Source organism: Somniosus microcephalus, chromosome 31 (genome assembly GCF_052327205.1).
Source record: "Somniosus microcephalus isolate GS21.2 chromosome 31, FLI_Smic_1.0, whole genome shotgun sequence".
In the NCBI taxonomy this organism is placed as follows: domain Eukaryota; kingdom Metazoa; phylum Chordata; class Chondrichthyes; order Squaliformes; family Somniosidae; genus Somniosus; species Somniosus microcephalus.
Window position 1 is genome coordinate 32,658,262 of NC_141017.1, and position 261,698 is coordinate 32,919,959.

General features: G+C 49.1%; 2 protein-coding genes and 1 non-coding gene across 5 annotated transcripts; 1 reads left to right on the forward strand and 2 right to left on the reverse strand.

Moving 5' to 3' along the window:
- Positions 1-5,100: 5,100 nt before the first annotated feature.
- trnar-ucu (transfer RNA arginine (anticodon UCU)) lies at positions 5,101-5,185 on the reverse strand. The gene is given in 2 exon segments: positions 5,101-5,136; positions 5,149-5,185. It is a non-coding gene; the product is annotated as a tRNA-Arg (tRNA).
- Positions 5,186-24,816: 19,631 nt separating this feature from the next.
- On the forward strand, positions 24,817-54,990 carry sh2d3a (SH2 domain containing 3A). Of its 2 annotated transcripts, none has more exons than XM_085971745.1 (10): positions 24,817-24,923; positions 26,620-26,748; positions 29,549-29,994; positions 33,070-33,167; positions 37,158-37,792; positions 39,902-40,017; positions 43,264-43,435; positions 47,516-47,627; positions 49,292-49,495; positions 53,467-54,990. In XM_085971745.1, exons 2-10 carry the CDS (start codon positions 26,641-26,643, stop codon positions 53,637-53,639), a joined length of 2,064 nt encoding a protein of 687 aa, XP_085827871.1. In that variant the 5' UTR covers positions 24,817-24,923; positions 26,620-26,640; the 3' UTR covers positions 53,640-54,990. The 2 variants fall into 2 exon arrangements, with proteins under 2 accessions (XP_085827871.1, XP_085827872.1); XM_085971746.1 differs by lacking the exon at positions 24,817-24,923 and adding an exon at positions 25,415-25,663.
- Positions 54,991-70,935: 15,945 nt separating this feature from the next.
- Positions 70,936-239,645, reverse strand: trip10b (thyroid hormone receptor interactor 10b). 2 transcript variants are annotated; one of them, XM_085971747.1, is made up of 14 exons: positions 239,407-239,645; positions 126,276-126,391; positions 122,575-122,631; positions 117,403-117,550; positions 116,313-116,375; positions 114,503-114,607; positions 113,268-113,396; positions 111,924-112,070; positions 110,770-110,967; positions 81,986-82,095; positions 76,652-76,784; positions 75,253-75,371; positions 74,530-74,666; positions 70,936-72,496 (listed from the first exon to the last, which is right to left on the reverse strand). In XM_085971747.1, the coding sequence occupies exons 1-14, from the start codon at positions 239,428-239,430 to the stop codon at positions 72,342-72,344; spliced, it is 1,641 nt and encodes a 546-aa protein (XP_085827873.1). In that variant the 5' UTR covers positions 239,431-239,645; the 3' UTR covers positions 70,936-72,341. The 2 variants fall into 2 exon arrangements, with proteins under 2 accessions (XP_085827873.1, XP_085827874.1); XM_085971748.1 differs by lacking the exon at positions 239,407-239,645 and adding an exon at positions 239,246-239,307.
- Positions 239,646-261,698: the final 22,053 nt, after the last annotated feature.

The following is a 261,698-nucleotide window of genomic DNA, read 5'->3' on the forward strand; positions in this document are numbered from 1 at the left end:
GACCCCCGAATTTGGGATTTTTGCCCCCTGCCCGCCTAAAATCCCGCCTCACGGCACACTGAAAATCTAGGCCAGTGTCTCTGTGTCTACCCAATGAAATCTTTTAATCATCTTAAACACCTCGATCAGATCACCCATCAGTCTTCTAGACTCAAGGGAATACAAGCCAAGTTTATGCAACCTGTCCTCATAATTTAACCCTTTTAGCCCCAGTATCATTCTGGTGAATCTGCGCTGCTCCCCCTACGAGGCCAATATAGCCTCCCTGAGGTGAGGTGCCCAGAACTGATCGCAGCGCTCCAGATGGGGTCTAACCAGAGCTCTACACAACGGAAGCACAACTTCCTGCCCTTTGTATCCCAGCCCCTTTGAGACAATAGCCAACCTTCCATTAGCCTCTTTGAAAGCTCCTTGTACCTGTGCATCAGCTTTAAATGATTTGTGTTCTTGGGACGCCCAAATCTCTCTGCTCCTCTACAGTTCCTAGTTTCTCACCATTTGGCGAATACTCCGGCGTATCTTTCTTCGGTGCAAAGTGGGCGACCTCACCCTTGCCCATATTAACCTCCACCTGACGTCGTTTTTCCCACGCTGTCTATGTCCCTTTGCAACTTTCTGCTCCCATCTGCACTACTTACTGCCCCTCCTGGTTTAATGTCATCTGCAAACTTGGATAGACAACTCTATCCCTTCATCATGAATAAATATGGTGAAACGTTGAGGACCTAGAACAGATTCCTGGGGAACTCTACTTGTCACGTCCTGCCAACCTGAGTAAATACCAATTATCCCCACTCTCTGGGCTGGATTTTGCTGGCGCTCAGAGGGCGGGTTTGGAGGCGGGTTCGCTGTCAAAATAGCAAAGATTGACAGCGGGTAGGAAACCCGCCTTCACGCGAGTCTCATAGGTGTCGGGTCTGTCTGCGCAAAACTGACCCGACACCAAGCGGTGGGGGCTACAATTTAGATCATTAAATGGCTTGTTAACAGCCAATTTAATGCTATTTTGAGCCGACCTTGTAATTTTACGTGCTCCCCCACGGGTTACCCGCTGCTCGGGGAACAGGCCAGCTCACCCTGTCATGAGTTGAGTCTGCTTTGATGTATCTGATAACCTGACAGCTGCAGAAGTGGTATAAAGGATGCCATGTTGCAGCTGTTCGGTTTCAGGGTTCAGAAACTGTTGGTTACTGCATGTGTAAGACATATAGAGATTTCTTTAGCTTGCAAGTGTTTCGAGCCAACTGTATGTCCAGTGGCACCTCATTGGAAGAACCTCTCTCACCATTGACAGATCGCTTCTGTCATCTCGCCTGCAGCTGCCATCTATTCCAGCAACATCGGTGCCCTTGAAAAAATCTCACCTTAGTCCTCTGAATCCTCCCACGATCAGCCCCAACACCAACATCACCAGGCACACCAGCATCACTAACAACATCACCAACCTTCTCCGCCATCACCTGATGCTGCACAGGACCCCTGACAACATTGCTGCACGGGAGGCCAGCGATGGCATCACCATGGCCAGAGTTACTTCACTTGCCGCTGTAAACCCACATGATGCGCCAGGTTGACACCATCTCACACCAGCACCGTAAAGCATCCCTTTAATGTCCAAGCCATTCCTTTCACACTCATCATTATAGCGGGGGGAGAGGGGGTGTGAAGCTATGTCTCAACATTCACTAGAACTCAGTAAGACATTTCTTAAGGTGCGCACAGAGCTGTCCAATAAGGTGAAGTGTTGAAAATATAGATTTCACTGTATGACAACACATTACCAGAAACTTCACATGGACATTGGCTAAACCTCTCAAGTGCCTACCCTTGTGTGTTGTTAGTTGGTATGCTTGCAGTAGGATGAGGGTGAGTGTGAGGGGTGGCTAGTGAGATGGGGAAGTTCAGCGCCATTCACAACTCCTCAGATAATAAAGCAGTCCATGCCCGCATGCAACAAGACCTGGACGATGTTCAGGCTTGGGCTGATAAGTGGCAGGTAACATTCACGCCACAGAAGTGCCAGGCAATGACTATCTCCAACAAGCGAGAGTCTAACCACCTCCCTTTGACATTCAATGACATTACCATCGCCGAATCCCCCACCATCAACATCCTGGGGTTCACCATTGACCAGAAACTTAACTGGACCAGCCACATAAATACTGTGGCAACAAGAGCAAGTCAGAGGCTAGGTATTCTGCGGCGAGTGTCTCACCTCCTGACTCCCCAAAGCCTTTCCACCATCTACAAGGCTCAAGTCAGGAGTGTGATGGAATACTCTCCACTTGCCTGGATGAATGCAGCTCCAACAACACTCAAGAAGCTCGACACCATCCAGGATAAAGCAGCCCGCTTGATCGGCACCCCATCCACCACCTTAAACCTTCACTCCCTCCACCACCGGCGCACCGTGGCTGCAGTGTGTGCCATCTACAAGATGCACTGTAGCAACTCGCCAAGGCTTCTTTGGCAGCACCTCCCAAACCCGCAACCTCTTCCACCTAGAAGGACAAGGGCAGAAGACGCATGGGAACACCACCACTTCCAAGTTCCCCTCCAAGTCACACAAGTATATCGCTGATCCTTCACCGTCGCTGGGTCAAAATCCTGGAACTCCCTACCGAACAGCACTGTGGGAGTACCTTCACCACACGGACTGCAGCGGTTCAAGAAGGCAGTGCACCACCACCTTCTCAAGGGCAATTAGGGATGGGCAATAAATGCTAGCCTTGCCAGCGACACCCAGATCCCATAAGCGAATAAAAGAAAATGTATATAGAGAGGGATGGGTGGAGGTGCAAGGTAAGTTGGTGTGAGTAAGGATGTGCAGGAGTAGGGTAGGGAAGGCAGAGTGATGGGGATGTGATGAGTGGCACAGCAGGGTGAGTGTGAGTGTGGCTTTGCAGTAATGTTTTGTTATCTACTGAGATCATTGAAAGGTTGGCGCCACCGCAGCCAGGCACTCCTGACGACATCCCTGCTCGTGTCCTCCTGAGTAATGTGCAACCAGACTGCGTTGATCTCCTGGGGAGGTCTCTTCCACCCATGGGAATGGAAGAGAATCTCCCTGCATGCTGTGACTCCCCCCATAAGCATATGGAGGGAGTCATGCGTGAGCCTGGGTGCAGACGTGCACCTTTGTGCCGTGCTTGTCAGTGTTTGCAGCACCTCAATGCTGCAGAACACTGACAGCAGAACTGTCAAAATCAATGTGGCCGTGGTCCCTTTAAGGAAACCGGCTGATGACATGTCATCAAATGACGTCACTAGACCCGCTTCCTGTTAATTGGCCGGGAACTCTGCAGGGCGGGGCTTAACAAGGCCAATCTATGGAAAATCTTTTTCAGAGAGCAGCTGCAGACAGGAGCGGGACCGGAAACCACCGACCAGCTCTCCCGCCGCCATCCCGCCTCCGCAGGGAAAATCCAGCCCTCCGTCTCCTACCACCCAACCAATTTCCAACCCAAGTCAAAAGGCTACCTCTAATTCCGTGCACTCTAAATTTTGCCAATCATCTTTTGTGTGGAAGAACATAAGAAATAGAAGCAGGAGTCGGCCATTGGGCCCTTCGAGCCTGCTCCGCCATTCAGCAAGATGGCTGATCTTCTACCTCAACTCCACCTTCCCGCACTATCCCCCTATCCCTTGATTCCCCTAGAGTCCAAAAATCTATCGATCTCTGTCTTGAACTGATGTGCCAAATAACTGCCTGAATCCATGAGGTTAAAGCTTAAAACTAAAGGCTTTTATTAAGTAAGAACATGGCATCAAGTTAACACAGGGCAACCATTATTCATCACCGACCCAGCCCTTGGTAGAACATTCCAGAAGAGGGGCGGGGCTAGGGAGGAGCATTAGTGGTTACACCAGTAGAACATTCCAGACATTAACAAGTACAACAACAACAACAATACAAATGCCAGAACACAGAGTTATTTCATCACATGAACATACTCAATGACTGAGCCTCCACAGCCCTCTGGGGTAGAGAATTCCAAAGATTCACCACCCTCTGAGTGAAGAAACTTCTCCTCATCTCAGTCCTAAATGGCCGACCCCTTATTCTGAGACTGTGACCCCCCCGCTAGATCTAGACATCCCCAGCCAGGGGAAACAACCTCTCAGCATCTACCCTGTCAAGCCCCTTAAGAATTTTACAGGTTTCAATGCGATCACCTTATGGAATACCTTCTGCAATGGCCCGGCAGCATCAGTAGGAGTATTTCTGTGATGATCCAACAGCACCGCAGAGCTCAGAGATAAAGTTATTTTCACCAATAAATTCAAAAAATAATCATGATGTCTGTTTTGAAGAAAGAGCAATATTATTCGCCATTTATTCTTTACAACAAGGTGCGCAGATTGACAGCGATTGCCTGCAGTGACTTCAAACCTTACGAATACAAACATGAATTTTTTTTATTAATCGGGACTAGCCAAAGTGTTCTTGCAGAGAGCCGGCACGGGCTCGACAGGCCAAATGGCCTCCTTCTGTGCTGTAACTGTTCTACAATTAGTTTATTCTTTTTCTCATTATTTTTTTGTTGGTAGGGTGGTGGAGGAGGAATTTTTTTGTTATTTAAAATAAGCTTTTTATTTCAAATAAAATTAAGAATTTTTTAAAGATTTGTTATTTGCCTCCAGAACCAGGGGTCACAGTCTAAAGATAAGGGGTAAGCCATTTAGGACAGAAATTAGGAGGAATTTCTTCACCCAGAGAGTGGTGAACCTGTGGAATTCTCCACCACACAAGGCAGTTGAGGCCAATTCATTAAATATATTCAAGACGGAGTTAGATATATTTCTTAAGGCTAAAGGGATCCAGGGATATGGGGAGAAAGCAGGGACAGGGTACTGAATTTGGATGATCAGCCATGATCTCATTGAATGGCGGAACAGGCTCGAGGGGCCGAATGGCCTACTCCTGCTCCTATCTTCTATGTTTCTATCCAAAAATAAGAGAGCGGATTAACCAGTATTAGATTTGAATAACTTTTTCTCCTTTTTTTTTCAAATGTTGCAGTGAGTTCTGATCAATTTTTAAAAATGTAAATTTATAAATATTTTTTGGTTAATTTTTTTGCCAAAAACGAAAAGTACCGACTCCGCCGGGACTCGAACCCGGAACCTTTGAATCGCTTCAGCCGCTAGAAGTCCAATGCGCTATCCATTGCGCCACGGAGCCACCTGTTGGAGCCAAGCTGGAAATAGCCTATTTATCCTCGCGTCGACTGTCACCACTGACTTTCGCTTTTACTTTTGCTGACATTCCACATTTTGCCAGCGCCTCTAGCTTTTCATTTAAATGGATCGCGCTTCTCGTCCACCTCATTTTATTTTTTTGTCTCTCTCTCTCTCTCTAACGCTCGATATTTTTTGTGCTGAGGCGAGGTGAAGTGTTTTAGGGTGGAAGCCGGCGCCGTTACTGGCTGCGGCCGCTAGGAGATGTCGACAAGCCGACCGGCTTTCGTGGAGGAGGAGGGAAGATGAGCGCATGCGCCAGGCCGTTGCCGTTGCCGGCGACAGCCCGTTGCCCTGGGCAACGCGGCCCGCCTTCCGCCTTCAAAACGGCGCCGCGCGCCGCGGATCGTTGGTGCGCGTGCACCGGGGGGATCCAAAATGGTGGCGTCCAAATGGAACAGCTCCCTGTTATCCCAGTACTGGTGCCAGTGCCCCACAAATCCAAACCCATTTCTCCCACACCAGTCTTTGAGCCACTCCCTTTTGCCTGGCACCATCATCCCTGATCACTTCTGTGGCACCATCATCCCTGATCGCTTCTGTCCTCCACCCTATCATAGACTTTGTTCTTTCCTCCCCCTTTTCCCCTGGCTCTGTGCTTGCTTAAAAATTGAATTCTCTAACTTCTTCCAGTTGTTTTTTTTATACATTCATGGGATGTGGGCATCGCTGGCAAGGCCGGCATTTATTGCCCATCCCCCTAATTGTCCCTTGAGAAGGTGGTGGTGAGCAGCCTTCTTGAACCGCTGTAGTCCGTGTGGTGAAGGTGCTCCCACAGTGCTGTTAGGGAGGGAGTTCTCGATTTTGACCCAGCCACGATGAAGGAACGGCCAATATATTTCCAAGTCAGGCTGGTGTGTGACTTGGAGGGGAACTTGGAGGTGGTGGTGTTCCCATGCGCCTGCTGCCCTTGTCCTTCTAGGTGGTAGAGGTCGCGGGTTTGGGAGGTGCTGCCGAAGAAGCCTTGGCGAGTTGCTGCAGTGCATCTTGTAGATGGTACACACTGCAGCCACGGTGCGTCGGTGGTGGAGGGAGTGAATGTTTATGGTGGTGGATGGGGTGCCAATCAAACGGGCTGCTTTGTCCTGTCGAGCTTCTTGAGTGTTGTTGGAGCTGCACTCATCCAGGCAATTGGAGAGTGTTCCATCACACTCCTGACTTGTGCCTTGTAGATGGTGGAAAGGCTTTGGGGAGTCAGGAGGTGAGGCACTCGCCGCAGAATACCCAGCCTCTGACCTGCTCTTGTTGCCACAGTATTTATGTGATTGGACCAGTTAAGTTTCTGGTTAATGGTGACCCCCAGCATATTGAGGATGGGGGATTAGGCGATGATAGAGACCTCAGCTACCTCAATCAAATTCTCCACAATTTCCTCCCTAAACCCCTTCATCTTTCTACTTATCACTCCACCTCTAAAAACCTTCTCAAAACCCAACTTTCTGACTAAGCTTTAAGTTACCTGTTCTTTCCTGTGTTTCCATGTCTAGACATCAACTAAAATAATCCAAATTGTTCAAGGTTTCACCCCAGGTTCCGCAGACTGTCTCCCTGTGGACCCTCAGTGACCAGGGTTTGCAGGACCTTCCAATTATCATTCTCTGGACCTCCATTTTTGGAAGGATGTAAATCACAGCATTTTGACATTTCAGTATTGCCATCTCTGCAAAAGTGACTTCCCCTAGCATCCCTTCCCCTTTATATCTCATTCATTTGGTACAAAAATATAACCAGCATCCACTTGGAAAAATAATCAGAGTAACCTGTCTCGTTTTTATCTTAACTCCCACTAAATCCTAACATTTCCCTAAATTTGACAACTCCAAAACCACCAGTTTAAATACCTGAATATTTTAGAGCTGTCAAGTTTAGGGAAGTATTAGGACGCAGTGAGAGGGGAGATTCTCACAGAATCCTCAATAATCCCAGTTTATACAAATCCCTGAATTGTGCACTTTTTTTCTTTGACAGTTCTGTATTATAGTTTTTTTAGCTATATTTTTAAAAGCTGATTAAAATCTGACAACGCATTGTCGAAATCACCAGAAAACCATTATTTCACCAACTAATATATGGAACCTGGTAAATCCCTTTGAAGGGCCAAGAACAGAAAGTAAGAAAGAGAGCTATACTAAAAAAAAAGGGGTATAGACATTGAGATAAGATGTTAGGGGGAGTCATACTTGGCGAGGGCCATCAAGCCTATGAACGAGAGCCTATGAACTCTTTGCCCGAGGATGCCCATCTCATGTCTATGTAGAGCTTTTATATTCCCATAGCTTAGCACAGCACAGAAAAATGACCTTTGTTGCATGCTCTGCATTGTGGGAAAACTGTGTTTTGAGTATGCAGATGGGATCCTTCCAGCAGGGGGTGCACCTGACCAAAAGAACTACAGCAGCCGCTCAGTGGAAGCCAGTGCTTAGTGTGGTGTTAACCCCTCTGCAAAGGGGGCAGAGGACCCCCAGGGGAGGAAGGAAATGGATTTGAAGCTTTCATTTGGTATAGCGACAATCACATGACCTTATTTATCGTGGTCATAAATCGGTGACCTCACACGCCACAACACTGCGCAGAATCATAGAATGATACAGCACCGAAGGAGGCCATTCGGCCCACCGTGCCTGTGCCGGCTCTTTGGTAGAGCTATCCAATTAGCCCCACTCCCTCCTGCTCTTTCCCCAGAGCCGTGCAAATTTTTCCCCTCCAAGAATGAAAACTGTGGGGCCACCTGAAGGATCCTGCAGGGTGACGTGAGTGTTGTCAACGAGGCCCTGGATTTGGAGGAAGCTTGCTATCTGCACGAACCCCAGAGCCCAAACCTTTTTCCGGCTGTCCATGGGGAACGTGATGAAAGTATTAGCAAACACAGCATCAGTCGCCTGATGAATGCAAACATGAAATGCAGCCCGAATGATGATCCCCTGTTGCAGCCTGGAATTTGCCAGAGGCAAAGAAGTTCAGGGCAATTGACTACTTGAAGGGGAAAAATTTGCAGGGCTCTGGGGAATGAGCAGGGGGAGTGGGACTAATTGGAGAGCTCTTTCAAAGAGCCGGCACAGGCACGATGGGCCAAATGTCCTCCTTCTGTGCTGTATCATTCTATGATTCACTACAAGCACTTTAGAATCAATTAATTTGCAAAAAATAAACTACCAACAAAATGTCTTCCAAACCATTGCAGTGTTTAAACAAGAGCAGATGAGGATCCCTTTGAGTAGCGCTGGAAATGACCACCCCCCGACCTGTACCGCCCATTTTTAGCGGGCAAGTTGAGGAAATAGCACATTGACTTGCAAATCATGTTGGGGACTGAACTACATCAACTGACCCCTATTTCAGTATTTTAATGAGGTCCCTGCCTGTTTCTGGCAGGAATGCTGGTCGTCTGAACCACTCGATAAACAGCGATCTAGACAAGGGAACTAGAGGTAATATCTCCAAATTTGCAGACGACACAAAGCTGGGTGGGCGTGTGTGCTGTGAGGAGGACGCCGAGAAACTCCAGGATGATTTGGACAGGTTGGGTGATTGGGCAGATGCATGGCAGATGCAATATAACATGGATAAATGTGAGGTTATCCACTTTGGTGGCAAAAACAGGAAGGCAGATTATTATCTGAACGGCAATAGATTGGGAGAAGGGGAAGTGCAACGAGACCTGGGTGTCCTTGTGCACCAGTCGCTGAAGGTAAGCATGCAGGTGCAGCAGGCGGTTAAGAAGGCAAATGGCATGTTGGCCTTTGTAGCGAGAGGGTTTGAGTACAGGAACAAGGATGTCTTGCTGCAGTTATACAGGGCCTTGGTGAGACCACATCTTGAGTATTGTGTGCAGTTTTGGTCGCCTTATCTGAGGAAGGATGTTCTTGCCATGGAAGGAGTTCAGCGAAGATTCACCAGGCTGATACCTGGGATGGCAGGAATGATGTATGAGGAGAGATTGGGTCAATTGGGCTTGTACTTGCTGGAGTTTAGAAGAATGAGAGGGGATCTCATTGAAACTTTAAAAATTCTGACAGGACTGGACAGACTAGATGCAGGAAGGATGTTCCCGATGGTCGGGGAGTCCAGAGCCAGGGGTCACAGTCTAAGGATAAGGGGTAGGCCATTTAGGACAGAAATTAGGAGGAATTTCTTCACCCAGAGAGTGGTGAACCTGTGGAATTCTCTACCACAGAAGGCAGTAGAGGCCAATACATTAAATATATTCAAGAAGGAGTTGGATATATTTCTTAAGGTTAAAGGGATCAAGGGGTATGGGGAGAAAGCAAGGACCGGGTACTGAATTTGGATGATCAGCCATGATCGCATTGAATGGCGGAACAGGCTCGAGGGGCCGAATGGCCGACTCCTGCTCCTATCTTCTATGTTTCTATGTTTCTATGAGTGATCACCTCTGGTCTACCGGATGGGTGACGCTACCACAAGGGCTTCGTTACGGTAAAGGGTTGTAATACAGAAAGCAGTACAGAAAATCAGTTCCTGCATTTTGGGGTTCAGAAGACAGGTCTGGCAAAGGTCTCCCCAGACAGGATGAAGAGGCAAATTATTTGTTTGGGGAGAGGGAAGGCAAGCACAATCTAAAATATATATTTTCTGAAGAAAAAGAAGAGCTACTTTCACAGCAATCAGTGTGAGTATGTCCCAATGACATAAAATAGCTGACACAGGAATGTCATCCATTCTTAAGCATTCTTACACTATTATCATCTACAGTTATTTTAAGCCTTTAAGGGCACAAGGCTAAATACTTAAGTCTGGACCCCGGGCTCACTAATATTTTTGGTAAGTGGACCTGCGGTCAGACTAATTCAGTACCCTGGCTTACCCGTGCTCAGGTTCCACCTTGCACTTGGAACCGACAAGTTTCTGACTACATTGCCACCTACTGAGCCCACGTGGCTTATTAGAATAGAATTGTGTGAGTCACATTATCTGCCAACTTTCCACTGATGATGTTGTTGGTTCTATTATAAGTACACTGGGAATTGTAGTCTTACTCAGGATCAGTAAACAGTGGATTTGTATTTCATTAATGGCATATAAGGCTAATTATAATTCTTCTTCTTCTTAGGCAGTCCCTCGGATCCGAGGATGACTTGCTTCCACATTAAAAATGAGTTTGCAGGTGACTGATTAGTCCAATGCGGGACCTACAGTCTCTGTCACAGGTGACCATCTTCAAGAAAGGTGACAAGTCTGATTGCGGTAATTACAGAGGAGTTTCCCTGCTATCTGCCACAGGAAAGTCATCGCAAGAATCCTCCTCAATCGCCTTTTCCCAGTGGCCGAAGAGCTCCTCCCAGAGTCGCAATGCGGATTCCGCCCACTAAGGGGCACAATGGACATGATCTTCACCGCACGTCAATTACAAGAGAAATGCAGGGAACAGCACCAACCACTGTACATGGCCTTCTTTGATCTCACAAAGGCCTTCGACACTGTCAACCGTGAGGGATTATGGAGTGTCCTCCTCAAATTCGGCTGCCCTCAAAAGTTTGTCACTATCCTCCGCCTGCTTCATGACAACATGCAAGCCGTGATCCGGACCAACGGTTCCACCACAGACCCAATTCACGTACGAACCAGGGTCAAGCAAGGCTGTGTCATCGCACCAACGCTCTTCTCAATCTTCCTTGCTGCAATGCTCCATCTCACCCTCAGTAAGCTCCCCACTGGAGTGGAGCTAATTTCCAGAACAAACGGGAAACTGTTCAACCTCCGTCACCCTCCAGTCCCGATCCAAGGTCGTCCCATCCTCTGTCATCGAATTACAGTATGCAGACGATGCTTGCGTCTGCGCTCACTCGGAGGTCGAACTCCAAACCATTGTAAGCACCTTCACCGAAGCATACGAGAGCATGGGCCTTACACTAAACATCCGTAAGACAAAGGTCCTCTACCAACCTGCCCCCGCCACATGGTGCTGCCCCCCGATTATCAAAATCCACGACAAGGCTTTGGACAACGTGGACCACTTTCCATACCTCGGGAGCCTACTGTCAACAAGGGCAGACGTCGACGACGAAGTCCAACACCGCCTTCAGTGTGCCAGTGCAGTCTTCGGTCGCCTGAGGAAGAGAGTGTTTGAAGACCAGGACCTCAAACCCAGCACTAAGCTCATGGTCTACAGGGCAGCAGTGATAGCCGCCCTGCTGTATGCCTCAGAGACATGGACCATGTACAGCAGGCACCTCAAAGCACTGGAGAGGTACCACCAACGCTGCCTCCGCAAGATCCTGCAAATCCATTGGCAGGATAGGCGCACCAACGTTAGTGTTCTCGCTCAGGCCAACATCCCCAGCATCGAAGCTCTGACCACGCTCAATCAGCTCCGATGGACGGGTCACATTGTCCGCATGCCCGATACGAGACTCCCAAAACAAGCGCTCTACTCGGAGCTCCGGCACGGCAAGAGAGCCCCAGGTGAGCAGAGGAAACGCTTCAAGGACAGCCTCAAAGCCTCCTTGAAAAAGTGCAACATCCCCATCGACACCTGGGAATCCCTGGCCCAAGACCGCACAAAGTGGAGGAGAAGCATCCGGGAAGGCGCCGAACACCTCGAGTCTCTTCGCCGGGAGCAAGCGGAAGCCAAGCGCAGGCAGCGCAAGGAGCGCACGTCAACCCAAGCACCCCACCCACCCGCCCCTTCAACAACCGTCTGCCCCACCTGTGACAGAGACTGTAGGTCCCGCATTGGACTCATCAGTCACCTGAGAACTCATTTTTAATGTGGAAGCAAGTCATCCTCGGTTCCGAGGGACTGCCTAAGAAGAAGAGAAGAAGGATTAGTCCAATGCGGGACCTACAGTCTCTGTCACAGGTGGGGCAGACGGTGGTTGAAGGGGCAGGTGGGTGGGGTGCTTGGGTTGACGTGCGCTCCTTGCGCTGCCTGCGCTTGGCTTCCGCTTGCTCCCGGCGAAGAGACTCGAGGTGTTTGGCACCTTCCCGGATGCTTCTCCTCCACTTTGTGCGGTCTTGGGCCAGGGATTCCCAGGTGTCGGTGGGGGTTTTACACTTTTTCAAGGAGGCTTTGAGGGTGTCCTTGAAGCGTTTCCTCTGCCCACCTGGGGCTCTCTTGCCATGTCGGAGCTCTGAGTAGAGCGCTTGTTTTGGAAGTCCCGTATCGGGCATGTGGACAATGTGACCCGTCCATCGGAGCTGATACTTATAATACTTAAATGCAAATCAACTTTCTGGAACTGATTTCATTGAAAGCATTTTCTTAGCTTGTCACTCTTTTCCCTCCCTTCCCTTCCTCTGAAGCCTTTGACTCCTGGATGGGGTATTGAGAGCTACACATCCTCCTATGTCTCGCCCGAGCGGCCATTCTTCATGTGATATTGAGTGTGGGCAAACTATTCAGCTGCGGGTGGCATTACTGGTGACCCTAATTCTGTTAACGCCCCACATCTATGGACGCATAATTCCAACAGGAGACACCAGATAGATACGGGGCTCAGTCTCGCCTCTGAGTCAGAAGGTTGCGGGTTCAAGCCCCACTCCAGAGATTTGAGCACATAATCCAGACTGACACTCCAGTGCAGTACTGAGGGAGCGCTGCATTGTCGGAGGTGCTGTCTTTTGGATGAGACCTTAAACCGGGGCCCCGTCTGCCCTCTCAGGTGGACGTAAAAGATCCCATGGCGCTATTTCGAAGAAGGGCAGGGGAGTTCTCCCCGGTGTCCTGGGCAATATTTATCTTTCAACCAATATCACTAAAACAGATTATCTGGTCATTTATTTCATTGCTGTTTGTGGGAGCTTGCTGTGCGCAAATTGTCTGCCGCATGTCTTACATTACAACAGTGACTACACTCCAAAAAGTACTTCATTGGCTGTAAAGCGCTTTGGGACGTCCCGAGGTTGTGAAAGGCGCTATATAAATACAAGTCAGTCTTTCTTTCAAGTGTTTCTACCTGACTGGCAGAAACTGGACAGGTAGGCAGTTAATATCGCTCAGGTTTGTTATCTGCCATGGAGCTGCCGGTTGCTGAATTTAATCGAGTCTACATGAGCAGGCAGTAAGGACACCCGCTCAAAGCGGGCGTGGTCCTTTTTTTTTACATATGTACGTCGGGTCCTGATGCAAATCGTAAGTCAGCAGCCAGAGGGGGAAAGCATCAGTGGCTTTTCCACCAGGTGAAGACGGCGGGGAAAAGGCCCAAATACAGGAAACTTTTTTTTATCCGGCACCGACCGGACCAACGTGGTGCCGGTTCATCAAAAATTCCAGATAACCGAAAGCTATAGTAAAAGATACGGAGAGCCAAGAGCTCCGTATAAAGCAACAAACCCTGTTGCTTAGCAACAGGTTCAGAACAATGGCCACAAGTCCAAAGCGTCTCTGTAGCTTAGCAACAGCTGCAGCCACGCCCTTGCACAGCAACAGATCGAGGAAGGCAAATACAATATGAAGTAAAACTTACCTGAACCTACTCCTGAATTTTGCCGGTTAACCGAGATTTCCGGTTATTTAGGTGCCGGTAAATCGAAAGTTTCCTGTAGGCCCATTTTTTCTTACATTCCTTGTGGGCTCAGGAGTGCCCCTCCAGGCTCCACAAGGAAAGTTTAGACCTCTGTGAGTGACTCACCCACCCTTCCCAGTCGCACGTGCCCCACCCCACGGGATGGGATTGCCCGGCGACCTGCAGTTGGCGGGCAGCCTCTGGGCCGCGCAATTTGTCTCCACGTCCCGTCGACTTCCCACCTGGAATGGGTGGGAAGTTGGTCAAAAGAATATAAAGACCCTGGAGAAAGTGCAAAAAAGATTTACTAGGATGATACCAGAACTGAGAGGTGATACCTATCGGGAAAGATTGAACAGGCTGGGGCTCTTTTCTCTAGAAAGGAGAAGACTGAGGGGTGGCCTGATAGAGGTCTTTAAGATTATGAAAGGGTTCGATAGGGTAGACGTAGAGAAGATGTTTCCACTTGCTGGTGAGACCAGAACTAGGGGCCATAAATATAAGATAGTCACTAATCAATCCAATAGGGAATTCAAGAGAAACTTCTTTACCCAGAGAGTGGGTAGAATGTGGAACTCACTACCACAGGGAGTGGTTGAGGTGAATTGCGTAGATGCATTTAAGACAAAGAAAAGAAAGACTTGCATTTATATAGCGCCTTTCACAACCACCGGACATCCCAAAGCGCTTTACAGCCAATGAAATACTTTTGAAGTGCAGTCACCGTTGTAATGTAGGAAACGTGGCAAAAAAATTGCGCACAGCAAGCTCCCACAAACAGCAATGTGATAATGACCAGATCATCTGTTTTTTAGTGGTTGCTTGAGGGATAAATATTGCCCAGGACATTGGGGATTACTCCCCTGCTCTTCTTCGAAATAGTGGCACGGGAACTTTTACGTCCACCTTGAGATAGCAGACGGGGCCTCGGTTTAATGTCTCACCCCAAAGACGGCACCTCTGACAGTGCAGCGCTCCCTCAGAACAGCCCCTCCAACAGTGCAGCACTGCCCCTCCGACAGTGCAGCGCTCCCTCAGTACTACCCCTCCGACAGTGCAGCACTCCCTCAGTACTGCCCCTCTGACAGTGCAGCGCTCCCTCAGTACTGCCCCCCGACATTGCGGTGCTCCCTCAGTACTGCCCCTCCAACAGTGCAGCGCTCCCTCAGTACTGCCCATCCGACAGTGCGGCACTCCCTCAGTACTGCCCCTCCGACAGTGCGGCGCTCCCTCAGTACTGCCCCTCCGACGTGCAGCGCTCCCTCAGTACTGCCCCTCCGACGTGCAGCGCTCCCTCAGAACTGCCTCTCCAACAGTGCAGCACTCCCTCAGTACTGCCCCTCCGACAGTGCAGCGCTCCCTCAGTACTGCCCCTCCGACAGTGCAGCACTCCCTCAGTACTGCCCCTCCAACAGTGCAGCACTCCCTCAGTACTGCCCCTCCGACAGTGCAGCGCTGCCTCAGTACTGACCCTCCCTCAGTGCAGCACTCCCTCAATACTGCCCCTCCGACAGTGCGGCGCTCCCTCAGTACTGCCCCTCTGACAGTGCCGCACTCCCTCAGCACTGCACTGGGAGTGTCAGCCTGGATTTTTGTGCTCAAGTCTCTGGAGTGGGACTTGAACCCACAACCTTCTAACTTAGTAGAGGAAGCTGGATAAGCACATGAGGGAGAAAGGAATAGAAGGATATGTTGATGGGGTTAGACAAAGAAGGATGGAGGAGGCTCGTGTGGAACAGAAATACCGGCTTGGGCCTGCTGGGCCGAATGGTCTGTTTCTGTGCTCAGGTGTGGGAAACTGAGCAGTTTTCCATTCTCTATCACAGGGAGTGCTGATACTATTGTAGCACCCCCTACTGCTGCTCGAGCTTAAATCAGCGCAGAGATTGTACCTGGGATCTTTCTGGTAGAGTTTTAAACTGTTTTTTATTTCTTGAGTCACTATCTGATGGAGCAACAAGATTTGAAAAGGCTACTTTTTTTTTTACATATAGACTTTTAAACACGACAGTTGACATTTTTTTCGAAGCAAACCGTGGATAAATAATGGAATGTGATTGTCGCTATGCCAACAGAAACATTCAGATCCTATTCCTTCCTATCCTGCGGTCCTCTGCCCCCCTCGGATTATTCAATACCTTAGGGTGAAGAAATTGCACCTTTGATAACACTGTAATTCGTGGCTTGCTTATTTTATACTCACAGCTACTGGCTTGTGGCTCCCAATTCTGTCCAAATAACTTTCCAGAATCCATGCTGGCACCTTTCCCTCAGTAACTGGTGAACAAGTGAAAAAGTTAAGAGGTCACTAATCAGCTCTGAGTCCAGAATACGTCCAGAAGGTCCTGCCAGCTACAATCAAAACCCTTTAACTAAAGCCAGGCGCCTTTTAACTAAGGCTGGCTCATTCTTGCCTAGTTTAGACTTGCAGGTAGCTCAGCTTTGATCATTTGGCTGTTTATATGGAATTGCTGTGAGCCAACTATGAATGGTATGTGGGGTAATGTATTAACACGTCGCCTCCGAACTGATGCTTAAAACTAACTCGGTTGTGTTTCTGGACAACAAAGCAACCAAGTCCATCCGTCTTTCAGATGAGACCTTAATCCGAGGCCCCGGCTGCTCTCTCGGGTGGACATAAAAAGATCCCGTGATGCTATTTCGAAGAAGAGCAGGAGGAGTTCTCCCTGGTGTCCTGGGGCCAATATTTATCCCTCAACCAACATCACTAAAAAAGATTATCGGGTCATTATCAAATTGCTGTTTGTGGGAGCTTGCTGTGCGCAAATTGGCTGCCGCGTTTCCTACATTACAACAGTGACTCCACTTCAATAAGTATTTAATTGGCTGTAAAACACTTTGGGGCATCCTGAGGTCGTGAAAGACGCGATGTAAATGCAAGCCTTTCTTTTTCTTTTTCAAACTATCATTAAAGTATTTCACAAAGAAATATTATTTGTTTATTAAAGCAAGATGCAATCTTACCAAAATTGCAACACTTGCGTACAACAAAGTAAAGATGACGCATGAGTCGTTTCGCTAAATGAGAAAAGTGTCTGCAAACACTCTTCTGCAAAACTAGAGTCCTTTAACAAACTCAGTAAATGTCAGAAATAACAGAAAATGCTGGAAAAACTCAGCAGGCCAGGCAACATCCGTGGAGAGAGAAATAGAGTCAACGTTTCGGGTCGAAACCCTTCGTCAGTAAATGTCAGCACTATTTTAATATGATAATCAATTTGCCAAAAAAACATTTCCTTTGCCAAATAGTTTTTGTCCTACTGGATTTTCTGAAAAGTAGAAGCCATGTAAATTGTACACTGATTTTTCAGAACGCCTAGATTATTTACTGTATATAACTGTTGCATTTCCAAAGCCAAAATAAAGTTGCTCAGACATCACGACGAGCATCAGTGTTCCAACCAGCAGGGGGTGAAGGGGATGAGGGATACACTGACACATACTCTACAGAGACTTCCACGGTGCGGACTTTCCCACACTCCCGGCTAGCTGGGAGGTGCATGCTTGGCTTTGCTTCAAACAATTGTCTACAAAAACAAAAAGAGTGAAATGGGTAACAACAAAAAAAAATAGCAATCCCATCGTGTTCTATTAATAGTGGTGGTGGATGGCCCGTGGAACTGGTCCTGGTCAGTTGGACAAATGTAAGAAGTCACACAACACCAGGTTATAGTCCAACAGCTTTATTTGAAATCACAAGCTTTCGGAGCGCTGCTCCTTTGTCAGGTGAAGTGAAGAGAAGCATATAGGCACAGCATATATAGTCAGAGAATAATCATCTGGCAGTATTCTCTGACTATATATGCTGTGCCTATATGCTTCTCTTCACTTCACCTGACGAAGGAGCAGCGCTCCGAAAGCTTGTGATTTCAAATAAAGCTGTTGGACTATAACCTGGTGTTGTGTGACTTCTTACATTTGTCCACCCCAGTCCAACGCCGGCATCTCCACATCATGGTCAGTTGGAGGATAAGCTCGTCTTGTAAGGACAGGTGCGTTATACCATCCGGTGGAGAGCGTATCATCCTGCTGCCACGTTAGACCTGCGCAGAGCTGGCCAGTCCCATTGTGGCCGCAATGTCTGCAAACAGTCACATCTTGAGATCATCCTGGGTGGACGTGAAGAGCTAGAGGGAAAAGATCTAGAGGGGAGATGAGGAGAATTTTTTTCACTCAGAGATTTGTTGGGATGTGGAACGCTCGACCTGAAAAGCTGGTGGATGCTGATTCCATCAATAATTTTAAAAGGGTGATGGACAGGTACTTGAGGATGAGGAACCCACAGGGTTACGGACAAAAAGCGGGGGGGCGGGGGGGGACTAAGCACGACTGCTCTTTCAAAGAGCCGGCACAGGCACGACGGGCCGAATGGCCTCCTTCTGTGCTGTGAGCTTCTATGATTCTATCCCACGGTATTGTTTCAAAGAAGAGCTGTTTATGATAGGTGTTATTGAATGGTAGGACCCTAGGAAGGACAGAGGATCAGAGGGACCTTGGTGTGCATGTACATAGATCCCTGAAGGCAGCAGGACAGGTAGATAAGGTGGTTAAAAAGGTATATGGGATACTTGCCTTTATTAAGAACATAAGAAATAGGAGCAGGAGTAGGCCAATCGGCCCCTCGAGCCTGCTCCGCCATTCAATAAGATCATGGCTGATCTGATCCTAACCTCAAATCTACTTCCACTCTCCATCCCACCCGAACCCATGTGATCTCCCGGGAGAGGCGAAAAACCAGATAAAAAACCCAATGGCCAATTTGGGAGAAAAAATCTGGGAAATTCCTCTCCGACCCATCTAGGCGATCGAAACTCGTCCAGAAGATCACTCTGTCCCTGTATTTCCTGCAGTACTTACCTTCTGTAAGAGGTGATCTCCACCCCAGCCAGGAACAGGCCCAATTTACTCTTGAAGGACTCCTAGCTGGCAGCCTGTTCCCGAGGTCTCCACTAATCCCTGTGAATAGAACCATCTCCTGAAATCTAACACAGAATTAGAACACAAGAAGTAGGAGCAGGACCAGGCTACATGGCCCCTGGGCCTGCTCCGCCACCCACAGGGCCATGACCGATCCGAACCTAGACTCATGTCCGATTTCCTGCCCGCTCCCTGTAACCCCTAATTCCCTTAGCCGAGGCATAGACTATAAGGGCAGGGAGGTTATGATGGAGCTGTACAAAATGCTAGTTAGGCCACAGCTGGAATACTGTGTGCAGTTCTGGTCGCCACACTATAGGAGGGATGTGATTGCATTGGAGAGGGTGCAGAGGAGATTCACCAGGATGTTACCTGGGCTGGAGCACTTCAGCTATGAAGAGAGACTGGACAGGCTGGGGTTGTTTTCCTTAGAGCAGAGAAGGCTGAGGGGGGACCTGATTGAGGTGTACACAATTATGAGGGGCACAGATAGGGTAGATAGAAAGGAACTTTACCCCTTAGTATAGGGGTCAATAACCAGGGGGCATAGTTTCAAGGTAAAGGGCAGGAGGTTTAGAGGGGATTTGAGGAAAAACTTTTTCACCCAGAGGGTGGTTGGAATCTGGAACTCACTGCCTGAAAGAGTGGTAGAGGCAGGAACCCTCACAACATTCAAGAAGCATTTCGATGAGCACTTGAAAGGCCATAGCATACAAGGCTACGGACCAAGTGCTGGAAAATGGGATTAGAATAGACAGGGCTTGATGGCCAGTGCAGACACGATGGGCCGAAGGGCCTCTTTCTGTGCTGTATAACTCTATGACTCTATTAGTGTGGATCTGCTGTAGCAACCTTCTCAGCGTCAATGGTGTCAGTCACTTCTGTAAGCAGTCTCAGCCATCCACCACCTTACTGGTTCCACAGATTACTAAAATGTAGTAGTACAATAAAAGTACAATAAATAATAATAAAGGCTAATGGAGTGTTAGCCATTATAACTATAGGGCTAGACTATAAAGGGGAGGAAGTTTTGCTGCAGTTATGTAAAGCCCTGTTTAGACCACATCTGGAGTACTGTGATAGTTCTGGGCACCACACCTTTGACAGGATCTATTGGCCTTGGAAGGAGTGCAGTGCAGATTCACCAGAATGTTACCAAGGCTCCAAGGGTGAGATTATGAGGAGAGATTACATAAACTAGCCTTGTATTCCCTGGAAGGTTAAGGGGTGATTTGATTCAGGTTTTTAGGATTTTGAAAGGAATTGATAGGGTAGAGAAAAACTTTTTCTGCTGGTGGGGGGGTCTAGGACAAGGGGACATGACCTTAAGATCAGAGCCAGGCCGTTCAGGAGAGAAATTAGGAAACCCTTCTTCATGCAAAAGGATGGTAGAAGTGTGGAACTCTCTCCCACAACTGCAGTAGATGCTAGCTCAATTAATAATTTTAAATCCGAGATTGATAGATTTTTGGGTATAAAAGGATATGGAGCCAAGGCAGGTCGGGGATACAGATCAGCCATGATCTCATTGAATGGCGGAACAGGCTCGAGGGGCTGAATGGCCTCCTCCTGTTGCTAGGTTGTGAATGATTGCATTGACATCTTGGCTTTGACTGAAACTTGGCTCGTGGCTGGTGACACCTTGACCCTTAATGGAGCCTCCCCGCCTGGCTATACTTGCCACCACCTGGCCCATCCAAACTACCATGGTAGCCTTTACAATTCAATTCAATTCAATTTTATTTGTCATATATGCAGCAGACATGTGTACTGCACAATGAAATGTTGATTTTTACGAGTCCTCCCAACATTGGAATAAATATGGCATAACAATGATAAAATACTAATAGAAATACAGTAATAATAAATTAAACAACAGTAATAAATAATAATAAATTATTCGTTCATGAGTCTTATGGCCTGGGGGTAGAAGCTGTTTCGAAACCTGCTGGTACGAGACCGTATGCTTCGGTATCTCTTACCGGACAGGAGCAGGGCGAAGAGGTTGTGGCTGGGGTGGCTCGCGTCTTTGATGATTCTCAGGGCCTTCCCCCGGCACCTCTCGGGGTAGATATCCTGCACAGCAGGTAGTTTAATTCCTATAGTATGTTGTGCAGCTTTCACCACCATCTGTAGAGCCTTGCGGTCTGTGGCGGTGCAGTTGCCATACCAGGTAGTGATGCAGCCGGACAGGATACTCTCGATGGTGCACTGGTAGAAGTTGGTGAGAATCTGGGGGGCCATTCCAAATTTCTTCAGTCTCCTGAGGAAGAACAGGCGTTGGCATGCCTTCTTGGTTACGACGTCGATGTGATGGGACCACGTTAAGTCCTCCATAATGAATACACCCAGGAATTTGAAGCTGCTGACCCTCTCCACCTCAGCCCCTTCGATGTAGATTGGGGTGTGTCCCTCCCCCTGCCACTTCCTGTAGTCCACGATCATCTCCTTTGTTTTGCTGATGTTGAGGGAGAGGTTGTTGTACTTGCACCATTCTACATTCAGGCAGACAAGCAGATGGGTACATGCATATATACACACGCAGATCATCCTGTTACGTAACCCTGTTAGCCTCATGGTGTTTGGACCAAGGTCTGGAAACTCTTAGACATCAGATTTCACAAATCCTGCAAAACATGCTATGCAATTTCACTTGTGGCTTTCATAGTATATTTCAAAATCATCTATGTCTTACTAAGATGTCCTGCACTTTATAAAGTATTTCCAGTCTCGTTATAATGCAGTCTCCTTCTAGAATACTTCTATTGAAAAGGAAACAATAACTTGAGTGCCTTTAGCTGTCTTTTTTTTCTCCTCTAGATTGTTTCCCATTACCCACCACCCGTAGAGGGCTATGATTACCACTGGCGCCCATGGCCTTCGTTATCGGGACAGGCTAGAGGGGCTGAAGGGCCTACTCTTGGCCTATCTTCCTGTGTGCCCATCACAGAGAAGCTCCTGTTCTCCGTTTGTGAATTTGGACAGCGAATTTTGACAGGCTATTCGACTATTGTGTGCATCACCACAATCCGCTTTCACCCAGCATATTTACACTTCCCAGCGAGATGGTAATCAGAAACAGGAACTTTCCCTAATTGTACTTCCTCCCTAGCCCGGGGACGCTGGGTTGAATTGTACGCACCGTCACCACTGCTCCAACTCAGGTCAGCTAAGTCAGAACAGGGGTGTCAAACCCGTGACGTTCCCGGTCTGTGTGGCTCAGAAAAAGTACTTCCCTACTTAATCAGCGGGGGAAGCACTGCTGTGTTATATTTAAACCTGGCTGAGTGACTGCGAGGGAAAATCGACGACAACATGAAAGGGTGACACTTGGATGAACTTCAGCCATTTTTTCCTGTTCTCATCTGAGCTGCACAACTCTTCTCTGCTGGTGCTGCCATCGTTAATGGCTGCCGTCCCTACGAGTCATCTGCTAGATGTTAATCTGAGTGGCGCGTTGGAAGGTGAGGCACAGTAAATCTTTGTCAGATGCATCAATATAATTAGCCAACATATGCTGTCATATCCTGACACATTTCCAGGGTTTCCAGGAAAGGGTGGGCCCAGTGATTTTTGATGTGGCATCACCACGTTCTTCCCCGAGCGACACAGTCCCAAGTGTGCTGCAGTGTAAAGGACTTTTCAAGCTCGCTGCGAGAACAAAATCCACTTTGAGGGACACAGCACTAAAGCAACCTCCTGCTGCCGATCTCCGCTGTTTGATTTCCTGTTTGGGAATATGGAAATGCATGTTCTGCCTATTGTTCTACTTTGAGATGGCGTTACAGGTCTTATTCTGCAGCTACTGATATCTGACTATCTGTGTGGAACTAGTGGACCTGATGGATAAGACCAACAAAAAGGGTATCTCCACTGCTACCTGAACAATCAAGGTTGGGGCCTCTATATTTCCAAGTGTAGTAATTGGCAGGTAGAACCAGCCAATTGTTGTTGGCTGAAATAACAACAGAAAATGCTGGAAAAACTCAGCAGGCCCGGCAACATCCGTGGAGAGAGAAACAGAGTTAATGTTTCAGGTCGAAATCCTTCGTCAGAACTGAAAAAACACAGGAAATGAAACAGATTAAAAGGCCAGTTTGGGGGCTGGGAAATGGGGATGAAACAACAAAAGAGAAGTGAAGAGTCATTAAGAGGTATTCAAAACCAGACGAGATGGTGATAGGACTAGTGGAGACAAAAGACGGCTCTAGATTAGGTGTGAAATGTGCTGGCAGAATGGGAGACAGCTGCCACGTGGGAGAGAGAAAAAGGGGGAAGGGCACAAAACAAAGGTGTGGATAAAAAATATAAGTAAAAATGAAATGGGGGCCGAGGTTATGATCTGAAATTGTTGAACTCGATATTGAGTCCGGAAGGCTGAAAAGTGCCTAATCGAAAGATGTGGTGCTGTTCCTCGAGCTTATGCTGAGCTTCTGTGGAACAATGCAAGAGCCCGAGTACGGTGAGGTCCGAGTGGGAATGGAGCGGTGAATTAAAATGACAGGCGACCGGAAGCTCGGGGTCACCCTTACGGACTGAATGGAGGTGTTCCGCAAAGCGGTCACCCAATCTGCGTTTGGTCTCCCCAATGTTGTTGGCTGCATGAGTACTGCAGCGATAGTGGTTCTGTTACTGGACTAATAATCCAGGTGATGCAAGTTCAAATCCCACCATGGCATTTTGGAAATAAAAAGCTGGTAAAAGTGACCGTGAAGCTGTCGGATTGTCATACAAAACTCAGTTGGTTCACTCGTGTCCTTTAGGGGAGGGAAATTTGTCGTCCTTACCCGGCCTGAGCCTACATGTGACTCCAGTCCCACACCAACGTGGCTGACTCTAGGGTAGCCTAGCGAGCCACTCACTCATTGATGTGCCTCAATAATTCCGAGACTCGATGTTAGCGAAACAAAACAAGGCTTTTATTAACTTAGAAGGTAACACGTAGTGGAGAGAGGTATCTTCCATCCGGAGGGCTGCAGTACTGGATATGAGGCCAGACTGAGCTTGCTTACATAGGGGCCAGGTATGGGCGGAGCCCTACACACAACACATTCCAATATACAATACAATGGTGAGGAAACGGAACTGGGGGAAGGGAAATGAAACTGAAACCGACCACAGTCACAGGCAGTGATGAATGGAATATTTCATCACACTCATATCAAGCAGAAGGCGGCCCGCCACCACCTTCTCAAGGGCAACTAGGGATGGGCAATAAATGCCAGCTTTGCCAGCGATGCCCACATCCCAAGAATGAATAACAAAAAAGAATTCTAGCAATGCAGGGCTTCAAGCTGAGGCGATGCACCCACATGAATGTAATAGAGCCTGTTGTCAAGCAGGTGTTCCCAGGTCCAGACTTGCCTCTTTTTTAGCAGGCTGATCCAACACACTGAATTCTTACACCGCTAGCAATTTAATCTTAGTACCTGTTACAACCACACATCACATCATCAGATGGACAAAATTGTACACAACGGGGCTGGAATCTACGGCAAACTTTCATAGAATCACGCAGAAGAGAAGGAGGCCATTCGGCTCATTGTGTCTGTGCTCTCCAATTTGAAAGAGCTCTCCAATTAGACCCACTCCCACTGCTCTTTCCCCATAGCCCTGCAACTCTTTTCCCCTTCAAGTATTTATCCAGTGCAATTATTGAATCTGCTTGAAAGTTATTATTGAATCTGCTTCAGACAGTGCATTTCTGATCATAAAAACTCGCTGGTAAAACAATTTCTCCTCATCTCCACCGCCACCCAGTTCTTTTGCCAATTATCTTAAATCTGTGTCCTCTGGCTAACGACCCTCCTGCCAGATTGCACGGGCCGCAAGAGGGAAAAGTACAGTTCCCCTGTCTCACCAGTTGCAGGCCTGAATGATCAGCAATAAAGTTGCACAGGTTTGCTGTCAAGTGTGCAATAAAGGGTGGAGTACAGCACTGGAATACTCCACATGCTGAGAGGGGACTCTGTCTGCGTCTGCTCATCGTCTCAGTAGCTCAGCGAAGCAGCAACACACGACATGACCAAACTTGTCATTTTGTTTGGCGCGCGACAGTGTCAGAAAGTGACTGGAGTTGCTGTGCCATTGAGGTAGTGCCCCATCACCTGTAGGAGTTTACCTCGCAGTACTCTGCATACCCCCTTGTACCTTTCCAGCTAATAGTTTCACCTGGAGGTGCAGCTCCCCTGGGGCTAAATTGAGGTGTTCTTCCAACTGTGAACCAAATGGTTGTCTCTCATGGTTAGCGGGTCAAAAGAGGAGCAATGAGCTTAAAAGGTAGGCTAATCATATTCAAAGGGACTAAATGATAGTTCTTAGTGCCACAGAAGAGGCTCCTCCTTTAACTTTTAGTGAAAAATGTGTGGAATGCGGTTGACGAAGTTACTGTGAGGTTTTATTCTGTTACAGTGAGGAGAGGTTGTGGCAAACTTGTACAAACCAGTAACAACGTGTTCAGGCCCTTGTGCAGACGCATGGGAAGTGTAATTTTTTTCTTTAGCACAGAGGAAATTTTGTGCGAAGGCGTATTAACTTTTAAACATCCTTCTTTATCAGTTTCTTTTACAGTCAGTCGAGCTTGGATCAGCCAATGTGTTTTATAATTTCTTACGAATGAATTGTTACAGGGCACTTGTTTATCCACTCTCCATTTGCGCCCTGTCTTCTTAAAGGGGCTGTGTTGTCATTTTCGGGGTTGGGTGGAGGGAGGGAAGGGGGGAAGTTTTGAGCTCAGGTGGCAGTCTGAGATCAGCCACGGAAAGTGGCTCCATGCACTGAGAGCAAAGTGGTGCAATGCACTCCCCTGTGTTACCATTCTGTCGGCCGCACCGACAGGCATCATCAGGTGGGGTTGCTGACGGGGTGGGGGAAGTATTTTTCATTCCGTGAGAGAGGCTGAACTCGGTTGAGAAAGCGACAAAGTCACAAATGAGTCATGCAGTTAAAACAAACACTGAATAAACACGCCCTCTGTCAAGTGTTCTGTTTGTACTGGAACTGCGCTGTGTCCTGTGAAGGTACGTTTGTCTGTCCCACTCTGGGACTATCTTTTGTCTTCCTTCATTAATTTTAACAAAAAATGTAGGCATGAGTATAAACGAGGGAAGCTAGTTTCCCCCTACTTCCGAGCTCCTAGTAAGAAGGGCTGCACAATATTGCATGGGGTGGACTTTTTCCGAGGAGTCACTGAGTCTCCATTAAGCTGTTGAGACCCAACGTTTTTCACTGGGGTCTTCTGTAGAGGTTGTGAAATATATATCAGCTCCCTATCACTTTGCAGGCATGATGCAGAACAAATACTCTGTAAATCGTGTAGCCTGATTAGAAAAGAAAAAAAGAAAGACTTGCATTTCTATAGCGCCTTTCACAACCCCGGGATGTCCCAAAGTGTTTTACAGCCAATGAAGTACTTTTTGAAATGTAGTCACTGTTGTAATGTAGGAAACGCGGCAGCCAGTTTGCGCTCAACAAGCTCCCACAAACAGCGATATGATAATGACCAGATGATCTGTTTCAGTGATGTTGATTGAGGGATAAATATTGGCCCCAGGACACCGGGGAGAACTCCCCCTGCTCTTCTTCGAAATAGTGGCCGTGGGGTCTTTTACGTCCACCTGGGAGAGCAGACGGGGCCCTCGGTTGAATGTCTCATTGGAAAGACGGCACCTCCGACAGTGCAGCGCTCCCTCAGCACTGCACTGGAAGGAGAAGAAGAAGGACTTGCATTTATATAGCGCCTTTCACGATCGCCGGATGTCCCAAAGTGCTTTACAGCCAATGGAGTACACTGGAGTGTAGGCCTAGATTTTTGTGCTCAAGTCTCTGGGGTGCTCAGCCTTCTGATTCGGAGGCGAGAGAGTGCGAGCACAAAAACTGCTTATAACCCAACACAAATCAGTGTGGAGAGTCTGATTCGGGCAGCCGGACTGTATTGGTGCTAGAAATATTGACCTCATGAATCTGTTCTTTGCAGCTTGCTACTGACCAACTCATAATGGCCTCTGTGAAAGATCCATTGACCAAGGAGCTGGAGGAGGAACTAAAACTGAGCACCGATGATCTTCGAAGCCACGCCTGGTTCCACGGCCCTATCCCACGGCAGGTTGGGCAGCTCTGGCCATTTCATTGTGTACCTGTGAGCCGTGAGGTTAAAGCTGAAGTGGTTAATTATTGGCCCACCTGAAAACCACTAGAAAAACGTAACTCGTCCGGTGGGGGAGGGTCAGTTTTGTTTTCGGAGTGACTGCTGCCAACAACCGGAAGCATGGGCCCAGAAATTCGGGTCCCCACGGGTGAGTACGCGCTGGGTACTCACCCGTAGGCCCAACGAAAGTGCCGGTTTCGTGCATGCACTGCGCATGCACGGGAAACCGGAACTTTCGTTCCCTTAAAGGAAGGGGTTCACAGGTCGAATGCGTGCGCCGGAGAGGCAGCGCGTGCACCTGGAACTTTTGTTTTTTTTGCAGCTTTCTCCGGGAGGGTAAGTCTCCAGCAGCTACGCTTTCAAAAAGCAGGTGCAAGGCCTGCTTTTAACAAGGTAAGTGGTGAATTAAGCAAAATTAAAACATTTTTTCCACAAGTTTATTATTTTTAAATACTTTAAAGAAAGGTAAGTTTATTTTTAGCCCCGTTAAAAACTGTAATTAATTTTTTCAAAAATTTAAATTATTGTTTAAAATAGTTATTTTATGTAATTTATAGTTATTTTAAAAATGTGATTTAAAAAAAAAATTATTTGAAGTTTTAGTTATGTTTTGGGGCTGATTTGTATTTATAGTTTTGACAGCTCTTCCTGTCAAACTTATGAATGAAGCATTCCCTGCTACCATTGGCTATCCATGGCCCACGTGATCCCAGGGGATGCTTCGAACTAACTGCGCCCCTGGGATACGCAAGCACTGCGCGCCAGCAGTTGGAGGAGGCCCAGGATCGGAATCCCATGGCGGCCCACAGCTCAACGGCCGGCGCGCTAGGTAAGTGCAGGTCGGAGGCTTGCACCCACAGGAAGCCTCCGACCCGAATTTCTGGGCCATGATGTTTCTGCTTTTTTTTCTAACGAGCCCGCTCCCTTCCTGGCTTTAAAAAAAAAATTTAACGAGCTGGAAGCGTGCCTGCACAGAGCACTTCTACTCAGCTTTCCAGTTCGTTGGCGGCAGTCACGTCCATTTTTTCTTTGCTCATTTGCTCCCGAGAAAGGAACATCTGTCCACTCGTCACACCCAATGTCATGATCCTCCCGTCTCGGGTACAGCATAGGTTAGATGTAGAGCCACTCCTGCAGGGAGGATGTTTCCCCTGGCTGGGGTGTCTAGAACGAGGGGTCACAGTCTCAGGATACAGGGTAGGACATTTAGAACTGAGATGAGGAGAAATTTCTTCACTCAGAGGGTGGTGAACCTGTGGAATTCTCTACCACAAAAGGCTGTAGAGGCTCAGTCACTGAACACTGAATATATTTTAAGAAGGAGATAGATAAATTTCTAGACACAAAAGGCATCAAGGGGTATGGGGGGAGAGCAGGATTATGGTATTGAGATAGAGGATCAGCCATGATCATATTGAATGGCGGAGCAGGCTCGAAGGGCCGAATGGCCGACTCCTGCTCCTATTTTTCTATGTTTCTATGTTTCAACAGCCTCAACCCCAAACCCCAAAGGAGGACCCCTTACTGCACAGGTGCGACATTTCTATCTCCCACACTGACTAACCTGGCATTCTCTCAGAGAATGTCCATTTAGTGTTACATTATGGACAGCGTTGTGTTGTTGACCTCAATCTACTAAAGCAACAGCTTATATTTATATAGCACTCCTCTAACGCAAGAGAAGATGCCTCCGAGCCATAACACAGTGGAAGATTCACACAAAGGAGGAAAATTTAGCGGAGAGAGATTGAAGGCATAGAAGGCTTTTAAATACAGCGAGGGGGAGCTGTCAAAGCAATATTTTAGAAGGGAATTCCTGAGGGGACTAATTGAGTTTGAGTAGATTGGGCCGATACTCTCTGAAGTTTAGAAGAATGAGATGTGATCTCATTGAAATATATAAGATTCTGAGGGGGATTGACAGGGTAGATGCTGAGGGGTTGTCTCCCCTGGCTGGAGAGTCTAGAACTAGGGGGCACAGTCTCAGGATAAGTGGTCGGCCATTTAGGACCGAGATGATGAAACATTTTTTTACTCCGAGGGTTGTGATTCTTTGGAATTCTCTACCCCAGAGAGCTGTGGATGCCGAGTCATTGAGCATATTCAAGGCTGAGATCGACAGATGAAGGGGTACGGAAATCGGGCGGGAAAGTGGAGTTGAGGTTGAAGATCAGCCATGATGTTATTGAATGGCGGAGCAGGCTCGAGGGGCCGTATGGCCGACTCCTGCTCCTATTTCATATTATTATTATTATTATGATGGGCTTCAGGTGGTGGAGTAGACGTCCATGGCCTACCTGGGAATTGTGCTCTTGGAGTTGCCAGGAGATTGATCAGGGACCATCCTGTGGTCAAAGTCTGGAGATCAGAGTAGGGGCCTGCTTGGAGATCCAGTAACCACCTGGGAATCGCGGTCCCGGGTCTGATTGGTGGCTGGTGATCCAGTGCCAACCTTTCACATATTTTTACCCTGGCAATGCCTCTCAGGAGTGCTGCAAAGAATGTATTTCTCTGGCCTCTGTGGGACTGTTTCAGGACAAGTAACGCATCCATTCCACTCACAGCCACAAGTAGCTACAGGGTTGAGGATTGAACTGGGACCACTTGAAGTTGACAATGGGGAAAGCACGTCAATCCCGAGCCAAAAACCTCTCGACTCAAAAGATTTTTAAAAATCCGAAAGGGGCAAGAAATTATTTCGCACTGGCTGGTGAGTACCAGGTGGACGCTGATTCTCTCCTTTTTTTAATGAATTTAGGAGGCAGAGGCACTAATAGAGAGAGATGGAGATTTCCTGATTCGAGAGTCTCGCTCCAGCCCAGGAGACTACGTGCTGAGCTGCACCTGGAAACACGAGCCTCTCCATTTCAAGATCATCCGCGTGGTCCTCCGGCCCAAGGAGTCCTACACCCGAGTGCTGTACCAGTTTGAACAGGAGAGCTTCGATAACCTCCCAGCGCTGGTGCGATTCTACGTAGGAAACCGCAGGGCAATTTCGGAGAACAGCGGAGCGATAATCTTTCATCCGATAAACCGCACTGTCCCCTTGAGGTGTATTGAGGAGAAATACAGCAGGGCATCTGGTCAAAGACCACACGACAGACAACTGGCAGCCAGAAGCTCTGATCAGAATAAGAGATTCAGCTTAAATCTGTCCGAAGGAGTATCTTTAGATCAGCTTGCAGCAGACGGCAATCTTTTAAGGTAATTAATTAATGTCCTACCAACAAATTTTGGTCGCCTTATCTGAGGAAGGGTGTTCTTGCCATGGAAGGAGTTCAGCGAAGATTCACCAGGCTGATACCTGGGATGGCAGGAATGACGTATGAGGAGAGATTGGGACGATTGGGCTTGTACTCGCTGGAGTTTAGAAGAATGAGAGGGGATCTTATTGAAACTTACAACATTCTGACAGGACTGGACAGACTAGATGCAGGAAGGGTATTCCCGATGGCCGGGGAGTCCAGAACCAGGGGTCACAGTCTAAGGATAAGGGGTAAGCCATTTAGGACAGAGATGAGGAGGAATTTCTTCACCCAGAGAGTGGTGAACCTGTGGAATTCTCTACCACAGAAGGCAGTAGAGGCCAATTCATTAAATATATTCAAGAAGGAGTTGGATATATTTCTTATGGCTAAAGGGATCAAAGGATATGGGGAGAAAGCAGGGACAGGGTACTGAATTTGGATGATCAGCCATGATCGCATTGAATGGCGGAGCAGGCTCGAGGGGCCGAATGGCCTACTCCTGCTCCTATCTTCTATGTTTCTATGTAACCAGCTAATGTACGTGTTCTTAGCTCCCTGATGGCCTAATGCCAGGCTTAGTAGAAGTCAGATTCAATTCCTGGTTTGCACCTTTGTTATGTCTAGACTCGACTATTCCAACGCTTTCCTCGCCAGCCACCTCTCTTCCACCGCCCATAAACATGAGCTCATCCAAAACTCTATTGCCTGTATCCTAATTCGCACCAAGTCCCGTCCATCCATCACCCCTGTGCTCGCTGACCTACACAGGCTCCTGGTCCGGCTATACCTAAATTTTAAAATTCTCATCCTTATTTTCAAATCCCTCCATGGCCTCACCCCTCCCTACCTCTGTAACCTCCTCCAGCCCGACAACCCTCCGAGATCTCTGCGCTCCTCCAATTCTGGCCTCTTGCGTATCCCCGATTTCAATCACTCCACCATTGGTGGCCGCGCCTTCAGCTGTCCAGGCCCGAAGCTCTGGAATTCCCTCCCTAAACCTCTCCGCCTCTCTCTCCTCCTTTAAGACGCTCCTTAAAACGCCTCTTTGACCAGCCTGTCCTAATATCTCTTTATGTGGCTCAGTGTCAAATTTTGTCTGATTAATGCTCTTGTGAAGCACCTTGAGACATTTTTCTACGTTAAAGGTGCTATATAAATGCAAGTTCTTGTTGTTCCCAGCTGATTCCCAGCAGGGGCCGGGGCAGCCCTCGGCATTCCTGGATTAGGAAAGGAATAAAACAAATCAGCCTGCGATTCCGCTCCCAGGCCAGTGAGCCCTGCTGGAATGTTGGACGTTAGGTGAGGTCAGCGTTAGGTTTGGATGTGATCCGCACCATAGTTCTCCGAGCCTAAGTCGCAACCTGGCATATCCAGATCACGGCTTATTTCCATGTCGATCTACTAGACTCCCACCAGCGTTACAGCAGGAGTTTGCTGGAATGGAGATGTAAATTTAGCCCTTGAGAATCCACTCCAAACTCTACACAATTAATGTTTTCGACATTACAACAGCGACTACGCTTAAAAAAAAAAAGTACATAATTGGCTGTAAAGTGCTCCGGGACATCCTGAGGTTGCGAAAGGTGCTATAGTTGCGAGTCAGTTGGTAGCCTCTGAGTCAGAAGGTTGTGGGTTCAAGTCCCACTCCAGAGACTTGAGCACAAAAATCTAGGCTGACACTCCCAATGCAGTGCTGAGGGAGCACTACGCTGTCGGAGAGGCAGTACTGGGGGAGCGCCGCATTGTCGGAGGGGCAGTACTGAGGGAGTGCTGCACTGTCGGAGGGGCAGTACTGAGGGAGCGCTGCACTGTCGAGGGGCAGTACTGAGGGAGCGCCGCACTGTCGGAGGGGCAGTACTGAGGGAGCGCCGCACTGTCAAGGGGCAGTACTGAGGGAGCACGCACTGCCGGAGGGGCAGTACTGAGGGAGCACTGCACTGTCGGAGGGGCAGTACTGAGGGAGCATGCACTGTCGGAGGGGCAGTACTAAGGGAGCACCGCACTGTCGGAGGGGCAGTACTGAGGGAGCGCCGCACTGTCGGAGGGGCAGTACTGAGGGAGCACGCACTGTCAGAGGGGCAGTACTAAGGGAGCACCGCACTGTTGGAGGGGCAGTACTGAGAGAGCGCCGCACTGTTGGAGAGGCAGTACTGGGGGAGCGCCGCATTGTTGGAGGGGCAGTACTGAGGGAGCGCCGCACTGTCGGAGGGGCAGTACTGAGGGAGCATGCACTATCGGAGGGGCAGTACTGAGGGAGCGCCGCACTGTCGGAGGGGCAGTACCGAGGGAGCGCTGCACTGTCGGAGGGGCAGCACTGAGGGAGTGCTGCACTGTCGGAGGGGCAGTACTAAGGGAGCACCGCACTGTTGGAGGGGCAGTAATGAGGGAGCGCCGCACTGTTGGAGAGGCAGTACTGAGGGAGCGCCGCATTGTTGGAGGGGCAGTACTGAGGGAGCGCCGTACTGTCGGAGGGGCAGTACCGAGGGAGCGCTGCACTGTCGGAGGGGCAGCACTGAGGGAGTGCTGCACTGTCGGAGGTGCTGTCTTTCGGATGAGACGTTAAACCGAGGCCCCGTCTGCTCTCTCACGTGGACATAAAAGATCCCGTGGCACTATTTCAAAGAAGAGCAGGGGAGTTATCCCCGGTGTCCTGTCCAATATTTATCCCTCAATCAACATCACTAAAAAATGGATTCTCTGGTCATTATCACATTGCTATTTTTGGGACCTTGCTGTGCGCAAATTGGCTGCCGCGTTTCCTACATTACAACAGTGACTACACTTCAAAAGTACTTCATTGGCTGTAAAGTGCTTTGGGACATCCAGTGGTCATGAAAGGCGCTATATAAATGCAAATATTTTCTTTATATAAATGGAAGTTTGTTCTTTCTTTTGCAATAGCAGTTGGCATTCTACCTGGTGGATTGGCTGCTAGTGCAGCATTTTCAGGAAGATGACAGCAGCACATGGGGTGGGGAGTGGGTGAAGGTTTAACTAACTGCTGTGTTTGCTGATAATGTGTTTACTGTAGGAATAAGGACAAAAGTGGCAGTCACCCAAATATTCTGGACTACAGAAACGACAAAAAGCCATTGCAGTCTGCTCAGTCTGACAGCTACCTTTCTGCAGGTGAGGCCATTTTAAATCTGAACTCCTGCGTATCTTGCAGATTGTCATTCTGGCTGAGAATTCTCCGTATCGCACCTCGTGATTCCACCGTTTCTAGACTGTCATACCTTCCATGGCTGTAGCCCATCCTCTTTGACCCGGGAACAGAATGATACCAGGGCTACAAGGGTTAAATTATGAAGACAGGCTGCATAGATGAGGCTTCTTCTCCTTTGAGTATAGAAGGTTAAGGGGTGATCTAATTGAGATGTTTAAGATGATCAAAGGAGTTGATAGGGTAGAGAGGGAGAGAAACTATTTTCCCTGGTGGGGGGAGTCCAAAACAAGGGGGCAGAACCTTAAAATTAGAGCCAGGCCGTTCAGGGATGATGTCAGGAAGCACTTCTTCACACAAAGGGTGGTGGAAATCTGGAACTCTCTCCCCCAAAAAGCTGTTGAGGTTGGAGGCCAATTGAAAATTTCAAAACTGAGATGGATGGATTTCTGTTAGGCAAGGGTGTTAACGTTTACGGAACCAAGGAGAGTTGATGGAGTTAAAATCAGATTAGCCATGCTCTAATTGAATGGTGGAACAGGCTCAAGGGGCTGAATGGCCTCCTCCTGTTCCTTTGTTCCTAACAGGTTTCACAAGTTTGGATGGAGAAGTTTCTTAGGCCCATTTTGATTTCATCCATTCAGAATACCAAACCTGTTATCTTCCCGTTATGGTTTATATCTTCGACCTGTACAGCCTGATAGGACATAACGACAGAAAATGCTGGAAAAAACTCAGCAGGCCAGGCAACATCCGTCAAGACAAAGGGTTTCGACCTGAAACGTTGACTCTATTTCTCTCTCCACGGATGTTGCCCTGGCCTGCTGAGATTTTCCAGCATTTTCTGTTGTTATTTTGGATTTCCAGCATCTGCAGTATTTTGCTATCAGCCTGATAGGACCTCTGCTTAACATCTCAACAAGGGGTGACACCTCTGACAATGCAGCACTCCCTCAGTGCTGCACGGGAGTGTAGAAACATAGAAGATAGGAGCAGGAGTAGGCCATTCGGCCCCTCGAGCCTGCTCCGCCATTCAATGCAATCATGGCTGATCATCCAAATTCAGTACCCGGTCCCTGCTGTAGGAGGCCATTCACCCCTTCGAGCCTATCCCACTAATCCATGCTGACTATCCTTGATTAATCCGTGTCTTTCTAAATGAAGATTTATCCTGTCCTTTGGAATTCTTTCCAATAATTTTCCCGCCACTGACTGGCCTGTAATTAAATTACTCGGTCTATCCTTTTCTCCCTCTTTAAACGAGGGGTACCACATAGGCAGTCCTCTGGCACCACGCCTGAAGCCAGAGAGGATTGGAAAATGATGGTCAGGGCCTCTGCTATTTCCTCTTTTGCTTCGCTTAACAGACATAAAGTATTCATTAAGAACCCTACCGACATCTCCCGCCTCCACTCACACATTACCCTCATGATCTCTAATAGGCCCTACCCTTTCTTTAGTTATCCTCTTACTCTTAATATATTTATAAAACATCTTTGGGTTTTCCTTGATTTTACTTGCCAAGAATTTTTCATGCTCTCTTTGCTTTCCTAATATCCTTTTTAATTGCACCCCTGCACTTTCCGTACTCCTCTAAAGATTCTGGAGTATTTAGCCCTCGGTATCTGTCATACGCCTCCCTTTTTTTTCCTTTATCATACCCTGTATGTCCCCTAGACATCCAGGGGGCTCTAGATTGGTTAGTCCCACCTTTTTTCTTTAAGGGCACACATTTGGTCTCCACCCTTCAGATCTTCTCCTTGAATGCCTCCCACTGCTCTGACACTGATTTACCTTCAAGTAGCTGTTTCCAGTCCACTATGGCTAAATCCCCTCTGAGCTTAGCAAAATTTGCTTTTCCCCAATTTAGAAGTTTTATTCCTGGTCTGTCATTATCCTTTTCCATAACTACCTTAAATCTAACTGAATTATGGTCACTAACACCAAAATGCTCCCCCACTGACACACCTTCTACCTGCCCAGCTTCATTCCCTGAAACTAAGTCCAAAACCGCCCCCTCCCTTCTTGGGCTTGCTATGTACTGGCTAAAAAAGTTCTCCTGGATGCATTTTAGGAATTCCACACCCTCTATACCCTTCATACTAATTTTATCCCAGTTAATATTGGGGGAGTTAAAATCCCCTACTATTTCCGGCCCATTGTTTCCGTGCTGTAAATAATCTCTGTACCCTCTCTAGAGCAATCGCACCTTTCCTGTAATGTGACCACAACTGTACACAGTACTCGAGCTGCGGCCTAATTAGGGTTTGATGCAGTTTCTAGCACAACCTTGCTCTTGTATTCCATATTCCTCGGCTAATAAAGGAAAGTATCTAGTATGCCATCTTAAGCGCCATTTTCTACAGAGAGAGCGTGGTGCAGAAAGATGTACAAGTTACATTGGGCGATTGGGGGGGAGCAAGCGATGGAGTTAAACAGACGCATTGGGGGCAGGCAGCCTGTGCTGAGGGGCCTCAGTCACTCCCCTCTGAAGGAAGCTCTACTCCAAGGATTCCACCTCCCAAAACACACTCTCTCTGCATCGTCACACTGCAGCTTGTGGGCCCATTGAGTGTCGGCCAACTTTGTGTGGTGACGTCCTGTGCGGCTCCAACCCAAAACTTTCTGACTAGGAAGGAGCATTGCTACTATCTGAAGTAAGCAGACAGTGTGAGGAGATACCACAAGAGCAAGGGGAGAAAATAATAACGACCTTACTCCGTGCTGTTCATACAGAACCTCTTCCCAGACAAGAAGAGATTTGATGGAGGTGTTCAAAATCATGAAGGGTTTTGATAGAGTAAATAAGGAGAAACTGTTTCCACTGGCAGGAGGGTCGGTAACCAGAGGACACAGATTGAAGGTGATTGACAAGAGGCAAGATGAGGAAACATTTTGACGTAAGAAAACTACTAGGCACTTGGTCTAAGCATTAAACAAAGCTTTAATCAACTGTTTTACAACATGGAGGTCTAGTTGTGTCCTTCAGTAGTTCCTGTTAAGAATGTCCTGCGCAAGCTGGGCCCGTGCCTGAGTATTTATACTCTCCCTGGACAGCGCCACCCGCAGGCTGCTCAGTATTATTTCATAAGTCTTTCTTTCATGAATGACTGGTTCATGTCACTTTTTTTATGCAGTGAGTTGTTGTGATCTGGAATGCACCGCCTAAAAAGGTGGTGGAAAATTCAGTTGTAACTTTCACAAGGGAATTGGATAAATACTTGAAGGGCAAAAATGTGCAGGGCTATGGGGGAAGAGCGGGAGAGTGGGATGAGTTGGAGAGCTCTTTCAAAGACCTGGCACAGGCACAATGGGCAGAATGGCCTCTGACATGAATCAGTCATTTATGAAAGAAAGACATGAAATAATACTGAGTGGCCTGCGAGTGGCGCTGTCCAGGGAGAGTATAAATACTCGGGCACGGGCCCAGCTTGCGCAGGACATTCTTAACAGGAACTAGTGAAGGACACAACTAGACCTCCATGTTGTAAAACAGTTGATTAAAGCTTTGTTTAACGCTTAGACCAAGTGCCTAGTAGTTTTCTTACATAGGTCTCCTTCTGTGCTGTGTGATTCTATGATAAGCCTGCGGCCTGCTCTCTCGGTCAGGGTAAGACATGTGTGGGCATAACTAGGTGAAGAAGGGGCAAAGTAAAGACTGTGACGGCACCTGATGTGGGGTTTGCATCCACTGTTTCACATGCTGCTGAGTTGCTGATCTCACTCTTGTTGCTGTGGGGAATTGTCGAGTGGGGGATTTTGGAATGAGGGTAAGTTGGGTCCGAGGCAGTCTGGTGTATCTCCTAATGGCCGGCTTACAGCAGCATAAGAGGTCTGGGATCTGCCGCCTGACAGGGGGGACCACAGCAACGGGGAAGACGGAGCAAATAACAGCAGAGATGGACAACTCGCCTATTATATTAACAGTTATATTTTTGTGTTTTTGTGTGCAACAGGATCCAGGGACGTTATTCAAGCAAATGGAACATACAAATCAATTCGTCCTTCGACCCTAATGTATAGAACGGGGAGTGACCCACTAATCAACCCCAAAGTGCTCCCAAAACGCATTGGCTCTCAGTCTAGTATGGTGTTGAGAGGCTCCGATGGACAGTTGCACTCCAAGGCGCCTCCGAAGCCGCTCAGAATTCCATCCATCATGATTCCGGACACTCCGCTGGATCCAGCCTTGGACGGAAGTGTCTACTGCGAGCTAGTGCCGCACACTGCGCAGACCACCCAGACACCCTCGTCCGCAACGACTCACGTGGAGAGGTTACGAGCTGCGGAACGAATGAAGAGCCGAACCCGTATGATGGACACTAACTTTTTCTGCCTCTTGGATTTAGACGCCTACCCGGCTTCCATGAAGACCTGCCAGGAAGAAGCTAATGAGGATGAGGAGGAATGGTCATTCGTCAGGCCCAGTTTGGAGACCACAAGCTCGTTTAAACTCGACACCTTTGCTTCCATCTTGCTTCCTTCTGACAACAAACCTCTCGATCCGTCTGTGCTTAAGCGTCTCAAAGAAATATTTGCTGAAAATGATGCAAAGACTACAGCACAGCATATTTTGAAAGTGGACTGTCAGGTACCTAAGCAATAATTAGCGAGTAACCTGATTACCTACATAAATCGTTCACTACCATGACCCAATTAGTCAGGGCCTTTAGATACATTGCTGCCTCGTCCTATCAGTCAGTTATTTGAGTAGGAGGTTGACATAGTAAACATATTGAGAAATTCGGGTCGAAGGTGCAAGCCCCCGACCTGCACTTACCTAGCGCGCCGGCCGTTGAGCTGTGGGCCCGCATGGGATTCCGATCCTGGGCCTGCTCCAACTGCCGGCGCGCAGTGCTTGCATATCCCAGGGGCGCAGTTAGTTCGAAGCGTCCCCTGGGATCACGTGGGCCATGGAGAGCCAATGGTAGCAGGGAAATGCCCATTCATAAAATTGACAGGAAGAGCTGTCAAAACCATAAATACTATAAGCCCCAAAACATCACTAAAACTTCAAATACATTTTTTTTTAAATCACATTTTTTAAATAACTATAAATTATGTAAAATAACTATTAAATTTTTGAAAAAATTAATTACATTTTCTAACGGGGCTAAAAATAAACTTACCTTTCTTTAATGTATTTAAAAATAATAAACCTATGGAAAAAATGTTTTCATTTTAATTAATTCACCACTTACCTTTTTAAAAGCATTGCGCCTGCTTTTTATATGTGTAACTTCTGGAGACTTACCCACCCGGAAAAACCTGCAAAAAAAACCGTAAGTTCGATGTGCACGCGCTGCCTCTCCGGCGCACGCATTCCACCTCTGAACCCTGATGTGCCTCAATAAATCCGAGACTCAGTGTTAGCGGAACAAAACAAGGCTTTTATTAACTTAGAAAGTAACACACAGTGGAGAGGTGTCTCCCATCCAGAAGTCTGCTGTACTGGATGTGAGACACGCTGGGCCTGCTTACATAGGGGCCAGGTATGGGCGGAGCCCTACACACAATACAATACAGGTGAGGAAACGGAACTGAGGTAAGGGAAATGAAACTGAAACTAAACCACAGTCACAGGCACAATCACACACAGAGAATACAGATGAGTGATGAATGGCATATTTCATCACAAACCCCTTCTTTCAAGGGAACGGAAGTTCCGGTTTCCCGCACATGCACGAAACCGGCACTTCCCTTGGGCCTATGGGTGAGTACCCCATGTGTACTCGCACGTTGGGTCCCGAATTTCTGGGCCAATGTTTCTCTAGAAAAAATTATGAAGGTGATTGATAAGGAAGACGCAGTGAAGATGTTTCCACTTGTGGGGGAGGCCAGAATTCGGGGCCATAAATATAAGATAGTCACTAATAAATCCAATAGTGAATTCAGGAGAAACTTCAGAAGAGTGGTGAGAATGTGGTACGTGCTACCACAGGGAGTGGTCGAGGCGAATAGCATAGATACATTTAAGGAGAAGTTGGATAAGCACATGAGGCACAAAGCAATAGAAGGGTATGCTGATGGGATGAGATGAAGAGGGGTGGGAGGAGGCTTGTGTGAAGCCGAATGGCCTGTTGGGACGAATGGCCTGTTTCTGTGCTGTAGACGCTGCGTAATTCTGTGTAATATTTTATTATCAGTAATTAATTTGCTTACAGGAACAAAATTAAGGCTCCAGTCAGGGTGGTACAGTTGGTCTCAGCTTCCTTGGATTAGGCCAGGGAAAGAAATCAACTATCTATTTGCTTGCCAACAACCCTGGTCTGAAATTGTGCTTGTGTGGACAGGGGTTGAGGATAGAATTGGGCTCCAATGTGATGCTCCTCTCCCATCACTCCCACAGTTGAACTGCCTGACCATACTCTCTGCTGAGAATCATGCATGAATAATGAAGGCTTGTGCGAGAAAAGTGCGTCCCGCAAAATCCATGGCGGTTTGCCCACGTAGGCTTGCTGTCAGTGAGGAATTTGTCTTCAGAGGGCCCCATGGACTCTGTGAGGAAGACCTCCGTGTCTACAAACTAGCACCACTGGAAGCTGCACCTCAATATAAGTGCAGCCTCTGTTTGTAAGGTTGCTAATAGGATAGGCAGATCTTACCACCAGAATCGTATGGCCCCATTAAAAACACAGTGAACTACATGGGCAGGATTGTTTTAATCTGTGGAAAAGATCAATGTGCTTTGGTCTTGTAGGTTGCTCGGATCATCAACGTGTCCCTGGAACAGAAGAAGATGATGGGAGTGAGCTCAGGGCTGGATCTGATCACGTTGCCCCACGGGCACCAGCTGAGAATGGACCTCCTGGACAGGTAATGACGTAAGAAAACTACGAGGCACTCGGTCTGAGTATTAAACAAGGCTTTAATCAACTGTTTTCCAACATGGAGATCTAGTTGTGTCCTTCACTAGTTCCTGTTAAAGAATGTCCTGAGCAAGCTGGGCCCATGCCCGAGTATTTATACTCTCCCTGGACAGCGCCACCAGCAGGCCGCCCAGTATTATTTCATAAGTCATTTCCACATGAATGACAAGATTCGTGTCAGGTAACACCCGGCAACACCAACATATGGGCGATGTGTCTTTGGCACTGAGACACCAAAACATCTCAGTCGGTGATCCATTTAGAACACCCCCATCCCCTGTTTGATGTTTTGGGAATTTCATTTATTTTGCGGGTCGGTGGGGGGGAGGGGGGGTGCGGGTAGGTGGAGTGCAGAAAAATAAAGATGCGGATGACGTTATCGGAAGTGGCGTCAACTGCAACGACGAACGCGCGTGACGTCGCGAGATGCATTGGCACGTGCGTAGGCGGATGATGTTGTCGGACCGCCCAGCAACCGGAAACGCAACAACAAGGCGCTTCACAGGAGCGATTATCAAACAAAAATTTGACACCGAGCCACATAAGGAGATATTAGGACAGGGACCAGAACGCGCTGCGGGCAACCTTCCCCTATTTGGATAACGTCACCATCTGCGGCCACGACCAGCAGGACCACGACGTTAATCTAGCAAATTTCCTCCGTACGGCCCAACGGCTGAACCTAACGTACAATAAGGAAAAATGTATGTTTCACACCAAGCGCCTGGCCATCCTCGGCTGCGTGGTGGAGAACGGAGTCATCGGGCCCGACCCCGACAGAATGCGCCCCCTAATGGAGCTACCCCTTCCCCACTGCCAAAAAGCACTGAAGAGATGCCTGGGGTTTTTCTCCTACTACGCCCAGTGGGTGCCCCTCTATGCAGACAAAGCCAGGCCCCTCATCAAAGCCACCTCCTTCCCCCTGACACCAGAGGCGTGTGCAGCCTTCACTCTTATCAAGAACGATATCGCGAAGGCCGCAATGCACGCGGTGGATGAGTCCATCCCCTTCCAAGTGGAGAGCGATGCCTCCGACTTCGCCCTAGCCGCGACCCTTAACCAGGCGGGCAGACCCGTGGCCTTTTTCTCAAGGACCCTCCAGGGCCCCGAGACGAGACACTCCTCCGTCGAAAAGGAGGCCCAGGCTATTGTAGAAGCGGTGCGTCACTGGAGGCATTACCTGGCCGGGAAACGATTTACCCTGCTCACTGACCAGCGTTCAGTAGCTTTTATGTTTAATAATAAGCAGAGGGGTAAAATCAAGAACGACAAGATCTTGAGGTGGAGAATCGAACTCTCCACCTACAATTATGATATCTTGTATCGGCCAGGGAAACTCAATGAGCCCCCAGATGCCCTATCACGTGGTACATGCGCCAACGCGCAGAGTGATAGGCTGCAGTCCCTCCACAATGACCTCTGCCACCCGGGGGTCACCAGGTTTTTCCATTTTATCAAATCCCGTAACCTGCCCTACTCCATCGAGGAGGTCAGGACCATGACCAAGAGCTGCCAAATCTGCGCCGAGTGCAAACCGCACTTCTATAGGCCGGACAGAGCAAGCCTGATCAAGGCCACCCGCCCCTTCGAACGCCTGAGCGTCGATTTTAAAGGGCCCCTCCCCTCCGCTGACCGCAATGTGTACTTCCTCAACATAGTTGATGAGTACTCCCGTTTCCCCTTTGCCATCCCTTGCCCAGACATGACCAGTACCACGGTCATCAAGTGTCTGAATGACATCTTCGCTCTGTTCGGGTTCCCCAGCTATATACATAGCGACAGGGGCTCATCGTTCATGAGCGACGAACTTCGGCAGTACCTGCTAACAAGAGGTATCGCCACGAGCAGGACCACCAGTTACAACCCCCGGGGGAACGGCCAGGTGGAAAGGGAGAACGCGACGGTTTGGAAGGCAGTCCTCTTAGCACTAAAATCTAAGGGCCTTCCGACCTCCCGCTGGCAGGAGGTCCTCCCTGCAGCGCTTCACTCCATTCGGTCACTGCTTTGTACTGCCACTAATGCGACCCCTCATGAGAAAATGTTCGTTTTCCCCCGGAAGTCTACATCGGGAACCTCGCTACCGGCATGGTTGACTTCTCCTGGGCCCGTCCTACTGCGGAGGCACGTGAGGACGCATAAAACGGACCCCCTGGTCGAGCGGGTGCACCTCCTACACGCCAACCCCCAGTATGCCTGGGTGACATACCCAGACGGGCGGGAGGGCACGGTCTCCATACGAGATCTCGCACCCTCGGGTACCCCTGAATTACCACCGTTATCCCCCTTACCACCGTTATCCCCCTTACCACTGTTATCCCCCACCACCCCTCCCAACCCAACCCCTGCAGACGGCATGCCAAAGCCCCAGGAATCTTCGCCAACCACCCAGACACCAGACCCGACGTCGGATGCTGCAACACCACCGCCGCCACCACGACGATCAGGACGTCAGACAAGGCCTCCTGATAGACTTAACTTGTAGTACCCTTCACCCCGCCGGACTTCACATTAAACAAGGGGTGAATGTGGTAAACCACTGTATTGTATATTGCCACCTCTGGGTGGCGCTGTGTATGGAGGCATGCCTCAGCTGACTCCACCCACCACTGTGTGGGTTTCGTTCAGACTTGTTCAGTCACTCACGAAGAAGCATGGTCTCTTCTTAGCTAATAAAAGCCTTATTCATCTCTTCTTTCGACTCATCATCTCTTCTTCGACTCATCACCTTTTATGAAGTAATTGATAAGCGTATCAGACAGGTGACCAAAAGCTTGGTCAAAGAGGTAAGGAGGTCAAGGGAAGAGGTGCGATGCACTGAAACTACAAGAAGACAAAAAAACAACATCTATTCATCAAAATAATTATGATGAATCTACAATAGTCTCAATGATCATTGGCCAATGGATATTCTCAATTTATCTTGTAGATACTTCCATATAAACAACAGAGCTGCTTTAGCAACCAGTGTCATTAGAGGGAGGTGCCTATTGTCCTATGTGTCTGCTGTGGATTCCAACCCAGCTGGAGAAGCAACTGAGACCGTATTTTAACAGAAATAAAAACAGAAAATGCAGAATCTGTGGAGAGAGAAACAGAGTTAGCGTTTCAGGTCCATCACCTTTCGTCAGAACACACCTTGCCACCAAGTAACTTAAAACTTTTTTTGTTGTCTCTCCCGGTTTCTTTCTTTTAGACATCACTTAATAGCCCTGGGCGTTGCTGTGGACATCTTGGGCTGCACAGGGAGTGTTGGACAAAGGTCCGCGGTACTTCATAAAATTGTCCAACTGGCAGTGGAGCTGAAAGACTCCTTGGGGGATCTCTTCGGACTTTCAGCGGTGATGAAAGCATTGGAGCTGCCTCAGGTATTTGGACGGGTTGTCGTGTCTTCCCTCTTCTTCCTCCTCCCACTTTCCTGGTTTTTTTTTTGTTAGTTGCGATTCTTTTAGATCTTTAGATCTCCCAAGGCTCCATCTCGTTCCTCAACACGGAGAGCCACAGCTCGGCCTCGGCCGGTACCTTTCTTGAGCCGAGCGTTGAGGTAAAAATGAATAATCATACAATCGCAACGAAGGAAGCCATTCGGCCCATCGCGCAGGTGCCGACTCTCTAAAAGAGCTCTCCAATTAGTCTCACTCCCCCTGCTCTTTCCCCAGAGCCCTGCACATTTATCCTTTTCAAGTATTTATCCAATTCCCTTTTGAAAGTTACTATTGAATCTGCTTCCACCGCCCTTTCAGGCAGCGCGTTCCAGATCACAACTCGCTACGTTAAAAAAAAAAAATTCTCCCCCGCTCTGGTGTTTTTGCCAATTATTTTAAATTTGTGTCCTCTGGTTATCGATCCACCTGCCAGTTTTGATTATTTTAAATTATTATTAAGTTGAGCAGATTTGATTATTGGGATACCACAAAGATGGTATTCAGTCTGGTAGAAAGCCCTCTACAGTGCGGGAGTTTTAATTTAATTTAAGGTAATTGGCAAGGGGAGATGAGGTTACTGTTTTTACACAGCGAGTTGTTGTGATCTGGAACGCGCTGCCTGAAAGGGCGGTGGAAGCAGATTCAATAGTAACTTTCAAAAGGAAATCGGATAAATACTTGAAGGGGAGAAATTTGCAGAGCAATGGGGAAAGAGCGGGCGGGTGAGTGGGACTAATTGGGACAGCTCTTTCAAAGAGCCGGCACAGGCACGATGGGCCGAATGGCCTCCTCCTGTGCGGTAAGCTTCTATATGATGCTGTAAGTCGGGTATACTCCTGGTGGCCTTTACCTCCTGCTCTCTTATGTAGTTCAGAAGAATGAGAGGCGATCTTATCGAAACATATAAGATTGTGAGGGGGCTTGATCGGGTGGATGCGGGGAGGATGTTTCCACTGAGGGGTGAGACTAGAACTAGGGGGCATAATCTTAGAATAAGGGGCTGCGCTTTCAAAACTGAGATGAGGAGAAACTTCTTCACTCAGAGGGTAGTAAATCTATGGAATTTGCTACCTCAGAGAGCTGTGGAAGCTGCAACATTAAATAAATTTAAAATGGAGATAGACATTTTCCTAGCAGATAAGGGAATTAGGGGTTACGGGGAGAGGGCAGGGAAGTGGACGTGAGTCTAGATTCAGATCAGCCATGATCCTATTGAATGGCGGAGCAGGCCCGAGGGGCCGTATGGCCTACTCCTGCTCCTACTTCTTATGTTCTTAAGGCTGTGCAGGAGTCACAGGAACAAGCCTGTGGCCTGTCATAGTAGGATTGTTGCTAATGCCCTGCACTGTCACAGCATCAATTGAAGGGTCTCTGTCATTTTACAGGTAACTATTTATTTATCTATCTTGAGATGATTTTTAAATATATTTTTCAGCACACAAATTTTCTTGACATGACTTTTATTTGGGTTAGGATTTTTGATGCATGCTTTCTTCCTATTACTCCTGAAAGCACTTACTCGTGATTGGGTACAATTTCACACCCTATGGTGTGAGCCTGGCAGGTGTCTGGTGGCTATTTGACTGTGGAGGGCACCACACCTCTACACATCTGATAGCCACACACACACACTTTCTATACAGAAACACCAGATAGCGATTGGCAGCAGGGGACCTGCCTGATTTTTCCCGTCCCGACCCCAGGGATGCTAAGGTCAATTGGAGGTCCCTATTGCTTCATTGGCTGAGGTCGGTTATCTCATCACAGACCAGACATTGGAACCATCCTGGTAACTTAGTGTCAGACCATAGGAGTATTCAGAACAGGAGGAGGCCATTCAGCCCCTCGAGACTGCTCCGCCATTCAATTAGATCATGGCTGATCTGTACCTCAACTTCATTTTCTAGCTTTAGCTCCATATCCCTCGATACCCTTACCTAACAAAAATCTATCGATCTCTGTCTTGAAAGCTCCAATTGGCTCCCAGCATCCATAGCCTTTTTGGGGGAGAGAGTTCCAGATGTCCACTCCTGATCTGAATGGCCTGGCTTTAATTTTAAGATTACTGTACGTCAATTCTTCTTGATTCCCTCTCCAGAGGAAATAGTTTCTCCGTATAAGAACATAAGAAATAGGAGCAGGAGTCGGCCATTTGGCCCTTCAAGCCTGCTCCGCCATTCAATAAGATCATGGCTGATCTTCTATCTCAACTCCACTTTCCTGCACTATCCCCATATCCCTTGATTCCCTTAATATTCCAAAATCTATCGCTCTCTGTCTTGAATACACTCAATGACTGAGCCTCCACAGCCCTCTGGGGCGGATAATTCCAAAGATTCACCACCCTCTGAGTGAAGAAATTTCTCCTCATCTTAGTCCTAAATGGCCGACCCCTTATTCTGAGACTGTGACCCCTGGTTCTTGACTCCCCAGCCAGGGGAAACATCCTCCCTGCATCTACCCAGTGAAGTCCTGTAGGAATTGTGTATGTTTCAATGAGATCACCTCTCATTCTTCTAAACTCTAGAGAATATAGGCCTAGCCTACTCAATCTCTCCTCATAGGACAATCCCCCCATCCCAGGAACCAGTCTGGTGAACCTTCATTGCACTCCCTCTATGGTAAGGAGACCAAAACTGTATCTATCCTATAAATCCTTTAAACACTTCAATCAGGTCACCCCTTAGTCTTCTAAACTCAAGGGAGTACAAGCCAGGTTTATGCAACCTGTCCTCACAATTTAACTCTCTAAGCCCCGATAACATTCTGGTGAATCTGCGCTGCACCCCCCCTCCAAGGCCAATATATCGTTCCTGAGGTGCGGCACCCAAAACTGAGCGCAGTGAGATGGGGTCTGACAAGGCTCTGTACAACGAACGGCTAACTTCCTCCCTTTGCATTCCAGCACCCCCACCCCCAGAGCATGTACTTATTCACTAAGCCATTGGGGGAGCTGTGATCCTGTCCCATTTGCACTCTCATAACCTTACCATAGCTAACTCTCCTGAAAAAAGCCAAAAAATAAGAAGCACCAAAACATCAAAGTAGTTGTGTCTATTGACACCACTGTGCCAGCCAATTGAGGTTGGGAGGGAGGGCAGGACTGACGGCCGGACTCGCAGCAAACAGTCTATCTTACAGCAAACAAAGTCTATTTACAGAGTCTACTTAAAAAAAGAATCTCTACAAACTACAGCAAACAGAACTCAGCAGCTTCTCCTGATGAAAGCAGGGCGCTTTCTCCAGCAAAATACAGTGAGTTAAGGATAGTTATACAATACAAATGATGTGCGTAAAATCAGTCCCAGTTACTTACAGCAGTGGGGTCTCCAGGCGTGATTGACGGGGGAATTACCCAATCATCTCCATTCTGGCTCGGACTTGCGTTGTCACTCTACGCAGCCCTCTCTGACATCCCTCCCAACCACAAATAAACTTCCGCACTGTTAGTCTGACACCATCCAACCCTGTGGCCAGGCAAGGGCTCTGACGGGGAGCTCGCAAAATCCCACCGTTGATGCACCTTCTTCCCTTAGAGTGTCAGCTGTGGCTCAGTGGGTAGCCCACTCGCCTCTGAGTCAGAAGGTTGTGGGTTCAAGTCCCACTCCATGGGACTTGAGCACATAAAGGTAGGCTGACATTCCCAGTGCGGTACTGAGGGTGTGTTGCCCTGTCAGAGGTGCCGTCTTTCAGATGAGATGTTAAACCGAGGCCCCGTCTGCTCTCTCGGTTGGACGTAAAAGATCCCATGGCATTATTTTGAAGAGGAGCAGGGGAGTTATCCCCAGTGTCCTGGGGCCAATATTTATCCCTCAACCAACATAAAAAAAAACAGATTATCTGGTCATTATCACATTGCTGTTTGTGGGAGCTTGCTGTGTGTAAATTGGCTGCCGCGTTTCCCACATTACAACAGTGACTCCACTTTAAAAAAAAAGCACTTCATTGGCTGTAAAGCGCTTTGAGACGTCCGGTGGTCGTGAAAGGCGTTATAGAAATGCAAGTCTTTCTTTGCCTTTCCAGATCGTGCGCCTAGAACACACGTGGAGGACTCTGCGGCGGAATCACACGGACAGCGCCATCAGGTTCGAGAAGGAGCTCAAACCATTCGCCAAATCCTTGAACGAGGGAACAGGCAGGTATTCCGTGTCCAGGGAGAGTCGGTCGGGTGATGCGGAGCTCTGACTAGACGAGGGCAGAAACAAACACGTTGGCATTTCAGAGCCGGAAATCCACCCATAAAGTAACAAGATCAGGGCTTCTTTTTGGAAACTAACTTCAAAAAGCACCACATGTCCTTGGTATCTGCGCATTTCTGTAATTAAACAGATCTGCAGAGACTCCTAATCATGTCTGCAGACGAAAGGACTGGGATGTGCCTTTGGAAAGCTGAAAATAGTTAACCGGGCCTCGTGATCAACTGGTTGAAACCTATCAGTTGGGATAATTGGTGTAAATTAGAAGTGATCACGTCCATTTGCCTACAGCAAAGCCATCACTTGATGATTTAAATACTTTCAGGGTCTGCTGATGGACTTACATAGAATTACAGGAAACTTTGTGCTATCCGGCACCGACGGGACCGAGCTGCTGCCGTTCCCTCAAAACTGCCGTACACTCCAGAGTTAATGTTGAAACATACGGAAATTTTCATCTCCGTATGAATCAACAAACCCTGTTGCTTAGCAACAGCCTCTAAACAGTCGGCAAGTGTCTCTGTAGCGTCTCTAGCTGAAGCTGTTGCTTAGCTACAGACGTTGCAGAGCTTGACTGTTCAAAAAAAGAAAAGAAAAGAAACGAAAAGAATAAAAAACAGCTCCTGATTTTTGCCGGTGGCTCGAGCTTGCCGGACGGTTCGCCTCCGGATAACTCAAAGTTTCCTGTACGTAGAATTTACAGCACAGAAACAGGCCATTCGGCCCAACTGGTGTTTATGTTCCACACAAGTTGTTGATAATTTGGTCAAGTTGGAAAGTGGAGTCTTTACTTCAGGAGTGGGTCCGTACCCTCTGGTGTTTCCATGTCCCTCAGTATTCTTTCCTTCCCACCTACTCTCCACCTCACATCTTCTTTTCATTGTGCCACCAGAACTCTGACTTCTCGGTGGCCACAACTACAGGTGCGGGACGAGACGTGTCTGAGTCAGGGAAAGGTTGATCGTGGCAGAGCTTCGTACCCCCTGGGTTGAATTTGGAAAAGTTTCAATCCCAACTCAAAGAGGTGGATTCCAGTGACTGGCGGCCTGAAGAAGATCAAATAAGCTTTCGGTCTAGCTTCAGGTTGCCCATTTCCCACACGACTCCCTAATTAAAAGAAAGGGCAAGCAGATCTCTGCCAACGCAGCTCCTGGGCCACCTAGCCAAGAGTGAGGTGGAGTCACTGTCTGCTCTTCCATCCCTGGCACCCTGGAGATAGTCCATTGAACCACCAACTGAAATTGGAGGCTCACAGAATAAGGAATCACAGCGATAAATCATATCCTCCTGCATCAAGGACCAATACTTACTTCTTGGCAAATACCTTATTCCTCAACCAACATCACTAATAAACATTATCTGGGTCATTATCACATTGCTGTTTGTGGGAGCTTGCTGTGCGCAAATTGGCTGCCGCGTTTCCCACATTACAACAGCGACTACACTTCAAAAGTACTTCATCGGCTGTGAAGCGCTTTGGGACGTCTGGTGGTCGTGAAAGACGCTCTAGAAATGCACGTTTTTTCTCTCGATGCATTGTATGTATATGAATTGCCATCTACCACCTCTTCTCTCAAAGTCTTTCTTTTCTTTCCCAATACAGTTGAGCTTCCTCTAAAAAATACCACCGTTCCACACATTTTGCCCATCATCACACTAATGGAGCGCCAATCGGTGTCTGATGTTACGGAAACATGGGACAACGTAGATCAGGGCTGCACAATGCTGCTGAAGACGCTGGAGGCAGCTCGCATGGTGACATTTCATGCTGCAACGTACAGAGCCAACGCTGAGGCCAAACTGAAAGGTAGGCTTCTCACAACGCAGCACCTCGCCCAACAATTGGCAAATCCAACGTTTCCTGTTGGTCACCGGGTTGATCCCTGGTTTGTGCTGATTTAGGTGTCAGCCGTGGCTCAGTGGGTAGCACGTCCTGCCTCTGAGTCAGAATAGGTGTGGGTTCAAGTCCCACTCCAGAGATTTGAACACAAAATCTAAGCTGACACACCCAGTGCAGTACTGAGGGAGTGCTGCACTGTCGGAGGGGCAGTACTGAGGGAGTGCCGCACTGTCGGAGGGGCAGTACTGAGGGAGTGCTGCACTGTCGGAGGGGCAGTACTGAGGGAGTGCCGCACTGTCGGAGGGGCAGTACTGAGGGAGCGCTGCACTGTCGGAGGGGCAGTACTGAGGGAGTGCCGCACTGTCGGAGGGGAGGGGCAGTACTGAGGGAGCGTTGCACTGTCGGAGGGGCAGTACTGAGGGAGCGCTGCACTGTCGGAGGGGCAGTACTGAGGGAGCGCTGCACTGTCGGAGGGGCAGTATTGAGGGAGCACTGCACTGTCAGAGGGGCAGTACTGAGGGAGCGCTGCACTGTCGGAGGGGCAGTACTGAGGGAGCGCCGCACCGTCGGAGGGGCAGTACTGAGGGAGTGCTGCACTGTCGGAGGGGCAGTACTGAGGGAGCGCCGCACCGTCGGCGGGACGGTACTGAGGGAGCGCTGCACTGTCGGAGGGGCTGTACTGAGGGAGCGCCGCACTGTCGGAGGGGCAGTACTGAGGGAGCGCCGCACCGTCGGAGGGGCAGTACTGAGGGAGTGCTGCACTGTCGGAGGGGCAGTACTGAGGGAGCGCTGCACCGTCGGAGGGGCAGTACTGAGGGAGTGCTGCACTGTCGGAGGGGCAGTACTGAGGGAGCGCCGCACCGTCGGAGGGGCAGTACTGAGGGAGCGCCGCACCGTCGGAGGGGCAGTACTGAGGGAGTGCTGCACTGTCGGAGGGGCAGTACTGAGGGAGTGCTGCACTGTCGGAGGGGCAGTACTGAGGGAGTGCTGCACCGTCGGAGGGGCAGTACTGAGGGAGTGCCGCACTGTCGGAGGGGCAGTACTGAGGGAGTGCTGCACTGTCGGAGGGGCAGTGCTGAGGGAGCGCTGCACTGTCGGAGGGGCAGTACTGAGGGAGTGCTGCACTGTCGGAGGGGCAGTGCTGAGGAAGCGCTGCACTGTCAGAGGGGCAGTACTGAGGGAGCGCTGCACTGTTGGAGGGGCAGTACTGAGGGAGCACTGCACTGTCGGAGGTGCCGTCTTTCATTAAACCAAGGCCCCCGTCTGCCCCCTCAGGTGGATGCAAGAGATCCCACGGCACTATTTTGTAAAAGAGCCAATTATCCCTCAAACAAATCATTAAAATAGATTGTCTGGCCATTATCACTTTGTTGTTTGTGGGATCTTACAGAATATTTGAACTCCAATACAAAACTTGAACAGGAAAACTCACTGACTCAAAAAATCTTGCATATATTATTTTTAAAAAATAGGATATTAATTTGTGTGCAAATTGTCTGCTGTGTGTCCTACATTACAACAGTAACTACACTTTAACATTACTTGATTGGCTGTAAAGCACTTTGGGACATCCTGAGGTAGTGAAAGGCGCTATAGAAATGCAAGTCTTTTTATAAGCTTGATGGTGGAGACAAGGTCGGAATTGGGAGACTGACCCCGGGCTCCTGCTTCTAATTACTAGTGATGGGCCCTGCTGGGAGGTGCTCGTGATGCAGGCTCAGGCCGTGATGCCTCTACACTGACATCCTGTTACAAGCAGTGGCGCAATGTTCCTCCAGTGTAGAGCCAGCAGATCTGCCACGATGACCCATCTGGCTTTAGATGATCTAGAAAATGGCCAAGTTGGGGAACACTTCATATTACAGGCAAAATGTATGTTTGCAGATTTGACACCCTCTCCTGACTTGTTGCCAGCATCGTGCTAGTTTAAATTCTATGAGCTGGGCAAAGACTGCTGGTTAGATGTCAGTGGGTTATGTGGAATATAGATCCGGTGATACTTCATTCGAGGGATGGACAGCCTTGAGAACTGTTTTATAACAACACCAATAACTTGCATTTATATAGCGCCTTTAACGTAGTAAAACGTCCCAAGGCACTTCACGGGAGCGATCGTCAAACAAAATTTGACACCGAGCCACATAAGGAGACATTAGGACTGGTGACCAAAAGCTTGGTCAAAGAGGTAAGTTTTAAGGCGCGTCTTAAAGGAGGAATGAGGCGGAGAAGTTTAGGGAGGGAATTCCAGAGTTTAGGGCCTCGGCAGCTGAAGGCACGGCCGCCAATGGTGGAGCGATGAAAATCGGGGATGCACAAGAGGCCAGAATTGGAGGAGCGCAGAGATCTCGGAGGTTTGTGGGGCTGGAGGAGGTTACAGAGATTAAAGTTTCTTTGATATAGATTTCACATTATTGAGAAAATATTTTAAAGTAAAAAGAACTGCTTGTCTGACATGTTCATTGTAACACTAACCACTTTGACACATCCTCCCATATAATAAGGGCTGTGTATGCTCATTGGGAGCCAGACATTACAATGCATCCTCTGTCTATCACATCCTGCAACTCCCTTCAGTCTGCCTGTCAAGCCCATCTCCCATAATCATTCAAAGCCATAAGGATACAGTAGAGGAAGTGGAAGTGTCACACTGGGTCAGTAGGTTGCATTCCTGTGAGGCTGGGATTGTTTGGGTTCTGTAGGAGGAGCTGCAACTACATTCCAGCTCTTTAGGCCTCCCTTCCACAGATCGCGAATGCTCGCTCTGCTTACAGCCCGCCGAGATCTCTGCGCTCCTCCAATTCCGGCCCCTTGCGCATCCCCGATTTTATTCGCTCCATAGCTGCAAAATGAAGTAACAAAAACAAATCATCTGTTTCCTAACACACAGACACAGACCCTTGATGATTACACACTGCTTGGGTTTGAAACCCAGAAATGTCCAAAGAAAAATAATCCAGTCGTAAATAGCTTTGTACCCAACCAGGTTCATCTGTACTCCATTTAAAAAAACATTGTTGCTAATGTTCTCACCTGTGTCCCCTCTCTTAAAGGTGTTGACTAATGGCTGAGGTACGATTCCATGAGTGGGGGTCGGCCTCCATCACCTCAGCCATTATTCACACCAGAGCCTCGACAATGAGTGCCTGTCGGCCATTCGACTACAGTCGGCATCACACTTAAATACAAAACCTGCCTTTGCATGGTGTGCACACACATGCACTTCCCGTGGAAGCCACCAGGTGGTGAATAAGAGTGGGGAATGTTAGCTCCTTCCCCTCTCTCCTCTCCCTGCATTGCCTTCACCTGCCTTTGGGACCTACTTTCTGGGACTCTCCTCCTAAACCCCGTCACCTTGTCACCTCTCCCCTTCCCCTCGCCCATCCCCACACCCTCAAAACCTCCCACATTGACTGTACCATTGGCCAAGTCCACTGACTCCTCTGTGAGGTCTATATCATTACCACAAAGGTGTTATATAAACAACAACCACTTGCATTTATATAGCGCCTTTAATGTAGTAAACTGTCCCAAAGCGCTTCACAGGAGCATCATCCAACAAAATTTGACGCTGAGCCACATGAGATATTAGGACAGGTGACCAAAAGCTTGGTCAAAGAGGTAGGTTTTAAGGAGCGTCTTAAAGGAGGACAGAGAGGTAGAGAGGTGGAGAGGTTTAAGGAGGTAATTCCAGAGCTTAGGGCCCAGGCAGCTGAAGGCACGGCCACCAATGGTGGAGCGATGAAAATCGAGGATGCGCAAGAGGTCAGAATTGGAGGAGCGCAGAGGGTTATAGGGCTGGAGGAGGTTACAGAGAAGTGATTTAGTCCATTGGAATTCAATGACTGGATTGAGTGTGCATTTTTCTGTTGTTTCCCCTGGTAGCAATAACATTTCAGTTAACATAGGTGAAGGGGTTAATGTTAATCTTTCTCTTCCAGATTTTCAAGCTAGTGAAGAGTTGTTAGAGGCCTTCAAGACCGAATTTGCTTTGAGATTGTTCTGGGGTGCCAACGCAACTGAACTTAATCAGAATGAGAGATACGAGAAATTTGATAAAATCCTGAGCGCCTTATCACGGAAACTGGAGCCCCTGGGTCCATCGGAGCTATAGATCAACATGGTGGACACTCAAAGAGGCTTGGGCCCAGGAGAAAAGACTAAAGCAAGTGATGAACTAACTGTTAATAGTCCTCATCATGCAAAAACAAAAATACAAATAGTGAGTGTGTGCTCAGCCTCGCTGGTGCCATGTAGGAGATGTTCCAGTCTTCAGTGCATTCATCTCCTTCTTCTTCAATGTGCAAAAAAGTGACTTTGTGACCATGAAAACCTTGCTTCTTCGGCAGCACCTCCCAAACCCGTGACCTCCACGACCTAGAAGGACAAAGGGCAGCAGGCGCATGGGACCACCACCACCTCCAAGTTCCCCTCCAGGTCGCACACCATCCCGACCTGGACATATATCGGCCGATCCTTCATCGTCGCTGGGTCAAAATCCTGGAACTCCCTCCCTAACAGCACTGTGGGAGCACCTTCACCACACGGGACTGCAGCGGTTCAAGAAGGTGGCTCACCACCACCTTCTCAAGGGCAACTAGGGACGGGCAATAAATGCTGGCCTTGCCAGCGACGCCCACATCCCAGGAATTATTTTTTTTAGAGTTCGCTCAGTATCCCGTGCCCAGTGTTCCCTGGGGAGAGATAGTTGGGGCTATAATGATGTTCTGTCCCTAGGGGGGGAAAAAATTCCTCATAATAATTTTACCAAAAAGTTTAGTACAAAACTGAAAATCTAGTTTTGTAATCATAGGCGTCCCAGCAGAGAAGGAGGTCATATGTACCTGGGTGTAGCTATTTTGAACAACAAACCATCCTAGATTGGAATAAAACGAATGGGACTCTATGGTCCCCCCAGTGATAGCGAACATTTCCCCCCACAGGGTGAATATGAACCGTGGCACTCCAGGTTCATCGGGTCACGTAGAAGGCGATGAAGCCAAGTTCCCCCTCCCTCCTTCCCACCATCTTGTTGGGTGTTCTGCTTTACTTTCTGCCTTCCATGTTCTATTGACGCCTCGCTGCAAAGATTGCCTCTATTCTCCCCACTCATCGACTCTTCCCCCCAAAGGTTATCTACAGGGGGAACGTCGCCCACTGGAGTCCTTCGGCAGGCTTTCTTTGTAAATACCGTGACAGTGACTAAATATGCTGGATAGGACGTCACTTATTACATTGAGAGGCTGCCTTGGGAGCCGGTGGGAAGGCCAACAGCCCAGTGGACAATTGGGCTTTGCCTTAATCTGACATCGGCCTCTCATTAAATACATTTACAGTTTCAGTGTGCGTTAAATCGGCTTTAGTTGTTGTAACATAAAATAATTCTTGTAAATCAAGACTGGTGCCAGTCCGGTGGCATTATCAGCTGGCATGAACTTTAGAATTAAACTATACGAGCTTTTGGATCACCGGCCAAATTTGGTTTCTGCCATTTTCAGACTGCTTCTCACGGGAATTGTCACTCCCCGAGCCCGTAACACAATTCTACAGCAGGACGGGATGTTTTGTTTTATAGACTTATTCGTTGTCTTAAAATCTCATGGTCAAAGTTCTCAATAAGACCAAAATAGGCGTTAAAGAACTTAATTCATAAAAAGAAATCACAGATAAAAGGGAAGCAGCTGATGTGTTGGAAACCTTTCCTGCCTTTCCACAGCTGGATCTGCTTAACCAGCATTTGTATCGGGACCTATTAAAGAAACTATTGTCCTCACATGGATTCTGGGAACATGAACAAAATACACACACAGGCTCCAGCTTACCAAGGGGGGTTTTACGAACATACAAAAATGACAGGAAAGGAAAAGACCAGCTGGTCCATCAAGCCTGTCCCACACTCATGATGGACGGAGTGTCACGACTAGACACTTCCTCCCTTCCCACCCTCCGCGCCCCTCCAGCCGTGTTACCTGGGGAGTCGATGGCAAAGAGCCCAGGTTAGATCCTAGGTCTATGCTGAGTTAACTGATGCGGCAGTAAGGGGTCCTTACAGTGGGTAGTCTGGGCTACTCCGTGATTCCTGCTCTTGGCCTGATTCGGCAAAAAGATGAACCAATTGTACAGAATATAAGACTGAATCCACAGTAAGCACACGGTATTAACGTTTCAACTATTCATTATTGTGACTGACATTACTCAGAATCTGATCTTCCTCCCCGGTTGTGAGAGGCTGTTCGATCATGGGAGTCATCACAGATGTGGCATGTCCTGTCCTCACCCAGCACATGTCGCTGCCATCATTGCACTGTCCTCTCGCTTAGTGACCAGGCAAGAATGAGAGGCTTTACCAACAGAATAAAGACATTAATTGGAAATTTCTGTTCAGTATAGCATGAATCAAACAATGTCATGGTGTCTCAAAGGACACTCACACCAGACCATTACCGGCCATTGGCTGCATCACATTTCACTCGCCCACTTTACATTATCATCAGGACAGCTGTTCTTCTTCCTATCCACCTGAACCCTTAGATAGGCAGAGAGGGCCTGGGTTTAACATGTCACCTGAGGGGGGCAGCCCCTCCAACTCCCCCAGCAATGCGCTGGCGCCAAAAGATAAAGAAACGGACAAGAGTTATTATTTTAAGGATATCAGGAAACAAAAAGGCCTGTGACTCATAGAGAATTCATGGAATCATAGAAACTCACAGCACAGGAGGAGGCCATTCGGCCCGTCGTGCCTGTGCCGGCTCTTTGAAAGAGCGGTTGTGCTCAGTCCCACGCCCCCGCTTTTTGTCCATAACCCTGTCAGTTCCTCATCCTGTCCAACTCCCTTTTAAAGTTATTGATGGAATCAGCTTCCGCCACCTTTTCAGGTCGAGCGTTCCAGATCCCGACAACTCTCCGAGTGAAAAAGATTCTCCCCATCTCCCCTCGAGATCTTCTGCCGATGATTTTAAGTGAATTCAGTCGCAAATAATTATAAATAATGAGGTTCAGTTGGGTATAAAAGGGGCCAGAGGAAGGTGGAGCAATGCAACAAGATCACAAGAAGAAGAATCAGCGATGGACGATGCAGATGGAGCAAAGACTGGGTCAGTCCTTTGAGGGATAAGTTGTTTTGAAATATTTACAGAGGTTCAGGAAATGTCAGGTGTGTTAAATTAATTCCAAATTTCAAATCCAGTTAAATCGCCTTGGGAATCTTTAACATATGTGGACAAGAATAAAGCATGTGTTACGAGAAAACTCAAAGAATTCAGTTCTGCAAAGCGCCAGATGGAAAGCATGTTAGAACAGTGAGGGAAGCGAGCAAGGAAATAGTTAAAGTGTCAGTTTATAGTTAAGGGACTTCACAAACACAGGAGCTGCACCTGTAGACTGGAGGATTTTCTATATGTCTGCATTTACCTCTCATATTCCTTTTAAATCAGGACAGTGTAGGAACGGAGGTTCCTATCTGAATAAAGGTATTCGACTCGATGAATCAAATCAACAGGTTTTAATGAACAACGAAGTTAACAGGGAAACTATAGGAGAAACGGTACACAGGTCTACTCAGCTTGCTGGGCACTCGACGACTACTGGAAGATTCTGGAAGCTGACGTCATGACGTCATCGCGTTCTTCGCGCCACTGGCGGTCACGTGATCAGCGTCATGACGTCATCACGTGGAGTGCAGGAAAACACAATACAGTACAGTTAACAGGCAGTTTAAAGGTGCAGTCCGCGGCTGCACTACACTGTAGTTAAAGGGATTATTACTAATTGTTCTGAGACCCTTGGTGGCTCCGCCACAACAGCACAGTATTAAGTATTTATACCTTCTTAAAAATAGAGCCATTTCTACAGCGCCTTTCACGACCTCAGGACGTCCCAAAACGCTTTACAGCCACTGAAGTATTTTTGAAGTGTAGTCACTGTCGTAATGTGGGAAACGCGGCAGCCAATTTGCGCACAGCAAGCTCCCACAAACAGCAATGTGATAATGAGCGGGTAATCTGTTTTTTAGTGATGTTGATTGAGGGATAAATATTGGCCAGCACACCAGGGATAACTCCCCCTGCTCTTCTTCGAAATGTAGGAAATGCGGAGTTGAAACGTGAACACAGGAATTATACACCAGTTAAGCTAACACCGGCTGTGGGGAAAATGGTCAAGAGCAGATTAACGGATGCGCCTGATGATCATCTGAAGAGCACAGACACCATAAAAATAGTCAGCACGGTTTCAGAAATGATATGATAGCAAAATACTGCGGATGCTGGAAATCCGAAATAACAACAGAAAACGCTGGAAAAACTCAACAGGCCAGGCAACATCCGTGGAGAGAGAAACAGAGTTAATGTTTCAGGTCAAGTTCTGAAGAAGGGTTTCGACCTGAAACGTTAACTCTGTTTCTCTCTCCACGGATGTTGCCTGGGCTGCTGAGTTTTTCCAGCGTTTTCTGTTGTTATTTCAGAAATGATATGTTGTCTCTTAAAAAAAAACCTGAGGTTTATTTGAGGAGGTCGACTGCGGCACAGCGGGTAGCACTCTCGTTCCTCCCGAGTCAGGAAGGTTGTGGGTTCAAGTCCCATGCTCAGAGACTTGAGCACACAATATATGCTGACACTCCCAGTGCAGTGCTGAGGGAGTGCAGCACTGTCAGAGGTGCCGTCTTTCGGCTGAGACGTTAAACCGAGGCCCCCGCCTGCTCTCTCAGGTGGACGTAAAAATTCCCATGGCACTATTTCAAAGGAGAGCTGGGGAGTTATCCCCGGTGTCCTGGCCAATATTTATCCCTCAGTCAACATCACTTAAAAGCAGAAATAACAACAGAAAATGCTGGAAAAACTCAGCAGGCCAGGCAACATCCGTGGACAGAAATTAAAAGTCGACGTTTCGGGTCGAAGACCCTTTTTCAAAACTGGAAAGGAAATAAAATAGATCGAAGGCAGGGCTGCGATAGAACAAAAGAGAAGTAAAGAGACATTAAGAGGTATTCAAAACCAGATGAGATGGTAATAGGACAGAGGAGACAAAAGACGGCTGAGATTAGGTGTGAAGTGTACTGGTAGGATGAGAGACAGCTGCCATGTGGGAGAGAGAAAAAAAAGGAAAGGGGGGGCGGGCGAAGGGAAGACCCAAAACAAAGGGGTGGGGATAAAAAATATATAAGTGAAAATGTAATAGGGGCCGAGGTTATGATCTGAAATTGTTGAACTCGATATTGAGTCCGGAAGGCTGCAAAGTGCCTAATCGGAAGATGAGGTGCTGTTCCTCGAGTTTACGTTGAGCTTCCGTGGAACAATGCAAGAGGCCGCGGACGGTGAGGTCCGAGTGGGAATGGAGCAGTGAATTGGAATGACAGGCGACCGGAAGCTCGGGGTCACCCTTACGGACTGAACGGAGGTGTTCCGCAAAGCGGTCACCCAATCTGCGTTTGGGCTCCCCAATGTAACTAAAAAGCAGATTGCCTGCTCATCATCACATTGCTGTTTGTGGGAGCTTGCTGTGCGCACATTGGCTGCCGCGTTTCCTACATTACAACAGTGACTCCACTTCAAAAAGTACTTCATTGGCTGTAAAGTGCTTTGGGACGTTCTGAGGTTGTGAAAGCCACAATATAAATGCAAGTCTGTCTTTTTCTTTCAATAAGAATATTTGCAAACTAATATACATCCGTGACATAGAACATGGACTAATTGAAACATTGGCTGTCCATCAGCAATGTTTAACCTGCACAACAGGCAATCTGTGCCTGGCACTTTCTTGTTCTCTTCATCTCCCGAAGGAGTGGAGGAATAACTGGGATAACATTCCATGGATGGCGGCAGCTCACCTAGGGGCGATTTGTCCTGTGCATAGCCAGACAATCCAGGCGGATTCCCCGCTCAGGCCCGAGTTAAAATTAGTCGGGTCTCTATGATGTCATGCATACGTAAAGAAGGACCCTGTTGCCTCCGGGCGCGCGTCCTTGCTGCCTGCTCAGGAGAGCAGGTTCAAATTGGTATGTTGGCCTTCATAGCGAGAGGGTTTGAGTACAGGAACAAGGATGTCTTGCTGCAGTTGTACAGGGCCTTGGTGAGACCACATCTTGGGTATTGTGTGCAGTTTTGGTCACCTTATCTGAGGAAGGATGTTCTTGCCATGGAAGGAGTGCAGTGAAGATTCACCAGGCTGATACCTGGGGTGGCAGGAATGACGTACGAGGAGAGATTGGGTCGATTAAGCTTGTACTCGCTGGAGTTTAGAAGAATGAGAGGGGATCTCATCGAAACTTATAAAATTCTAACAGGACTGGACAGGCTAGATGCTGGAAGGATGTTCCCGATGGTCGGGGAGTCCAGAACCAGGGGTCACAGTCTAAGGATAAAGGGTAAGCCATTTAGGACAGAGATGAGGAGGAATTTCTTCATCCAGAGAGTGGTGAACCTGTGGAATTCTCTACCACAGAAGGCAGTAGAGGCCAATTCATTAAATATATTCAAGAAGGCGTTGGATATATTCCTTAAGGCTAAAGGGATCAAGGGATATGGGGAGAAAGCAGGGACAGGGTACTGAATTTGGATGATCAGCCATGATCTCATTGAATGGCGGAGCAGGCTCGAGGGGCCGAATGGCCTACTCCTGCTCCTATCTTCTATGTTTCTATGTTAGATCATGATTGCAATCATGGCGGCTTTCGGACAGGTAAGAGCCAGAGCGATTTTAACTGCCTGCCCGCCAGGTTTCTGCTGGGCGAGTAGGGTTAAAATCGCCCCGTCGGAAGGTTATATTGCCCTGGGATGACACCCCAATCACTGGGCCATTCCGCATCCTCCTGGTCGACATTGAACTTATTGTCCAGAATCACATTTCAGGAATGGCCACGGGAGCTCGATACCTGGTGGGCCATCACTCCTCGTGGAACTGTCCCTCACAATCAATCAGTGCCTTCATGAGGAGGGTAAGGAGGAAAGTCTGTAAGAACATTTCTAGGTTCACATATTCCTGGAATCAAGCAATGAATTGTAAATGGGTTTCTGTTTTTGTTTTGGAACAGGATTTCTATCATTTCTCCAAGGAGCTTCCCATAGTAGAGCAGGGCCAGGGTATTAGATAAGGACGCACATTGTTCCCACCAAGAATGGCCCCAGGTGGGTTCAGTAATTCCAAGCACAAGGTTACAGGCAACTACTTCCAGTAACACGTCCTCACCAGGGAGCACTTGTACTGGGAACCATTCCACAATGAAGTCAGCAGGAAAACAGACCGGGAACACATCACTGCCCCCATGGGGAACAGATATGATGGCACACACTGACTCTCTCAGCTTTTAAACAAAATCAGGGTTCCTCTTTCCACTTTTAATAAACAGCAATGGCTGGGGTTTCATACCAGGAACCTTCACTTACTCACTGGCTGCACTCAGTGACCCAGTGTATGGTTAACATGCACCACAGATAGATTGCAACCTATCAGGAAAGATTGAACAGGCTAGGGCTGTCCTCTCTAGAAAAGAGAAGGCTGACCTAATAGAGGTTGTTAAAATTATGGAAGGGTTTGATAGGATAGACATAGAGAAGATGTTTCCACTTGTGGGGGAGACCAGAACTAGGGGCCATCATTATAAGATAGTCACTGATAAATCCAACAGGGAATTCAGGAGAAACTTCTTCGCCCAGAGAGTGGTGAGAATGTGGAACTCGCTACCACAGGGAGTGGTTGAGGCGAACAGCACAGATGCATTTAAGGGGAGGCTCGATAAACACACAAGGGAGAAAGGAATAGAACATTATGTTGATAGGGTGAGATGAAGAGGGGCGGGAGGAGGCTCGTGTGGAGCATAAACACCGGCACGGACCAGTTGGACCGAATGGCCTGTTTCTGTGCTGTACATTCTATGCAATAGTGTTAAAATAATTTAATGCCTCTACCATCTCTTTTAGCTTAATGTTATTTATTGCGATCTTCTGTCCTTACCGCGTCACTCACCCCGGCCTATGGTTCTGCAGGCTTCGCCCAGACTGCTGCACAAGCTGACCTCAGCCAGCCTCATGGTTCAGGAATTAAACTCGGGGCCTGGCTTTAGTGTCACAACCAACGGGGCACCGAACCACTGAGCCACGAAATTCCCAATTCCCTAAAACTTACCAGCTTAAGATTTAAATTTTCCCAAGATCCGCCCATTGCTAACTAGTAGACACTGACTCATTCTGGACCATGGCTCCATGAGATCTCACTTACCTACGGTAGCACGCCAGAGCACCCACATGGGAGCTGAGCCAGAGAATATCAGCAGGCACGACCTACTATAGACCGAGCGAGCCTGACCCGACTCTCACCTGAGATCCACTTTCAACAAAGGTCACTGGATGGCGATCAGGAGTAGGAACTTTGTCTGATCACCTTCCCCTCTGTAGCCATGGATACCGAGAGGAGTTCAGGTACATGCCCCTCACCCCATCTAAGCCTGAGACCTGTTAAATCAGTACAGGCTCCAGGGACAATCTTAGAGTCATAGAGTTATACAGCACAGAAAGAGACCCTTCGGCCCATCGTGTCCGCGCCGGCCATCAAGCCCTGTCTATTCTAATCCCATTTTCCAGCACTTGGTCCGTAGCCTTGTATGCTATGGCCTTTCAAGTGCTCATCTAAATGCTTCTTGAATGTTGTGAGGGTTCCTGCCTCTACCATCCTTTCAGGCAGTGAGTTCCAGATTCCAACCACCCTCTGGGTGAAAAAGTTCCTCCTCAAATCCCCTCTAAACCTCCTGCCCCTTACCTTGAAACTGTGCCCCCTGGTTATTGACCCCTCTACTAAGGGGAAATGCTCCTTTCTATCCACCCTATCTATGCCCCTCATCATTTTGTACACCTCAATCAGGCCCCCCCTCAGCCTTCTCTGCTCTAAGGAAAACAACCCCAGCCTGTCCAGTCTCTCTTCATAGCTGAAACACTCCAGCCCAGGTAACATCCTGGTGAATCTCCTCTGCACCCTCTCCAATGCAATCACATCCTTCCTATAGTGTGGTGACCAGAACTGCACACAGTATTCCAGCTGTGGCCTAACCAGCGTTTTGTACAGCTCCATCATAACCTCCCTGCTCTTATATTCTATGCCTCGGCTAATGAAGGCAAGTATCCCATATACCTTTTTAACCACCTTATCTCCCTGTCCTGCTGCCTTCAGGGATCTATGTACAGGCACACCAAGGTCCCTCTGATCCTCTGTCCTTCCTAGGGTCCTACCATTCATTGCGTATTCCCTTGCCTTGTTTGTACTCCCAAAATGCATCACCCCTAAACACTGTCTTCTTCTGGCTTCTAATTCAAAACAATGAAAAAAGTTAATTTCAGATTCCTCCAATGGCCCAAGTTTAGCAACTCAGTAGCTGAGCCATAGAAAGGTCCCAGGACTGACTCCGGATGTTAGATGACGTTTACCCAGAGAAGGCATTGGATTGCTACGATTGGTCTCTGTGCTCTGATTTGGGCAAGAGTTAGGAAAAATCAACCAGGGTCACTACACTTGACTGCCTACCAGAAGAGTCTGCGCGTCGGGCAAGGGCAGGCTCGAGCTGAGCTGTGAAGCCACCACAGTTGAATATCTCATCAAACCCTCATCATTAGCTTTCAAACATCAACAGTGGCCCCTTGGGTGAGGTACCGGAGGGTTACTAAGCGCCTGTGGAACCAAACCCCGACAAAGGGTCATTGCCTTCGAGAAACATAGAAGATAGGAGCAGAAGTAGGCCATTCGGCCCCTTGAGCCTGCTCCGCCATTTAATGAGATCACGGCTGATCATCTAAATTCAGTACCCTGTCCCTGCTTTCTCCCCATATCCCTTGATCCCTTTAGCTTTAAGAAATATATCTAACTCCTTCTTGAATATATTTAATGAATTGGCCTCCACTGCCTTCTGTGGTAGAGAATTCCACAGGTTCACCACTCTCTGGGTGAAGAAATTCCTCCGCATCTCTGTCCTAAATGGCTTACCCCTTATCCTTAGACTGTGACCCCTGGTTCTGGACTCCCCGACCATCGGGAACATCCTTCCTGCATCTAGTCTGTCTAGTCCTGTTAGAATTTTATAAGTTTCATTCTTCTAAACTCCAGCGAATATAAGCCCAATTGACCCAATCTCTCCTCATACGTCATTCCTGCCATCCCAGGTATCAGTCTGGTGAATCTTCGCTGCACTCCCTCCATGGCAAGAACATCCTTCCTCAGCTAAGGCAACCAAAACTGCACACAATACTCAAGGTGTGGTCTCACCAAGGCCCTGTACAACTGCAGCAAGACATCCTTGCTCCTGTACTCGAATCCTCTCGCTATGAAGGCCAACATACCATTTGCCTTCTTAACCGCCTGCTGCACCTGCATGCTTACCTTCAGCGACTGGTGCACAAGGACACCCAGGTCTCGTTGCACTTCCTCTTCTCCCAATCTATTGCCGTTCAGATAATAATCTGCCTTCCTGTTTTTGCCACCAAAGTGGATAACCTCGCATTTATCCACATTGTACTGCATCTGCCAAATCACCCAACCTGTCCAAATCATAAAGAGAAATGTGCGAGAACAAATGTTGAAAAACGTGTTTGATTGCCCAGAAAAATCAATGGACCACTCATTGAACAAGTGACCAAGATATTTTATGTCTGGCAAAATCAAACCATTCCATAAACGTAATTTAGATATATAAATCCTAGGGCCAGCACAGCAGTGACGAACACTAGTGCACCGATCATCGGTGCCAGATAGTGTCCAGGATCCCTACACAGCGACTTCCGATCACAGCCATACCACATGGAGAAATGCACCATCTAATGTGGGGCCAGCCAGTCACACTCACCATTCCTTCTAGCAACCACTCATAGAGCAACATTAGCAGAGGTCTGGCCAGTCGAACAGGAGGAACAGAAACGGTTAGAAAAAACCCCCCCACAAAAACGAGATAGTCACGGTAAATACCTGGAGTTTCGGGTTTTATTTTATTTTTTTGCAAAATGGTTATATATTAAAAGTAGGCAACATTACACATCAGACTGAAACAGCGTCCAACCCCTCACCCTGGCGAGCAGTGAGAGAATATTTTGAACTTTAATCTCCACACGTACATTGCACTGTGCACAGTACAGACTGAAAGCATCAACTCGGTTTCAGATTGTGAAATGAACTATCCTGCTGGATCACAGGGGGTAGTAATCCTGCTGGGAGGCAACATCGCCATTCACATTCTGTGACCAATAACGCTGCAAATTTCTTTGGTGCCAAATATTGGATTGGCACTTGTGTTTTAGAAATGAATTAGGCTCAAAACTTCAAACATACCTCTCTCCTGGCTAATCTTGAGCTTTGTGCTGTGGCCTGGACCAATTGCCCAATTTCTGGCTCACGGTGCCCAGTATTATTTTATTTTAATTCGGTCCTGGGATCTGGGCGTCGCTGGCAAAGCCAGCATTTATTGCCCATCCCTAGTTGCCCTCGAGAAGGTGGTGGTGAGCCGCCTTCTTGAACCGCTGCAGTCCGTGTTGTGAAGGTACTCCCACAGTGCTGTTAGGGAGGGAGTTCCAGGATTTTGACCCAGCGACGACGAAGGATTGGCCGATATACTTCCAAGTCAGGATTGTGTGTGACTTGGAGGGGAACTTGGAGGTGGTGGTGTTCCCGTGCGCCTGCTACCCTTGTCCTACTAAGTGGAAGAGGTCGCGGGTTTGGGAGGTGCTGCCGAAGAAGCCTTGGCGAGTTGCTGCAGTGCATCTTGTAGATGGTACACACTGCAGCCACGGTGCGCTGGTGGTGGAGGGAATGAATGTTTAAGGTGGTGGATAGGGAGCTGCCTGCAGTGTAGAGGTGCCGTTACACTGCCACTTGTTTAGCTTGAGAGTCCAGGGGACCAGCTCCCCTGTGCTTGCCACTCATCCATCCTGACACTCGAGATGTGGACACAGGTTTTTGCTCTGTGGCAGAATGCCGATTGGTGCAAAGTGGAGCTGTATTGGGACAGCCCCACAGCCGTTAGTCTCGAGCTGGATCTGAACCCAGGGCCCAGAGGAGAATGGTCAGTGCGCTAAGCTACTGCACCACCCCGTCTGAAGCCAGAACAAAAGCAGGAAAGGGCGGTCCGAGATTAAAATTAAAAGTAAACCTTTAAAATTAGAGCCAGGCCGCTCAGGGGTGGTGTCAGGAAGCACTTCTTCACACAAAGGGCGGTGGAAATCTGGAACTCTCTCCCCCAAAAAGCTGATGAGGCTGAGGGTCAATTGAAAATTTCAAAACTGAGATTGATAAGATTTTTGTTAGGCAAGGGTGTTAAGGATCGTGGAACCAAGGCGAATAAATGGATTTAAAGTACAGATCAGCCATGATCTCATTGAATGGCGGAGCATGCTCGAGGGGCTGAATGGCTTCCTCCTGTTCCTATGTTGCTAGATTCTACGGTAGGTTTATGGCCATGGGCTTCACTTTTCTCAGAACGAAAGTCTCTAATTTATGCAGCGATTTATCATGCCTCCCTGAAGCATCTCAAAACGTTCAAGTCTCAAATACTAAGAGCTACAGTGACTGCTGCTGTTCGGGCAAATACCGAGCCATCTTGTAAGCAGCAAGATCCCACAAACGGCATTCGGCCGAATCTATTCCCGTGACGTACAAGACATTGCGACGCCCCCCCCCCCGCCAGATCTTCAGAGAAAATGTACCCTTTATGCTGGTCTCACAGGAAGGCGTTCCGGTGAGTTAGCAAAGTAAATGGATCGGGTAGTACATTTCGAGAAATAGCACTCATCAAAACCCCAGCTGCGGGCTTTTTTTTTGTCGGAGAAAATGACCACGTTACATCAACTGCAAGCCAAGATGTTGGCGTGTCCGGGATCAGTTGTGGTCGAACTCCCAGGAAGCAAAAAAAGACTGAATATGGGGCGTGGTTAGCCAAAACAGTCCTTAAAATTTACCATCAGATAAAATGTTATAAATGGAAGAGTAGCAGCTTGTGGTTGGAACACTAATTAAATATTAAAAATTAATTTGCAAACTTAAAGTTAAATATAAATAGGATAGTGACTCATTAACCCTGCTGCACACGAGCTACTTTTTAACGATAGCTCTCTCTCTCGCCCCTCCCTTTTTCAATGAGTCAAACAAGAGGGTTAGTAATGGGACTAAAACTGAAATCTTCAACCTTTTCAGAATCACTGGCCACTGAAGGTCATGAAGCAAAATCAATTCAGCCTTTCATGACTGAAAAAAAAGCACTGTGATAAACTAAGCTCTTTAGTTAAACAGGAATGACTCGCAGACTATAAAGCCCTTTACAATCCTATGCATATATTTGGTACAGTGAGCGGTCTACCAGTCATTTCACTCAGCTTTTCCAAGTTAGAGCAATATTAAACGTTTGTGGGTGTGATGAAGCGAGGTGTTCTACCAGCGAGAGAAAGTGGCTGCCATTTACGGAAATGTTAAAACAGCCAATAGGTTACCAATAAAAGCAACACCTCCATTCAGTCCGTAAGGGTGACCCCGAGCTTCCGGTCGCCTGTCATTTTAATTCACCGCCCCATTCCCACTCAGACCTCACTGTACTCGGGCTCTTGCATTGTTCCACGGAAGCTCAGCGTAAGCTCAAGGAACAGCACCTCATCTTCCGATTAGGCACTTTACAGCCTTCCGGACTCAAAATCGAGTTCAACAATTTCAGATCATAACTTCGGCCCCTATTATATTTTTATATATTTTTTATCCACACCTTTGGTTTGTGCCTTTTCTCATTTTTCTCTCTCCCACATGGCAGCTGTCTCTCACTCTGCCAGCGCATTTCACACTTCATCTAGAGCCATCTTTTGTCTCTTAATCTGTCCTATTACCATCTCGTCTCGCCTTGAGTATCTCTTAATGTCTCTTCACCTCCCAGACTTTCCCTTTTGTTCTTTCATCCCCTCCCCCATTTCCCAGCCCCCAAACTGGCCTTTTAATCCGTTTCATTTCCTGCTTTTTTCTCAGTTCTGACGAAGGGTTTCGACCTGAAACGTTGACTGTGTTTCTCTCTCCACGGATGTTGCCCTGGCCTGCTGAGTTTTTCCAGCTTTTTCTGTTGTTATTTCAGATTTCCAGCATCCGCAGTATTTTGCTATCGCACCAATAAAAGAAATGCTGGCTTCTTTGGGCATGTACCGGAGGGGCACAGGACACGTGTGTTAATGCAGCACCAGACAACGGGGTGAAAATCACAACCGCAGAAGGACCTGGTTTTAAGGGGAGGTTTTTTCCCCCCCTCAGCTACCTTACCCAAAGCTGTCATTGCCCATGCATGATTCTGAAGAGTGAGCACTTGGAAACTATCTGACTGGAGGACATCCCAGCTGAGCCCTCACCTGATGCGTACGCTGACTCACTTTCCAAGATATTGAAGAGGAACTCATCGGGAGAAACTATTTCCGCTGGTTGGGGAGTCTAGGACCAGGGGGCATAGCCTAGAAATTCGAGCCAGACCTTTCAGGAGTGAAATTAGGAAACACTTCTACACACAAAGGGTGGTGGAAATTTGGAACTCTCTTCCGCAAATGGCAATTGATGCTAGATCAATTGTTAATTTTTCATCTGAGATTGATAGATTTTTCTTAACCAGTGACATTAAGGGATATGGGGCAAAGGCGGTTATATGGAGTTGGTCACAGATCAGCCATGATCTCACTGAATGGCGGAACAGACTCGAGGGGCTGAATGGCCACCTCCTGTTCCCGCAGGGTCATCCAACAGCGGCCCAGGAGGAGGAGGACCCAGTTGATTATTCCTCCACTTGGCCTGGGGACGCAAAGCCGGCCCCAGCTCCCCGACCATCACCCTCGCTGAGATCAGTTGACTGAGCAAAGACCAAGGATGCAAACCGAGACCCCCCCTCCCTCCATCTGTATACATACCAGATCGTGGCCAGGGGAGGGAAGAGTGAGAGAAGGAATTGCTCTGTTTAGCCACACTAAGTGGCTTGAAAAAAGGCGGCACTCACGCTGTCACTACACACAGTGACCAGGACAATTCATCTCTTCCAGGTGCTGAGCTGGCCCACTGGGAAAGCCTGAACATTATAAATGACAGATGTGGATGCGTGAATTATACCAGGAGGACAATAGTCCAATTGACTGAAGGATGAGATCGCACCCCACCCACTGCGACCTCAATACCCACCGGAGTGCATGTAAACAATGCTGCAAGAAACGGTGTAATTTTTTCTCTTTAATTACAGTTCTTCACGGTTTATTTATCCCCCTTTTCCTTTGGATGCCCTTATGCCAACCAGTCAAGAGAGCAGGTGAGCTACCTAACTCGAGTTTTGTCTTCTGTCGGTGCGGTGCTGAAACCAGCACCCAAGCGATGGCTAGCTTCCGACTCCGCGGGGAAGAGCCTGGGCCTTGTTCGGGGCTTCATCCAAGGGTCAGAGCCGCAGTGAGTCGAGGAGGACGAGCACAGTCCCACCCACGACTGCTCCGCGACCCAGTGCACCAATAGCGCTCCGCCTGCTGCCTCATTGTGCCTCCATTTTGCAGTTCGTGTTAAAAATCAGCAGCAGCAGCACAGATTATCACCAGTGCTTTGTAATGCTGCAGCTGGGCTCAGGAGAGTTTCTCAGACCCTACACTCTGGAACACCCTTCCCACATCCTCCTCTCTCCTTTAAAACCCTCAAAACTCGCCTTTCCACTACACGTTCTAGTTATGTCTCGTAATTTCCCTCTCAAAGACTGAGTGCCTGTTGCTGCTGCCCCTGTTTTTCTTCTGCATTAAAGACACCACATAAATGCACGTAGTAGTTAATCTCCATAGAACGTGGGAGGCTCGTTAGAACCAGATTACCGAACGGCTCACAAGTATGTCAGCCGTGGCTCAGTGGGCAGCACCCTCGCCTCTGAGTCAGAAGGTTGTGGGTTCAAGTCAAACAAAAGACTAGAGCTCATAATCCAAGCTGCCACTCCCAGTGCAGTACCGAGGAAGCGCCGCACTGTCGGAGAAGCAGTAGTGAGGGAGCGCCGCACTGTCAGAGTGGCAGTACTGAGGGAGCGCCGCACTGTCGGAGGAGCAGTACTAAGGGAGCGCCGCACTGTCAGAGTGGCAGTACTGAGGGAGCGCCGCAGTGTCGGAGGGGCAGTACTGAGGGAGTGCTGCACTGTTGGAGGTGCAGTACTGAGGGAGCGCTGCACTGTCGGAGGGACAGTACTGAGGGAGTGCTGCACTGTTGGAGGTGCTGTCTTTCGGATGAGACGTTAAACCGAGGCCCCGTCTACTCAGGTGGATGTAAAAGATCCCATGGCCACTATTTCGAAGAAGAGCAGGGGTGTTCTCGCCGGTGTCCTGGGCCAATATTTATCCCACAATCAACATCACTAACAGCTGATCTGGTCATTATCACATTGCTGTTTGTGGGAGCTTGCTGTGCGCAAATTGCCTGCCGTGTTTCCTACATTACAACAGTGACTCCACTTCAAAAAGTACTTCATTGGCTGTAAAGGGCTTTGGGATGTCCGGTGGTTGTTAAAGGCGCTGTAGAAATGCAAGTCTTTGTTTATTAAATAGTCTTAACAGTTCACTAAAATGAGACCCCAATACGTTGGCTTGGAATGATCCTTCCTCTCACTGGGGCATGACGAACAGAAACGCTCCATTAAAAAATCGGACTGCTGCAGCACTGATCTCAGCTGGGGTGCTTGGAGTTGGCCTCAGGACCGCTGCTCCCGACTGCCATCCACTGGTGTGTGCAGATGGAGTGAGGACAGGATTGGGCTGGGCTGTGGTGTCTTGTAATCCAACAGCCTAATCACAACTCGCAGGTGAATACTGGCGACCTGGGCTGGGGGGGGGGGCGCGGGTTGGAGAGTGCCCAGCGCCTCTGGGACTGTACCCAGGTGAGAGTAAGTCAGTGCCCTCTGGAGGAGGGAGAAGAATTTTAAAAGTTTGGAAATTCCAAAAACAGATTATTGAAAGGCGGCGTGTAAAGTTCAGTAACAGGAACGTGGAGCGCGCCAGAGAGAGGGAACAAAGAGGTTTGTAACTCCCTGCGGCACTCATCATACCCCAGGCAAGAATCTGGGCACGTGGCCTATTCCTCGGCCTCTCACGCTGGTCATGATCACATTGCTGTCAGTGGGAGCTTGCTGTGTGCAAAATGGCTGCCGCGTTTCCCACATTACAACAGCGACTCCACTTCAAAAAGTACTTCATTGGCTGTGAAACACTTTGAGACGTCCGGTGGTCGTGAAAGGCGCTATAGAAATGCAAGTCTTTCTTTCTTTCACACATTCCAGAATGCGTCTCTCTCTCTCCAATCTTCTGCTCTGTGCCCGCTTGCTAAATGATAAGACGAGATTAGGGACTCAGCCTGTGGGGAATCACGGCGTCTGGGTCATTTCTACAAAAGCTCTTGTGTGTTTACAAGGAAGTGGTGACAGACAGCCCTTGGTTGGAATAGTATTTTATTACAGGATTAAAAACCGTGTGGGGGAAAACAACCATGTTACTGTCCTATTGTAATGTGAAGTGCATTATAGGTCTACGACATCACAAATGCGCCACTACCATATAGTCGTCCACCATGATTCGACAAGTGGGCTACATTCTGGACAACTCACCAACTAGCACAAAAGAACCGACATGATTGTCCGAGTTAGGACTTCTCAGATTAGCATCAGGACTGGAAGAGCCGGGGGGGGGGGGGGGGGGGCAACGCTGAACTCACATCCGACTGCTGCCAGGCCCCATGAATGAGTTAAAAAATAATTTACACTTAAAAACACCCAATGAATTTGGCAAAGATTCAATTTTAGTCACGTTTGACGCCGTGTGATTGAAGCGTGAACCCGTCTAAACTTTCTGCAGGCCGCCCAAGATTTACTTTCCCATCTCCCCCCCCACTCCGCCCAACCCCCCCACAAAAAAATCCCACAAGGCTGAAGGGGCTGCGCGTGCTGATGAACGACGCCAACTGGAGAGAGTCGCAGAGCCGTGGAGGGACCTTTGCTTCCCCAGCACCGAGCCATTTTAAGAACCCCTTTTCAGCTATTACCTAAACTCAAGGGCACACATCATCTTGGTGTTGAATTCCAGCAGTCCATTCACTCTGCGGGGTGGGGATGGGGGTGGGGGGGGGGTCACAGCCAGTTCCACGGCGAGGCTGGGGTGGGGGTGAGTTTTTTTTTGTGTGTGTGTGACTCTTAACGCCCGCTTCGCTTTCGAAACAGGCGGTCCGATCCTCGCGGGCTTCGCACACGCTTCAATCCACGCCACGCCGGCCAATGTAAAGCGAGGAGATGCTTCGGAAACCCAGTTTTCTTGTCCTGCGGGTAATATCGTCTGGATGGTGCCACGCCCTTTAAAATCAGACTCCAGGGCGTGTTGTGTGTGTCGTCCGCTTCCCTGCCCAAATGATTCCACAGTTGTGCATAAAAGAAAATGTATATTCTATGTAAAATATCTATATAAAAAGAATGGCATCAGTGATCAGCAATTAAAAGTTGGGAGCTCACCCCTAAATACAATTATTACTACACAATATGTACATTAGAGCAGGATTTACTGTACCAGCGTGAACGGCAACTGGGCATAGAGTCTTCCTACTGTGAACTGAAAGATCATAGATGCTGTCCTAATTATGTGCCGAAGGTATTACAAATGCAGCTAAGTGACTCTCAGGTTTTTTTTCCAATGTGAACACCAGTAAAGGTTGGTTAACCCTCGTCCCCGCTCCCACTTTTCCGTGGAGCGATCCGTCCCGTAGAATGCTCCCTCCGCTCCGTACTGGTTCGAAGAAGGAAAAACAAGACACCCTGAACCAGAGGGTAAATGTCCCGTGGCCGCTGCCCGGCTCACTTCCGGCCCAGGGCGATCTTCACGTAGGACGTGGGAACGTAGCCTTCCTCGCCGTCGCTCCGCCTGACCCGGGTCCACCCATCGCCCTTGTCCTCCTCAATCAGGTGCAGCATCTCTCCTTCCGCCATCGCGATGGTGCCTTCACTGTTGCCTGCGAGGAACAAACCGTTAGCAGACTGTTAACTCATTGCTTTGCCAGCCCGCTCTTTCAATATGGCGGTCACTGACCTCGACAGTGTTCAAGAGCCCGAGCTGTTAAGGACAAGTCCTCGTCTTGCCCCTCCCAGTTCAACCATTATTGAAACGTAAATGAGATGGGGAGGTGGGGGAGAAAGCCGTGGCTCAGTGGGCAGCACTCGCGCCTGAATCAGAAGGTTGTGCGTTCAAGTCCCACTCCAGAGACTTGAGCACAAAAATCCAGGCTGACACTCCAGTGCAGTACTGAGGGAGTGCTGCACTGTGGGAGATGCCATCTTTCAGATGTACGTTAAACCGAGGCCCCGTCTGCTCTCTCGGGTGGATGTAAAAGATCCCACGGCCAATATTTCGAAGAAGAGCAGGGGGAGTTCTCCCTGGTGTCTTGGGCCAATATTTATCCCTCAATCAACATCACTAAAAACAGATTATCTGGTCATTATCACATTGCTGTTTGTGGGAGCTTGCTGTGCGCAAATTGGCTGCCGCGTCTCCCACATTACAAAAGTGACTACACTTCAAAAAAAAAAGTGCTTCATTGGCTGTAAAGCGCTTTGGATCATCCAAAGGTCATGAAAGGCGCTATATAAATGTAAGTCTTTCTTTTTTGTAAAATAAAATTGAGCGCGGGCTCCCCCGATAGCTCAAATGGTGAAGGGCACCGTATGGTGTGGTACTGAGCCACAGGAGGAAGGTTCCAAATTCAACCCCAGACCTGAGCCAAGTTAGCAAATCTCAATCAGATAGTGCTACTCAGCAGGCCAGGCAGCATCCGTGGAGAGAGAAACAGTCAACGTTTCAGGTCATAGAGTTATACAGCACAGAAAGAGGCCCTTCGGCCCATCGTGTCCGCACTGGCCATCAAGCCCTGTCTATTCTAATCCCATTTTCCAGCACTTGGTCCGTAGCCTTGTATGCTGTGGCGTTTCAAGTGCTCATCTAAATGCTTCTTGAATGTTGTGAGGGTTCCTGCCTCTACCACCCTTTCAGGCAGTGAGTTCCAGATTCCAACCACCCTCTGGGTGAAAAAGTTTTTCCTCAAATCCCCTCTAAACCTCCTGCCCCTTACCTTGAAACTATAACCCCCTGGTAATTGACCCCTCTACTAAGGGGAAAAGTTCCTTTCTATCTACCCTATCTATGCCCCTCATAATTTTGTACACCTCAATCAGGTCCCCCCTCAGCCTTCTCTGCTCTAAGGAAAACAACCCCAGCCTATCCAGTCTCTCTTCATAGCTGAAGCGCTCCAGCCCAGGTAACATCCTGGTGAATCTCCTCTGCACCCTCTCCAATGCAATCACATCCTTCCTATAGTGTGGCGACCAGAACTGCACACAGTATTCCAGCTGGGACCCTTCATCAGAACTGGAAAAAGTTAGAGATGTAACAGGTTTTAAGCAGGTGCAGAGGCAGGGAGACGGGGGGGGGGGGGTGGGTGGAGGGGAGGGAGGGACTGAAGGAACAGTCTGTGCTAGGGGAGGAGGCAGGAGGGATTAAATGTTGCAAATGGGGATGGCAGAATCATCAACAGCCACCTGAAAAATGGGGGCAGGGGTTATAGTCTGAAATTGTTGAACTCGATGTTGAGTCCGGAAGGCTGTAAAGTGCCTCATCGGAAGATGAGGTGCTGTTCCTCAAGCTTACGTTGAGCTTCATTGGAACAATGCAAGAGGCTGAGGACAGAGAGATCAGAGTGGGAGTGAAGCGGAGAATTAAAGTGACAGGCGACCGGAAGCTCGGGGTCACCATTACGGACTGAACGGAGGTCTCTTCCAACAACTGATTTTCTTGCAACTTATTCGGTTTTTGTGTGTGCAAGGATCAGATTTGAAATCTTCAAGCATTAGTCACTTGTGATAGAGCTCCTGTTTAATAGAAGGGCTAACATGCAGATGTTTTGCACTGTGGTCTAGGACGAGTGTCTGTTTTCCCAGCATCATCACTTTCTAAAACTTGTCTCGGTTCGCACAGCGAGGTCGCTGTTCTTACCGTCAAACGGATACAGAGCAGTCGAGCTTCCTATTGGATGAACGAGGTCGTCCGATTCAAAGTCGTCAAATTCCGAGAGGGCAGGAGGCTGTGGCAATGGCTCCTGGCCACTATCATCAGAATAAGTTGTGTCTGGGCTGGATTAAGAAGAAAAAAATAAATAATTTCACAAATACGCAATCTTTAAAACCAATTCTGAATTGAATTTAGATTCTTAGGTTTCAGCCACGGCTCAGTGGGCAGCGCTCTCGCCTCCTGAGTCAGAAGGTTGTGGGTTCAAGTCCCCACTCCAGAGACTTGAGCACACAAATCTAGGCTGAGACTCCCACAGCAGTACTGAGGGAGCGCCGCACTGTCGGAGGGGCAGTACTGAGGGAGCGCCGCACTGTCGGAGGGGCAGTACTGAGGGAGCGCCGCACTGTCGGAGGGGCAGTACTGAGGGAGCGCCGCACTGTCGGAGGGGCAGTACTGAGGGAGCGCCGCACTGTCGGAGGGGCAGTACTGAGGGAGCGCCGCACTGTCGGAGGGGCAGTACTGAGGGAGCGCCGCACTGTCGGAGGGGCAGTACTGAGGGAGCGCCACACTGTCGGAGGGGCAGTACTGAGGGAGCGCCGCACTGTCGGAGGTGCCATCTTTCGGATGAGACGCTAAACCGAGGCCCCGTCTGCCCCTCTCAGGTGGACGTAAAGGATTCTGGAGAAGTGATGTGAGGATTTCACTTGCCTTTCCTTGTCATGCGACCCATTGTTGTTGAAGGAGGGGGAGCGATCACAGTGGGGAACGTATTGCACACAACTGTCACTTCGCGAAACCACTTTCCCTTCTGCGTCAGTCAGCCAGCACTTGGGGGGGAAAAAAAACCAAAAGATTCATGGTCGATAGAATTGATTTTTCCTCGTATCCTTCGCGGCTTTCCCTCCCTCCCCATTTCCCAACGGAGGGGTTGAGTAAAGCATGTGGCTCCAGGGCTTCTGCCAATCCCGCTCTGGGTTGTCCTCCTCATGAGGAGGCGTCTCTTCCTCACCGTCTAACTGAGATAGGAACCCCCCCACCCAAGATTGGTCAGAAAGCTCTATTTTTGCCCCACATGGTGAACAATAGAGCAATTTTCACAGGGCCACTGTCCTATTTTGAGGGTTAGTTTCGTGCCCTTTCTCTAAGAAAGTACAACCAGCTTATTGACTTATCCGTCAATCCCTCTGCATCCCAGCCAACCAAGTCTTACAAAGCTCCCGTAGGGCCTACTCCTGTTGATGTTTCATCACTGCTGGTCCAAGCTTATAACTTTCTCCCGTGCTCCCCCACCCCTCACAGTAAGTTACATCACCACTCCAGAAACGAAGCACAAAAATCTAGGCCGACACTCCCAGTGCAGTGCTGAGGGAGTGCCGCACTGTCGGAGGTGCCGTCTTTCGGATGAGACGTTAAGCACGAGGCCCCCGTCTGCTCTCTCAGGTGGAGGTAAAAGATCCCGCGGCACTATTTCGAAGAGAAGCAGGGGGGGGGTCTCCCCGGTGTCCTGGGCCAATATTTAGCCCCCACTCAAACATCACTAAAAAACAGATGATCTGGTCTTTATCACATTGCTGATTGGGAGAGCTTGCTGTGCGCAAGTTGGCTGCCGCGTTTCCTTCATTACAACAACGGCTACACTTCAAGAATGTATTTGGCTGTAAAGCGCTTTAGGATGTTGTGGTAAACCACTGTTTGTATTCCTGTTTGTCCTGTTTGTATTCCACTGTGTACATGCCTGGACATGCCTCGGCTGACTCCTCCCACAGGTCCTAGTATAAAGGTGACTGCTCCCCAGCCCTTAGTATCATGGACCGGTCGACCACGCGAGGCAGACCTCCATTCTGTTGTTAATAAAAGCCTTTAGTTACTCTTCTAACTCTCAGTCTTTTATGAGTAATTGATAGCGCATCAGATGTCCTGAGCAATGTTTCCTTTAATTTTTTGTGTGTCGCGGTCCCTTTAAGGCCCGAGCGCGGTTTTTCCCATTTAAAAGCCAGTGAGCCGGCTGCACGGGAGCACCAGAGCGCTGCCACGCAGCTTAAAGGGACCAATGGTCCCGAGGTTGCGGAAAGCGTTATATAAATTGAAGCCTTTTCTTTCCTCTTACCTCGTACTTCTGAACCTCTTGACGCAGTCTGTCCATCTGCTGATTGGTCTCCGTTATTCTGGGCTCAAGGCTGTTTGGATCGCCCATCTGTGGGTTTCGTTGATAAACATCTTTCATTTTATCTAAAGCTTCCCTGCAAGAGCGAGACAAGGCTGAAGATTAACTCTTCATTTCCAGATTTTTTAAAATATATAATTATAAACCGATTCTATCCACTTTTCCTCCCGATGGTGCTGACTCGAGCTGGGGTTCAGTCCCACGGGTGCCACCCGCCCTCTAGTACCTCACCCAAAATGCCAGTCTTCATACCCGTGCCCAAACTGCGAACATTGGGCAGCCTTATTGAGCGTGGCGGGCGTCGATGCCAAGCCCGATCCTGTCCTTGCCTGGTGTCCACAGGTGCAGGGCTACCAAGGAGGGGGGAAAAGCCTGGCTGATTTTCATCATCTTCCCTGAATCAAGGCACCAAGACCCAATGTCGTGCCCCCACCACCGCCATCCCAACCGTGGCCAGTTAACGGAGTAACCGAGACTGGGGCAAATGGTATGCTGGCCTTCATAGCGAGAGGATTCGAGTACAGGAGCAAGGATGTCTTGCTGCAGTTGTACAGGGCCTTGGTGAGATCACACCTTGAGTAGTGTGTGCAGTTTTGGTCGCCTTATCTGAGGAAGGATGTTCTTGCCATGGAGGGAGTGCAGCGAAGATTCACCAGACTGATACCTGGGATGGCAGGAATGACGTATGAGGAGAGATTGGGTTGATTGGGCTTATAGTCGCTAGAGTTTAGAAGAATGAGAGGGGATCTCATTGAAACTTATAAAATTCTAACAGGACTAGACAGACTAGATGCAGGAAGGATGTTCCCGATGGCGGGGGAGTCCAGAACCAGGGGTCACAGTCTAAGGATAAGGGGTAAGCCATTTAGGACAGAGATGAGGAGGAATTTCTTCACCCAGAGAGTGGTGAACCTGTGGAATTCTCTACCACAGAAGGCAGTGGAGGCCAATTCATTAAATATATTCAAGAAGGAGTTAGATATAGTTCTTAAGGCTAAAGGGATCAAGGGATATGGGGAGAAAGCAGGGACAGGGTACTGAATTTGGATGATCAGCCATGATCGCATTGAATGGCGGAGCAGGCTCGAGGGGCCGAATGGCCTACTCCTGCTCCTATCTTCTATGTTTCAGTCTGCCTGTATCAATAATGGAGACAGGGGGCCAGTCTGCCTGGATCAATAATGGAGACAGGGGGCTAGTCTGCCTGGATCAATAATGGAGACAGGGGGTCAGTCTGCCTGTACCTGTACTGGAAGTAGGGGTCAGGTCAATATCTCCTCTTTAGGTGAAAGCATAAAAAGGAAAAGAGTGAGAAAGAAATAAAGGGAGAGAGAGAGAAGGTGCAAGGCACCTTATGTGGCCGATACCATTGCTTGGTAACTCATCATTAACTTAGGAACAAGCAGCGGCCTACAACAGGAGTATCCAAACGCTTTATCTCTGGGGGTCAAGTAGGTTCACATCGTGGAAGCTTAGGGGCCACGTAGAAAAGGTTAATTCCATGTCCCCATTGACACTCATGTACCTCAAGTGGCTGACACGAACAGATCTTATTGTTCGGATTTAACCTTTATCCACTAGTGAGTTATGAGTGCGAGGAACAGTCCGTTCCAAATCTCCAGATCCACAAAATGCAAAGGGGTCAAACCAACAAATAAGCCCGAAAGGGACAGAGTTGCCCAGGTGTTGTGGGTCAGATTGCCAGGGCTTGTGACCCGTAAGTCTCAGATGTGCCACTGGCCTATACCATCACCATAAAAACAATCTTGTGGTTTTTTTTTTATTCGTTCATGGAATGTGGGCGTCGCTGGCAAGGCCAGCATTTATTGCCCATCCCTAGTTGCTCGAGAAGGTGGTGGTGAGCCGCCTTCTTGAACCACTGCAGTCCGTGTGGTGAAGGTGCTCCCACAGTGCTGTTAGGGAGGGAGTTCCAGGATTTTGACCCAGCGACGATGAAGGAATGGCGATATACTTCCAAGTCAGGATGGTGTGCGACTTGGAGGGGAACTTGCATGTGGTGGTGTTCCCATGTGCCTGCTGCCCTTGTCCTTCTAGGTGGAAGAGGTCGCGGGTTTGGGAGGTGCTGCCAAAGAAGCCTTGGCGAGTTGCTGCAGTGCATCTTGTAGATGGTCCACACTGCAGCCACGGTACGCCGGTGGTGGAGGGAGTGAATGTTTAAGGTGGTGGATGGGGTGCCAATCAAGTGAGCTGCTTTGTCCTGGAGGGTGTCGAGCTTCTTGAGTGTTGTTGGAGCTGCACTCATCCAGGCAAGTGGAGAATATTCCAGCACACTCCTGACTTGTGCCTAATAGATGGTGGAAAGGCTTTGGGGAGTCAGGAGGTGAGACACTCACCCCAGAACACCCAGCCTCTGACCTGCTCTGGTTGTCACATTATTCATGTGGCTGGTCCAGTTAAGTTTCTGGTCAATGGTGACCCCCAGGATGTTGATGGTGGGGGATTCGGCGATGGTAATGCCGTTGAAAGTCAAGGGGCGATGGTTAGACTCTCGCTTGTTGGAGACAGTCACTGCCTGGCACTTGTGTGGCGCGAATGTTACCTGCCACTTATCAGCCCAAGCAATGTCGTCCAGGTCTTGCAGCATGCGGGCATGGACTGCTTCATTATCTGAGGAGTTGCGAATGGCGCTGAACACTGTGCAGTCATCAGCGAACATCCCCATTTCTGACCTTATGTTGGAGGGAAGGTCATTGATGAAGCAGCTGAAGATGGTTGGGACTAGGACACTGCCCTGAGGAACTCCTGCAGCGATGTCCTGGGGCTGTGATGATTGACCTCCAACCACCACAACCATCTTCCTTTGTGCTAGGTATGACTCCAACCAGTGGAGCGTTTTCCCCGATTCCCATTGACTTCAGTTTTACTAGGGCTCCTTGATGGGGTTAGTCCAGTAGATACTCCATCATAAAATACAAAGACCCATTGAACTCAGTTAATTTACTGCATGAATCAATAAAATGAGGTACACGTTTGCCACTGGCAAAAAGTCTAACTATAGCCGTAATAAACGCCTTATTTTATGGACATAATTTACTGGGTTGGGCAACGGAGATACTCAGCTTGTTTTTTCTCGAAATACAAGGAACACAGAATCACTGCCGTACGTGACTGGCCAGAGTTTGGTTTTATTTCCTCTCTTTTTAAAAAAAAAGTCACAACAATAACATAAACCAGTTATTCACATACACTCCGCGCCCTTCATTCACCCATCGCCCACCTCAATTGGAGGCAGCCCAAAAGCAGCTGGAACCAGTCAGCAATCATTGTTTAAGTGCTTATTTACAATGAGCTGGAGATAAGGGAATAACACACCTCACAGCTGTGGTGTTATCATTTACCATCCCAACACCGCTTCCTTATAAGGCCAAGAGCTGAATTTGCCCATGGGTCTCCTGACGGTTCAGCGAGTATATATACACCCCCTGCAACATGGACCTGAAGCAAACAAGACTAAGAAAGTAAAGGGTCTATAAGGGTGACCCCGAGCTTCCGGTCGCCTGTCACTTTAATTCTCCGCTCCACTCCCACCTCACCGCCCTCGACCTCTTCCAATGAAGCTCAACGTAAGCTCGAGGAACAGCACCTCATCTTTCGATTAGGCACTTTACAGCCTTCTGGACGCAACATCGAGTTCAACAATTTCAGACCAGAACCTCGGCCCCCATCTTTTTCTCTCTCTCACGTGGCAGCTGTCGATCATTCTGCCAATGCCATTTACACTTCATCTAGAGCCATCTTTTGTTTCTTAACTTGTCCCATTACCATCTCCTTTTACCTCGCACCATCATCCCTTTTGTCTTTTAATCTCTCCTGCCCTCCACCCTATCACAGACCTTCCCTTTTGTTCTTTCCTCCCCTCCCCCCTCTCCCTGCCCCTACACTTGCTTAAAAACCTGTTCCATCTCCAACTTTTTCCAGTTCCGACGAAGGGCCATCGACCTGACACGTTAACTCGGTTTCTCTCTCCACGGATGCTGCCCTGACCCGCTGAGTATTTCCAGCATTTCCTGTTTTTATTTCAGATTTCTGCAGTATTTTGCTTTTGTAAGACTAAGAAAGTTCCAGATTCAATGGCTAACCTGTGCTGATTTCAGCCAGGGCAGTAGTAGAGGGAATTCCTAATTGGTCGCCAGATCCCTGGGTTATTTATCAGGGAATAAGACACGTATAGATACAGCGGGATAATCGCCATCAAGACAAAAGGTCGAACAAGCAAGCATGAAACACCTGGTTATTTGGTCTGCAAGGGAGAGGGGGGCAGGACAGACCAGACAGCACGTAAATCCAACGCGGTCACAACCCTCGTCTGGGATTGGGGGGGGGGGGCCGCAGGTCATTATGTACAGCACAGACTCGATGGGCCGAACGGCCTCCTTCTGTGATTTGATTGCAGAGCAGTACAAGAATCGCAACTGAAGAAAAGAGAGAGTTAACAGGTGTCTGAAGTCCACACGAACCAAACCAAACTTGGCGCGGTTTCCTCCCCCCGCAGAACGGGCCAGAAATTCGGGTCCCCATGGGTGAGTACGCGTAGGCCCAACGAAAGTGCCGGTTCCGTGCATGCACTGCCAGAAACCGGAACTTCGGTTCCCTTAAAGGAAGGGGTTCACAGGTCGAACGCGTGCGCCGGAGAGGCAGCGCGTACGCCTGGAACTTCCGTTTTTTCCCCCAGGTTTCCCCGGGAGGGTAAGTCTCCAGGAGCTACGCTTGTAAAAAGCAGTCGCAAGGCCTGCTTTTAACAAGGTAAGTGGTGAATTAATTAATATTAAAACATTTTTCCCGCAGGTTTATTATTTTTAAATACTTTAAAGAAAGATAAGTTTATTTTTAGCTCCGTTAGAAAATGTAATAAATTTTTTCAAAAATTTAAATTATTGTTTAAAAGTTATTTTATGTAATTTATAGTTATTTTAAAAATGTGATTTAAAAAAAAAATTATTTGAAGTTTTAGTGATGTTTTGGGGCTTATAGTATTTATAGGTTTGACAGCTCTTCCTGTCAAACTTATGAATGAAGCATTCCCTGCTACCATTGGCTCTCCATGGCCCACGTGATCCCAGGGGACGGGTCGAACTAACTGCGCCCCTGGGATACACGAGCACTGCGCGCCGGCAGTTGGAGCAGGCCCAGGATCGGAATCCCACGCGGGCCCCACAGCTCAACGGCCGGCGCGCAAGGTAAGTGCAGGTCGGGGGCTAGCACTCGTGGGAAGCCTCCGACCCGAATTTCTGGGCACAATAAGTTTGCCGAATTTACCTCTGGTCGACTTCCTTCTGCAGCTCCTTGTTCAGATCTTCGATTTTCTGCTGAAGCTTCTTTCGACGCTGCTCCGGCGGCAGGTGACTGAAGTCCTCGGACACGGCGAGCTGCAAGGAACGAACCTGGTTAGTGAGAGTCGAGGCCGTACAGACGAGCAAAGACGACGCCAACAAAAAAACAGGAGCGCCCCCCCCCCACCCACCCAGCCACCCCTGAAGGGAAACATGATGTGGGGACGGGGAGGGGCAAATCCTAACCCATCTCTCCAATCGAACACGGTCTTCTCTGCTCAGGTTAACGCTGGTCAGAACAAACTAACTTCATTATTTAAGCCTCTTAGATACCATGGGTATCTGTTCCTCAAACAATCACGGGTAAGTGATGCTGCATGAATGGGTTATTTTTTGGTTTCCAAAGTTACGATGCTGTCCTCAGCGCACTGATGAATTTGTGCCACCCACACCCACTCCCCTACGTCAGGTTCTGGGAACAGTCCCCACTTCAGGAGGTTTCATTAATCTTTGCCTCACAGGTTTCTTACACTGGGTACGACGGACAATGAGCCATCATTAACTCTGCCAACCGCCACAATGCGTGCGATCATAGAAACATAGAAGATAGGAGCAGGAGTAGGCCATTCGGCCCCTCGAGCCTGCTCCGCCATTCAATGCGATCATGGCCAATCATCCAAACTCAGTACCCTGTCCCTGCTTTCTCCCCATATCCCTTGATCCATTTAGCCTTAAGAAATATATCTAACTCCTTCTTGAATATATTTCATGAATTGGCCTCAACTGCCTTCTGTGGCAGAGAATTCCACAGGTTCACCACTCTCTGGGTGAAGAAATTCCTCCTCATCTCAGTCTTAAATGGCTTACCCCTTATCCTTAGACTGTGACCCCTGGTTCTGGACTCCCCCGCCATCGGGATCAGGGTCTGCTGACTTGCAAATACTTCAACCAAGACTGCCCACTTAATTTTGCCATGGATTAAAGTCCAACATAAAAGATAGATATTTTTATAGACCCCTTTATTGGCTCCATTATCGGCGAGAGGGCAATAAAGAAAGACTTGCATTTCTATAGCGCCTTTCACGGCCACCGGACGTCCCAAAGCGCTTCACAGCCAATGAAGTAATTTTTGAAGTGTGGTCACTGTTGTTATGTGGGAAACGCAGCAGCCAATTTGCACACAGCAAGCTCCCACAAACAGCAATGTGATAATGACCCAGATAATCTATTTTAGTGATGTTGGTTGAGGGATAACTATTGGCCCAGAACATCGGCAATAACTCCCCCCTGTTCTTCTTCGAAATAGTGGCCATGGGATCTTTTACGTCCACCTGAGAGAGCAGGCGGGGCCTCGGTTTAATGTCTCATCCAAAAGACGGCACCTCCGACAGTGCAGCACTCCCTCAGCACTGCACTAGAATGTCAGCCTAGACTTGTGTTCAAGTCTCTGGAGTGGGACTTGAACCCACAACCTTCTGACTCAGAGGCGAGAGTGCTGCCCACGGAGCCACAATATCACCCCAATGCCCTTCTCATTGCAGCCACAAAGAGAAGTTGCTCCCATCTTTCCTCTCTTACTGTGCAAAGTTGCCCAGCCTCATCTCAGCATTCCCCCCCCCCCACACACACACAGCAGTGCGGCTAGGATTTAAAAAAAACACAGCACGCATCCCAGCTATCTGCTTCACAGCAGATCCGAGCTGCACCATTGGAATAACCAGCACCTTCAATGCTGACAAATGCACTGGTCCCAACTGACCCCACATTTGCACAACATAAAGGGTCACCAAGGAATCCAAACACACACAAGTGAAGCTCATCTAAGAACTGATTTCACCACATTGCCTCCACACCTCACGTCCATATTAATGGCCAGTTTCTAGATCCAGCCCAATGTTGGAATTGATGAGTCCCATCAAAACTGGCTTAGTGGCAGAAGGCAGAGGGTGATGGTCGAAGGTTGTTTTTGTGACTGGAAGCCTGTGTCCAGTGGGGTACCGCAGGGATCGGTGCTGGGTCCCTTGCGGTTTGTGGTCTACATTAATGATTTGGATGTGAATGTAAAAGGTATGATCAGTAAGTTCGCAGATGACACGAAAATTGGTGGGGTGGTAAATAGCGAGGAGGGTAGCCTCAGTCTGCAGGACGATATAGATGGGTTGGTCAGATGGGCGGAACAGTGGCAAATGGAATTTAACCCTGAAAAGTGTGAGGTGATGCATTTTGGAGGGACTAACAAGGCAAGGGAATACACAATGAATGGTAAGACCCTAGGAAAGACAGAGGATCAGAGGGACCTTGGTGTGCATGTACATAGATCCCTGAAGGCAGCAGAACAGGTGGATAAGGTGGTTAAAAAGGCATATGGGATACTTGCCTTCATTAGCTGAGGCATAGAATATAAGAGCAGGGAGGTTATGATGGAGCTGTACAAAACGCTGGTTAGGCCACAGCTGGAATACTGTGTGCAGTTCTGGTCGCCACACTATAGAAAGGATGTGATTGCTTTGGAAAGGGTGCAGAGGAGATTCACCAGGATGTTACCTGGGCTGGAGCGCTTCAGCTATGAAGAAAGACTGGACAGGCTGGGGTTGTTTTCCTTGGAGCAGAGAAGGCTGAGGGGGGACCTGATTGAGGTGTACAAAATTATGAGGGGCACAGATAGGGTAGATTGAAAGGAACTTTTCCCCTTAGTAGAGGAGTCAATAACCAGGGGGCATAGATTCAAGGTAAGGGGCAGGAGGTTTAGAGGGGATTTGAGGAAGAACTTTTTCACCCAGAGGGTGGTTGGAATCTGGAACTCACTGCCTGAAAGGGTGGTAGAGGCAGGAACCCTCACAACATTCAAGAAGCATTTGGATGAGCACTTGAAACGCCATAGCATACAAGGCTACGGACCAAGTGCTGGAAAATGGGATTAGATTAGACAGGGCTTGATGCCAGCGTGGACGCGATGGGCCTCTTTCTGTGCTGTATAACTCTATGACTCTAAGTATCAAAATCAAATTCCATTATTGTGTCCTGAGGACTGAAAACCTAATGGGTTCTTTTGGGAAATAAATTAATCGCAAAGATAGAGATAGGTCACCATCACTTATGGACCCACTGTTCAGATCCAAGCCTCTCCTCTAGGATGCCTTAAAATCCCAGAGTCAGATGTGTTTGGCCAAGATAAATCCCAATAAACATGCAAGACCAGTCCAAAACTATCCTTAAACAAGTTACATTTATATAGCACCTTTAATGTACCAAAAAACTTCAAGGCGTTTCATCGGAAATGGTAACTGCGCCAAGAAAGGAGAGATCTGGACGGGTGACCTCAAAGAGCTCGGTCAAAGAGATTGGTTTTGAGGAGATTTTTTTTAAAAGGAAAGAGAGGTAGAAGGGTTTGGGGAGGGAATTGGAGAGAGCAAGACCCAGTCAGCTGAAGGCTAAGCCATCAATGGTGGGGCGAGGGAAAGGGAGGGGGGGGGGGGGGTGCGTGGGAGATGCCCGGGGCTTGAATTAGAGGAACAAAGAGCTTTTTGGGGGGGGGGGGGGGGGGGGTGGGGGAGAGATACAAGGCTGGGGGAAGGTTCAGAGATAGGGTGAGGCAAAGCCATAGAGGGATTCAGAGATGAGGACAAGAATTTTAACAGAATGTTGAGGGATGGGGAACCAAAGTAAGCTAGCGAGGAGTGGGGGGGGGGGGGGGGGGGAATAGGTGATCAGTATAAGGGCAGCAGTTTTGGACAAGGTGGAGTCTATGGAGGGTGGAGGATGGGAATCCAGCAATGATAGCACTGGACTAAGGGTTTCCCGACGAAGGGTTTCGACCTGAAACGTTGACTCTATTTCTCTCTCCACGGATGTTGCCTGGCCTGCTGAGTTTTTCCAGCATTTTGGACTGGTTGAGCCTGGAGTTGACACAAAGACATCTTTGAAGGTTGTAGCGACAGAGGGGCTGAGGTAGGGGCAGAGGCGGGCAACTCTGCAGAAGTGGCAGTAAGTAGTCCTCGCGATGGAGTAAACATGGGGTCTGAAGCTCAGGTAAACGCTACATTGGTGTCGATTAAGCAGTCTTGTTCCTTGGGTTTTCGTGAAAGGGAAATCTCACATTTGTGCAGCAGGGGGTGCCATTTTAAGCTTGGTGTTCAGGGCAGACCAGAAAGCATAATCGAGTAATAAAGCCTTGCATTGCATGCGGCAACCGTCATTCCCAGCCTGGGCGTGTTAGGCAGATAAATACCTTGAACAAGGTCAAGATAAGAAACTAGAATAAAATGATCCAGACAATAGGAACAAGTTTGTGCTTCTGATTGGATTTCAGCAGTGACGTAATGTGTCCATTTACAAGCCTCGCAATCAGACAATAGGCCCATACACAAAATCAAAGAATGGATATTCTGAGGGAAAACAATAGCTTTTTTTTTTACATCGGATATACGGCACAGAAACAGGCCATTCGACCCAACCAGTCCATGCCGCCGTTTATGCTCCACTCGAGCCTCCTCCCGTCTTTCCTCATCTAACTCTATCAGCATAATCCTCTATTCCCTTCTCCCTCATACGCTTGTCCAGCCTCCCCTTAAATGCATCTATACTATTCGCCTCAACCACTCCCTGTGGTAGCGAGTTCCACATTCTCACCACTCTCTGGGTAAAGAAGTTTCTCCTGAATTCCCTATTGGATTTCTTGGTGACTATCTTATATTGATGGCCTCTAGTTATGCTCTTCCCCACAAGTGGAAACATTCTCTCTGTATCCACTCTATCAAAACCTTTCATAATTTTAAAGACCTCTATTAGGTCACCCCCTCAACCTTCTTTTTCCAAGAGAAAAGAGACCCAGCCCTGTTCCTGGGACTAGGGACAGGGTCACTGGCAAGGCTTGGAAGCTAAGCAGAGCCAGGCCTGGTTAGTACCTGGAGGGGTGACCATCAGGGAAGACCAGATGCAGAAGGTCACAGAAGGAGCCCCGAGGAGGGGCAGTTGGTGAGAAGGTCACAGAAGGAGCCCCGGGAGGGGTGGCTGGTGAGCAGGCCCGGGCGTTGGGCTGAAGATTGTCGGACAGGAGGAATGGTAGAAATGGAATGGCGGCGCGCACAGACGCAGCGGCTTTGCTTCTCCCAGGACGGTGCTATTTACGTTTAATGTTAATGTTATTTGTACTGGACTCATGGGAGCTTGCAAGATCACATTTCGTTGTTCATGTACTTGTGCAATGACAATAAAGTTGAATTATTATTATTATTCATCTTATCCCGATATGTATACCCTCGCATTTCTGGTATCATCCTTGTAAATCTTCTCTGCACCCTCTCCAGTGCCTCTAGATCCTTTTTATAATATGATGCCCAGAACTGTACTCAGTGCTCCAAGTGTGGTCTAACAAGGTTCAATATAGGTTTAGCATAACCAAATCAAATCAACTTTTATTGTCATTGTTAGTGCACAAGTGCAGTACAATGAAATGTAGGCTTGTGGCTCCCGAGAGTGTACAATTTGGATTAGGACACTTAAACATTTCAACATACATTTGTACATATATATTAGCATAAATATGACCATAATAAAGTGCATCGGCAGATGTGCAGGCTTTAGTGTTTATTTGTGGAGTTCAGTAGGATGACAGCCCTGGGAAAGAAGCTGTTCCTAAATCTGGTCGTACGGGTGCGAATGCATCTGTAGCGTCTTCCAGATGGTAGGAGGGCGAACAGACTGTGGCTGGGGTGGGTAGGGTCTTTGATGATGGACCGTGCCCTCCGTAGGCAGCGTTTCTGATATATATGTTCTATGGTCGGTAGCCGGGTGCCGGTAATGCGTTGGGCAGTTTTGACTACCCGCTGCAGGGCTTTCCGGTCATGGGAGCTACAGCTGCCGTACCATACCGTGATACAGTTTGTCAGGATGCTCTCTATAGTGCAGCGGTAGAAGTTAGAGAGGATCAGGGGTGACAGATTACATCCCTTCAGCCTCCTCAAGAAATATAGGCGCTGCTGGGCCTTCTTCACCAGAGAGGAGGTGTTGAGGGACCAGGAAAGGTCTTCCGTGATGTGGACTCCGAGGAACTTAAAGCTGGCCACCCTTTCCACCTCCACCCCATTGATGTGGATGGGGGGTGTGACTTCCGCCTTTGGACTTCCTGAAGTCCACGATTATTTCCTTTGTTTTCTTGGTGTTAAGGGCCAGGTTGTTGTCGGCGCACCACTTCACGAGATGCTGGACCTCCTCCCTGTAGGCTGACTCATCGTTGTTGGTGATCTGGCCTACTACCGTGGTGTCATCTGCAAACTTGATGATGGTGTTGGAACCATTAACAGCCACACAGTCGTGGGTGAAGAGGGAGTAGAGGAGGGGGCTCAGCACACATCCTTGTGGGGCCCCCGTGTTCAGGGTCGGGGGGGGGGAAAAAGAGGTGTGGTTACCTAATTTGACAGACTGGGGTCTGTTTGTTAGGAAGTCCAGGGTCCAGTTGCAGAGGGAACTGTTCAGGCCAAGAGTTTGGAGTTTGGTGGCCAGCTTGTTGGGGACGATAGTGTTGAATGCTGAGCTGTAGTCTATAAACAACATTCTGATGTAGGTCTCCTTACCATCTAGGTGATTCAGTGCCGAGTGTAGAGCAGTTGTGATTGCATCCTCCGTTGATCTGTTTGCCCGATAGGCAAACTGGTGTTGGTCAAGGGAGGCAGGAACACTGGCTTTGATGTGGGCTAAGACCAGTCTCTCGAAACACTTCATTATGATGGGTGTGAGTGCGACAGGTCGATAGTCGTTCAGACACGTCACAGCCGCTTGTTTAGGCACAGGAATGATGGTGGCGGTCTTGAAGCATGTAGGGACTACTGCCTGGGCCAATGACAGGTTGAAGATGGCGGTGAAGACATCAGCCAGCTGATCAGCACATTCCTTGAGTACCCGTCCAGGGATGCTATCCGGTCCAGTAGCCTTTCGTGTGTTCACTCTGCGTAGAGCGCCCCTTACATCGGAGGTCGACAGAGTGAGCACCTGGTCTTCCGGGGGTGGCAAGGCTTTGGTAGCCGGCTCCTTGTTGTCCCTGTCGAAGCGAGCGTAGAAGTTGTTAAGCTCCTCCGGAAGGGAGGCGTCGCTGACTGGGGGACTGGTGTTTTTGCCCTTGTAGTCAGTGATGGACTGGATGCCTTGCCACATGCGCCGGGGGTCTGAGTTGTTGCGGAAGTGATCCTCTATCCGCAGTGTCGGTTTCCATTTGGCAGTCCTGATACCCTTTTTTAGGTTGGTCCTAGCTGCTCTGTAAGCCGCCGCGTCGCCAGATTTAAATGCTGCGTCGCGTGCTTTCAACAGTGAGCGGACCTCTCCGTTCATCCAGGGTTTCTGGTTGGGGTATGACCTGATATTTTTGTGGGTCGTGACGACCTCGACGCAGCTGTTGATGTAGAATAGCACGGTGGATGCGTATTCCTCGATGTCATTGTGGGCAAACATGCCCCAATCAGTGCGTTCGAAGCAATCCTGAAGCTCCGATACTGCCCCCTCTGGCCAGTAGGAAAAGGTTAAGGGGAGATTTGATCGAGGTGTTCAAAACTTCCCTACTTTTCAATTCTATACCTCTAGAAATAAACCCAAGTCCTTGGTTTGTTTTCTATGCCCTTGCTAACCTGCGTCGCAATTTCAGTGATTTGTGTATTTGTACTCCGAGATCCCTTTGTTCCTCACCCCACCTAGACTCGCACCTTCCAAGTGATAAGTGACCTCCCTATTCTTCCTACCAAGATGAACTTCATTTGCCAATTATATGCCCATTCTGCAAATTTATTAATGTCCTCTGTAATTTGTTGCAGTCCTCCTCAGTATTGACTATCCCCCCCCCCAATTTGGTGTCATCTGCAAATTTAGAAATTGTGTTTTTGATTCCAAAGTCTAAATCGTTAATTTAAATTGTGAACAACAGTGGTCCCAGCACTGATCCTTGTGGAACGCCACTACCCACCTTCTGCCACTCTGAATAGATACCCTTTACCCCTACTCTCTCTTTTCTGTCTTGAAGCCAGCTAGCTATCCATTCTGCTACTTATCCCGACTTCGCATTCTTTGACCTTGTTCATCAGTCTATTATGGGATACCTTATCGAAGGCCTTTTGAGAATCTAGATAAATCACATCTACTGCATTACCATTGTCTACTCTCTCTGTTACCTCTTCAAAACATTCAACGAGGTTGGCCAAGCAAGACTTTCCCTTTTAAAATCCATGCTGACTATTCATTACTATGTTTTTGGTTTCGAGATGTTCTTCTATTTTCACCTTTAGTAGGGATTCCATTATTTTTCCTACCACCGGTGTTAAGCTGACGGATCTATAATTCCCTGGACATGTTCTATCCCCCTTCTTGAATACAGGTATTACGTTAGCTATCCGCCAGTCTTCTGGCACTACACCTTTTTCTTAAATTTGTGTAATAATGCCTCTGCTATCTCTTCCCTAGATTCTTTTCAAATCCTCTGGTTACCGACCCTCCTGCCACCGGAAACAGTTTCTCCTTATTTACTCTATCAAAACTCTTAACGATTTTGAACACCTCGATCAAATCTCCCCTTAACCTTCTCTGCTCTAAAGGAGAACAATCCCAGCTTCTCCAGTCGCTCCACATGACTGAAGTCCCTCATCCCTGGTACCATTCTGGTCAATCTCCTCTGCACCCTCTCCAAGGACTTGACATCCTTCCTAAAGTGTGGTGCCCAGAATTGAACACAATACTCCAGCTGGTGCCGAACCAGTGTTTTATAAAGGTTTAGCATAACTTCCTTGCTTCTCAGCTGCCCGTGCCCTAACTTGCACCAAGTCCCGTTCGCCCATCACCCTTGTGCTCGCTGACCTACATTGGCTCCCGGTTAAGCAACGCCTCGATTTCAAAATTCTCATCCTTGTTTTCAAATCCCACCGTGGCCTCGCCCTCTCCCTATCTCTGTAATCTCCTCCAGCCCCACAACACCCCCGAGATATCTGCGCTCCTCTAATTCTGCCCTCTTGACCATCCCTGATTATAATCGCTCAACCATTGGCGGCTGTGCCTTCTGTTGCCGAGGCCCTAAGCTCTGGAATTCCCTCCCTAAACCTCTCCGCCTCGCTACCTCTCTTTCCTCCTTTAAGAGGCTCCTTAAAACCGACCTCTTTGACCAAGCTTTTGGTCACCTGCCCTAATTTATCCTTATGTGGCTCGGTGTCAATTTTTTTTGTCTTAAAATACTCCTGTGCAGCATTTTACTACATTAAAGGTGCTATATAAATACAAGTAGTTGTTGTTGTTTTGAACTCTCTGCCTGTTTATAAAGCCAAGCTTCTTGGCGCTTCAACTCACGGGGCAATTTGAAACCGCCAATCAACTGCAGTCTTGCAAGCCCCTCCCTCATTATATCACTGCTAACTTGTTTTGCTTCATAGTTGGACAGTAACGTTATCTAACCTTATTTTTTTTTTTCTCTTGGATTGTAATCCAATCATTTGGAACCCCAGATATACCATCTGGCAGGAAACTGGCGGAAAAACTAGAATAGAATCAATGTCTTCCTCATGGTCCTAGTGCCTGCCACATTGTATGACTCAGCTCACTAACTATAGACATGTTCGCAGTTTCCAAACCCCCCCCCAACTCTTTGACTTGAAATTGCTTTAAAAAAAAAGCCATCCAACAATCACTTGAATGGTCACCACACTCCAAGAACAACTCTGAGCATACACGGAATTCCAATGTACCAAATCACTTCCTATTCACTATTCTATGAAATTCCCTCTTGACCCAATCAGAACACAAAGGGATACTCCAGGACATGGCTCTGGAAGGCTTTTATTATTAATTTTTTTAAAAAGTGTATAGAATTAAGACTTGAGAAGGAATTTCTTTTCCTCGCAGAGTCACCATGGAAACATTGGGGGGACACGCCCAAAAAACAAAGAGTTAATTCAAAGAAAGAAGACCTGCATCTATATAGCGCCTTTCACGACCTCGGGACGTCCCAAAGCGCTTTACAGCCAATTCACTTCTAAAGTGCAGTCACTATTGCGTGTCAATGGAATTTTTAAACATGTTGGCTGGTTGGTTGAAGTGGGACAGGATTGATACAGACCGAGTACGATAGCAAAATACCGCGGATGCTGGAAATCCGAAATAACAACACAAAAATGCTGGAAAAACTCAGCAGGCCAGGGCAACATCCGTGGAGAGAAAATAGAGTCAACGTTTCGGGTCAAAACCCTTTGTCAAGACTGGAAAGGCACAGGAAATGAACTAGATTGAGAGGCCAGGCTGGGAGAGAACAAAAGAGAAGTGAAGAGACATGAAGAGGTATTCAAAACGAGACGAGATGGTGATAGGACTAGTGGAGACAAAAGACGGCTCTAGATTAGGTGTGAAATGCGCTGGCAGAATGGGAGACAGCTGCCATGTGGGAGAGAGAGGAAAAAAGGGGGGGGGGGCCAAAACAAAGGTGTGGATAAAAAAATAAGTAAAAATGTAATGGCGGCCGAGGTTATGATCTGAAATTGTTGAACTCGATATTGAGTCCGGAAGGCTGTAAAGTGCCTAATCGGAAGATGAGGTGCTGTTCCTCGAGCTTACGCTGAGCTTCCGTGGAACAATGCAAGAGCCCGAGTACAGTGAGGTCTGAGTGGGAATGGGGCGGAGAATTAAAATGACAGGCGACCGGAAGCTCGGGGTCATCCTTACGGACTGAACGGAGGTGTTCCGCAAAGCGGTCGCCCAATTTGCGTTTGGTCTCCCCAATGTAGAGGAGATCACATTGTGAGCAGCGAATACAGTAATACTAGATTGCAAGAAGTACAAGACCGAGATGGTCGATGCAACGTGAAACATAGCCCGATCTGCTGCGACCACGTAATGTCCCGTCAAGGAAGGGTAGCCAAACGTGTGTAGCGCGCGCTTATGGATGACACCGAAGTGGGTGCAGTGGTCAATGACATTAACCAATTTGTTATAGTCCAAAGGGACACGGACAGGCTCGGTCAACGAGCAGCGAGGTGGCAGAAGGAACGCAGCAGTGTAAAGCCACGAGAGTCAGTGGAAACGGCGAGAAGGTGGAGCGGGGGAATAAATATGCTAGAGGCTACAAGGCCGATTCTTGAACTTGATGGCTGCATTACAAGGAAAAAATTGTCTACTCTGGGACATCACTCTCTCCAGAAGAGGAGAATGGAGGGGGAGTGGGATCAGATAAAGCCACAGATATATAGCATTTGAATCCAGCAAAGTACTTGTGTGTGGTGTAGGATTGGAGGACACGGTTTAAAGTTAAGGGTGTCAAAAGAAAATAAGGATATTTAGGCAACAGGATGATCGGATTGAGAAACTGAAAGCCATGGGAGGATTCTTAAAAAAAAAACAAAAGGACTGGACGAACTCCTGTGGGTAAACCCAAGACAGGGCTAGGGGTTCTTTGGTAAAATAAACTAGCTCAATATCATCATTCAACCAGTTAGTGCAACTATGGCCATTCAAATGTATTCCTGGTGTTACAGACTCCCCAGTGACAAATATTGACGCAAGAAAACTACTGGGCACTTGGTCTAAGCGTGAAACAAAGCTTTAATCAACTGTTTTACAACATAGAGGTCTAGTTGTGTCCTTCACTAGTTCCTGTTAAGAATGTCCTGCGCAAGCTGGGCCCGTGCCCGAGTATTTATACTCTCCCTGGACAGCGCCACCCGTAGGCTGCTCAGTGTTATTTCATAAGTCTTTCTTTCATGAATGACTGATTCATGTCAAATATGATTGGGGATTTTAACACAAGCACATTTGGCCTACTAAGGTGTAATCAGTAAGACCAGTCCATTAGTTTGCGTTGTCTCTCCGAGGTGGAAAGCCTGTGAGGTAACTCTTTGTTGAATCCCAACAGCCTCTCTGTTGACACAACATATTGAAACTCAACTGCCTTTGCAAATTACTTTGGAATACATTCAACCAGTTAGACTTGGCCGTTTTAAGTGTTTTCAAATCTATTCCCCGGCTTGGGAGTGACTTCGAGTCACCATAAACTGTGAGGGCAAAGCACAACTAGTTTACTGCAGTCATCGACAAGAGGGTCAGGTTACAACCAGTCCCATGCAACGGTCATTCCTCTTCCCACATTCCCCCCCCCCTTCTCCAGCGCGTACTCCGATACATGCTGGGGTAGGGTTCCACTCCAGAACCACTCTTCATACAGGGGCCTTGGCTGTTCGTGCTCTCTCCTTTGCCCAGGGGCGCTGAAGCTAGTAGCCGGGTCACTGCTGCTGTCTCAGCCTAGATCAGAGTTCCCATGAAAAGACCACCGATCAAACCACAAGACCTTCTTGGTCAATATGGCTTGGTGCTAGACTGGGCCATCAAGGAACCACCACCATTATTCACAATAAAACTAAGTCCACGGAACAGCTTTATTTTCACTGATCATCCTTTCTGATGGGCAGCATGGTGGCATAGTGGTTAGCACTGTTGCCTCACAGCGCCAGGGACCCGGGTTCGAATCCGGCCTCGGGTGACTGTCTGTGTGGAGTTTGCACATTCTCCCCGTGTTTGCGTGGGTTTCCTCCGGGTGCTCCGGTTTCCTCCCACAGTCCAAAGATGTGCGGGTTAGGATGATTGGCTATGATAAATTGACCCTTAGCGTTAGGGGAATTAAATACGTGGGGTTACGGGGATAGGGTGGGATATGTGTTGGTGTAGGGGTTACGGGGATCGGGTGGGATATGTGTCAGTGCAGGCTCGATGGGCCGAAATGGCCTCTATCTGCACTGTGGGGATTCTAAAAAAAAAAAAAAAAATCATGTATCCTGCGAGTTTATCACTTCATCATCCGACAAAAATAACAGCATTTGTTTGGACCCTGTGTGCATTATACTAGTTTAAAGATCTAGGCCTAGAAATTCGGTGGAGCCCCAAATGGGGCGCCAAGCTCGCCTGGGCGCCGGAATTACCACTGCGAACGGAGCAGTTGCGCCCGCCGGAAATTCAGTTGGAGTGCCCCAAGAGGGACGCGGGGCGCTGCTCGAGGCTCCCCGCGTCCCTCTTGGGGCGCTGAAGCTGAATATCGCAGCGCAACTTGGCACTGCGGTACTGCAGGCCCTCCTCCCCTTCTTAAAGGGGAGGGGGGCCTGCACCAGCGCGATGACCGATCGCGAGTGCTGGCAAAAGAGCCCGGCACCTCTCCTCGGTGGGACACAGCCGGCACTGCCCGGGGGGGGGGGGGGGGGGAAGAAAATCAGGAGGCCGGGGATGGAGGTGCTGGCAGGCAGCCACTGAAAAAATGGCTGCCCCGCACCTCCACCTTAAATTTGCGCCACTACCGCCACAGGTAGGCCCCGTGAACCGGGCGCGATTTGCGATCGGCGTTAGAGGCGGGCGCGACCAAATATCGTGATCGGGGCGCTGCGCATACCGATGACGTCATCGGTGGTGGCGCAGCGCAACAGGCTAACGCCGCCATTAGCGCCCCGCTAAATATCGCGGGAGGCACGGGCAGTGGCGCTAAAGCCACTGAGTGCCCTCTTTAGGCGCTAACTGGTGGCGCAGCCCACCGAATTTCTAGGCCCTAATTTCCTTCCCTAAAAATGGAGATTAGTGAACCAGTTGGGCTTTAACAACAGTCCGACAGTTTTTTACTCCACGGTGGGATTTGAACCAGTGGGTTGCTCGTCTGGTGCCTTAAGCAATCGGCACGGTCATCTTCTCCCCTGGAATAATGGACCAAAAGAGTTTCATTTAAATTCCTTTACCCCCCCCACCCCGGCCAATCCTTCAGCTCGAAGGAAGAATGTTCTAGATTCTGAGCCTTTCTGTGCCGATTAATGCAACTACACGGCCAGTTGAAGGCAACTGTGCTGTTCCAATCTGACAGCATTCCAATCCTTTCCTGGCTTCTCCCTTCACTCTTCGGTGTTTCCCCTCGCAACCTAGAAGTGCTGGCCAATCTGTCGTGCTTGGGAGTGTGACAATCTACCTCGCAGTTTCCTTCTGAGCTCCTTCCCCTCACCAAAATAAAAGAATTTAGAAGAACATAATTGACGATGTATTTTTCTTGGAAAGAAAGTCAGAGGTGTCCCTCAAAGAGTTAATGCAGTTATTACCCCCAAGGAAGTCAGCATTAAGAGTCGAGCCAAGTGCTCAGCTTCCCAAACAAGTGCGTCACACCTTCAGTATGTGAGTATTAGCAAGGAAACCAACTTACCCCCCTCCGCAAGCTCCGGAAGGAAGGGATCCTGGGTTTCACTGTCTTTATCTCGTTCAGACAGTAAGACAGGGGATCCCTGGTGAACTTGGGGCACGGGTGCCCATTAGCGACAGGTGAGGGGTAAGAGTTCAGAGGTGAGAAGGGAGGGGGTGGAAGCTGTTAATGGAAAGGAAAGAAATCAACTCTCACGGTAAAGATAAAAAAAGAGGGAAGAAAGAAAGGGAGAACTACCAGCAATATCTAACGCAGCCCTTGAAAAGTCTTTCAGCCACTTAATCACGAGTCAAAAGTGGGAGCAAGTTCTCCCTGCACGGCCATTCCCTTCAACTGGGCCTCTCCATACATCCTCCTTTGGCTAGGCTCCACGTTTGTGGATGCAAGCGCAGTTCCTGTGAGGTGAGCTTTCTCTCCCATGACCACCACCCCCTCCACTCCAAGGAGAGACATCAAAGTTACCACAAACTACACAGCTTTAGCAAGCTGCGTCACTCAATATGGGTGCTTCAATGGCGGAGTCACTGGATTGCCACCCCAAAGGCTCGGAGCTTGGGCAATCGATGTGGCAACTCTTTCCGAGGCTCCACTCGCCAGCTGTCAGCCAAGCCACTAACCGGGGGCGGTAGGTTCACCAGATAAGGGGTTTAGCAAGAAGAATGGGCAAGATCGTTCCAATCTGGCGAGAGGGTGGTGGCGGTTCTAGAGGCAACGGCACTCAAGATCATCCCTCCCTCCCGGTGAAGGCTAGGTTGGTGAGGAACCCATCGGTTAGGAGGTGCTCAGCCAACAGTGCGTGTGGCAAGACTCGGTGGTGGCGGGGACAGCCAGCTTGGTGTTTCATTGCAGAGGAGACAGGAAGGTCCCACTTGGCAGCGTACTGATGCAGGAAGGATGTTCCCGATGGCGGGGGAGTCCAGAACCAGGGGTCACAGTCTAAGGATAAGGGGTAAGCCATTTAGGACTGAGATGAGGAGGAATTTCTTCACCCAGAGAGTGGTGAACCTGTGGAATTCTCTACCACAGAAGGCCGTAAAGGCCAATTCATTAAATATATTCAAGAAGGAGTTAGATATATTTCTTAAGGCTAAAGGGATCAAGGGATATGGAGAGAAAGCAGGGACAGGGTACTGAATTTGGATGATCAGCCATGATCTCATTGAATGGCGGAGCAGGCTCGAGGGGCCGAATGGCCAACTCCTGCTCCTATCTCCTATGTTTCTATGTAAGTCTGGCTGGTCAACCATGGCTTTTTGCATGTGCCGTGCAATTATTACCCGTCTCAGGTTCAACATCACCTTTCCTTCAGAGCGTCAGTACTTTAAAGCAGGGTGTGTGACTGATGGAGCTAACTGGATAAACCCGTCCTGCCTGTGATGTAATACAACACAGGAACGTTCTCTGAATAGGTGGAAGCAACTCGCACTTTGATCACCAGTGTTGTAGTGAGCAGTACACAGGATCTGTGCGGTATGTCATGTGTCCCCCGGGAATATATCCCCTTTTTATTTTTCATCCAGTTTTCTCTCTTTTCCCCCCCCTTTGGTGTTGCTGGAGTTGGGACAGCTTCTAAAGCCTCATCCAAGTGATCGTTCGCCACATGAGCATCGAGATATGCAGGTTGTGACGGGCTATTAAACCATAATGGCCATCACGGGTGAGTATAAGCCTGTTCTCCTCCAACACCCACCCACAGGCACTTTCCAGCAAAGCTCACTCGACAACTGGTAGGAGCGGGGGAACACCAGCTGATTTTCCTTTGCTAGCCTACAGCGATACTGAAAACCATTGTATTCTCCCACCACACCACGCCCCGCCCGGCTCAATTCAGCACAGCCCAGGAACAGGGGGTGGCGCGTGCAGTTTACACATTGAAAACCCAACCCAAGAGACCAATTTTTCCTTCAGCCAAGAAAAAAATATCTGGAGTATCCCCTTCCTCACTTTCCTCTCCATTTCACTATCGTCCCCAACAAGCTGGCCACCAAACTCCAAACTCTTGGCCTGAACACTTCCCTCTGCAACTGGACCCTGGACTTCCTAACAAACAGACCCCAGTCTGTCAAATTAGGCAACCACACCTCCCCCCCCCCCCCCAACCCTGAACATGGGGGCCCCACAAGGATGTGTGCTGAGCCCCCTCCTCTACTCCCTCTTCACCCACGACTGTGTGGCTGTTAATGGTTCCAACACCATCATCAAGTTTGCAGATGACACCACAGTAGTAGGCCAGATCACCAACAATGAGTCAGCCTACAGGGAGGAGGTCCAGCATCTCGTGAAGTGGTGCGCCGACAACAACCTGGCCCTTAACACCAAGAAAACAAAGGAAATAATCGTGGACTTCAGGAAGTCCAAAGGCGGAAGTCACACCCCCATCCACATCAATGGGGCGGAGGTGGAAAGGGTGGCCAGCTTTAAGTTCCTCGGAGTCCACATCACGGAAGACCTCTCCTGGTCCCTCAACACCTCCTCTCTGGTGAAGAAGGCCCAGCAGCGCCTATATTTCTTGAGGAGGCTGAAGGGATGTAATCTGTCACCCCCGATCCTCTCTAACTTCTACCGCTGCACTATAGAGAGCATCCTGACAAACTGTATCACGGTATGGTACGGCGGCTGTAGCTCCCATGACCGGAAAGCCCTGCAGCGGGTAGTCAAAACTGCCCAACGCATTACCGGCACCCGACCATAGAACATATATACCAGAAACGCTGCCTACGGAGGGCACGGACCATCATCAAAGACCCTACCCACCCCAGCCTGTTCGCCCTCCTACCATCTGGAAGACGCTACAGATGCATTCGCACCCGTACGACCAGATTTAGGAACAGCTTCTTTCCCAGGGCTGTCATCCTACTGAACTCCACAAATAAACACTAAAGCCTGCACATCTGCCGATGCACTTTATTATGGTCATATTTATGCTAATATATATGTACAAATGTATGTTGAAATGTTTAAGTGTCCTAATCCAAATTGTACACTCTCGGGAGCCGCAAGCCTACATTTCGTTGTACTGCACTTGTGCACTAACAATGACAATAAAAGTTGATTTGATTTGATTTGATCGATTTTGATTTGATTTGATGTCACTTTAACCGAGACAGTCACAGGCTGGCCGCTGTTCAAGGGCTCCACGGGGGATCTCACAGTGGCAAATCAACAATGTCATGCGTAAACAAAATGCAAGAGTTAAACGCGGCAAAAGTGAGGATTAAGCGGCGGGGGGGGGAAATCTGTCAGACCAAACTCATTCATATCTCCCATCCTTTCTAATAATTACAAGCTGTCATTTACGTCGCATTCCCAAGTGCTGGGGGGTCCACGGATCAATGGGTATAGGACCGGCCGGACTGTAGCAGCATTGAGTCACTTGTTAAAGGGGCTGAGTCACCAGGAATCGCCAGATACAAAGGGCAGTCGATTCAGGATTAAAACTGAAGTTGGGGAAATCGTAAAGAGAATTTTACATTTATATATAATACCGGTGCTTTGGGCAGCTTTAAAGGCGTAAAGCTGTTCCGACAAAACCGCTAAGCGTAGTTAGTGAGGGGGGAAAAAACCCGGCAATGGACTGTTGCAGGAATGTAAAGATTTTTGCAGTGACATCTGCCCTGGTACAGCCCTCCAGTACCATACTCTGGTGTGCTCAGATAAGCCGGGATCTAATTAAATGGCGGAACAGGCTCGAGGGGCCGAATGGCCTACTCCTGTTACTATAAAATTCTGACAGGACTGGACAGACTAGATGCAGGAAGGATGTTCCCGATGGTCGGGGAGTCCAGAACCAGTGGTCACAGTCTAAGGATAAGGGGTGAGCCATTTAGGACTGAGATGAGGAGGAATTTCTTCACCCAGAGAGTGGTGAACCTGTGGAATTCTCTACCACAGAAGGCAGTTGAGGCCAATTCATTAAATATATTCAAGAAGGAGTTGGATATATTTCTTAAGGCTAAAGGGATTAAGGGATATGGGGAGAAGGCAGGGACAGGGTACTGAATTTGGATGATCAGCCATGATCTCATTAAATGGCGGAGCAGGCTCGAGGGGCCGAATGGCCTACTCCTGCTCCTATGGCCATTCTTCATGGCAATCCCAGGGTATTGGGTTTCGGTGGGGTATTTGGACCAGGCAATGATTCTCGCAGCCTTCTCCCAGGCCTCTGCTGCTCATGTCCTGAGCGTGAGGAGTTGCCAGAGTCGATGACTTCCTCCACCTCCTTCCCCCCCGCCCGCCCCCCCACCTGAGATCAGGTGTTCACTGTGTAGGAAACATGGACGTTACCCCTCCCACTCTCACCAATCTGTGACGCATCACATTACCAAGGCACCCATGTATGCCCGTTCATGGGGGTTAAACCCAGTTGTAGTGCTGCCCAATTCCCTCCTGCCCACCCCGACTAGAAAAAGGGCTCAAGGAGCAGGATGTGAAATTATTAATGAAGTTGGTCGTGGCTTTTAAATGAAAAGATGAAGATAAGGAAGCATTTCACAGGCCACGAGTCTGTGCTGCAGCCTAGCGTAAAGGGCTGAGTCAAGTCAAATATAATGAAGGGTGCAACAATTACAGGAAGCACTGAGCAGTCACAGATTTTTTCATCGTTCTGATATCTAGAAAAACATTTTCCTCTCCCCCGCCACCCCTACAAACAAAATGCAGAGCTAATTTCCTGCCCAATTTCCTCCCCCTCCTCTCACTGATGTTGATTCACGCAGGGTCCCAGCTCGATCAGTCAGGACAGGTGTCTGGTACCCTGCCCCTGGTGGCTCATTCCCTATTGTGAGCCTGAGGCAATGGGAGTCACCGGGCTATGTCCAACCCTGTCCCCTGTTGGATGAACACACAGGCACATCTTCCTAAAAGGAGCCACCGGTTAGGAACTGGGAGCAAGAATTCGGATGGTTCCCCCCGCCCCGTCTCGGGCAAGGGAACCAAAAAGAGTGACAACATCCAGAGATGAGGGACTTGCGTTATGAGGAGAGGTTGGAAAAGTTCGGACTGTTCTCCTTGGAACAGAGAAGGTTCAGAGGTGACCTAATAGAGGTGTTCAAGATGATGAGAGGTTTCAATAGAGTAGAGAGAAAAACTATTCCCTCTGGTGAGGGGGTCAATAACCAGGGGTCATAGATTCAAATTCACTAGAGGGGGTGCTGAGGAGAAATGTTTTCACTCAGAGTGTTGTCGGGATCGGGAACGCTCGACCTGAAAAGCTGGCGGAAGCTGATTCCGTAAATAATTGTAAAATGGAGATGGACGGGTACTTGAGGATGAGGAACTGACAGGGTTACGGACAAAAAGCGGTCGTGTGAGACCGAGTATGTCCTGCTCTTACAAAGAGCCAGCACAGGCACGATGGGCCGAATGGCCTCCTTCTGTGCTGGAAGTTTCGATGATCCAAACCGTTGCCCTAACCGAGATCAGCACAAACCATGGATCGGACACGGGACATTTTCACCTGCATTTACCCTTCCGTCAAGGACAGCGCAATTTTAGCTGTTTAATAGTCGATAACCCAATTAAAAGGGTTAGAGGAGCAGGAGTAGGCCATTCGGCCCCTCGAGCCTGCTCCGCCATTCAATGCGATCATGGCTGATCATCCAAATTCAGTACCCTGTCCCTGCCTTCTCCCCATATCCCTTGATCCCTTTAGCCTTAAGAAATATATCTAACTCCTTCTTGAATATATTTAATGAACTGGCCTCCACAGCCTTCTACTTGTGTCTGGTGCCCTGCCATTTCATTTTTGGATGCCGGGCCACAGCTTCTGCTGCCTTGTTTTGGGCTCAGGTTCCTGTCATGAATAAACATATTTAATGAACTGTGGCAGAGAATTCCACAGGTTCACCACTCTCTGGGTGAAGAAATTCCTCCTCATTTCAGTCCTAAATGGCCTACCCCTTATCCTTAGACTATGACCCCTGGTTCTGGACTCCCCGGTCATCATAAACATCCTTCCTGCATCTAGTCTGTCCAGGCCTGACAGAATTTTATAAGTTTCGATGAGATCCCCTCTCAATCTTCTAAACTCCAGTGAGTATAAGCCCAATCGACACAATCTCTCCTCATACGTCATTCCTGCCATCCCAGGTATCAGCCTGGTGAATCTTCGCTGCACTCCTTCCACGGCAAGAACATCCTTCCTCAGGTAAGGCGACCAAAACTGCACACAATACTCAAGGTGTGGTCTCACCAAGGCCCTGTACAACTGCAGCAAGACATCCTTGTTCCTGTACTCGAACCCTCTCGCTACGAAGGCCAACATACCATTTGCCTTCTTAACCGCCTGCTGCACCTGCATGCTTACCTTCAGCGACTGGTGCACAAGGACACCCAGGTCTCGTTGCACTTCCCCTTCTCCCAATCTATTGCCATTCATGATCGAAGATAGATGAATGTCACTAACTGTTTCCTGGCAAATTACTTATTACAAGAGCGGGTTTATTCATGACAGGAACCTGAGCCCAAAACAAGGCAGCAGAAGCTGTGGCCCGGCATCCAAAAATGAAATGGCAGGGCACCAGACACAAGTAGAAGGCTGGGCGGTGAAACCCAATCTCGTGCCGCATTCGGAGCTGCCCTCGGGATCAACGGTGCCGGTCACGGATGGGTCCTTGGGGTGGTGGAAGGGGGCCGGTGGGGAACAGAAGGGGCTTCTAGCTTGCAGGCCTCAACTGCACCTCCTAGTCGGTGGAAAGACCACCATCAACTCATCCACACACTCCCACTTGTTGTTGTGGCTGCAGAGGAGCCATGCAAACTGGGAGAGAGAGAAATATTACAAATATTGTACTGCGTGTTTTATAAAAAAAGTGTAAATTGAAGGGTGTAAAGCACCAATTGGTGTTGAAGATTGGGGCAGTTGGCACTGCCCATGGCCACCATGAATGTTGGTTATACACAGCGAAGCAATTTGTTTTGGTCCTTTAACATAGAAGATAGGAGCAGGAGTAGGCCATTCGGCCCCTCGAGCCTACTCCGCCATTCAATGAGATCATGGCTGATCATCTAAATTCAGTACCCTGTCCCTGCTTTCTCCCCATACCCCTTGATCCCTTTAGCCTTAAGAAATATATCTAACTCTTTTTTGAATATATTTAATGAACTGGCCTCCACCGCCCTCTGTGGCAGAGAATTCCACAGGTTCATCACTCTCTGGGTGAAGAAATTCCTCCTCATTTCAGTCCTAAATGGCTTACCCCTTATCCTTAGACTATGACCCCTGGTTCTGGACTCCCCGGCCATCATAAACATCCTTCCTGCATCTAGTCTGTCCAGGCCTGTTAGAATTTTATAGGTTTCGATGAGATCCCCTCTCATTCTTCTAAACTCCAGTGAGTATAAGCCCAATCGACACAATCTCTCCTCATACGTCATTCCTGCCACCCCAGGTATCAGCCTGGTGAATCTTCGCTGCACTCCTTCCACGGCAAGAACGTCCTTCCTCAGATAAGGCGACCAAAACTGCACACAATACTCAAGGTGCGGTCTCACCAAGGCCCTGTACAACTACAGCAAGACATCCTTGTTCCTGTACTCGAATCCTCTCACTGCGAAGGCCAACATGCCATTTGCCTTCTTAACCACCTGCTGCACCTGCATGCTTACCTTCAGCGACTGGTGCACAAGGACACCCAGGTCTCGTTGCACTTCCCCTTCTCCCAATCTCCAGTTTCTTGCTGAGATACGATTCCAGGGGCACCATCAGCCAACTGGTACCTTGCCCAAGTGCCCATCCTTCATTACGTGAGCTTGGACGGCGAGTGTCCACCGGCTATTCAACTCTGGATAGCAATGAGGACATAGGAACAGGAGGAGGCCATTTAGCCCCTCGAGTCTGTTCCGCCATTCCATGAGCTCATGGCTAATCTGTGAACGAACTCCATATACCCGCCTTTACCCCATATCCCTGAATACCTTTGGTTAACAGAAATCTATCAATCTCAGATTTAAAATTAACAATTGATCCAGCATCAACTGCCATTTGCGGAAGAGAGTTCCAAACTTCGACCACCCTTTGTGTGTAGAAGTGTTTCCTAATTTCACTCCTGAAAGGTCTGGCTCTAATTTTTAGACTCTGCCCCCTAGCCCTAGACTCCCCAACCAGCGGAAATAGTTTCTCTCTATCTACCCTATCAGTTCCCCTTAATATCTTGAAAACTTCCATCAAATCACCCCTCAACCTTCTGAACTCCAGGGAATACAACCCCAGTTTGTGTAATCTCTCCTTGTAATTTAACCCTTGGGGTCCAAGTATCATTCTGGTAAATCTGCGCTGCAAGCCCGCCAAGGCCAATATATCCTTCCTAAGGACCAGGAGCTCAGGTGGATCAATTCCACTCCTTAGTTTGGTGGGAGAGAGTATGGAGGCCAATTCATAGCTCCTTCACAGCCGAGATCAGCCAACCGAGTATGGAGTAGGGATCAAGACAGCGACACTTTCTCACCTTTTTAAAAAGCTCAACAGCGCACCAACATTGAACGGCCGTCTCTGAACTCATTCTACCTCTGATCCTTGTCAGCTGTCGGAGGAATACAAGCGCGAGGCCTTTATTCCATTGGACTGGACTGGATTGTATTGCCCTCCGAGGTTGATGGGACAGCCCATCCCAACCCCACCACCAAACACTTCCCACACCTTTACAACCGATTTGAGGACGGCACTAATCGTTGCACCCTTCGTATTAGAAGCGTCTGCGTTCAAAAAGGCATTTCATGCGTTCCTACACGTTCACAGTCGAGTCACATGCGAGCGTTCATTCGCGCCCGGTACATTAAAGCCTGTTAGACTGCATGCGCGTCATGCGCCCGGTGCCTCGGTGCCAGCGTGGCGGTCACCGCACAAGGTTTTTGTATTGGTTGTGGGTGGGTGGTGAAAAAAAGATAAAAAGATTATTTGACATCGAGATCCAGAACCTACTGCAAGAAAAACATTTAACAAGTTATTGCAGGAATAAGGTCACATCACAAAAATAGGAATGACTGAGAACTCCCAATGGGGGGGAAAAAAAAATGTTTTTATTCGTTCCTGGGATGTGGGCATCGGTGGCAAGCCCAGCATTTATTGCCCATCCCTAGTTGCCCTCGAGAAGGTGGTGGTGAGCCGCCTTCTTGAACTGCTGCAGTCCGTGTGGTGAAGATGCTCCCACAGTGCTGTTAGGGAGGGAGTTCCAGGATTTTGACCCAGCGACGATGAAGGAACGGCCAATATATTTCCAAGTCAGGGTGGTGTGTGACTTGGAGGGGAACTTGGAGGTGGTGGTGTTCCCAGGCGCCTGCAGCCCTTGTCGAAATATCCCAAGACAAAAGAGAGAAAAGAAAGACTCGCATTTACATAGCACCTTTCACAACCTCAAAGGATGTCCCAAAGGTTGAGTGGGCTGATCTCAGGTCAAGGCAGCGAGGGAGGCGCAATGGTTATTGGCACCTCTAGGCTAGGGAAGGAGGGGGAAGCAGGGAGGTGGGTGGGGAAATGAGCCAGGCTTTCCACTCCTGAGCATGTGGACATGGGGCAAGGACAGGATCAAGCTCGGCCGTGGTGGTCTCCAAAGTCATATGCCTGGCGAAAACTCAGCTGCCGAGACTGTCGGACGAGAAGTGACCACTTGGACAAGGTTCGGGAAAGCTCTTGGCTCCCTGGACATGGCAGCGCGCCGCCACCCCGGCACGAGTCATTTACGTTAGAAGAATTGAAGGACTGGATGAAGGAGAACACAAGGCTATCCATCCCTCAGCTCCTCTGACAGCCAATTATAAACATGGAAGATAGGAGCAGGAGTAGGCCATTCGGCCCCTCGAGCCTGCTCCGCCATTTAATGAGATCATGGCTGATCATCCAAATTCAGTACCCTGTCCCTGCCTTCTCCCCATATCCCTTGATCCCTTTAGCCTTAAGAAATATATCCAACTCCTTCTTGAATATATTTAATGAATTGGCCTCAACTGCCTTCTGTGGTAGAGAATTCCACAGGTTCACCGCTCTCTGGGTGAAGAAATTCCTCCTCATCTCGGTCCTAAATGGCTTACCCCTTATCCTTAGACTGTGACCCCTGGTTCTGGACTCCCCGACCATCGGGAACATCCTTCCTGCATCTAGTCTGTCTAGTCCTGTTAGAATTTTATAAGTTTCAATGAGATCCCCTCTCATTCTTCTAAACTCCAGCGAGTATAAGCCTAATCGACCCAATCTCTCCTCATATGTCATTCCTGCCATCCCAGGTATCAGTCTGGTGAATCTTCGCTGCACTCCCTCCATGGCAAGAACATCCTTCCTCAGATTAGGAATTTTAGTGGCAGCAGGGCTCCAGTCTGCCCTTTCAGTCAAGCTCGACTATGCAGGGTGACTTCTGAGAGCAAGTGGAGGAAAAAATACCTCACTAATAATAGCTACATGACGACATTCAGAGGTGCTTGAGCGTTGGATGCTTGCAGCTAACTTCCTCCCTCAACAACTGCGAGCCTAGCAGAGGAAGTGTCTCTGCACAGAAGGTAACGCCAACCACTGCAGCCGAGCCATCCTCCTGAACAGGGGCGGACACGGTGCTCGGGTACAGCCTCACAGGCTTGCGCAGCTCTCCAGAGCCTGATCCAAATGGCCGATCCTCACCAGTCTGCCTAGCGTCGGTAGGGTACTGGACCGCAGAGGGTGCAGGAGTGGGCATCACGGTCCTGTCTCATCCTGGCCGAGCGGGCACACAGAGTGCTCTGGGCCCAGGCTTTTGGTCATCGGTCCCAGTATCTCATGTAGCTCGGTGTCAAATTTTGTCCTGTGAAGCGCCTTGGGACGTTTTACTACGTTATAGGCGCTATATAAATGCAAGTAGCTGTTGTTGAGTCACCGGGTACCACGTCAAGAGAGGAGCAGCAACCGCGGGCATTTTTTTTTTACCCCTCCATAGGTCGGAGACGCGGAGGCTAGTCACAGTAGCTCGTCACCGTTCCGGCTGAGACTGGCTAACTTGGCATAGAGCGTGGAACAAACTCGGGATGTTCCTGGTCCACGTGACTCAGCACTGCGCCCGGCAGTGTATCAATCCACCGGGTCATCAGAAAGGCCCACTATGGGAGCACATTCACCACACGGACTGCAGCAGTTCAAGGCGGCAGCCCTCCCCAACACCACCACCTGAAGGGAAGACGAGGGATGGGCAATAAATGCTGGCCTTGCCAGCGACGCCCATATCCCGAGAATGAACATATAAAAAATTAAGGCTTGTGACTGGATTCAGAACATAGGAACCCTGTCTGACTCTACACGTTCTCTTCAGCTGCCTTCACACTGGTGCTAATTTAAAAGACTTGCATTTCTATAGCGCCTTTCACGACCACCGGACGTCCCAAAGCGCTTTACAGCCAATGAAGTACTTTTTTTTGAAGTGTGGTCACTGTTGTAATGTAGGAAACACAGCAGCCAATTTGTGCACAGCAAGCTCCCACAAACAGCAATGTGACAATGACCTGTTTTAGTGATGTTGATTGAGGGACAAATATTGGCCCAGGTCACCGGGGAGAACTCCCCTTGCTCTTCTTAGAAATAGTGGCCATGGGATCTTATACGTCCACCCGAGAGAGCAGACGGGGCCTCTGTTTAACGTCGCACCAGAAAGACGGCACCTCTGACAGTGCAGCACTCCCTCAGAACCCACAGCTTTCTGACTCAGAGGGGCTGTGCGCTAGCAACCTGGGCAGGGCCGACACCGTTGAGTCAGCTCCCAGTACTCGCACTACTAAATCCAGCATCCAGAACAGCCTTAAACCAGCCAGTTATACCAACTTTTCTGCCTTTGCCAGTTCTGACGCCAGTCAGCTTAATACTTCCATCCTTTTTTTTTAAATATTCATTCATGGGATGTGGGCGTCGCTGGTAACGCCAGCATTTACGACCCATCCCTATTTGCCTTTAGAGTCAGAGTTATACAGCACAGACAGAGAGGCCCTTCAGCCCATCGTGTCCGCGCCGGCCATCAAGCCCTGTCTATTCTAATCCCATTTTCCAGCACGGTCCGTAGCCTTGTATGCTATGGCCTTTCAAGTGCTCATCTAAATGCTTGAATGTTGCGAGGGTTCCTGCCTCTACCACCCTTTCAGGCAGTGAGTTCCAGATTCCAACCACCCGCTGGGTGAAAAAGTTTTTCCTCAAATCCCCTCTAAACCTCCTGCCCCCTCGAGAAGGTGGTGGTGAGCCGCCTTCTTGAACCGCTGCAGTCCGTGTGGTGAAGGTGCTCCCACAGTGCTGTTAGGGAGGGAGTTCCAGGATTTTGACCCAGCGACGATGAAGCAAAAATGGCACCATACTGCGGGAGGGGCGGAGTGCACAGTTGCAGTCTCCTCAGCATCTCCCACAGGGTCAACGAATGGTTAACGGCGCAGCTCCCCCGAGAGAGCAGTGAGTAAATGCTACTAAACCGCACAGTCAGGAAAGGTCCGAGGTTGATTTGCGGACTGTGATGAATTAACTGATCACAGCTGGCAATGATAAGGCCAGAACAATTGGCTTCAGTAAAACCATGGACTGAAGGAGGAGGGAGTGAAGAGAAAAGGAAAATCAGCCAAGGTTCTGGTATCTATTCAGAAACTCCTCCTGGGAAATTCAAGTGCAGGGAGGCAAAGAAAATAGCATCAGGTTCGACATTGTTGCCCCCAACAGCCCAACACTCACTATCTAAATAACAAAAGAAGGAACATGAATTTCTGCAGCTCCTTTCACCAACTCAGGACATCCAAAGTACTTTACAGTCAATGAAGTACTTTGGAAGTGTAGTCACTGTTGTAATGTAGGAAACGCGGCAGCCAAATTGCGCACAGCCTGCTCCGCCATTTAATGAGATCATGGCTGATCATCCAAATTCAGTACCCTGTCCCTGCTTTCTCCCCATATCCCTTGATCCCTTTAGCCTTAAGAAATATATCCAACTCCTTCTTGAATATATTTAATGAATTGGCCTCAACTGCCTTCTGTGGTAGAGAATTCCACAGGTTCACCACTCTCTGGGTGAAGCGTATTTCCCTCCGGGCCTTTAGAGTCTTAATCCAATGTCTGGCGGTTATGAGTCTTCAGCACCGTAAGTTTTCCTTAATTTATCATTGAATTAACAGTCTGATTCAGAGTGGACACAAAGGCTGTTTTGGGAAATGCTGCACTGGGTCAGACGAAGGCACGTTGGTGGGGTAACATAGTGAAAACATTACTCTGTACCTAACCTCTCTGAACTGGGGAGTGCTTGAACTAACACGAGACATAGAAACATAGAAGATAGGAGCAGGAGTCGGCCATTCGGCCCCTCGAGCCTGCTCCGCCATTCAATGAGATCATGGTTGATCATCCAAACTCAGTACCCTGTCCCTGCCTTCTCCCCATATCCCTTGATCCCTTTAGCCTTAAGAAATATATCTAACTCCTTCTTGAATATATTTAATGAATTGGCCTCAACTGCCTTCTGTGGTAGAGAATTCCACAGGTTCACCACTCTCTGGGTGAAGAAATTCCTCCTCATCTCTGTCCTAAATGGCCTACCCCTTATCCTTTAATGACCAGATCATCTGTTTCAGTGATGTTGATTGAGAGATAAACAACAACAACAACTTGTATATATATAGCGCCTTTAACTTCGTAAAACGTTCCCAAAGCTCTGCACAGGAGTATTTTAAGACAAAAAAAATGACACCGATCCACATAAGGCTAAATTAGGTCAGGTGACCAAAAGCTTGGTCAAAGTGATAGGTTTTAAGGAGCATCTTAAAGGAGGAAAGAGAGGTAGCGAGGCGGAGAGGTTTAGGGAGGAAATTCCAGAGCTTAGGCAACAGAAGGCACGGCCACCAATGGTGGAGCGATTATAATCAGGGATGCTCAAGAGGGCAGAATTAGAGGAGCGCAGATAGCTCGGTTGGGGTGGGGGCGGGGGATATAATAAATATTGACCAGGACACCAGGGAGAACTCCCCTGCTCTTCTTCAAAATAGCGCCATGGGATCTTTGAAGTCCATCTGGTAGGGCAGACGGGGCCTCGGTTTAATGTCTCATTTGAGAGACAGCACCGCCGACAGTCCAGCCCCCCCCTCAGCACTGCGCAGAGAGTGTCAGCCTGGATAGATTATGGGTTAAAGTCTCTGAAGTGGAATGTGTTAAAGTCTCTGAACCGGAATGTGTTAAACTCTCTGAACCCACAACCTTTTGACTCAGGTGAGGGGTCACGGAGCCACTGCCTTGGGTTCAGACATTGGGCAAGGCACCAGAGGGCAGCTTCTGCACACAGATCTGTATCCCAGTATGAGTCAGCACCTGGTGGGGAGAGTGGGGGAGGAGTTGGGGGAAAGAGATAAGTTGTATAAAAAAAATAAAGGAGCAAAAAATACCAACACTAGATGTAAGGACAAGGAAATCACAATGAAGAGCAGGTTCGTATCAGGTCAGAGAAAACACCCAAGAACTATCATAGAATAGAAAGTTAACATCAATAAAAGATAAAATCCAGCTGTCGGATGTGAGGTGGAACCAATAAAATCATAAATCAATGCCTGATGTTAGAATTCTGTTAGTAAGCACTCGAGCACATCTGAGTCATCGGTCAGCCTAGTTTGAGCTGCATGTCTCGTGTCCGTACCTTGTTCTTCTTGCCGAACGGCCATCGCTTGGTCTTGCTTTTGCCGATGGTCCTCTGCTCGATCTTCGACTCCGATTTAAGAGAGCCAATGCTATTTTCCGATGAAGTCCGATTAATCATCTGGCTGTAGTCTTCAAATTCTAACTCCCCCGGTCTCTCAAATCCTGACTTGTAGGCTTCAATCAGTACTTGAGAATCCTGATATTAAAAAAACAAAGAGAAAAGCGCGGCGAAGACTTAACAGGTTTGTTTTTAAAACAACAGATGCTCCACAGTTGCAACAACAATATTAAAAAGACTGTGGCCTCTGACATAATAAAACTCACTACGCACTTGGTTTGAGTATAAAGCAAGGCTTTAATCAACTTGTTTCAGAACATGGAGGTCTAGTTGTACTTCACTAGTTCCTTGTCTTACAAAATGTCCCTGACAAGCTGGGGCCCACGCCTGAGTATTTATACTCCTTGGACGGCGCCACCAGCTGGCCGTCCAGCATTATTTCACGAGTAGTTTCTTGATGAATGATGAGATTTATAACAGCCTCTACATCTTGAACAAAGGTGGACAACTGCTCTGGGGCTTCATGCTGCAAACAGTCCATGGAGGGAGAGTGCGGATTAACTCGAATTGCTCACAGCTTTGAGAACCAAGTGAAGTATCCCCAGTTCTGGAGCAACCAGTGCATATCGCAGCACGGGATTGTTTTTCTAACAAAGAAAGTCTTGCAGTTCTCCAGCGCCTTTCACGGCCTCAGGACGTGCCAAGGCGCTTTACAGCCAATGAAGTACTTTTTGAAGTGTTGTCACTGTCAGAAACACAGCAGCCAATTTGCGCACAGCACGATCCCACAAACAGCAACGTGACAATGACCCAGATAATCTGTTTCAGTGATGTTGGTTGAGGGATGAATATTGGCCCCAGGACAACTCCCCCCTGCTGATAGTGCAGACGGGGACTCGGTTTAACGTCTCATCTGAAAGACGCTTGATCAGTCATGCAAAGGGAGCGTCAGCCTAGATTTAGTGGTCAAGTCTCTAGAGTGGGACTTGAACCCACGGCCCTCTGACTCAGAGGCGAGAGTGCCACCCACTGAGCCACGGCTGACCCAGGACCACGGGTCAAAAACAGTACCAATGATCAGAAGTTCTACGTACACCATTTTCGTTAACGGACTCTGCGGCCTTAGTCATCCCATCCAGACACTTCCCAATGATGGGCATGACCTGCCGGTCCGTGTCCGCAAACAACTTGTACGCCTCGCACAGCTTCCGTGTCCGCCTTTCGTCCATCTCCTGGAGTTTCTGCAGAAACAAGAGAAGGCACGTGGTTGGTAAAGGAGAGGGCCCCCCGAGGAAGCTCGGCATTTCTCTGGCAGGCCTACAGCTTGAAAGTTTCACAAACAAACCCAAAAGCGAGATCCAATCCCAGCCAGGCTATGCTGGAACCTTAAAGAAACAACAAAGCAAGAACTTGGGACACTTGGTCGGGTTACCAAACCTCCAGGATTGGCCCGGAGTCTCCAGGAATTGAAGGTTAATCTCTAGAACATCGCTACGAGAAATTCGGTTGCTTTGCGCAAACCACCCAGTGCCCGGGCGTGATGCCGCTAACGCCTCCTGCGAAATTCATCGGGAGGCTAGCGGCGGTGGTAGCGCCCTGTGGTGCTGCGCCTCCGGCGATGACGTCATCGCCGTGCGCAGCGTCCCGGCTGCAAACTTGGCTCGCACCCCCTGACCTATCGTCGGACGGTATGTCCGATGGGGTCAGGGTGTCGGGTTTGCGGGCGGGGTGGCGCAAATTAAAGGGCAGGTGCCACGCGGCCATTTTTTTGGGGGGGGGGGGGGGCTTGCCTGCCAGCACCTGCCCCCTCTGGCCTCCTCCCGCGATCGGCTCCTCCAGAGTGCGGGCTCTTTTGCTGGCACCCCGCTCCTCGGTGGTCCAGCAGGGCCCCGATGCACCCCGCCCCGTTAATCAGGGGAAGGAAGCCTGTAATACCACGGCGCTACCTTGCCAACGCGCGTGGCGCTGTTGCACATAGCACGGGAATATTCAATGGGAGCGCCCCAAGAGCGAGGGGGAGCGCTTCCAGTAGCAGCCCGACTCCTGCTTGGGGCGCTACCATTGAATTTCGGGCACGGGGGGGGGGGGGGCACTAACTTTTTGGGGGCGCTAAAAGCAGTGAAGTTATTGCCCCAAAGGTGGCGTGAGCCAATTTTTCCCCCTCGAAATCTAGTCTGGTCTTGTGATCAGCTGCTGACAAATACAAGAGTCAAAGATATTTGGCTCATTCCTGCGACACCCTAAATCTCACACCGCGGCAGCCAGCTCTCTTTTGAATGTCCCCAATGTTTCTGCCCACACCGTCTGCCCAGATTATTCCAAACCCCTCACTCAGCTTCTTCCGAATGTCTTGTTCAAATTTAATTGATCACTAAATTTATGCCCCCCCCACCACCTGAGGTCCTACTCTGCAAAGTCCCAATTCCTTAAAAACTTACGTTGAAAACATGAGGCATTTCTGTAAAGTAGAACTGATTCTGGTCCCGGTTGTATTTCTGGAGCTGGGAGGCGTATTCATTTTTGCTTTCTTCCACCATGTGATTCCGCAGATTTGCCTGTTGTTTCGCCTGAGGGGGAAATCAGGAAACATCATTTATACGTCGGCCGTGAAGGACTCGTCGCGTCACTCCCTCCGAGTTCACAGTCGGAAGCAGCGTTTGACTGCATATCCCTGGTCAATAGCAGTCTAGGCATCTCTCCTTCACTACTGAATCCAGGAGCAATATAGCTGCACAGCCGAGTAACTCAAAACAAATATGACATGCACGCATCAAAAAATTGGGTTTGTTTTTGTGTTCGTCAAGTAACTTTTGGAACACTTGTCCACTTTGGGTGTCCACTTTTGGTCGCCTTATCTGAGGAAGGATGTTCTTGCCATGGAGGGAGTGCAGCGAAGATTCACCAGACTGATACCTGGGATGGCAGGAATGACGTATGAGGAGAGATTGGGTCGATTGGGCTTATACTCGCTGGAGTTTAGAAGAATGAGAGGGGATCTCATTGAAACTTATAAAATTCTAACAGGACTGGACAGACTAGATGCAGGAAGGATGTTCCCGATGGCAGGGGAGTCCAGAACCAGGGGGTCACAGTCTAAGGATAAGGGGTAAGCCATTTAGGACAGAGATGAGGAGGAATTTCTTCACCCAGAGAGTGGTGAACCTGTGGAATCTCTACCACAGAAGGCAGTAGAGGCCAATTCATTAAATATATTCAAGAAGGAGTTGGATATATTTCTTAAGGCTAAAGGGATCAAGGGATATGGGGAGAAGGCAGGGACAGGGTACTGAATTTGGATGATCAACCATGATCTCATTGAATGGCGGAGCAGGCTCAAGGGGCCGAATGGCCTACTCCGGCTCCTATCTTCTATGTTTCTATGTCTCGTGTTAGTTCAAGCACTCCCCAGTTCAGAGAGGTTAGGTACAGAGTAATGTTTTCACTATGTTACCCCACCAATGTGCCTTCGTCTGACCCAGTGCAGCATTTCCCAAAACAGCCTTTGTGTCCACTCTGAATCAGACTGTTAATTCAATGATAAATTAAGGAAAACTTACGGTGCTGAAGACTCATAACCGCCAGACATTGGATTAAGACTCTAAAGGCCCGGAGGGAAATACGCTTGGGAGGGATTTGGCTGGATCGGTGCGGCTGGATTTAAATCTAGGCCTACCTTTTCCACGTCAGCCTTGGTTGTGTTGATGTCGTTGTCGACCTTCTCTGCATTCTGCAACGCTTTCTCTGCCTCCTTGCAGTCTCGCTCGAACCTCCTCTTAGCCTGAGGGAGAAGGAACATCAGATTTACACCAAGAGCCATCTTTTGTTTCTTAACTTGTCCCATTACCATCTCCTTTCGCCTCGCACCATTATCCCTTTTTTCTCTCAATCTCTCCTGCCTTCCACCCTATCACAGACCTTTTTTTTCCCGCCCCTCCCCCCTCCCCTTGCTTAAAAACCTGTTCCTTCTCCAACTTTTTCCAATTCGGACGAAGGGTCACCGACCTGAAACGTTAACTCTGTTTCTCTCTCCGCAGATGCTGCTTGACCGGCTGAATATTTCCAGCATTTCCTGTTTTTATTTCAGATTTCCAGCATCCGCAGTATTTTGGTTTTGTATCAGATTTACACTGATTGCAATTGCAGTTGGCTGGTTCAGAAGGCCCTGATGTCTTGGTCGGTAAACCCAGTGCCCGACGGAGCCAAACAGATCAGAAAATCCCAGGTGGAATTCCTACTCTGTGTTGAGCTACCCAATCCTCAGCCAGAGCAGCATTTGGAGCGCTGCAGTTAACCTCAGTACCCCTGGTCTGGGGAAGGGTGGGGAATGGGGAAAATCACCCAGAGTTCTTGCTCCTGACTGCGAGCCAGTGATCTCCGCCGGCATGAGGATGTTGAGCAAGGACAGCAGAAGGTTTGCCTGTGCGATCCTCCCACAGCCAAAGAGCTTGCCGACACTCACCAGCTGCGCACAGATGAAGAATGGCCACTTAAGTTGAGAGAGTGGAAGGAGCCCAGCACCCATGGAACCATACCCTGGCATAAGTCAGGAGAAAAAGAGGTAGAAGGGAAAAGGCACGAGAAAAGCCGCAGTCCTTCATGCTCTGTAAAGCTCATTTCAAGTGCCCACTCCAAAGACTTGAGCACAAAATCCAGGCTGACACTCCCAGTGCTGAGGGAGTGCTGCACTGTCGGTGGTGCCGTCTTTCAGAGGAGACCTTAAACCGAGGCCCCGTCTGCCCCCTCAGGTGGACGTAAAAGATTCCCACGGCCACTATTGCGAAGAGGAGCAGGGGGGAGTTCTCCCCGGTGTCCTGGGGCCAATATTTATCCCTCAATCAACATCACAAAAACAGATGATCTAGTCATTATCACATTGCTGTTTGTGGGAAACATAGAAGATAGGAACAGGAGTAGGCCATTCGGCCCCTCGAGCCTGCTCCGCCATTTAATGAGATCATGGCTGATCATCCAAATTCAGTACCCTGTCCCTGCTTTCTCCCCATATCCCTTGATCCCTTTAGCCTTAAGAAATATATCTAACTCCTTCTTGAATATATTTAATGAATTGGCCTCCACTGCCTTCTGTGGTAGAGAATTCCACAGGAGCTTGTTGTGCACAAATTGGCTGCTGCGTTTCCTACTATACAACAGTGACTACACTCCAAAAGTACTGCATTGGCTCTAAAGGGCTTTGGGACGTCCTGAGGTCGTGAAAGGCGCTGTAAAAATGCAAGTCTTTCTTTTTTTTTTCCTCTTTCTGCCCATTTCTAGCCTGAACTGTGCACTTGCCAACGGAGTTATCAGGGAGCTGGAGTAGGTGGCGTGTAACTTTAGTATTTCTTGGTCATTAGTGAAAGAATACGAAAGACTTGCATTTGTTGGCGAGGCACGCACTGAGAATAGTCGGCATTAATGGCAAGCAAATATACCCTGAAGGCTAAAGGAAATAAGTTGTTTTATTACAGTGAATACAATAAACTTACATTATCCAGCTGTTTAAAACTAACTTCTAGGTTCTGTTGGGCTTTTCTTCCTTCTAGAAGATGCTGAAACAGAAAGGGCCCCATTAGCATAAAGACATTGCCAGGAAGTAATCACCAACGCCACCGAGAAAGCAGCGGACACGGTCTAAACTGTCCTTTATGCAAGGGTAATAATAGAAAGGCCGAGGCCAAGCTAGCGAGGCCCACACATTTAATGAAGGCATAGAGACATAGAAGATAGGAGCAGGAGTAGGCCATTCGGCCCCTCGAGCCCGCTCCGCCATTCAATGAGATCATGGCTGATCATCCAAACTCAGTACGCTGTCCCTGCTTTCTCCCCATATCCCTTGATCCCTTTAGCCTCAAGAAATATATCCAGCTCCTTCTTGAATATATTTAATGAATTGGCCTCAACTGCCCTGTGTGGCAGAGAATTCCACAGGTTCACCACTCTCTGGGTGAAGAAATTCCTCCTCATCTCAGTCCTAAATGGCTTACCCCTTATCCTTAGACTGTGACCCCTGGTTCTGGACTCCTCCGCCATCGGTAACATCCTTCCTGCATCTAGTCTGTCCAGTCCTGTTAGAATTTTAAAAGTTTCAATGAGATCCCCTCTCATTCTTCTAAACTCTAGCGAATATAAGCCTAATCGACCCAATCTCTCTTCATACGTCGTTCCTGCCATCCCAAGTATCAGTCTGGTGAATCTTCGCTGCACTCCCTCCATGGCAAGAACATCCTTCCTCAGATAAGGCGACCAAAACTGCACACAATACTCAAGGTGTGGTCTCACCAAGGCCCTGTACAACTGCAGCAAGACATCCTTGCTCCTGTACTCGAATCCTCTCACTATGAAGGCCAACATACTGACATACAGTGTGCGATGTTAGCATTCATTTAATAAACCATTCAATCACAAAGCTACAGTCTCCATGGGCGCTCCTGACTCACGGTGGGGCTCTGGATAAGACACAGGAGCAGATGCTTGCTGGAAATCGGGAGCAGATGGATTGGACACGTTGTTGGGGGGGGGGGGGGTGGCGGGGATGGGGAGTAAAGAATGGATGAACAGAGTAACATTGCGTCCTACCGTCTTGCGTTCCTGCTTATTGTCGTGCAAGTATTTCAGCAATTCGGCAAAGATTTGCTGCATCAAATTCTCTGCTATAACTTCCCGCTGCCCGGCGTAATCATTCATCTCGTTGAGAATGTTGATGAAGGTCTGATACTGGGAGAATCTGCGAGAAAGAAACAGATTTTAAAGCAAAGGGACATCGGACAAACTGAGCGTGGGGGGGCGGGGGGGAAAGTAAAGATCGATAATTAAGTCAAATTTGATTTTAAAATGTTCTCCTCATTTCCCGCAGAGCAGGTCATTGCATGGGTACATAGAAACATAGAAAATAGGAGGAGTAGGCCATTCAGCCCCTCAAGCCAGTTCCGCCATTTAATGAGATCATGGCTGATCATCTAAATTCAGTACCCTGTCCCTGCTTTCTCCCCATACCCCTTGATCCCTTTAGCCTTAAGAAATATATCCAACTCCTTCTTGAATATATTTAATGAATTGGCCTCCACTGCCTTCTGTGGTAGAGAATTCCACAGGTTCACCACTCTCTGGGTGAAGAAATTCCTCCTCATTTCTGTCCTAAATGGCTTACCCCTTATCCTTAGACTGTGACCCCTGGTTCTGGACTCCGCGACCATCGGGAACATCCTTCCTGCATCTAGTCTGTCTAGTCCTGTTAGAATTTTATAAGTTTCAATGAGATCCCCTCTCATTCTTCTAAACTCTACATCCCAAGGGCCTCAGCGGCTCTCCGATACCTCACTCCAGTGGGTACACGTGACGTGGCCACAGAGGCAGCACAACCGGCTCTCACGCAACGTCCGCCCCACTTTTGACAGGAAGGCGCAGGGAGCAATCCGGAATAGAACCCTCTTGGCAGATTTCCCCCTTTCCCTAGAGCAGGGGGGCACCGCAACCAATCCTGGTGCCCCCTTCCCCCCCAATGCCCACACAGACCAGGAACCGAACGCAGGGTCTTTCTCCAGTCGTTGCCTTTTACTCACTCGTTATTGGGGGGGGGGTGGGACTTGGCAGCTATTCTCTGAGGTACTGCAGTATAAGATGTCAATTTGAGGCTTGTCCGTGCGGTGTTGATGAACTACAAAGCCTCCTGTACATCATCCAAGCCCAGTACTACACACAGGATGTTCCCGATGGCAGGGGAGTCCAGAACCAGGGGTCACAGTCTAAGGATAAGGGGTAAGCCATTTAGGACAGAGATGAGGAGGAATTTCTTCACCCAGAGAGTGGTGAACCTGTGGAATTCTCTACCACAGAAGGCAGTGGAGGCCAATTCATTAAATATATTCAAGAAGGAGTTAGATATATTTCTTAAGGCTAAAGGGATCAAGGGATATGGGGAGAAAGCAGGGACAGGGTACTGAATTTGGATGATCAGCCATGATCTCACTAAATGGTGGAGCAGGCTCGAGGGGCCGAATGGCCTACTCCTGCTCCTATCTTCTATGTTTCTATAAAGATTCCCACCGTCAGTCCCTCCTCTCACTGATCTCTCAGTCAGAACCACGGCGCAGTGAGGAAGTGCTCCCCCTGGGAAAGGGGAGAGGAGAGGTGAAAGGTCCATCAAAGGTCCTCTCCAATGCACCTTCTCGGGCCTGGTTCTAAGTGGCAGAGGTTTCGGAGCAGGTAATTCGCCCGTCGCTTCAGATGCACGTGTTCTAGGGAAGAGCGGATAACTCGGAACAACAGAGGCGTCACAAACCAACTGAGGCACCAACCGCACGACAGCCACCATATTGGCTCCACCTCGAAATGACAACAAAGTCATCTCCAGTATCACAGCTGAAGTGGTTGAGCAGCACAATTGGCCTCCCTTGGGTAAGAAAAGGCGAAAACAGTCAGCCAGCACGCCACCACCCCACCCCCTTCGACTGATCACCGTCCAATTAAAAAAAAAAGTGGGTTATTTGTTGGCGTTGGTCAGGAGGGGACTGGCTTGGCTGTGGTGCCTGATTGGAGAGTTCCTGGCTCTTGAGAAACACACCAGAGCAAGGGTCACCAATTCAAGGGGGTGGGAGAATCAGAAGACTTGGAAAACAAAATCCACCTAATCATAGCCTACGGATATAGCTGGGGAGGGGGGCACAAGGGGCGGGCACTAATTTTCCTCAGTACTTCATGGGTTAAGACTGCTGTTCACCAGATTCTCGCTGCCTGCCCACATCTTGTCTCTCGTAAAAAAACTCGAGGGAAGACAAAGCAGCTATTTGTTGATCCCCTCTCCAGAGAACAGACAGCTCATTGACAACTGACCAGTGAGAAGTGAATAGAGTTTATTCTGATCTCTGGTAGAGATCACATGCTTTGAGAGCTAGGTGGCAAAACACAACTACATTATCTTGGCGTGAATAGAAGATCTGGCCCCCGTCCCAGAAATGACGTCACTGAGCTTTTGTAGTCACCCGGCACTTCCTGAAGGGCTGGTTATTGGTACATGAGCAACCCCATCATCTCAACCGTGTACACACGCACGCACCCACACACAGTATGTATACTCACACACGCGCGCACGCAATGTATACTCACACACACACAGTATGTATACTCACACACGCACACAGTATGTATACTCTCACACGCACCCACACACAGTATGTATACTCTCACACACACAGTATGTATACTCTCACACACACACAGTATGTATACTCTCACACACACAGTATGTATACTCACACACACTCACACACACAGTATGTATACTCTCACACACAGTATGTATACGCTCACACACAGTATGTATACTCTCACACACAGTATGTATACTCTCACACACACAGTATGTATACTCACACACACACAGTATGTATACTCACACACACCCACGCACAGTACGTATACTCTCACACGCGCACACACACAGTATGTATACTCTCACACACATACAGTATACTCACACACACAGTATGTATACTCACACACACGCGCACACACACGGTATGTATACTCTCACACACACACACAGTATGCATACTCACACACACACACAGTATGCATACGCGCACACACAGTATGCATACGCGCACACACAGTATGCATACGCGCACACACAGTATGCATACGCGCACGTGCACACACACACAGTATGCATACTCACACGTGCACACACACACAGTATGTAGACACACACAGTATGTATACACACACACGCGCACACACACACTGTATGTATATACAGGTAGACTACCCTTTATCCGGACTTCCGAAAACCGAAACCCTCTAAAAACCGAAGGTTTTTTCGTTCAGCGTAAGTCGTGCGTACGAACGAAAAAACCTTCGGTTTTTAGAGGGTTCCAGTTTTGGAAGTTCGGATAAAGGGTAAGTCGTGCGCACGACCCCCCCGCCGGCCCCGACAACCGCCGACCCCCCCGCGGACCCCGCCGGCCCCGACAACCGGCGACCCCCCCGCGGACCCCGCCAACTGCCGACCTCGCCGGCCCCGACAACCGCCGACCCCCCCCCCGCGGACCCCGCCGGCCCCGACAACCGCCGACCCCCCCCGCGGACCCCGCTGGCCCCGACAACCGCCCCCACCCCCCCCCGCGTACCCCGCCGGCCCCGACCCCCGCCGACCCCGACTGACTTACGCTGAGCGTCAGCGTAAGTCGTGCGCACGACCCCCCCGCGGACCCCCACCGACCCCCCCCCCCCCGCGGACCCCCGCCGACCCACCTTCCGAAATCTGAAATTCTCCTTTATCCGAAACTCGGCTGGTCCCGAGGTTTTCGGATAAAGGATAGTCTACCTGTACACACAGTATGCATACACACACACACAGTGTACACGCACACACAGTATGTATATACACACACAGTACACGCACACAGTATGTATACTCTCACACGCACACACGGGAAAAGCAGATCTCCTCTCTCGACCTGCCTCTGCTGCTCTTAAGCCAGTCAGTTAAGAGGCCTACACTAACAACCCAGGCTGAATGGCCCTCTGATTTTCCCTTCTGTCTGGAGCAGGAGTGGTGGAGCGTGGGGTGAAACAGGAGAAAAATCAAGCACCCGTCCCCACATGACGGCGGGTCAGATCAGGAATACACGGTGGGAATGCTAGAGCCCCAAAAAGCCCACTCCTGTGGGATGTCGCCCGCATGACCATGCAACCCCACCTCAAAGAATCTGAATCACTCCAGTTTCCCCTTTCAGCTCTTCCCAGACTCCATGGGCATGATTTTCATTGGGCCGTGGAGGCGGGATTGGAGGCGTGTGGGGGTTTAAATCCCGAAATCGGGGGTCCCGCCCCCATCCCGCCCCCAACCCACCTCCATGCCAGTTTCAAAGGAGGCGGGTACCCGCCCCGCACTGGGAGCCGCCTCCCCGAGGCGGGAAGGGATTAGTGCCAATTAACTGCCTGTTAACAGGCAGTTTTTAGCCTAATCTCTATTTTTATTGTTGAAGTGTGGGATTCCCGATGGCTCCAAACCACGCCAAGTTAGCGAGGCGGACCGTCGGGCTTGGAAGGTTTGAGATGTTCAGGTGAGTGATGGGTGCATGAGTGTGTTTGGTGTGTGTATAAAGTGTTTAAAGAAGTTTTGCTTACCTTTACAGACTTCCTTCCTTCAGGTCTCGGGAGTCCCTCATCTCACCGGCACAGAAAGCAGAATGGCCACGATCTGTCAAAAGTTGCAGCATTCAGCCTTCTGTTCTGGGGAGATCTCTAAATCAGCCTGAGAGGAAGGAATTAACTTGGAGTACAGATTGTCAGTGTTTGACAGCTTCAAAGAGCTGTCAAACACTGATATTTCATCTGTCAAAAGCTTTTGACAGATGAAATATCAATCTGTGACATCACCTGTTGCCGGGTGGCCCTTAATTGGCCTGCCGAGCGGACTCAACAAGGTCAATCAGGGGAAAATCGAGTGGTTGGCCACAACTCGATGGAGACGGGACTACAACCCCAAAAGTTGTAGTCCCGCCTCCTACCCAACTCCTCAATCAAAATCCAGCCCAACATCTCCTCCAGTCAAGAAGCCCGATTCAAATTTGCCCCTGGGGTCTGCCAGTGCGATAAGGCACAGCTCGTCAATAGCCTGCGGAAGAGGGGAGGACGGTGAGGCATCAAAACAGGCCCCACTTCCAGATGTCACCACTTGGCCGGCCAATATACCCAAACAGTGTGACCGTACAGATACGCTCATTTCACCAGTTGACAGCAGCTTACTTCAATTCCTGGTCTTCTTTAGAGACTCGCTTGGGACTGTACTTCTTCACCAAAGTCCTGAGGAAAGAAAGCAAAATTACCACCTGCAGCAAAACACTCTCCTCACCATTGGCCCATGAAGAATATAGAAACCGGAGGAGGCCAATCATCGAGCCTGTTCCGCCATTCAATGAGATCATGGCTGATCTGTGACCCAACTCCACATATCGACCTTTGCCCCAGAACACTTAATACCTTTGGTTAGCAGAAATCTATCAATTTCAGATTTAAAATTAACAATTGACCCAGTGTCAGCCACCCTTTGTGTGTAGAAGTGTTTCCTAATTTCACTCCTGAAAGGTCTGGCTCTGATTTTTAGACTCTGCCCCCTAGTCCTAGACTCCCCAACCAGCGGAAATAGTTTCTCTCCATCTACCCTATCAGTTCCCCTTAATATCTTGAAAAATTTGATCAAATCACCCTTTAATCTTCTAAATTCCAGGGAATGCAAGCCTAGTTTATGTAATCTCTGCTCGTAATTTAACCCTTGGAGTCCAGGTAGCATTATAATAAACCTACGCTGCACTCCCTCCAAGGCCACTACATTCTTCCTAAGGTGTGGGGCCCAGAACTGCTCACAGTGCTCCAGCTGTGATCTAACCAGGGCTTTGTATAGCTGCAGCATAACTTCTACCCCCTTGTATACGAATCCTCGAGATACAAAGGCCAGCATCCCATTGGCCTTTTAAATTATTTTTTGTACCTGTTCATGTCATTTTAATGATGGAGGACCATGGACTCGGATTCTGCTCATCATTTAAATGGCCTATTTGGGGGATGGTGAGGGAAGGAGGAGGGGGGGGAAGATAGGGAGGGAAGGAGGAGGGGGGGGAGACAGGGAGGGAAGGAGGAGGGGGGGGAGATAGGGAGGGAAGGAGGAGGGGGGGGAGATAGGGAGGGAAGGAGGAGGGGGGGGAGATAGGGAGGGAAGGAGGAGGGGGGGAGATAGGGAGGGAAGGAGGAGGGGGGGAGATAGGGAGGGAAGGAGGAGGGGGGGAGATAGGGAGGGAAGGAGGAGGGGGGAGATAGGGAGGGAAGGAGGAGGGGGGAGATAGGGAGGGAAGGAGGAGGGGGGAGATAGGGAGGGAAGGAGGAGGTAAACCCCCAATTTAGGATCTAGTTGACTTTCAATCAGAAACATTTGGCATCCACAGAAAGAGCACATGCTATTAAAACGGTCCCGTGTACCAGGAACCAGTTGAAGACGAGAACGTCTCCGAAGGTTCCCATCACGTGTCTCATCACAGAGCAGTAGGACAAGGAGCTGCCAATCTCCAACATGGAGGGTTCGTGCTCTCAGCCAAGCAGTCAGCAAAATACAGGGCGCCTACCCAATAACAGGGAAAATATGGACTCCACGCGCAACCTCTCCAGTGCAGCACAGGCCCAGGCTTAGGCCCACACAGCAGGCCTCATACCCGTCCCTAGTCAGAGAATGCGATTTGGTGTTTGTGAAGCCCAACAGTCTAAACAATTTAAATCTCAATCTCTTAGAGCCCCCATGCTCTACTGATGCTCCAGTTTGAGATGACATCATAGGGGGGCCTTCCCCTCCTTGGAATCGAGGCGTCTTGCTTCTTAGTTTCCACAATTTAAAGAGGTCCATCCGTGCCTAGCCCATCAATCCTGAAAACCAGAGTGGTAATTCCACCCTTTCCCCTCTCCTCCCAAAGACAGTAGGGTGCCACATCAGCCTCTTGCTTACCTTGCAAAGAAACCCTACAATGGCTTTCTTTTAAATTCAAAAATGATTGCCCCAATGTTCTCTCTTTCTCACCCCCACCCCCTGCCCCCCCAACAGTGTTGACTCCAGGAGCTGTAAGCCCCTCCTGTACCTCGGCCAAGTGGCTATTTTTCCATTTGTGAGCTGAGACAGTAAATGTTGACAGGATATTCAACTGTGGAAACCATCCCAGGTGAGCCTGATGTGGACCCACTGTTTCCTCTCCCCACCCCCCCCCCCGCCCACTCCCAAGGCCCACAAGTGCAACTGAGGTCACTGGAGAGTGACCAGGAGCAGGAATAATTCCCGACTTTCCCTTCCCCCGGGGGTGCTGAGGACAACTCCTCCCCCACCCACACCCTGTGCCCAGCACAGAATGGAATCCAACCTGGGCTTTCCCAGCTCTGTGCCACACTGGTCATTGCATCTACCCACTGACCCAGGACAGGAGCTCGTTCCGGCTTCTGAAGTAGAAAGCATGGAATCCTTTAGTTTAGACTAGGGAGTATTGACTCTTCCCAACTGCTGAATTCAGGAAAGGAATGTAAAATTAGGCATCTTACCGGGATGGGTGTGTGTATGGGAGAGAACATTAGGAGGGGAGAGCAAGAGCATGTACGAACGAGAGAGAACGTGCGAGCGAAAGAGAGAACGTGCGAGCGAGAGAGAGAGAGAGAGAACATGCGAGCGAGAGAGAGAGAGAACATGCGAGCGAGAGAGAGAACGTGCGAGCGAAAGAGAGAACGTGCGAGCGAGAGAGAGAACGTGCGAGCGAGAGAGAGAACGTGCGAGCGAGAGAGAGAGAGAGAACATGCGAGCAAGAGAGAGAGAGAACGTGCGAGCGAGAGAGAGAGAGAACATGCGAGCGAGAGAGAGAGAGAGAACGTGCGAGCGAATGAGAGAGAGCACAAGAGAAAGAGAGCCGGAGTGCTTGAGCGAGAGAGCGTGCGGTTCCTCCTTTCATCTCCTCAATGTATATAAAATCTAACATAAAATATATAATCCAAGGCCTGTAATTAGTGCTTGTTTATCATCTTGGTTTAGGCAAACCTGCAGGCCCACAGTACACACAGGCCTCGCTCGCTCTCTAAGCTGGAGCAATGAGGCCTGTCTGGGACGACGGAAGTTTGATAAATGCGGTGAGTTTTCCTCCTTCCTCAAACGTTTTCTATCAACACAGTCCTTTTTTCTTTTCGCTGCGTAAGACATTTTAAAGGGAACTGTACCCCACATGGTGAAATGAGTTCCTTCATGGTCAGCTCAGTTCTCTCTGTATCTGAAGGATACGGTGTGGAGTTTTTCTATTTAGGGCAAGGACTATTCTGCAGCCCATTCCCGCTCTGTGAAGCGTTAGCTTCAGTCACACGAATGACCCATCCCTCCTCCTCCTCCTCACCCTGCCTGTTGGCCCCAACCACCCCAGTATTTCCTCGTTCCTTGAAACGCTCCCGATCAAGATTTCATTCATTGCCCCCTCTTCCCCGCACGCCACTTCATTCTACCAGTGGACTCATTATTCCTGCCACACCTCGCCCACCGTGCGGCCTAAAACGAGGGCCCGAGTCGGGTTTCCACCCCTCCAGGAATGCCCTGGCGTCTCCAGGAATTAAAGATTAATCTCCGGGACACTGCGGCGAGCAACACCCGGGAGAAAAATCATCGGGGCCTTTAAAAAAGTGTTTTTCTTTTTAAATTTCTTTGCTGATCAGTTATAATATTGAAGGCGGGGATAAAAGCCTGTGTGTGACAGAGTCGAGAATCAACCAATTGGGTAACGAGGGGAGAGGTGTTGGGTGACCAATGGCGGGAGGGGTGGGGGGGGTCAGAGGCGGGAGGCCAGGAGGAGAATCCTCCAGGAATACGTCCAGAGTTGGCAACCCTAGGCCCGAAGCCTGCGCCTGACCGGACTGCAAGTGCCAACAGTCGAACTCCGCCTTACCTCAGCTGCTTGGCGTAAGTCTGTTCTATTTCAGTGCGGTCCTTCACAAACTTCACGTACTTCTCCACCAGGTCAATCCCCCACTGGGTCTGCCGTTCTATGATGTCATATTGGTCCTAGAGGGAGGAAGAAAAGCAGGTGGTCAGACGAAATTGGGGCAGAGAAGTGGAAAATATATCGGTAAATGCATAGAGCTGTCCTTATATTCCTGCACGTGGAAAGTCATCACTCTTGGGCCATATGAGAGACGAGGTAGAGCGAATGATTGAATTGATTAGACACATACATCCGACGACAGATTAACCCAAAACTTCCTCCCTCTCCATTTCTGGGTCTTGCATGAGGAGAGGATTAGGCTGGATTGGGACGTCCTCCATAGGTGATCAGGCTACTGTCTTGATAGCAAAATACTGCAGATGTTGGAAATCCGAAATAACAACAGAAAATGCTGGAAAAACTCAGCAAGTCAGGCAACATCCGTGGAGAGAAATTTGAGTTGACGTACCCGAAACGTCAACTCAAATTTCTCTCCACGGATGTTGCCTGACTTGCTGAGTTTTTCCAGCATTTTCTGTTGTTATTTCAGGCTACTGTCTTGTTTTGCACACTTTGTACAAAAATAATAAATTGCAGGACAACGGAGTATTACAATTTAAACTCTTTTAATGAAGCATCAGGTCTGTAAGCTTTCTCAATCAATACAGCACCGTGTGGACAAGATGGAGTCAGGACCCTGGGTCCTCCAAAACAATAGCAGTCCTTACAGATGCCTGCAGGCCAATGACAACTCAGCATGTGATCACGTGAATATAATAGGTATTCCTTACAGATGCCTGCGGGCCAATGACAATTCAACATGCAAATGTTACAGCTACTAGCACACTCTGTCAGGGCTCACTTGGGTTTGATAACTGAGTCACACAACAGATCTCCAACAGGAGACAGTGCCCTCGGGAGGGGTGGGGGGATAAGAGAGAAAATAGGGGAGGGCAATCTTGGAGAGTATAAAGAAAAATAAATAACTCCCATTTCTTTAGCGCTTTTCACGACCTCAGGGCGGCCCAAAGCGCTTTACAGCCAATGAAGTACTTTTGACGTGTAGTCACTGTTGTAATGTAGGAAACGCAGCAGCCAGTTTGCGCACAGCAAGCTCCCACAATCAGCAATGTGTTGATGACCAGATAGCGATGTTGGTTGAGGGATTGGCCCCAGGACACCGCGGGGAGAACTGTCCCTGCTCTTCTTCCAAATATTGCAATGGGATCTTTTACATCCACCCGAGAGAGCAGACGGGGCCTCAGTTTAATGTCTCATCTGAAAGACGGCACCTCCGACAGTGCAGCACTCCCTCAGCACTGCACTGGGAGCATCAGCCTAGATTTTCTCAGGTCTCTGGAGTGGGACTTGAACCCACAACCTTCTGACGCAGAGTGCTAACACTGAGCCACGGCAGACACCTCTTCGACAGACATGGACTTTTTATCGAGAGCGCTAAGATTCGGGGTTTGAGTGGAGAACACTCCCAAAAATTTAAGTGCTCACCTTCCTCAACCAGCACTTTCAAAACATCAAACTAACGAAAGGGGCAATTCAGAGACAGCGGGGGAGAAATTCGGTGGAGCCGCAAACGGGGCGCCAAGCTCGCCGGAATTACCGCTGCGATCGGAGCAGTTGCGACCGCCAGAAATTCAGCTTGACCGCCCCAAGAGGGACACAGAGCAAGGCTCGAGGCGCTCCACGTCCCTCTTAGGGCGCTGAAAATATCGCAGCGCAACGTGCCGCAGCGCCACACGCTGCGGTACTGCAGGCCTTCCTCCCATTCTTAAGAGGGAGGGGCCTGCACTAACGCGATCGGAGATCGCGAGTGCCGGCAAAAGAGCCCGGCACCAAGAAGTGCCGGGCTCTCGGAAAACAGCCGGCACTGCCGCGGGGGGCGATCAGGAGGCCAGGGACGGAGGTGCTGGCAGGCGACCGCCGAAAAAAACGGCCGCCCCGCACCTCCACCTTAATTTGTGCCACAGGTAGGCCCCGTGAACCGGGCGCGATTTGCAAACGGCGCTACAGAGGCGGGCGCTACCGAATATCGACGACGTCATCGGTGGCGGCGCAGCGCTGCAGGCTAACGCCGCCATTAGCGCCTCAGCTAAATATCGCGGGAGGCGCGGCCAGTGGCGCTAAAGCCACCGAGTGCCCTCTTTCGGCGCTAACTGGTGGCGCAGCCCACCAAATTTCTAGGCCAGTGACCGTTGGCACATACCCATCTCCTTTTATCACATGCATGACAATTAAATAGAATAAACTCCAGTTTTAAATGTACAGTCTCTTACTAATCACGTAAGAAGCCTTCGGGTTAAAGTACAGTCTTGTGGTTGCTTCACAACCATTATATATATATTGCAACCGGCATTCGGTATTCTGTATCATGGCTTTGAGCCGTGACGTAACAAAATCATTTGAATTACAAAGATCGGAATAATCGCCCGCTGAGAATGCTGGGACAAGGACAGATTGGTTGTCCTATGGCCAAGTGAATAAACTTGCCCCAAACACCAGATCAGGTTTCCTTTATTTCTGGAGCGAGGTGGGGGGTGCAGGAGGTTAACAGCCTCTGCAGGCGAGCGGGGCTCGTGAGGAAGCTGTTCTGCTGTCCGTCTCGGTGTCAGGAGTGCGGGAGGTCAGGATGTGCCGCTGTCGTCCTGTTCTGCTCCAGGCTAAGCAGAACTCGGAGCGTGACAGGAATACACATTCCGACACAAAACACCCCCACCCCCGGCCCCCCACACCCATCTTGCTTCAGACTGCAGAGTCTCTTTCACCTTGTGAAACTTTACGATGCATTAACGTATTACTAATCCAAAAAAGGAAGTTTGTTGCTGTCTGAAATAAATTATTTTTTCTTTGTGCCTGTGTTGACGTCATGTGTGTGTGTGTTTTGGAGGGGCGGGCGGGGAGAGGAGAGGGGGAAGTGAGTTAACATTATCCAGTCAGTCTCCAGAGGATGCCATTATACAACAATTGCATTTATAAAGAACCTTTAAATAGTAAAGTCAACTTCACAGGAGCGTTATCTAACAAAAATTAACACTGAGCCAAAGAGATATTAGGACAGTTAACGAAAACCTTGGTCAAAGAGGTAGGTTTTAAGGAGTGTCTTAAAGGAGGAGAGAGAGAGAGGCGGAGGTGGAGAAGTTTAAGAAGGGAATTCCAGCGCTTGGGGCCTAGATGGCTGAAGATGACAAAATCTATAAAAGTCAGAAGGCTACAGTTCATGCACTTCAACCTAAACAGGAAGATGGATAATAAATTATCCACATAGCAGGAGGAACTCCGCCGATAGGATCGTCAGAAGCCTGCCTCGGGAAGGCTGCTGTAGCTGGCTTTCCCTAGTTTCAGCTGGGTATTTCCCACATTGCGGCAGTGAGACTAGACGCTGGGCAGAAGCGTGCTCCCACTTTCGATCTTCAAAGATTCTGAATAGACTCTTCAAAGGATTCCCAAGATTTGGGACACTATCCTGTTGATTTTGGAACCAGTTTAAAGAATGCAAATCTAACACATTATATGAATGATCTCCCAAATATCATTTTGCTTCTGTATGAGACGGAAACTAGCAAGCAAATTTAATTACTAGTTTTATAGTTTGCTTTCTGCGAGGACAGGTGTGCAATAGCAGGCAAACTGTGTGACTTCAGAATCAAGGTACAGGAAACTTTGGTTTATCCGGAGGTTAACTGTCCGGAATGCTCGATCCACCGGCAAAAATCAGGAGCGGTTTCGTTAGGTTTTTTTTTCTTGTCGTTGCTTTTTTTTCCCCCCACCAGTCAGGCTCTGCAAGGTCTCGCTGAAGCTGTTGCTAAGCTATAGAGACGCTTGCAAGGTACAGCCGACTGTTTAGAAGCTGTTACAGGGTTTGTTGCCAGATACGGAGCTCAAGCTCCGTATGTTTCAACATTAGCGCTGGTTTGTCCGGCAGTTTTGATGGGACGGCAACAGCTCGGTCCCGTCGGTGCCGGATATCACAAAGTTTCCTGTAACTTAGCAAAAAGGTATTTGGTAATCTCGTGGCATACTCCTCCCCTACATGGCATCCAACTTTTGGATAAGAACGTAAGGATTAGGAGCAGGAATAGGCCATACAGCCCCTCGAGCCTGCTCTGCCATTCAATAAGATCATGGCTAATCTTCGACCTCATCTCCACTTTCCCGCCCGATCCCCATATCCCTTGATTCCCCTGGAGTCCAACAATCTATCGATCTCAGCCTTGAATATACGCAACGATTCAGCATCCACAGCCCTCTGGGGCAGAGAATTCCAAAGGCTCACAACCGCTAGAGTGAAGAAATCCCTCCTCATCTCGGTCCTAAATGGCCGACCCCTTATTCAGAGACCGTGACCCCGTGTTCTAGAATCCCTAGCCAGGGGGAAACAGCCTCGCAGCATCTACCCGGTCAAGCCCCTGAAAGAATTTTACACGTTTCAATGAGATCACCTCTCATTCTTCTAAACTCCAGGGAGTACAAGCCCAATCTACTCAATCTCTCATTAGGTCAGCCCTCTCATCCCAGGAATCAATCTAGCAGGATAATAAAAGGGGGCAAAGGTCTGTTTATGGAAGCATCATTATTGCTGTGCACGCCTACAGAGTGAAAATTCAGAAAAAGTCTGGAGTGTAACAGCTCACGTTTACATAGCATCTCATCACATCACTCAGAAACACCTCAAAGTACTACACGCACGATGAATTACTCTGATGAGCAATGACTGCTACATCGACAAAGGCCTTAAAAAAAAAAGCAAGCCTTACTTCAGGAAAGAAAATAGGATTTTTCTCTCCAGCCCTGTTATTGTTTTTAACTCATTTTTGGATCTGCTGAGTTTCATTTCTGCAATCGTTTATCAATGACGATTTAGAAATCGATAAACCATTGTAAGGAATAAAGCTCGGAGCAAAGTTCACCCTGCAGGCCAACCCCAACGCTGTGATCTCTGGCGGCTGCTGCTGCTCAACCAGCTAGGGCTTAATAACACCCGAGAGATACGGACATCATTTAAAATGTTTCAAGGACGTTTCTGTGCTGAGGTACACAAACCTTATTAGGAATCCCAAGAGCTGTTCTTCCTTCCCCTACCCATTTCCTTCCATCCTCCACTACGGCAAGCTATAGTTCCACGGGCACCAGCCACCGTCCATTGCCTCAACCAAACGGCATTCCTCGTGTGCATGTCTAGACAGGGAGTGGCCACGCTGTTACACCATGGAGGGAGTTACACTCAAGTTCACTCCAATCCTTCAACCCACTTGTGCACACATGTTCATTATCAGCAGAGGTTACATAGAAACATAGAAGGAGTAGGCCATTCGGCCCCTCGAGCCTGCTCCGCCATTCAATGAGATCATGGCTGATCATCCAAACTCAGTACCCTGTCCCTGCTTTCTCCCCATATCCCTTGATCCCTTTAGCCTTAAGAAATATATCTAACTCCTTCTTGAATATATTTAATGAATTGGCCTCCACTGCCTTCTGTGGTAGAGAATTCCACAGGTTCGCCACTCTCTGGGTGAAGAAATTCCTCTTCATCTCTGTCCTAAATGGCTGGCTTCTTATCCTTAGACTGTGACCCCTGGTTCTGGACTCCCCCGCCATCAGGAACATCCTTCCTGCATCTAGTCTGTCTAGTCCTGTTAGAATTTTATAAGTTTCAATGAGATCCCCTTTCATTCTTCTAAACTCCAGCGAGTCTAAGCCCAATTGACCCAATCTCTCCTCATACGTCATTCCTGCCATCCCAGGTATCAGCCTGGTGAATCTTCGCTGCACTCCCTCCATGGCAAGAACATCCTTCCTCAGATAAGGCGACCAAAACTGCACACAATACTCAAGATGTGGTCTCACCAAGGCCCTGTACAACTGCAGCAAGGCATCCTTGCTCCAGTACTCAAATCCTCTCGCTACAAAGGCCAACATACCATTTGCCTTCTTAATCGCCTGTTATCAGATAGTGATCAGGAGTTTGGACCCCGGCTGATTTTTTCCCACCCGTCTCCCCATGGAACGTAGCAACAGGAGTAGGTCACTCAATTAGATCGTGGCTGATCTGTACCTCAACTCCATTCACCCGCCTTGGCTCCATATCCCTCAATACCCATACCCAAACAAAAATCGATCGATCTCAGTTTCGAATTTTTTCAATTGACCCCCAGCCTCAACAGCTTTTTTGGGGGGGGTGGGGGGCGCGGGGGGAAAAAGAGTTCCAGATTTCCACTCCAGTTTGTGTGAAGAAGTGCTTGCTCATGCACAAGAGGTCAAGTGTCGTGCCCTAGCTGAGGTCAGCTAACTCTGCACCCAAGGTCATCCGGGCCTCTGGTGCTCGCTATATTCAGTCGGAGGGCAAGACTCCCCTCGATTTATCTAAAGCAGGCCACAAACCACTGCAGCCGAGAAAGTGGGTGAGAAATTTGTTGCCGGGCCTCGGCCCACACCATTCTGAACTGACCCCCTCGGGGGGGGGGGGCGACGGAGCCATGGAAATCCCTTCCAACTCGAGTTCCCTCCTTCCCCGTGGGAACCATCTGTCCTACGCTCTCCATAACATGAAGAGTAGGTGCAGGGCCAGGTCCCCCCACCCTACCCCGGTTCCCCGGCCCCCCCCCCCCCCGGCCCCGTCCCCCCCCTCTCCGGCACCTCGCGTTGATGCTCCGATGGATTCCACCACCTCAATCAGATGGTATCCTCGAAACCGAACCTACCACCATGGCACTCATTATACACAAGACTGAAATTTTGCCTTCGTTGCTCAAAGGGCAGGATTTGGACACGCTGCTCACGGGCTGGGACACAGATGCGGAATTCCCTGTTCATTTAAATAAAAAAGGCAAAACCTTTAACGAAATACAAAGTAGGCCGAGGGTTTTTCCTGAAAGCTTTTTGTTATTATTGTATATAAATTGAGAAAGGCTTATTTCGGCTGCTTCAACAAGCTGGCTTTGTTTATGCCTCAACCCGTAGCCCATGCCAATAAACCTTTGCAGCCAAATTAATCCATCTTGAATACACTCAAAATATTTGGCATCAGGCACAAAGACTGAGAGGGCAAGAGAGAGAGAGAGAGAGAGAGAGAGAGAGAGAGACAGGCATCCACAGCGAGCGAGAGACAGAGAGAGAGCGATAGAGACAGAGAGAGAGCGAGCGATAGAGAGAGAGAGAGAGCGAGAGAGAGAGAGAGAGCGATAGAGAGAGAGAGAACCCTGCGATATCAACGCATTCACTGTCAGGCAGCAATCCCCCCTCTCAGACCATAACCAAATAAATGTGTACCTTAAACTTTCTGCCCAAACTACAGACACAAAAAAGGAACACAGTAAGCTACATAAAATAAACCAGACATACAGATGGGCCCCAGACAGTGGAGATAAATTCATCACAGCACTAAATTCACCTGATCTCACAAGTAAAATTTCAAAATTTAAAGAAAATCTATATGAGATCACCAGAGATGGTGTAAACACGGCCATAGAGGATATAAATATGATCTTCCATGAGGCAGCTGTAAAAGCCGACCTCGTGAAACAGAAGAGGAAGCATCACAAAAGACAAAATAAAAATATGAAATGGTTTGACCACGAATGCAAAAATGCCAGAAAAGACCTGAGAAAAATATCAAACCAAAAGCATCGGCAACCAAACAACCCGGACCTACGTACTAGATACAACGAAACCCTCAAAAGATATAAACACACCATTAGGAACAAAACACAAAACTATACCCACAAAATACTCGAAGAAATTGAAAACTCCACCAATCCAAAACAATTCTGGGAAATGTGGAATAACCTGAGTACAACACAATTGCAAGCATTACCAATCCAAGATGGCGACATCTGGAGAACACATTTTGAAAACCTCGACAAAGACATCCCAAAAAACAAAACAAACACAAGTCAACATCAGGTCACAGAAAAACTCCACACATTAGAAGCAACAATTAAAGACAACCAAAACCCTCTAGACTCCCCAATCACACGGAAAGAACTGGCCACAAAAACAAAATCTCTCCACCTAAAGAAAGCCTGTGGCCCAGACAACATCAAAAATGAAATGCTAAAGTTCAGCAATATGGAGATGCAGGGTGCGATACTCAAACTATTCAACATCATATTACGCTCAGGCTGTTTTCCCGATATCTGGTGCCAAGGACTAATCTCCCCCATATATAAAAGTGGAAACAAATCAGACCCAAATAACTACCGCGGCATCTGTGTCAACAGTTGTCTAGGGAAGTTATTCTGCAGTATTCTAAATAGTAGATTACTTGATTTTCTTAACAAACATAATATCCTCAGAAAAAACCAAATAGGCTTTCTTCCAAAACACCGCACCGCCGACCATATCTATACCCTTCACACCCTCATTGAAAAACATAAACACCAAACAAAAAATGGGAAAATATTCGCCTGTTTCATCGACTTCAAGAAAGCCTTTGACTCTATATGGCACGAAGGGCTCTATTATAAACTTCTTCAGTGTGGAATAGGGGGCAAAGTCTATGACCTTATTAAATCAATGTATCTGAAAAACAAATGCGGGGTCAAAATTGGAGACAAACGCACCGATTTCTTCACCCAGAGAAGAGGCGTCCGGCAGGGCTGCAATTTGAGCCCGACCCTGTTCAACATATACATAAATGAATTAGCAGACATGCTGGAGCAAAGCGAGTCACCAGGTCTCCGTCTCCTGGATGGAGAAGTGAAGTCCCTGTTCTATGCGGACGACCTGGTTCTGCTGTCTCCCACAGAACAGGGATTACAGCAACAACTAGACCTACTCGACAAATACTGCCAAAATTGGGCTCTAACAGTAAATCTAAAGAAAACCAACATCATGATTTTTCAGAAAAGACCCAGATGTCAGGAAAACAAATACCAGTTTACCCTCAGTGATACCACTATAGGACACACTATGAGCTACACCTACCTTGGTCTAACTATTACAGCATCAGGGAGCTTCAGCATAGCAGTGAATGCACTAAAAGAAAAAGCCCGAAGAGCCCTATATGCAATAAAAAGAAAATTCTACAACATCCAAATCCCAATCAAAATCTGGCTCAAAATTTTTGACAGCATAATCCTGCCCATTGCACTGTACGGTAGTGAAGTATGGGGCCCGCTAAATCACCAAAGCTACACTAAATGGGAAAAACACACAATAGAAGCCCTACATGCAGAATTCTGCCGAAGCATCCTTCGCACCCAAAGGAAAACGCCAACAAATGCATGCAGAGCCGAACTAGGCAGATACCCACTGATAATAAACATCCAAAAACGAGCACTAAACTTCCTAAATCACCTCAAATCTAGCCCCCCAGACACCCTTCATTTCAAAGCCTTTCAGACCCAAGAGCTAAACCCAGAAAAGAGTCCCCTGAGTCAGCTGCTACTGAAATTAAGTACTCAGCCGGACCCTGACCAGCCCCAGACCAACACAGCCGTCCAAACACCAATCCGAGTGAACCAAATCATTAAAAAATGCAAAGAAACCTACCTGGAACATTGGAACAAAATAACCGAAAGCCAAAGCAGATTAGAATGTTACCGGGCCCTAAAAAGAGAATATAAACTGGCAGACTACCTCACGACCATCAGAGACACAAAACAGAGACAGACCCTCACCAGGTACAGACTAAGCGACCACCAACTGGAAATTGAAAAAGGCAGATACAAGAAATCCTGGCAGCCTAGAGAGAATAGAATATGCGATCAATGTCTGGCTGGCGAGGTTGAAACAGAAATGCATTTCCTCCTAAAATGCGAAAAATTCAACACATCAAGAAACATATTATTCAACAAGCTAAGCCAAACAACCCCAGATTTCAAGGAATTGGATGATCTGTCAAAATTGAGATTAGTCCTAGGAGAAGGAGACAGACCATACCTTGGGGCCAAATATGTAACAACATGTCACAACCTGAGGACTGTTTAAAAGTAAGACTGTTTAAAATTAATATTGAACGTACCAAATGAAGTAGAAAGACTGTTTAAAATTAATATTATTTAAAAGTAATATTGTATATACCCAACAAATGTCAAATCGATTGACACCTACAGAATGTTGGAAAACTGTACCTTTTTGCAATGTAAGCTTTGGCAATATGGTTCTCTGTAAACTTTCATGCCAATAAAGCATTTGAACTGAACTGAACTGAGAGCGAGCGATAGAGAGAGAGAGAGAGAGCGAGCGATAGAGAGAGAGAGCGATAGAGAGAGAGAAACGATAAACTACCCGAACCAAGAGCCTGTGAGAAAAAGAGAAAGATAAACCTTTAAGAGCAGCTATATCAAAGATGAACCCCTGAAAAACTCCCAATTTTGGACCTAAAAGTGGGCTAAGGTGGAACACGACACAAAAAAGAGAAAAAAAAAAAGTTATCTATCTGAGACAAAAAACAAACGACTACAATGAGCAGGGAAATGATATATCCTGAGCAATGCACAAAAAATAAAGCAAAGGAAAAATACAAGTACACAACACTAAAAAATAACCCAGAAATCCTCTACGTGGACTATACCACACACAAAGGGACTAAGCTGAAGAACAACCTCATATTCTACACCGAATACGTCACCTCCTGGAAGGAGATTTTACAAAAACACTACACATACGTCTCCAGTGAAGGTATTGGCAGTGGAGGCAGACTGAAAATATGTAAAGATGGAAACCTAGATAAAGATGACCCCCTGCTAACCATAAGCTACTACAACAAAAATAGAAAGATCATGATACAGGGGAATGTGGAAAATCTGGACACCTTCGAAAAGGAATTCCCCCAGTTGAAAACTAAGGCAGACACAAAGAGGACCAATGGACAGGAAGCAAAAGAGAGTCGAACAGAGGATGAGGAGAGCCAAGTGGAGGAAGAAGAAGAGAGACCAGCAGAGGAAAACACCTCCCTGTCCATCTCCACCCCCCCCACACCTCTCAACGAAAACAAAATGATGAAAGAGAATCTGGCCAAACTAGAACTTGATCTCAACGAATACAGAGAAACACTGGCCAAGAATTTGAAGGAGGAATTCAAACAGCTAAAAACGGAACACGAGTCCACCATCCACAAGCTGAGAAAGACCATAGAGGAGCAAAGAAATGAGATCAAAGAACTCCGTACTCAACTAAACAAAATGAAGGAGACCGTAGAAAGGCTCAGCAGGCAACACAAACCTCTTAAGGTCCAAAAACCTGAGGACACAAAAACAACACACACAAGGACACAGAACCCACCGGATGCCACCCCACACGAAGACACACCGAAAGCCACAAACCCCGCTCCAACCAGCCCTCAGTCGAGTCATGCCCAGACTACTGCTACCCAGTCCTCACACACAGGAACACAAAAACCGACAGATACCCCCCCAAACGAGGACACACCGAAAGCCCCAAACCCCGCTCCTGCCACACAACATATCCCAGAAACCCAGCCAACAACCAGCCACCAGGCGAGTCCTACCCAGACTACTGTTACCCAGTCTGAAAAACCAGCCCCTCAGGCGGTCCTGCTGACCGACTCCAACGGAAAGTTTCTGGACCCCCAGAGGCTGTTCCCAGACCATCAAGTCCTGAAAAAATGGTGCAGCAACACAGGCCAAGCAATGAAGATCCTGAACAAAGAATCCCTTGGAAGCCCCAAATGGATTGTGATCCACACAGGCACGAACGACCTACGCACCCTACAGGAAGGCACGGCTTGGGCGGTGAGCAGGATGGCAGAAAAGGCCAGCAGGGAATTCCCCGAGGCGCGGATCGTGATCTCCACACTACTGCCCAGAAAGGACACCCCAGCCTATATAATCCACAACACCAACAGGGAGATCGACACGAGATGTTCTGTCCTCCCCAACGTCTCCCTGGCCCATCATCCAAACATCAACACAAGGGACCTCTATGACGAAATACATCTACTCAAACAGCGGATGTGGGTCTTCGCAAGAAACCTCATAAACACTGCCAAAAGACGCAGCCCTCCCACCCCCCCTACCACTGGGAGCCCAAACAGGACCACCAATGTCCCCCACCCCCCTTTACAAAACCGACAACAGAACCGTGCTTTTATACCTGACCCAAGACCCCCCTCTAGACCACAGACTGTAGACCAAGAACTGAGAAAGATCATGACGATGCTGAACAGCCTGATAGAAAGCCGGAGAAATTATTAATATTGTTATCTATCATTATCATTATTGTTATCTTACCAGTATTATTACTATTATTAGATAGATATATGTGCATGCCTCATGAAATTTATACTAAATCATCACTTAGCATTATAGAAAATAGTGTTTCCACACTCATCCCACAAAATAGGTCCATTTTATTTCGTTTTATTGAACTATATAAATGCGTTCTTTCCACATAAGCTGCTGGAATATCCAGGGCCTCCGCTCCTCAACTTTTGGGATGAAGAGTACAGACCCTGAATTCCTAAAAGCTATAAAAGACATTGATATAATTGTTTTAACAGAAACATGGTGCCAAAAGGACATGCCGACCCACTGTCCTCCAATGTACCATGAAATCATTGTGCCCTCAGTAAAGAACACTAAAACACGCAAGGGCAGAACCTCCGGGGGAATATTGGTGTGGTATAAGGGAGAACTGGACAAACACATCTCACCGGTAAAACAGGGGAAATCACACGTATGGCTAAAACTAGATAAAAATATAGGAATAGCAAAAAAAGATGTTTACTTATGTGCGATCTACATACCTCCAATAGATTCGCCATATTTCGAAGAGGAGTTATTTGATACTCTCCACATGGAAATCAGCCATTTCCAGGCCCAAGGAAAGGTGATAATATGTGGGGACCTAAATGCAAGGACCGGTTGTGAACCTGACTTCATAGACCCACAGGGAAACAACCATGTGTTTGGCCAGACCCCTTTAGATGTCACACCAGCCATCGCAAATCGGAACAACCTTGATCGTGAAATAAATAAAAGCGGTAGGGAGGTAGTGCAACTCTGCCGAGCCTTAGGCCTGTACATAGTTAAAGGTAGGTTCAGAGGGGACTCCCTAGGGAGACTCACATACTCCTCAACTCTTGGGTCTAGTGTGGTGGACTATACAATCACTGACCTGGACCCCTGCGATATCAACGCATTCACTGTCAGGCAGCAATCCCCCCTCTCAGACCATAACCAAATAAATGTGTACCTTAAACTTTCTGCCCAAACTACAGACACAAAAAAGGAACACAGTAAGCTACATAAAATAAACCAGACATACAGATGGGCCCCAGACAGTGGAGATAAATTCATCACAGCACTAAATTCACCTGATCTCACAAGTAAAATTTCAAAATTTAAAGAAAATCTATATGAGATCACCAGAGATGGTGTAAACACGGCCATAGAGGATATAAACATGATCTTCCATGAGGCAGCTGTAAAAGCCGACCTCGTGAAACAGAAAAGGAAGCATCAAAAAAGACAAAATAAAAATATGAAATGGTTTGACCACGAATGCAAAAATGCCAGAAAAGACCTGAGAAAAATATCAAACCAAAAGCATCGGCAACCAAACAATCCGGACCTACGTACTAGATACAATGAAACCCTCAAAAGATATAAACACACCATTAGGAACAAAACACAAAACTATACCCACAAAATACTCGAAGAAATTGAAAACTCCACCAATCCAAAACAATTCTGGGAAATGTGGAATAACCTGAGTACAACACAATTGCAAGCATTACCAATCCAAGATGGCGACATCTGGAGAACACATTTTGAAAACCTCGACAAAGACATCCCAAAAAACAAAACAAACCCAAGTCAACATCAGGTCACAGAAAAACTCCACACATTAGAAGCAACAATTAAAGACAACCAAAACCCTCTAGACTCCCCAATCACATGGAAAGAACTGGCCACAAAAACAAAATCTCTCCACCTAAAGAAAGCCTGTGGCCCAGACAACATCAAAAATGAAATGCTAAAGTTCAGTAATATGGAGATGCAGGGTGCGATACTCAAACTATTCAACATCATATTACGCTCAGGCTGTTTTCCCGATATCTGGTGCCAAGGACTAATCTCCCCCATATATAAAAGTGGAAACAAATCAGACCCAAATAACTACCGCGGCATCTGTGTCAACAGTTGTCTAGGGAAGTTATTCTGCAGTATTCTAAATAGTAGATTACTTGATTTTCTTAACAAACATAATATCCTCAGAAAAAACCAAATAGGCTTTCTTCCAAAACACCGCACCGCCGACCATATCTATACCCTTCACACCCTCATCGAAAAACATAAACACCAAACAAAAAATGGGAAAATATTCGCCTGTTTCATCGACTTCAAGAAAGCCTTTGACTCTATATGGCACGAAGGGCTCTATTATAAACTTCTTCAGTGTGGAATAGGGGGCAAAGTCTATGACCTTATTAAATCAATGTATCTGAAAAACAAATGCGGGGTCAAAATTGGAGACAAACGCACCGATTTCTTCACCCAGAGAAGAGGCGTCCGGCAGGGCTGCAATTTGAGCCCGACCCTGTTCAACATATACATAAATGAATTAGCAGACATGCTGGAGCAAAGCGAGTCACCAGGTCTCCGTCTCCTAGATGGAGAAGTGAAGTCCCTGTTCTATGCGGACGACCTGGTTCTGCTGTCTCCCACAGAACAGGGATTACAGCAACAACTAGACCTACTCGACAAATACTGCCAAAATTGGGCTCTAACAGTAAATCTAAAGAAAACCAACATCATGATTTTTCAGAAAAGACCCAGATGTCAGGAAAACAAATACCAGTTTACCCTCAGTGATACCACTATAGGACACACTATGAGCTACACCTACCTTGGTCTAACTATTACAGCATCAGGGAGCTTCAGCATAGCAGTGAATGCACTAAAAGAAAAAGCCCGAAGAGCCCTATATGCAATAAAAAGAAAATTCTACAACATCCAAATCCCAATCAAAATCTGGCTCAAAATTTTTGACAGCATAATCCTGCCCATTGCACTGTACGGTAGTGAAGTATGGGGCCCGCTAAATCACCAAAGCTACACTAAATGGGAAAAACACACAATAGAAGCCCTACATGCAGAATTCTGCCGAAGCATCCTTCGCACCCAAAGAAAAACGCCAACAAATGCATGCAGAGCCGAACTAGGCAGATACCCACTGATAATAAACATCCAAAAACGAGCACTAAACTTCCTAAATCACCTCAAATCTAGCTCCCCAGACACCCTTCATTTCAAAGCCTTTCAGACCCAAGAGCTAAACCCAGAAAAGAGTCCCCTGAGTCAGCTGCTACTGAAACTAAGTACTCAGCCGGACCCTGACCAGCCCCAGACCAACACAGCCGTCCAAACACCAATCCGAGTGAACCAAATCATTAAAAAATGCAAAGAAACCTACCTGGAACATTGGAACAAAATAACCGAAAGCCAAAGCAGATTAGAATGTTACCGGGCCCTAAAAAGAGAATATAAACTGGCAGACTACCTCACGACCATCAGAGACACAAAACAGAGACAGACCCTCACCAGGTACAGACTAAGCGACCACCAACTGGAAATTGAAAAAGGCAGATACAAGAAATCCTGGCAGCCTAGAGAGAATAGAATATGCGATCAATGTCTGGCTGGCGAGGTTGAAACAGAAATGCATTTCCTCCTAAAATGCGAAAAATTCAACACATCAAGAAACATATTATTCAACAAGCTAAGCCAAACAACCCCAGATTTCAAGGAATTGGATGATCTGTCAAAATTGAGATTAGTCCTAGGAGAAGGAGACAGACCATACCTTGGGGCCAAATATGTAACAACATGTCACAACCTGAGGACTGTTTAAAAGTAAGACTGTTTAAAATTAATATTGAACGTACCAAATGAAGTAGAAAGACTGTTTAAAATTAATATTGTTTAAAAGTAATATTGTATATACCCAACAAATGTCAAATCGATTGACACCTACAGAATGTTGGAAAACTGTACCTTTTTGCTATGTAAGCTTTGGCAATATGGTTCTCTGTAAACTTTCATGCCAATAAAGCATTTGAACTGAACTGAACTGAAAAACTGAGAGAGAGCGAGCGATAGAGAGAGAGAGAGAGAGCGCGAGCGAGAGAGAGAGAGCGCGCGATAGAGGGACGGAGAGCGCGCGATAGAGGGACGGAGAGAGAGCGATAGAGGGACGGAGAGAGAGCGATAGAGGGACGGAGAGAGAGCGATAGAGGGACGGAGAGAGAGCGATAGAGGGACGGAGAGAGAGCGATAGAGGGACGGAGAGAGAGCGATAGAGGGACGGAGAGAGCGATAGAGGGACGGAGAGAGCGATAGAGGGAGGGAGAGAGCGATAGAGGGAGGGAGAGCGATAGAGGGAGGGAGAGAGAGCGATAGAGGGAGGGAGAGAGAGCGATAGAGGGAGAGAGAGAGAGCGATAGAGGGAGAGAGAGAGAGCGATAGAGGGAGAGAGAGAGAGCGATAGAGGGAGAGAGAGAGAGCGATAGAGGGAGAGAGAGAGAGCGATAGAGGGAGAGAGAGAGAGCGATAGAGGGAGAGAGAGAGAGCGATAGAGGGAGAGAGATAGAGGGAGAGAGAGCGATAGAGGGAGAGAGAGAGAGAGAGCGATAGAGGGAGAGAGAGAGAGAGCGATAGGGGGGAGAGAGAGAGAGCGATAGAGGGAGAGAGAGAGAGCGATAGAGGGAGAGAGAGAGAGAGCGATAGAGGGAGAGAGAGAGAGAGCGATAGAGGGAGAGAGAGAGAGAGCGATAGAGGGAGAGAGAGAGAGAGCGATAGAGGGAGAGAGAGAGAGAGCGATAGAGGGAGAGAGAGAGAGAGCGATAGAGGGAGAGAGAGAGAGAGCGATAGAGGGAGAGAGAGAGAGCGATAGAGGGAGAGAGAGAGAGCGATAGAGGGAGAGAGAGAGAGAGAGCGATAGAGGGAGAGAGAGAGAGAGCGATAGAGGGAGAGAGAGAGAGCGATAGAGGGAGAGAGAGAGAGCGATAGAGGGAGAGAGAGAGAGCGATAGAGGGAGAGAGAGAGAGCGATAGAGGGAGAGAGAGAGAGCGATAGAGGGAGAGAGAGAGAGCGATAGAGGGAGAGAGAGAGAGAGCGATAGAGGGAGAGAGAGAGAGCGATAGAGGGAGAGAGAGAGAGAGCGATAGAGGGACGGAGAGAGAGCGATAGAGGGACGGAGAGAGCGATAGAGGGACGGAGAGAGCGATAGAGGGAGGGAGAGCGATAGAGGGAGGGAGAGAGAGCGATAGAGGGAGGGAGAGAGAGCGATAGAGGGAGAGAGCGAGAGCGATAGAGGGAGAGAGAGAGAGCGATAGAGGGAGAGAGAGAGAGCGATAGAGGGAGAGAGAGAGAGCGATAGAGGGAGAGAGAGAGAGCGATAGAGGGAGAGAGATAGAGGGAGAGAGAGAGCGATAGAGGGAGAGAGAGAGCGATAGAGGGAGAGCGAGAGAGAGCGATAGGGGGGGAGAGAGAGAGAGCGATAGAGGGAGAGAGAGAGAGCGATAGAGGGAGAGAGAGAGAGAGCGATAGAGGGAGAGAGAGAGAGAGCGATAGAGGGAGAGAGAGAGAGAGCGATAGAGGGAGAGAGAGAGAGAGCGATAGAGGGAGAGAGAGAGAGAGCGATAGAGGGAGAGAGAGAGAGAGAGCGATAGAGGGAGAGAGAGAGAGCGATAGAGGGAGAGAGAGAGAGCGATAGAGGGAGAGAGAGAGAGAGCGATAGAGGGAGAGAGAGAGAGAGCGATAGAGGGAGAGAGAGAGAGCGATAGAGGGAGAGAGAGAGAGCGATAGAGGGAGAGAGAGAGAGCGATAGAGGGAGAGAGAGAGAGCGATAGAGGGAGAGAGAGAGAGCGATAGAGGGAGAGAGAGAGAGCGATAGAGGGAGAGAGAGAGAGCGATAGAGGGAGGGGAGAGAGAGAGAGCGATAGAGGGAGAGAGAGAGAGAGCGATAGAGGGAGAGAGAGAGAGAGCGATAGAGGGAGAGAGAGAGAGAGCGATAGAGGGAGAGAGAGAGAGAGAGCGATAGAGGGAGAGAGAGAGAGAGAGCGATAGAGGGAGAGAGAGAGAGAGAGCGATAGAGGGAGAGAGAGAGAGAGAGCGATAGAGGGAGAGAGAGAGAGAGAGCGATAGAGGGAGAGAGAGAGAGAGAGCGATAGAGGGAGAGAGAGAGAGAGCGATAGAGGGAGAGAGAGAGAGAGCGATAGAGGGAGAGAGAGAGAGAGAGCGATAGAGGGAGAGAGAGAGAGAGAGCGATAGAGGGAGAGAGAGAGAGAGCGATAGAGAGAGAGCGATAGAGGGAGAGAGAGAGAGCGATAGAGGGAGAGAGAGAGAGCGATAGAGGGAGAGAGAGAGCGATAGAGGGAGAGAGAGAGAGCGATAGAGGGAGAGAGAGAGAGCGATAGAGGGAGAGAGAGAGAGAGCGATAGAGGGAGAGAGAGAGAGAGAGCGATAGAGGGAGAGAGAGAGAGAGAGCGATAGAGGGAGAGAGAGAGAGAGCGATAGAGAGAGAGCGATAGAGGGAGAGAGAGAGAGCGATAGAGGGAGAGAGAGAGAGCGATAGAGGGAGAGAGAGAGCGATAGAGGGAGAGAGAGAGAGCGATAGAGGGAGAGAGAGAGAGCGATAGAGGGAGAGAGAGAGAGCGATAGAGGGAGAGAGAGAGAGCGATAGAGGGAGAGAGAGAGCGCGATAGAGGGAGAGAGAGCGAGAGGGAGAGAGAGAGATAGAGGGAGAGAGAGAGAGCGATAGAGGGAGAGAGAGAGAGCGATAGAGGGAGAGAGAGAGAGAGAGCGATAGAGGGAGAGAGAGAGCGATAGAGGGACAGAGAGAGAGCGATAGAGAGACAGAGAGAGAGAGCGATAGAGAGAGAGAGAGAGCGATAGAGAGACAGAGAGAGAGCGATAGAGAGACAGAGAGACAGCGATAGAGACAGAGAGAGAGCGATAGAGACAGAGAGAGAGCGATAGAGAGACAGAGAGAGAGCGATAGAGAGACAGAGAGAGAGCGAGAGAGACAGAGAGAGAGCGATAGAGAGACAGAGAGAGAGCGAGAGACAGAGAGAGAGCGAGAGACAGAGAGAGAGCGAGAGACAGAGAGAGAGCGAGAGACAGAGAGAGAGCGAGAGACAGAGAGAGAGCGAGAGACAGAGAGACAGAGAGAGAGAGCGAGAGACAGAGAGAGAGAGCGCGAGAGACAGAGAGAGAGAGCGAGAGACAGAGAGAGCGAGAGACAGACAGACAGAGAGCGAGAGACAGACAGACAGAGAGCGAGAGACAGACAGACAGAGAGCGAGAGACAGACAGACAGAGAGAGACAGACAGAGAGCGAGAGACAGACAGAGAGCGAGAGACAGACAGAGAGCGAGAGACAGACAGAGAGCGAGAGACAGACAGAGAGCGAGAGACAGACAGAGAGCGAGAGACAGACAGAGAAATATAGAGCAAGAGAGGAGAGAAAATAAATTATACTGGCACAAAAGAGCCGCTGTTAGGCCCAGGCTTTTGAAACATTGCAGAGTCTTTCTTTGACCCTGTGCCTATCACAGAGCTGAACCGCAAAAAATGTGAGGAAGCAAAGAGCAATATTGTTGTGCGAGTGGTTCCCTGCCAATTCAATGTTCATTGCCACAAAGGCTTGTGGATAAGATACAATTATTTTGCAATGAAATCACTGTTATGAAATCCAAATTTATTTATTCAAGTGCTGTTGTGTTTTCAGGAACCATAATTGGCTTGACCTTTTATCCTCCAAACGTTATTAGTTGGCCGGGGAAAAGTTGCTGGTTGTCTTTCCGTGTGAGCAAATTTGGAGGCTGCTGATTTAAAGGGAGCGTTGTCCTCGCCAGTGGACCCGATTACCTGTACGATCTACAGGACACTCGCCAAGGTTTAGTACAACAGCACCTCCGTCTCCTGCGACCTCCACCGCCGGGAAGGACAAGAGCAGCAACTCAGCTGGGCAAAACAAAAATCAAACTGCGCCTGCTCGATTGCGAGAAGCACTGGTTTGTACAGGCAGGTCCGAACATTTGGCCAGACAAAGAAAGAAACACAACCGTCACCCGCCTCTCCAGAACTCCCCGTCGCCACAGGTAATTCACCATTGTTCCTGCTGCAGTCGCACTTGGAACATGGGCCGGTCATGAATTGTACGATAACGTGTAGTTCCGACCATGCAGCTCCATAGAGGCACTGTGGCACCTCGTCACACTGCCGGGGGGCGGCGGGCTGTAAGAGAGGGGCGGGGGAGCTAGAGAGTAAAGCCCGAGAGTCCAAAAAAGAGAGAGATTTCGACTTCGGGGGCGATCGGTCATCGTGCTGCTCCCCTGTCGAGAATTGAGGCGCCATTCGCACGCGTGCCTGCTTTATACAGCCAGAAGTCGGGTGCTTCGCCTGTCCTAAAACAGGTCACAGGTAGGAAGGTCAGAGACAACTGGTCAGAGAATACTGCGGCAACAAGAGCAGGTCAGAGGCTGGGTATTCTGTGGCGATTGTCTCACCTCCTGACTCCCCAAAGCCTTTCCACCATCTACAAGGCACAAGTCAGGAGTGTGATGGAATACTCTCCCCTTGCCTGGATGAGTGCAGCTCCAACAACACTCAAGAAGCTCGACACCATCCAAGACAAAGCAGCCCGCTTGATTGGCACCCCATCCACCACCTTAAACATTCACTCCCTCCACCACCGGCGCACCGTGGCTGCAGTGTGTACCATCTACAAGATGCACTGCAGCAACTCGCCAAGGCTTCTTCGGCATCACCTCCCAAACCCGCGACCTCTTCCACCTAGAAGGACAAGGGCAGCAGGCGCATGGGAACACCACCACCTCCAAGTTCCCCTCCAAGTCACACACCATCCTGACTTGGAAATATATCGGCCGTTCCTTCATCGTCGCTGGGTCAAAATCCTGGAACTCCCTCCCTAACAGCACTGTGGGAGCACCTTCACCACACGGACTGCAGCGGTTCAAGAAGGCGGCTCACCACCACCTTCTCAAGGGCAATTAGGGATGGGCAATAAATGCTGGGCCTCACTAGTGACGCCCACATCCCATTAACAAATGAAAAAAAAAACAACCACCCATTCAGGAACTGAAAGGAAAATGTTCTGTCTGAAAACACACACCAGTTTTAAGTCCTCCTCCTGCTCAACAAACTCAAGGAGTTAAAGCAGACGGCGCTCCGCAGTCCGACCCATTCAGTACAATGAAAGGTCCCACCACCTCCGCCCTTGCCTCACCCCACCTTATCCACACTCGGTTCCTCCAACGTCCCGGTTACCTTACTCCAGAAACTCCCAATTCATTCAAAACTCAGTTGCTTGTATCTTGTCCCATGTTGATATAGTTTCCATTGATCGACACTGAACCCGATCCCTCATTCTCTTCTTCCAATCCCTCCACTGCCTCGCTCCATCCTACTTTTCCTTACGTCCCCACCTGAATCCCTTTGTCCTCGGGCTCTGGTTTCTTTAATGCTACTCCCTTTGATTCCCCCGCCATGGTGGCAGTTTCTGCTGCTTTCCGGGACTCCCTTCCTAAACCCCTCTGCCTCTCTACACTTGTAAAAGAATTCGGAAAACCCAACAAAGTTTCAGTCATCCCCCCCACTGCACTCTTCTCCACCCGACTTTTTAAAAATTCATTCTTGGGTTGTGGGCGTCGCTGGCAAGGCCAGCATTTATTGCCCGTCCCTAATTGCCCTCGAGAAGGTGGTGGTGAGCCGCCTTCTTGAACCGCTGCAGTCCATGCGGTGACGGTGCTCCCACAGTGCTGTTAGGGAGGGAGTTCCAGGATTTCAACCCGGAAACGATGAAAGGAAAGCTGGCCTGTGTCCAAGTCAGGATGGTGTGGACTCAATATCAAGTTCAATAATTTCAGATCATAACCTCGGCCTCTTACTTTTTTCCTTTTAATTTTTTTCCACCCCTTTGTTTTGGGTCCTCCTTTCCCCCCGTCCCCCTCCTTTCCTCTCTCTCACCTGGCAGCTGTCCTTATCCTGCCAGTATACTTCACACCTAATCTCAGCTGCCTTTTGTCTCCACAGGCCCATTACCATCTCATCTGGCTTCTAATACCTTTCATTGTCTCCTCTTCTTCTTTTGTTCGATCGCAGCTTTGTCTTCGATCTTTTTTATTTTCTTTCCAATTTTGAAGAAGGGTTTCAACCCGAAACGTCAACTCAAATTTCTCTCCACGGATGTTGCCTGACCTGCTGAGTTTTTCCAGCATTCTCTGTTGTTATTTTGGTGTGCGACTTGGAGGGCAACCTGGAGGAGGTGGTGGTGTTCCCACGCGCCTGCTGCCCTTGTCCATCTAGCTGGTGTGGTGTGGTGGAGTGGAGGTTGCAGGTTGGGAAACTGTCAAAGGAGCCTTGGCGAGTTGCTGCAGAGCATCCTGTACACACACTGCAGCCTCGGTACGCTGGCGGTGGAGGGAGTGAATGTTTCGGCCCAGTGGCTGTTCCGTCTGCAAAGTACCTGGGACCAGTTTCCGACGTTAAAATAGGTGCTATATCAATTCAAGTTGTTGTTGGACAAAGTATGTAATTAGCACAACACACCCCCCTCAATTCAAGGGATGGGACGAGTTGGAAATGCCCTTGGATGCAGGGTTGACAGGGCCTTGACCTCATCCCATTTTAAACTCCAGCCTCAGCTATTATCAGCAGAGCAGAAGCGTACAACAGGTGTCCCTGATCTAATCTGACTGACCTTTGACTTGCGTATTTCCAGCTCGGAACTCTTTACCCGAATGTCCTTTTAGGGACTGAACATCTCACAGGTGAAAAGATATTCTCGACCAGTTGAGTATCCCATCAGTTGACAAGGTCTTGGAAACATTTTCCAGGAGGTTCTAAAATCCAGGGATACTCGGACTTCTCAATGAGAAAAGGGGAGAGATGGAAAGAGACTGGTAGACAAGGCACGAACAGTATCCAGGCATCGCTATAGCAGCTATCCCGGAACAAAGCAGGCCTCTGGCTGGGTGTTTTCCAAATGCATGCAGGGTTAGAGGGAGAACGAGAGATGAGGCAGTTCAGACAATTGTGGCGATGTCGACAAAGATAAACCCCAATCAAAGAGACTGTTCGGGAAGTCAGTTCGGGTACGGTAGCATAGCGGTTATGAGGTGCAGCAAGCCATTAGGAAGGCAAATGGTATGCTGGCCTTCATTACAAGAGGATTTGAGTACTGGAGTAAATACGTCTTATTCCAATTATATAGGGCCTTGGTGAGACCACACCTGGAGTACTGTGTACAATTTTGGTCTCCTTACCTAAGGAAGGATATACTTGCCATAGAGGGAGTGCAATGAAGATTCACGAGATTGATTCCTGGGATGGCGGGACTGTCGTATAAAAAGAGATTGAGTAAAGGCTAGGCCTGTATTCTCTTGAATTCAGAAGAATGAGAGGGGATCTCATTGAAGCATACAAAATTATTACAGGGCTTGATAGGATGGATGCTGGGAGAATGTTTCCCTTGGCTGGGGAGTCTAGAACCAGGGGCCACAGCCTCAGGATAAAGGGTAGGCCATTCAGGACTGAGATGAGAAGAAATTTCTTCACACAGAGGGTGGTGAATCTTTGGAATTCTCTACCCCAGAGGGCTGTGGAGGATCAGTCATTGGGTATGTTCAAAACAGAAGTCGATAGATTTCTGACTAGTAAGGGCATCAAGGGGTATGGCGATAGGGCCGGTGAATGGAGTTGAGGCAGAAGATCAGCCATGATCTCATTGAATGGCGGAGCAGGCTCGAAGGGCCGAATGGCCGACTCCTGCTCCTATTTCTTATGTTCTTATGTTATGTTACTGGACTAGTAACCCAGAGGCCTGGACGAATAATCTGGAGACGCGAGTTCAAATCCCACCACGGCGGGTTGTAAATTTGAATGCAGTTAAATTAAATAAATCTGGCCTAGCGAGCCACTGCAGAAAAGAAGTCACTTCCACGGACAATTAGGGACGAGCAATAAATGGCAGCAACGCCCGCATCCCGTGAATAAATACGAAAAAAAGTTTGTTACCCTTTGCGAGGAGAAGAACATGGGGCCTGGCTGGAGAACCCCCATGAACACGAGTCAACGGCCTGCCACTGAATCACCACCAGCACCAGGAGCGATTAGATTGTCGCACCGACTCATCCTGCCCGTCACGCCGTTTGAAGGAAAGCAAGCGCGACGTTACACCAAGACACATCAGTCAGGAATGGTGGAAGGTGTCGCTTTTCCAAGGGTCAAAGGGCACTCAACACAAACCCTTCTCAGTCAACCATCTGCTAAGACTAAAACCGCCACAGTAAACACAGGGGGATAATCCATGCCATCAAGAAAGAAAAGAAAGACTTGCATTTCTCTAGCGCCTTTCACGACCACCGGACGTCTCAAAGCACTCTACAACCAATGAAGTACTTTAAGTGTCGTCACTGTCATAATGTGGGAAACGCGGCAGCCAGTTTGCGCACAGCAAGCTCCCACAAACAGCAATGTGTTAATGACCAGATCATCTGTTTTTAGTGATGTTGATTGAGGGATAAATATTGGCCCCAGGACACCGGGGAGAACTCCCCCTGCTCCTCTTCGAAATAGTGCCATGGGATATTTTACGTCCACCTGAGAGAGCAGACGGGGCCTCGGTTTAATGTCTCATCCAAAAGACGGCACCTCCGACAGTGCGGCGCTCCCTCAGCACTGCACTGGGTGTGTCAGCCTGGATTTTTGTGTTCAAGTCCCTGGAGTGGGGACTTGAACCCACAACCTTCTGACTCGGAGGCGAGAGTGCTGCCCACTGAACCACGGCCGACACCGGGATTTCACCAAAGTGCAATCGTGGGTCTGCGAATTCTCACTCTAGCTCAACTTGAACAGCGACAAACACAAAGGACAAGTTCCAAACACGAGTTTGCATCCAGAAGCGTGCATGTTGAGCGGAGTAACCCCCGGGATGAGGTGGTTGAAGGCCAGACACTGAGGGAGGGAACAATTCAAGGGAATGGGTTCAGTCCAGCACACGAGCAGTGTATTGGCCTGAATACAACCTTTCTCCTACAGCAGGCCAATACCAGTAGAAACCCAACGGTGACAGGCTTGCATCACTGCCCCATCTATTAATGGCCCAGTCTACAGCCCACTTTAAAATGTGTGCAAGCACAAAACAGGGCGGACGTCCAGCGCAAGTCGACTGCTATATGATGAGTTTGAATTGCCCAGAACCATCCCAATCAATTGCATCCGACTCACAGCAAGCGAGGACACCGGAGAGAAAAAAAAAACACAACTGAACATGCCTATTCCCTGCAGTCAGGCTCGCAATTACTATAAAACTCTGAATTTCCCACCTTTAACGGGAATCCCATTCATTCGCATTACTGATTAACTCTGTGTCATATTCTCAGAGATGAAAGAAGCTCGTATTAGAGGCAGACAGAAGCCCATGATCAATCAGTAGGTGCCTGCCAAGCATTTACCAGCAGAGCGGGCGAGTTGCACCCTCTACAACACTCAACAACTTACATATAACGCCATTAGCACTGTAAAACATCCCAAGGCAGTTCACCCCGGAGCATTATCAAACAAGATTTGATACCAAAACCACAAAGATATGGGATCTGACGTAAGAAAACTACTAGGCACTTGGTCTAAGCGTTAAACAAAGCTTTAAATCAACTGTTTTACAACATGGAGATCTAGTTGCGTCCTTCACTAGTACCTGTTAAGAATGTCCTGCGCAAGCTGGGCCCGTGCCCGAGTATTTACACTCTCCCTGGACAGCGCCACCTGTAGGCCGCTCAGTATTATTTCATAAGTCTTTCTTTCATGAATGACTGATTCATGTCAGGATCCTTGCCTTTATTAATAGAGGCATATAGAGTACAAAAGCAAGGAAGTTATGCTAAAACTTTAATAAAACACTGGTTCGGCCCCAGCTGGAGTACTGTGTTCAATTCTGGGCACCACACTTTAGGAAGGATGTCAAGACCTTGGCGAGGGTGCAGAGGAGATTTACTGGAACGTTACAAGGGATGAGGGACTTCAGTTATGTGGAGAGACTGGAGAAGTTGGGCTGTTCTAGTTAGAGCAGAAAAGGTTGAGGAAATTTGATAGCAAAGAGCCGGCACAAACATAATGGGCTGAATGGCCTCCTTCTGTGCTGTATCATTCTATGATTCTATAAGGAGATATTAGGACAGGTGACCAAAAGCTTGATTAAAAAGAGGTAGGTTTTAAGGAGCGTCTTAAAAAGAAAAGAGAGAGGTGGAAAGGCAGTTAAATTTAGGGAGGGAATTCCGAAGCTTGGGGCCCAGGCAGAATGCACTCTCACCTCCGAGTCAGAAGGTTGTGGGTTCAAGTCCCACTCCAGAGGCTGGAGCACAAAAATCTAGGCTGACACTCCCAGTGCAGTGCCGAGGGAGCGCCGCACTGTCGGCGGCGCAGTACCGAGGGAGCGCCGCACTGTCGGCGGGGCAGTACCGAGGCAGCGCCGCACTGTCGGCGGGGCAGTACCGAGGGAGCGCCGCACTGTCGGCGGGGCAGTACCGAGGGAGCGCCGCGCTGTCGGCGGGGCAGTACCGAGGGAGCGCCGCGCTGTCGGAGGGGCAGTACCGAGGGAGCGCCGCGCTGTCGGAGGGGCAGTACCGAGGGAGCGCCGCGCTGTCGGAGGGGCAGTACCGAGGGAGCGCCGCACTGTCGGAGGGGCCGTCTTTCAGATGAGACGTTAAACAGAGACCTCGGCAGCCCTCTCAGGTGAACTTAAAATATCCCATGGCACTATTTCAAAGAAGAGCAGGGGAGTTCTCCCCGGTGTCCTGGGCCAATATTTATCCCTCAACCAACATCACTAAAACAGTGGTCATTATCACATTGCTGTTTGTGGGAGCTTGCTGTGTACAATTCACTGCCGTGTTTCCCCACATTACAACAGTGACTACACTTCAAAAAGTACTTCATTGGCTGTAAAGCGCTTTGGGACGTCCTGCGGTGGTGGAAGGCGCTATAGAAATGCAAGTCTTTCTTTTACCAGCTAACTATAATAAATACGGAAAATACATGTACATGGAGTGCGCCATTCTAACCACTGGACCACACTGAACATGTTCTACCCAACACGCAGCACTCTCCATCGAGGACTTTGCAATTTGAATTCATGCACACTGGCATTTTACCAACTTGACCAGAATAGTTGCTTCGATAGTTCAATGTAACACAGTGTGTGCGCAAGGTAGCTAGTTCGCGGTAAATGTTAAGTCACAACCAGATTGTCACTGAAGCCACAGGGGCAGGAAACACCAGCTGCTCCGTGCAAGGACCAGCCCAGGGCAGCGCTGGAGCTGATTAACGCAGGATGCACACGGACTCCCAACTGAATGAGCCTGCGATACAATAATCGGTCCCTGGGAGCGAGGAGAATGGGAAGTGCGTGGATTAGAGGAGGTTCCTCGCAGGAAGAGGGGGGGGGGGGGGGGGTGAAATGTCACAGCTACCGTCACGCCAGGTCGCTCTCTCACAATCTCCCAGCAGCTAATTACACAGCAAGCTGCAAGGGAGAGGGGCCCTCCTGGTGACATGTTCTCCTGTCGTGGAATGACCCACGGAGCCTTGAAAAAAAGGGTGATGGGCAACTGGGGGGGGGGGGGATGTAAAAATAAAATTTCACAGGCTATTTGACCAAGGAGTGCATCACGGCTAAGCCCTCAGTACACTTTCCCGCCGGAGCCACAGACTGCAATCAAGAGAAGGAGGCTCGGCTGGATTTTACCCCTGCTCCCATACCGAGGCCAATTCATTCACGCCCAGTGAATGGTCAGCATGGACCGGGCAAACAAACGTGGGAGCTTCCCGACTACAGTGGGCTCGGGTGTACTAGATGCAGGAAGGATGTTCCTGATGGCGGGGGAGCCCAGAACCAGGGGTCACAGTCTAAGGATAAGGGGTAAGACATTTAGGACCGAGATGAGGAGGAATTTCTTCACCCAGAGAGTGGTGAACCTGTGGAATTCTCTACCGCAGAAGGCAGTGGAGGCCAATTCATTAAATATATTCAAGAAGGAGTTAGATATATTTCTTAAGGCTAAAGGGATCAAGGGATATGGGGAGAAGGCAGGGACAGGGTACTGAATTTGGATGATCAGCCATGATCGCATTGAATGGCGGAGCAGGCTCGAGGGGCCGAATGGCCTACTCCTGCTCCTATCTCCTATGTTTCTATGTTTCTATGGTACCACAAGCGGGCAGTGCATTTACCCACCGAGTCGTCAGCGAGGCCCTTGACCAATGGTTGCCACAAGCGGCAAACGCGAGGCGAAACTACGAAGCAGCGAGAGAGAAAAAATCAGCGCCACCTTTTATCGACAGCGGGCAGCACCTCGTGCATCAACCACGCCGACAATTCCCGGGGCACAGCGACGGTGCCTTGGAGCTGCAGCCTAACACCAGACGGGTGATTCATCCTGGACACACACACACCAGACTCATTGCTAACCTCAGAGCTTCCAGAATCAGGGAGAGGCACAGAACTAGTCTCAACAACTCGGAGGGGCGCAGGTTTACACCTTTTCCCAGAACTCTTGGGACCTGGTTTGGCAGCAGTCTCCGTATCGTGGACCCAAGCACCCCCCCGCCACCCGACCCAGCTCACTCGTCATTGCAAACTTGCAGAACAACCTCCCACCCCCACCAACCCAATATAACCAAAAACAATAGAAATGACTGAATTTACAACTAACTGAGATACTACAGCTGTGTTGGGATCGACTGGGCGTGATGAGGAGACACGGGGGGTGGGGGGGGGCGCGACAGCGTAAGCCGTGGCTCAGCAGGTCGCACTCTCGCCTCGGAGTCAGAAGGGATTTTATCTCTGTTTATGGGATGTGGGCGTCACTGGCAAGGCCAGCATTTATTGCCCATCCCCAATTGCCCTCGAGAAGGTGGTGGTGAGCCGCCTTCTTGAACCACTGCAGTCCGTGTGGTGAAGGTGCTCCCACAGTGCTGTTAGGGAGGGAGTTCCAGGATTTTGATCCAGCAACGATGAAGGATCAGCCGATATATTTCCAAGTCAGGATGGTGTGTGACTTGGAAGTGAACTTGGAGGCGGTGGTGTCCCCATGCGCCTGCTGCCCTCGTCCTTCTAGGTGGTAGAGGTCGCGGGTTTGGGAGGTGCTGCCGAAGAAGCCTTGGCGAGTTGTTGCAGTGCATCTTGTAGATGGTACACACTGCAGCCACGGTACGCCGGTGGTGGAGGGAGTGAATGTTTAAGGTGGTGGATGGGGTGCCAGTCAAGTGGGCTGCTTTGTCCTGGATGGTGTCGAGCTTCTTGAGTGTTGTTGGAGCTGCACTCATCCAGGCAAGTGGAGAGTATTCCATCACACTCCGGACTTGTGGGTTCAAGTCCCACTCCAGAGATTGGAGCACACAAACCCAGGTTGACACTCCCAGTGCAGTGCTGAGGGAGCGCTGCACCGTCGGAGGTGCCGTCTTTCAGGTGGACGTAAAAGATCCCACGGCACTATTTTGAAAAGGAGCAGGGGGGAGTTTTCCCTGGTGTCCTGGGCCAATATTTATCCCTCAACCAAGATCACTAAAACAGATTATCTGGTCATTATCACATTGCTGGCTGTGAGATCTTGCTGTGCACAAACTGGCTGCCGCGTTTCCCACATTATAACAGTGACTGCACTTCAAAAAGTACTTCATTGGCTTTGGGATGTCTGGTGGTCGTGAAAGGCGCTATAGAAATGCAGGTCTTTCTTTCTTTAGTGGGGGGCCCCCCGAGGCACGGTGGGGGGAGAGGGTGGTCTTGGCTCCCGATCCCTACTCCATAAAATCAACCTGCGTTGCGCAGTATTGTTGGAAGCGCAAGATGGAATCTGAACGTTTTGCCCCTTCCTCACCCTCGCCAAAGAGCTGCTCTTGGCTGCCCCCGGCTGCCAGTTCCAGAAGGACACTGGTAGAGGCCAGAGAGCAAACACAGCGGGCGCAGGAAAGCGGTGGAGGAATGCGGGCCCATTGCTACATGGAGTATAGCTTACATGTGGGAAAGTGGAGTTGAGGTCGAAGATCAGCCATGATCTTATTTGAATGGTGGAGCAGGCTCGAGGGGCCGAATGGCTGACTCCTGCTCCTATTTCTAATGTTCCCTACTGAGGATTACTTGCGTCGCGAATCATGTTCTTCTCAGTTCCGCTCCAGTGAAGGCCCATTCTTCATTTCAGTTCAGGCTGATCTGTCCTCACACGCCCTGCACGTTCAGGAGGGGTTAATGGCCAGCGATCAGGGCTGGGAAGCTGTGGTGATCCTTTTCATCCTCACTTTTCCCCAGCCTGGAAGCACCAAGGGCCTAATTAGAGCTTCCTCGCCGCCGCCCTGATTGAAAGCCAACAGGCCCGGATTACAACCACAACATAAGAACATAAGAATTATTAGCAGGAGTCGGCCACACGCCCCCTCGAGCCTGCTCCGCCATTCAATAAGATCGTGGCTGATCATCGACCTCATCTCCACTTCCCTGCACTGTCCCCATATCCCTTGATTCCCCTAGAGTCCCAAAATCTATCGATCTCAGCCTTGAATACACTCAAAGACTCAGCATTCACAGCCCTCTGGGGTAGAGAATTTCAAAGATTCACAACCCTCTGAGTGAAGAAATTCCTCCTCCTCTCAGTCTTAAATGGCCGGCCCCTTATCCTAAGACTGTGCCCCCTAGTTCTAGACACACCAGCCAGGGGAAACAACCTCTCAGCATCTACCCTGTCAATCCCCTTCAGGATCTTGTATGTTTCAATGAGATCACCTCTCATTCTTCTAAACTCCAGAGAGTATAGGCCCATTCTACACAATCTCTCATCATAGGACATACTCTCATCCCAGGAATCAATCTAGTGAACCTTTGTTGCACTGCCTCCAAGGCAATGATATCCTTCCTCAGATAAGGTTGATTTTATGGAGTAGGGAATGGGAGCCATGCCCACCCTGTGCCTCGCGCCCCCCACTAAAGAAAGACTTGCATTTCTATAGCGCCTTTCACGACCACCAGACGTCCCAAAGCCAACCCACAGGGACGCTTCTTCCCACTTGTTTTGAAGGCACCGACTCCTTGTTGGGATACAGTTCCGTAGCCCGAACCCGAGGTACCTCCCACCCGTGGAGCCACTGTTCCCGCGTGAGCCTTGACCACGATGATCAGGCTACTGAACTGCAGAAGGGGGGGGGGGGGGGGGGATTCCAGCTGAGCTCAACCTTGACCTTGTCCTCAACCAAGGCCCACACATGACCACTTTGCAGCAAGATGATGCTGGGCGACAATAATGAGCGCTCGCTCTTCCTAAACCAGGGGGGGGGGAAAAAGGTCCAATTATAGACCCCGTACGACCATCCCTGGGAGAGACCACCAAACTCAACACAGACCAAGGATCAAACCTTGGTCTTCATTGTTCAGCTACTTACTCACTGGATGATATACGGAGCCTTAAAGCGTGCAGTTAATAAACACGGATATTTTCAAATGATATACAGGAGACTTTGGTTTATCCGGAGGTTGTATGTCCGGAAACCTCGATCTACCGGCAGAAATCGGGAGCCGTTTTGTTAGTTTTTTTTTCCTCTCGTGGCTTTTTTTTCCCCAACAGTCAGGCTCTGGAAAGTCTCTCTGAAGCTGCTGCTAAGCTACAGAGACGCTTCCAAGGTATGGGCCGACTGTTTGAAGCTGTTGCTAAGCAACAGTGTTTGTTGTCAGATACGGAGATGAAAACCTCCATATGCTTCAACATTAACGCTGGTATGTCCGGCACTTTGGATGGGACGGCAACAGCTCGGTCCCGTCGGTGCCGGATAGCACAAAGTTTCCTGTAATATGTGGCTCAGTGGATAAAGGCAAAATGAATGAATGAACGACGAACAATTGTGCATTTATATAGCACCTTTCACAACCTCAGGATGCCCAAAAGCGCTTCACGGCCAATGTCAGGAATCGCGGGAGCCAATCGGCGCACAGCAAGGTCCCACAAAAAGTAAAGATAAATGACTGAATAATCGGTTTTTAGTGATGTTGTTTGAGGGATAAATATTGGCCAGGGCGCCGGGGAGAACTCCTCTTCAATTAAAAAAATGTTTTACGTTTACCGGAGAGGGCAGACGAGGCCTCGATTATATGTCTCACCTCCGACAGTGTGGCGCTCCCTCAGCACCGCACCGAAAGCGTCAGCCTGGATTTTTTGCGCTCAAGTCTCTGGAGCGGGCACTCGAACCCACAATCTTCCGACCCAGAGGTGAGAGAGTGTCACCGAGCCACAGCCGACACGTAGTAGTATTTTTTTTTTCTTTCCCTTATTGGACAGCAAGAGAAGGAAGGAGGGAGGGAGAAACACTGAACGCCAGGCGGGTGTGGGTGTGGGTGGGGGGGGGGGGGGGGGGGGTGTGGGGGTGAGTGGTGAGTGGAGCCACCGGACACAAGTCTGCCCGAGCCCCAAAAGGGAAGAGGACCCACTCGCGGCTCCGGTCGGTGTCAGATCACGAGCTCCACCACCTTAACAATAGAGTGCAAGGATTTCTGGCTCATTGGGGGCAGGGAAAACATCAGCAAGCTTATTCTGTTATCAAATAGTGCAGGTTGGTGATCGAGTGGGACGTTTTACTCGGTTAAAGGCGCGATATAAAATGCAAATTGTTCTTCATATCCCATCGCCGTCATTTGTTTGCGACGTGTCAGTGTAAAAAAAATGATACCAGACGCTCTTTCTGGTTCCTTTCCTATCCAAGAATTAAGGTTTTCCACAATTCCACTCCACCCGTATCAAGACTGTCCCCCTTTCATCTTATATCTGTTAATCAGGTGGTCAAACCGAGTGTCCAACTTCAAGGAGCAAAAAGAAAGTTTTTGAAACTGGTTAAAATAAAATTCTTGTTTTAACCACGTGAGGCAATGATCTCATCAGGAGTCGATGGGTTGGAACGTTGCAGGGTCTGATGGAGCAGAGCGGACACCAGTGGAGATACAGTCATTAAACTGGCTCTGAAACCACCATGAGTCAAATGCTAGGCTGAGTAACTCCATTCCCTTCCTGTGCACCCATTCCCCCCCAACACCAGTTTCCTCAAGAATATCAAACACTTCTATTATAATCTAAACGTCTGATTAGATTGTCAGGAGAGCGCCGATGGAGAGACTCACCCACACCCCCACCCCCTCCACTCCCCTGTCATGTGGTCTAGTGGTTCCTCTCCACGACCTCACCCAAGTGGTCATTCTTCATACGTCAGCCCAGGTGGTGGGTATTGACCAGCTTTTTTTTGGACAAGGAGAGGCATCGCAGAGGAGCCCGGTTCTGCCCGACCTTCAAAAAGACGTACTTCCCAGCAGGGTCACTGGCTGATCTTTCTCCACCTCCTCCTCCAGTCCTGGGGCAGTGAGGGCGAGATCAGCGAAGCCCACAGAGCAGGGATCGAGCTGGTCGAGTTCTGCCTGGCTCAGTTACACAGAGCCTTTATCAAATAATAAAGGCTCATCAGGCTAGGGGTGGGAGCAGACCGCTTATCTAACACTCATGGGATTGTCCAATGGTGGGGAGTGGGCTGGGGGTGGGGGTGGGGGAGGAGAATGAGACAGAGGCAGGGTCTCACCTCTCAGATCACATCTTCCTTTTCGTGTATTTAGTGGCTCATGGGGCTTTTCTGGTCTCCAGGAATATGATGTTAAGCTTCCTGGGTTATTTCCTTTGGATTTCCCTCAATATTTTGTGGTGTTGATACACGAAACTTTACAGAAAAATCCCATCGATTGGAAACTCCCGACCTTCCCAGCGTCGTCAACATTTAATTAATTAAATTAAAAACATTCCTTTTCAGAAGATCCACATGGTGGGTAAACGCCCTGACTGACAATAGCATGGCGTCCGTGCACACTGGGAGGATCCTGGGTGCCATTGCTGGCCTATGCCGAGGTAGAAGGTAGCTGGGGGAAGGCGAGGAATGCTCCTTTGGCCTTGGTTTCCCTGCAATATTTAGGGAGGGAAAACATTAGCTAGAAGTCCTGCGCATGGTGCACACTATCAAATGGGAAAGTGCTTCCGTGTGGATGTTGAATGAGGACTGGATTGAGCTCAACTGTGATGCTACCAATGGTTGAATATGCTCCCAATAGTCTAGGTTCAGCCATCACCCCCTGTGCTCGCCAACCTACATTGGCTCCCGGTCCAGCAACACCTCGAATTTAAAATTCTCATCCTTGTGCTCACATCCCTCCCTTCCCCATCTCTGTGATCTCCTCAAACCTTACAAACCTCCGCGATCGCTGCGCTCCTCCAATTCTGGCCTCTTGCGCATCCCCGATTTCCTTCGCACCACCTTCAGCTGCCTGGGCCCCAAGCTCTGGAACTAGGGCTCCAATTCCCTAAACCTCTCCACCTCTCTCTCCTCCTTTAAGACGCTCCTTAAAACCTTACCGCTGACCAAGCTTTTGATCACCTGCCCTAATATCTTATGTGGCTCAGAGTCAAAGTTTGTCTGATAACGTTCCTGTGAAGCGCCTTGGGATGTTTTACGATAAAGGCGGTATATAAATGAAAATGTTTTTGTCGTTTACATGTGAATTGCCAGTTGGGTGAGTGAATGGAGGACAGCCATTGCTTGTGGGTCTAAACACCTTCAAAAGAGACGAGAAATTGGGGTAGGGAATGGAGAAAGGGAACATCCGACATGGGACAACTGCGCAGCACATTCTGCCCACCTCAACATCATTTACTCAGAACACACTGCAGAAAGGAGAAGTGGGGCGATCTCCCAGCGGTGAGGTGGTTTTGATACAGTAGATACAGAAAGAATGTTTCCACAAAAAAAAGGAGGGTGTATGATGCAGGTCAGGTGAATTCGTCAAGGGAGAACCAGACCAAATACAATAAGTTGAGAGGGGAAGTGAAGATGAAAACAAGATTGGCAAAGAGAGAATGAGAGTAGAATGGCGGTTAACATAAAAGGGAACCCAAAAATCAGTAAGCGGGTAGTAAGAGGCGGGGTGGGGCCTATTAGTGACAAAGAAGGTGTTATATGCTTAGAGGCGCAGGGCAAGGCTAGAATACTCAATGAGTACTGTGTACCTGTGTTTACTAAGGAGGTGGATGCTGACAAAATATCAGTAACAGTGGAAAAGGTAGAAGCAATGGAAGGGGTGAAAACTGATAGACAGGATGTACTAGAAAGGCTGGGTATGCACTAGAAAGGCTGGGTATGCTTAGAGTGGATAAGTCGCCTGATCCAGATGGCTTGCATCCCAGGTTGCTAAGGGAATTGGGGGAGGAGATAGCGGAACGGCTTGCCATAATTTTCCAATCTTCCCTAGATGCGAGGGAGGTGCCGGAGGATTGGAAAGTGGCAAATGTGACACCATTGTTCAAGAAAGGGTGTAAGGCCAATCCCAGTAACTACAGGCCGGTCAGTTTAACATCAGTGGTGGGTAAAGTTTTAGAAACAATAATCAAGGAAAAAATTAATGGGCACTTGGAGAGATTTAAGCTAATTGAGAGCCAACACGGATTTGTAAAAGACAGATCATGTTTGACTAATCTAATTGAATTTTTTGACGAAGTAACAGGGAGGATCGATGAAGGGAATGCAATGGATGTTGTTTACATGGATATTAGGAAGGCGTTTGACAAAGTACCACATAGAAGGCTGGTTAACAAAATTAAGGCTCATGGAATAGGTGGGTCAGTAGCAGCTTGGATGAGGAATTCGCTTAAGGACAGAAAACAGTGAGTTGTGGTAAATGGCTGTTTTTCAGACTGGAGGATGGTAGACAGTGGTGTTCCCCAAGGGTCAGTGCTGGGGCCACTGCTTTTTTTGATATGATCTGGATATTGGAATACAAAGTAGAATTTCTAAATTTGCCGATGACACCAAACTTGGGGGTGTGGCAAACAGTGAGGACGATACCAATCGACTGCAATAGGACATAGAAAGGCTAGCAGAATGGGCAGACAAAATTTAATACAGATAAGTGTGAGGTGATGCAATTTGGCAGAAGGAACGGAGAGGCAATATACACTTAATGGCACAGTTTTAAAGAGTGTGCAGGGACAGAGGGACCTGGGAATTAATGTGCATAGATCCCTGAAGGTGGCGGAACATATTAGATACATAGATACATAGAGATAGGAACAGGAGTAGGCCATTCGGCCCTTCGAGCCTGCTCCGCCATTCAATGAGATCATGGCTGATCTTCGTCTGAGATCATAGCTGATCTTACCAGTTCAGTACCCCGTCCCCGCCTTTTCTCCGTAACCCTTAATCCCCTTAGCCTTCAGAAATATATCCAATTCTCTCTTGAAAATATTTATTGAATTAGCCTTCACAGCCCTCTGTGGCAGGGAATTCCACAGGCTCACCACTCTTTGAGTGAAGAAATTCTTCCTCATCTCTGTTTTAAATGATTTGCCCGCTATTTTTAGACTGTGGCCCCTGGTTCTGTGCTCCCCGGCCATTGGAAACATTCTCTCTGAATTCAGCCTGTCCAGGCCTGCCATAATTTTATATGTTTCGATGAGATCCCCTCTCAATCTTCTAAACTCCAGTGAGTACAAGCCCAAACTATTTAATCTCTCTTCGTAGGTCATTCCCGCCATTCCAGGTATCAGCCTGGTGAATCGCCGTTGCACTCTTTCCATGGCAAGAACATCCTTCCGCAGATGGGGCGACCAAAACTGTACACAATACTCCAGATGCGGTCTCACCAGCACCTTGTACAGCTGTAGTAAGGTATCCCTATTCCTATACTCGAACCCCCTTGATATGAAGGCCAACATACCATTTGCCTTCTTAATCGCCTGTTGCACCTGCATGCTCTCCTTCAGTGACTGGTGCACAAGAACACCCAGGTCCCTCTGCACTTCCCCATCTCCCAATCTATTGCCATTTAGATAATAATCTACCCTCCTGTTTTTACCCCCAAAGTGGATAACCTCGCATTTATCCACATTATAGTGCATCTGCCACGTATCCGCCCATTCCCCCAACCTGTCCAAATCGCACTGTAGCCTCCTGACATCCTCATCAGAGCCCACCCCTCCTCCTAGTTTAGTGTCGTCAGCGAATTTGGAAATATTGCATCCAATTCCCTGATCCAGATCATTTATATATATTGTGAACAGCTGGGGTCCCAGGACAGATCCTTGCGGCACCCCGCTGGTCACTGCCTGCCACTCCGAAAACGAGCCGTTTATTCCAACTCTCGGTTTTCTATCTGCCAGCCAGTTCTCTATCCACGTTAATACTTTGCCCCCAATCCCATGAGCCTTAATTTTGCATGATAATCTTTTGTGTGGAACCTTATCGAAGGCTTTCTGGAAGTCAAGGTACACCACATCCACTGGCTCTCCCCCATCTATTCTACCAGTTACCTCCTCAAAAAATTCCAGCAGATTAGTCAAACACGATTTACCCTTTGTAAATCCATGTTGACTCTGTCCGATCCTTTCCCCATTTGTCAAGTGCTCCGCTATTTTATCCTTAATAATGGACTCTAGCATTTTGCCCACAACCGATGTAAGGCTTACTGGTCTATAATTCCCTGCTTTCTCTCTACCCCCCTTTTTAAATATTGGGGTAACATTAGCTACCCTCCAATCCACGGGTACTGTTCCCGAGTCAATGGAGTTCCGGAAGATGATCCTTAGAGCATCTGCTATCTCCAGGGCCACCTCCTTAAGTACCCTAGGATGTAGTTTATCAGGCCCCGGGGATTTGTCGGCCTTCAGTCCCCTCAACTTACCCAACACCATATCCCTAGAGATACTAATTTCTGTCAGCTCCTCCCTCTCATTAGTCCCTATGTTTGCCGATATTCCTGGGAGGTTATTTGTGTCCTCCTTTGTGAATACAGAACCAAAGTATGAGTTTAATTGGTCTGCCATTTCCTTATTCTCCATTATATATTCTCCCGAATCGGACTGCAAGGGACCGACTTGGGATTTTACCAGTCTTTTCCTCCTGATATACCGATAAAAGCTTTTGCAGTCTGTCTTTATGTTTGCTGCAAGTTTACTTTCGTATTCTATTTTCCCCTTCCTGATTAATCCCTTTGTCCTCTTTTGCTGTATCCTGTACTGCCCCCAATCTTCCGGTCTGCTGCTTTTTTTTGCCAGTTGATATGCCCTTTTTTTTGATTTTATGCTGTCCCTAATTTCCCTCGTTATCCACGGTTGAGCCACATATTGAGAGAGTGGTTAGCAAAGCATATGGTATCTTGGGCTTCATAAATAGAGGTATTGAGTACAAAAGTAGAGAAGTTATGCTGAACCTTTATAAAATGCTGGTTTGGCCACAACTGGAGTATTGCATCCAGTTCTGGTCACCACACTTTAGGAAAGATGTGAAGGCCCTTGAGAGGGTGCAGAGGAGATTTACCAGAATGGTTCCAGGGATGGGGGAATCTTCACTACAAGGACAGGTTGGAGAAGCTGGATTTGTTTTCATTAGAGCAAAGGAGGTTGAGGGGTGATTTGATAGAGGGGTACAAGATTATGACGGGTTTGGATAGATGAGACGGGGAAAGGCTGTTCCCACTAGTTGATGGTACAAGGACAAAAATTTAAGGTTTTGGGCAAGAGATACAGGGGGAAGTGAGGAAAAACTTTTTTACGCAGCGAGTGGTGAGGACCTGGAACTCGCTGCTGATGGAAGTGGTGGAAGCGGAGACACTCAGGCCTAGAAATTCAGTTGTTTGCGCCAGCCGCTAGCGCCTTAGGAGGAGGAGATGTGGGGCGCTAGGCGGCTGCGCGATCTGTGCCTCTCGCCAACTTCAGTTAAGATTTAGCGGCGGCGCCAAACATTTGCGCGCGCTCAGCTGCGCGCGCAGATCCTGACGTCATTTCATCGTGCAACGCCCTTTGTGCGCCCCAAACCGGAAATTCAGTGGCGCCGGCCTATTGCGCGCCTGGCGCCCCTAGCGACTGGTAGAGGGGAACGGTTCCCAGTCGCTGCGGGGCGCGCTAATTAAAGGGCACTCCTCCTGCAGTAGAAATGGCAGCCATTTTGCAACACTCCTTCTTTGTGAGAGCCGGATCTTTGCAGAGAGACAAAGGTAGAGAGCTTTCTGGTTTGGCTCAACACTCGCACAGGTACTTGTGGCTTCAGGCCACAGCTTTGCACTTGTCTTTAACTTCAGAGCCATAGCATTGATTGGAAACATATAATGGGGGCTGCAATGGGTGCAAACGTTGGCCTTCTCCATTGCATTCAAAGGGCTCAGAGACGCCGTGAGAGAGTGGCAGTCATGGCCAGACGGAGAAGGGGCAACAGGCGTCGGCTAAGGAGGCCTTATCCACCCAGGGTATACCGCCAGCAGTTCTCATATCTGAACATGTCTGACGAGCAGTGTGTTCGGAGGCTGCGATTCCGAAGGGCGGTGGTCACTGAGATCTGCCACCTGCTTCGCAGAGATCTGCAGCCACAGCTGAGGAGCAGGACGTCTCTGTCGGTGGCAGTGAAGGTGACGGTGTCTCTCAACTTCTATGCCACCGGCTCCTTCCAATCTGCTGCTGGGGACATTTCCAACATCTCCCAGTTTGCCGTACATTGCTGCATCCGCCAGGTGACCAATGCCCTTTTCAGAAGGAGACGTCAGTTCATCTCCTTCTCCATGGCCCTTGTCAAGCAGCAACAGCGTGCAATGGGCTTTGCAGCATTAGCGGGCTTCCCCATGGTGCAGGGCGCCATTGACTGCACGCATGTGGCTTTGCGGGCACCTCTAGAGCATGCCGAGGATTACCGCAACCGGAAGGGCTACCATTCGCTCAACGTGAAGTTGGTGTGTGACCACAGGCAGATCATCCTAGCTGTCAATGCCCGCTTTCCAGGCAGCAGCCACGATGCCTTCATCCTGCGCCAGACTTCTGTGGCAGACATGTTCCAGGCCCAGCGCCTTACCCATGAGGATGGCTTCTCGGGGACAAAGGCTACCCTTTGTGCACCTGGCTGATGACCCCGCTCCGTGCGCCCAGCACCCCTGCTGAAGAGGGATACAATGACAGCCATCAAGCAACCAGGAACCTCATTGAGCAAACAATCAGCGTCCTGAAGCAACGGTTCCGCTGTCTGGATCGTTACTCGCCTGAGCGAGTCTCCCATTTCGTGGTCGTGTGCTGCATGCTGCACAACCTGGCTATCCGCAGGACTCAGCCACTGCCACCAGACATTGGAGGACCACCAGAGGAGGAGGAGGAGGACCAGCACAGGAGGGAGGCAGAAAGTGCAAGGGCCGCCCGTCGGCGGCTTATTGAACGCCGGTTCTAGGCCCCCTCTCAGGGAATGGGCACAAGATGAATGTAGCCGCTCCACAAGCCCTCAGCCGAGCAGGGCAACCAGGACTTCCAAAAGAAAGCATGGACAGTGCGATTTAAGAACATTTATTACTTTGATACCTCTGTGCCCTTCCCACATAACAAACTAATGGAGAGAAGCCCCCCGCAAAAACACAAATCGAGCAGTCTCGGCCTTTCAAAAAACACAAATACACCCTCCCCCTTTAAGAGCTCACCGGCACCAGAGTGTCTGCCGTCAATCAGCAGCTCGCCGCATCTGCGCTGCGCCCGCCCTCGGGGGTTTCGCCCCGGGCCGCCGGCTTAGCGCCTAATGATAGTCGTGCATCGCCTGTTTTAGCGCAGCAGCAACCTCTTGGGGCGATGCCACTGAATATCGGCGAAGGTGGCGCGAAGTTGCGCCGGGCGCAAACTTTAGCGGCCGCCCGGCTGTAGCGCCCCAAACGTGGCTATACTGAATTTCTAGGCCTCAATGTTTTCAAGGGGAGACTGGATAGGCAATTGAGGGAAATAAACTTGCAGGGCTACGGGGATAGAGCGGGGGAATGGGACTGACTGGATTGATCTACAGAGAGCCGGCACCGACTCAATGGGCCGAATGGCCTCCTTCTGTGCCGTTATGACTCTATGACTTGTGGGGAAGAGCATAACTCGAGGCCATCAATATAAGGTAGTCACCAAGAAATCCAATCGGGAATTCAGAAGAAACTTCTTTACCCAGAGAGTGGTGAGAATGTGGAACTCGCTACCACAGGGAGTGGTTGAGGCGAATAATATAGATGGATTTAAGGGGAGGCTGGACACACATATGCGGGAGAAGGGAATAGAGGGTTATACTGATAGAGTTAGATGAGGAAAGACGGGAGGAGGCTCGAGTGGAGCATAAACGCCGGCATGGACTGGTTGGGCCGAATGGCCTGTTTCTGCGTCGTATATCCTGTGTAATATTTATTTTGCGTTTAAACGCTGGGATTTCTCCAGAATTGCTGTAGCATAATTGATTTGGATGTTTGAAGGTGTTTGATGAGCAAACAATTTAAATTCATTTGATTATTTAAATAAGCTACCGTTTCTTTATAATGCAAGCTACAAATATTTAACAACGACAACCAATTGTTTCTTTTTTAAAAAGTTAGTTCTTCCAGCAGTCGAAGAATAGAATTTCTGCCAAATCTGTTGTTTTAAGAGCCGGGCATGACTGAACATTCCTGCTCAATTAGAGGCCGAAGCTCGACGAGTTCCTGGCTCCTCGGCAGAACAAGGAAGTAGGACAAGCTCGACAGAATTGACGTTTTTCGGGAGCAGATGAAACTTGTAGGAAATGAAAAAAGAGAAAAAAAGAGAAAGGAGAGAGAGAGAGGAGAGAAAAAGAGAAAGAAAGAAAGAAAGAAAGGAGAGAGGAAGAAAGAGAAAGAAAGAAAAGAAAGAAAGCTTTGCTCCTGCAGCACAACCAAACGGCACTTCAAACCGCCCCAGAATACAGGGCCTGGCTCCAAACACAACATCGCCGCGGCAGCATCAGCATCGACCCAATTGGCTGCGGGGGGGGGGGGGGGGGGGGGGGGGAATGCATCCGAAACACTGGATAATGTTAACAGGAAATAGTTTGGAAAGTGGCATTAGTTTGCATGTTTAATCTGAAATGGCGCCAAAGTGTTTTCAACCTCAATGTGGCTTTAGTACTTAGGCAGTAGTGTATAAAAGGAAATCCGGCAAGGGGTCGGAGGTACACACAGAGCCTGGTCCGGGAAAGACCCAGCTCCTGGCTCCGGCCCAACAAGGCCTGCCAGTAAAGCATGCCCACTTTGAACTGTGAAAAGAGCCAGCAGTACAATTGCAGGCCTGTCCTTGCAATGCTGCCTTGGATCTGCAGGGAGTGAACCCAGAATAGTGCTGCGCTGGGGTGAGGGACTGGTGGTTACAGGTCTGTCGCTGGCGGTCACTATAGGGGGGAGGAGGGGAATAATCCGAGGTGACGAATTTCAGGGTATCACGCGCACACACAGTGCATTTAGCACCTTCAACATATTGGTTAAGGTGTGATTTTCTTCAGCAAGCACCACTCCGTTATATAAAATATTTATAGTGCCTTTCACGACCTCAGGATGTTCCAAAGCGCTTTACAGCCAATTAACTACTTTGTGAAGCGTAGTCACTGTTGTAATGCAGGAAACGCGGCAGCCAATTTGCGCACAGCAAGCTCCCACAAACAGCAATGTGATAATGACCAGATCATCTGTTTTTAGTGATGTTGATTGAGGGATAAATATAGGCCAGGACACCGGGGAGAACTCCCCCTGCTCTTCTTTGATATAGTGCCATGCGGTGTCTCTGTGGCCACTTTCTTCCTTCTCCCGCCTCAGAGCGATCCCACATCACTCCTGAGGAACACGTCGAGCCTCCTCGCTGCACACTTCCACTGAGGCTGGCTGCAATGGGAATGCGGATGAGGCTCAGAACGACACTGGGCCCAGGAACACGAGCAAACCAGGACCATCTCCAGAAATTCACGGAGAGTGGGGAGGGTCTATTAGGATTAGAAACCTTGGGAAAGAGGATTATAGGGGCACCATCGAGGCCCTCTTACGATGCAGCACAGTGTTAGAATTCACAGCACATAATGAAGAGTCTAATGATAGGGTCCTGGTTACTGGGCTCAAGAATTACTGGGACGTGTACCAGAGACTAGTTAAGACTTTTTTCAGCACCCTTCAGCTCGAATATAATTTGCGCCGTAACTTGCCGGAAGTGCGAGGGCAACAGGGCATTTGGGACCTCGGTGAACGACGGTCTGTCTCCTCAACGAATGAGATTTGGGATCGAGAAAGAAACAGAGGAACGACAGAGAAGGAAACGGGGTGAATTAGAGTCAAACCAGGTACAGAAAGCAAAATAGAGAGGGAAAGAAAGATTGGATTGAGAGAGAAAGAAAGAGGAAAAGAAAGAAAAAAACTTAAATTTTTTTTAATTCTCCAAGAATAATTCACTACCTGCAGGAATGAGATTCAACGGTTTAAATTGCTCCCTTCCTGGGCCGGAGGTTGAATGGCATTGCATCACGTCATTGAAAGAGTATTTACACTATTAATTATGAGCCCCAACTACCTGCGGCGACTTTAATTGGCAGCTAATGTGCAAATCCAGCAAGAGCATAAAAATAACAGGGGAAGCTAAGGGCGAGGTGCCGTGAGAGTGAGGCCAACGGTGAATCAACCAGCAGCTTCTGGAGATTTGCAACACACGGCGTATCGCTTCGTCCACTGAACTTGCCGGCCGATTAACAACAGCGCGAACTCGCCACTATTTTTCCCCCAGGAAGATTTGCCGTAATGCGCTGCCGCCAAGGCTTGAGAGAGGCTAACCGACGGCCTGTAAAAACGCAGAATGCTGAGCTCACACACACACACACACACACACACACACACACACAGTCGCAGTGACGTTCCCGAAACAAGAATTCAGCCCTCCCGGCCCCGAGTCGACCTTAAACTTCCCCAATCTTCAGACAAGCGTCTGCACACATTGTATTACGAAGGGAAACTGGCAACAGATAACTGCAAGAGGATATCAGATGACCGGCTGGGTTCCTGCACCGCAAGCCTCAGGCCAGCCATTCAACAGCGACTGAATCTGTGCAGCAGTTGCTATGCGACTGAGGGAGGGCCAAGACTAAGGGAGGGAGACAGGCAAAAGTTTAAAAAAAGTTCCCAAGTGTCAAGTTTTAAAAATTTAATTTCTAACCTTCCCCCTAAATTAACAATTTTACGTATTTCTTGGCCAAGTGGGAACAGGAGGAGGCCATTCAGCTCCTCGAGCCTGTTCAATGAGATCATGGCTGATCTGCGACCTAACTCCATCCACCCGCCTTTGGCCCCACATCCCTTAACACTTTTGGTTAACAAAAATCTATCAACATCAGATTTAAAATGAACAATTGATCGAGCATCAATTGCCATTTGCGGGGGAGAGTTCCAAACTTCTCCCACCCTTTGTGTGTAGAAGTGTTTCCTAATTTAACTCCTGAAAGGTCTGGCTCTAATTTTTAGACTCTGCCCCCCTAGTCCTAGACTCCCCAACCAGCAGAAATAGTTTCTCTCTGTCTACCCTATCAGTTCCCCTTAATATCTTGAAAACTTTGATTAGATCACCCCTTAACATTCTAAATTACAGGGAATACAACACTAGTCTGTGTAATCATTCCTCATAATTTAACCCTTGAAGTCCAGGTGTCATTCTGGTAAACCTACAGTGCACTCCCTCCAAGGCCAATATGTCCTTCCTAAGGTGTGGTGCCCAGAACTGCTCACAGTACAGGTAGACTATCCTTTATCCGAACTTCCGAAAACCTCTAAAAACCGAAAGTTTTTTCGTTCAGCGTAAGTTGTGCGCACGACATGACCAGAGTGGCGCACGACTTACGCCGAGCAGGGCAGAGGGTCACAGAGTTCCCTCCTGGGTAGGAGATTGCAGGCCAAGCCGGGCAGTGTGAAGGAGGTACCGGGAGAGTGAACCCAACAATACAGCGGCCCGTCCAATATTCTTTTCTGCCCCCCAACCCCCGCGCCACCCGACCCGACCCGCGGCCCGTCCGATATTCTTTCCCCCCCCCCCCCCCCCCAATCCGACCCCCGACCTGATTTGCGGGCCAGCTTAGTAGGAGTCAGCCGATATCCGGCTTTCCAGAGAAGCAGGAAGGGGAATGAGACACTGAACAGTCGCAAGAGGTAGCCTGAACTTCTAAAATTTATATTAAATACAAATTTCCCAGTCTTATAATAATACCTTCTGAAATCCGAAAAATTCCGAAAACCGAAACTCAGCTGGTCCCAAGGCTTTCGGATAAGGGATAGTGTACCTGTACTCCAGGCGTGGTCTAACCAGTGCTTTGTGTAGCTGCAGCATAACTTCTACCCCCTTGTATTCTAGATCACCAACAACAATGAGTCAGCCTACAGGGAGGAGGTCCAGCATCTCGTGAAGTGGTGCACCGATAACAACCTGGCCCTTAACATCAAGAAAACCAAAGAAATCATTGTGGACTTCAGGAAGTCTAAAGGCGGAAGTCACACCCCCATCCACATCAATGGGGCTGTGGTGGAAAGGGTGGACAGCTTTAAGTTCCTCGGAGTCCACATCACAGAAGACCTCTCCTGGTCCCTCAATACCTCCTCTCTGGTGAAGAAGGCCCAGCAGCGCCTATATTTCCTAAGGAGGCTGAAGGGATGTAACCTGTCACCCCTGATCCTCTCTAACTTTTACCGCTGCACAATAGAGAGCATCCTGACAAACTGTATCACAGTATGGTATGGCAGCTGTAGCTCCCATGACCAGAAAGCCCTGCAGCGGGTAGTCAAAAATGCCCAACGCATCACCGGCACCCGGCTACCGACCATAGAGCACATATACCAGAAACGCTGTTTACGGAGGTCACGGTCCATCATCAAAGACCCTACCCACCCCAGCCACAGTCTGTTCGCCCTCCTGCCATCTGGGAGACGCTACAGATGCATTCGCACCCGTACGACCAGATTTAGGAACAGCTTCTTTCCCAGGGCTGTCATCCTACTGAACTCCACAAATAAACTCTAAAGCCTGCACATCTGTCACTGCACTTTATTATGGTTATGTTTATGTTAATTTATTACAAGCCAAATGTATGTTGAATGTTTAAATGTCTTAATCTAAATGTACACTCTCGGGAGCCGCAAGCCTACATTTCGTTGTACTGCACTTGTGCACTAACAATGACAATAAAAGTTGATTTGATTTGATTTGATTTGATTTGATAGTCCTCTAGATATAAAGGCCAGCATTCCATTAGCCTTTTTGATTATTTTCTGTACCTGTGGATGACATTTCAATGATCGATGTACCCAGACCCCCAAGTCCCTTTGGACCTCCACTGGTTTTAGCTTTTCACCATTTAGAAAGTATCCTTTTTAGGTCCAAAGTGGATGACCTCACATTTGCCTACATTGAAAGCCAGTTGCCAGTTTGTAAATATATCTTTTTATTAAAGTCTAATTTTTAAAATGGATGAATATTGATTACTAATTGGTTCTGATCTGATTCTTCTTGCAGGTACGTTCCTGTTAAAAATGTTTTAAAAAAATCACTTAGAATTCAAACAGAGAACCAAAACATTTAAGCATTCCCACCCATCAGTACGTTTAAAAAAAAAATTCAGCGCGTAGCCGTTCGAATTTAACTTGGCCGCTGAGCGTCACCGAGACCGCCAATCCTCCCACTGCGCCTGGTGGAGAATGCTGCAGAGCCAGCAGTATAACTGAAGTCCACCGGCACCCTGAGCAGCCACCCATCTCGAACAGAGCCTGCAGTGCAACGGGAGTGTGTGCCAGGGCCCGACACAGCCTGCTGCCACCGCCCCCCCTCTTCACTTGTGGCCTTCTGCAGACTTGCTGCTCCAGTTCTAGCTATATAAAGAACGAACTTGCATCTACAGCGCCTTTCACAACCTCAGGACGTCCCAAAGCGCTTTTTACAGCCAATGAAGTACTTTTGAAGTGTAGTCACTGTTGTAATGTAGGAAACGCGGCAACCAATTTACGCACAGCAAGCTCCCACAAACAGCAATGTGATAACGACCAGATCATCTGTTTTAGTGATGTGGGTTGAGGGGATAAATATTGGCCAGGACACCGGGGAGAACTCTCCAGATCTCCTTCGAAATAGCGCAGAGAGAGATCTTTTACGTCCACCTGAGGGGACAGACGGAGGCCTCGGTTTGAGGTCTCAGCCGAAAGACGGCACCTCCGACAGTGCGGCGGTCCCTCAGCACTGCCCCTCCGACAGTGCGGCGCTCCCTCAGTACTGCCCCTCCGACAGTGCGGCGCTCCCTCAGTACTGCCCCTCCGACAGTGCGGCACTCCCTCAGTACTGCCCCTCCGACAGTGCAGCGCTCCCTCAGTACTGCCCCTCCCAACAGTGCAGCGCTCCCTCAGTACTGCCCCTCCCAACAGTGCAGCGCTCCCTCAGTACTGCACTAGGGAGTGTCAGCCTACATTTTTGTGCTCAATTCTCTGGAGTGGGACTTGAACCCGCGACCTTCTGACTCAGAAGTGAGTGTGCTGCCAACTGAGCCACGGCTGACACCCAACGGGCATACATGGCAGGAACCGGCTCACAGACTGACATTGAACTAAATGAAGCCAGGAGGTGAACTGCAGCTGGCAAGATGCCCTCGTTATATAACCAGCCATAGATCAGCATCAGCAGTGGGACCCAAGCAGGCCCCACTCAGCCTGAACCTGGAGCAGGTGCAGAAACAGGAAAAACAGGTCCTCCGGCACCCAATGACTCAGGTTAGCAGCTGCACTGTGGGCGATGGCTTCGGGATTTCTCAAAACCACTACAAAAAAAATGCAGAAATGCCAAGCCTGCACATAATGAAACAAAAACCCCTTCAACAAACAACCCCCTTCCCCCACAGGGAGAACAAGTATCGGCAGAGGAAGTACAGAGTCGAGGGAAAATATCGACGGGTGCTGGGAGACCCGCTGGAAAAAAAAACACAAACAGGCGACAGTTTTACATGGAGTATGCAGCACAGAAACAGGCCATTCGGCCCAACCAGTCCATGCTGGTGTTTATGCTCCACTCCAGCCTCCTTTTTGAAAAACAAAGTGACCATCGCCGAAATAGTTGAAGACTTTAACGGGGGTAACATTGGCCATTGTAGCCCCAATTCTCTGCCCCACACTCCCCAAGAGCTCATGGAATTACCCCTTCAATCTCTGCGCAGACACTTAAGCCAACAGGACCGCCGACTCTGGTTGGCTGCATTCCTAGAGTTTTCAAATCCCACGACGACATCTTAAAATTTATGCGGCACATTCAGCGCAGCAAAGCATCCCGAGGCCCTTAGCTGAACAAGAGCAAAGTCAATAAAAACACTGAGCCACAAGAGGAGGTATTAGGACATAGAAACATAGAAGATAGGAGCAGGAGTCGGCCATTCGGCCCCTCGAGCCTGATCCGCCGTTCAATGTGATCATGACTGATCATCCAAACTCAGTACCCTGTCCCTGCTTTCTCCCCATATCCCTTTAGCCTTAAGAAATATATCCAACTCCTTCTTGAATATATTTAATGAATTGGCCTCTTCTGCCTTCTGTGGTAGAGAATTCCACAGGTTCACCACTCTCTGGGTGAAGAAATTCCTCCTCATCTCTGTCCTAAATGGCTTACCCCTTATCCTTAGACTGTGACCCCTGGTTCTGGACTCCCACGCCATCGGGAACATCCTTCCTGCATCTAGTCTGTCTAGTCCTGTTAGAATTTTATAAGTTTCAACGAGATTCGCTCTCATTCTTCTAAACTCTGGCGAATATAAGCCCAATCGACAGGTGACCAAAAGCTTGGTTAAAGAGGTAGGTTTTAAGGAGCATCTTAAAAAGGAGAGAGAGAGAGAGAGAGAGAGAGGCGGAGAGGTAGAGGGGTTTAGGCAGGGAATTCCAGAGCTTGGGGCCCAGGCAGCTGAGGGCACGGCCTCCAACCGCTTCGCACAGTCAAACAGCATTATCTCCCCATCTTCAATTTTTTTTTTAAAAATTGCAAATGAAAGGGTTCAAAGAAAATAGAAAAACCCCTCTTTTGATACGCCCTTATGGTTTTTCGCCTATGTTGCTGGCAGCAGTGGTCAGGAGCTTTAATCTTTTATTCTTGGGGGACTCCAGGACAGTCCTGGAGGGTTGGCAGACCGAAGTCATGTGGCCCAGGAAAGTACCACCTTCCTTCCAATGCTTCCTGTGCTCTTTGACTCAACCCAACTTTCCTCATTTTACACCTCGTCTCCAAACCAGGGGTTGGGGGGGGGGGGGGGGGGGGGGGGGGAAGGGGAGTTTCTGAAACCAAGAATATCGGACATAGAAACACAAACAGGTTCCAAACAAACCAGGCTGGAAATCCCTGGGGTGTTTCCAGAACCTGGCCCGCAGAATTCTACACCGGTTTCGGGAGAGCTACTTGGCTACTGAGCCGCAAGTGTTCTTACTCACTGCACGGCATCTGGCCGCGTGCTCTACCATCTGTGTGTACAAGTCTGCTCGGACGCTGACCATTTTCATGCAGCTGCTCAGAGATGCGCAATTGATGGCTCTCGCTATCCCCTCCCGTCCTTCCCTTCCCGTCCCCCGAAAACAAGCGACTTCGGTTTGACGGCGTGCTGTCCCATGGACGGGAGGTTAAACTAAGGTCCCTTTCTGCTCGCTCCAGTGGGATGTTACGAGTTCCCAGGGCAATATTTGAAGAGCAGGAAGCTCTCCGGTGTCCTGGCCAACATTCCTCCCTCAGTATCAGCTGTGGCTCGGTGGGCAGTGCCCTCGCCTCAGAGTCAGAAGGTCGTGGGCTCATAGTCCCAGTCCAGAGACTTGAGCACATAAATCCAGGCCGACACTCCCAGTGCAGTACTGAGGGAGTGCCGCACTGTCGGAGGGGCAGTACTGAGGGAGTGCCGCACTGTCGGAGGGGCAGTACTGAGGGAGTGCCGCACTGTCGGAGGGGCAGTACTGAGGGAGTGCCGCACTGAGGGAGTGCCGCACTGTCGGAGGGGCAGTACTGAGGGAGTGCCGCACTGTCGGAGGGGCAGTACTGAGGGAGTGCCGCACTGTCGGAGGGGCAGTACTGAGGGAGTGCCGCACTGTCGGAGGGGCAGTACTGAGGGAGTGCCGCACTGTCGGAGGGGCAGTACTGAGGGAGTGCCGCACTGTCGGAGGGGCAGTACTGAGGGAGTGCTGCACTGTCGGAGGGGCAGTACTGAGGGAGTGCCGCACTGTCGGAGGGGCAGTACTGAGGGAGTGCCGCACTGTCGGAGGGGCAGTACTGAGGGAGCGCCGCACTGTCGGAGGGGCAGTACTGAGGGAGCGCCGCACTGTCGGAGGGGCAGTACTGAGGGAGCGCCGCACTGTCGGAGGGGCAGTACTGAGGGAGCGCCGCACTGTCGGAGGGGCAGTACTGAGAGAGCGCCGCACTGTCGGAGGGGCAGTACTGAGGGAGCGCCGCACTGTCGGAGGGGCAGTACTGAGGGAGCGCCGCACTGTCGGAGGGGCAGTACTGAGGGAGTGCTGCACTGTCGGAGGGGCAGTACTGAGGGAGTGCTGCACTGTCGGAGGGGCAGTACTGAGGGAGCGGCGCACTGTCGGAGGGGCAGTACTGAGGGAGCGGCGCACTGTCGGAGGGGCAGTACTGAGGGAGCGGCGCACTGTCGGAGGGGCAGTACTGAGGGAGCGCCGCACTGTCGGAGGGGCAGTACTGAGGGAGTGCTGCACTGTCGGAGGGGCAGTGCTGAGGGAGCACCGCACTGTCGGAGGGGCCGTCTTTCAGATGAGGCATTAAACCAAGGCCCTGTCTGCTCTTTCAGGTGGACGTAAATGATCCCACGGCCACTATTTCAAAGAAGAGTAGGTGAGTTCTCCCCGGTGTCCTGGCCAATATTTATCCCTCAATCAACATCACTAAAACAGATCATCACATTGCTGTTTGTGGGAGCTTGCTATGCACAAATTGGCTGCCGTGTTTCCCACATTACAACAGTGACTACACTTCAAATAGTACTTCATTGGCTGTAAAGTGCTTTGAGGCGTCCGGTGGTCGTGAAAGGCGCTGGAGAAATGAAAGTCTCTCTTTTTTTCAAACCAAACGCCACCTCGGTGCTGTTTGTAGTCTGAAACTAGCTGCTAGGAGGAGAGTGATTTTCTCTCGCAATCCCTCTGGGGAGGAGACACATTTCCAAATATGAATTCTTTCTTTAGCATCCACCCACGCTCTGCGAGTTATTCCAGGCCTCCCCTGCGCTCGCTGACCCACACCTGTCCTGGTTCGGCAACACCGCGATTTAAAAATTCTCATGCTCGTTTTCAAATCTCTCCATGGCCCTCGCACCACCCCCCTCCTCCCCCTCCCTATCTCTGTAACCTCCTCCAGCCCCACAACCCTCCGAGATCTCTGCGCTCCTCCAATTCTGGCCTCTTGCCCATTCGCGATTTCCATCGCTCCACCATTGGCGGCCGCGCCTTCAGCTGCCTGGGCCCCCGAGCTCTGGAATTCCCTCCCTAAACCTCTCTGCCTCTCGCTCCTCCTCGAGACTCTTCTTAAAACCTACCTCTTTGACCAAGCTTTTGGTTGTGCCCGAACATAGCTGCTTTTTAACGTAGTAAAGCGTCCCAAGGCGGTTCAAAAGAGCGTTATCACCAAAAAAAATTGATACCGAGCCACACAAAGATATTTGGACAGGTGACCAAAAGATTGGTCAAAGAGGTAGGTTTTAAGGAGTGTCCTCAAAGGGGGAGAGGTAGAGATTGCGGAGCGGTTTAGGGAGGGAAAAATTCCAGCGCTTAAGGCCTAGATTACATAAGAACATAAGAACATAAGAAATAGGAGCAGGAGTAGGCCAATCGGCCCCTCGAGCCTCTGCTCCACCATTCAATAAGATCATGGCTGATCTGATCCTAACCTCAAATCTTCTATCACTCTGCATCCACCCGAACCCATGTGATCTCCCGGGAGAGGCGAAAAACCAGATAAAGACCCAATGGCCAATTTGGGAGAAAAAAATCTGGGAAATTCCTCTCCGACCCATCTAGGCGATCGAAATTCTTCCAGGAGATCACTCTGTCCCTATATTTTCTACAGTACTTACCTTCTGTAAAGGCGATCTCCACCCCAGCCAGGAACAGGAATAAAACCATCTCCTGAAATCTAACAGAATTAGAACACAGTAGGAGCAGAACAAGGCTACACGGCCCCTGGGCCCACTCCACTACCCACAGGGCCATGACCATTCCGAACCTAGACTCATGTCCAATTTCCTGCCCGCTCCCCGTAACCCTTAATTCCCTTTACTTCTAGGAAACTATCTATTTCTGTTTTAAATTTATTTAATGATGTAGCTTCCACAGCTTTCTGGGGCAGCAAATTCCACAAACCTACCACCCTCTGAGTGAAGAAGTTTCTCCTCATCTCAGTTTTGAATGAGCAGCCCCTTATTAGCTTTAGTAACACTACCACACCTTAGCTATTGCCAGTAGGGTGGAATGGTGGAAAAGTTGCATCTTATATCCGATTACCTATTCCTCCCCGAAGGATCCTTTCAGACCAAAATAAAACCTCAGGAAGCAGGATTCTCATTGAAACGTGTAAAATTCTGACAGGGCTAGACAGACCGGATGCAGGGAGGAGGTTTCCCCCTGGCTGGGGTTCTAGAACGAGGGGTCACAGTCTCAGGATACAGGGTAGGACATTTAAGGACTGAGATCAGGAGAAATTTCTTCACTCAGAGGGTGGTGAACCTGTGGGATTCTCTACCACAGAAGGCTGTGGAGGGCAAGTCACGGAATATATTTAAGAAGGAGATAGATAGATAGATGGAAGGCAGTGACTAGTGGGGTACCGCAGGGATCGGTGCTAGGACCCCAGTTATTCACAATATATATTAATGATCTAGACGAGGGAACTAGATGCAATATCTCCATGTTTGCAGACGACACAAAGCTGGGTGGGCGTGTGTGCTGTGAGGAGGATGCAGAGAAACTCCAGTATGATTTGGACAGGTTGGGTGATTGGGCAGATGCAGTATAATGTGGATAAATGCGAGGTTATTCACTTTGGTGGCAAAAACAGGAAGGCAGATTATTATCTGAACGGCAATAGATTGGGAAAAGGGGAAGTGCAACGAGACCTGGATGTCCTTGTGCACCAGTCGCTGAAGGTAAGCATGCAGGTGCAGCAGGCAGTTAAGAAGGCAAATGGTATGCTGGCCTTCACAGCGAGAGGGTTCGAGTACAGGAGCAAGGATGTCTTGCTGCAGTTGTACAGGGCCTTGGTGAGACCACACCTTGAGTATTGTGTGCAGTTTTGGTCGCCTTTTCTGAGGAAGGATGTTCTTGCCATGGAGGGAGTGCAGCGAAGATTCACCAGACTGATACCTGGGATGGCAGGAATGACGTATGAAGAGAGATTGGGTCGATTAGGCTTATATTCGCTAGAGTTTAGAAGAATGAGGGGGGATCTCATTGAAACTTATAAAATTCTAACAGGACCAGACAGACTGGATGCAGGAAGGCTGTTCCCGATGGCGGGGGAGTCCAGAACCAGGGGTCACAGTCTAAGGATAAGGGGTAAGCCATTTAGGACTGAGATGAGGAGGAATTTCTTCACCCAGAGTGGTGAACCTGTGGAATTCTCTACCACACAAGGCAGTTGAGGCCAATTCATTAAATATATTCAAGAAGGAGTTAGATATATTTCTTAAGGCTAAAGGGATCAAGGGATATGGGGAGAAAGCAGAGACAGGGTACGGAGTTTGGATGATCAACCATGATCTCATTAAATGGCAGAGCAGGCTCGAGGGGCCGAATGGCCTACTCCTGCTATGTTTCTAGACACAAAAGGCATCAAGGGATATGGGGAGAGAGCAGGAATATGATATTGAGATAGAGGATCAACCATGATCATATTGAATGGCGGAGCAGGCTCGAAGGGCCGAATGGCCTACTCCTGCTCCTATTTTTCTATGTTTCATTCTATGATTCAATAGGCTGAGCGATCCCCAGCTCTCACTCTGGTATCTGGTGATTATTTCATCGCCTTCTAGCTCCGGGCTACTGCACAGAACACAAATGCCTCTCACCCCAGCTTCCAATCTGTACATACGACACCCACCAGGATTTCAGTAGTGAGTAAGTGATGGGTGTGGGAAATGTGTGTCCCACTTGAACTGTGGAAAAACACCCCGTGGCACAATTAAGAGATTTTGACCTAAAACATGGGCTCAAGTCCAGAGAGTCCATTCTGGATGATATAAACCAGGCTGAAGTAGTGGTGCTCACAGGTCTGATGTCAGTATTAACCCGAACACTAACACTGTAAATAAAGTGTGTTTTGCTGGCAAAAATGAAAGTCAGTCATCGAGGAGAGGTTTCTAGGACTAGAACCACTGCTTTTCTTGATATATATTAATGATTTGGACCTGGGAGTACATGACATAGAAGATAGGAGCAGGAGTAGGCCATTCGGCCCCTCGAGCCTGTTCCGCCATTTAATGAGAGCATGGCTGATCATCCAAATTCAGTACCCTGTCCCTGCCTTCTCTCCATATCCCTTGATCCCTTTAGCCTTAAGAAATATATCTAACTCCTTCTTGAATATATTTAATGAATTAGCCTCTGCTGCCTTCTGTGGTAGAGAATTCCACAGGTTCACCACTCTCTGGGTGAAGAAATTCCTCCTCATCAGTCCTAAATGGCTTACCCCTTATCCTTAGACTGTGACCCCTGGTTCGGGACTCCCCCGCCATCGGGAACATCCTTCCTGTGTCTAGTCTGTCTAGTCCTGTTAGAATTTTATAAGTTTCAATGAGATCCCCTCTCATTCTTCTAAACTATAGCGAATATAAGCCCTAATCGACCCAATCTCTCTTCATACGTCATTCCTGCCATCCCACAAAACTTGGAAATAAATAGCGAACAGTGAGGAAGATAGTCATAGCCTTCAAGAAGACATGCAGGCTGGTGGAATGGGCGGACACATGGCAGAAAAGTGCGAAGTGATACATTTTGGTAGGAAGAACGAGGAGAGGCAATATAAACTAAAGGGTACAATCCTAAATGGGGGTGCACGAAGAGAGTGTCCTGGGAGTATATGTGCACAAATCGTTGAAGGTGCCAGGGCAAGTTGAGAAAGCGGTTAAAAAAGCATATGGGATCCTGAGCTTCATAAATAGAGGCAGAGTACAAAAGCAAGGAAGTTATTATGAACTTTTATAAAACACTGGTTCGGCCACAACTGGAGTATTGTGTCCAATTATGGGAATCGCACTTTAGGAAGGATGGGAAGGTCTTAAGAGATGTTGCAGAAAAGATTTACAAGAATGATTCCAGGGATGAAGGACTTCAGTTACGTGGATAGACTGGAGAAGCTGGGGTTGTTCTCTTTAGAGCAGAGAAGGTTGAGAGGAGATTTGATAGACGTATTGAAAATCATGAGGGGTTTAGACGGAGTAGATAGAGAGAAACTGTTCCCGTTGGCAGAAGGGTCGGGAACCAGAGGACACAGATTCAAGGTGATTGGCAGAAGAACCAAAGGCGACATGAGGAAAAACATTTTCACGCAGCGAGTGGTGAGGATCTGGAACGCACTGCCTGAGAGGGTGGCGGAGGCAGATTCAATTGTGGCTTTCTAAAGGGAATTGGATAAGTACCTGAAGGAAAACAATTTGCAGGGCTACGGGGAAAGGGCGGGGGAGCGGGACTGGCTGAAGTGCTCTTGCAGAGAGCTGGCACGGGCTCGACGGGCCGAATGGCCTTCTGTGCTGTAGCTATTCGAAGATTCTTTGATTCCAGCCCCAACCATAGCCCAATCATTAGTCTGGAGCAGGGAAGAATTTAACTACATGAGGATTATGAATACACATCAAAACAGCTCAAGGCAGCCTGTGTAATTAGTATTCAAAATTACAGATCAACTGCATTCAAAATGACAACAGAGTCTAGCCGGAGTACAACAGAATGCATTCCAGACAGAAATGTGCAGCAGGTCTGGGCAAGGCAGGCAAGCTGCTGGTGCTGCTGCCGTTTCCCTTGTTTTCCAATCTGTTGGGTCCTGCTCTTCCTTATTTGTATATTCTTTGGGCCTCGGGAAAGAAACATGCTCCCAATTGCACAGTGCCTCAAAGAGCTGGAATGTCTGAAAGTGCTTCGCACCATGAATTACTTTTTGAAGTACGATCATGTGGGCAAACACAAGTCATTTTGTGCGCAGACAAGATGGACGGCCAGTTAATCTGTTTTTGTTATTGGTTGAAGAAGGAATGTTGGCCAGGATTCCAACTGAGCTCTCTTGCTCTTCAAGCGATAGCGCTACTGCACCTTTAAGGCCCACCTGAACAGGTTAAGGCAGGACCCGGGTTTAACTTCTCATCTGCAGCACAGTAATTTTGCCACGGCCGTGTCAGCCCAGCTTACGAGCTCAAGCCCAGGAATGGGGCTGCAACCCACGGGTTTCCGACACAAAAAGGCAAGACCGTTGCCAACGGAGGCAAGGTGACAGAAGCAGTTCAATTCCAACCAGGGATTAATCACCTTTGCGCTGGTATTGAAACCAAAGAGGTCTATAAAGCAAAAGGGTTAGTGAACTTAGAAGAGCATCACCACTAGAGGGTAGATGCTGAGAGGTTGTTTCCCCCTGGCTGGAGTGTCTAGAACCAGGGGTCACAGTCTCTAGATAAGGGGTCGGCCATTTAAGACTGAGATGAGGAGGAATTTCCTCACTCAAAGGGTTGTGAATCTTTGGAATTCTCTGCCCCAGAGGGCTGTGGATGCTGAGTCTTTGAGTATATTCAAGGCGGAGATCGATTTTTGGACTCTAGGGGAATCAAGGCATTAGTTTGTTCATCCAAAAAGAGGCAGTAACTATCAGGGCAAACCACGCCTCTATTAAGCAATGCAACAGAAACTATTCATTGCCGCTTTGTAGAACTGGCGTCACAGGTGAACAACACACCTGTTCTCTATGAAGTGTCCCTTCGCCCAACCAGGAGCAGCCCCATTACTAATGCCTCATGATTTGCCATCTTTTCTCTTACAAGAAACAGAAAAGGCTTGCTCTCCGATTGCTGTTCCTTCTCTCATCTCTAACTTCCAACTCCTCCCCCCCTCCACTCTTCACACCCCTATCCCCTCCCCTCTTCACACCCCTATCCCCTCCCCATCACTCTTCACACCCCTATCCCCTCCCCCTCACTCTTCATACCCCTATCCCATCCCTCCACACCCCTATCCCCTCCACTCTTCACACCCCTATCCCCTCCCCCTCACTCTTCATACCCCTATCCCATCCCCCTCACTATTCACACCCCTATCCCCCCTCACTCTTCACACCCCTATCCCATCCCCCATCACTCCACACCCCTATCCCATCCCCCATCACTCCACACCCCTATCCCATCTCCCCCCCTCACTATTCACACCCCACCCCCCCTCACTCTTCACACCCCTATCCCATCCCCCATCACTCCACACCCCTATCCCATCCCCCATCACTCCACACCCCTATCCCATCTCCCCCCTCACTATTCACACCCCTATCCCATCCCCCTCCACTCTTCACACCCCTATCTCCCCTCCCCATCACTATTCACACCCCTATCCCATCTCCCCCCTCACTCTTCACACCCCTATCCCATCCCCCTCACTCTTCATACCCCTATCCCATCCCCCTCACTCTTCATACCCCTATCCCATTCCCCTCACTCTTCATACCCCTATCCCATCCCCCTCACTCTTCATACCCCTATCCCATCCCCCTCACTCTTCACACCCCTATCCCATCCCCCTCACTCTTCACACCCCTATCCCATCCCCCTCACTCTTCATACCCCTATCCCATCCCCCTCACTCTTCACACCCCTATCCCATTGCAAACTCTCTCAATTAATCAGAACGATAGTCATTGCTCTTTTGGATCTCTCTCACGTTGTTCTTCCTCAGCTTTGCTTACACCGTCCTACTCGCGCGTTCTCCTCTTTGCACCCTCAATGAGTTGAAATTGCAGCAATGATGCCAACCATGGTTGGGCAAAGAGACACTTCATAGGAGGACAGGTGTGTTGTTCACCGGCACCTGTGATGCCAGTTCTACGAAGTGGCAATGCATAGTTTCCGTTGCGTTGCTTAATAGAGGCATGGTTTGCCCTGATAGTTACTACAAATGTACATTGCTTTCACGAGACCACACCTGGAGTACTGTGCACAGTTTTGGTCTCCTTATCTGAGAAAGGATATACTTGCCTTAGAGGAGGTGCAACAAAGGTTCACTAGATTGATCCCTGGGATGAGAGGGCTGTCCTATGAGGAGAGATTGAGTAGATTGGGCCGATACTCTCTGGAGTTTAGAAGAATGAGAGGTGATCTCATTGAAACATACAAGATTCTGAGGGGGGTTGACAGGGTAGATGCTGAGAGGTTGTTTCCCCCTGGCTGGAGAGTCTCAGGATAAGGGGTCGGCCATTTAAGAATGAGATGAGGAGGAATTTCTTCACTCAGAGGGTTGTGAATCTTTGGAATTCTCTACCCCAGAGGGCTGTGGATGCTGAGTCTTTGAGTATATTCAAGACTGAGATCGATCGATTTTTGGACTCTAGGGGAATCAAGACATTAGTTTGTTCATCCAAAAAGACCCTAAGATGTGTCGAATGACCTCCCTCATACATGGAATACAGAAGAGAAGAAAAAGTTATTCTACCCTGCAAAGACCAGCTAACCTGGAACAAGCACAGAGTCAAACGTTTTCAGCCTAATGGCCGTTTCCTGTTGGTACAGGATTCCTAGGCAGCATCGACAGCAGGAAGTCTGCATTCTGAACCATCGCTCCCTCCAGGCTACAAGTAACGGTTTACAAACAACCGTAACAGTTTGGTCCTTAAAGGGCCTTACGAGTTGCTGAATGTCTGTACAAGCAAGGCTTCCTAAAATCCCCCGCTTGCTGCAGAGATTTCAGTGTGGAATCCCCTCTTTTGATGCCGACAAATGTGTTTGCGCTGAGTCACAATGGAGCTCTAAAGCACAGAGTTCCCCTATTAGGTCATAGGCTGGGTATTCTGCGGCGAGTGTCTCACCTCCTGACTCCCCAAAGCCTTTCCACCATCTACAAGGCACAAGTAAGGAGTGTGATGGAATACTCTCCACTTGCCTGGATGAGTGCAGCTCCAACAACACTCAAGAAGCTCGACACCATCCAGGACAAAGCAGCCCGCTTGATCGGCACCCCATCCACCACCTTAAACATTCACTCCCTCCACCACCGGCGTACCGTGGCTGCAGTGTGTACCATCTACAAGATGCACTGCAACAACTCGCCAAGGCTTCTTCGGCAGCACCTCCCAAACCCGCGACCTCTACCACCTAGAAGGACGAGGGCAGCAGGCGCATGGGGACACCACCGCCTCCAAGTTCACTTCCAAGTCACACACCATCCTGACTTGGAAATATATCGGCTGATCCTTCATCGTTGCTGGATCAAAATCCTGGAACTCCCTCCCTAACAGCACTGTGGGAGTACCTTCACCACACGGACTGCAGTGGTTCAAGAAGGTGGCTCACCACCACCTTCTCGAGGGGCAATTAGGGATGGACAATAAATGTTGGCATCGCCAGCAACGACCACATTCCTTAATTTAAAAAATTTAAATTAAAAAAAAAAAAACAATCTTTGTAGCACTACAGCAAGTATCTTAAAATTCTCTACGTGCAACGTAATTCCCCAAATGCAGCTGTCGGAGCCATGGCTTAGTGGGGATGGGGAAAGAGTGAACTCGAAATAAAGAGGATTGGAGCTCTTTCAAGAGTCTCAGTTGGTAAATGTACTGGCCAATTTCAGACTGATCCATACAGACCCAGATCCAATCCCTGGTCCGCTCTCAGTTACCTGATCGGAGTCCAGGCACCAGTCGGGTTAATACAATTGGCCTGCTATCCAGTGAACACTTGTAAAGCCCGAATATGCAAACAGCAGGTGAGGCTAAGGTCAGGGTCACTGCAACTCCTCCCACAGTCGAATAATCCAGCTGACACTCACTTAGGATCTCATGATGGAGGACTCGATGTGCTCGCGGACCTACATTGGCTCCCGGTTAAGCTACGCAGCGATTAAAAAGTTTTCATCCTGGTTTTCAAATCCCTCCGTGGCCTTGCCCCTCCCTATCTCTAATCTCCTCCAGTCCCACAACCCTCTCACCCCCCCACAACCCAGAGATCCCTGCGCTCCTCCAATTCTGGCCTCTTGAGCATCTCCGATTTTCATCGCTCCACCATTGGCGGCCGTGCCTTCAGTTGCTGAGGCCCTAAGCTCTGGAATTCCTCCCTAAACCTCTCTCTCTCCTCCTTTAAGACACTCCTTAAAACTTGATTGAATTTTTTGAGGAGGTAACAAGGAGGGTAGATGAGGGTAGTGCATTTGATGCAGTGTATATGGACTTCAGCAAGGCTTTTGATAAGGTTCCACATGGCAGACTGGTCACAAAGTTAAAAGCCCATGGGATCCAAGGCAAAGCGTCAAGTTGGATTCAAAACTGGCTCGGAGACAGGAAGCAGAGGGTAATGGTCAAAGGGTGTTTTTGTGACTGGAAGGCCGTTTCCAGTGGGGTTCCGCAGGGCTCAGTACTAGGTCCCTTGCTTTTTGTGGTATATATCAACGATCCTGACTTGAATATAGGGGGTATGATTAAGAAGTTTGCAGATGATACTAAAATCGGCTGTGTGGTTGATACTGAAGAAGGAAGCTGTAGACTGCAGGAAGATATCAATAAATTGGTCAGGTGGGCAGATCAGTGGCAAATGGAATTCAATCTGGAGAAGTGTGAGGTAATGCATTTGGGGAGGGCTAACAAGGAAAGGGAATACACATTAAATGGTAGGACACTGAGTAGTGTAGAGGAACAAAGGGACCTTGGAGTGCATGTCCACAGATCCCTGAAGGTAGCAGGCCAAGTAGATAAGGTGGTTAAGAAGGCATACGGAATGCTTGCCTTTATTAGCCGTGGCATAGAATACAAGAGCAGGGAGGTTATGCTTCAACTGTATAAAACACTAGTTAGGCCTCAGCTAGAGTACTGCGTGCAGTTCTGGGCACCACATTACAGGAAAGATGTGATTGCACTAGAGAGGGTACAGAGGAGATTTACAAGGATGTTGCCGGGAGTAGAGAATCTTAGCTATGAGGAAAGACTGGATAGGCTGGGTCTGTTTTCCTTGGAACAGAGGAGGCTGAGGGGAGACCTTACTGAGGTGTATAAAACTATGAGGAGCATAGATAAAGTGGATAGAAAGGACCTATTTCCCTCAGCAGAGGGGTCAAAAACCAAGGGGCACAGATTTAAAGTAATTGGGGGAAGGTTTAGAGGGGATTTGAGGGGAAATTTCTTCACCCAGAGGGTTGTGGGGGTCTGGAACTCACTGCCTGAAAGGGTGGTAGAGGCAGGAACCCTAACCACATTTAAAAAGTACTTGGATGTGCACTTGGGATGCTCTAACCTGCAGGGCTACGGACCAAGAGCTGGGAAGTGGGATTAGGCTGGATAGCTCTTTGTTGGCCGGCGTGGACACGATGGGCCGAAATGGCCTCCTTCCGTGCTGTAACTTTCTATGATTCTATAAAACCTACCTCTTTGACCAAGCTTTTGGTCATCTGCCCTCATTTCTCCATATGTGGCTCGCTGTCAAATTTTGTTTGGTAATACTCCTGTGAAGCACCTTGGGACGGTTCACTACGTTAGGACTGAGATGAGGAGAAATTTCCTCACTCAAAGGGTTGTGAATCTTTGGAATTCTCTACCCCAGAGGGCTGTGGAGGCTCAGTCATTGAGTATATTCAACACAGAGGTCGATAGATTTTTGGGAACTACGGGAATTAAGGGATATGGGGATAGTGCGGGAAGGTGGAGCGGAGGTAGATCATCCCCTTGTTGAATGGCGGAGCAGGCTCGAAGGGCCAAATGGCCTACTCCTGCTCCTATTTCTTATGCTCTTGAAGGCGCTATATAAATACAAGTTGTTGTTGTTGTTGTTGTTGTTGACACCAGCGCTTGTAGAATCGCAGCCCAGCACCAGTCAGGGCCTTCAAGAAACGAGAAGGGGGATGGGGGAAAAGGTTTACAATTCACGTTACAAACCACCGCAAGAAATCTTCCCTCGTCCCCTCTACTCCAGCTGCCCTTTGCTGGTACAAGAGAGGAGTGAAGACATTGGGCTGGATCTTCATTGAGTCGTCGGGTAGGAGGCGGGACTACAATTTTCAGGGTTGTAGTCCCGCCTCCATCGAGTTGTGGCCAACCCACGCAATTTTGACTTGATTGACCTTTTTGAGCCCGCCCAGCGGGCTCAGCAGGCCAATTAAGGGCCACCCGGCAACAGGTGACATCACAGATTGATTGTTCATCTGTCAAGACCTTTTGACAGATAAAATATCAGCGTTTCACAGCTGTTTGAAGCGGTCAAACACTGACAATTTGTACTCCAAGTTAATTCCTTCCTCTCAGGATGATTTAGAGATCTCTCTGGAACAGAAAGCTGAATGCTGCAACTTTTGACAGATCGCGGCCATTCTGCTTTCTGTGCCGGTGAGATGAGGGACTCCCGAGACCTGAAGGAAGGCTGTAAAGGTAAGTAAAACTTCTTTAGACACACCAAACACACTTACCTCTGCACTCATGCACCCATCACTCACCCGAACACCGGACATCTCGACCCCTCCAAGCCCTTCACCCCGACGGCCCACCTCGCTAACTTGGCGTGGTTTGGAGCCGTCGGGAATCCCACACTTCAACAATGAAAATAGGGATTAGGCTAAAAACTGCCTGTTAACAGGCAGTTAATTGGCACGAATCCCCTTCCCGCCTCGGGGAGGCGGCTCCCAGCACAGGTCGGGTACCCGCCTCCTTTGAAACTGGCATGGAGGCGGGTTGGGGGCGGGATGGGTTCGTGCCCCCCCCGATTTCGGGATTTTAACCCCCCACACTCCTCCAATCCCGCCTCCACGGCCCAATGAAAATCCTGCCCATGGTGTCGGTACATGAAACAAGCAGCTGGGTGAGGGAAGCTCAGGGTGCCACACTCACTGGGAAGGGCGGGCTCCCAGTCAGCTCACAGGTTTACTTTTAAATTGGGTGCGTTGAGCACATTTGGAGTAACGAGGTAGTTGTGTCGAATTTAGTTCCACAATTTAGAAAGCACACACACAAGCCAAATGTAGCGAGAGAAGCTATGTGCAAAATGAAACCTGGGAAGATGAGAGTGACGGTTTTTGCACGACTTAAAGAGGAACTCCGTCTATTTGGTCATTTGTTCTGTTTCGGGAGGAGGATGCGCTGGGCTACTTGTGGTTATGTCACATAATAGAATATATTTCTGATGAAACGTTAACTCCGTTTCTCTCTCCACTGATGCTGCCTGATTTGCCGAGTGTTTCCAGCAGGAAACCTCCTGCTGATTACCACCTACCGCCCTCCCTCAGCTGATGAATCCGTACTCCTCCACGTTGAACGCCACTTGGAAGAAGCACCGAGAGTAGCGAGGGTGCAGAATGTACTGAGTGGGGGACTTCAATGTCCATCACCAAGAGTGGCTTGGTAGCACCACCACTGACCGAGCTGGCCAAGTCCTGAAGGACATAGCTACCAGTCTGAGCCTGCGACAGGTGGTGAGAGAACCAACACGAGGGAAAAACCTACTTGACCTCATCCTCACCAATCTACCTGTCGCAGATGCACCTGTCCATGACAGTACTGGTAGGAGTGACCACTGCAGTCATTGTGGAGATGAAGTCCCATCTTCACACCGAGGACACCCTCCATCATGTTGTGTGACACTACCACCGTGCTAAATGGGATAGATGTAGCAGCTCAAAACTGGGCATCCATGAGGCACTGTGGGCCATCAGCAGCAGCAGAATTGTATTCCACCACAATCTGTAATCTTATGGCCTGTCATATCCCTCACTCTACTATTATCATCAAGCCAGGGGACGAACCCTGGTCCAATAAGGAGTGTAGAAGAGCATGCCAGGAGCAGCACCAGGCGTACCTAAAAATGAGGTGCCAACCTGGGGAAGCTGCAACACAGGACTACATGCATGCTAAACAGCGGAAGCAGCATGCTATAGACAGGGCTAAGCGATCCCATAATTAACGGATCAGATCAAAGCTCTGCAGTCTTGCCACATCCAGTCGTGAATGTGGTGGACCGTTAACCAACTAACTGGAGGAGGAGGCTCCATGAATATCCCCATCTTCAAAGATGGCGGAGCCCAGCACGTGAGTGCAAAAGACAAGGCTGAAGCGTTTGCAACCATCTTCAGCCAGAAGTGCCGAGTGGATGATCCAGATCAGCCTCCTCCTGAGGTCCCCACCATCACAGAAGCCAGTCTTCAGCCAATTTGATTCATATCATGTGATATCAAGAAACGGCTGAGCGCACTGGATACAGCAAAGACTATGGGGCCCCGACAACATCCCAGCTGGCGTGCTGAAGACTTGTGCTCCAGAACTAGCCGCGCTTCTAGCCAAGCTGTTCCAGTACAACTACAACATTGGCATCTATCCGACAATGTGGAAAACTTCCCAGGTAAGTCCTGTCTAAAAAAGCAGGACAAATCCAATCCGGCCAATTGCCGCCCCATCAGCCTACTCTCAATCATCAGCAAAGTGATGGAAGGTGTCACCGACAGTGCTATCAAGCGGCACTTTCTCACCAATAACCTGCTCAGTTTGGGTTTCTCCAGGACCACTCTGTTCCAGACCTCATTACAGCCTTGGTCCAAACATGGACAAAAGAGCTGAATTCCAGAGGTGAGGTGAGAGTGACTGCCCTTGACATCAAGGCAGCATTTGACGAGTGTGGTATCAAGGAGCCCTAGTAAAACTGAAGTTAATGGGAATCAGGAGGAAAACTCTTCCTTTGTGCTAGGTATGATATCAGCCAGTGAAGATGGCTGTAATTGTTGGAGGTCAATCATCTCAGGACATCACTGCATGACATCCTCAGGGGAGTGTCCTAGGCCCAACCATCTTCAGCTGCTTCATCAATGACCTTCCCTCCATCATAAGGTCAGAAGTGGGGATGTTCGCTGATAACTGCACAGTGTTCAGTTCCATTCACAACTCCTCAGATAATGAAGCAGTCCATGCCCACATGCAGCAAGACCTGGACGACATTCAGGCTTGGGCTGATGAGTGGCAAGTAACTTTCGCGCCACACAAGTGCCGGGCAATGACTATCTCCAACAAGCGAGCGTCTAACCACCTCCTCGTGACATTCAACAGCATTACCATCGCTGAATCCCCCACCATCAACATCCTGGAGGTCACCACTGACCAGAAGTCCACCGACCCCCGGGGACGAAGTACACGGCGGCTGTCCAAAGTGGTTCCCGCTTCGCACCGACGCTAAACCTGTGCGGAGCAAACCCGAGATCAAGGCTCGCTCCAGTGTCAGAGGAGGCCCCGACTCCAGAGCCCAGCCACAACTGTAGCTTCAGTGCAAAAGGAAACCACTTTGCGCCAGTATTACAATTGCACTCCACTAATACCAAAGTTCACCTCGAGTCTCTTCGCCGGGAGCAAGCGGAAGCCAAGCGCAGGCAGCGCAAGGAGCACACGTCAACCCAAGCACCCCACCCACCCGCCCCTTCAACCACAGTCTGCCCCACCTGTGACAGAGACTGTAGGTCCCGCATTGGACTCATCAGTCACCTGAGAACTCATTTTTAATGTGGAAGCAAGTCATCCTCGGTTCCGAGGGACTGCCTAAGAAGGAGAAGATTAATACCAAAGTTCACCAAGATGCAGCAAAGATGATGAGATCTACTATCCCAGATCAAGGATTCAACTGACCTTTTGGTCTGAACCTCTCCTCTTTTTAAGACGTTCCTTAAAACTGAGCCAAAACACTTTTGGTCACCAGTCCCAGTATCTTGTGTGGCTCGGAGTCAAAGTTTGTTTGGTGACGCTCCATGGGGAGTTTTACTATGTCAAAGGCGCTGTATAAATGCAAGCTGTTGTTGTATTGCTCGAGTAGTGAAACCCTCTTCACAGTCTAATTAACATTATTGATGCTCAATGAGTCACAGTGTCCTAAAAGTCAGCAACATTTTTCCGTCGAGTCTCCCACAAACCAGCAGCATGCGTAATACTTGGAACAGATTGGAATCTCCAAAAATATGCACAAAGCAACCTCAAAGAAGCATCTCCAGCACGAGCCATTGGGAAGCAGCCAACTGCAGTCCGAAAGACGCCGGGGCGTCTCAGCCCGGGCGAGGACAGCGTCTCACTGGGTTGTGAAGCTTCTCATGGCTGAGCAGCTCGTGCCAGCGTTCGCTGTTCGGACATCTACGAAGGGCAGACAGCTGGGGCGAGAGGTGGAAGTCAATCGGCAGCTGTGGATCTGTACCCCAGATGGAGTCGAGTCAACACCTTCAAGGAAGGGGGAGGGGCGGTGCTAAAAAGAAAAGTAGACCCAAAACAAGGACACTGGGGTAACAATCCGAGCCCAACGTTCGGTTTTACCCTCTTAGATTCTACAGATTTGCAACGAAAACCGATAAATAGTTGACTTGCGAGGAGGACATTATTTTAAAAAGAGATGCACACCACTCAAGGCTTCAGTGCACATGGTTACTGAAATGTGGAGAGAGGAGCACGCCTGCCTTTTGCCACGTTGAAAACGGAACAGGCTGCAGGCCACGGGAGAGGGGGGAGCTGGGACCATGACGAAGGGTAACTGTAAAGCTGGGACAGCGCGGTGGCCAATAGAAGCTGTCCAACCAGAAGACAGGCAGACTTGTATTTCTAGAGCGCCTTTCACGGCCACCGGACGTCCCAAAGCGCTTCACAGCCAATGAAGTACTTTTTGGAGTGTAGTCACTGTTATAATGTAGGAAACGCAGCAGCCAATTTGCGCACAGCAAGCTCCCACAAACAGCAATGAGATAAATTTTTTAGTGATGTTGGTTGAGGGATAAATATTGGTCAGGACAACGGGGAGAACGCCCCTGCTCTTCTTCCAAATAGTGCCGTGGGATCTTTTACATCCACCCGAGAGGGCAGACGGGGCCTCGATTGAACATCGCATCTGAAAGACGGCACCTCCGACAGTGCAGCACTCCATCAGTACTGTCCTTCCGACAGTGCGGCGCTCCCTCAGTACTGCCCCTCCGACAGTGCGGCACTCCCTCAGTACTGCCCCTCCGACAGTGTGGCGCTCCCTCAGTACTGCCCCTCCGACAGTGCGGCGCTCCCTCAGTACTGCCCCTCCGACAGTGCGGTGCTCCCTCAGTACTGCCCCTCCGACAGTGCGGTGCTCCCTCAGTACTGCCCCTCCGACAGTGCGGCGCTCCCTCAGTACTGCCCCTCCGACAGTGCAGCGCTCCCTCAGTACTGCCCCTCCAACAGTGCGGCGCTCCCTCAGTACTGCCCCTCCGACAGTGCGGCGCTCCCTCAGTACTGCCCCTCCGACAGTGTGACGCTCCCTCAGTACTGCCCCTCCGACAGTGTGACGCTCCCTCAGTACTGCCCCTCCGACAGTGCGACGCTCCCTCAGTACTGCCCCTCCGACAGTGCAGCGCTCCCTCAGTACTGCCCCTCCGACAGTGCAGCGCTCCCTCAGTACTGCCCCTCCGACAGTGCAGCGCTCCCTCAGTACTGCCCCTCCGACAGTGTGACGCTCCCTCAGTACTGCCCCTCCGACAGTGTGACGCTCCCTCAGTACTGCCCCTCCGACAGTGTGACGCTCCCTCAGTACCGCACTGAGAGTGTCAGCCTGGATTTTTGTGCTCGAGTCCCTGGAGTGGGGACTTGAACCCACGACCTTCTGACTCAGAGGTGAGAGTTCTGCCCACTAAGCCACGGGCCGACTCCCAATTTTAAAACGTGCCGCAGCCACCACCGGGCTCGGGCCTCCCCACGTCAGGATGTTGGGAGATCGGGAGCAGTTGTACCAACAACAACTTGCATTTACACAGCGCCTTTAACATAGCAACACGTCCCAAGGTGCTTCACAGGAGTGTCATCAGACAAAGGAACATGGCCACTGAGCCAGAGGAGGAGACATTAGGACAGGTGATCAAACGCTTGGTCAGAGAGGCTGGGTTTAAGCAAAGTCTCAGAAGGGAGAGGGAGGCGGAGAGGATTAGGGAGCGAATTCCATCTACAGGTGCGGACGAAGGTGAAGCCAGAAGCGGTGCAACTATTCCGCAGATAAAACAGAAATATATTTTAATTTTAGTGTACTAGAAATGTTTCGGGCTGTGTGCTTAAACCCAGATGAGTGGGAATCCGAGTCCTAGTTAGGAGGGCGGATTGGGTGTGGGGGGGGGTGGAAGGAAAACATTTCTCGAGATCCTCCCTTTCACAATCGCAAGCCATGCAGAGCTACACCCGTGCTGTCAAATATTTCCCGAAACCTGCTCAAGAGGAGTGGCCTTTTCTTGTAAACTCCCAATCCAGCACGGCAGCGACATCAGAAGCAGAGGAACTGGTCTTGGTATGGACAAGACATTTAAAGAATTTGCCTGCGACACCAAACATTTACATGCAGTGCTAATCCACCCATTATTTATAGGGGCTCGGCTGCTCGTACTTGCATAGCGGCACCTCATGAGAAAGATCCTCCCCCACCACACACACACACACACTATGCTCAGCTCACTGGAGAAGCTGTATGTAGTTCAACATCATGACTTACAATCACCAAAAACAAAGCTTGGACAGAAGACAAAAATTGTTCAGGCTTGCTTGAACTCGCCATGTCTAACCACAGAATTTACAGCACAGTGACAAGGCCATTCGGCCCAACTGGTCCATACTATGCTCCTCCCAACCCTACTTCCATCACCCTATCAGCATAGCCTTCCATTCCTCTCTCTCTCGTTTGTCTAGCTTCCTCTAAAACGCTATTTGTCTCAACTACTCCCGGTGGTATATCCTATCCAACAATAAAAAGGGCCATTTTGAAGGTTTCCTATTTGACCGCACGACATACTCATCTCAATTTTGTGATGTTTCCTCAGCAATTTTGATTCCCAGCTCCTAATTTAGGCTGCCTGGGTTGCCATGACAACTTGCTCCTTTCTCTCCAGCTCCAGCTCCCGTGGACTCAGGCTGAGAATCTGATATTTGTGAAGCAGTCAGGCCACCCCATGATCTCCATTTTACCATTAAATAATACCCCCAAAGGCAATGATCACCCTGGACAACTTTGGGCCTAGAGGTTCCGCAATAGAAGCTCCACCGGCAAGGCCTGGTGAGCCAAAGAGCAGGAACATCCTTAGTGTGAGCCCTGGACCGTGTCAAGTTAGCTGCAACAATAGGATTGCTACAATTGGCCTCAGTGCCTGGGAAAAATATCTGCCAGGCATGTTGCTGTTTATTTTTGTCTCCTTGGAAAGTGTGTGTGCGCGCGCACGTGTGTGTACACGCGTGTGTGTGTGCGTGTGTGTGGGGACAGGGTGAGACTGGGTCCCTGGCACGCCCCACAGTTGAGTAAACTACCTACTAGTACTGCAAAGTGAACGTGTGGCCACGCAACTGGAAGGCTGCAGGTGTGCGCGCAGCAGGGGGTTGACTTTACCTCTGAAGATGCAAGGGCATCAAGAAGTCAAAATAGAACTTACAAAAATTAAGTTCTTCCGATTAGGCACTTTACAACCTTCCGGACTCGATATCGAGTTCAACAATTTCAGATCATAACCTCGGCCCCTATTACATTTTTACTTATTTTTTATCCCCACCTTTTTTTTGGCCTTTCCCCACCCCCCCCCCCCACCCCCAACCTTTCTTTTTCTCTCTCCCACATGGCAGCTGTCTCCCATTCTGCCAGCGCATTTCACATCTAATCTAGAGCCGTCTTTTGTCTCCACTAGTCCTATCACCATCTCGTCTCGTTTTGAATACCTCTTAATGTCTCTTCTCTTTTGTTCTCTCTCAGCCCGGCCTCTTAATCTATTTCATTTCCTGTGCTTCTTTAGTCTTGACAAAGGGTTCACCTGGAACGTTGACTCTATTTTCTCTCCACAGATGTTGCTTGGCCTGCTGAGGTTTTCCAGCATTTTCTGTTTTTACAAAAATTAAAGTCGAGTCTGAAAACACTGAATCACAGTTTTAACAGTGTCTTCAAGAAGGAACCTGTCACCTCGAGGTCCACGTACCAAGAGATGCCAATTCGGGCGGGGAGGGGGTGAAAGGGAATTCCATTTCCGACGGGAGACACGCACAGCTCAGCGCCACATAATAACCAACAAAAAAACTTGCATTTATGTAGCGCCTTTAATGTAGTAAAATGCATTTCACAGGAGCGATTATCAAGCAAAATTTGACACCGAGCCACATAAGGAGATATTAGGACAGGTGACCAAAAGCTTGGTCAAAGAGGTAAGTTTTAAGGAGCGTCTTAAAGGAGGAGAGAGAGAAGAGGTGGACAGGTTTAGGGAGGGAATTCCAGAGTTTAGGGCCTAGGCAGCTGAAAGCATGGCCGCCAATGGTGGAGCGATTAAAATCTGAGGTTTCATTCAGATTAAAATCTGGACAATCTATGTTCCTAATCAGTTGCCCCCATTACCGCCACGATTAATCACCAGCATCCTCTCCACGTGCAAGCATCAGTAGTAGGGTTAGCGGAGATTAGCAAAGGAATGGTTGAAGAGGCAGATTATAAGAAACCATTCCCATCGACGGAAGGGTCGAGAACCAGAGGACAGAGATTTAAGGTGATTGGCAGAACCAAAGGCGAGATGAGGAAAAACTATTTTACGCAGCGAGTGGTTAGGATCTAGAAAGCACTGCCTGAGAGGCAGACTCAATCATGGCTTTCAAAAAGGGAATTGGATAAGTACCTGAAGGAAAAAAATTTGCAGGGCTACGGGGAAAGGGCGGGGGAGCGGGACTAGCTGAAGTGGTCTTGCAGAGAGCCGGCACGGGCTCGAGGAGCTGAATGGCCTCCTTCTGTGCTGTAACCATTCTAAGATTCCATGAGGAGCGTTGTAAAGGTAGAGAGGCAGCTGGCAAGGTGGAGAGATTGGGGGGGCGAAAGAAGAGTTCCAGAGTGTGGGGCAGAGGATTGTAGATTCTGCCAGCACAGGTGAAGTGGAGGAAAGGAGGGGGGGAATAAAGGGACGTACAGGGTCAGGAAGGCAGTGGGCAAAACCCTGCCAAGTAGGGCTGGAGGATGCTGTATAGGCTCAGTAAGGCCATGGAGGGATTTGTATTTAACGTGTTGGGGGGTGTGGAGTCAATAGAAGTCAGCAAGGGCAAAGGTCACAGGATAGTAGGAATTGGCGCAATATAGAATGTGGGTGGTGAAGTTTGGACATGTTCGAGTATTTCCTATTTGAATCTGGCCACCGGACTTTGCATCTTCCATTATCACCCGTGATCTTTATTGGTGTTGTGGGCGCTGGGAGCAGAATGAAAGCACAGAGGGTTTTTTTTTTTTTTTTTTTTAAATGTAAAAAGGGGACAGAATCTCTGGTCAGAAGCGTGGTGTGAAAGGTCATCTGCTTTGCTTGTGTGCAACGCCAAGGACACAAGGTCCTCCTCTCCCCAATCTTCTCTCCTGTTTGAGAAGGTGGGTCTTGAGGAGTATTTTTGAAGTTGGAGAGAGAAGGCAGCAAGGCGGAGGAGCTACTGTATTACATTTTTACTTATATTTTTTATCCACACCTTCGTTTTGGCCCTTCCCCCACCACCCCCCCCCCCCCCGCCCCGCTTTCTATTTTCTCTCTCTCTCCCACATGACAGCTGTCTCCCATTCTGCCAGCGCATTTCACACCTAATCTAGAGCCGTCTTTTGTCTCCACTAGTCCTATCACCATCTCGTCTCGTTTTGAATACCTCTTCATGTCTCTTCACTTCTCTTTTGTTCTCTCCCAGCCTGGCCCCTCAATCTATTTCATTTCCTGTGCCTTTCCAGTCTTGACAAAGGGTTTGACTCGAAACGTTGACTCTATTTCTCTCTCCACGGATGTTGCCTGGCCTGCTGAGTTTTTCCAGCATTTTCTGTTATTATTTCGGATTTCCAACATCCGCAGTATTTTGCTATCGAAATAATTCCCAGTGTGGGATCAGGAGAACCGGAGGCTCCGCCACAGAAATGTGGAATAGAAGGAGCAGGGGAGAACAAAGTCACTTGGCTCCTCCTTGCAACCAGTCCAGGAACTCGCTGATTCTTCACAAGTAGGCCCGAACAGCAAGCATTCCCAGACTAGCCAACCGTGGATGGTGTTGCAGTCAAAATTTATCCCACCCTCGCCTAATGTCCACTTATGCATACTTTCCAACAATAGAACAGCAGCAGGGACCTTGGTCGATTGGTGCCTTTCCCCTCCCTCTGCCACTTGACCCAGGGTTGTTAAGGCCGATTGTTGCTACTGCTGTCCTCACCGAGAATAGTTTATTCACAACACAGCGGGGATCGGACCTGCGATCTTCTTGGTCCTGTATTGTCTCAGTAACTTAACATGTTGTGCCCGTTAAGTGAGCCCTTCCGGTTAAATAGCTCAATTCTGTTCTTCACATCTGCTCTTCCAGGATGGGCTTTTGGACTCTAGGGGAAATCAAGGGATATGGAGATCGGGCGGGAAAGTGGAATTGAGGTGGATGATGAGCCATGATCTCATTGAATGGCGGAGCAGGCTCGAGGGGCCGTACGGCCGACTCCTGCTCCTATTTCTTATGGGTAGCTGGATGGTGGTCACACCCTGGGCAACCTTTGCCCTCCCTAACCCCGGGCAGGGACTTCCTCTTTAAAAACTATTATTAGGCACTTGGTATTTGCAAGGACACAGGTAATCGTAGCGACAGCAACAGGGTGGGGAATTAATTCCTTCGCACAACCGACCTTTCAGAAAAGACAAGCACAGCTCGAGCACTCCGCCAGAAATAGACACATTTCTGGCAACTGTTCCCCCCTGATTTATGCACCATTAAATTCTTGTTGTCCTACAGGATATTGAAATTCTTCTGTGTCAGTGTTTTCCTCCCCCCAAATCTCATCACTACAAAGTGGGATCATTTTCCAGGGCCTGGGCGCCTGGTAACCGTTTCAAGGCCCAGCTGGTCCTCGGCAAGGTTACATTTTTTAAGGTCACGGTCAAAACCGGAAGCTTATATTTTGGGGAGCGGAGAGACCAGCTGGAGGGAGTTGCAGTTTCACATTTCTGTGGGGGCTTCTGGAGGAAGAGGAGGAGGCCGTTCAGCCCCTCGGGCCTGTTCCGCCATTCAATGACATCGTGGCTGATCTACACAACAACATGAAATAAAGCAAGAAATAAACATGAATGCCTACGATTTAATTCCAGACTCTCTCCTTATCTATGTAGCTTTGATGGAAGCAGATATAACACATGACTAATCTCAAGGGTAAAAGATAGCCTAATTAGGGATAAGCAATCTTTCAGGGCTGTTTGTTTTAACGCAAAGCTAAAAATGGAGGTAAATTGGAGTTTTAAAAAAAATTAGCCCAGGCAATAAATACACAGACACGCGGGGGGTCCCAGAGATAGTGTTTCTGTCTCAGCTACATAGACCAGGGACCACCCAGGGTCAATCAGCAGTCAGAGGCGAGTTGGCTGTGGCAAGGGGGAGTGTTCTGCAGTAGGCCCGAGCAGCTCCTGGTTCAGGGAGGGCAAAGGCTGCCCAGGGTATGATCACCATCCAGCTACCCATCCCGGCAGGGCAGATGTGAAGACAGAATTGAACTTGGCAGATGTGGTCAAATACCTTGCCAACAAGGTTAATACATCAGTAAGGGCCACTGGTTGAGGTACTGGGGAGCAAGTACTGTCCATGGAACTGTACCAGTGAAATAGTCACACACTCGGGAGAGGAGAGGACCTTTTACTCGGCCCCAATTCAAACCACTCCCCCTCCCATTTTAGTCATGTACTGAATTCTATTAATGTCCCCTCTACAAAAATGACAATCCAAGTCTCACTTCTTCCATCCACGCTACTTCTGCATAAGTCAGGATCTGACTAATCTCTTTATCAATCATCAGTAAAGTTGGCCTGGGCACCAAAAAAAATACCAGCTGAAGAGTTAACCCTTTGCGAACTTTCAGGTGGTGAAAACACATTGATGATCAGATCACAAGGTGTGACAAAAGCGAGGACCAATTCAGTTAAACGTAGGTTGAATCGGTTTAGTAACCCATTAAAACAAGGGAATTGCGAGCCCACCACCACATCTACTTGGGCTTCTGCAACACACCGCCCCTGCTCAAGAGGCGGGTGGAACGGCAACCACGGCTAGTGCTGAAGCGTTCCATCCCCAGAGGCCTTCAGCACCTCACACATCATGGTTAACAAAGCTCTCCACAAGGTCCTCTTCCACGGCCACAGGCCCCTGCATGTAGACAGGTCGGGGGCTTCCAATCAATGCAGAAACCTGAAACGTCATCTATGTACACGCGACACAGTGTAAACCTCAAAGTTCAATACACAAATATATTGCGATTGAACCAATGGTAAGAAAAACACCATTGTTTGAAACCTAGACACTATTCCTTTCGCTTTCCTTAGGGCGGGGGTGGGGAACATAAGAAATAGGAGCAGGAGTTGGCCATTTGGCCCCTCGAGCCTGCTCCACCATTCAATGAGATCATGGCTGATCATCCAAATTCAGTACCCTGTCCCTGCTTTCTCCCCATATCCCTTGATCTCTTTAGCTTTAAGAAATATATCCAACTCCTTCTTGAATATATTTAATGAATTGGCCTCAACTGCCTTCTGTGGTAGAGAATTCCACAGGTTCACCACTCTCTGGGTGAAGAAATTCCTCCTCATCTCTGTCCTAAATGGCCCTTATCCTTAGACTGTGACCCCTGGTTCTGGACTCCCAGACCATCGGGAACATCCTTCCAGCATCTAGTCTGTCTAGTCCTGTTAGAATTTTATAGGTTTCGATGAGATCCCCTCTCATTCTTCTAAAGTCCAGCGAGTACAAGCCCAATCGACCCAATCTCTCCTCATACGTCATTCCTGCCATCCCAGGTATCAGCCTGGTGAATCTTCGCTGCAGTCCCTCCATGGCAAGAACATCCTTCCTCAGATAAGGTGACCAAAACTGCACACAGTACTCAAGATGTGGCCTCACCAAGGCCCTGCACAACTGCAGCAAGACATCCTTGTTCCTGTACTCGAACCCTCTCGCTACGAAGGCCAACATACCATTTGCCTTCTTAACCGCCTGCTGCACCTGCATGCTTACTTTCAGCGACTGGTGCACAAGAACGCCCAGGTCTCGTTGCACTTCCCCTTCTCCCAATCTATTGCCATTCAGATAATAATCTGCCTTCCTGTTTTTTGACGCCAAAGTGGATAACCTCACATTTATCCACGTTATATTGCATCTGGCATGCTTCTGCCCAATCACCCAACCTGTCCAAATCATACTGGAGTTTCTCAGCATCCTCCTCACAGCACACACGCCCACCCAGCTTTTAAAAACGAACTTTTAAAAGGTGGAATCTCTCCAGTAAATCGTCAAGATGTAATATCAGAGCAGAGGCTGTGAATAGCCTCACTTCTAAGAACAGACAGGTCAATGGCAGCCATAGGAAATGATTTAACTACATACATCTGCTTCAGTGTCAACCAATTCTCCAAGAGTTTTCGATTGCCATAGTGATGTGATGTCATTGAACAAAACACCAACTAAAATTGCCAAATAAATAATTTTCAAACATTCTCATGCGAAGACAAACTATCTATCCACAGGAGAGCTACTCCGCCTGTACAGAACCAGAGGACCCCGCAACATGGATGGGTCTGTCCATCACCAAGTCCCGGGGAGCTAGAACTTGAGTTCAGGAATGCTGGAAACTGCCAACCAACCCGAGATACTTGGCTTATTTTAATGACCTTTTATCTCCCAATGGAAACCCAGCTATTTCTTTAAAGCAATTCTCAAAGTGTTGCACGCTCCCGCCCACACCTAACCAGGAACAGCCACTGAATGAGTACAAAAGCCAGGAAGTTATGCTAAACCTTTATAAATCTCTGGTTAGGCCCTCAGCTGGAGTATTGTGTCCAATTCTGGGCACCGCATGTTAGGAAGGATGTCAAGGCCATGGGGAGGAGATTTACTACAGGAAACTCTCGATTTACCGGTACCCAAATAACCGGAAATCTCTGTTAACCGGCAAAATTCAGGAGTAGGTTCAGGTAAGTTTTACTTCATATTAGTGGCTGTTCCTGGATCTGTGGCCATGAAACCGGGGTTCCTGCACCTGTTGCTATGCAACAGGGATGCCTGGATCTGTGGCCGTGTACGGGGCTCTCGTACCTTTCACTATACCTCTCTGTAATCCGGACTTTTTGATAAACCGGCACCACGCCGGAGCCAGATAAAAAAAAGAGTTTCCTGTAGAATGGTACCAGGGATGAGGGACTTCAGTTATGTGGAGAGACTGGAGAAGCTGGAATTGTTCTCCTTGAAGCAGAGAAGGTTAATGGGGAGATTTAATAGGGTGTTCAAAATTGTCAGGACTTTTGATTGAGTAGGTACTCTCCACTTGCCTGGATGAATGGCAGTGAGGTATGGGGACCGCTAACTCAACAAGAATTTGCAAAATGGGACAAACACCCAATTGAGATCCTACATGCAGAATTCTGTAAAAGTATCCTCCGGACTCAAAGGAAAACAGTAAACAATGCATGCAGGGCGGAACTAGGCCAATATCCATTAATAATCACTATCCAAAAAAGAGCCACCAAATTTTGGAATCACCTACAAATGAGCAATCCCCAATGCTATCACTACGACGCCCTGAAATGCCAAGAGCTGACCATAAAGAAGAATACCCTCAGTCAACTAGTCCTGGGACTCAGTGAAGTAACTACTAACAATACTAACAATAACCAGCCCCAGGACAGTGACAGGGTAACACAAAGAATTCGACCCAACACAATCGTCGCTAAGCAAAAGGAAAAATATCTGACATATTGGGCAGAAACAACAAAAACCCAAAGCAAACTCAATTGCTACTTGGCCCTAAACAGACAATACAACATAGCTGATTACCTGACCATGGTAAAGGATAACAAACTGAGAAGAACCTTGACAAGGTACAGACTTAGCGAACATAGCCTAGCGATCGAAAAAGGCAGACACAGGCAGACCAGGCTGCCAAGAGAGGACAGGATATGCTCTCACTGCAGTCAGGGAGTGGTGGAGACAGAGATGCACTTCCTCACAGCTTGTGGAAAATATCAGGGCATCAGGGAGAATTTCTACCAAAAATTCTCACAAATATGCCCTGATTTCAGAAATCTGAATGACAACCAAAAACTCCCATTCCTACTGGGAGAGGAGAGAAGCTGTGTAACGCTGGCGGCGCACTATGTTGCAGCTTGCCATGAACAGAGGGACAACCAGTAAGCTAAGAAAAAAAATATATATAAACAATGCGAATGTATATTTATACACTCAGGGATATACCTGTTTATACACTGTATGAATAGAACTGCGTTTATGTGCTGAACCATAAATGTATTTTGATGCTTTGGCAACATAAGATGTAACTTATCATGCCAATAAAGCGATTTAAATTGTAAATTGAAAATTGAATGCAGCTCCAACAACACCCAAGGAGCGTGACACCATCCAGGACAAAGCAGCCCGCTTGATTGGCACCCCATCCACCACCTTAAACATTCACTCCCTCCACCACCGGCGCACCGTGGCTGCAGTGTGTACCATCTACAAGATGCACTGCGTACCATCTACAAGATGCACTGCAGCAACTCGCCAAGGCTTCTTCGGCAGCACCTCCCAAACCCGCGACCTCTACCACCTAGAAGGACAAGGGCAGCAGGCGCATGGGAACACCACCACCTCCAAGTTCCCCTCCAAGTCACACACCATCCTGACTTGGAAATATATCGGCCAATCCTTCTTCGTCGCTGGGTCAAAATCCTGGAACTCCCTCCCTAACAGCACTGTGGGAGCACCTTCACCACACGGACTGCAGCGGTTCAAGAAGGCGGCTCGCCACCACCTTCTCGAGGGCAACTAGGGATGGGCAATAAATGCTGGGCCTTGCCAGCGACGCCCATAAACAAATTTAAAGAGAAGATGGGGAGGAACAGTCTCCACTGGTAGGAGGGTCAGTAACCAGTTTTACGATGATTTTAAAGACCAATGCATGGGCAGATCATAAAAGGGATAATCGGAGCAGGGACTATTCGAATTGCTTCCGATTTACGGTCTCGAACAAGCAAGTTGGAGCGGAGATTACGACACAGAAGTTGCCTTCAATCAGATAGGTTGAGTTGAAATCCATTGTTCTAATTGATTGCCCTGGATTTACGATGTGGCTGGAAAATGCGAACACAGGAAAGCTGACCACCTGTTTACAGCCTTGTGAACAAAAGGCAAGAGGAGATGGCCCCCGCCCCCTTGATAACCCTGGTATCGTGGGAGGCGTGCGAGAATCCAGTCCTGAATATAAATCTGCTGATACGTGCAGTGGCACAGCACAAGAAGCCACAGCTTTAAAAGATATTAGGGAACCCCATGTGATTAAACTCCTGATTTCAGTGGGGTCAACAGCGACAGCCAGATGTGGACAGCACAGAAACAGGCCATTTTGCCCCAACCAGTCCACTCGAGCCTCCTCCAGTCTTTCCTCGTCCAACTATCAGCATAACCCTCTATTCCCTTCTCCCTCATATGCGTATCGGTGTACCTCACTGGTGCAGGGAGAGGGAAAACAGGGGAAGAAATGTGGGAAAGGAATGGGGAAGAGCAGGCAAGCCAGCCTGGGCACCGAGTGGCAACTACAAGGGGTTACGTTGGCAGGTTTCCCCCAGGAACTTACATTTATGTGGCACCCGTAACATCGGGGATTGTCTCTGTGTTTTAGAAGAGGGCGAGGAAGATGCCAAGCAGGAGATGGGAAGGGGAGGAGTGGACCACAGAAACAAATATTTCAGGGAGCTTTAATAACATGCTTTGGAAGAGGTGCAGAGAGATAGGGGACAGAAGGCGCAGGTGTCAAGGAGTGAGAAACAAGTTGTAATCAGGGCAGCAGAGAGGAACAGGCTGGAATACACAGGCAACGTGCGTCAGCCTCGGAGGCAGAGAGAAGCAAAAGATTCTGCTGGGGGGGGGGGGGGGGGGGGGGGGGGGGGAGGAGAGAGCAATTAGCGCCTAGCTGCGGAGTTGAATTTCCTGCGCTACCATTCAGCCTGGCACCCTCACATCCTGCCGTCCCCACCATTAAAACACTCACCAACGGCCCATTGTCGCGTCATAAAAACTTCAAAACCTGTTAACGACTCATTGAGAGGAGCAACAACAACAACAACCAGCTGCATTTATACAGCGCCTTTTACGTCCCAAGGCACTTCACAGGATTCGACACTGAGCCACAGAAGGGGATATCAGGACAGGTGACCAAAAGCTTGGTCAAAGAGGTGGGTTTTAAGGAGGAGGAGTGAGAGGTAGAGGGGTTTAGGCAGCGAATTCCAGAGCTTAGGACTGCGGCAGCGGAAGGCACGGCCGCCAATGGTGGAGCAATTAAAATCGAGGAGCGCAGTGATCTCGGAGAGTTGTGGGGCTGGAGGAGGTCAAGGTGAGAAGTTAAGGGTAGCAGCGTACTGCAGTAATACATCAGCACAAGTGTCGGATACCCTTGCCCCCACTCAGCCAATCACCCAAATGAATATGTTGGCACCGGCAGGTTTACAAGCACTCATATGTTTGCTGTTTTCTGACAGAGAGCAATGAGCCTGGGTCGATGATTCTGCCGCTGGAATTCTTGCCTGGATGAGTGCAGCTCCAACAACACTCAAGAAGCTCGACACCATCCAGGACAAAGCAGCCCGCTTGATCGGCACCCCATCCACCACCTTAAACATTCACTCCCTCCACCACCGGCGCACCGTGGCTGCAGTGTGTACCATCTACAAGATGCACTGCAGCAACTCGCCAAGGCTTCTTCGGCAGCACCTCCCAAACCCGCGACCTCTTCCACCTAGAAGGACAAGGGCAGCAGGCGCATGGGAACACCACCACCTCCAAATTCCCCTCCCAGTCACACACCATCCCGACTTGGAAATATATCGGCCGTTCCTTCATCGTCGCTGGGTCAAAATCCTGGAACTCCCTCCCTAACAGCACTGTGGGAGTACCTTCACCACACGGACTGCAGCGGTTCAAGAAGGCGGCTCACCACCACCTTCTCAAGGGGCAATTAGGGATGGGCAATAAATGCCGGCCTCGCCAGTGACACCCAGATCCCAGGAACGAATAAAGAAAAAAATAAAGAAGCCAGTTGAACCCACACGAGGAGCTGGCACGCGGGCATCGCTCTGCGTGAACCGAACTATATAAGCATCAAATGCAGCAGTGCCTTATACGGCAGTGGAAGCTGTTCTCCAATGGTGCATGGTGACCAGTGGCATCCAACACCGCCAGAAGCAGCCGAGTGAGCAAGCCCTGGGGTCTCCGGAGACACCAGCGCCACCCAGTTTATATTATGGAGGGGTCAGCCATGGCTCAGTGGGCAGCACTCTTGCCTCAGAGTCAGAAGGTTGTGGGTTCAAGTCCCCACTCCAGGGATTTCACTCCATAATCCAGGCTGACACTCCCAGTGCAGTACTGAGGGAGCGGCGCACTGTCGGTGGGGCAGTACTGAGGGAGCGCTGCACTGTCGGAGAGGCAGTACTGAGGGAGCGCCGCACTGTCGGAGGGGCAGTACTGAGGGAGCGCCGCACTGTCGGAGGGGCAGTACTGAGGGAGCGGCGCACTGTCAGAGGGGCAGTACTGAGGGAGCACTGCACTGTCGGAAGGGGCAGTACTGAGGGAGCGCTGCACTGTCGGAGGTGTCGTCTTTCAGATGAGACGTTAAACCGAGGCCTCATATGCTCTCTCAGGTGAACGTAAAAGATCCCATAGCACTATTTTGAAGACTAACAGGCAAGTTTCCCCTGGTGTCCTGGGGCCAATATTTCTCCCTCAACCAACATCACTAAAAAGAGATGACCTGGTCATTATCACATTGCTGTTTGTGGGAGCTTGCTGTGTGAAAATTGGCTGCTGCATTTCCCACATTACAACAGTGACTACACTTCAAAAAGTACTTCATTGGCTGTCAAGCGCTTTGGGATGTCCGGTGGTCGTGAAAGGCGCTATAGAAATGCAAGTCTTTTTTACAGCGCTCTCTCCAATGAAGGAGCCGCAATATAAATGCCACACTAAAAAAAGAGGGTCACTGGCAAACACTTGAGATAAATCTCCAAAAAGGTGTACCTAGTTTGTGCATGGCCCGAGACACAGCCTGGCACTCAGTGCAAACTGACACCAGTGTGGGACGGGCTCCTGGAGGTGAAGTCGCACAAGGAGCAGAGACTATTTGTCCCCTCTTAGCTCGACGCGCCCCAAGCGCGCTGGGCGGTTGAAGGATCCCGCTCCCTCTTGGTGGTTGCCGCTCACTGTGCTGCGGACAGCCTGCCTGCTTCCCCCTCCCTCCCTCCCTCCACCACTGGATGCATATCTCTTCTTCTTAGGCAGTCCCTCGGAACCGAGGCTGACTTGCTTCCACATTAAAAATGAGCTCGCAGGTGACTGATGAGTCCAATGCGGGACCTACAGTCTCTGTCACAGGTGGGGCAGACGGTAGTTGAAGGGGCGGGTGGGTGGGGTGCTTGGGTTGATGTGCGCTCCTTGCGCTGGGCTTCCTCTTGCTCCCGGCAAAGAGACTCGAGGTGTTCGGCGCCTTCCCGGATGCTTCTCCTCCATTTTGTGCGGTCTTGGGCCAGAGATTCCCAGGTGTCGGTGGGGATGTTACACTTTTTCAAGGAGGCTTTGAGGGTGTCCTTGAAGCGTTTTTCTCTGCCCACCTGGGGCTCTCTTGCCGTGTCGGAGCTCCGAGTAGCGCGCTTGTTTTGGGAGTCTCGTATCGGGCATGCGGACAATGTGACCCGTCCATCGGAGCCGATCGAGCGTGGTCAAAGCTTCGATGCTGGGGATGTTGGTCTGAGCAAGAACACTGACGTTGGTGCGCCTATCCTGCCAATGGATTTGCAGGATCTTGCGGAGGCACCGTTGGTGGTACCTCTCCAGTGCTTTGAGGTGCCTGCTGTACATGGTCCATGTCTCTGAGGCATACACATCTGAGGTATGCACATCTGGCACTATCCTGGCTCACTCAGCACAAGACCATGGCATCCAGTCACAAAGGCCTGTGTGGCTTTGCCCAACACCAAGGTTGGTGCATTTACCGAGCGATTCGAACCAGGGGGAGGAGGGGGAGGGCGGCCTTCAGCAGGGCAGCTTTAGCGGGACAGCAGTAAAAACCTCGACAGAGCAGGGCAGCTTTTTTTTTGTGAAGACAGTTCTGTGTAAGATCCTGTTATCAGTGGATTCTTTGTGCCTGCAATTAAACCCTTCACTGCTGCTGTAACTGACGGGAGTTCATTCAGGACATCACTCTGGCACTGGCGGACGGAGCCTCCTCAACGTCAACCCCACCACTGCCAAAGTGACGCGAGTGCATGCGTCTGCGTCTGACTGAATCACAGTTGGAACGGTGCCCACCCATCCACCGGAGCAGGGGGGGGGGTGGGGCGGGGGGTGGAGCCAACCATCCACATGGAACATCGCCCTCCCCCCCCTCCGCTTCTGATTTCTACTTCCTGCTTGTGTTCGGGTCCATTGGGAAGCTGGAGTGGCAGCGAGGGGCTCTGGGAGCTGCTCTGGGTTCTTGCGCCGCCGGCTCCGCCACGCCGGTCAGACCAGGCCAGCGACAAAACCAACGTGAACTGGCTGGATTTGCCACGGCCGGCGTTCTATCCGTCTCGACAAGTTTATTTTGTGGGATTTCCCTGGCTCCACATGACGTGGGCACCAGAGCAGTACACGGTAAAGGAGCTCGAGAAAGACAGACTGTAAAAAGAGGGACTTTATGGAGAGAGAGAGAGACGCACAGAGGGACAGAGAGAGAGAGAGAGAGCGAGAGAAAGACAGGAGCGAAAGAATGGGAGAAAAAGGAGAAATGACACACAATGAACTAGCCTGCCAAAAGTATATGGAGTAGTTGTCATGGCAACGACAAATTATTACAAATAAATAAATATCACAGGATTTGATGCATTCCAGGGTCCAAACAGTTTGGCCAACATCCTGGACTAATTTATCAAATTATTTCAAATATTTCAGACAAACTCAATTTCCTACAGTTCACCAAATGACCTACAGTTCCCAGGGAGTGGGGGTGGATGAGCGCTGTGTAACATCTCGCGTCCAATCCCCAGTTCACCGGTCGAAGCCCCAAGCCTGGGCAGCACCGAGGGGAGGGGAGGGGTGGGAGGTGGGGGGCTAAAATCGGGCCTGTGCGCCCCTAGGATTTTGAGGAGGATGGTGAGCGGTAAATCAAAATCAGCCGGGCTCGCTGCTCCTGATCTCCATCGTGCGACTGCTGCTAAAAAAAAAAAAAACACGTCTCCTCTTCGCCCCCTTTTGGATTTGGTGGTCCAATCGGCTGCCAAGACCATCTAGGCTCCCAGTGAATGACTGCTTTTATAATAAAATTAAAATTAAAAAAAAAAAAAAAAAATCGGCCTTACCATCGCGTCCGTGCCACCACCTCGCTGTGCTCACGTCTCACGTGGCCACCGACAACCAAAAACCAAACTTGCCTGGTGCAGCAAGGGCGGTGGGCATGGAAAGATCCCAGTGGAGGACTAGGCCCTCTCAGCAGCCAGTCATTATCAGAAACGGTTTACTCTGGGGGTTGCCGTCAGCTGTGTGTCCTCCAGTTGCCTGCCAAGATGGCTCCTGGGTTGGCAGCTCCCTAGGGAGCTCCTTTGCTCTTTCTACCCCAGTCTCCTCTCTTCTGCTGTTTAAGTTCCCCTGGCTCTTAATAGTGGGTGCATTTTGTCCCGAACTGCAAGCTCAAGCTGCAAGGTTAAAGTTACCGGAGCCCACTGCCCATCCCCCGGCGGGAGGACCACAATGCATCCTACAAAACCCAGGCAGAGAGGACCTGCGGGAAGGAGGGAGGAGGACAGTAGGAGTATGTAGGACCAAACGCAGATTGGGCGACCGCTTTGCGGAACACCTCCGTTCAGTCCGTGAGGGGGACCCCGAGCTTCCGGTCGCCTGTCATTTCAATTCACCGCCCCACTCCCACTCTGACCTCACCGTCCGCGGCCTCTTGCATTGTTCCACGGAAGCTCAGCGTAAGCTCGAAGAACAGCACCTCATCTTCCGATTAGGCACTTTACAGCCTTCCGGACTCAATATCGAGTTCAACAATTTCAGATCATAACCTCGGCCTCTATTATATTTTTATATATTTTTTATCCACACTTTTGGTTTGTGCCTTTTCCTTTTTCTCTCTCCCACATGGCAACTGTCTCTCACTCTGCCAGTGCATTTCACACTTCATCTAGAGCCATTGTCTGTTTCTTTACCGGTCCTATTACCATCTCGTCTCGCCTTGAATATCTCTTAATGTCTCTTCACCTCTCCCAGACCTTCCCCTTTGTTCTTTCATCCCCTCCCCCATTTCCCAGCCCCCAAACTTCCTTTTAAATCGGTTTCATTTCCTGCTTTTTTCTCAGTTCTGAAAAAGGGTCACAGACCCGAAACGTTGACTCTGTTTCTCTCTCCACGGATGTTGCCTGGCCTGCTGAGTTTTTCCAGCGTTTCCTGTTGTTATTTCGGATTTCCAGCATCCGCAGTATTTTGCTATCGTAGTAGGAGTGTGTGTGAGTGAGTGAGTGAGTGAGTGAGTGAGTGAGTGAGTGAGTGAGTGAGTGAGTGAGTGAGTGAGTGAGTGTGAGTGAGTGAGTGAGTGAGTGTGTTAGTGTTAGTGTTAGTTAGGCCGATGTAGCAGAGCCTGGTCTCCAATCGTCTTGGATCCCCTTGCCATTGGACCAGGACCTTGCTCTGTCAAGCCCGTGTGGTAGCTGCTGTGAAACGGCCACTCCACGTTAAAAGATTTCACGCACAGGCATCTTCCACCCTTTCAAATGAAGTTCGGGACCTGGAACGTCAGGACCCTTCATGAACAACCCCAGTGACAGACCAGAACGCCGTACTGCTATCGATGCCCAGGAGCTCAGACGTTACCCAAGCACCCCACCCACCCGCCCCGTCAACCGCCGTCTGCCCCACCTGTGACAAAGACTGTAGCTCCCGCATTGGACTCATCAGTCACCTGCAAACTCATTTTTAGTGTGGAAGCAAGTCATCCTCGGTTCCGAGGGACTGCCTAAGAAGTTGTTATCCAATTATCAGGAGCTGGCAGCACCCAACATGCTAATAAACCCAACATAAACGGGAGCTACACGTGACCACGGAGGGCAAGAGCATAGGAACAGGAGTAGGCCATTCAGCCCCTCGAGCCTGCTCCGCCATTTAATGAGATCATGGCTGATCATCCAAATTCAGTACCCTGTCCCTGTGTTCTCCCCACATCCCTTGATCCCCTTAGCCCTAAGAAATATATCCAACTCCTTCTTGAATATATTTAATGAATTGGCCGCAACTGCTCTGTGTGGTAGAGAATTCCACAGGTTCACCACTCTCTGGGTGAAGAAATTCCTCCTCATCTCTGTCCTAAATGGCTTACCCCTTATCCTTAGGCTATGACCCCCTGGTTCTGGGCTCCCCCGCCATTGGGAACAGCCTTCCTGCATCTAGTCTGTCTAGTCCTGTTAGAATTTTATAAGTTTCAATGAGATTCCCCTCTCATTCTTCTAAACTCTAAGCCTAATCGACAGGTGACCATTTTGGTCACAGAGGTAGGTTTTAAGGAGTGTCTTAAAAAGGGAGAGAGAGAGAGAGAGATATTTAGGCAGGGAATTCCAGAGCTTGGGGCCCAGGCAGCTGAGGGCACGGCCTGCAACTGCTTCGCACAGTCAAACAGCATTTTCTCCCCATCTTCAATGAGATCCCCTCTCACTCTTCTAAACTCCAGCAAATATAAGCCCAATCGACCCAATCTCTCCTCATACGTCATTCCTGCCATCCCAGGTATCAGCCTGGTGAATCTTCGCTGCACTCCCTCCATGGCAAGAACATCCTTCCTCAGATAAGGTGACCAAAACTGCACACAATACCCAAGGTGTGGTCTCACCAAGGCCCTGTACAACTGCAGCAAGACATCCTTGCTCCTGTACTCGAATCCTCTCGCTATGAAGGCCAACATACCATTTGCCTTCTTAACCGCTTGCTGCACCTGCATGCTTACCTTCAACAAAACAAAGGGGGGGGGGGTCAAGGAAAGAAACAGTTGTCGGGGAAATGGCAAATTCCAAGTCTCCTGCTCGAGTATGGAACAAATGGCCCATTACTGACCCAACTTCAACCTCGGCTTGTTACTAGACACGAAAAGGAACCATTTCACCCATTCTGGAAACTGTGCCAAAAAAATACATTGGGGGATTTCTGGCACCAACAGTACTCTCCTCGAGTTGTGGCTCAGTGGGCAGCACTCTCGCCTCAGAGTCAGAAGGTTGTGGGTTCAAGTTCCCACTCCAAGGATTAGAATACATAAATCGAGCTTGACACGAACAGTGCAGTGCTGAGGGAGTGCTGCACTGTCGGAGGTGCCGTCTTTCAGAAGAGACGTTAAACCGAGGCCCCGTCTGCTCGTTCAGGTGGACGTAAAAGATCCCAGGGCCACTATTTTGAAGAGGAGCCAGGTGGAGTTCACCCCGGTGTCCTGGCCAATATTTATCCCTCGACCAGCATCACTAAAAACAGATTATCTGGTCATTGCTGTTTGTGGGAGCTTGCTGTGCGCAAATTGGCTGCTGCGTTTCCTACATTAAACAACAGTGACTGCACTTCAGAAGTACTTCATTGGCTGTAAAGCGCCTTGGGCTGTCCCGAGTTTATGAAAGGCGCTGGGAGAATTGCGAAACGTTCTTTCCTTTTTTCTTGTTGTCCCATATTAGGTACCACCCTCAGCCAACGGTCGCAGTGGGACACACAGCACCATAGGCCATCAACCTCTGGGCCAACGTTCAATTACAGCAGCTCTGCTGTCATCCAAGCCGAGATCAGCTAGCACGGCCCAGGCCAGGGATTGGACCCTGGCCTCGTGGTCTTCACGGCCACCACATGGCACACTGAGCCACCAAGGGAGGTGAAAGACTGCGGCCGGCTTTATTGCCACTCTCTGCCAGCCCTGTAAGCTGGTGGCTACTGCATCAATGCGCGACGTGTATATGGAGTTAGGTCACGGATCAGCCGTGATCTCATGGAATGGCGGAACAATCGAGGGGCTGAATGGCCTGTTCCTATGTTCCAATAGCTCAGGGTGGCACTGCTGTCACACTTTTTCCTCCTCCCACACCCCCCCCCCCCCCGCCCCCAGCACTAACTCGTAACCTTAGAAAATGTAGAAAAAGTGGCTTTGTGCTGGACGGACAGACGAGAAGATCTGAAGGTAGCTGCAGGCGTTGACTGAAAGGGTCATTATTAATTAGGGTACAAGAGAAAAATGGCGCACGCGGCATTAAGGGCGCATGGAAGGTGAACTCGATATTGGAGCAAGGCAAGTCAGAGCAGTCAGAAAACAAGCAGAAAGTCAAATTAAAAACTGATCTTGGGGGGGGGGGGGGGGGCGGGAAAGAAAGACTTGCATTTCTATAGCGCCTTTCACAACCTCAACATCCCAAAGCGCTTTACAGCCAATGAAGTATCTTTTGAAGTGTAGTGACTGTTGTAGTGTAGGGAAACGTGGCAGCCAATTTGTGCACAGCAAGCTCCCACAAACAGCAATGTGATAATGACCCGATAATCGGTTTCTAGTGATGTTGATTGAGGGATAAATATTGGCCCCAGGACACCAGGGAGAACTCCCCCCTGCTCTTCTTCCAAATAGTGCCACGGGATCTTTTACATCCACCTGAGAGCGCAGACGGGGCCTCGGTTTAACGTCTCATCCGAAAGACAGCACCTCTGACAGTGCAGCACTCGCTCAGTACTGCCCTTCCGACAATGTAGCGCTCCCTCAGTACTGCCCCACCGACAGTGCAGCGCTCCCTCAGTACGGCCCCTCCAGACAGTGCGGCGCTCCCTCAGTACGGCCCCTCCCGACAGTGCGGCACTCCCTCAGTACTGCCCCTCCGACAGTGCAGCGCTCCCTCAGTACGGCCCCTCCCGACAGTGCGGCGCTCCCTCAGTACTGCCCCTCCGACAGTGCGCTGGGAGTGTCAGCCTGGAGTTTTGTGCTCGAGTCTCTGGAGTGGGACTTGAACCCACAACCTTCTGACTCAGAGGCGAGGGTGCTGTCCACTGAGCCACGGCTGACACTAAATAAATGTCTTTACTGGGCGAGCTCCAACTTTGGATGGATGAACCTAGGATTGGTCAAGTGGCCTTTTCTAGTTTTTGACTTAACTTGACCCAACTTAAATTTAAATGCCAGTTTTTTTGAAGTCAAGGGTGAGCTTCTTGTAGAGGAGGCTGTTGTGATATAAATACATCATCTTTTGATGTCTGAAGTGCATTCCTGTGCCAGGCAGGAAGTATGATTCACAAGTCATGTGCAAGTTGACTGTATCTTCTGGATGAGTAGAGATTGACACTGAGCCACCAATCAGCATAGCCCCAGCTTGCACCCAAGTCTGTGCAATGAGTCACCCAATCTCAGTAAGGGCAGGAACGGAATCACAACGTATGACCTCGGAGTCCCCCGGGCTTTTGGAGGTGGGGCGGTGGTGGGGGGGCGGGGGAGAAAAAGAGGGGCGCGGGAGGAGGAAGATCAGCCAGGGTCCACACTCGGGATTATCCAGTGTACCCTGCTGCAAAGTGTGAACATTGAGCGAGAAAAGAATTGGGCTTAAAGGGCTAAATATTGGCCAGGAGACCAGGAGAACTCCCTGCTCTACATTGAAATAGTGCCGTAGGATTTTGTAAACTCCTCCAGAGTCAAGAGACAGGGCCTCATTCTCATCTGAAGGATGGCAGTGCTGCGGCCCTGAAGTGTCCGCTTCAATTACAGGAAACTTTTTTTTTAATCCGGCACGGACGGGACCGACGTGGTGCCGGTTCATCAAAAATTCCGGATAACCGAACGCTATAGTAAAAGATACGGAGAGCTCCGTATAAAGCAACAAACCCTGTTGCTTAGCAACAGCTTCAGAACAATGGCCACAAGTTGCAAGCGTCTCTGTAGAGCTGCAGCCACACCCTTGCACAGCAACAAATGGAGGAAGGCAAGTAATAAAAGTTACCTGAACCTACTCCTGAATTTTGCCGGTTAACCGAGATTTCCGGTTATTTAGGTGCCGGTAAATCAAAAGTTTCTTGTATGTGCTGAAGCGAGACTTGAACCCACAATCAGAGGAGAGAGGTCACTGGCAACCGAGTCACGCTGTCATTTAAATTCACGTGGCCAACATGGTGTCAACCACCTGTGCACAGTCTGATTCCGCGCTCCTGCCCATTTTAATTCTCTTCCATAAATACACAACTATCAGCTTCAATAAAAAAACCATCACAAGACAAGTAATTCCCATCCGTCAATACGGTGACACCCGAGGGCGAAACCGCCTCCATCTGCTCGCTTCAACAATGTGTGCAACGATTTAACTAAGTCAGTCATACAACGTCCAAAATCATGAGCCAAACACAAAAAACTGCAGATGTTGGAAATCAGAAACAAGAACAGAAATTGCTGGAATTACAATCTGTGGAGGGAACAAGCTCAGGTTTTGGATGGGATCCTTCTTCAAAGCTGCGCTGAATCGTGCCAAGTGATCGTCAGCTGTAACAGCACCACCTCTTCACATTGTCGCTCGTCACCCCTTAACCTTCTGTACTCAGTGGTATATAGAAAGACAGACAGACTTGCATTTCTACAGCGCCTTTCACGACCACCGGACGTCCCAAGGCGTTTTACAGCCAATGAAGTACTTTGTGAAGTGTAGTCACTGTTGCAATGTAGGGAAACGTGGCAGCCAATTTGCGCACAGCAAGCTCCCACAAACAGCAATGTGATACTGACCAGATAATCTGTTTTAGTGATGTTGATTGAGGGATAAATATTGGCCCCAGGACACCCCTGCTCTTCTTCAAATGGGATCTTTTACGTCCACCTGAGGGGGCAGACGGAGCCTCAGTTTAACGACTCATCCAAAAGACAGCACCTCTGACAGTGCAGCACTCCCTCAGTGCCAGATAAGCCAAATCTCTGCAACCTGTCCTCATAATTTTAGCACCGGTATCATTCTAGTGAACTGGGAGCAGCACGAGGTAGGCATCATTCGAGCCGTCAGAGGAAGAGGATCAGTGCACAAGTTCCTCCTTATCCTTTTCCCAGGTCTGTTGAGTTCGTTGGTCTTAACCTAGGCAGCAGTAGGAGGGACTCTACAACTGGCTTAATGAGGAAGGGGGGAAATAAAATCAGTCAGGGTGCTTGCTCTTGGTCGCTAGCCTGGAGGAAAGGGTGGGCGCGCGGGGCATCAGGCGAGAACAAGGCTGGGCTCAGCTGGGATACCCCAACCCCCGATCAAACAAGCAGCCCGCACTCACTTGTCCAAGCTTACACTGTGGCAAGTCATCAGACCTGGTGCAGGGCAACAGCGGCCAATGCCCCCAGCAGAGATGGGGGGACAGAAGGGAAGAGAAATGCGGATGGGTATAAATTATCGCTAATGGAGAGCGACGCAGTGCTGGAGAGCCACGCGAGATGGCTCCATGAGGCGCTGCAAGTGTCGCCCTCCCTCGAGCAAACAAAAGCTCGCTTGAATCGGAAATCTGAATTTACCCAAAATGGAAGCATAGACCAGTTGGGCCGAATGTGTCTGCGCTGTGGACTCTACAAAAAACAGTAGACTTGGCCCTCGAGTTATAGTAACTCAAGAAAGCATCAGACACACATGTGTAAATACGTACAGCCGAAAGACAATGATCCGATGAATAAGGTCTTTTCACCAGACTGCTCTGCATCCACAGCGAAAGCGAACAAAAGCTCGCTGAATGCTGAAAGCAGAGTGTTAGCTACGGTCCCACCAGCAACACAATGGGGGAGGGGAGAGGAGGGAAGAGAAGAAAACCCTCAAAACACAAACACCCTGAACGTCCAGCTCCGAGCTCACACTGCCCGAACCCCGAGGGCCCGAGGGGAACTCATCAGGGGAGCTTTAACCCGAAAATCTTGTCCACGCACCCAGTGCCATTCAAATCTCCTCCCGAGGTGGGGAGGTGGAGAGTTAACACTATGCCCATTGACATGCACGCAAACCCCTCCGGATTAATAGACATTCCACTGTCCTAGGAATTGGACTAACATTATTTCAAAAAAGGAGCTCATGGGGATTTTTGAGCCGGTGTCGAGAGTGACCCCTGTGCAACATCTCTTTACACTCTGTATCAGGGAGCTTGTCCCTGCGCACAGACCCAATTCAAACCACCCTCGACTGGCTCCCTGCCTTTTCTTCAATTAACAACTTGTATTTATACAGCGCCTTTAATGTGGTGAAACATCCCAGGGCGCTTCACAGGGGCGATTATCAAACAAAATTTGACACCGAGCCACATAAGCAGATATTGGGACAGGTGACCAAAAGCTCGATCAAAGAGGTAAGAACATAAGTAGTAAGAGCAGGAGTCGGCCATTCGGCCCCTCGAGCCTGCTCCGCCATTCAATGAGATCATGGCTGATCTTCCACCTCAGCGCCACTTTCCCGCCCGAGCCCCATATCCCTTGATTCCCCACGAGTCCAAAAATCTATCGATCTCGGCCTTGAATATACTCAAAGACTCAGCATCCACAGCCCTCTGGGGCAGAGAATTCCAAAGATTCACAACCCTCTGAGTGAAGAAATTCCTCCTCATCTCAGTCTTAAATGGCCGACCCCTTATCCTGAGACTGTGCCCCCTAGTTCTAGACACTTCAGCCAGGGGGGAAACAACCTCTCAGCATCTACCCTGTCAATCCCCTTCAGAATCTTGTATTTCAATGAGATCACCTCTCATTCTTCTAAACTCCAGAGAGTATCGGCCCATTCTACACAATCTCTCATCATAGGTTTTAAGGAGCATCTTAAAAGGATGAGAGAGGTGGAGAGGTTTACAGAGGGAATTCCAAAGCTTAGGACTTCGGCAGCTGAAGGCACAACCACCAATGGCGGAGTGATGAAAATCAGGTTGAAGATTATGTTCCCGCGTTCTGGGTTCCCCCAGCAGAGGAAATAGTTTATGTGTAGCTACCCTATCGAATCCTTTTAACATTTTAAACACCGATCAGATCACCCTTCCATCTCCTATACTCAAGGGATATCCAAACCAGATTTGTGCAACCAATCCTTATAGTTTAACCTTCGACGAGCCCCCGGTACCATCCCTTGCAGCGAGCCCATGCACGTGACTTTAAAACAAGAAGCAAAGATACCGCAGTTGCTGAAAAAGCTGGAACGGAAGACGCTGGAGACACTCCGCAGGTCACGGCGGGGGGAAGGATCTGATCTGCGGAGTGTCACGAATCGTATCATGACTCATGAAGTAACACTGGGCGGCCAGCTGGTGGCACCGTCCAAGGAGCATAAATACTCGGGCGTGGGCCCAGCTTGCTCAGGATGTTTCTGTAACCAGGAACTAGTGATGTAACTAGAATCTCATGGTTGTGAAACAGTTGATTAAAGCCTTGTTTTATACTCAAACCAAGTGCTTAGTAGTCTTTTTACATCACGGAGCGTCTCCAATGTTTTCATGGGGTTTATTATTTTATTTTTTTTTTTTATTTTTTTTTATTTTATTTATTTTTTTTTTTTTTTTTTTTTTTTGAGCTCAACTTTAGAACAAGCCCCAGCCACAGTTTACTGACTTCACCACAGCAATTCCAATGACAACAGATTATGGCGGACAGGTTGCGCGTATTTCCCTGGACCCACATTTTCTCTCCGTCACAAAGACCGGCTACCTCCACAACGCGGCTCACCTTGGGGATGCTAACTCTGATTGGGCGCATTCCTGGCGGTTTGAGCACGTGGCACTTGCCTGCAATTTTGCGAATATTTTTCCATTTACTTTCTAAAGCTTGGGTCCCTTGTAGTTGAGTGTCTTTGCTTGCATAATGGTATTTTTTTTTTTTTTTTTTTAAAGACATTTTTAGTTGAAGGAGCCCCATTTTGTGCTAAAGTGGACAGACATGGCTTATGTTTTTCTGGTAAGCATTTTATCTGTTGCAAAGGCACACCCACATTTTTAGCCTAACTCCTTTGGAAAACTAAGTTGAGTCAGTCCGAGTCATTTTCCTAAATTTAGAGCATCTGATTTATGTACTGGGTTTTATTTATCCCCTACGCTCTTTGATTAATTTTTGTGCATGTTGATATTTGTGTTGTTGGTATCCAGTCGATTGAATTTTTTTCCAAATGAAGCTTGTTTGAGCTAAACAAATACTTTGAAGATTCCTAGTTTTATCAAGTGCTTTAAATGGAAAATCAAACACCGTGCAGTCCGGTGGTTATGCCTGTGTTTTTTTGTATTCTATTTATACAACACATCTTTGTTAAGAGATTTTGTCTGAAGTTAATACGGTTTTTAAAATGAGGTTTAAGCCAGTCTATTTGAGGCTGAACGTATTTTGCGAATCCTTCCTCGCCCCTTGTACCAGTTTCAGAAGGATTCAAACTCGGCGACCCCACTTGTGCTGTTTCCCCGAAGTGTTGACTGCTCCGCGGACTGCAGCCTTTCCCCGAGTTCTCTTTCATCAAACTGGGTGTGGGGGGGGGGGGGGAAAAGGATGGCTGGCAGGAGGACGGGTTTGCCGGCAAACCATGTAGCTGCCGTGAGACATGTCCCACGCGTGCCAACCTCCACCACCGTGTTTTCTCCCAGGTTGCCGGCAGCAGTTCCTGGGAGATCAACCGGCAATTCCCGGTGGGATGGCATCCCTTTGCTCACCTCCACCCCTTCACCTGGCCACCAACTGCTGAAACCCTCATCCCTGCTTCAGTCACCAATAGACACAACTATTCCGATGCTCTTAAGGCCGGTGTTCCGCCCTCCACTCTCAACTTCAGTTGATTTAAAATTCTGCTGCCGTCCTATTCCACACACCGAGTCTTGCTTACCACCCATCACCCTGTCCCTGCCAACCTACATTGGCTCCTGGTCTCCCAGCACCTCGAATTTAAAATGACCATACTTGCATTTAAATCACGCCATGGCCTTGCCTCTCCCCACCACCCCAACAACCCTCCACCCCCTAAACGGAGTGACTGCTGCCAATGACCGGAAGCGGCACAGAAGCCTACTGCGTGTTACTCTGGAACCGGAAGCACGATGCGACGTAAGAAAACTACCAGGCACTTGGTCTAAGCGTTAAACAAAGCTTTAATCAACTGTTTTACAACATGGAGGTCTAGTTGTGTCCTTCACTAGTTCCTGTTAAGAATGTCCTGCACAAGCTGGGCCCGTGCCGGAGTATTTATACTCTCCCTGGACAGCGCCACCCGCAGGCCGCTCAGTTGATTCATGTCATGATGTTTCTGGGGTTTCTTTCCCCAGCCCACTCGGTCCCCGGAATTTAAAAAAAAGTTTTGAACGAGCCCGCTCCCATAACGAGCCAGAAACGCGCATGCACAGAACGCTTCTACGCAGCTTCCGGTTCATTGGCAGCAGTCGCGGCCCCCTCTCGATTATCTGTTCCTCTGACTGGCATCGTGTGCAACCCCCCCTTCCTTCAGCCACCTAGGCCCCACGCTCTGGAATTCTCTCCCTAACCCCCTCCGCCTCTCCGATGCTGGTTGAGGGATAAGTATTGGCCAGGACACCGGGGAGAACTCCCCTGCTCTTCTTCGAAATAGTGGCTGTGGGATCTTTTATGTCCCCCCAAGAGAGCGCAGACGGGGTCGCGGTTTTAACGTCTCATCCGAAAGACGGCACCTCCGACAGTGCAGCACACCCTCGGCGCTGCACTGGGAGTGTCAGCCTGAATTTGTGTGCTCAAATTCCTGTGCTAAGACCTATTCTGGGGGCCTCAGCCGCTGACGAGTGTAGCCTCGTACATCTGGCTGTATACCTGACCAGGAAATGCCAAGGCCAGTGCATGAGAAAACCTGAGGAAAATACTGCCACGAGGTCAGATCTCCCGCAATATCAACACAACTGTAAACACAGAGGCAAGAAGCTCACCTCCCAGTCTTTTCCCTCCTGAAGGCATTGACTCTTGCTGGGTGTCTGGCACCCGCTTTACTTAAAAAGCCTTCCAAATGATATTGAAGTGATTTCAGGTCTTGCTCGTCCTGGTTCAGTAGAGAGAACTGAACCTAAACTGGTTCTAAGTTAAACTATGTATTTGTAAAGTCCCTGAAGAAAACTAGATATAGGCATGGTCCTTCTCTCTCCGATCACAAACTTGCATATATATAGCACCTTTAACATAGGAAAAGACCCAGGGTGCTTCACAGGAGCGTTATCGGACAAAATTTGACACCGAGCCACATAAGAAGATATTGGCCCAGAAATTCGGGTCTCCACGGGTGAGTACGCACGGGATACTCACCCGTAAGCCCAATGGAAGTGCCGGTTTCCTGCATGAGCGGGAAACCGCCACTTCCGTTCCCCTGAAAGAAGGGGTTCAGAGGTGGAACGCGTGCGCGGGAGATGCAGCGCGTGCACATCGAACTTACGTTTTTTTTGCGGGTTTTCCCGGGAGGGTAAGTCTCCAGAAGTTACACATATAAAAAGCAGTCGCAAGGCCTGTTTTTTACAAGGTAAGTGGTGAATTAATTAAAATTAAAACATTTTTTCCACAGGTTTATTATTTTTAAATACTTTAAAGAAAGGTAAGTTTATTTTTAGCCCCGTTAGAAAATAAAATTATTTTTTTCAAAAATTTAAATTGTTTAAAATAGTTATTTCATGTAATTTATAGTTTATTTAAAAAATGTGATTAAAAAAAAAAAATTATTTGAAGATTTAGTGATGTTTTGGGGCCCGTAGTTTTTATAAGTTTTGACAGCCCTTCCTGTCAAACTTATGAACGAAGCATTTCCTGCTCAGATTGGCTCACGTGATCCCAGGGGACGCATCGAACTAACTGCGCCCCTGGGGTACGCAAGCACTGCGCGCCGGCAGTTGGAGGAAGCCCAGGATCGGAATCCCACGCGGGCCCACAGCTCAACGGCCGGCGCGCTAGGTAAGTGCAGGTTGGGGGCTTGCAACCGCGGGAAGCCCCCGACCCAAATTTCTGGGCCATTAGGGCAGGTGACCAAAAGCTTGGTCAAAGAGGTAGGTTTTAAGGAGAGTCTTAAAAGGAGAGAGAGGCAGAGAGTTTTAGGGCGGGAATTCCAGAGCTTAGGGCCCAGGCAGCTGAAGGCACGGCCACCAATGGTGGAGCGATTAAAATCAGGGATAACAGCAAAGTGTGGCAACAAAAGAAAACTAGCTCATTGACAATGGAATGACAGGACAGGCATCAAGTCAAATAGTTTCACTGTGCTTTGAACCCAGCAGGAGGAAAGGAGTGTTGCTTCAGAGCCCCAACACTCGTGAGTCATGGGGGGATTAGACTCGGGCTTGGCTGGTTAATACTCTACGATATGAATTTAGCTCCGCGGTCTGAGGCAGAAATGAAAACAAAAGGCCACGGCCTTCCTCCACAAGGGAAGAGGAGATCCCAGGGACCGTCACACCTCTGGCTGCTCAACAACCAATTACGTAGCTGCGACCATGTCACCTGATCTCCTGCCTGTGGTTGGGACGTGGCGCGGAGCGATAGGCGAATGGGGAGGAGCGCCCGACACACGGAGTCCCCGCCATCAACAGGAAACTACAGCAAGCAAGAGGGATTGGAGAAATTTCACTCATGAATCATTACATGTCTACAACAACAGCAACAACTTGTATTTATATAGCGCCTTTAACATCGTAAAACGTCCCAAGGCTCTGCACAGGAGTATTTTAAGACAACAAATTTGACACCGAGCCACATAAGGATAAATTAGGGCAGGTGACCAAAAGCTTGGTCAGAGGTAGGTTTTAAGGAGCGTCTTAAAGGAGGAGAGGCGGAGAGGTTTAGGCAGGGAATTCCAGAGCTTAGGGCCCAGGCAACAGAAGGCACGGCCGCCAGTGGTGGAGTGATTATAATCAGGGATGCTCAAGAGGGCAGAATTAGAGGAGCGCAGATATCTCGGGGGGTTGTGGGGCTGGAGGAGATTACAGAGATAGGGAGGGGCGAGGCCATGGAGGGATTTGAAAACAAGGATGAGAATTTTGAAATCGAGGTGCTGCTTAACCGGGAGCCAATGTAGGTCAGCGAGCACAGGGGGTGATGGGCGAACGGGACTTGGTGCGAGTTAGGACACAGGCAGCCGAGTTTTGGATGACCTCAAGTTTACGTAGGGTGGAGTGTGGGAGGCCAGTCTAAAGTAGAACATTGCATCCTTCAGATCCAAGAAATCCCAAAATGCTCACAGCGGGGATAGAGTGCTTCTCAGCCACAAAAAAAAGCTTGCATTTATATAGCGCCCTTCCCATTCTTGGGATGGCATAAAGCCCTTCACAACCAACCGATTACATTTGAAGTGCAGTCAGTGTTGATACAGAGGCAAAGACAGCAGCCAATTCATGCACAGCAAAGTCTCATGAGCTGCAATGAGATCAATGACCAGTTAATGACCCGTTTTGGCGCTGTCAGTTGAAGGATAGATATTTGCCAGGAAACTGGGAGAACTCCCCTGCTGTTCTTCGGAAAGTGCCATGGGATCTTTCACGCCCACCTGAACAAGCAGATTGGGCCTCATCTCGTCTGAAGGGCGGCACCATTGACAGTGCAGCATTCCCGTACGCTTCACTGAAGTGATTTATGTGCTCAAGTCTCTGGGGTGGGGCTCGAGCCCACAGCTGTCTTTTGGTTTAGACAGGGAACTTATAAACCCCAGCACAGGAGCTTGCTAAAAGCTACTAAACCAGCTGTTTGGTCACCTCAGACAGAGCAAAGTGGCCGTCGCACAATTTGCATCGTCTTCCAGCCATCTTGCACAGTGGGCATGCAAGAGGTCTGCAGTGCTACCCCCTTCTGGTTCAACGAGCACACACTTACCAGGCCTGGTCATGCCTGCAACCCACTTGCCCCAACAGGGACCATGGCTTGTTAATGGTTATGAGGAAGGAAAGAAAGGGGGAAGGAAGGAAGGAAGGAAGGAAGGAAAGAAAGGGGGAAGGAAGGAAAGAAAGGGGGAAGGAAGGAAAGAAAGGGGGAAGGAAGGAAAGAAAGGGGGAAGGAAGGAAAGAAAGGGGGAAGGAAGGAAAGAAAGGGGGAAGGAAGGAAAGAAAGGGGGAAGGAAGGAAAGAAAGGGGGAAGGAAGGAAAGAAAGGGGGAAGGAAGGAAAGAAAGGGGGAAGGAAGGAAAGAAAGGGGGAAGGAAGGAAAGAAAGGGGGAAGGAAGGAAAGAAAGGGGGAAGGAAGGAAAGAAAGGGGGAAGGAAGGAAAGAAAGGGGGAAGGAAGGAAAGAAAGGGGGAAGGAAGGAAAGAAAGGGGGAAGGAAGGAAAGAAAGGGGGAAGGAAGGAAAGAAAGGGGGAAGGAAGGAAAGAAAGGGGGAAGGAAGGAAAGAAAGGGGGAAGGAAGGAAAGAAAGGGGGAAGGAAGGAAAGAAAGGGGGAAGGAAGGAAAGAAAGGGGGAAGGAAGGAAAGAAAGGGGGAAGGAAGGAAGGAAGGAAAGAAAGGGGGAAGGAAGGAAGGAAGGAAAGAAAGGGGGAAGGAAGGAAGGAAAGAAAGGGGGAAGGAAAGAAAGACGTGGATTTCTCCAGCGCCTTTCACGACCTCAGGATGTCCCGAAGCACTTTGCAGCCAATGAAGTACTTTGGGAGTGTAGTCACTGTTGTAATGCGGGAACTAATGTAAACCCCAGCACAGGAAATTACAGCAAATAAAAGGAATTGGAGAAATTCCACTCATGAATCATTACATGTCTAAAATAGAATGTTGTAGCCTTCAGATCCAAGAAATCCCCAAATGCTCACAGTGGGGATAGGGTGCGTCTCATGAAGCAACTAATTACTTGCAAATGATAATCAGTAATCATTAAACCTGACTTAAGACCATTAACTGCAGCTTCCATCTCTCTTTGTGCTAAGCAATTTGAAAAGGGGCACTGGGATGACCTTGGTCAAAGTAGGATATCCGCTCATCATAAGGCGGCCATGAACATTCAGTGTTTGGTCAGGATTTGCGGGGAGGAAGAGGAGGCGGGCTACCGCCTATTCTGACCGAACCTCCAGGAAATTTCGAAAAACAGAACATGCCAGGCACCAAAGTCCTGGTTCTTAAATTAAACGTGCTTCAACTCTTCGCCGCCACCCCCCACCAATGTATTTCTGTGTCTCATCATACAAGGCAGTTAGTTATTAAGGGTCTCAATTAATTTTGAACAGAAAAGTATCAGAACTCGAGCCATGACCTGAACATCCCACACCCCCACCTCTTGGCTCCTTGTTGGATTTTCAATTGAGAACAAACATCCGTCCTGCTGCGACAGGATTTTGGGGATGGGGCCTGGGGGGGGGGGGGGGGGGGGGGGGGTGCATGGAGGGAGGAAAAAAAAAAGAATTACAACTTTAGTGCACTTTCAATGTCCCCATTTACAAATCCAGCTGAACGTGACAGGGGTTCCGTAAATCCCGTTTCACTGTGTGGCCAAAGCTAGCCTCAGTTAGCAGGCTCCAACGTTCGCTGCTAATCTCGGTACAATGGAATTGGCAGAAAGTGCAGGGACAGGAAGTTCCTGCAGGAGAGAGGACCAGCGGCTTCGACAGGCCTCGTGATCCGAGGAACAGACGTGTGTAGAAATGAGAAGGAACCCTTACAGCTGGATCATGTTGTGGAAAGTCAGGCATGTGGGGGAAGTCTACAAGGAACAATACGTTTCTTCACAAAGTGCTCCACGCAGAGATGAAGCTCTCCCCTGTAAATCAATTTAAGACCTGGTGTCCTCAAGTAATTCAGACAAAGTGGGGCCCACCGAGTCTTCCAATTTGACATCGCCCCCTGGGCTTTCTCATTATCTAATGGATCTTCACGGCTACAAACCGAGAAACATAGAAGGTAGGAGCAGGAGTAGGCCATTCGGCCCCTCGAGCCTGCTCCGCCATTCAATGCGATCATGGCTGATCATCCAAATTCAGTACCTGGTCCCTGCCTTCTCCCCATATCCCTTGATCCCTTTAGCCTTAAGAAATATATCCAACTCCTTCTTGAATATATTTAATGAATTGGTCTCCACTGCCTTCTGTGGTAGAGAATTCCACAGGTTCACCACTCTCTGGGTGAAGAAATTCCTCCTCATCTCTGTCCTAAATGGCTTACCCCTTATCCTTAGACTGTGACCCCTGGTTCTGGACTCCCCGACCATTGGGAACATCCTTCCTGCATCTAGTCTGTCCAGTCAGTCCTGTCAGAATTTTATAAGTTTCAATGAGATCCCCTCTCATTCTTCTAAACTCCAGCAAATATAAGCCCAATCGACCCAATCTCTCCTCATACGTCATTCCTGCCATCCCAGGTATCAGCCTGGTGAATCTTCGCTGAACTCCTTCCATGGCAAGAACATCCTTCCTCAGATAAGGCGACCAAAACTGCACACAATACTCAAGGTGTGGTCTCACCAAGGCCCTGTACAACTGCAGAGAGGATATACCCATCAGGAAACATTGAACAGGCTGGGGCACTTTCTCCAGAAAAGATAACACTGAGGGGTGACCTGATAGAGGTCTTCACGATTATAAAAGGGTTTGATAAGGTAGACGTACAGAAGATGTTTCCACTTGTGGGCAAGACCAGAACTGGGTACCATAAATATAGAACATTCACTAATAAATCCAAACGGGAATTCAGGAGAAACTTCTTCACCCAGAGAGTGGTGAGAATGTGGTACTCGCTACCACAGGGAGTGGTTGAGGCGAATAGTATGGATGCATTTAAGGGGAGGCTGGATAAGCACGAGGGAGAAAGGAATAGAACGATTTGTTGATGGGGTTAGACGAGGCTCATGTGGAGCATAAGTGATGGCATGGACCTGTTGGGCTGGAAATACTTTGTAATTGTAAAAGCCATGCAAATTCTGCCCTATTCCTCAGTGAGATTTTGATTTCTGCAATTCTAAATTGTCTCTTGCTCCAACTGAGCAGCTCGAGAACATGCTGAGGTTCGTGGCCAGAACCCGTGCCCATAAAACACAAGGAAGTTCTCCTTCCACATCCCTCAACCCTTCCATTTTACCAGGAGAGAACGATCAATATGCTATGTATGTGTGTGTGTGTAGGTCAAACAAAAAGATTCATGGATCTTCCAACACAATATCCATGCAATCATTGCGCCCATGTTTTCTGTCCATTAAAAAAGGGCACCAGAATAATCTGAAGCTTGCTGCAATAACCGTGGATGCTTGCTGAAACACGGATGGATAGAAGGAGGGCTCATCCGGTAAATAGACTGCCCATTATGGTGCGTGAGCTGTACAAGCCAGGCAAATTCCAGGCCAAATCAGCCAGGATCTGATCGAATGGCAGAACAGGCTCCAGGGATGGATGGCCGACCCCGGTTTCTACGTAATCCCCAATGTGTGCTAAGCTAGCTGGCCTCAGCCAGAATGACAGCAAGGCTTCTACAATTGGCCATAGCATTCATGGGCTGGGGAATGAGGAAAACATAAAATCAACCAGGATTCCTATTTCTGATCACTATCCAGCGACTCCTGCACATGTGAAGATGATGTTTCCGAATCCCACCGCGGCCTCGCCCCTCCCTATCTCTGTAATCTCCTCCAGCCCCACAACCCTCCCAGATATCGGCGCTCCTCCAATTCTGGCCAATCCCCGATTTCAATCGCTCCACCATTAGCGGCCGTGCCTTCAGCTGCCTGGGCCCCAAGCTCTGGAATTCCCTCCCTAAATCTCTCTCCTCCTTTAAGATGCTCCTTAAAACCTACCTCTTTGACCAATGTTTTGGTCATCTGCCCTAATTTCTCCCTCATGTGGCTGGGTGTCAAATTTAGTTTTAGAACGCTCCCGTGAAGCGCCTTGGGACGTCTCACTACGTTAAAGGCGCTATATTAATGAAAGTTGTTATTGAACATTGAGCTTGGCTGTGAAATCTCCCAACAGTCCAAATGGCCTGAAACAACTACAGAAAATGCTGGAAACACTCAGCAGGTCAGGCAGCATCGAGGAGCGAGAAAGAGTCAACGTTTCGGGTCGAGGGCCCTTTGTCAGAACTGGAAAAGGTTCGAGAAGAGAGATTTTTAAGCAGACGCCCGGGGGGAGGGGAGGAAAGAACAAAGGGAAGGCAGGAGAGATTGACTGACAAAAGGGATGATGGTGCAAGGCAAAAAAGAGATGGTAATGGGACAAGTTAAGAAACAAAAGATGACTCTAGATGAGGTGTGAATGGCGATGGCAAAATCGTCAACAGCTACCATGTGAGAAAACAAGGGGAAAAAAACAGGGGCCGAGGTTATGGTCTGAAATTGTTGAACTCGATTAAGTTCAGAAGACTGTAAAGCTCCATCTCAGCCTCAGTAAACTCCCCACTGGAGTGGAGCTAATTTCCAGAACAAACGGGAAACTGTTCAACCTCCGTCGCCTCCAGTCCAGATCCAAGGTCGTCCCATCCTCTGTCGTCGAATTACAGTATACAGACGATGCTTGTGCCTGCGCTCACTCGGAAGTCGAACTCCAAACCATCGTCAACACCTTCACCGAAGCGTACAAGAGCATGGGCCTTACACTAAACATCCGTAAGACAAAGGTCCTCTACCAACCTGCCCCTGCCACACAGTGCTGCCCCCCGATTATCAAAATCCACGACGAGGCCTTGGACAACGTGGACCACTTTCCATGCCTCAGGAGCCTACCTTCAACAAGGGCAGACGTCGACGACGAAGTCCAACACCGCCTTCAGTGTGCCAGTGCAGCCTTCGGTCGCCTGAGGAAGAGAGTGTTTGAAGACCAGGACCTCAAACCCGGCACTAAGCTCATGGTCTACAGAGCAGCAATGATACCCACCCTGCTGTATGCCTCAGAGACATGGACCATGTACAGCAGGCACCTCAAAGCACTGGAGAGGTACCACCAACGCTGCCTACGCAAGATCCTGCAATTCCATTGGCAGGATAGGCGCACCAACGTCAGTGTTCTCGCTCAGGCCAACATTCCCAGCATCGAAGCTCTGACCACGCTCAATCAGCTCCGATGGACGGGTCACATTGTCCGCATGCCCGATACGAGACTCCCAAAACAAGCGCTCTACTCGGAGCCCCAGGTGGGCAGAGGAAACGCTTTAAGGACATCCTCAAAGCCTTCTTGAAAAAGTGTAACATCCCCACCTGCACCTGGGAATCCCTGGCCCAAGGCCGCACAAAGTGGAGGAGAAGCATCCGGGAAGGCGACGAACACCTCGAGTCTCTTCACCGGGAGCAAGCGGAAGCCAAGCGCAGGCAGCGCACGTCAACCCAAGCACCCCACCCACCCGCCCCTTCAACCACCGTCTGCCCCACCTGTGACAGAGACTGCATAGTGGTTAGCACGGTTGCCTCACAGCACCAGGGACCCGGGTTCGAATCCGGCCTCGGGTGACTGTGCAAACTCCACACAGACATTCTCCCCGTGTTTGCGTGGGTTTTCTCCGGGTGCTCCGGTTTCCTCCCACAGTCCAAAGATGTGCGGGTTAGGTTGATTGGCTATGATAAATTGACCCTTAGTGTTAGGGGGATTAAATACGTGGGGTTACGGGGATAGGGTGGGATATGTGTCGGTGCAGGCTCGATGGGCCGAAATGGCCTCTATCTGCACTGTGGGGTTTCTGTGATTTCTGTGAATCACCGGAGAACTCATTTTTAATGTGGAAGCAAGTCATCCTCGGTTCCGCCTAAGAAGAAGATGATTGTAAAGTGCCTAATCGAAAGTCCAAATGGCCTGTTGTCGATCACCATCTGGGCCTATGTGAACAATGGTATTGCAATGGCACCGACCGCCTATGGAACCATCCCCTTGTCCAAGTCAGGAGGGAGTAGGGGAGATAAACTGGAGCAGCAAAAAAAATGAGCCAATACCCTCCGTGGGTTTTACACACTCTGCCTTCAGTCAAGAAGGGAGAATCACTGGGGTGAGATTACCAGCTAATTAACAGGTACCAACTTCACAACACACAATAACAGCACACTGAATGAGCATGAAGTTAAGTGGTGGCGATTGAGTGAACGCATGGGGACATTTCTGAGCCCAGCACGGATTCCCCCCCCCCCACCCCGCTCCCCGCCCCCTCCCTGTAAGAAACCCGGGTCGGGGGGAGCATGCACAACCTAAATATCAGCCTTGGCTCAGTGGTAGCACTCTCGCCTTCGAGACTTGAGCACATAACCTAGGCTGACACCCCTCCAGTGCAGTACTTTTTTTGGGGAGTACGGTGTTGTCGGAGGTGCCGTCTTTTGGATGAGCCGTTAAACCGAGGTCCCTTCAGCCTGCGCAGATGGATGTAAACGTGTCACAGGAGGAGCAGAGTCCCCCAGTGTCCTGGTCATCACTTACACCTCAAACACCACCAAAAACAGATTATCTGGTCATTTATCTCATTGCTGTCGGTGGTTCCTTTGTGTGTGCAAATTGGCGGTGCATTTACCTACAACAGTGACTTCACCGCAATCAGTAATTAAGCCATCTTGAGGGCATGACGAGCTCTACACCAATGCAAGCTCTTTCCTTTATAGACAGTTCACAACAATTTCATTAAAACGCTGGACCCCACGCTTGTGAACTCAGACATGGCAAAACTGTTTACACTGAGCAAATACTTGGCATGAAATATAATGGAATAATACTGCATAAAATTACTACTTCTTTATGAGAAGCGTCCCACACATCAGCAAAAACATGTTCCCAAAATGCTTTGATCTCTGATCTCCACTTCGAGTCCTTAAATTATTATTTTTTAAATTATTAAGACATTCATGCTAATTTAGCTTCAGGATCGAAATCAGCAGAAGAAGGACCACCCCTCCACCTCCAGACCACCACCCCCTCCGCCTCCAGACCACGGCCCTCCATCTCCAGACCACCGCCTCCAGACCACCGCCCCTCCGCCTCCAGGCCCCCCCCACTCCGCCATTCAAATCAGATCAAGGCTGGCCTGTACCTCAACTCCATTTGCCTGCCTTCGCTTCATATCCCTTGCCCAACAAAAATCTGTCGCTCTCAGTTTTGAAAGTCATCAGAATGGTGTATAGAAGTTGACCCCGCCATTTACATAGAAGATAGGAGCAGGAGTAGGCCATTTGGCCCCTCAAGCCTGCTCTGCCATTCAATGAGATCATGGCTGATCATCCAAGTTCAGTACCCTGTCCCCGCTTTCTCCCCATATCCCTTGATCCCTTTAGCCTTAAGAAATATATCCAACTCCTTCTTGAATATATTTAATGAATTGGCCTTCACTGCCTTCTGTGGTAGAGAATTCCACAGGTTCACCACTCTCTGGGTGAAGAAATTCCTCCTCATCTCAGTCCTAAATGGCTTACCCATTATCCTTAGACTGTGACCCCTGGTTCTGGACTCCCCCGCCATCGGGAACATCCTTCCTGCATCTAGTCTGTCTAGTCCTGTTAGAATTTTATAAGTTTCAATGAGATCCCCTCTCATTCTTCTAAACTCCAGCGAGTATAAGCCCAATCGACACAATCTCTCCTTATACGTCATTCCTGCCATCCCAGGTATCAGTCTGGTGAATCTTCGCTGCACTCCCTCCATGGCAAGAACTGCAGTTTAACTTAGGTGATCTGGAGCATTGCGTGTTCTGTGAAAGATTGTACACCGCAACACTAATCAAGGGAGCCTCTCCATTCAAGGCAGTTACCAATTTCGATCACCCAAGGATCTCTCAATTTCTCTTCACTAATATTCCAGCGATGGAGCCGGTTGTGTCTTTCGCCCTCCCACCAATCTTCACCCACCCAGCCCCGCCCACCCCCTCCTTTCCAGAAGGTGCCGACTCCAGGAATACCATCCCACAGGTGCCTCATCCAGGTGGCAGTTCTCCAGGGAAGTTCTCCCCGCTTTCCTGGCCAACATTTGTCCCTCAACCAAAACATCTGAGGAAGGATGTTCTTGCCATGATGGGAGTGAAGCAAAGATTCACCAGACTGATACCTGGGATGGCAGGAATGATGTATGGAGAGAGATTGGGTCGATTGGGCTTATATTCGCTAGAGTTTAGAAGAATGAGAGGGGATCTCATTGAAACTTATAAAATTCTAACAGGACTAGACAGACTAGATGCAGGAAGGATGTTCCCGATGGTCGGGGAGTCCAGAACCAGGGGTCACAGTCCAAGGATAAGGGGTAAGCCATTTAGGACAGAGATGAGGGGGAATTTCTTCACCCAGAGAGTGGTGAACCTGTGGAATTCTCTACCACAGAAGGCAGTTGAGGCCAATTCATTAAATATATTTAAGGAGTTAGATATATTTCTTAAGGCTAAAGGGATCAAAGGATATGGGGAGAAAGCAGAGACAGGGTACTGAATTTGGATGATCAGCCATGATCTCATTGAATGGCGGAGCAGGCTCGAGGGGCCGAATGGCCTTCTCCTGCTCCTATCTTCTATGTTTCTATCACTAAAACAGGTCATTACCGCATTGATGTTTGTGGGAGCTTGCTGTGCGCAAATTGGCTGCCCGCATTTCAACAGTGACTACACTTCAAAAAGTACTTCATTGAATGTAAAACGCTTTAGGATGTCCCAAGGTCGTGAAAGGCGCTGGAGAAATGCAAGTTATTTTGTTAAGACTGCTCACAGGCTTATCAACCATACAGGCGATCAGACGTAAAACTGACTCTGTCCTCATCCAACATCCACATCCCTGCATTTCCAGGAGTCACGAAGCAACAATCAGGAGCAAGATCCCGGCCCAGTTTCCCCCCTCCCTAACCCAGAGCACTGCGTTCCATTGGTGCAGGCCCCACTGCTACAGCCCGAGATTACTTAGCACACGCAGGGCAATTGAAGCTCAGACATTTCGGATCTGTGTGGCTCAGTCATTGCGGGGCTTGAAACTCATATCAATAAAACAAGAGTCCCGGTATCCGCAGCGATGATGGTCTGACACTAAAGCAGACACAAGTGAACTGACTGGATGTTTAACTGAGGGAGAAGGGAACAGAGGGATCCGGGGACAGGGTGGAAAGAGGTCATTCGGGTGGGAGGAGGCTCATTTGGAGTATAAATACCGGCATAAACTAGTTGGGCTGAATGGCCAGTTCTTGTGCTGTAGATTCCATGTCACTTCCACTACCCTTTGTGTGGAAAATTTTTCAAACTTCTCATCTTCAAATTCCTTCATGGCCTCGCTCTACTTTACCTCCACAACCTTTCCCAATCCCATGTACCAGCTCACATTTTCACTCATTCCCGCCCCCTCTTCAGCGGCTGGACTTTGGCCTTCAGCCGCCATCTCGCCCCCTTCATGAACCCTTTCGCCTTCCAACCCTTCCTCACCTTATGTGGGAACATGTGGAGTCATAGAATCAGAGAAAGTTACAGCACGGAAGGAGGCCATTTCGGCCCATCGTGTCCACGCCGGCCAACGAAGAGCTATCCCGCCTAATCCCACTTCCCAGATCTTGGTCCGTAGCCCTGCAGGTTACAGCATCCCAAGTGCACATCCAAGTACTTTTTAAATGTGGTTAGGGTTCCTGCCTCTACCACCCTTTCAGGCAGTGAGTTCCAGACCCCCACAACCCTCTGGGTGAAGAAATTTCCCCTCAAAACCTTCCACCAATTACTTTAAATCTATGTCCCCTGGTTTTTGACCCCTCTGCTAAGGGAAATAGGTCCTTTCTATCCACTTTATCTATGCTCCTCATAATTTTATACACCTCAATAAAGGTCTCCCCTCAGCCTCCTCTGTTCCAAGGAAAACAGACCCAGCCTATCCAGTCTTTCCTCATAGCTAAGATTCTCTGCTCCCGGCAACATCCTTGTAAATCTCCTCTGTACCCTCTCTAGTGCAATCACATCTTTCCTGTAATGTGGTGACCAGAACTGCACGCAGTACTCCAGCTGAGGCCTAACTAGTGTTTTATACAGTTGAAGCATAACCCCCCTGCTCTTGTATTCTATGCCACGGCTAATAAAGGCAAGCATTCCGTATGCCTTCTTAACCACCTTATCTACCTGGCCTGCTACCTTCAGGGATCGGTGGGCATACACTCCAAAGTCCCTTTGTTCCTCTACACTACTCAGTGTCCTACTCAATGCTATCATTACGAAGCCCTGAAATGCCAAGAGAGGACCATAAAGAAGAATACCCTCAGTCAACTAGTCCTGGGACTCAGTGGAACTACTAACACTAACCAGCCCCAGGACAGTGACAGCGTAACACAAAGAATTCGACCCAACACAATCGTCGCTAAGCAAAAGGAAAAATATCTGTCATATTGGGCAGAAACAACAAAAACCCAAAGCAAACTCAATTGCTACTTGGCCCTAAACAGACAATACAACATGGCTGAATACCTGACCATGGTAAAGGATAGCAAACTGAGAAAAACTTTGACAATGTACAGACTTAGTGAACATAACCTGGCGATCAAAAAAGGTAGACACAGACAGACCCGGCTACCAAGAGAGGACAGGATATGCTCTCACTGCAGTCAGGGAGTGGTGGAGACAGAGATGCACTTCCTCACAGCTTGTAGAAAATATCAGGGCATAAGGGAGAATTTCTACCCAAAATTCACAAAAATATGCCCGGAATTCAGAAATTTGAATGACGACCAAAAACTCCCATACCTACTAGGGGAAGAGAGAAATTGCGTAACACTAGCGGCACACTATGTTACAGCTTGCCATAAACAGAGGGACAACCACTAAATATAAGAAAAGAGTGTATATAAATTATATGAAAGTATATTTATACACTCAGGGATATATCTGTTTATACACTGTATGGATAGATCTGTATTTTTGTGAACAAACATGAATGTTTTCCGATGCTTTGGCAACATAAGATGTAACTTGTCATGCCAATAAAGCGATTTGAATTGAATTGAATTAATGTGTATTCCCTTTCCTTGTTAGCCCTCCCCAAATGCATTACCTCACACTTCTCCGGGTTGCATTCCATTTGCCACTGTTCTGCCCACCTGACCAATTTATTGATATCTTCCTGCAGTCTACAGCTTCCTTCTTCAATATCAACCATGCAGCCGATTTTAGTATCATCTGCAAACTTCTTAATCATACCCCCTATATTCACGTCAAGATCGTTGATATATATATACCACAAAAAGCAAGGGACCTAGTACTGAGCCCCGCAGAACCCCACTGGAAACGGCCTTCCAGTCACAAAAACACCCATCAACCATTACCCTCTGCTTCCTGTCTCCGAGCCAGTTTTGAATCCAACTTGACACTTTGCCCTGGATCCCATGGGCTTTTAACTTCGTGACCAGTCTGCCAAGTGGAACCTGGCAGGGGACAAGTAGCAGAATGGACAGTAAGCTGGCTACAAAACAGAAAATAGAAAGTAGGGGTTAAAGGTAGTTACTCATACTGGCAAAAAAAGGTGGGAAGTGGTGTTCCACAAGGATCGGTGCTGGGACATCTGTTGTTAACTACTTAGATAAACGATTTGGACTCGGGATTCAGAAGTACAATATCAACATTTGCAGACAACACCAAATTTGGGGGGGGTGGGGGGGTGGTAGTAGTTAATACAGAGGACTGTGACAAAATACAGAAAGACATTAATATACTTGCAGAATGGGCGTGTAATTGGCAAATATACAAGTGTGAGGTGGTACATTTTGGTAATAAGGAAACCACATACTCCTTGGAAAAGTGTCTAAATGGGGTAGAGGAGCAGGAGGATCTGGGGACAGATACACGAACCACTAAAAGTTGCGACGCAGGTTAATGAGGCCATTAAAAAAAGCAAACAAAGCACTGGGGCTCATTTCAAGAGGGACCGAATTAAAAAGCAGAGAAATTACATTGAACTTGTACAGAACGTTGGTTAGACCACACGGAGTTCTCTGAACAGTTCTGGTCGCCATCTTATAAAAAAGGATATTGAGGTACTGGTGAAGCTGCAAAATATATTTACTAGAATGACTGCAGAACTGAGAGGTTATACGCAATCAGGAAAGACTGCACAGACTGGGGGCTCATTTCTCTGGAAAAGATAAAGGTTGAGGGGTGACCTGATTAAGATTACGGAAGGGTTTGATAGGGTAGACATAGAGAAGATGTTTCCACTGTGGGGGAGACCAGAACTAGAGGCCATCAATGTAAGACGATCACTAATAAATCCAATAGGGAATTCAGGGGAAACTTCTTTACCCAGAGAGTGGTGAGAATGTGGAACTCGCTATCACAGGGAATAGTCGAGGTGAATAGTGTAGATGCATTTAAGGGGAAGCTAGATAAACACATGAGGGAGAAAGGAATAGAAGGATATGTTGATAGGGTGAGATGAAGAGGGGTGGGAGGAGGCTCGTGTGGAGCACAAACACCGGCACAGACCAGTTGGGCCGAATGGCCTGTTTCTGTGTTGTAAATATTATGTAACACGAGGTACTATAATACCTTCAAATGCCTATTGAAAAGCTACTCCTTTTGGCCGTGTCTTAACATAGAAGATAGGAGCAGGAGTCGGCCATTCGGCCCCTCGAGCCTGCTCCGCCATTTAATGAGATCATGGCTGATCATCCAAATTCAGTACCCTGTCCCTGCTTTCTCCCCATATCCCTTGATCCCTTTAGCCTGGAGAAATATATCCAACTCCTTCTTGAATATATTTAATAAATTGGCCTCCACTGCCTTCTGTGGTAGAGAATTCCACAGGTTCACCACTCTCTGGGTGAAGAAATTCCTCCTCATCTCTGTCCTAAATGGCTTACCCCTTATCCTTAGACTGTGACCCCTGGTTCTGGACTCCCCCGCCATCAGGAACATCCTTCCTGCATCTAGTCTGTCTAGTCCTGTTAGAATTTTATAAGTTTCAATGAGATCCCCTCTCATTCTTCTAAACTCCAGTGAGTATAAGCCCAATCGACCCAATCTCTCCTCATACGTCATTCCTGCCATCCCAGGTATCAGTCTGGTGAATCTTCGCTGCACTCCCTCCATGGCAAGAACATCCTTCCTCAGATAAGGTGACCAAAACTGCACACAATACTCAAGGTGTGGTCTCACCAAGGCCCTGTACAACTGCAGCAAGACATCCTTGCTCCTGTACTCGAATCCTCTCGCTATGAAGGCCAACATACCATTTGCCTTCTTAACCGCCTGCTGCACCTGCATGCTTACCTTCAGCGACTGGTGCACAAGGACACCCAGGTCTCGTTGCACTTCCCCTTTTCCCAATCTATTGCTGTTCAGATAATAATCTGTCTTCCTGTTTTTGCCACCAAAGTGGATAACCTCACATTTATCCACATTATACTGCATCTGCCATATCACCCAACCTGTCCAAATCATACTAGAGTTTCTTGGCATCCTCCTCACAGCACACACGCCCACCCAGCTTTGTGTCGTCTGCAAACTTGGAGATATTACATCTAGTTCAGTCAAAGGGACAAGAAAACAGACAGACAGGTTAACAACTCACCTTAAAGCAGATATTTGAACAATAAAAAATACTACAGCTAGTGCGCAGGCTGCAAAGAGAACATAGAAGATAGGAGCAGGAGTCGGCCATTCGGCCCCTCGAGCCTGCTCTGCCATTCAATGAGATCATGGCTGATCATCCAAACTCAGTACCCTGTCCCTGCCTTCTCCCCATATCCCTTGATCCCCTTAGCCTTAAGAAATATATCTAACTCCTTCTTGAATATATTTAATGAATTGGCCTCCACTGCCTTCTGTGGTAGAGAATTCCACAGGTTCACCACTCTCTGGGTGAAGAAATTCCTCCTCATCTCAGTCCTAAATGGCTTACCCCTTATCCTTAGACTGTGACCCCTGGTTCTGGACTCCCCCGCCATCGGGAACATCCTTCCTGCATCTAGTCTGTCTAGTCCTGTTAAATTTTTATAAGTTTCAATGAGATCCCCTCTCATTCTTCTAAACTCTAGCGAATAAGCCTAATCGACCCAATCTCTCCTCATACGTCATTCCTGCCATCCCAGTTATCAGTCTGGTGAATCTTCACTGCGTTCCCTCCATGGCAAGAACATCCTTCCTCAGAACGCTTGAAAGTTGCAAGAGAGAGGGGACTGATCCTGCGATTTCTCAAGCAAGGGTATGGGGAAAGAGCAGGGGCTGGGACTAATTGGACAGGTCTTTCAAAAGAGCCAGCACATGCACAATGGGCCGAATGGCCTCCTTCTGTGCCGTGTCCCTCGACGATTCGAAGGAAACAATACCACATCTATCCAGTTGAGCATGTACACCCGACTCAAAACGTCTCGAGTTTTACCACCCTGACCCTATTTTCAAGAGAAGCCCCCCAATAAACCGCGGTTTGTTTACAGGATTAAGGTGCGTGGGGCCGCCCGAGTGCAGCTTCCCCTCTCGAATTACAGGTCTCTGGAGCTCCAGTCCATACCGCCGAGTATTACAGCAAAAACATCAGGCACACCAAACAGGTTCTTGGCTGCCCCAAATCCGCGGAGACAAAACAACCAACTTCTAACAAGTGAAGCCAAACCCTCTCTGGCCGGCAGAACCATATATATTCAAAAAATCAACAGAATTGCCTCCAATGTTTTATGGAGACACTTAAAAGTTTCCCATTCATGGGAAGCGACAGTGAGTTTCAAGACTTTAAAAGTTTTTTTTAAACAAAAAAGTGTGATTTGGAAAAGCTCCAATATTAATGGGGATTGTTTTTTTTAAAGAGGATTTTTTTTGGACTGGGATGGGGAATCTGCGAGAGCGGCAGACATCAAGGTTTTGAGGGACTCCCCGAAAAAGTGTCACTCGGACAAGTCTGGAAACTTAGGAGAGTCAATTCTTCATCCAAAATAAAATAATTCCCAGCAAATCCTTGCTATCTGGCAAGGAGGGGCTGGAATAGTGTCCCCTTTACTGCAACAACACTCATAAAGGGGGAGGGAAAAGGGAAGAAAAAAAAAGTTCTGCTACAATTTAAAACTTTTAAGAAACTAATTGGGATTAAACTAACTTTTAAAAAACTTTCTTGGGTCCTTTCTCCAGAGGGGAAAATTTGCGACACTCACTTTCTTAATCCCCCCCCAATACAACACGACAGGAAACTCGCCATCTCCCTTCCCATCAACATTCCCAGGGCATCTTATTTCTTAACTTTTTTGAAACAGCACTCACCCAAAGCTCCGATCCCCACTCCATGATGCTTGCACTTCTTAATTCCGGCTGGGAAGAGAGAGAGAGACTCTTTCGTGCTTTATCCCCCTCCCTTCGTCCGCTCTCTTGTGTGGGGTTTCTTTCTTTTAAAAAAAAATGTTGATTGTGGAAACTCCTCTTATGAATGAAGTTGCTGAGCTTTTCTCAAGCTGTAAACATTCTCTCCCCCAAGCCAGCCCCGGTTAATTTCAGGCTCCCTGCGCAGCGCAGCGCCGCGTCACTGACGCCAATCCGCCTTAAAAGCTCAACTGCGCCCCACTCCGGCCTTGGCAGGAACAGCAAGCAGCCCCACTCTCAACTCAGTCTGACTTTACAAGCCTTCTGGCCTCAACATCCATAAACATAGAAGATAGGAGCAGGAGTAGGCCATTCGGCCCTTCGAGCCTGCTCCGCCATTCAACGAGATCATGGCTGATCATCCAAACCCTAGCACCCAGTCCCTACACCGACAGCCATCCCACCCAAGCCCTATCCCCATAACCCCACATATTTAATCCCCCTCTATAACACTAAGGGCCAATTTTTATCATGGCCAATCAACCTAACCCGCACATCTTTGGAAGGAAACCAGAGCACCCAGAGGAAACCCACGCAAACACGGGGAGAATGTGCAAACTCCACACAGACAGTCACCCAAGGCCAGATTTGAACCCGGGTCCCTGGCACTGTGAGGCAACAGTGCTAACCACTATGCCACCAGTTCTACAATTTCAGACCATTAACCTCTGTCCCTATATTTTCCCCACATGGCAGCTGTTTTTTTACATAGGATATAGGGCACAGGAACAGGCCATTCGGCCCGAATAACAACAGAAAATGCTGGAAAAACTCAGCAGGTCAGGCAACATCCGTGGAGAGAAATTTGAGTTGACGTTTCATAATCATAATCAACTTTATTGTCATTGTTAGTGCACAAGTGCAGTACAACAAAATGTAGGCTTGCAGCTCCCGAGAGTGTACATTTAGATCAAGACATTTAAACATTCAACATTCATTTGGCTTGTAATACATTAACATTAACATAACCATAATAAAGTGCATTGGCAGATGTGCAGGCTTTAGAGTTTATTTGTGGAGTTCAGTAGGATGACAGCCCTGGGAAAGAAGCTGTTCCTAAATCTGGTCGTTCGGGTGCGAATGCATCTGTAGCGTCTCCCAGATGGCAGGGGGGCGAACAGACTGTGGCTGGGGTGGGTAGGGTCTTTGATGATGGTCAGTGACCTCTGTAAACAGCGTTTCTGGTATATGTGCTCTATGGTCGGTAGCCGGGTGCCGGTAATGCGTTGGGCAGTTTTGACTACCCGCTGCAGGGCTTTCCGGTCATGGCAGCTACAGCTGCCATACCATACTGTGATACAGTTCGTCAGGATGCTCTCTATTGTGCAGCGGTAAAAGTTAGAGAGGATCAGGGGTGACAGGTTACATCCCTTCAGCCTCCTTAGGAAATATAGGCGCTGCTGGGCCTTCTTCACCAAAGAGGAGGTATTGAGGGACCAGGAGAGGTCTTCCGTGATGTGGACTCCGAGGAACTTAAAGCTGTCCACCCTTCTTCAAAACTGGAAAGAAAAGAAAATAGATCGAAGGCAGGGCTGCGATCGGACAAAAGAAGTGAAAGAGACAAAAGCAGTAAAAGAGACAATAAAAGGTATTCGAAGCCAGACGAGATGGTAATAGGCTGAGATTAGGTGTGAAGTGTACTGGCAGGGCAAGAGATAGCTTCCGATGTCAAGGATCGCAAGCTTCATCAACTCTTGGACACCAACGCCCCTCCGGAACCTTCTTCCCCTTCACTTTCCTCTGACCCCCCTTCTCCCAGTCTCACCCCCTGCCGCGTTTTCACTTTCCCCTCTGACCTTCCACTCTCTGACCCCGAACGATCAGTCCTCAGCAAAGGCCTGAGCTTCATCCCCTTACGCCCCCACCTCAATGAATTTCGAGCTCGGCACGATGTTGAGCTCTTTTTCCGCCGCCTTCGTCTCCGTGCCCACTTCTTTGGCCAGGAGTCTTCCCCCCGCACAACTGACCCTTTCTCCCGCTTGCAGAATTCCCGTTCTACCTGGACCCCTCCCCCTGGCCTCTTACCCTCTCTAGATCTTTTCATCGCTAACTGCCGCTGTGACATCGGCCGTCTCCATTTCTCTGCACCCCTCACTCACTCCAACCTACCTCCCTCTGAACTTGCAGCACTCCATTCTCTTAGATCCAACCCCAACATTGTCATTAAACCCGCTGACAAGGGCGGTGCTGTTGTTGTTTGACGAACTGACCTCTACCTAGCGGAAGCTGAACGCCAACTCTCCGACACCTCCTCCTACCTCCACCTGGACCATGACCCCACTACCGAACATCAAACCACCGTTTCCAAGACTGTCACTGACCTCATCTCCCCTGGAGATCTTCCCCCCGCTGCCACCAACCTCATAATTCCCCAACCCCGCACAGCCCACTTCTACCTCCTTCCCAAGATCCACAAACAGGACTGCCCTGGTAGACCCATCGTTTCAGCCTGTTCTTGCCCCACGGAACTTATCTTCCTATCTTGACTCTATCTTTTCTCCCCTTGTCCAGTCTCTTCCCACCTACATCCGCGACTCTTCGGACGCCCTCCGCCACTTTAACAGTTTCTAGTTTCCTGGCCCCAACCGCTTCCTTTTCACCATGGACGTACAATCCCTCTACACCTCCATCCCCCACCAGGATGGCCTGAGGGCACTCCGCTTCTTCCTTGAACAGAGGCCCGACCAGTCCCCATCCACCACCACCCTCCTCCGCCTGGCTGAACTTGTTCTCACATTGAACAACTTCTCCTTTAACTCCACTCATTTCCTCCAAATCAAAGGTGTTGCCATGGGTACCCGCATGGGTCCTAGCTATGCCTGCCTTTTCGTGGGCTATGTGGAACAATCTTTGTTCCAGTCCTACTCGGGTCCCCTCCCTCACCTCTTTTTCCGATACATTGATGACTGTATCGGTGCCGTTTCCTGCTCTCGCCCCGAACTAGACAATTTCATTCACTTTGCCTCCAATTTCCACCCTTCCCTCACCTTCACATGGTCCATCTCTGACTCTTCCCTTCCCTTCCTCGACTTCTCCGTCTCCATCTCTGGGGATAGGTTATTGACCAATATTCACTACAAGCCCACTGACTCCCACAGCTACCTGGACTACACTTCCTCCCACCCCGCTTCCTGTAAGGACTCTATTCCATTCTCCCAGTTTCTCCGTCTCCGCTGTATCTGCTCCGACGAAGCCACCTTCCACACCAGTGCTTCAGACATGTCTTCCTTTTTCCGCAACCGAGGATTTCCCTCTACCGTGGTTGACACTACCCTCGACCGTGTCAGTTCTATCTCCCGCACTCACCCCTGCCCCTCCCTCCCGGAACCACGATAGGATTCCCCTTGTCCTCACCTTTCACCCCACCAGCCTCCACATTCAACGGATCATCCTCCGGCATTTCTGCTACCTCCAAAGTGATCCCACCACCAAACATATCTTCCCCTCCCCTCCCCTTTCAGCATTCCGTAGGGAGCGCTCCCTCCGAGGCACCCTAGTCCACTCCTCTATCACCCCAAACAGCCCTTCCCCTTCGCCTGGCACCTTCCCGTGCAAGCGGAGGAGATGTAACACCTGCCCCTATACCTCCCCCCTTCCCACTGTCCAGGGCCCCAAACACCCCTTCCAGGTGAAACAGCGATTTACTTGTACTTCTCGCAATCTAGTATACTGTATTCGCTGCTCACGATGCGGTCTCCTCTACATTGGGGAGACCAAACGCAGATTGGGTGACCGCTTTGTGGAACACCTCCGTTCAGTCCGTAAGGGTGACCCCGAGCTTCCGGTCGCCTGTCATTTTAATTCACCGTCCTTGGCCTCTTGTATTGTTCCACGGAAGCTCAACATAAACTCGAGGAACAGCACCTCATCTTCCGATTAGGCACTTTGCAGCCTTCCGGACTCAATATCGAGTTCAACAATTTCAGATCATAACCTCGGCCCCTATTACTTTTTTACTTGTAATTTTTCCACTCCTTTCCCCCCCCCCCCCTTTCCTTTTGTTTCTCTCTCCCACCTGGCAGCTATCTCTTGCCCTGCCAGTACACTTCACACCTAATCTCAGCCTATTACCATCTCATCTGGCTTCGAATACCTTTTATTGTTTCTTTTACTGCTTTTGTCTCTTTCACTTCTTTTGTCTGATCGCAGCCCTGCCTTCGATCTATTTTCTTTTCTTTCCAGTTTTGAAGAAGGGTTCGACCCGAAACGTCAACTCAAATTTCTCTCCACGGATGTTGCCTGACCTGCTGAGTTTTTCCAGCATTTTCTGTTGTTATTTCGGATTTCCAACATCTGCAGTATTTTGCTATCATACCATTCGGCCCAACCAGTCTATGCTTAACTCGAGCCTCCTCCTGTCTTTCCTCATCTAACTCTATCAGCGTAACCCTCGATTCCCTTCTCCCTCATACGCTTGTCCAGCCTCCACTTAAATGCATCTATACTATTCCCCTCAACCACTCCCTGTGGTAGCGAGTTCCACATTCTCACCACTCTCTGGGTAAAGAAGTTTCTTCTGAATTCCCTGCTAGATTGTCCTGGGGCCAATATTTATCCCTCAACCAACATAACAAAACAGAACGATAGCAAAATACTGCAGATGCTGGAAATCCGAAATAATCTGCATCTGCAGTATTTTGCTATCGTACTAGTGTTTGGTTCACTGCCACACCTCTTCTAGGAATGCCTGCCTTGAAGAAGTTCTGCTCTTCTCTTCAACGGGATCTCCGTTTGGCTCTTCATTAGACCCGAAACGTTGACTCTATTTTCTCTCCACGGATGTTGCTTGGCCTGCTGAGTTTTTCCAGCATTTTCTGTTGTTATAACATTGCTGTTTGTGGGAGCTTGCTGTGCGCAAATTGGCTGCCGCGTTTCCCACATTACAACAGTGACGCCACTTCAAAAATACTTCATTGGCAATAAAGCACTTTGAGGTGTCCGGTGCTCTTGAAAGGCGCTATAGAAATGCAAGTCTTTCTTTTTTAGATTTCTTGGTGACTATCTTATATTGATGGCCTCTAGTTATGCTCTTCCCCACAAGTGGAAACATTCCCTCTGTACCCACTCTATCAAAACCCTCTATTAGGTCACCCCTTAGCCTTCTCTTTTCAAGAGAAAAGAGACCCAGCCTGTTCATCCTTTCCTGATATGTATACCTTCGCATTTCTGGTATCATCCTTGTAAATCTTCTCTGCACCCTCTCCAGTGCCTCTATATCCTTTTTATAATATGGCGACCAGAACTGTACGCAATACTCTAAGTGTGGTCTAACCAAAGTTCGATACAGGTTTAGCATAACTTTTCCCTACTTTTCAATTCTATCCCTCCAGGAATAAACCCAAGTCCTTGGTTTGCTTTTTTTATGGCCTTGCTAACCTGTGTCGCAACTTTTAGCGATTTGTGTATTTGTACTCCAAGATCCCTTTGTTCCTCTACCCCACCCAGACTCGCACCCTCCAAGTGATAAGTGACCTCCCTATTCTTCCTGCCAAAATGTAATACCAGTTGATGATTCTGCCATTCCCATTTACACCTCCTCTAGACCCATCTTTTGTTTCATTACCTGTCCCATTACCAATTCAATTCAATTCAATTCAAATCGCTTTATTGGCATGACAAGATACATCTTATGTTGCCAAAGCATCGAAAATCATTCATGGTTGTACACAAAAATACAGATCTATCCATACAGTGTATAAACAGATATATCCCTGAGTGTATAAATATACTTCATATAATTTGTATATACTCTTTTCTTATATTTAGTGGTTGTCCCTCTGTTTATGGCAAGCTGTAACATAGTGTGCCACTAAGGTTACACAATTTCTCTCTTCCCCTAGTAGGTGTGGGAGTTTTTGGTCGTCATTCAAATTTCTGAATTCCGGGCATATTTTTGTGAATTTTGGGTAGAAATTCTCCCTTATGCCCTGATATTTTCTACAAGCTGTGAGGAAGTGCATCTCTGTCTCCACCACTCCCTGACTGCAGTGAGAGCATATCCTGTCCTCTCTTGGTAGCCGGGTCTGCCTGTGTCTACCTTTTTCGATCGCCAGGCTATGTTCACTAAGTCTGTACATTGTCAAGGTTTTTCTCAGTTTGCCATCCTTTACCATGGTCAGGTAATCAGCCATGTTGTATTGTCTGTTTAGGGCCAAGTAGCAATTGAGTTTGTTTTGGGTTTTTGTTGTTTCTGCCCAATATGACAGATATTTTTCCTTTTGCTTAGTGACGATTGTATTGGGTCGAATTCTTTGTGTTACGCTGTCACTGTCCTGGGGCTGGTTATTGTTAGTAGTGTTAGTGGTTACTTCACTGAGTCCCAGGACTAGTTGACTGAGGGTATTCTTCTTTATGGTCCTCTCTTGGCATTTCAGGGCTTCGTAATGATAGCAGTGGGGGTTGCTCATTTTTAGGTGTTTCCAAAATTTGGTGGCTCTTTTTTGGATAGTGATTATTAATGGATATTGGCCTAGTTCTGCCCTGCATGCATTGTTTACGGTTTTCCTTTGAGTCCGGAGGATACTTTTACAGAATTCTGCATATAGGATCTCAATTGGGTGTTTGTCCCATTTTGCAAATTCTTGTTGTGTTAGCGGTCCCCACACCTCACTGCCATAGAGTGCAATTGGTTCAATTACTGATTTAAAAATTTTGAGCCAAATGCTAATTGGGATTTCTATTTGGATTGATTTTTTAATGGCATAGAAAGCCCTTCTTGCTTTCTCATTCAGTTCATTCACAGCCAGATGAAAATTTCCCGTAGAACTGATTTTTAAGCCCAAGTATGTGTAGTTAGTGGTTTGTTCAATTTTGGTTGTTCCTAGTGTGAAATTTATTTTGGGTCCCTGATGTATGGATCTTTGCTGGAACACAAGGACTTTGGTTTTTTGGGGATTTGTCAGGGCCCAGGTCTGGCAGAACGACTCCAGCAGATCCAGGTTCTGCTGTAGACCCTCCTTAGTTGGTGACAGCAGAACCAGGTCATCTGCAAAGAGGAGGAATTTAACCTTGGATTCATATAGGGTGAGGCCGGGTGCTGTAGATTGTTCAAGTAGTTTTGCCAATTCATTTATGTAAATATTAAAGAGTGTCGGTGAGATGGGCGAGCCCTGCGTCACCCCCCACCCCTGTGGGAAGTATTTTGTTTGTTTGTCTCCAATTTTAACTGCACATTTGTTGTTTGTATACATTGATTTAATTACATCATATGTTTTTCCCCCTACCCCGCTTTCGATAAGTTTCAGGAATAGACCGTCGTGCCAGATGGAATCGAAAGCCTTCTGGAAATCTATAAAGCATGCGTAGATTTTGCTTTTGTTTTGATGAACGTGTTTGTCAATTAGGGTCTGTAGGGTGAAGATATGATCTGATGTTCTATAGTTTGGCAGGAATCCAATTTGGCTTTTACTCAAGACATTGTGCTCCTCAAGGAAGTTTATAAGTCTTTTGTTTATGATACTACAGAATACCTTTCCCAGGTTACTGTTTACACAGATGCCTCGATAGTTATTTGGGTCGACTTTGTCCCCACTTTTGTATTTGGGCGTTATGAGTCCTTTGTTCCAGATATCAGGGAAGTAACCGACACTCATCTCCTTTTGCCTTGCACTATCATACCTTTTGTCTTTTAATCTCTCTGGCTTATCACAGACCTTCCCTTTTGTTCTTTCCTCCCCTCCCCCCGCCCCTACACTTGCTTAAAACCTGTAACATCTAACTTTTTCCAGTTCTGACGAAGGGTCATCGACCTGAAACGTTAACTCTGTTTCTCTCTCCACAGATGTCGCCTGACCTGCTGAGTGTCTCCAGCACTTTTGTTTTTATCTCAATCAGTCTGTAATGCAGTGTTGGTCCGTTGTTTAGTGTGCAGAATATTTTCACATAAGGCGTGCAAGGCTGGTGTTGTTGAATGGCAATAGATTGGGAGAAGGGGAAGTGCAAAGAGACCTGGGTGTCCTTGTGTACCAGTCGCTGAAGGTAAGCATGCAGGTGCAGCAGGCGGTTAAGAAGGCAAATGGTATGTTGGCCTTCGTAGCAAGAGGGTTCGAGTACAGGAACAAGGATGTCTTGCTACAGTTGTACAGGGCCTTGGTGAGACCGCACCTTGAGTATTGTGTGCAGTTTTGGTCACCTTACCTGAGGAAGGATGTTCTCGCCATGGAGGGAGTGCAGCGAAGATTCACCAGACTGATACCTGGGATGGCAGGAATGACGTATGAGGAGAGATTGTGTCGATTGGGCTTATACTCACTGGAGTTTAGAAGATTGAGAGGGGATCTCATCGAAACCTATAAAATTCTGTCAGGTCTGGACAGACTAGATGCAGGAAGGATGTTTCTGATGGCCGGGGAGTCCAGAACCAGGGGTCATAGTCTAAGGATAAGGGGAAGCCATTTAGGACTGAAATGAGGAGGAATTTCTTCACCCAGAGAGTGGTGAACCTGTGGAATTCTCTGCCACAGAGGGCGGTGGAGGCCAGTTCATTAAATATATTCAAGAAAGAGTTGGATATATTTCTTGAGGCTAAAGGGATCAAGGGATATGGGGAAAAGGCAGGGACAGGGTACTGAATTTGGATGATCAGCCATGATCACATTGAATGGCGGAGCAGGCTCGAGGGGCCGAATGGCCTACTCCTGCTCCTATCTTCTATGCTAAGAGGACATCTGATGTTTTCTTTGGAACAGAGGAGGCTGAGGGGAGACCTAATTGAGGTGTATAAAATTATGAGGGGCCTAGATAGAGTGGATGGGAAGGACCTATTTCCCTTAGCTGAGAGTTCAATAACCAGGGGGCAGAGATTTAAAGTCATTGGTGGAAGGATTAGAGGGGAGTTGAGGAGAACTTTTTTCACCCAGAGGGTGGTGGGGGTCTGGAACTCACTGCCTGAAAGGGTGGTAGAGGCAGAAACCCTCATCACATTTAAAAAGTACTTGGATATGCACTTGAAGTGCCGTAACCTGCAGGGCTACGGACCAAGAGCTGGAAAGTGGGATTAGGCTGGAGAGCTCTTTGTCGGCCGGCACGGACACAATGGGCCGAATGGCCTCCTTCTGTGCCGTAAATTTCTATGATTCTATCTACCTCCTTCCTCCAGTTTTCTCCCCTCTTGAAGGCGATTCACCTTAAGGAATGCAAAGGGGGTTATGTTACGACAACTTGCATTTATATACCGCCTTTATCATATTAAATGTCCCACGGCGCTTCACAGGAGCGTTATCAAACAAAATTTGACACCGAGTCACTCAGGAGATATTAGGACAGTTGGAGATAGGTTTTAAGACCTTTTAGAGGAGGAGAGAGAGGTAGCGAGGCGGAAAGATTTAGGGAGGGAATTCCAGAGCTTAGGGCCCAGGCAACAGAAGGCACAGCCACTAATGTCTGAAAATCAGGGATGCTCTGGAGGCCAGAGTTAGAGGAGCGCAGAGATCTCAGAGGGGTGTAGGGCTGGAGGAGATTACAGAGATAGGGAGGGGCGAGGCCATGGAGGGATTTAAACACAAGGATGAGAATCTAAAAATCAAGGCGTTGCCGGACCGGGAGCCAATGTAGGTCAGCGAGCACCTATATTACAGCTGTATAAAGTTCTAGTTAGACTGCATCTGGAATCACTGCCTTCAGTTCTGGGCACCGCACCTTGGCAAGGATATATTGGCTTTGGAGGGGGTGCAGTGCAGATTCACCAGAATGATACTTGGGCTAAAAGGGTTAAATTATGAGGACATGTTGGACAGACTAGGCTTGTATGGTAAGCGTGCAGGTGCAGCAGGCGGCTAAGGCGGCAAATGGTATGTTGGCCTTCGTAGCGAGAGGATTCGAGTACAGGAGCAAGGATGTCTTGCTGCAGTTGTACAGGGCCTTGGTGAGACCACATCTTGAGTATTGTGTGCAGTTTTGGTTGCCTTATCTGAGGAAGGATGTTCTTGCCATGGAGGGAGTGCAGCGAAGATTCACCAGACTGATACCTGGGATGGCAGGAATGACGTATGAGGAGAGATTAGATCGATTGGGCTTATACTTGCTGGAGTTTAGAAGAATGAGAGGGGATCTCATTGAAACTTATAAAATTCTAACAGGACTAGACAGACTAGATGCAGGAAGGATGTTCCCGATGGCAGGGGAGTCCAGAACCAGGGGTCACAGTCTAAGGATAAGGGGTAAGCCATTTAGGACTGAGATGAGGAGGACTTTCTTCACCCAGAGAGTGGTGAACCTGTGGAATTCTCTACCACAGAAGGCAGTTGAGGCCAATTCATTAAATATATTCAAGAAGAAGTTAGATATATTTCTTGAGGCTAAAGGGATCACGTGATATGGGGAGAAGGCAGGGACAGGGTACTGAATTTGGATGATCAGCCATGATCTCATTGAATGGCGGAGCAGGCTCAAGGGGCTGAATGGCCTACTCCTGCTCCTATCTTCTATGTTTCTATGTCTGATAGCATGTATTTTGTCAACCTCAAAGGAGGGATGATTAAGAACATAAGAGCATAAGAAGTAAGAGCAGGAGTCGGCCATTCGGCCCCTCGAGCCTGCTCCGCCATTCAATAAGACCACGGCTGATCATCGACCTCAACTCCACTTTCCCGCCCGATCTCCATATCCCTTGATTCCCCTAGAGTCCAAAAATCTATCGATCTCAGCCTTGAATATACTCAAAGACTCAGCGCCCACAGCCCTCTGGGGCAGAGAATTCCAAAGATTCACAACCCTCTGAGTGAAGAAATTCCTCCTCATCTCGGTCTTAAATGGCCGACCCCTTATCCTGAGACTGTGCCCCCTAGTTCTAGACTCTCCAGCCAGGGGGAAACAACCTCTCAGCATCGACCCTGTCAATGGTAGATATGGGGATAGTGCAGGAAAGTAGTGTTGAGGTCGATGATCAGCCATGATTCTATTGAATGGCGGAGCAGGCTCGAGGGGCCTTATGGCCTACTCCTGCTCCTATTCTTATGTTCTGTCAGACGTACCCTGTGTGGTAGAATTCCCACAACATAATTTAAAAAAAAATCTTCAGTATGGGTGCAGGGACGGTTTAAATCGACCAGAGTACAACCGAGTAGTACAGGCTGTCCAAAACAATGCTGATGCAGCCCCCAAGTACAGCTAACCAGAACAGGTAACCTCACACCAGCGCCGCCTTTATTCTCCATTGAGAATCTGCTTGAATTATGAGCCCAGCTAGACATTTTAAGCATTTTTGCGATGCCTTTGCACTGCCCTTTTGTTTGTTTTTTTAGGAGAATGTCCTGTGTGTACCCCGAGGCCCCCATTTACATTCGTCATCAGCTGTCAGTCTCCTGATTCTTTGCCTCTGGAATGTGTGGCCGGCCGGTGTGGTGGGTGCTGACACTTGCACGTCTTCAGGAGGGAGCTGGCCGGGGCACAGGTCGCATCATATAGAAGCTAAGTGTCTTTATAGAGAACACATGGTCCGTGTGATCTTCTGGACTGATTTTCATCGCCCGCGGGGGACGGAGAGGAATTTTCCTAGAATATTTTTTCCCTTTAATGGCCCTGGGTTTTCCCCTGTTTTTATGCCTCTCCCAGGAGATTGCACGGCTGTGGGCGGGGGAAGGTATTAAGGGGGAAAAATTGGGTGGCATCCCCTTTGGGGCACTAACTTCACCGGGGCTCTACTTTTAGCGCCCCGAAAAAGTTAGTGCCCCGCGCCGTAAATTCAGTGATAGCGCCCCAAGCAGGAGGTGGGGCTACTGGAAGCGCTCCCTCTCCCTCTTGGGGCGCTCCCATTGAATATCACGGCGCTACGTGCAACAGCGCCACCTGCATCGGCTGGTAGCGCCGCGGTACTGCAGGCCTCCCTCCCCTGATTAAAGGGGAGGGGCACCGGAGCTCTGCTGGACCATCGGGGAGCGGGGTGCCAGGAAACGAGCCCGGCACTCGAGAGGAGCGCCGGGCTGAGCGATCGCGGCCGGCACCCCGCATACATAAGGGGAAGGGGGCAGGTGCTGGCAGGCGGCCAAAAAAAAATGGCTGCCTGACACCTGCTCTTTAATTTGCGCCGTCGCGACTGCAAAAACGCCCCCCTGATCCTGTCGGACATATCGTCCCGCGATAGGTCAGGGGGCGCAACTGAAGTTTGCAGCCGGGGCGCTGTGTACGACGTCATCGCCGGAGGCGCAGCGCCGCGGGGCATTACTGGCTACCGCCGTCGCCAACCTCCCGGGAGGCGTCAGCGGCGCCACGCCCGGGTGCCAGGGGCTTTGCGCCAAGCTGCAAAGCAACGCAATTTTTCTCCCCCAAGTGTCTCGTCACAGTGCTCCAGCTATCATGAGTGTGGGATAGCCTTGATGGACTTACTGGTCCTTTCCTGCCTGTTGACTTTGTACGCTCTTGCTCAGTTCTGCTGAGTAATATGGAAACCAAACTGCAGAAGAGGTACAGATATCTGAGACCAGCTTCCCACTTGTAGTTCCAGTGGAAACGGTTTTGCCCTATCTACTCTATCGCAACCCTCCATAATTTTGAGCACCTCTATTAAATCTCCCCTTAACCTTCTCTGCTCTAATGAGAACAACCCCAGCTTCTCCAGATACAATTCTAGTAAATCTCCTTTGCACTCTCTCCCTGGCCTTGACGTCCTTTCTAAAGTGCGGTGCCCAGATGGAAGGGAAAGCAGCAGATTGCAAATTCTCCCAGCATTGATGGTTTTTCTTTTCAGCTCATGTTCTCCTGAGTCAGGCTCAGTGTGGGTTAGACACAGTGTGCCAGAAGTGTCAGGAATACAGGTAAAGTTCTGGGATTGTTACACCCGTTTAGATGTTACACAGATAATTTAAAAAAAATTTGTTCCTGGGTTGTGGGCATCATAGGCAAGGCCGGCATTTATTGCCCATCCCTAATTGCCCCTTGAGAAGGTGGTGGTGAGCCGCCTTCTTGAACCGCTGCAGTCCGTGTGGTGAAGGTACTCCCACAGTGCTGTTAGGGAGGGAGTTCCAGGATTTTGACCCAGTGACGATGAAGGATCGGCTGATATATTTCCAAGTCGGGATGGTGTGTGACTTGGAGGTGGTGGTGTTCCCATGCACCTGCTGCCCTTGTCCTTCTAGGTGGAAGAGGTCGCGGGTTTGGGAGGTGCTGCCGAAGAAGCCTTGGCGAGTTGCTGCAGTGCATCTTGTAGATGGTGCATACTTCCCTTAATGTTGGATGAAGATGGGTGGGAGGAGCCTCGTGTGCAGCATAAACACTAGCATAGACCTGTTGGGCCGAATGGCCTGTTTCTGTGCTGCAGACGTGACACTGATGTATCATTGCCACAGAGAACAACTTACAAGCAGTTGTGCAGTGTGTAAAGAGTAAAAGATCCAACGTCTGCAGCCTGCAGCCTCTGTTTTATTAGGATTTCCGGAAAGGACACACAAACAGAAACATTACTTTACCCTCTCGCTAATCTTCCCCACACAAACTCACAGAGATTCCATTTCTTTATTGTTCCATATCGTTCTTTTTTAAAGTTCCTATTCCCTTGTCTTCTATCTCCAGCTCATAACAAATCTGCTTTTACCCCAAAACAAAGAGAGAGCACTCCAGCAACGTGTATTTATCTTCTCTCTTAGGCAGTCCCTCGGAACCGAGGATGACTTGCTTCCACATTAAAAATGAGTTCTCAGGTGACTGATGAGTCCAATGTGGGACCTACAGTCTCTGTCACAGGTGGGGCAGACGGTGGTTGAAGGGACGGGTGGGTGGGGTGCTCAGGTTGACGTGCGCTCCTTGCGCTGCCTGCGCTTGGCTTCCGCTTGCTCCCGGCGAAGAGGCTCGAGGTGTTCGGCGCCTTCCCAGATGCTTCTCCTCCACTTTGTGCGGTCTCGGGCCAGGGATTCCCAGGTGTCGGTGGGGATGTTGCACTTTTTCAAGGAGGCTTTGAGGGTGTCCTTGAAGCGTTTCCTCTGCCCACCTGGGGCTCTCTTGCCCTGTCGGAGTTCCGAGTAGAGCGCTTGTTTTGGGAGTCTCGTATCGGGCATGCGGACAATGTGGCCCGTCCATCGGAGCTGATAGAGTGTGGTCAAAGCTTCGATGCTGGGGATGTTGGCCTGAGCGAGAACACTGACGTCGGTGCGCCTATCCTGCCAATGGATTTTCAGGATCTTGCGGAGGCAGTGTTGGTGGTACCTCTCCAGTGCTTTGAGGTGTCGGCTATACATGGTCCATGTCTCTGAGGCATACAGCAGGGCGGGTATCACTGCTGCTCTGTAGACCATGAGCTTGGTGCTGGGTTTGAGGCCCTGGTCTTCAAACACTCTCTTCCTCAGGCGACCGAAGGCTGCACTGGCACACTGAAGGCGGTGTTGGACTTCGTCGTCGACGTCTGCCCTTATTGACAGTAGGCTCCCGAGGTATGGAAAATAGTCCACGTTGTCTAAGGCCTTGTCGTGGATTTTGATAATCGGGGGGCAGTAATGAGTGGCGGGGGCAGGTTGGTAGAGGACCTTTGTCTTGCGGATGTTTAGTGTAAGGCCTATGCTCTCGTACGCTTCGGTGAAGGTGTTGACGATGGTTTGGAGTTCGACCTCTGAGTGATCGCAGACGCAAGCATCGTCTGCATACTGTAATTCGACAACAGAGGATGGGACGACCTTGGATCTGGACTGGAGGCGACGGAGGTTGTACAAGATCATGTGATTAACTAATGGCCTATGATCCCTGTAATTTTTTTTGGGGGGGGGCCGCGCAGCCCCTTTAACAGGCGGCTTAAAGGGAACATCGGCCTGAGTCTGTGTATGACTCCAGTCCCGCACCAATGTGGTCGACTCTTTATTGCTCTCTGAAGTGGCCCAGCAAGTCACTTAGTGATGTCAAACCATTAGTCAGGGGCAACTAGAGAGGAGCAATAAATTCCGGCCTTGCCAGCGAAGCTCACACCTTGAGGAAGGATGTTCTTGCCATGGAGGGAGTGCAGCGAAGATTCACCAGACTGATACCTGGGATGGCAGGAATGACGTATGAGGAGAGATTGGGTCGATTGGGCTTATACTTGCTGGAGTTTAGAAGAATGAGAGGGGATCTCATTGAAACTTATAAAATTCTAACAGGACTAGACAAACTAGATGCAGGAAGGATGTTCCCGATGGCCGGGGAGTCCAGAACCAGGGGTCACAGTCTAAAGATAAGGGGTAAGCCATTTAGGACAGAGATGAGGAGGAATTTCTTCGTCCAGAGAGTGGTGAACCTGTGGAATTCTCTACCACAGAAGGCCGTTGAGGCCAATTCATTAAATATATTCAAGAAGGAGTTAGATATATTTCTTAAAGCTAAAGGGATCAAGGGATATGGGGAGAAAGCAGGGACAGGGTACTGAATTTGGATGATCAGCCATGATCTCATTGAATGGCGGAGCAGGCTCGAGGGGCCGAATGTCCTACTCCTGCTCCTATCTTCTATGTTTCTATGTTAATTTTAAAAATATATATACGGCTCAGCTGTAACCGTACAGTTAGCCACCTGCATTTCGCAGTGCGAGCAGCAGTTGGCTAATTCTCCAAATTCGTGGAAGCTCTGTTCTGGGTTCCTCGGCATGTAAATGTAGCAATTCCGTGCGGCACAAAGAACCACACAGACCAGGAAAAAATAAATTTAAAAATCCCAGGGTGTGATGAGATAGCGGAGCTCAGTGGGGGTTAAGTGCCACCCATTAGGGGCGAGGGAGAGGAAGTTCTGTCGGGGTTCCCACCTCTGACCTGCCCCGCGGGACAGTGCATTCATGTGAATGTCCAGCGATGCCCCAACAGTCGAATAGTCTGCCTGGGCTCTCTCACGCATGCACGCACACACGGAGAATATGAAGGGCTGCTGCACCGTGAGCCAGCGCATTCTCGAGGGGATATTGTATGCTAATTAGTACTTTCACAGATAGGTTTGGAATTTACTGGAAACACTAATTAGTGTTTTTAATGTGTACAATATAATCTGGCTAATACATTCTGGTTGCTATGCACCATCTGAAATTGTTTGTTTTTCAACAAATTAAAAGAAAACCATGAAAAATACTAACATTTACTCAAATGGGATATTCGTTATTGTACCACACAGTATAATGTATTACCTCTGCCACCTGGTGGGCTGTAATAGTAGTGCATGTGTTCCCAACAATCCAGTTTCTGCAGGTTTGCAACACCACACCACAAATATGTGCTTTCATTTATCAATGTTCGTTTCTCTCTCTCCTGCTCGGGTGTGGTTCAACAGGTGCTCGTCGTCCTTTGGTACTTGGCTCAAGGGGCCCTGTTTACGTGTGAGCCTGGCTAGTAAGCATCGGCCGGCCATTCGACCACAAGGGCATCACAGTCGTGTTCTCCTTGGAGCAGAGAAGATTGAGAGGAGATTTGATAGAGGTGTTCAAAATCATGAGGTGGTCTGGACAGAGTAGAGAGAGAGAAACTGTTCCCATTGGCAGAAGGGTCGAGAACCAGCGGACACAGATTTAAGGTGATTGGCAAAAGAACCAAAGGCGACATGAGGAAAAACTTATTTTTACACAGCGAGTGGTTAGGATCTGGAATGCACTGCCTGAAAGGGTGGTTTCAATCTTATCTTTCAAAAGGGAGTTGGATAAGTATCTGAAGGAAAGGAAATTAAAGGGCAGGGGAGTGGGACTAGCTGAGAGTCGGCACGGGCTCGACGGGCCGAACGGCCTTCTTCCGTGCTGTAACCATTCTATGATTCTGGCTTGTTACACGGAGCGAGAGCCCCGGTTGATTTTCCCCTCGTTAACCCCTTGTAGCACCCCCTAATGCCAGCCCAGCAGGTAAGATAAAGGAAATATATATTCGTCTAAATTACCCGCAGTGGTAAATGCTCTGTGCCGGGTCCGCTGATCTGGATCAGGTTTGGGATGTTATAAATTGCCTGTCTCCTCTATGGGCAGGAGCGTTGAGAGAACCATTGTCACATCCCAGTCGCTGCCCCTTGGTGAGATAATCAGCACCGGGAATCCAACCTGAGACCTTCCGGTCAGTGCAGTTCAGTTACATGTTGCTATTAACAGCTAAGACATCAGAGGTACTTGCTACTTATAATGAAACAGCTAAGAAAAATTAACTGTTACCCTCTAGTTTCTCCAAACGTAGGTGGAAATGAATAGGTTTACAAGGATTAATTACACCCTGGTGTGGGTATGTACCAGTTAATCCCCAATGTTTACTGAAACGTGCAATGATTCAGAAGTCAAATTGAAAGGGATGAAAAGAATCTGAATGTATTTATACAGTTTTGACAAGATGCTTAAAATAGCTCGTCCTTCAGTGGCATTTCCATGGAACTTAAAACTATAAAATGGGTCTTGTTCTCTGTGGGTTTGAGTTCTGCTCAATGACTAGTAATGGCTGTTTAACATTTTTAATTTCCACTTGGCTGTCATTCTCCTTCCTGTCCCTGGGGGAGCAGGTCCAGGGGTGGCGATCACCCCTGGGTACAGGTCCAGAAGTGGAGACTCACCCTCGGGTACAGGGCAACATGTGGAGACTCACCCTCGGGTACAGGACAACATGTGGAGACTCACCCTCGGGTACAGGGCAACATGTGGAGACTCACCCTCGGGTACAGGACAACATGTGGAGACTCACCCTCGGGTACAGGGCAACATGTGCAGACTCACCCTTGGGTACAGGTCCGCAGGTGCAGACTCACCCTCAGGTACAGGTCCGCAGGTGCAGACTCACCCTCGGGTACAAGTCCGCAGGTGCAGACTCACCCTCGGGTACAGGTCCGCAGGTGCAGACTCACCCTCGGGTACAGGTCCGCAGATGGAGACACACCCTTGGGTGCAGGTCCGCAGGTGCAGACTCGCCCGCAGGTGCCCCCTTAAGTCCAAGGGCGCAGACTCGAACGGATATGGCGGACCACTGGTTTAGCCATTCACCGCCAGATCTGGCTGGACCACCTAAAGCATTATCAGGTCCTGCTCTCGTCTGACAGAATTGCTCACTACTGGAATGCAAGGATAAACTCTGGCTTCTATTCTCCACTGCTAACTGTCTTCTTAAACCCCTCACCACAAGTGCGAGGAGCTCATGGACTTCTTTGTCCTTAAGATTGAGACCATCCATTCAGCTGCCTCTGCCACTTCCCTTCCTTCCCCTAGCCCACCAGGCCAAACTTCCTCTAAGGATCCCACCTGCCCTAGCCCTGAACTCACATCTTTCTCCAGTTTCTCTCTGATCTCCCCTCATGACCTCGCTGCGCTCATCTTATCCACGAGACCCACTTCCTGCTCCCTCGACCCTATTCCCACCAAACTGCTGACCACCCAACTTCCTTTTCTGGCCCCCATGTTAGCTGACATTGTTAACGGTTCTCTCTCCTCAGGTACTGTCCCCCTCTCCCTCAAATCTGCCGTCATCACCCCTCTCCTCATAAAAATCCTTAACCCCTCCGTCCCCATCTCCAACCTCCCTTTCCTCTCCAAAGTCCTTGAACATGTTGTCGCCTCCCAAATCCGTGCCCATCTTTTCCGTAACTGAATGTTTGAATCCCTCCAATCAGGTTTCCACAGTACTGAAACGGCTCTCATCAAAGTCACAAATGACATCCTTTGTGACTGACAAAGGTAAACTATCCCTCCTCGTCCTTCTTGACTTGTCTGCAGCCTTCGACACCGTTGACCACTCCATCCTCCTCCAACGCCTCTCCACCATCGTCCAGCTGGGTGGGACTGCACTCGCCTGGCTCCATTCTTATCTATCTAATCGTAGTCAGAGAATCACCTGCAACGGATTCTCTTCCTGCTCCCGCATCGTTACCTCTGGGGTCCCCCAAGGATCTATCCTTGGCCCCCTCCTATTTCTCATCTACATGCTGCCCCTCGGCGACATTATCCGAAAACACAGCGTCCGTTTCCACATGTACACTGACGACACCCAGCCCTACCTCACCACCACTTCTCTCGACCCCTCCACGGTCTCTAAATTGTCAGACTGCTTGTCCGACAACCTGTTCTAGATGAGCAGAAATTTTCTCCAATTAAATATTGGGAAGACCGAAGCCATTGTTTTCGGTCCCTGCCCAAACTCCATTCCCTAGCCACTGACTCCATCCCTCTCCCTAACATCTGTCTGAGGCTGAATCGCACTGTTCACAACCTTGGTGTCATATTTGACCCTGAAATGAGCTTCTGATCGCATATCCTCAGCATAACTAAGACCACCTATTTCCACCTCCGTAACATCGCCCGTCTCCGCCCTTGCCTCAGCTCATCCGCTGCTGAAACCCTCATCCATGCCTTTGTTACCTCTAGACTTGACTATTCCAACGCACTCCTGGCTGGCCTCCCACATTCCACCCTACGTAAACTTGAGGTCATCCAGAACTCGGCTGCCCGTGTCCTAACTCACACCAAGTCCCGTTCACCCATCATCCCCTGTGCTCACTGACCTACATTGGCTCCCGGTTAAGCAACGCCTCGATTTTAAAATTCTCATCCTTGTTTTCAAATCCCTCCATGGCCTCGCCCCCTCCCTATCTCTGTAATCTCCTCCAGCCCCGCAACCCTCCGAGATATCTGCGCTCCTCTAATTCTGCCCTCTTGAGCAAGCCTGATTATAATCGCTCAACCATTGACGGTCGTGCCTTCTGTTGCCTGGGCCCTAAGCTCTGGAATTCCCTGCCAACCTCTCCGCCTCGCTACCTCTCTTTCCTCCTTTAAGTCGCTCCTTAAAACCGACCTCTTTGACCAAGCTTTTGGTCACCTGCCCTAATTTATCCTCATGTGGCTCGGTGTCAAATTTTTTGTTTTATAACACTCCTGTGAAGCACCTTGGGACGTCTTACTATGTTAAAGGCGCTATATAAATACAAGTTGTTGTTGCAGGTCCACAGATGCAGACTCACCCTCGGGTGCAGGTCCACTGGCGGAGACTCGCCCTCGGGTGCTGGTCCACTGGTGGAGTCTCACCCTCGGGTGCTGGTCCACTGGTGGAGTCTCACCCTCGGGTGCTGGTCCACTGGTGGAGTCTCACCCTCGGGTGCTGGTCCACTGGTGGAGACTCACCCTCGGGTGTCGGTCCACTGGTGGAGACTCACTCTCAGGTGTTGGTCCACTGGTGGAGACTCACCCTCAGGTGTCGGTCCACTGGTGGAGACTCACCCTCAGGTGCAGGTCCACTGGTGGAGACTCACCCTCAGGTGCAGGTCCACTGGTGGAGTCTCACCCTCGGGTGCTGGTCCACTGGTGGAGACTCACCCTCAGGTGTCGGTCCACTGGTGGAGATTCGCCCTCAGGTGTCGGTCCACTGGTGGAGACTCACTCTCAGGTGTCGGTCCACTGGTGGAGACTCGCCCTCGGGTGTCGGTCCACTGGTGGAGACTCGCCCTCGGGTGCTGGTCCACTGGTGGAGACTCACTCTCAGGTGTCGGTCCACTGGTGGAGACTCGCCCTCGGGTGCTGGTCCACTGGTGGAGACTCGCCCTCGGGTTCTGGTCCACTGGTGGAGATTCGCCCTCGGGTTCTGGTCCACTGGTGGAGATTCGCCCTCAGGTGTCGGTCCACTGGTGGAGATTCGCCCTCAGGTGTCGGTCCACTGGTGGAGATTCGCCCTCAGGTGTCGGTCCACTGGTGGAGATTCGCCCTCAGGTGTCGGTCCACTGGTGGAGACTCGCCCTCAGGTGTCGGTCCACTGGTGGAGACTCGCCCTCAGGTGTCGGTCCACTGGTGGAGACTCGCCCTCAGGTGTCGGTCCACTGGTGGAGATTCGCCCTCAGGTGTCGGTCCACTGGTGGAGACTCACCCTCAGGTGTCGGTCCACTGGTGGAGACTCGCCCTCAGGTGTCGGTCCACTGGTGGAGACTCGCCCTCAGGTGTCGGTCCACTGGTGGAGACTCGCCCTCAGGTGTCGGTCCACTGGTGGAGACTCGCCCTCAGGTGTCGGTCCACTGGTGGAGACTCGCCCTCAGGTGTCGGTCCACTGGTGGAGACTCGCCCTCAGGTGTCGGTCCACTGGTGGAGACTCGCCCTCAGGTGTCGGTCCACTGGTGGAGACTCGCCCTCAGGTGTCGGTCCACTGGTGGAGTCTCGCTCTCAGGTGTCGGTCCACTGGTGGAGACTCGCCCTCGGGTGCTGGTCCACTGGTGGAGATTCGCCCTCAGGTGTCGGTCCACTGGTGGAGATTCGCCCTCAGGTGTCAGTCCACTGGTGGAGATTCGCCCTCAGGTGTCGGTCCACTGGTGGAGTCTCGCTCTCAGGTGTCGGTCCACTGGTGGAGTCTCGCTCTCAGGTGTCGGTCCACTGGTGGAGATTCGCCCTCAGGTGTCGGTCCACTGGTGGAGACTCACCCTCGGGTTCTGGTCCACTGGTGGAGATTCGCCCTCAGGTGTCGGTCCACTGGTGGAGATTCGCCCTCAGGTGTCGGTCCACTGGTGGAGATTCGCCCTCAGGTGTCGGTCCACTGGTGGAGTCTCGCTCTCAGGTGTCGGTCCACTGGTGGAGATTCGCCGTCAGGTGTCGGTCCACTGGTGGAGACTCGCCCTCGGGTGCTGGTCCACTGGTGGAGACTCGCCCTCGGGTGCTGGTCCACTGGTGGAGACTCGCCCTCGGGTGCTGGTCCACTGGTGGAGACTCGCTCTCAGGTGTCGGTCCACTGGTGGAGATTCGCCCTCAGGTGTCGGTCCACTGGTGGAGATTCGCCCTCAGGTGTCGGTCCACTGGTGGAGATTCGCCCTCAGGTGTCGGTCCACTGGTGGAGATTCGCCCTCAGGTGTCGGTCCACTGGTGGAGACTCGCCCTCAGGTGAAGGTCCACTGGCGGAGACTCGCCCTCAGGTGCTGGTCCACAGGGGGAGAATCACCCTTGGGTACATCACTCAGGTGGCCATTCTTCCAAGTAAGAGTCTGGACGGCGAGTGAATTGACCATCACAGCTTGGGCCCAACACTGCCCTCAACCATTCCTTCCCCAGCAGGGTTCACTGGCTGCTGACCCCCGAGTGGAAACCTTGGGCAGTCCATCGTTCCCTAGTTGGGAGAGACTGGGGCAAATTATGCTGGTCTGACTCGAGGCAAACCAGAGTTTGAAGTTGGAATTATCCTTCTCTGTGGAGCTCACCAACATCAAGCAGTATAATTATTCACTGAGCCATCAGGCGTGACATTTTTTAAAATACAGCTTCAATATTTTTTTTCGAAAGCCCCATCCTGTCATCCCAACCCACTTTTATGTATCACGCTTCCTGTCCCATACTCAAAGGA

What these genes read in the sequence shown, in the direction of transcription:
- sh2d3a (XM_085971745.1), top strand. Translation starts at nt 26,641, where the DNA reads ATGGCCTCTGTGAAAGATCCATTGACCAAGGAGCTGGAGGAGGAACTA. An exon ending in AAGCATTGGAGCTGCCTCAG is followed by an intron (nt 43,436 to 47,515) that starts GTATTTGGACGG and finishes TTGCCTTTCCAG; the next exon opens with ATCGTGCGCCTAGAACACAC. An exon ending in ATCCTTGAACGAGGGAACAG is followed by an intron (nt 47,628 to 49,291) that starts GCAGGTATTCCG and finishes TTCCCAATACAG; the next exon opens with TTGAGCTTCCTCTAAAAAAT.
- trip10b (XM_085971747.1), bottom strand. Translation starts at nt 239,430, where the DNA reads ATGGAGTGGGGATCGGAGCTTTGG. An exon ending in AAAGAAGACCAGGAATTGAA is followed by an intron (nt 117,551 to 122,574) that starts GTAAGCTGCTGT and finishes TCTTTCTCGCAG; the next exon opens with ATTCTCCCAGTATCAGACCT. An exon ending in GTTTTAAACAGCTGGATAAT is followed by an intron (nt 114,608 to 116,312) that starts GTAAGTTTATTG and finishes CTTCTCCCTCAG; the next exon opens with GCTAAGAGGAGGTTCGAGCG.